At 38.1% G+C, this 243,793-nt stretch overlaps 2 protein-coding genes across 8 annotated transcripts in view; both read left to right on the top strand.

The window, feature by feature from the left end:
* Positions 1 to 357: 357 nt before the first annotated feature.
* Positions 358 to 123,565, top strand: ccser1 (coiled-coil serine-rich protein 1). Of its 7 annotated transcripts, none has more exons than XM_030144371.1 (13): positions 360 to 589; positions 7,659 to 8,673; positions 9,660 to 10,083; positions 11,004 to 11,188; positions 17,300 to 17,390; positions 19,870 to 19,975; positions 40,076 to 40,250; positions 44,988 to 45,065; positions 53,026 to 53,103; positions 60,791 to 60,871; positions 71,219 to 71,267; positions 81,155 to 81,187; positions 120,667 to 120,798. In XM_030144371.1, the coding sequence occupies exons 2-12, from the start codon at positions 7,684 to 7,686 to the stop codon at positions 81,169 to 81,171; spliced, it is 2,274 nt and encodes a 757-aa protein (XP_030000231.1). In that variant the 5' UTR covers positions 360 to 589; positions 7,659 to 7,683; the 3' UTR covers positions 81,172 to 81,187; positions 120,667 to 120,798. The 7 variants fall into 7 exon arrangements, with proteins under 7 accessions (XP_030000228.1, XP_030000229.1, XP_030000230.1 ...); XM_030144372.1 differs by lacking the exon at positions 120,667 to 120,798 and adding an exon at positions 86,768 to 86,778; XM_030144370.1 differs by lacking the exon at positions 81,155 to 81,187 and having other exon boundaries at positions 359 to 589; positions 120,667 to 120,902.
* Positions 123,566 to 231,434: 107,869 nt separating this feature from the next.
* Positions 231,435 to 243,793, top strand: part of grid2 (glutamate receptor, ionotropic, delta 2) — a 905,841-nt gene continuing 893,482 nt past the window's right edge. Inside the window, exon 1 of the mRNA XM_030143377.1 lies at positions 231,435 to 232,518. Coding sequence (XP_029999237.1) covers positions 232,431 to 232,518 — 88 coding nt within the window. The 5' untranslated portion in view covers positions 231,435 to 232,430. The remainder of the gene's footprint in view (positions 232,519 to 243,793) is intronic.

Below are 243,793 nucleotides of genomic sequence, written 5' to 3'. Positions count from 1 at the left end.
TATGAATGTATTTATCAATTTTTTAAAAAACTTTTTTCCTTGTTTTTGATTTTTTTTAATATTCAAAATAAAAAATAACATAAAAATACATTAAAATTATATTTAATCATTCATTGTCATTATTTATTTTGTATTCAGTACATGATGACTTAATACATATATTTTTCCCAAAAAATTTCAAGTACCCCCTGGGCTTCTTCCAGGAGCCCCTGGGAGCACTCGTACCCCACTCTGGGACCCCCAGATCTGGAAGACTGGGTTTGTCCGCCCCTGCCTCCAACCGCCCACCTGCTGAAGGATGCTAATCCACGGAGGAGGAGGAGGAGGAGGTACGTCACGCCGTTCACGCTGCGGCCTGTCGTCGGTCGCAACGCGGAAGAGACGAAGGAGGAAAAGAGGCTCCACGTCACGGAGGTGTAACATTGGCGTCAGTGCAACACAAGGTGCTACTCAGCCCGTGTGAGACACCGCTGTCCTGTCCACAACCTCTCATTTCCTTCAGTTCGAACAGTTCGTATGAGCGCGAGGCTGACATTTGTGGACTGTGTGCGCGCGGAGCGGCCTCGGTAAACACACCGGAATCCTGAAGGTAACGTACGTTCACGGACGTCAGGGGCTGCGTTTGTCCGCTGTGTGGCTGCTAGCAACCCGGTGAAACACCTCCGGACGTGTTCCTGCTGTTTCAGCCGGAGCACCGGTGACCTCTGTGGCTCAAAGGCAGAGATTGGAAACGGTTTGTGGGCACAGTTTTGCGGCGGCGGCGGTTATGGCTGCTGTTTACGGTACACACCGGGCTGACGCTGCTAGCTTAGGCTGGATTTAAGGTCGGCAGGCTCGACGGGGGTTGTTGACGTTTCGGTTTGACAGTTGTTGGTGCCCCACAGGGCTGCGTGCAGGTTACATGCCTTTATATCTGATTCAGGAGGACGTGGTTTAATATTATGACAGTCCTGGCCTATATAATAACACTGTAAAGCACACAAGTGTGATGGTGATGCTCTAACACACATCGCATGTTGACATTAACCTGCAGGATTTACACTGTCCACAACAGCCTTAACATATGCAGATTTTTGATGCATTATAAAACCTACAGGTGCCAGTATCAGTTTATGACTTTATTATAGTATAATTGCCATGCTGCTGTACTATTACATCTTCAGTATAATGCATTTCTGCAGGCTTGTGCATACTGTAGTACTATAACCCATCTGCTTGTTTTTATGTAGCTGATCCTGTCATTGTGGATCAATAAATCAATAGGCTAAGTGTTTTAGTAAGGGTTGAGCAATATGATAAAAAAAAAAAAAAAAAAGTGCTGTCATGATAAATTTGATCACATAGGTAATTATTGTAATTTTCCTTTATATACTTCAAATTTACAGGCTGATTTTTGGGTGAAAGTTAAAGAAATCTCTTGGTTAATTTATGGTTTTAACCTTTTAAGACCCCAGTTACTAATAAAAATAGTCATTTAGCACAAACAGTAATAAGAATTAATACAAATGTAGTGGTTTCAGACCTCAAGTAATACAAGAAAGGTTGGTATTTTAACCACAATAATGATGTTTTACAGCCTATTAGACCTAGAACTATTTTTGAGGCAACTTCCCAATGAATTATTGTTCATATTTAAGCTTTCTGAGGTGGTTCATAACCATGTATCATAATATTATCTTGCATTTTGCATTTTTCAGTGAAAAGGAGTATTTTGTCATATTTACTTCCTGATCATGTAGATATTCATGTGTTAAAAGTAAATGTAAAGATTATTATATTAAAACAGAAAAGGGAAGCAAAGGTGGCTTTTTCAGCACAATATATCATTAACTCAAAAAATAAGCAGCAACCACTGTCATTTGTCATACTACGATGTATGACAATGGGTTTTGCTGACGAATCAGTTGGACGGAAGATGACAGTGTTCACCACATTCATTACAGAACCTCTGACCATCCAAATGGGTATTATCTGATGGAGCTGATACAGCTCGTTTTGGGTTCAAAAGTTAATAAACAGTTTAGATCAGTGGCCGCCAGTGGCAGTTCAGGTCTTCAAGAGTTGAAATGTTCTTCAGGATATCTGCAGATTAAAAAGTCTGACATTTGATTGTCCTAAATTAAGTCCTTAATTATCCTTAAATATGATAATTAATTCTTAAATCTGGCACTCAAAGGTCTTTAACAGACAATACGTGACATTGCAGTATTTATAAAGAAATTCTTTGTAAAGAATTTGCCACATTCATAGTGGAGCCATTTGTGTAAGAGCTTTAGCAGCTTGAAAGTCATGGAGAAATGTAAATGTAACGTCAACTGAATTGCAACATGCTCAAGGCAAACTATGAGGCCTGTTGAGCCTGTTATTTTTGTAAATGTATGGTATTAAATTAGATCAAAGATGCCTTGAAAAATGTCTAGAAATGTTTACAAAGTCATAAATTTGGCTTCATAATACCTTCAGATACCCTATTCTTTAATGCTTACAAAAAAAGAATATATTTCAGAAATCTATGGGTAGAAAAATGTTTGTTAAACAGCAAAATTTACATTAAGTATAAAAAAAAAACTATTTTAGTTGTATACAAATTAAACCCAGAGGACAAAAGGAAAATGCATATTGTTATAATAAGTGGTTTACTGCCTCAGTTACTACATTATGATGCCATAATTATCTGTGTTGTACTACACTGACCTTTGTTGGCCACCATAGTCTGTCATTTTCTTATTATTTGTTATGCGCTCGGATTAATTAGAGGCTGTCTAAAGTTTGTTACCGCTTAAACAATCCAAAATAAAGAATTAACATTGAGGTCAAAATACTTGGATGCTGTATTTTGATAATATGGAGCCAAATAACTTCTCCACTGAAAACACACATCTCTCCAAAGCAAAAGGGTTTACCTTGGTATACCTTTCTGGGTGTTTTGTAGAGTAGCTGTGTTACATTTTAATGCATTACTGTTGCATTACTGTTAAGATGCTAAACAAACTTAATGTCTTGTATTGTTTTCATGTTCAGTCAAATACAGAAGTAGATTACAGACAGTGCAATAAATGTATAATCTTTTGTTACATTTACAGGAAGATTATGGATTACCTGCAATATGTAGTTTGTGTTGTGAAAAAGATCCAATTGGGAACCTGTTTTATAGGAAACACCCAGTAATTCACACCTTGAACACACCTTTTGTCATTTCATACCGACAGATAATCGTGTATCAGTGTAAAATTGCACAGAGGCAGGAATTTGTACCCATTAACTATTGTTTATTATATAACTGGTGCCGGTTGTGGCTGCAGGGTGTGTTAAGAAAATACAAACCACACACTAGTGCAGGAATAAGAGATTTCATCTTATCTTGAGTATATGACATATGGCCTAATCATTTGGAGCACTGCAGGGGGCTCCGCAGAACTTAATAGAGGTATTGATTTCAAAGCAGTGTGTTACCAGTAAATGGATAGATAGTTCTGCAGTCAGGTATGATGGTGCCACACTGTTATTGCATTGAAGTGACACTGAAATGATACTTAGGGTGAAAAAGATGTCTTTATTCCAGAGCCATCAGCCACTGTAGACAGTAAACATTTTATTTGTCTTTATTTATTTGTCTGCACTATGAAGACAATGACACTGTCTTTGTGGGTAGCTTGTTGTCTAAAAAAAAAACAACTATTAAGAATGAGAGCTCTTTTAATGTTATTGACTATGAGAGCATCTGTATATCCCAAAGCACTGACACCGGCATTTTACATCCACCCGATAATACTAGGAAGTTTGGCAAGCATTTCATCTCTCGTCTCAACTGTGAACGTGGACGCTGTCTTGCAGATAAAAAGAAATATTCTTAAAATGAAGCACTTGGACAGCTGCAGGTACCTGGAAAGATGAGTTCTCTGTGGACTGCCCTGAGCTCTTTTTTAGACTTCAAATGGAAGACAGGCAAGGTTGTTGTAAAAGTCAAATTGTGTTTGCGCTGCATTATGTTATTCAACAAAACAGAGCTGTCATTTACTGCAATACTGAGCAAAGGGAAGAGGAACTTAGACAAGGTAGATTTTGCTTCTCTAACACAGGTAATCTCACTTCCTGTTTATTGTCTGCATAATGGGGAACTGACCACCTGCTTCGGTCTGGTACTGACTCAGTTTTGGGTAAACAATACCCTGAGCAGATACTGTATTTTACCACTCTGTGCAGCTGAGAAGTGTTTCCAAATGAAGTTGTATGACAAATAATTGTTGTCCAGGTTGAGTCATTTGAGGGCATAGCTTACTATATTTTTATTCATCTCTAGAGGTGATTGTGTCAGAGTTTTCCTTCTGCCGCTCAGTGGTCACGTAAATAACAGAGATGTTCTCAATCTGTTGTAATCTCTGTCTGATTAGTTGGAGGATATTTACTTGTCTTAATGCAGCCTGGTACTGTGCCATGACCTGGTCAGATTATGGTGTGATACTGTTCCCACCATAGCAGTACGGAACCTCTTCAAGTTTGCTTTGAGTTTCAAGGAGTTTGATGAAACTGTTTCTAACCTGCAGTGTCTGGATGTGACTTGCACAAACACCTTGAAGTGATCCCAGGCAGAGCAATGTTGAACAGCACTTTGTAATTTGTGCCTTGTTCATGGTTTAGTAATATAGTAAAATTTAATAGTACGATTCAATCTCTTGCACTATGGCACTGATATGAAAATAGGACATCGCTCCGTGTTTAGATCTTTATTAAATTTACTTTCAAGGAGATGGCACACTCATAAGCCACTCCAGTCAAGGGTTTTAATCTAAGCTTATTACAAAACACTTTGGGAGTACACCCAGAGGCAACTTCTTCAGTATTATGAGGACTGCTCAGTCAACATCAGTCTAATTATTGTGGTGAGCAGTGAATACTTGAATATTGATTAAAGAGAATGTGTCCTTGTTGTCATCGTCGGTGGAACTTTGGTCAGTGCTTACAATCGGTGAGGCATTAACCCAGCTTGAGGTGTATAAAAAAACTCTCAAAGTTTAGAAGTCAAAGATTTTTCTGTTTTGAATCCAATCGTAAAAGTGAACAAATGGGACACTTGAAGAAATGCGTTATGAGTGATTAATAAGTGACATATGCTGTCTTTTCAGTTTTTATACACAATTTTCTAAACTCAGATCACATCAGATGTTTGAACCATATTACATCCATTTGTTTAGTTTGAGACAATTTTCACAGTCTCCACATATTGTTTATAAAATGCCACGTTAAATACTGTCTAATGATTAGCAGTATATTTTTAGGCAATGGCTACTGTCACAGTACTGTGGCACAAAATATCGGTTTGTTGTTGCCACAGACCAATCAGATGTTAGCATATGTACTAGAGCCAACCATGGATACTGTTACGTGAACACGTTAGCCACTTATTGCCACAGTACTGTGGTGATATATGGCATATACTTAAGTATATTCTTTGGTGCATTTTGCTACCACAGTACTGTGGCAATTGATGGAAGAAATGACAAATTAGTGATAGTTACCTCCGCCAAGGAGGTTATGTTTTTGCCAGGGTTTGTTTGTCTGTCTGTTTGTTTGTCTGTCCGTTAGTGTGCAACATAACTCAAAAAGTTATGGACAGATTTGGATGAAATTTTCAGGGTTTGTTGGAAATGGGATAAGGAAGAAATGATTAAATTTTGGTGGTATTTGGGGGCAGGGGGGCCCACTGATCAGCCTTGGCGGAGGTCTGCGCTCTCCGAGTGCTTCTAGTTTATAGTATAGAATAGGAATTATTGTTATAAATACTCTATATATTGTTTTATGGTGTTCTTTGCTCTGTGCAGTCAGTGAGATTGAGGCTGGAAAAGGTGGGTGGAGCTACCTGTTAGATGTGGCAGGCTGGCAGCGTGCCGTGTTACTTCTCAGTTCTGTGTCAGTTTTGTGTCAGTTCAGTGTATTGAGTGCTGTCCTCCGAATTCTGCACTCTGAATGCTGTCCCAGTGGTTGATTTATATCATTGTTGGATTTACCTACCGGCACTGTGCACCCCTGTTTGAATAGCCGCATTAATAAAAAACGCTTCTTTTAACTGGGACTCGAACACAAGTCTTCTGCATAGCAGTATGAGGTTAAGCATTACCTATTGAGCTAAAGCTCCGCTGTCTGTAGGTCTGACCTGTTTGGGATCTGATTGCCTTGGTACTTGTTGGGATGAAATGTTTTGGGATGTGACAAGTTAAGTTACCAGTCTACACATGATATGACGAGGGTGCTGATTGGCTCTGTGGTAATAAACAATTCGATATTTTGTGCCACAGTACTGTGTCAATAGCCACTTTGATATTTTTACTGCAAACAACATCTTTCCCACTTAGGTTTTACAAAAATTAATACAGTGTACTATGTTGAAAAAACCCAATAAATCCCAGCTTTCCGCCAGCACTTAAACTGAGCCTGCAACTGTGGATCTGAGAGTGTGAAAATAGTCTCTAGTTTTGTTTACATGAGCATTACAAATGTCAGGGTATGACGCCACCATTTGTAGAAGCATCTGCAGGATGTGGCAGTAATTTGTTTTGACTCATTCAGCATGGAAGACGTTTCCTTTCTCACTAAAGCACCAAGTGCATGTAAATCGAAGGTCTTCAGGTTGGTTCTGGTAAATTGTGTGAATTCATGTATGGGTTTCAGTATCTCCAGCAGATGTTTGTGAATGTGTTATTTGAGACGTGAACTGAACAAAATGGAGAAAATATTACATGTTTAATGTTGTGCAGGGTTTTCCCACAGATTTTTCACAGCTAACTCAAATAAGAGGCAGAAAAACATGCTGAGAGTTCTCTAACACATTTTGTTCTTATTTACTACATCATACTTAAGACCCTTTCTCCAGCTTTGATTAATGTTGTTTAGCCTGCATGCTATGTTTTAATTATTATTGTTGTCAAACATACAAATGTGAATGATTACCTCAGGACATTGTATTACCACATCAATAGACATATTCATTTCACTTTTTCTTTGCTGAATGTAATGTAAAAATCTTCAACTTGCCTACTTTTTGTTTGAATTATGCAATGATAAAAATCAAATACCATATAAAAATGTCCAGTTTTTAAGTAAGTAAGTAAGTAAATTTTATTTATAGAGCACTTTTCACAGACAGAGTCACAAAGTGCTTTATCAATTAAAATCAAATTAAGTTTACAGAGACCCAACAGAATCCTTCAGGAGCAAACACTTGTGATTGGTGACAGTGGCGAGGAAAACCTTCCCTTTAACGGGCAGAAACCTCGAGCAGACCCAGACTCCTGAAGGATGGCTGTCTGCCTTGACCAGTTGGGGTTAAAGAGAGAGAGAGAGAGTAAAGGAGGAGAAAAGAGAGAGCGATAGAGACATAGAGAGACTTGGGGGGGACAACACATGGAGTACGTTATGATGAATACATAGAGTGTAATCAGTTTGTGGTGGCCCTGGGTCAGGTGGGAGACTAAAAAGCCTTTTTGAACAGGAGGGTTTTGAGGTGTTTCTTAAAGCTCTACAGAGTCCATGGACCGTAGGTCCAATAATTAGTCAAATAATGTCAAACCTGACATCTAAGCAATAACAAAATACTATAAACTGAATCTCCAAGTTCTTCTTTAGATACATGTCAAATTTAAGTGTTTCTGGTCATTTCCCAGAGTGCCCCACTGCCTCAACATCTAGATGGGTGAATCCGGATCACGTCGCTCCACACTTGTATCCCGCTTGCCAATCTTCCGCCGCAGCAGCAGTAAGAGGCAGGAATCCCTTCCATCCTCCCCGTCTTCAGGTGGTGTTGGAAATGGCGTCCACACCTCTTCACCCTCCAGTACTAACTCCAGCTCAGGCAGCACTGGGAAACGCCGGAGCCTTTTCCGCACTCCGTCACTCAGTTTCACCCACAAACGGAACAGTGATCCTCGAGTCCAGCCCATCAACTTGAACCTTACCCCTCCATTGACACAGGGCACAGATGCCAATGGAAACAACCAGCAGACGATTACAACGTCATTGTCCACAGGGTTTAGTGATGGCAGTGGACGCTCCAAGACTCGACACTCGTTTGGTTTCGGCAGCCACAGGCAAAAGAAAATCACCCGGTCTCACACTGAGGATTTTGAAAAGGCGTCCTCTTCCTCGTCCACAGCCAATCGGAACGTCTTCATCAACTGCATCAGCGGCTCTGGAGCTAACGAAGGTGACGACTCCGGGTTCCTTGACGACTACAGTGGTAGCAGTAATAACAACAAACGGTCCACACGCCAGAAGAAGCTGCTGCCGAAGTCATTCTCAGCTCACCACCGCTTCTCCAGGACCTCTGATCATCACAGACCCCCAGAAGTCAATCTGGAACCTCCGAGCTCCACCACCGTCACTCCAGGGGCCGGTGGGCTCACACCGGGGTCATGGCCTGGGGACCTGCTAGGCGCCGGGGGTGAGAGCTCACTCCAGTCCCCCATGATATCAGAGGACCGAACCACAGCCATCACTCCTTCAGAATTCATCCCCATCACAGAGGATTCTGTGTCTGAGGTGGACGCTCTGCCCGCTCCTAGTCCTGGACCCGGGTTAGCCCCAATATCTGCCTCTGTCCCTGGTCCAGATGCTGACACAGATGGTCAGGACCTTCCAGCTGCTGCAGAGAACTTCAGTGGGGCTGTTTCTACCTCCCAGGTAATCGGCTCACTCAGTTGTCTTTCTTTGTCTTTTTGTCCCCTAATGCTACTGTTACATGTTTAACAGGTCCTGGTAATTACCTTGTAATCACTTTAAGAAGCATGTATTAGAGTTAGGTGATATGAACAATAAACAATCTTGATATAGTGTAGTTAATATGAAATGTAACTGTTTGTATTTTGTGCATACAACATTGACTTTAGTTCCTTGCACACACAGTTATTGTGCTAACAGACTCTAAAGAATCAAAACAAACTAACTTAGCCTTAACCTAACATTAATTGTACAATGAACCCATCATGCAGCGATGGCTGTAAAATACCAGTTTTAGCTACATTTAGAAGTAAACAGTGAGAAAAGTGATAAGACATTTGTCATAGTTATTTACTACATCCCACATAAAAAAGTTGTAAATTTAACATATTGCCCAACCATTTAGTCTATGAAACAAAGCTCTCTGTTTGGAAATACTTAGAGAGGAAGTAATGTAATAATGTTTGTCATAAGTGAATTACTGTGCAGGCCTGGGTGAATTTAGATGTTCATAACCAGAACATTACGAATGGCAGGATAGGGCAGCAAATTTAATTGAAGTACATGGAGCAAAAAAATCTGAAACATAGTAATGTCGACAAACTCACCATCACATTTAACACTGTTGCACTCACAATTTATTTTGTGCTGACACATTAAAAAACAAAAAAGTTTCCTGGTAAAACAGAGAACTTAAAAAGGGAACCATTTATGCGTTACAGCATTAAAAACAAAGCTGTGTAATAATAGCAATAATAATATTAAGAAGAAGAAGAAGACAACCTAAAGACACATACAATATATGCAGCCTAATTTGTTCTTTGTAGACTGTTTAGTTTTCTGCCTCATTGGAATTCACACTTCTCCTTATATTTGACTGTAACATTTTAAAATGCCAATGAATCATCTTCCATTTTTACACCTAGTGAATATAAGTGTCTTCTCTGCAGGTTTTCTTCACACCAACCCAGTCCAATGTTGAAAAACCTTTGCTCCCTGACACCAGCACAGCCAACAACACAGACTATGAGACTGCCGTGTCCCTCTCTGAAGCCGAGACCACCGTCCCCTGCCTCCCTTTACAGGAACAATCACTGGATGAGAGGAAGGAGAGGGAGGAGGAGAGAAAAGAAGCACGGGAAGAAGTGTCAGCAGAGGAGAGGAAGGAGTTGGTAAAGGGTAGGAAGGTGGGTTACCACACAGAGACCACAAGCGAGAGCGAGGCGTGTGTTGTACGCAGTGAGGGCTGCCACTCCAACCCAGAACAATCGGAAAGACGGCCGAGAAACACTCGCTCTTTTCAAGAGGGAGGAAGAGGAAGCTTCTGCGGCTGCCATGAACCCAGGTCGTCTCACTTGAGAAAACCACATGCAGGTATGAAACTTCTAAAGGAGGTCAATGACAGACTTACTGTACATGCACAGCTGCAGACACACACTCACACATACAAAGACACACATTTACACAAATGTAAGTGAACAGTGGGACTCACTCTGCCTGCATATACACAGGGAGAGGCAGAGAGTTTGAAATATAAATGTAAGATCTTCAGATGGCTTTGGTAAAACAACTCAAAAGAGAAGGTATTTCAGAATTATATAACATTTGCTACAAAAAATGTATTACACACTAATAGCTGTATTTCCAGACAGTCCATATGGAAAAAAGTCTTTGGTTTAATTAATCTGTGTCAGTGGTGGGTTGACAGCAGTAAAATAGTGTGTCATTCTGTAAATGAATGCTTCAACCAAAAATAATTTGTTAGTATGCACACAAAGCAAATGCTGGCAGATGATCCAACAATCATGCCAATGACAAAAGCTTAACAATACAGTAATAGTTCATCACTGTATTCATCACTGACAGATACATTAAAACAATTTGCCATGACAAGTGTCTTTTATATTTATTAAGTAGTCAATGAAATGTTAATTAACCAGCATACATCACTCTGTGTGAAACCCAGAATGTGTCAACACTTTTTACTGTTCCTCAAAGAACAGAGAATTTAGAAAAAAAAACAGTTTAGATGAGCCAGTCAGAAGAGATAACAGGGTTTTCCTGTTACATCCCTTAGCATCAACATTCTAGTGTTTTATTTCATACTCATACCCTTTTTTAGACAGGGTCATTTGCTATCAGTATTATCAGTACAATCTCAAATTCCTAATATCTATTAGCCATTATTTGCAATTATAATGGGGATCATTTACAGTAGTCCTCACAATTACAGTTGTTACCCTTTAATTGATTTCCATTAACTGTCTGTGTTTCCCTTGTCTTTTTCTCATTAGCCTCTATGTGTAGCAGTGTCAGCCCCTATCATGAGGTGATGCGGATGGAAAGACGTCTGCGTTCCTCATCTGAGGGGGCTGGTGGCCCTCGTATCCATGGTAACCACAGGGATGCACCAGGCATGGAGGGATGCGGTCTGCTCAAACACAGGAACAATTCCTCATCATCCAAACTTGGAAGTCTGGTAGGTGTGGAGCAGTGTGTGGTATCCAACCTTGAATAAGAAAATATGAATTAAATAAAGGAAGCAGTGATGTTAAAATTAACTTTAACTTGTGCTTTATTGTAGACTGTATGAACAAAATATATTTCATGTTTTGTTATGCCAGCTTAATTTCACTTGTAAATATACATCCAGACATTTGGGCCTGTGACATTTGGGACAAATTCTGGACTGGGGCAAGTTAGAGCCACATTATCATTTGAAGCAGATTAAAAAGACAGAAGAAAAGTGGCTTCCAGAAATGGTGGAGTCCTGCAGTCTGTTTTGGAAGACTTGGACAAAAAAGGACTGTCCAAACTGTTCAGAAGTTGGGTCTGTCATTGGCTGGGGTTGTGTCAATATGACAACTTTTCCAGTCGTCCTTTGCGTGTTTCAACAAGACAATGCAAAACCACCTTGTACACACCTTACAAAGTCCTGGCTGAGGAAGATGAGGGTGTGGATGTTAGCATGGCCTGCCTGCAGTCCTGTCCACAGTAAGGCAAGGCAAGGCAAATTTATGTATATAGTACCAGTCATACACAAGGCAGTTCAAAGTGCTTTACAAAGGCATAAAATGACATTAAAATCGTAGAGAAAAAAACATTAAACAAAAAGAAAAGAAAAAAATAAAGAAGGAAATTAAAACAGGAAACAAACAGGAAACAGGAAATTAAACAGGAAATTAAAACAGTTCAAACAAAAGCTGAAAACAGTCTTGACTAAAATTAAGAATTTAATGTTAAATCAATCAAGACAGTTAAAATTTGTGAGTTGCAGTGCCAGTATTGGAATAGAATTAGAGAAGAGAATTTTGGTGCATCTTGAAATGCAAAATATTCACAATGAAGACTGTTTAACAAATTAAGACTTGTTTGCAGGAAGAATGGGGCAGAATTCTTCCCGAATGTCAGGAATGAATGTATATTTACAAAAGAAATTAAACTGACTAATAGTTTACTATACTATCTCCAGTGAAATTCAAGGCAAAGTGAATTTTAGTATCCCTTTCTTATAGTGGTAGTTACTGCCCAGGCTTTAGAGTTCATCCACTGTCTGTTTTTCTTCTGCCTTACACTTGACAAGGCTTTTCAGCTCAGAAGTTTTTGTTTGTTTTTTTTTTTTCTTGCTAAAGCAGTCTTAATTTTTACAACGTTAGAATTCAGTGACTATAAGAATGAAACAATTTGCCCAGCATTTACTAGGATTTATAGTTTAGCTTAAAAGATTGTATTTATTCACATGTATACCTTTTTTACATTTGTAAAATCTCAGTTTCCTAAATTCTGTTGGATAATAATTAAAATGTAGACAGGGCTGAGTGTGAAATGCCATGCATATGAGAGGGATTTGCAATATGCATGTACACATACACATGTACTACAAGTGGAAAATGTGGTAGCTGACATTTAAAGCTCTTTAAGTGCCAGTGTTAGATGGATAAAGTAATGTGAAAAACTTCTTCAATCATTTTAGGATTTAAGTATTATACCCTGCTTTGTTAGCTTAGGCTGTCAAACAAACATGGCAGCAATCTGTGTTAATGCATGCTTAGCTATATCCGCATTTGTTCTTTGTTGAAGGCTCGAGCTCCCATTTTTGTATGAGCTTTGGATTTCAAACATACAAGGAAGTTCTGTGGGGAGAAAAGGTAGACTCAGTCAATCCCTTTTATTTAAACAGGGACTATAGGTTACTTCTCACAGCTTTAACCGGAATGGGATATATCTCAGCATGGTTCTGTGTACATCAGAGACTGCACCTACTCCTTCTTGACATATAGTCCATAAGTACATCTCAAAGTAATCTTTCACTTTCCTTCTTTGGGGCTGTGAAGAGTCCTTCAGGGGCCTGAGCCATGGAGGAAATGCAGGAGGCTGTGAGAGTGTATGTTAAATTATGCACAGCACCACTTCTCCTCTTTCTTTGAGTTTAATAGAAGTTTGTTGGTTAGCAGAAGGCACTTGAAGCTAATGAAACATTCTGCGTTGATATATGGGAGCATTTGCAGTGTGCTTGAGTGTGTTTACAATATGAACAGTCCCACAGTATGCAAATATCCTGCTCACTAAATAAAAAGATCAAGGCAAGAGAGGTTGTAGGGGGAAGAGGTAGAATGGTCTATAATGGCTCATTATTTATGCAGACACAATGTGGATGCACAGTAAGGTTCATCTAGAACCACACTAAACAATATGCAAGTGAAGATGTGATGAGGTGGAGATGATATAGGGACATCAAGGATGCAAGTTGATGATAGTGCAACAAATATGAGTTTATTGTTGATTTCACAAAGGTAATAATTAAGGTATCATGGAGGAGCAAAGGTGTCTTCTGCCTTACTTGATTTGTTTGGTGATCTCATTCTGGTTGTTCTTTTGATAGCCCTTTGGTAAGTTGCGTTATATTTATTTCACAGCTCTGATACTAAAGTGACAGACAGATGGTGATTACTTCAATTTCAGCTGACAAAATTACGTGAGATATTTTTAAGAAACTCTCTCTCATCTCAAAGACAAGTTTAATGAGTCTGATCAAGCTGACCGACAAGCACAGCAGAACAGTTTGACTGCAGTCCTTATTGTTGATTTCCGTAGTTATGTTTATCAACAGTTGTTTGACAGCTTGCTCACCAAACAGTGCTTTAGCTCAGAGTGGTTTTTATCTTTTTCATCTAATGGAGCAGATATCATAAGTAGCACTTATTTCAGTCATAGAACAGATAAGCATCCGTTTCCTCTTCCAGACAAAATTTGTGATAATCACCACCCAGCAGTTAGATTTTAAAGTGAAAAACAATGAATATGTTGGCAGATATGAGGACTGAAGGTTAATTTTCCACAAAGCTGTCTTTTTGAAATATTCTCAATTACTCTACATGGCATCAATTGCAGTCACATCCAAACATTTTTTTAATGCTAATAGGTGGTCAACAGAACTTTCAGAGCACTGAACGTGATAGTTGATGGTAAAAATGTGATGAAACATTAAAAAAAAAAAAAAACACCACAAAATACCGACCAGATTCTGTAGGATGCAGGAACTTTTTTGTTTGTTTATCACCATACTGTGTACCATGGGTTTCTAAGTTGGTAAGTATCCCAACCTCGATTACATTCCCTAAGAGCAGCAGATCTCTCTGGTTTTGTGTGACAACAGCCCTTGAGGTTTGGAGTTGGTTGTCTCTGCCATAGAAAAAGCATATTGTTTTACTACTTGTATTCAGCTCGACTATCTTTTTAATATCTATGTGGATGTGTTTATTCTGTCAGGGAGTTAGTCTTTTCTGTCATAGTTCCATTTTAAAATGATTATGAAGAATGAGCTAATAAGCCTGCTAGCCAGTTAATGAAAATTAAATTCAATTTTTCAGATGTAATCTTAGCTTGTAATGTGCATTCATATCTCATTCCAAAATCTTGTTTAAGTGTTCACTCACTGCTGCATCCAAATTGAAGGCTCTATTTCAGTCTTTCAGCTCTTAATTTTGCAGATGCAGTAAATGTAGCTCTGTAGAAGTCACAATATGTATGCGATCTGGATCCTCTGTTAAAATGTGAGCCTTAAATTTAGGACTTTTGGGGATGCATAGAATCTGTTGCCAAAAGAAAAACCCATAAAACTCTTGGATGTTTGCAATATTGGCGAGTGATAATAGTGAAACTGTAGACAGTGGATTTAAGATTTCACTGGACATCCAGTCTTTTATGTCCTCAGGTGAAACTGTAAACACAAGTGACTGTGAAGTGTCTGCTCCAATAGAATTAAAGTCATTTGTTAGTTCGTATACTCGCCATTGCTAGAAGCCATAATACCTGGCTAGCACCAAATCTCTCTCCCTTTGTCTTAATGTATTTACCACCCTGAAGCAGTGAAAAAATGTAATTTTCATAGACTGTATATGTGAGTCCCACGGAATAAGAACAGAATCTGAAGGGTTTTCATAGAGGGAAATAACCTCTAGCTTCTTCTTATCCTTATTTTGGATATCATTCTGCTTGGCACTTAAAAGATGGAACCATCCTTTAATGAGACCCGAATCTGATATTATCTCTATTAACTCAAGGATTACACTCATTCACATCACATAAGCGAGGTAAAAATGTGACATCTCTTGGTTATAAAATCATATTAACACATTTCTGTGGTTAGAGGGCTGCATTAAAATGGGTAATTTAGCTTCAAATGAAGTCTGTGTGCAGTAGTATCATACGGATTTTCCAATATCTTTCAGCTATTAGCTTTAATACCAAAAATGGGGTCTCGTGTTCAATGCATTACCCTGAAATGAATTCTGGTCTTTTTCTGATGTTTACTTCACCGAGCATCCTGTGATAAAGCAGCAATATAATGTTCATATACAGAAAACAATGGCTTCAGGTAGAAGTCAGACCACGGGTAAAGGTATGGCCTTGGAGAACATTGATTCAGCCACTGTGTAAATTGTTCCTTCTCTCTCTCACACACAAATGGACAGAGGTGTGGTTGAATAGTCAGCGGTGTCACTAAGCATTGAGGATCTTGAACTCAGATGGGGGGAGATCAATACAGACTGGGGCTGTGAGGCTGTTTATGTCCAAACAACAGTGATGAAAGCTGAGTTGTTATTGGATTTTTTGGAACCATCTGCATCTGCAGATACTCCTTTAGACTGGAGTGTAGTCTTTCCTGACTTTTGATATTTTTCTGTGATTTAATATTTCCAGTGTAGAAAACCTTATCTAAAGGTTGTTTCCAGCAGTTTTATCATGAATTGGGTCGGTGTACAAAACCTTGTGAGTAACTTGTTTTTTTTAAAAGCTGAAACTTACTTCAAAATTATATATAATGACATGAGAATAGGTCGACTTTGTGCTCCGTGTTTGTCCTAGGTGCTATACTCCATCTAAGTGGCCTATTATGGGTGTGCAGATCATTATACATGACTTTGGTAATAATATGGGTGTAGAAGTTATGGTAGTGGAGGTATTTTGGGAGGCAATGACAGAGGGTGTTTCTATATTGTACAGATTGTGAGGCCCCTTGAGATAGATTTGCAATTTGTGATATGGGCTATGTAAATTGACTTGACTTAACCTCACTATGTCCTTTTGGGCCTAGAATAATTAATAATAATCATGTAATCATTTTGGCAGTTTCTAACCTCTGCTACTGTGTGTGTGCACATATGTGTAACAAGGTGAAAATATCCACCCAAAGAGAAAAAGTAAAAGGATAGTAATTTTCAAAGCACTAACTTTTTTTTATCTGCAGTGGATTTCCTCTTTATAACCATTAGATGGCAGCATCGACTTATGAAATGAAGACCTTCCAAAGGGAGCATCGCCATACTGCATCATTATATCCTCATGATAAAACTAAAAACATGAGAGAATTTGGTGAAAGATTAAATGTGAAGACGAACTGGAGTAGTGGGGTTTGAGCTGTGGAGCATCTCTCAGCATAGTCCTATGACAGATGAGGGAGCGAGCAAACAAACTGTTGCTGATGAATGTTGTGAGTGGTGATAATTTAATCAAAATCCAGAGCTACGCCAACTAGAGAGAGCTGTATAAAACATGGATATTAATGAATTTCCCGAGTAATTATTGCTCTTTCTGTTTTTATCATTGCCACTCAACTGGAAGGGCACCAGAATATTGTTCCCTCTGGACTTTTAGAAGCTTCATGTAATAATAATCCTCTTGTCCTCTATATTCTAAAATTACTGTGCACTAGTAGTAGCATACTTATAAGTAGCATTAAAGCTAAAAAAACAATTTATTTGAATGTTTTGCACCACCTATAATCTTTTTCTCAAAATCATGTAATAACTCATCGAAGTGTTGTCATATCTTAGCTATTTTTAATTAGCATTTTTTTTGCCTTAGGCTTTGTAGAACCAAGAGGATTAATGAGTGTCTCACCCAAATTATATTAAAACTGTAAATCTTCTTTTGTCCTAACATTTATTTTATTTGGACACACTAAACTTCCCGCATTTTTAGATTATTATGGAAAATAATAATTACTCATTGTTCTTATTAAGTCAGATGTATATTAATAGATTTTTTTTTCACTTAAGTGTATGTTATTTTTGCCTCTTCTTTTTAGGATGTTCTAAACAATCTGGGTTCTTCAGAGCTGGATGAAGATGATCTTATGTTAGACCTGGACCTCTCTGACGACCAGAGGCATCGACATGGTAAGTCTCCAGCATACAATCGTAGAAGACAATAAAGTATAATTATCTGACTGAATTGTTCATAATAGTGTAATGAATAAAACAAATTACATGTCACAAGTGAATCAGCCTCAGTTCGTGTGATCCTCATATAAAGGTCCAGTTGGTAAAATAAAGGAGGATGTAGAAGAACCTAAGTGTAGAAATGTAATATTACATTAATTATTATGGTTTCATAAGTGTATAATCACACATATATGTACAGAATGTGCGGTTGAGAGGTTTTTTTTCCACAATATTTTTATTGGTATTCAGGTTTTATAATGAAAGGTAAACAAAGTAAATAATAATATACATAAAGAATATGAATCAAAACAACACAAACACCCAAACACACATCCATTCACACCAGGTAGACTTGCAGCAAATTATATAAATAACATACATATACTTATATTCTTATAAACGTGTATACATTTATGGAAAAATACAATTACAATACAGCAGTCCTAATAATAAAAAATAAAACAGTAATAATTTGGATGGCATGTCCCTATTTTCCAGATACCATAATGTTCATATTAGGCTCCCATAGTTGTACAAATTCCTTCATTGTTTCTTTGGTAATATAAGTCAGTCTTTAGAGTCCGAGCGTGGTTCACTGTTCACAGAGTCCACTCTGTTGCACCACCATGTGTCTGTAGTAGCTCTGAACAAACATCTTCTTTTTTCTGTTTTACTTTACTGTCATCTACTATGTTTGAGCATGGACCAGAGCTGGTAAAACTAAGCATTCTCATTCAAACAGCTTTCTTCTTGTCAACTGAACGTCTGTTTTCATTTCCTCATTATCACTGACTTTTTTCCCTCTCCTCTTTTCTGCACCCATCTTTTACTGTTTTTCCTCTCTCTTGTTTTCTTTCTCTCCTGCTCTGTGTCTCTCTCTTCCCTCATTAAACCTCCTATATTCCATCACCTTAAAACATGAAACCACTACTGTGCCTGGTTCTTTCAACATGTGCCACGACTTTGATGTAGCTGTCTCATTTACAGCAATTTATCTCCTTTGTTGTTTTGGCATTTCAGTCACACTCCTGACATGGCTCATAGTTGAAAAGTGACTGTCAGAAGAGAATTATTGTGCGTGTTCTGCCATGAAGTGCCAAACACTGTAACCCCTATCTCACTCTGTGGAAGACATAAGGAAATTATTGGATTGTGAGGGCTTATGGGTGGCTGTAAATACATCACAAGCCTCTGCCGAGAGACAGTCGAGATTTAACATAAGAAAGATGACTTTCTTATATCCCTCTGGGCCAGAAGTCATATGTTCTGAATAAACTATACTGTAAATATCCCTCCATTTCATTTTTCTCGTTACCTAGATACATGGCTAACATGTTTGACTGTAGATGTAGCAACAGGGTGCATTTATCCTTTTGACTCTTATCTTATGGGCATGTGTAGCTGTGGCTGTTATCTAACAGATCTCTGAGTCGAGTGATATATTAATGTGAGGGTAGATTCATCTAGCTCTCAGCTACATTTAAGTCCCAGTTGAGCTCACAGAATATTACAGTTGAAGTCAAATAAAGTAAAATACTCAGCAGCACCAAGGAGTAGGAACTACAGCAAGCGCTTCAGTTTTTCCTACTCCTGTGCTTGGACAGCACTGGGGGTAAGGGGCTTTAAACTAAGCACACACACATAGACACTCTGAAAGCAGTAGCTGAGGCAAACCTGAGGAAAGCACCAGCGTTAATACACACTGTAAGACACAAACCTGCATGCATAGTCATTAGGCATAATGGTTTTTAGTCTGTAGCATGAAATTAAAGGTTTGATAAACTGTCCTCATGCAGTCAAGGGACTAAGTCTCTGTGCTGGAAATATAATAGTAAGGTTCCTCTATGCACTGAAAATCAAAGGTACTAATTAAAAAACACACACCTGCACATAAATCCTGGCAGGCATACTTACACATTCTTATTGACACTCGTCATTGTTGCTCCACTCTCACATGGCTTGTTGGAACCTTTATTAAAAATCCAAGCAGTATCACAGCAATTTATGGCCAGCAGTGTTCAGCTGCAGGGCTCTGTCTTCGTTTTTCAGCTGTGACTCATGCCCTGTGGAATCCGACAGGGACACAGAGAGAGACAGAAGGACCTTTACAGGGACAAGAAAAAATGCCACATCTTGGCCTCATCACCACTTTCTCTCAGACTATTACTGCTCAGTCAAACATGCTGTTAAAGGTAGACAAGTCAATTATTAAAATAAGTGATAATACTGCAGTTACTCAAAGTGATTGCTGCCAGTTATTAATACGCTGCTTTTTGAAATTAGTGTTTTATAGGTCTAATGTAATTTGAGAGGGTATATTAGAAATATTATTTCTGATGACTCAAACATGGCCATGAGGGATAGTCAGGAAAATTCATTTGTGACAGCTCAGATATGAACTTACGTATATGTGTGTGTTGGGGTGTGTTCACAGTGTCCAGAGAAGACTCCAGTCAGTCTTTAGCATCCTGTCTGAACCTGCTCCCATCACCCATGGACCCGTCTGGAGATCGCACTGTGGGGAAAGACAACAATCAAAGGTACATACATATACATCTGTGTTTATATACTGTAAGATTATATGTATTTTCATGTCCACAAACAGAAGAGAAGGCATAGGTTTAATTTGCAGAAAGCATAAATTAATGCCTGCATAGTTATATGGAAATTTTGAACAATACAATGCAAAACAAGACATACACAGTTCTAAGTAGGACTTGTCTGTGTGAGGATTGGATAAAAGAGATTCACAGTTGTTGCCAAAAAACACACAGACAGAGAGAAATAGCAAAGGATTGGTATTTCCTCACCCAAAAAGGATCCAATCACAAACAATTGGACCATATGGATGGCTTAAAGAGGTGCTCTGTTGCATTTTCCCACTTGGCCATGAAGGCATTCTTCCTTTATGCAGTGTAACTTCATTACATTACAGTTCACTGCTGATTTCATTGTTGCTTCGGATAGAGTCAGGAAGAGAGGTGTGTGGGGGGGGGGGGGGGTATTGTCTATTCTTCCTTGCAGATGTTGAATGCTCTCAACATATTTTATGTCTTTCCCTTCCTTTGGAGATGATGCATACTGTAGCTCAGAAAGACAGAGGCTAAATAAATAAATAAATAAGTTCCCTTTGAATAAATATGCAAGTTTTTGTTCTATTTTCCTCTTTTTCCCAGTAGCCTATGGCGAAAACAGAACACTCAGAGTTTCTGTTTCTACTGTACAGACAAGTATGGCTGCCAAGGACAGTCACGTAACTCATTTGATTTGGCCTCTTGTTTCTTCTCTGCACTGAAGAGTCATGGTAAATCGTAGTGGGCTCCCACACAAATGTATGTGAGCACATACACACTGAGTGCTACTCTGTGGATAGAGCTTATTTGGTTTTATGGAGCCAGGGGGCAATAAAGTCGTTGTATTACAAGTGGTGTTGTCTCTTGGTGTGTCTGACAAGCCAACAGATGAGCATTACTTTACCTCTTAGTGTTCCTTTCTCCCTGGTTGAATTTATTTTATTTATCTTCACATTGATAGATGAATGTTTCTGTCTACCCTTGTTACCCCTGAATAGACACAGTGTGATCTTCTTTATTTGAAGAGACACTGCAGGTCAACATTAGTGAGTGGTTTGGAAGTAGAGGTTGAAAGATTTCTACTACAGTACACTTAGCCTTGTCTTCTTTTTTCCTGACCATGCTTTGGACACTCTTTAAATGTTGCGCTGAATAGAGATACATTTTCTGTGTCTAGACACTGTCAGTGAATCATGCAAGTGGGGAGTCAACCTTTTCAACCCGGCTAAGGATTTTGTCCAACAGCTCATTGGGAGATTCATTTGTTCTGTAGTTCCACTTCGCCACATGCACAAACAGACAGAATTATAGGCATTAATGGCCCATATATACAAAATCAAAAATAAAATGCCGTCGACAACAGGGTTTTACAATAGGATTCCAGCAGCTTTGAGCTTTGAAACGTAACCATACTGTTCAGTTTTAGATTCATCTACTTCTACTTCTTATGTGCCACCTACTGACCCAACAATCTGCGTTAGTCTTACACAGGGATTACTTTTTCCTCAAAAACTGTAGCCACATCACACAATTTATGTCTTTGCATGCCACTGACAGTAAAACAGTGATACGGGGCAACATGTGTTCAGTCAAGTTCTTCACAGCAAGGGAGCAGTTTTTGTAGCTGAAGTGGTGAGCAGCAGGATGAGCTCAGTAAACATTAAAAGAAAGACTGGATGGAATATGTAGTTACTCTTTAAAACAGAAGACAAATTAGATTGCTGAGATAAGCCAGGCTTTTAAACTACTTTTCTGAATAAGGGGGAGATTGGCAAACTGTATTGACACATTATTTTGATTTGTTTGGCTCTGGAAACATTGAGACGAGTTACATAATGAAACCAGGTCTAAGTCTCCTAATAAGATTGATGTAAGCTACTGGCAGGTGTTAATTTCCCACTGTGATGCTTCAACATTTTCATTGATTTTGTTTTTAGGAGCATTTTCACATAGTTTTTACTGGAAGAAATTTGTAAAATCTGTGTGGGGAAAAGCTCAGATTGGAGAGGGGATAAAGAGCAAAATGTGTTTGCCCAAGGCGTCCTCCGTCTCTCTCACTGTCTTGCTTTCTCTCTCAGCCTCTCTCTCTGTCTCAGGTTCCACATTCCCTCAAGGGGACATTGATTTGCTGGAGGCAAAGCAAGCTCCCTTCTGTTCACACACAAGAAAATACAAACACACACACATACACACAGACACACACATACCTGTCAGTCAGTCAGCCTGTCCAGAGAGAGTATCAGCGGCTGGATACTGCTGGCTGTCTGACAAGCTGCACAGAACATCTGCTCAACACTCACAAACACACACCCATTTGTGCACACGCGGACGCACACAGACTCGCATGTAAACCTCTTCTTTGATGTATGACAGTTGGATAATTTTTATGACGTGCATATTTGTGTGTTTATCACTTTGTTAACAGTGTTATCAGATTATCAAAGCCATAGCTCTTCACAGACGTGTGAAAAATTCAGTCCTTTTGGTTGTGGAGGTACTAAATCAGAGACAGACATGTAATGGGAGATGGAAGGATAGTGGGATAGAAAAGAAAGAGCCTCGAAGCATCTGTGTGCATTTACTTGAATGGAGGACAATGACATATAGTTAGTTGCATTGCCTCTCATCACCTGGTGCGTACTGCTCACAAGATGGTGCATAGTGATCAGTCAGCAGAGACTCAAGATTCTCACGTTGTCATTTCCTGGTCGAAACCTGTAACTTCTGGTACTACACTGGTTGCCTAGCAACTGTTTCCCGCCAAGAAATATTTCAGGATGCTACCCTTCATAAAATGGCGAATTGACACTTTTTCATTTTAATTTGGGATGGATATAATGTATTAATTATTATGCCCAGGAGATACTGTCAGAGACATTTTCTTAAAGAGCCAGTGTAGCTTCACTTTACCTTTACCATAAAGAAGCAACACTAATTGCTTTTGTAGCTTTTAATCATATGATCAGGCAAGTAAATAAGAAAAAGGGGAAAGGATGTAGCTTGAGGTTTTTGTGATGACATTTTAGATGAATGGCTCTGCAGTGGCTGTTGTGTTTATCTATATTAAAAACATTTGCAGAATACATTTTAGAGTAAATTACATTTGGGTCACTATCGTTTTTCCTGCGTGTAGTTTGTATTGCTCTCCAGTGAGCTTCTAACACAGGAGATATAGTACATTTAGTGCTCCATCATGCTCATATTTAAGAGATGTGCAAAAAAAGTAATGTATTCACAAAAGGCAACATTCTGACAAGATATTGATGACTTTTGGGTCTCCGGTTAACAGTTAAGTTTTTAGTGCCACAGATTCATGGTATCTCCTCAGAGTGTATTAGAAGGTGCACTTTGGCCAGTGAGAGACTACCATCTTTTTTACAGCAATATTAGCAATATGTTTCATTATGTTCTGTTTTGTTGTTGGATGAGTGGAGAGGGGGTGTATTAGACAGGTTTATTCCAAATTCATATTGCATCTTAATGTTCCTTATCTTTGGAGACACGGAGTCCTTCCTCGTTCGCCTATAGGAAAAAAATGAGGGGAAATTAATTTTTTACATTTGGGATATAGCTTTCCTTGTTGCTATGGTAACGCAGTCTGGCTGTTGAGCGTTCCCTTTCCCTTCTTTCCTCTCTCTGTCCTCTCTTTTTCACCTTTAGCTGTTTATTACTATGCAAAAGACAGGTAGTCCAAGGAGAGGACAGGCAAATACTCAGAGGTGTCCTTTTTGTCAATATACAGTGAACACTCAATTCCCATATTTCTGCTTCTGATATTAGACTTCATGCTGTAGCCAAGGCATCCACATGCTGTGGAATGGACATGCAAAGGCTTATATGAAGATGTCTTTTGGTGATTGGTCCCAATTCCCTTTAAAAACTTAATTACACTACACTAACTACATCACACTATTGAGATTTCCTTCATCAGCTTGCCAAGGTGTCCTGTTTGTAGCACTTTACCAAAAAACATAAACATTAAGCTAGAAGTCCTTGTACGGTGTGATACTTATAATAGATGTAATGGCATATATGGGGTTTGGGGTCACTGGATGATCATTTCATGTCTATCTGAAGCTATGTGGAGAGAATAAGGTGGGTCTTTTCAATTAAAGTTGGTAGGACTGCAAATGAATCAAATCACATAAGTCATAATTGTAATATCAGCCTGTGCAATTATAAAATCACAAAAGATTAAATTCTAAAGTTTGAGATTTAGGGGGATTTAGGGTGCTCTATTTTCAGATATTGAAGAAAAATAAGCACAAGCTCTGTTGTCTGGTGATATTATGGATTTAGTGACTCTGAGCAGAGAGAACTGTGTAAAACATCTAAAATGAGAGTAACAACTTGTTTGTATAATCTTAGAATCTTGTTTTCAGTAGTTTAGTTGTTGTCTAATTTTCCAAATTTTTATGCTACTTTAAGTTTGTATGTTTGGCTTGAATATTCGAGGTGAGTAATTGTGTATTTCTTTTTGGTATCAAAGCAAATAGAGTCAAATCAAAACTGAAAGACTTAATCACAATATGGCTTTCCACCAAATCATGCAGTAGTGGAACAGCTGAAAACTCAAAGGAGAAAAGCAAAATAGTGGAAAAAAGAGGTAGAATTTGTAAAATACACATCATAATATGTAATAGATATTATGCACTTAGCTGGTTCTGTGATCCCCTCCTCCCTCAAATATCTAATATCATCATTCGCTAATCTGTGATTGTCCTCAGATTCACAGAAAGACAGGAGAACAAATTTGATTAAAATGGTTCATCCACGTTCATGTCAGCCAGGTTGTTGTCTAATCCCACCTGACTTAGTGAAGTCAACAAAAAATAGAACATCATCTCCTCCCACAGTCATAAAGTACAAGTTATACTTGCAAACATGTGCATTTGCTCATTTATTAAAATAGCCGAGCATAAAGAATCGGCCTAAGCCTTTTAGTTGAGCAGGGGACATGATAGAAATGCATTTCCATCTATTTTTAATGCAAATTTTCCTATAGTGAATGGCAGCAAAAGTTAATATATACAGAGAAACAGGCTTCATCAGGACACTCTCATAATGTGATATATGTGGACTGATGTTATCTCAACCTTTTCTGTAGCAAAAATCAGTAGTATCAGTTATTCAACATCCCTAATTTCCACTGTCCATTGTGATCTCAGTCACAAGGCTTTGTGAACATTTTTTTTCCCATCACTTGAGGTTTAACTGATGTGTGCACAGTGAGGTTGTTATGCCCTGTGTTTCTGCCCTTATTTTATGTCATATTGCTGCTGCTGTCTGCCACCATCTTAGCCATAATCTAACCATGGCCCATTTTTCTTTAATGTTTTTTTTTTTTTTCCGTAGTGGATTGCAGCGCCACCAAATGTTTATCTCAGTATACCCAGGTCTCATTTGCATCACAGCAGTAGATTTCTTTTTACAATTTTATGAAAACTTGGTTTCGTTTTGAGCTTCATTTGAATAGAAACCTTATTAGAGACTTACAGAGGACATGTTGAGTGTTGCCGGACACAGAGAATGGATTTCCATCCCTCTGTGTTCACTTCACTGGTTCATAATTATGCAGATTTATTAATCCAACAAGCAGTGATGAAGCATATGGTTTTATATTAATCTGTGGTTTTGGACAGTTTTATATTATGCCTTGATTCAAGTCTGCAGGCTTGTTTTTTCTAAAATAATGCACTCTTTTTCTGTTGTTGTATTTTTTTTATAGTCTTTGCACAGAGATTTTTGCACCTAAGGGTCATGATGGTCATTAGGAGCCTCAGAGGGAATGCTATGTGTCATAACATGCTACACTTTTGCAGTAGCCAAATGGACCCAACATCTGTTGTCTAACATTTTTCTTTTGTACAGTGGTATTTTTTAGCTTCTCATTTACATCACCCTGTTGGGTTTATTAAATGTTCAACACAGAGAGACTAATTAGTGTTGGCTTTCAGTTTTTTCCATCTTGCTTTGAGTGGAAACTTGTGTTTCTGATTTCTAATACAGTAAAAACTCTACTATTGGCATCAAATAAGTCATTCCATTGCTTTTTATTTCAAGTGGTCTGTTCCAGAAATGAAAAGAATTTATTGAAATGGTATTCACAGTTATTCTTTTGTCGACAGATTGTAAAACATCTTACACAAGCGTATGTTTTCCTGAACTTTGATGTCATGTAGAAACATATGGTGGATTTTACATGAAAAACATGGAGGGTACTCTTTTGTTTTGGTTCATCAGGCATTGTCTGTCTTGAGTTTCAGTTTTCTTCCCGAAGTGGAGTCTACACTGTCATCCACACTACTATGTTGATCCTGTTTTTTGATGCAACATGCTGAGATTAAAGAAAGAAAACAGGAATTTATGAAAACATGCAACAAAATGCTATGGTGGGCATGTTTGTTGCCCTATTTTTGACTTTTTCAAACATATTCTCGACTAGGAACAGAAAACGACATGTGCTAAGCATATGTACTGAGTACTTTGTTGATGATAATTTACTTATTTGCATTCTTTCCATTGATGAAGTATAGTACACAGTATCAGTGATAGCAGTGGCTCTAAACAGCTCCAATGGTTGTTATAGTTATTATGTTGTTAAAACTAAGTACGTATCATCTGACAATTATACTGTATGTGATATTAGGGAAAATGAAGTGCCATTATACTTGTCTGCTGTGAACCTCAAGTCTTGCTATCTCGATAAGGTTGCCAGGTTTGGCACTATATTATCTGCTCACAGACTGGAGGGAAACTTCATCTGGTAACATCTGGCGACCAATGCTTTACATGGAGATACTGCACAGAAGGGCTCTGTGGACAGAAAAAGAGTTGTTTTTGGGATAAGAAATAGCTCTTAAGTTGTGCTACAACCACAAATTGGTTTTACATTCCTGTTTATGAGCTGAATAAACAGGAGTTGATAACATGTTTTTTTTTTTCTTTGACCAATACTGGCCAGCTGTTTTTTCAGTGCAAATAGACTCACAAGGTAATTCAGTTGTAGTCAGTTCACTGCATATGGGCTTATATAAATGCATATTATTTACATAAACCTTTACTTTTTCCATGTCCTACTCTGTACTATTATTCTTCACATACATGTACATTATTTCCCTATTGCCATGGAAACAGCCTTTAAAGAAATGGGGATTAGGAGCATACATGCATTTAATATGCTGGATCAGAACTGCACATTTCTTGTACCTTTGCATATCTCCTCATCTTTTTGTCAGTATAAGAGATTCTGGATTTCTAAGGTATTTGTGAGGAGGAAGATATGTTTGTATGCACCAAGTGAAAACCCTTACACATAAGGGCCCAATATTAATAAAGGGATACCGGTTCACGTGGATTTATAACTGCTGTCAACGAAAACCTCAGACCTAAACATTAAAGCCTGTTTGACATTGATCTGTCCTGAGAGTACAGTTTATCAGAATCAAGGCCGAAGGATCAAAACTGCATATATCTGGTACGTTTGCATATTCCCTTGTCGTTTAATCAGGATAAGAGATTCTCGAGGTATTTGTGTACAGGATATGCACTAATTTAAACCCAATACACTGAGCGACCCAGCATCACTAAAGGGATATTGGTTCACACAATTTATAACTGCTGTCAATGAAAATCTCAGACCTGAACATAAAAACCCATTTGACATTGATCTGCCCTGATTGTACAGTTTGTTAGAATCAAGACACATATACATCATGGTTGTCATGTGCTTTGCTATGACTCAGTATAAAAACTTTTGTTCATTAGCACTGCTGTTGTGTAAAGACAAAGACAACATTGCCGTGAAGGTAAAAACAAAGCGCAATGAGTCATCTTCAACGTTATATTTGCTGTGTGAAAGGAAATATGCTGTCTGACACTGACAAGGGGAAATGAGATGAAAAGGAGAAAGACAACATTTTAATTTATTTTGGTTGTTGCCGTTGTCACAGACCATGATCACGAAACATTAGCTGCATGCTGTGTTTATACGCTCACTGAAAACCATATCCTTCTATGGGGATTTGTTGCTCAAATGCACAAAACTACCCCCTATGTTTCCTCTTTAATGTTCACTTTATAAAACCTACATTTGTGAGCATGGTGTACTGTTATTGCTGGAAAAAAACACACAGACAGTATAATATTCTCTACATAGCATTACCACACACTTTTTTTATGTTGTTATTGTAATACCAAAGACTTTTGGCTTTTTTTTTTTTTTTTTTTTTTTTAGCTCCAAGGCCAGGTGGAGGATAATGAGACCGAGGTTTGTTGAATAAACAATCACAACACTATCTGGTAATTGAAATGCTGGTCTTTTGTTATCACACTATTAGAATAAATAGTACAAAGTGATCATGTCCTTAAGAAGTGAGTGGATTAGATGAACATTAATATGCCTTCCAAATAATAAAGGCTTCTGGGGGAAATTTACATTTTTTACATGGATTTGTTGATTTCAGTCTTAGCCTGTCGGAGGCTTAGTCAGCTTTAGTCAAGCAGTGGTTGCCTTTGTGATCTATTGTCACCTTTGGCATTTAAGATTTTCTGTAATTTATCGTAGAAAATTGCAAATTAAGGGAATAAACAACAGTGTCATGAAGGTAAAATGGGTTCTGTTGAGCTTTTGTAATAAACTAAAAAGAGGACATCCTTGGATTTCCCGTGATGCTCTTGATAGTGGACTTGGTTTTGAGTTCAAATGTGAGATTGTTCTATTGTACTAGAATAGTGCTCTCAGGCCTCTTCTTAATGTTTTTTTTTTTTTTTTTTTTGGCATTGCAGCTTGGCATTGTTCTCTGAAACAGGGAAATGTAATGTCACACATGGGACTAACATTAAATAGATTTCACTGTGAAACAAGAAGTTGTGATAGTAATTAGTGCGAGTGTGTTCAGTTAAACTCCCTAAGCTTGCTCCCTCATAAAAAGCTACTCTGGTAGTCCTCAGGCATTTTGTATGGGATTAGCAGCCGGATGCTCACAGATACCAAAACTGAAAAGAAGTGTCAGTCTCAGAGGGTAACTGATATTAAGTTAGGAACAGTATGTGAGTTGAACAGTGAAAATGATAAAACAGAAAGCCAAAAGATGCATATTTCTTTTAAAATAGTGCAGATACAGAGTGCAGTGTGCAAAAGATAGCAGAAAGGACACGTAGGTTAATCAGAAAGTTACCCATGCCATATCACATTAGTTTTATATTCACTCCCATTTTGTGTCTGAAGACTTGAATTCACCATTAGATTCACTGCCTGGAGCTTAGCTTGTGCTCACTCTTTAGTCACAGATGCACTTTATGTCGGAGATGAGTTTAATGGCAGCATTAAACATCCATAGCCTCAGGTGCAGAATGCAGATGAGGACACTGTGTCTGTCAGGTGGAAAGGAATGACAAATGAGGGCGATCATTCTTCAGAAGCTGCGGTAGGCTGTTGTAGTATGCTTGCGCATGCATACAAAAATGCACATGACGCACAGATGTTTGCGTTACACACATACTGGATACACAGTCATACACACACATATTGGCTTGTCCCTATAAATATGTTCCTTGTCAGTAAAAATTTAATGAGGGAAAAGTTGGCATAAGAGAGTAGCTGCCTCTCACACTGTGTTTCCACGTTAAAGTGTCCTTTACTGTTATTATTCCTGAGACAAAACAGTCTTTATATTGCTGACTGACATGGGTGCAGCCCACCCCTCTTGACTGCTGCAAAAGATAATACACTTCAATCACATGTAATTTATTTGACTTGCAGTCATTATTCATCACTTCAAACTCTAACTAAACAATACGTAAGGCAACCATCTGCACATATGTAATTTTTCTCTCTGTTTTTAGCTGTTGGCTTCATGCTTGTGTCTTTTATGGACTGTGTGGATGTGCATATCTGAGTGCATTGTGTGTATTTGTGAGCAGGTATGTGTCGGTGCTGGGAGCCAGCAGCCCTGCAATAAAACACTGTGTGAGTGGTAAAGTAATGAAAGTCATAAAAAGGCAGATAATTGGCTTTTTCAGGTTGGTGACATGGATCACTTCTAACACTACTGTTGAGAAATGGCTTTAGTGAAGGAAGGAGTGAGGCCGAAACGATGAGAGGAAGGAAGCGCACTAGAGAAAATGCTGTATAATGAAAAGAAAGGAGAACACAGGAAAAGAATGGAATTATGCATAAAGAAAGGAACATAATAAAAAATAGAGTATAGCACAGACGACAAAATTTATAGAGCGAGGGATGGAGGGAGCAGGAAAAAATAAGGCAATGTAAAGCAACTGGGACTTGTGGGACACACTATTCCTGTTTACCTTTTCCTTTCCATTCTAATTAGTCTGAAAGGCTCTAGAGAGAAAAATGTACAATACTGTCAAAACATTTAATTGCACTTTAATCCTTGCATTCAGTTGCAACCAGCTATGATATGTTTCTGCAGTACCGGTTTCAGCCACTAGCTGGTGTAATAGCACATCTTTATTATTAAATTAAATGTGTCCACATGTGAAATGTTCTAATTGTTTTCTATTACAAACTCCTGTTCGTTGCTACCACATACATTTAACCTGTGCTGAGGTGCAGCGTGTGTGTTCTCTGTGTGTGAGACAGCGAGTTGTAAAAAAGAGAAATAGAGTGAGAGTGTCGGGCTATCGGCTCATGACAGTGAAAAGACAGATGACCCTGAGTAGAGGAACAGCCTCCCTGCCTGTATAACATCTATCACCACTGAACAGACTTGTCTTCAATTGCACCGTGCACTTCCAGGTGTGTGTTACTGTGTACTCGTGCACAAAATGTGTAAGGTAATTACCTGCAGATGAGACTTGTGCCTGTCTACCCAGTGACTGCAATCATAAATGTGAGCTCTCACCTGCTTAAGCACACCCTTGCATTTTCAAACATACAACAGAGACAGCTTGACAGTCAGTTCTAGTGCCACCGTTACCGAAGCCCTCACTTTGTTCTGTGTATCAGAGGTTCATCAACAGGTTTTCTGCAAGTAATCCTGCTCATTTTATTCTGATGTGAAGGATCATAAAAATATTTAAAGGACAAAATGACCTTTGTAGAGTAGAAAATGATCTAATACTAGCATAGTTCTCTTCAGAATCTCATTTTCAACTCAGTGCAAGCCCTTTAGCTGCTGTTATTATTAGTTATGAAACAGTCTAGTAAAAGTAAGATTTCGTTGTAGAGCAAATGTTGCATTTTATTTATTTTTTTGGTTTGTTTTACCGTTTGAACTCTTCTCCCACTCATTTTTTCCTGTCACTCTGGATTTGATGTGCACCACCAAGGTAAAAAGAAGAATCTAAACCTGAAACCCTGGTGATAGGTAGAGAAAGGGCAAGAGTGTCAGACTTGGAAAACACACCACAACAAAACAAACAAACAAACATAAAAAGTTTTAGAAGGAAGAAAGGGGCACTGCACTGCACCACTTGATACAAGCTGTCAGAGAAGGAGTGATTGATCATTTGTCATTTGTTTTGGCTTCATTCATCCTGCCTAGATATCAGGGTGGAGCAACAGAGAAATAAATGGAGAAAAGTTCACTTTTACCTGAGATGCCAAGAAGGAACAAAGGCTACAGAAAATACAGTTTAAGGGGGGGGGGGGGAAGCGCCTTTGGCTGCTTGACAGACAGGGCTCACCTGTCCTCAAAAGGCAGCAGGTTTCTTCGACATTTGTCTGAGGTGCTCAGCAGAATCCCCCGAGGGACACCTAAGGCTTTGATACCACATCAGTTTAGTGTTGTGGTTGTCAGAGTGATAGAGGAGGGAAAAAAAAAAGAAACACTGGGGCAAGGAGAGAGCTGTAGAGATGGAAGACAGGGCCAGGGTGGGGTGAATATGGGAAGGGCAGGGGAACAAAGGCAAGTCAGAGAGGAAGAGAGTAGAGAACAAACCAACAGAAAGGGAGAGTGACACTGGGAACAGGCAGACGTGGAAGGATGAAGTAAGGATAATGGTGAGAGAGAAAGTACGAGGGCAAAAGAAGGAGCAACGCAGTGCAACCTTTTCACTGAGGAGTGGTTTATGTTGATCGATTTTTAAGTGATATGGTCTCATTTTCCTCAAAGAACATTTTTTCTGAAGAACTTGCTGTCTGATTTAATGTTTCTTGCCACTGTTTACTCGGTGATTTTTCTCAGAGAATGGGACAAATCCATCGAATTCGCTCTTACTTCCCTCCTAAATGGCTATCAGTCAAAGTGAACACGGTCCCTTGATGATAAAGAGCTCCTCATTTCCATGTCTACGTTCGCCTCTCTTTTACTGCCGTCCCTACCACCTTTCTTTTTCTTGATATGCAGACGGTGAACTCGCTGCTTGTCTTTGTGGTTTTCAGACAGCAGGCTGGTATTTCTGAGCTCACCTTTTGAAAATGCCATAAAGAAAGATGAGACACACAGTCCCCTTTATGCACTTCTATCAAAATATCACAACTTGTCAGAATAGTGCTGTATGTCATTATTCATTCACAAATATATGATTAACCTGCTGATACAACTGTCATCTTAATGGCATGAAATAACCCCTTGTTATGCAATGGAAATCAAGAATACCGAAATGATAGTTAGTGATATTGTTGCATTTTAGATACTGAAGTACAGTTGTGCTCATAAGTTTACATACCCTGACAGAATGCACATGGGACGGTCTTGGATGTTCCAACATGACAATGACCCAAAACACAAGGCTAAGTCCACCTGTCATTGGCTATAGCAGAAAAAAGTGAAGGTGAAGGCGTGGCCATCTCAGTCTCCTGACCTCAGTATCATTGAGCCACTTTTGGGAGGTCTCAAACATGTAGTTCATGCAAGAAAACCTAAAACCTTAAAGGAACTGAAGGTGTTTTGCCAAGAAGAATGGGCAGCTTTACCATCTGAGAAAATAATGAGCCTCATCCACAACTACCACAAAAGACAAAGTATTAAGAACTAGGGTATGTGAACTTTTGATCTGGGTTATTTGGATAGTTTTTGTTGTCAGTATGATTTTAAAAAGAGCAAACACATTTGTCTGATAATAAATGGCTTCACCCAACCACTAGACATGAGTGAAAGAAGAGTTTTTGTATTGATATTCATATTCTCTGAAAAATGGCCAAAGAATCACAAATTCTGCTTGGGTATGTAAACTTACAAGCACAACTGAATATATTATGCTACTTGCTTGGGCATCCAGTTAGATAAAGTGAGGGATTCTGTAACTAATTCAGAATTAATATGAGAAGAAGGGAAGTCAGATTTTACCCATTGTGTGTTTATGAGAAAGAAACATCTATTCATGTGAGCAGCTTTCCACTTTCGGAGCGAATTGGCCTTGAAGCTGAGGATTCAACAGGCATTTGTTATGTCCCTGTTTCTGACATTCAGAAAGTGTCTTTGGGCAAAGTAATGGTAATCTCCACATTTTCATTCAGTGAAAAGCTGACTGTAATTGCTTTTTAATTGTTTGCAGTTGAAGAAGGACACGTTCCACATTTTTAAGGTTGAATTTGCTGAGCTCAAGGTTGGAAAAGAGTCAAGTATTATAGATTATTTGCTCACAGATGTTCCTGAATTTGAAATCTCTCTGTGCACTCTCACTTTTCCAAAATCTGTGGACAAATGGATATCTGACTGTATCTGCCTCTTCACTCTACAGTAGTTTTCATCTGGAATTTAGAAAACCCACACTTGGAAAGGTTAAGTGTAAAAGTACAACTCATGTTCTTGGAATAATTATCACAGTGTAGGAAAGGTTGCTAAATGTAAAACTGTTGACCTAAAGTAAATGTTAAACATTAAAAGTAAAATTAGTTTTACGGCGTATTGCTTTTAGTAACCCAAAATCTTAAAATTGCACTTTCTTTTTATTAATGCACCAAACTGTCTAAATTATTAAGCATTTACTCCTAATGGATTTGACTTATTTGGAATACTGATAAGAAGGTCCTGGGTTGAATCTGTGTCTCTGTGGGTTTTCTCCAGCTTCCTCCCACCCACCATCCAAAGACATGCTCTTTAATGGGTTAACTGGCCAGTCTAAATTGCCTGTAGGTGTAAATATGAGATTGAATGGTTGTTCGTCTTTATATGTCAGCCCTTTGATAAATTGGTGACATGTTCAGGGTGTATCCCACCGTCACCCATTTGTTGTGTCCATTGACCAAAGCAGGGGTGTCACACACATTCTAGTTCAGGGGCTGCATACACCCCAATATGATATCAAGGGGGCCGGACCAATAAAATAACATACAGTAATAACTTATGAATAATTACAACACCAGTCTTTTCTTTATGTTTTAGAGTGAAAAAAGTAAAATCACATTATGAAAATGTTTACATCTATAAACAAGTGGTGTCAGGGACAACAAACCCCACCCCTCACACATGTTGTAGCTCATTTTGGCATCAATCCAGCTGTTTATGCATGTAGTAATGTTAGCATAACAATTGTCTCTATATATGTGCCAAATTTGAAGTAATTTAAAACTAAATTGATGTTTTTATGGTCATTTGAAATTTCACCCATTATAAGTAAATGGGAGAAAAAAATAATTTAAAAATTCATAAAAAATTTGAACTTTGACCTACTTTTCCCAAAATGTATTGACATGTATTCTTGGTCACTGGCAATCTATAAACAAAATTTGGTATGAATTCAACCAAATGTTTTGCCGCGACAAAGATTTGAAATTTCACCCATTATAAGTAAATGGGGAAAAAAAATATTTTAAAAATTCATCAAAAATTTGAACTTTGACCTACTGTTCCCAAAATGTAATTAGATCTATTCTGGATCACTGGCAATCTATAAACCAAATTTGGTCTGAATTCAACCAATGGTTTTGCTGCTAGGGTGTTAACAACCAACCAAACAAACCAAACCGAAAACAAAACCTCTTGCCTCCCCTTTGTGGGGCAGGGTAATTATCCTTCAAAAAAGTTGAATAACATGAACAACCATGAATTTCTTGAGAAAAATAAGTGCAACTTTAACAATATCATGCCTCATCTTATCATTTACACATGTGCATTACAACTTACAGATCACAGTTGGTCAACAAAGGTACAAAACATTTAGTAACAGTCATGAAATTGTTAAAATTCCACTTATTTCTCTTAAGCCTTTTCAGATGGTTCACATTTGTTCAGGTTATTCACATTTTTGTGAAAGGATAGTTTGTCATTGTAAAGATTTTCATGTAATTTTACTTTATTACAGTAAAACAAAGCAAAAAAAAAAAAAAAAAAACACAATAAAAAGATTTTGACACCATTAATTGATAATATCTTCAGTGTAATTTTTGCATTTCACAAATTCAGTCCATGGGCCAGATTGAACACTTTTGCTGAGCTGGTCTTGGCCCACCAGCCATACGTTTTGACACCCTTGGGCTACTGCTGCTAGTATTACCTGTGGACCTATGGTAATTTGCACTAAATGTGGAGGTCATCTATGACCTGAGTCCCCTGTGAATCGGCCGTGTCTGTAGTTTTTAAAATTAAAAAAATTGTAGTGCAAATGATCTACTCATTCAGCAGACACATTCAGATGGTATAAACAGTAATAATACCATGTGTATCAACATCTCTGTAATTTGGAGTCATTTGCAGCATTTTTTTCCCCGTTAAGCATTTATTGGGCCTATTTCACGGTTGAAAACTGCGAAGGCTGGCTAATGATATTGAATGAAAGTTTTGGGTGCAAATTGCAATATAGTTTGGCTATTCAATAAAAACGCAAACTTAAAGCTTTCAGAAGAGTGACATCTCAAAAGATGATGAGATGGATGATATGCATTACAGCTACAGTAAGGAATATTTTCTATCTTTCAACAATTATCTATAAGTGGTGAGCCTTGACATCAGAACTGGGGGTTAATGTCAGTTGCATAATATCAACTAAAAAACTGACTTCACTCATCCACTGTGAATGTGTCACATAAAACACAGATGAGGACGGTTACTTTCCAAATCATCAGAGGTTCCTTGCTTGTATTAGTGCTCTGCAAGTAGGGCTTTAGAAAACAGTAGGATAGCTTTGAGACTGGTTTTTGCTGATATAGATTTAGTCTTACTTCATACTGGCTTAAAATATGCTTCTAGTTAAATTTCAACTCTTCAACTGACAGGGAAACTAAAGTAAGCTCCCGGCAATGAATGACTGTGAAGCTGAGGTTTTTATAGATAAGGTCAATGTTTGTAGTTGGTGAGTTTTAATGCGGCGCGAGGAATAGGGTGACATTGAGCAGCCCCCTTCTCTTGTGGGCAGCTCCTCCCAATACTGTATCTGTCATCTGCTCTGCTAAGTGGATGCTGAAGGTGAGACAAAGAACAGAGGCTATGGACCAGAGACCAAAGAAGCATCACTCCAGAGGCCTGTTTACTGTTTAATGGACTGTGTTCTCAAATGGGACAGTTAATTTAAACAGTGCTTTGGTTGAACCTCCCTCTGTTGTTTGTGTTAGTGTGTGTCTGAGTCCAGCTCCACGGTAGCAATGTAGCTTTGGTGAGAAATCAGTTTGGATGTCTGTTGGTAATTAGGTCTTAAACAGTGATGTATGAACTTTTTAAAAGAGATTTTGCAGCCACACAGCTTGGAAGGTTTGCACCACTACACAGTGAAGGTTTTCTTAATTAAAGGTGTTTTACATGCAATGCTCTGAATGAGTGAACTCTTGAACATACACTCACCAATATGTAGTCAGGTACTTGCACAAAAATACACATCGAGGATAGTATCCATACCTCTAGATGTGCAATATTCCAAAAAGCCAAAATAAGAATTCTCAAAAACGTGCGAGGAAAAGGGACACATAGGGGATCACACAGCTTTGATGAGCTATAATGAATCAAAGGTCTTGACAATGAAGTATCCTTTTGAGTTGATAATGATGGTAAGACACTGGATCAGAAGACAGACTTCTCTGCTTTTGCTTCTTTGATCTCCACATGCATTAGTGTAAGAGTGTGACCACATTAGCAGGTTATTTGTGCGTTCTTGTGTCTCTACATGTGGGACTGTGCTGTTGTTTATTTATTTTTTTATGAATAAAGCAAAGATTAGAGACAAAAAACAATGAATATTCTCTACAAGACAAAGAACAGAACAGCCCTACCCACCTCTCAACACTCGTAAGCTAGCCAAATCAATAAGAACAATAACCAGATTGGGCTTAAAAAAAAACAAAACAAAAAACCAGAAGGCACTTAATCTGAGTTGATGAACACATACGTACAGAATGATAGAGATATGTTCTGTATTCAGTATGTCTTTATACCATCTATATTCTTTAAAATGTGGAAGCAGTGTTAGTAAATCTCTTTGTTGTTCCCATCATAGAATAGAGGATCTCCTCAAATTGCACATCATAAATAATGTTTCTAATATAAAAGTGTGTTGTCAGTTTAAAAAAAAAAGTAAAAGAGCACTTTACAGGTTGAACTGTTTTTCTGGGTTGATATGTATAATATTATTTATAAACCTTCCAAAAAAATGAAAGAAAAAAGTTTTTCCACACTACATCATATTACGTCAGACAAAGAAGTCGATATGTCAAACCTGCTAGAGCGCTCTGTGTGAAGTCATAAACAAACAAGGCTGTAGTTCACTCCAAACTTTTTAATACACTTATTAGTTGTTTTTTTTTAGAATATTGCCTGCTTATGAGGTTTTTTGTGTGCAAGTAGAACAAAACTCATCCCATCATTGTACTTGAGAGGTCTGTATACTCACACTAGATTCCGCTGTTGTGCACCAAAAAAGTCACACACTCAAGATATCATCAGATCACCTTTAGCTATGAATATGTTTACACACAAAATGCCTAATTAGCGTCACAATAAGTATCAGAACATTTATTTCCATCCAGAATTGCATTAATTTTCCACCAAGATCCTATATTGATGATGGAGAGTCGGACCACTGTGTGAAGTTTTTTCCATCACATCTCAAAGATTCTCTGTGGAGGCCAATCCGTGTGGAGAAATGATGTCTCCTACTCCCTAAATTACTCTTTAACAATATGAGCCAGTTTGATCAATGAAGAAAAACTCCACTGATGTTCAGACCTGCTCATTCTATGTTCAGGTTCAGCTGGCCTTGTTTTATAGACACATAACATTGCTGAATCTAAACCTGACCAACTGAATCAACCCCAGATCATAATACTGTCCCTACAGGTTAGTACGGTAGGCACTGGGCATGATGGGTAATTACTTCATCTGCCTCTCTTTTCACTCGAATGCACCAATAACACCCATGACCCTCAGGGTCAGTCTGGACTCATCAGACCACATGACCTATTCCCATTGAAACACAGTCCAATCTAAATGGTAAATGGTAAAATGGACTGCACTTATACAGCACATTTTACACACCTTCATGGTGCCCAAAGCACTTTACAAGGCCTCACATTCACCCATTCACACACACACTCATACACCAGTAGGTGGCTGCCACTATGCAAGGTGCTGACACCTACCTGGGCAGCAATTTAGGGTCCAAGGACACTTCAACATGTGGACAGTCATCCAGGTCCTGGATGACCTGCTCCATCATCTGAGCCTCAGCCGCCCCTTTATGCTGGGCCTCCCTAATCCAAATGACAAATGGCATGGAATAATGAATGACCACTAGGGTTAGGGTTAGGGTTAAGGTTAGGGTTAGGTCATTCGTTATTCCATGCCATTTGTTATTCAGATTAGGGAAGCCCCTTTATGCTCTCTAGCAGCAATTATCCAATAGAGGAACTTTACTTGTTTACTTATTAAATCCAAATGATGAAAATTTTTGGCCAGGCTGTGTATATGTTGCATATTCTAGAATAGAACAGAATAGAGTAGAGTAGAGTGGAATAGAGTGGAGCGGAGTAGAGTAGAGTAGAGTAGAATAGAGCAGAATAGAATAGTAGAATAGAATAGAATAGAATAGAATAGAATAGAATAGAATAGAATAGAATAGAATAGAATAGTAGAACAGAGTAGAATGGAATAAAGTAGTAGAGTAGAGTAGAGTAGAGTAGAGAATAGAATAGAATAGAATAGAATAGAATTGTTACTGCTGGTACAGGAACAATGAAAATTAGTTTAGCAGCTCTCTTCTGATTAACAGCAGATTCATAAAGTGCAAACAAAAGACTTTATATAAAAACTATCACACAAAATTATACTGAAAATTTATATTAAAAATGCTGACAATATAGAAAACCATAAAGAAATAATGAAATATACAAAAGACCAACTCTATACCACAGAAAAAAAAATATATGCAACATATAAAGGATATATACAAGGTATTAACCTTCAAATCTGCATCATTAGGGTTAGGGTTATCATTACCTCTAGATCTCTTATTGTTAAATATGAACTAGGTTGACTGCTCTCTGTTTTAACTTCCTATAACCTTCTTTGTTTTTGTGTCCAATTTTTAAAAAATGTGTTCTGATATCAGTCTCTTTGTTTGTGTAAATGTATATGTATTTAAAGTCCAGTTCCTACACCATTTTTGTCCATGTTAGTATCTAATTATTGTCTCTGTTGTCTTGCAAGTTGCTCTATAAAGACTTATTAAAGGAATTAGTGCTCATTAAATTGGTGCCTTCAGGGGCTTCTATAAACCAGCTGCTACATATTGTAATTCTTGCAGGTCTTGGTCTCCGTTCTGACCTTTGTCACCATATGGATGTCTTTAGTATGTTTTTCTCTTGCTGCATTATATTTTTATGTGTCGTCACTTTACAATTGCTTCTTAGAACTAGTAGTCTGCTGTGTTGCATTTCACTGTCACATTATCGTGCCACATACTGCGAAGGTTTACTTAGACTGGGTTGGGGCACTGAGGTGGCGCACATCATGCTCATGATGGATATACTACATAAGCATCTGGATGATGTAACTGTATCAGGAATCATCTGTAGAGTAACAGGCAAAGACATGAATGAGATCTCACCGGTCGCCTGTGGAGAGCAGTGTGGAGCACTGAAGACAGGTCAATGATTATGTTTTCACCCTGACTTGTTGTAACATTAAATCCCTATATTTTTCCTTCTTCCCTCTTACTCTGTCTCTTCTCCAGGGAGCCGAGTCGTCCTACTAGCTTGCTGCCTGCTGACTGGAGCTCAGGGCTGGGTTTGGGGAGGGAAGATGAGCCTTTACCTCCAGGGCTGGAGACTCTGCCACTTAGACTGATGCAACAAGACTGCACTGCTGTCAAAACACTGCTTTTAAGATTGAGACGGACACTACAGGAGGTGAGCTGTACACACATGCACACACAGTCATACTCTGCAGACTTTTTTAACCTGGTTTTATAGACAAAATAAACCTATACTAAAGAGGATAAAAATGGAATTTGAGAAGTTAAAATTCATTGTAATTCCATCACAACAGTCTGATTAAGTCATGAATATGTTAAATTATTTCTTTCCAGTGAGGGTTGAGTTACCAAATAATGTAGACTAATTTGTTAAGGAATCAAAACATTACAGTGTTTTAAAGAAATTCATCATTCGCTGTTTTATTGAGTTCTAGTTCATTTCCAGGAAATTATTTTGAAGAGGATGCTTTTCCGCTTTTAAATTGTATCTGTAATTATTTTGTCTTGTTTTTTAATCAAATTCTACTTTTTAGTTGAAGAACTAGGAGGCGTATTTGAGCGTATGCAATCATATCCTTTTCATTTGTTTACACATACCCCCCCACACACACACAAACACGCACTAATCCTCCTGTTTCGGAGTATCACTGCTCTATAAGTGCTTCAACTAGCTTAAAGCAAAAAACTTTTACTCTGGGCTTTGAGGCCATCTTTGTGTGCATGCAGAGAAACCAGTTAAATTAACATCCGCCCCATTATTGGTGTGATTAGCTGTAATGGTCACTTAGTAAAGCACTGAACGTTACAAATGCTGCACAAGGTTAACTGTAAAAACCATAGAACCATATTGATAGCCACCATGTGCAGTCATGCAATCTATTTAACTGCCACAGTGCTTTACACCGGAATGTAATGGAACGTAATCGTCATGTAGCTTTTAAAACTATACAACATTACACATTTCTTGGGAACATAAATTGGCTGTAAACTTAATTGCATGTTTTATTTGCATGCGAGTTGTTGACAAATTGACCTGATTCTCAGCCACATGTCACAACGAATGAATGAATGAACAGTACTTTACAGTTTCAGTTACAGTGTAAAATAATACAGACCTTCTTCAAAGTCTTGTTAGAAAATATTAAGCAATTTGAATATCGGTGCTTAATATATTGTTCTCTTTATGTTTTTGTACACACTTGCTCCTATTTACACTGATGCGCCATGTAACTCTGATTTGAAGGTGCATGATACATTATCATACCAAAGAGGGATGTTAGTAATACCGTAACCTCTGGAGGTTGAGCTGAAAGAACATCCATTAGCACTGTCTGCCTGCTGTTTTCTTGTTATCTACATGGGTGTCTGACCCTCACCAAATACAGCAATATTTTACAGTCCCACACACACAAATACAAATAGACAAAAAGATATATAAATGGGTGACCAGACTCCCCACCATTAGTACCTCTAAACTAAGATCAAAGCTAGCTGTGAATTACAGTCCGCAGAGACATTTATATGGTGTTTCCCTTTGTCTTCGCTGTTCATCTCACTGTTTTCCTCCCAGGACCGCAGGGAGAGAGAAATGAGACATGAAAATAATAAAATAATAATTAGTGGAGAGAGACATAAAGTAGAGTGGTGACAGAGAGATTGCTGAAAGTGCTAGAGAGGGAGAGGGGAACACAGCAACAGAACATGAATATGAAAGAGGAGATACTTTGCCCTCTTTGCTTGCTCTGTTGTGTCATTAACTTGCAAATTTTGTTACCTTCCATCAGTGGATGTAATCCATTATGCAGCGAGGGGAGGGTGACTCGGCATGTCTGTATGCTTTGCATTTTATTTGCTTGACCTTCTGGTATTGAGCCCAGTTCTTGTAGTCTTTGCTTTTGTTACTCCTTTCTTCTCCTTCTCTTCCCACTTTCAAAAAAGGTAAAAATTACCATAAATAACTTATGCAATGTTAAGTAAGAATTTTAGGTTGTTGTTTTTTTGTTTTTTTTTTTGAGCGAACAAGACTAAACTTCACTCAGCTGATTGATGGTGATGCTGGGGTCAATTACCACACACTTAAAACTCCAGACTAAAGAAGGCTAGGCAAAGCAGCTTTTCAGACATTAGACTTTCTCCCTGTTAGGATGTGGCTAATTTATAAAATGTGACATGGTTGAACTGAGAAAGCAATTTGGAGAACAGCATTTGTATGTTCGAATGCATATGTGAAACTGAAGAACCCTGGCTAATGCAGTTGAACCAGACTTGCAGTTTTCAGCTGGAATAACTAGGAGCACTGTCCAAAACAAGAACAAATAAACAAACATGCCAGTTTGTCAGTTGTACACACAAAATACAAAAATAAAAAAAATAGTATCTTACACAAATCACATGGAACGGTAAATCACTACACCAAAATGCATGAGCAACAGTCTATATAGTATAGCACAACTCATTTAGAGTGGCATATGTCCATTACATTTGTCAAATTAGTAGATTTAGCCACATGTAACGACTCCATCCACTGTTGATATATTCCTCTTCCAGTAGTTGATCCTGCTGGTTGCACAGAGTTCCTTTTTTTAAAATGCCACTGTCCATGTGTGTATTAATGTTGCCTAACAGAATGATCCCCATTTGTCAATGTCAGCTGTGGATTCAAGCAAAACTGTGACGGTCCCATTTGTTATAGCATATACTCCCAGTCTTCGAGGGCATGGTTGTGCAATATCCACACATGTACCGCCAGGCCCTGTTAGCTTGTGTGACTGCAGCGCCTCTATCCGTCCTAGTGACTCCTACCCCTGGGGCAGCTGTTTGACTTGTGGCAGCAGTTTATTCTTGCTCCCTCCGCTGCATCTTTTCAGCAGTGTAATGGTGTTTCAAGGATAATTCTGGACAGTGATTGCATGTGGCTAAAAATGTTGTCACTCATTACATAATTGAGAAAGAGGAAACCATCTTTTCATCCGCTGTTAGTAAAACATTTACCTTGTACAGTTGCTGGCCATGCTTCTAAATATCAGCAGTGGGGTTTTTTTTGTTTGTTAAACTCCATCACAAAACATCAACAACAAACCACTCCCTTATAGCTTTATGATTAAAAACAAAAACTCTGCTCTGTTGTACTGCAGTGGGACTGGCATTTCAATTCATGCATCACCTACTGTTGGCCAAAAAACTCAGTAAATGACATGACAGTATGCTGGTAATGGTGCTGCCTTCTGATAAAAAGCCAAATGTCAATGAGAGAGAGTGGGCATTAATGCACCTTGAGTTATTTGAAGGTTTTCATTTCTTGATTTAACTGATGTGTGAATGTGATTAAAGGGGTGTATCAAACCACAAAACCTGCTTTGCTTTCTTAGGCCATTCATCATCCTTAGACATTTTGCTTCTGGGTAGTGCAAGTCATTAAATCCAGAGCTCTTAGGCAGCTTTGCCCATTCTTAAATCTGAAAGGCTTTTTACTGAACCACATCTAATTGTAGGGACAGTTATGTGTTAAGGCCTGTGGGACAGGGGTGACCTTAAAGAGAATGTGTATGAGAGAAAGAACGAGGGGCGGGAGGGGGGCTCAGAGTGGCGTCAGTGAGTGTGTGCCTGTCTCTCTACATGGGGAAAGGCATTGATCACCAATGACACATTGAGGGCCTGATGCCATAGCACACCTATAATTCTGATTGGAAGGTATGCTGCTTCAAAAGGTCAGCCAAGTTTACGCTGTGCATGAATTGGGTTGTGATGTTTCCCAGAGATACTCTCAAAACTGGAGTGCTGGCCAAAATATGATGAATATATGCAAATTTTAGCTTGAAAAGCATCTTTTAGTATACCCCATCTTAAATGTGTTGTTATGGATAGACACAGTAGGTACAGGCTTGCATATAAACTAGTGAGAGATGGTATAAAATAGAGATAAATTGAAAAAATGTGATGGGCAACTCATATAATTAGCTAATACATGACTTTCCACTTCCTGTTCTGTTTCACCTTCATGCCATGTGTCTTCTCTTTTCCTCCTTTTGTGTCCCGTCATGTTCTTCCTATGCAGAAATTGTGCATTCTTCACTGAACACATGATGTTGTCATCCCCCACTCTCCCATCTGTCGTTTGATATGCCCTTACAGGTGACATTTAGACAGCTGTCTGCTCTTTTTAAAGTGTGTCGGTGTGTGTCTGCATACAGGTGCCTTTACAAGTGTCTGTACACGTGGAAACTGATATCTGTTGTATATGTGAATTGTCTGCTTCTGCTCCATGAGTGTGTTTTGGAATCCCCTCTAGTCTTTCCTGCTCTCTGCCCACTAGACACCTGTGTCATAGAGAGCCAAAATGTGTCTGATCACAGCTGGCGTCCAAAAACACTGAGGTTATGTAAGACACCAGGTGAAAAAATACAACATGGAATTGTTTTACCTCAACCTTTTTTTAAGCCACTTCTTTGTGGACAAACAAAAAACGTTGCGGTACATTTTGTTTGTTTGCATGATTGCTCCAAGCCTGTATGTGTTCTGCAGTTTACTACACTAACATTTAAAATGGGACATGGTGAAAAATGGAGCGTCTTGTTAGACTGTACCTCATGCTGTTTTTTTTCTCTTTCTGGTTAGGAGTTAAATTCATGCAGTTAATATATGTATGCAGCTAATATACACAATTTTATACATATACACAGTGTTTTGCCAAAATTGCTGAACATTTAAATTAGTTGACGTGAATAAAACGATAACATGGATGTGCTGGTCTCATGGGATTACATAGATACGTGGGAGTATTTACTGTGAGTGGTCTGATAAATAACCATTCTTTGCATATTACTACCTATTCAGAAACTCAATTTGAAGCCCCAACCATTTTATGATATGATTATCTTTATTCCTTTTGCAGAGCGTCGAGACAAGTCCTGCCAGCAGCCTCCAGTCTCTTCCCATAAGCCCTTGCAGCGAAAAGTCCCTTCCATTCAAGGTAACCTAAAAAAGACCATTTTATGTTGTGTTTAGTTTTTAGGTTGCTACAACTCACATTACACACTGAGCAAGGTGTAATGACCGTGATAGCAAGTACGACCCAACTTAACCTGAATCTTCTATTACAGGGTTTCTACGGGTCATTAAAAAGCATTAAAAGCCATTAAATAGATTTTGTGAAAATTAAGGCCTTAAATGGCATTAACAAGCATTAAATTCAATGTCCAGAGGCATTAAGAAATTAAATACACTTGATGGAAAAAAAGCATTGTTATTCACGATTTTCTTTGATTATATAAACATTTGATAATTTTGATCGGAAGTATAGTGTGATGATTGACAGGCGGAACCCTTTAATTGGCTATTGTTTATGGCCGATACACAAAATCACAGTACCAGATGCTTGGAATGCAACGTATTGTGAGCATGCTCCTGCCATGGCGAAAGAGCAGAGGGAATACTAGCAAATGTCGGAAATATGGGAATATGCAAGTTTCAGCAGAAGTGATTGGAGGAGGAACTATTCAGAACCTGGTTACAGCCTGTTGACGGTAAACCGTCACAAAACTATATATAAAACTGTATCTGCAGTTGGACGTGGGCATTAAATTTTTTTAAAGTGGCTTTAAAAAAGGCATTAAAAAGCATTAAGTCAGATTTGCTGATACCCGCAGAAACCCTCTATTGATACTTGTATTCTAGTCCGTATGAGAGCAATAAACTGCCTTGTTTCTGCATCAGTTTCTAATGAGTTATCATCTAGGAAGAAAAACAGAGGACAGTGACAGATAAGTGTTAAGAAAAAAAAACAACAAAAGAAATGGGGATAAATTGAATGAAAGAGGGGTAAAATGCCTTGCTGGCTTTGAAAGGCGCCAGACCCCCTCTGCCATCCTAGTCCATCAGAGCTGTGAGATCCAGATGAGACTTATAAACCCCTGTGTGTGTGTGTGTTTGTGTTTGTGTTTGTGTGTGTGTGTGTGTGTGTGTGTGTGTGTGTGTGTGTGTGTGTGTGTGTGTGTGTGTGTCAGAGAGAGAGAGAGTGATCAAATTTGCTCTTGTTTGTGTATGTGTGCAGGGTCTAAGTTTACAGAGAGATGGTTTTTGTCCAGCTTTTCTCTGGGATTTAGGTAGGTGGAAGTGGAGTTCTTGTTAGCCTGCGTGAGGAGAGAGCAGACCTAGCGGCTTTTTCTCAACTCTATGAGGTCTGTGGTAGTGTTTAAAAATTGGACATATACATTGGATTTATTAAAACTAAATTTGAGACCAAATAAGACGAACATGAGTTGTGCCTTCTCTCTCCTATGTGTGCTGTGTTGAATATACTGATGTGCAGTGTGCAGAGTATCTCTAAATGTTAGATTAAGGAAGTGTGAGTGTGCATTTGGCTTTGCCCGTGCATCAGTGTTTGTTTTTACATTGAGCAGCACAGTTTGGTGGAGTTTGCATGAGTGTGTGCCCTCTTTATTGACCTACATGGAGTGTCGGTGGCAGCTGGATGATAAGGAGGAATTAAAAATATAGGATGGGACACAGCATGATGACAGGAGCTCTCTTGTGGAGGACTGCAAAAGTGAGCAGACAGTGACAGCTGACAGGACGTGTGATCCAGAATGGTAGTTCTGTTTTAGAGGAATGTGGTAATTTTCTCTGATTAGAAAGTCCAAATGTGCTCTAGCTTTTAAAAGAAATTAACTGTACAAGAATGAACAAAAAATGATCGAATAACAAAACAGAAATATGTAAGCTCCATTCATTCTGCTGGATGTAGTTATTTTGCTTCCATTTGGAGGATTACAATTTTTTTCTGTGAAGAATCAACTTTATTTGTTGGAGGCTTGTGGTGGAAGATTAACAAATACAGCAAACCATCAAATTCTTAATTGATTGCTAATTCTTAATTGAAAAACCACCATGAGACTTTGGCTGCTTGTATCCAAACACTATTAAAACAATTCTAGAGGCTGCTATGCATAAATATGTATATATATATATATATATATATATATATATATATATTGAAAGTTTGTGATTACTGTAGAAGCAATTCTCTTAAAAATCACTGAATCTCTTTTCTTGTTGTATACTGATGGAGAATAGAGCCGAAAGAAAGTAGCACAAGTTGGAGGAATTGAGGTTAGGTAGAAGATTGAAAAAGACACAGAAAGAAGTATGTGTGTGTTTATACAGAGAAGAGAATGAATGAAAAGGTAAAAGGCAAACGGTTGCCTTTTGACAGAGATAGACTTAGAGCATTATAAAGATGAGGAGGTTACAGCTAAATGTAAGGAAATAGTTTCACTGCTGACAATAGGACATTGTTCTACACGACCCTGATAGATAGAGGACCAAGGGGATGAGGGAAAAGGGCTTTAGCTGTGGTGCTGACAAAACAAACACATTCACAGCGATGACATTAAGTCGGATATCAGGGAAATAGAGGGTAAAGTGAATGCAAGAAAGCAAGAGAGGTAAGGGGGACTGCTTTCAGGAGCAGAATAGAAGAGAAGGAGTAAAGGCAGGGGAAGAAGAGAAAAAAAAAGGATCGAGGTTGGGGCGAGAAGAAGAAAATATGTCCTGGCACTCCAGAAAACGACTCAGTGGGTGTAAAAATAATCTACGGTAGCCACCTGAGAGGCTACAGTGTCACAGTGCGTCCTAGTTTAATTTAGATCCAATGCATATGACACGATTTTACCAGATTTTGTCCCAGTTAAAGTGTTCTACTGTATTTTAGAAGACTGAAGTAAAAATCTCACAGTAGACTTGTCACCAGATGTGTATTCAGAGCACTGCTAAGTTTGAGAAAAGAGTTTAGGACTGCAACTTTCATACATAACTAATTGACATTTGTGTACGTTCACCTTTGTTTCAGCAGACACGAGGAACTTCTTTTTATAGTGTAACATTTATCATTGTGTCAGATGCTGGATAATTAGAAATTAATAATGTATAATTAGAATGACTGCAAATTTATAATTATGGAACAGTCTCTATACCAAGGCAGCGCTATGACAGGGTTAAAAAGATGCATATGTGCTAAAAAACATACCAGCAGCACCAGATTTGCTCACTTCAAGGACGTACTCCAGGCAAGAATTTCGAGCATTTCGCAGGCTGTAGTACACACAGATAAAAAGGCACATTCACACAAAATCATTTTGTGTCGTGCGAAAACTGCCAGTGTCATCTGTCTGTCTCCCTCTCCATTTTTTTTTGTCTCCTCTTGAGGCTGCCTTGTTCCAGATAATCTTTTCCCCAAACACTGGCTGTGTCTGTTCTCTGAGCCTCACACTAATAGCTAGAATGGGCAGTTTCACACACAATGTCATAAACTGAAATGTGTTGTTACGCTGAGAAAGAGAGAGAAGGGATCTGCTGGTCTGGATCCTTGATATTTTCATCCGCTCATCCCTATATTTGTGTTTCTGTGATATGATAAATCCAAACAACCGACTGTCAAATGTAATCAGGCCTTTTACATCTCAAATCAGTCATTATGCAAACACCCTAGAAAAGCAGGATGCACAAAATCGAATCAGACTGATCGACTTTCTTTGTATAAAGGTGAGAACAAAAGTTAACTACACGATCTGTTTCTGAATGAGCACGACTTGTCTCCCAATGTTTGTCACTGTGATAATTAAACACATTATATAGCGAACAAACACTCTATCTATCATCTATCTGTCTGTCTGTCTATCTATCTATCTTTCTATTACAGAACTAGTATGAAAAGCTCAGTTGTCTTTTCTGTACAATATGTCAGCTGTATGGCCTTCCTAGGTCTGTTGGAATACCTATCTCTGCTTTTCTTCAGATGCAACACATCCTTGAAATATATAGCGTTAAAGTACCACGCGTTACATACAGAGTGTAGGAGAGTTTTGTCCTTATGCGGAGGCTGAATCACAGCAAACAAAAAAAAAGACAAGTGTATTTTTTCACAGGCAGTTGACAGAGGTCATGTTTTCTCTGAACGCTCCTGAAGGCTTGATACCGTGTCTGTCTGTACACATGTCACACTCACATTCCTCCTCACCTCCCCTCATTCACCTGCTTTTCACTTAAGCAGATTCCCTCACTGTCATCTGTCAGTGAGCATAAATAGTGTGTCATTACAGTTTTATGCTGAGGTGATAATCATATCCTGTCCGTCAGACGTTCACAGACAACATAAGATGGAAATAAAGACAGATTTATACAAGATATTTTATGTTTTATAGAGGCATTTATACATATATTTGATATCAGCGATCACACACTTAATGCAGAGCCATGAATATACAGCACAGTAAGGAGCCAGACCTTCAGCGCTCCAAGGTCTGATGAAATAACACATCACCAAGCCCTGATTGAGGGATGTAGTCCCATCATATTTTTTCTGCTGTTAAATGAGCAAGCAATTAACACAATTAGCATGGTGAATTTTGTACTCATTTGCTGTGTCCCAATTCACAACAAGACATCAACACTGAAGTAGAGACAGTGTAAAAATGTGAAGCGATAAAAACCTGGCATTATGCTGTTATTGCTGCATGCTGTTATTTCTCAAACAATTTCCAATGTCATGAGATAGTTGTTGAAATAATAGCTAAACTCACATTTTCTGCATTGTATGTTTCTCAAAAAAATTAACAAATTGAATAATTTCTGCTAACAAGGGGAATGTAATTCATCTCCATTCCCTCTCCAGCCGGCTGCTGATTGCAAGAAGAGAGTGGCCCCAACCTCTGTACAAAATCACATAAAGTGGATGCACTCCACTGATTTTGATCAGATTTATCCCCACTGAGGCTATTCCAATCACATTAGAAATAAATTCGCATGCCCCGCTTTTCTTCTTCAGCCTTTTCTATTCAATTCAGCCTTGAAAAATTGCTCGGAATGCCACCTGATGGGCGACTTAATGCTCAATGCTGTGCCTCCTCTAGTAAGCCCTATCAAGTTTTACCTCTCGCCTTATTTAGTTTGTTGGTGCTTTGCTCGTTTTTTTTTTTTTTTTTCTTTTTTTTACAATTTTTTTATATATATATTTTTTTTATGGAGATGCATGGCAGAGCTCATTTTTGTGAGCGACCAACTTGATACATGAGCCAGGTGATAGTGTAGGTAGGCCACTGCACCTTTTTGTACTTTATGTCATTGCATTGAGGGCATATAAGTGTGTACAGTACTTAAGCATTATACTCTATGCCCTTGTATATGTTTTTAAGTATCCTTTTCCTCTTTGTTTCTGTCTCTAAATCTATAGGTATCTTTTATTCTGTTTCTCTAATTTTAGATTTTCTGACCCATTATCTACCACTACTCAATAAAGTATTCATACGTTTAGTTATAAGACTGCTCTAATAGAATGTAGCATCCATGAAACATTGTTGTATCAGACATCTCAATAAGACCAAGGATTCAGTACTATTGTATAGTTGATTCATTTTAGAAGCACATGATAATTGCCACTCTAATTTCATGTTGGTAATCTTTTTGTGTGTGCTCTAGCGGTAGAAAACAACAAAAAAAAGAGCATATAAATTACTGTTACTTAACTGGTGACTCATATATAGATCGTTCATGTTCATATATTTGGACTTCCAGGATAAACACACATATACATTACCCAACCAAGAAAAAAAAAGCCTGACATAAAATATTTTATTTCCAGAGTTGCATTCATTTTTAGTCAAGATTTTGTGTGGATGATGGAGAGTCAGGTTGTTGTGTAACATCGCAAAGATGCTTTATGTGGTTTAGGTCTGAACTCCCCAGCAAACTGATGGTTGCAACTACTCACTGCATCAGTTAGGGTAACTTGTTGTAGCTGAAACATTTTAATCACTGCAGTAATTACTAAATGAAAGGCTTTTACCCATTTGTTTAGTCAAATCCAGGTATAGGGACTTTTTCTAGTCAGCCAGCGTATAATGAAAAACAAATTAAAACACAAGTGCTCCACTTTCTATCTAAATTACACATTGCACATGTCTATTAAAATTTTTCTCAGTTGAACTAGGCTCATCATCACCGTCACATTTTATTTATATATTGCCACATCTTAAAAGTTCTTTCATGGCTGGTCAAGAACAGACTCTTAAGCCCATTTACAAACACCAACAGAATCCTCCAGGATCAAACACGAGAAAAAACTTTCATTTAACAGGTAGAAATCTCAAGCAGACCCCGACTCTTGGAGGAAGGTCATCTGCCTTGACCAGTATGTTCTATTTAATGTTAACTTTAAAGCTATTTTCTTTCATTAGTTTGATCATAATGGAAGCAGTAACACAGGCTTTTATTTCTGTCCTACTAGTTTCTGCCTATCTGGTACCTATGTGAAGCTCCTATATAGATGGTCTGTACTATCAGGCCTTTTAATTGATGTAGTTAGAAATACTTATAACCCATTATTGCTGTCAGTCACATTATGCAAATTTGAGAAGTGTGCTGCCCATATGTTTCAGCATAGAATAGAAAGACATTATTGCCGTCATTAGCCACAAGAAGAAAACTTTTTTTCCAAAGACAACTATCTGGAATTAGCAGCCTCTATGGGTTCTTAGAAAACACACGATTGTAAGTTACATTATGTGATGCTTGATCGTTTTCTACAACTCACGCTGCATTTTAGTGCCTGTTGAACTAAATCAGCCCACCACCATACCCAACCAGTGTTTGCATCATGCAACCAGTACAACAGTATTTTCAGTTTTTAATTGTGATGATTTTTCATTTTGTGGTTCTATCAGCCGAAGTATTCCACACCTCTGCCTGGGTTAAATTTCCCCATTTCTTAATTTTGATGTGAGTGTAGGAAAGGTGTCGGGCTGGCATTGTGTGTGTATCAAAGAGGTCATTTAAAGGATGGTGGTGTAGCTTTATGGTTCCCCGTAGTCCTTCTCTGACTCTCTGTCTGTCCTTTAGCTAGATGGCTCCCCATGGTTTCAGACCATCATGCTCAGCCTCAGGCCCTCTCCGTCCTCTCCTTCTCCCTATCTCTCCTCTTTTCTGTTCCCCTTCCCTCACATTTCCCACTCGTTTTCCTCTTGTTATCTTGCCCCCATTTTTCTCTTGTATGTCCTTGAAGAGGTAATGACTGTCTGTCTGTCTGTCATTTAGTTTTCTCCATCTTTTTCATCTCTCCTTTGCCTCTTATATTCTTTTCACCTTTTTTTTTCTTCTCGCTCTCCTTCCCAGTGCCTAGCCCTCTTGTCTTATGGTCCCTCTTTTATATCCCCTACATTTTAGCTACCAGTCCATCTGGAATTGAGTTGTATATTTTAATATATACTGGGATTGGAGCCCAGCTACATCTATTTTCTACAGTGCTTGAATTTTTTCAATGCATAACAAATTATTAAATGTGAGTTGTTGCTTTTGTACAGTGGACAAATGAGATAAAGAAATAATAAAGCAAACTTCAGTCATGAACACAAATACATCATAAATATTGAACATATTTTTGCTCTCAGGCACCATTTATACTGTCCTTTTTTCTGTGAAGTTGTTTTGAAAGGCACCGTAAACATTTATTTCTATTAGTATTATTATTCTCCTCCCTCTGTCTTCTGTCTTGGTTGTCTTGCCCTCCTTCCTTGCCACAGTAAAGTCTCCCGACAGCACAAGGTCATATTAAAGTGCCGTGTGCTCCGGGGTACCGCCATAGGACACAACAAGTTTATCACAGGACATAGTGGGAAGAGCATCATGTACTGCATGACAACTTTATTACACATACGCACACACTAGCAACACCAGCAACAAACATGCTCATAAATGCACATAAAACACACATAAACATTTATGGAAACCAGCTCCACAAATACACACACACACAAAAACACCTATTCGTCCTTTTGGATTCAATGTATTGCTTTTGCGGGAATATGAACCCCTGAATAAATCACTACTGTCTACAGTGTCCTGAGTAATGTGTAACATAGTGTCTTGTTTCTTGTGTTTAGGATCCTGGCAGAGAGGAGGCCTTGCTGCAACAACTGAGGGAGAAAGATGAGCTCATCCTCAAACTCCAAAGTGAACTGGTAGGATACTGCAAGTCACGGAAAAAATTATTAAACCACCCTTGTTTTCTTCAATTTCTTGTTCATTTTGATGCCTGGTACAACTAAAGGTATATTTTTTTGGACAAATATAATAATAACAACAAAAATTGCTCATAAGAGTTTAATTTCAGAGCTGATATCTAGCCATTTTCCATGTTTTCTTGATAATAACCAAAATCACTTAAGTTCTTACATCAATATCTATGGCATTGTACTGCCAAAAACAGTGCTTTTAGGCATTCCATGTTTTCTTTTTCTTTTCACATGATACACACAGGAGTTAATACTTGATTGCATAACCATTGTTTTTGAATTTAGTATTTTTTTCCGCATCTGTACAAACACTAAGCAAACACAGCAACAGGCAGGCTTGGACTTGAACTATGCAGAAGAGAAACACCATAAAAATGTTGTCAACATCTGTCTTGATCTCTTGATATCTTACTGTTCTGTTCACACCACATAGACTTTTTGATACATGTTTTGGCTCCTTTAAAGGTACGGGAGACTTTCGTGACCAATTTTTCATCAAATCTGTAAAACCTCAGTCATAGCCATAGCTTCCCATTGTGGGAAGTGAAGGCTCATGCAGCTGTCCGGCAGCGGCAGCTGCTACAGACACGACGCGGAAACAGCAGGAGCTCCCTTCCCTCTATGCATATTCCTCCAGCTGTTTCCACGTTTCAGCCGTTTCTGTGTCGTGTTTGTTTCATCCATATAATATCATATGATTATGCTGCTGCTGCCGCTGTCAGGCGGCTGTGTGAACCTCCCTTTCCCCCAGTGCATGTCGCAACAAAATTCCAAAGATGGCCGAGTTACCTCCTGGCTCTTTTTGTAAACACATGGTTTGTTTATGGTGGATGGCACTTCAAAATTGCTCACCGTAATGCAAGAGATTCAGGTGAGTAGTCACAGAAAGACTTACAGATTCGTGATACTTAGGCTATGACTGAGATTTTACAGATTTGATGAGAAATTGGTCACGAAAGTCTCCTGCACCTTTAAACTAGAAAGAAGGCTTTCCCTACATTAGACAATAAGCTTTGAAGGAGGAAGTGAAGGGTCTGATTCTGGTCCACTATCCAGACTCAAACCAGAGTCACGACAGTTAATTGGCCTTCACTGTAAGTATTTAGCTACCAATGAGCTCCAGTAGTACCATTCATAATGTATAACTATATAGTTTATACATTATAAACATAATCACATAATCATCACAGGGTTTTTTGTCCAGTAAACTGACACTATTTATTTTGTAAATTACCAGTATAAAGTCATAATCAATACTCATAAATGACAGCAAGCTCCATTATGAATTCCTGTCATTAAAAAGTGCTTGGTGTTACCACAGCAGCATTGACAGTACTTGTCTTGGTAATGAATAATTTAGTTGTTTGTAATGTATTTACAGAGAGTGTATTTATAGGATATAATTTAATGACCCTAGTGCACTGTTTTTTCCCAAATTTTGTAACAACTTAGTAAGTAAGACTCTGACAATGAGAACTGTGTTTTACTTTATCTCCGTCACAGTTTCTTTTTTTAGTTTCCTTTTTTCGAAACTTTGAAATGAATTATTAAACCAGCTTGAATGTTTTTAAATGATTTGTTTTAATGGATATGAATTAAAGACTAATTGGCTTTGAAGCACAAATCTTTTCATTCCCTTTTAAGTAGCGTATTTTTTCTTCTCTTCCTAAAGGTTAAAAAGAACTGGAAAGTTTTACTATTGTTAATGAATTTGTAAAGCAACTGTACCAGTTTTCTCCTTTCTTATGGGGTTCTGGCATTTGCACTACACACAGCAGAGGGCAGAGCGATGGGAAAGACCACAAGAAGATGGAGGAAATTAATTTTGTGAATTGGTTTGAAGTTACAACTATTAATATCACATGGCGTAGCACCAGAAAGCCTGTATTTTCCCTCTCTGTGAACACAAGCTGCTTGTTTAGCTCGGTTCAAAAAAAGAATTAAAGGAGCTGACAAAGTGTTATATTTATGATAACTGCCTCGGCCGATAAGGATGAATCATTTCCATTTTATTTGGATATAAATAACAAAATAATATCCATGAACTGTAGATACAATATGGAAATGCCCCTGTTTGGAGCCTTTATTGTTGGACCCTCTGCAAAAATGCTCCAATCTGCAACATTTGCTATCTACAAGTATGTAATTTGTCACCTGTTCTATCAAAGCATTGTAATGCAGACATTATGCCAGGCATAAGCAGGGTAATGTGCCAGTGATATGGCAGTATTGTGAGAGATGCCAGTCCAACCCACTGACTTGAGTCTCATTTGGCATCTGTTTGTTTGATCGCTCGCTGGCACTCACATCTCATTTTTCTCACTCTTCCTCTGTTCTCTGCGTTTGCTCAGTTGTAAAAAGCCTTCTCTCTCTCTGTCAGACAGCCCATCGCGTCCTGTCTTCTCTTTCTCAGTGGGCTGTATTTGCAGCTGTACATGCAGAATGTGGAGTTTCTACAAAAGTTTGAGCTCATTTGCATTCAGAGTTCAATATTAACTGATGTCTTAAATGGCCAAACAGACATCAACAGGCGCAGGTAGCATTTTTCCACAACACAGGTGTTTTTTGGAGTTGACAAACCTGGTGATTGTCTTTGCGTACAATAACAGGAACTGTACAGAAAGACTGGTGCCCTGTTTAGATAGATAACTGGTACAGATAGATAACGCCATCCACCTTCTCTCGCTTATCCAGGTCTGGGTCATGGGGATTTCAGCCCAGACTTCCCACTCCCCAGCCACCTCCTTTAGCTCCTTCAAGGGGACACTGAGGCATTCTCAGGTCAGCCGAGAGCTATAGTCCCTCTAGCATGTCCTGGGTCATCTCCCCCTGGTTGGACATGCCCGAAAACATCTCATCAGGGAGGTGTCCAGGGGGCATCCCGACCAGACGCTCAAACCACCTCAGCTGGCCCCTCTTAATGTGGAGGAGCAGCAGCTTTACTCTGAGCCCCTCCCAGATGGTTGAACTCCTGAGCCCAGCCACCCCATGGAAGAAACTCATTTCCACCGTTTATATTGGCAGTCTGGTTCTTCTGGTCACGACCCACAGCTCATGACCATAGATGAGGGTAGGTACATACAGCTCTGGAAAAAAATTAAGAGACCACTGTAACTTCCCCTGAAATCGGCTTGTGTGCATGTATGACAGCTATTCCATTCCTGTGTCTGTTGAATTCCAACACAAGCACACCTTATTCTACAGAATAAACACCTGATCCATGTCTTATTTAAGAAGGAGAAGTAAAAACCACTACTGTGGCCATCACTATCTTCTTACAATAAGCAAAAACAGTGCTGTTAGTACTGCAAAAGTAATCAGAATCCAAAAATAACTATTGAAAACTGCTGGACTTCTGCTCTGACAATGTTCCCAAACTCTGAGGACTGGTTTTTCTATCAGGTTAATGCTCCTGGCCTCAGCTAGGTCAATAAAGGTGTGGATGACGGACCACCAGATGAAGACCCTGTCATGGCTAGCCCAATATCCAAACCTGAACCCACTTTGAAAACTTCTGGAGGAAGATGGATGGTCACAAGCCATGGAACATGGCTGAGCTTCTTGAATTTCTGTGTCAGGACCTGCATAAAGTCATCCAACAGCAACGGTGGAGAGACAAGACACTTGAAAGCTGTCATTGAAAATCAGGGTTATTACACCAAATTTTGATGTCTGAACTTTTCCCAAGTTACAACATTAGTATTGTGCTGTTTAGAAATGAACATGTACTGGTTTTCTTCGCATTATTTGAGGTCTGAAAACATTTTTTTGTTATTTTGACCACGTGTCGTGTTCTGCAAATACATGCTCTAAACAACAATATTTTAATTTGGAATTTGGGAAAAATGTTGTCGATAGTTTAGAGAATAAAGCAAAAATGCTCATTTTACTCAAACACATACCTATAAATGGTAAAATCAGAGAAACTGATAATTTTGTAGTGGTCTCTTATTTTTTTCAGAGCTGTAGATCGACCAGTAAATTAATAAATATAGGTCTCGATCCTCCTGATGACCTCCTGCTCCACCCTTCCCTCACAGATAGAGAGGTGTCTATCATAATTACCTATATATGATGTGACATTTATTTGCACCTATTTATAACCTAAGCTACTTTTAACATGAGTAAACTCTGTCTTAGTTACTTCTGTTTTTAACAATAGCAGCCACATCACCATAGTCTACAAAGGAGTATTCATGTAAAATTACCCTTTTATTTAACAGGGAAATGGAACGCATTGAAAAAAGCAATGAACTACTCTGAATGAGTCAGTTTGACGTAATGGAAAAAATGTGAGGATTAAAAAAAATACATGACAGTATTTAAGCATGGCAGCCCATAGTTCAGGCTGATTGATTTGTCTGCAGGCCGATAGATTTTTATGCAATAAAAGCTCAGGATGATCAAAAGCCTCTAGTGCAAAGATTGAGAAGGTTATTAAAAAGACTTAATTTTACTCGACTGTTAGGAACTTTGGTTTGCGCTCAGGTTGGATTTCCAAATGGCACTATAAAAGCGTTAAACTAATGTTTCTTTATTGGCTTTGTCTTTATCCAAACTATTCCCAGGTACTCACTGACTTTTTCTTCTAAGCCTTTCATACTCTCAGTCTCTCCTTCTAAGACAGGGAAGAGAAAACTGAATTTTTAAACATGTTTATCAACTGGATAACCATTAAATAATGATCAAACAAGCACTGTTTAATATATTTGTATTTTTTTTTATTTATCTATCTTCAGTTAGTTTAGTTGTGTCCCTAGTCATTAGTTTGCTATGCAGTCATCTTTTTCTTTTTAAGGTGAAACACTGGGAATTGGTTATGTCTGATTTTAAGATGTGATGTTGAACACAGGAAATCATCAGATTAAGCAAAAGTCCTGGTAAAACAATTTAGCAGAATTAAATGCGGAAGATAAGCAGCAAACATATTTTATAAAGCAGTTCATTATTATAATGTTTTTTTTTTTTTCAAGAAATCACACAAAAAGTCCAAAGCTAACAGTGTGTTAGTCTGCCTCCTCATGCTCTTTATCTCCCCAGTTTGTCTGAAGCTGCAACCATATTTATTCATCCTTAAAATCTAGAATCTTTAAAAGCTTGTATTGCTTAGCGGAGGGCAAGCGTATTGGTCAGTTCGTATATGTGTCTCTTTGTCTGTATGCGATCTAGCGGTCACATTTCAAGCATTTTTGATATAAAATTATGACCAAATGATTTGCCATGGCTTCTAGTCAATTTGATTAGTTTTTGGCAATAGTAGGCCAAAGTACAGCTGAGATATAGGCCAAAGTTGGGGTCAAGCCCCTAATTTACATATTAAGAAAATGGCTTCTATCTTGAAAACTAAGACAGATATCAACTAACTTTGTATTATCGACTTATAGGAAGTGAGATATGACCTTTCATTTGGTACCAATTTTGTTGACCTTGAATCACCTAGACAGGTCAAACGTAAGGTCATGATTTTCAAGATACTCAGTTTTCGCCCATAACTCTCAGTTTTGCAGACAGAGAAAAATGACTAGTCCCTCTAAGAGGGAATGAATTCTGATTGCTATTGTCTCTTCCCTTTGTCCTTTCTCTTGGTTTCTTTTGCTTTTCTAGTCCTACTTTTCTCTTCTTACTTTTTGCTTTCAGTTTTATTTCTCTCTGTCGTTCTCCCATATGGTGACTTGGTGCAGCCACCAAATGACAGGGTGTTTTTTTTTTTTCCTCCACATCACACATGGATCCATCAATCAGTCTTTAGGGCATGCTGTTTGTTGTGCATGCACGAACACACACAGATGCTGATCAGCCTTGAATGTGTGTATTCATGTGTTTGGCACTTCTCTCTAAGAGGGACGATCTGGCTCCTGACACCAGCTTCTCTTGATTTCCACACATATACCACCTGTTTGTTCATGAGGAAAAAATGTCTATCTGAACCTGTGTGCATTGACCCATGTCTACACCATATGCCCTTAGTATAAAAGTAGTTCTTTCATTGCTTCAAACTGACAAAGTTTTGGATTTTCAGAAGTGTGTCCACATTGGTATGGGTGTAATGTATACACTTTATGGACAAAAGTATTAGGACTAGTGTACATAATATTGCTTTATATTGTGATAAATATCATTGCATTGCATTGGTTAGTTTTATTTAAATCGTTATCTTTGTTTCCAAAATGCCTCAGAGATGGGTTTTACTTAATTTCTCTCAACATTGATTTTTTTTTTATCCTTGATTGTGATTTTAAATCTTCTACCTCCAAATTTCTAAAATGGTTTTTTGTGCTCTGTAAATAATCTACTTTCTTCACATCTCACTTAGGAAGAAAAATCTCCCATTAAACTTTAAGGAAATATTTATATTTGTATCTCAAATCAGCATGAACACAACATCTTATAAGCTGCAGCCATGATGTGTCCCAATATTTTTGTTCATACAGTTTATAGTGATAGTTAGAGAAGAACCACCTGAATTCAATGTGTCTGAATACTTTTGTCCACATAGTGTACATATCTACGTATACCGAGACAGAAAACATTGCCTGCTGTAGCTAAGTTAAAGTGCAGCATTTTGAAGGAAAGGGCAGCTCATAGCCAACACTCTCCTCACTCTACCTCCGTCTGTAAATCTGCCAGTGAAAACCTATTAATTATCTCCTAGAAGGACCTGCTCGCTTGCTGGCCATCACTAGCTGTCACTTTTTATGAGTTTTCTCCTCTCTCCCGGTGCATTTTGCTGAAGGACTGTGCTCCAACTGCAACATTTAACTGCAGAAAACCTCCCTTGCCTTTCATGTAGGTATCAGCGTGACTCATGAAAACAGATCTTTGGCTCAATTTGTCAACACACAGTTAAAAAGTGCAGGATGTATTTGGATTTAGTGGGTATATTGTTAAATTTATCTGTAGCGTAAATCTGTCCATACACTTTGTCCACATTAATTTTAATCAAGGTTAAATCATTTTGTTAATATTTCGCAACCACTGCAACTTTCAACCTGTTCTTTTGCTAAACCTTTGAGCGTTGTAGGCTCAGCCTGTCAGAATGATTAGTGACGTTAACATTAAATGCTCCCAGCGGGTACAGTGGTTCTTCACATTCAAAAGACTTTTCAGAACCACATAGAGGTAATATAGAAGCAGGCAGACTCCTGGTCAAGGTAGAAGTGCTATATTCTGAAGGAAAAGGGCCGATGCTTTTCCCTCTTCGTTGCCGTCTGTAAATCTGCCAGTGGAAACCTATTAATTATCTCCTAGAAGGACCTTCTAGTGGGCTGGCCAGAACTAGCTGTCACTTTTTATGAATTCTTCTCTACTGATGCACTTTGTGGACTGACTCTTCCCCAATATTTGTCAGGAGCAAAGTTGTCCAGCGATTCAGTCCAGTTCTGTGACCTCTTGGATTTCCAGGAGAGGCAGTGGAAGACGAGAAAGGGCATTTTAATTATTTCTTTTAATGGTTACACATGGAGGTAGAAGTGAGTGTATTAAGCACTGCAAGTGGAGGCAAAGCACAAGTCCACTGGGAGAGCATTTAGCTGCTCTACTTTTAATGTATTTGATGTTCTTTTTCATTTTTTTTTTTTTTTTTTTTTTTAGAATTTGGGCATGACTGATGGGCTTGTGTTTGTTTTGTATGCAGGAGAGTGCCAAAGCTGCCCTGAAGATGAAAGACTGCCAAATGACTGACCGCACAACACAGACAGAACACATGGGGCCAGAGGTGAGAAACACACACACAAAATACACAGCCACTCATTTTTCTGGCATACATGAAATATACACCCTTTTCAAAATTATTGCACTGAAAATGTAGTTAACGTCAGAATACACATCTTAAAGTGAGACCCATTTATAGCAAGTATCTTCCGTGGAATCCGCTTCATTCTTTATCCTCCTCTTTGATATCCTGTGTGTGACAATGCATTTTATGCTCCGCTCTTCTTCCCCTTCTTTCTTTTTCATCTCTGCAAGAGCATCTTCTCACAATGAGCTAAAGCTCTAATCCATCTTACTCTTTTTAAAGACGTTATGCTGCAGTGACATTCGTATTATAGTCCACTACCTACTCCTCCTCCGCCTTCCCTCCAAGTCCCACAGTGCTTAAAGGGTGCTGTGCAGCTTCCTACCTGCCTGTCTAACGCCCTCAGTTGACATGGCCTCTTTGGCTTCACTAGGAGCTGACAGTATGGGAACACAGCAGACTTAATGGATGACTGTCTAAAAATGGGTACCTGTAACAGAAACAGGAGCACAGTTTGAGCACAGTCTTCATTTCTTTCTTTCTCTTTTTCTTTCTTTTCAAATTTCTTTTTCAGCTTTGTCATTAAGTGAGCACATGGATACACAATACAAGTACTGGTACACTCCCCCTCACTCTCACTTTCTTTCACACACAAACAATGTTTGATTTTGCTTATGCAATATCACTTGTGGAATAAACGGGATCTTTGTACATAACAGGATCAGAATGCTCCCTAAAATCAATTTTCACGTGCAGAGCTTAAACAGAACACTGTATTTCTGCGTGCAGCTTGCTTTAAGCTATTTCACTAACAAGATTAAGATGCTAATATTCTGACATTGTTATCACTTTTATGTTATTCATGAGAAGGAACATAACTTTGAGTAATTAGTTGTGTAAGAAGTTACAAATTATTGGTATTTCTATCACGATTGTCATTAAAGTTGCAGTACATACCTATCACAGGAAGAGAGTTCAAAGGAGAGGCTGGAGATTTCACTTTATGTGTTAGTGCTTAAAGCAATATATGACTTTCATCACACATCTGGTAAAAAAAAAAAAGATTATGTGAAAACTCACATAATACATCAGTACAAGTACTTATTTATCTGAGAAATGCAGTAAGACGCAATGAAACACCCGATTCAGATGTAAACTCGCATCATTTTCAGTTTTTGGAAAATCGTACCATCTTCTGTATTTGTTTATGAGCCATAAAAAGCTGAGTAGAGATATGACATAATTTTGGAAAACGAGGGTGAGATTTGGGGGAAGACCAAAACAAACATGGCGACAACAAGCAATGGAAGCATGTCCGCTAACAGGTCATCAGAAATGGAAGGAATCACTGTAAGTCAATTGTCATCTTAAAATATGGGGTGTGTGATTGTGAAAAACAATACTTGGACATCAGTTGCTGCTGCGTGGAATTCCCATTCCCACAATGCACTTTGCAACAAAATTTCCGAAAAGGCCCAAGTGACATTTCAATTTGTTATGTAAGCAAGCGGACTGTGTTTATGATGGAGTCATCTTTAAAGTTGTTCGCCATGAGGGAAGGGATTCAGGTGCGCAAGTAAGGAAAGACTAATGGATGAGTAATAATTAGGCTATCACTCAAGTTTTACAAATTTGAAAAAAAAATGTGTAATGAAAGTCATACGCTACTTTAAGGCTCTGCAAACTTAAGGGGCAGTTACATTATCACTAGATATGGTAGGGGTTGTGCCGATTACACTGGCTCCTTTTCATTTGTTGTAGAATAAGTGCTGTGCTCAACATGATTGATAGACAGTTTGGCAATAGAGCAGAGAATCCTAAGCAGAGTCGAAATGTTTCAGTGGACAGGAGCCAAAATACACCACCAAAGGCTGTTTTACTTGAATTCATCTTTTTGGACAGAGTACAATTATGTGTTTAGAATCATTCAAATACTCTGTTTGAAACAATAGTGAACTGTAGATGTTCAGTAATATTTCAATAGAGTCATTTTCTCTCACCCTCCTTTCTGGGTGCATACTATAAATATAAAGTAAGCTTTCACAGGTTGGCAAACTCAACAAACATGTTTCTGTAGCCGCAGGTCAACATAAAAATGCAAAGATATAAGAACTACATTTACTAGGCCCACAGGAAATGGTTTATTTTACATAAAAATAGATTCTGTAAAACCAAGTGAACTTTGTTGTCCTGCTTGTCTTGATGTCACCATCTCTAAGTCCTAAGAGGCTAAATGGATTGATTTTATTCTCGCTTTTAAGAATAAGGTCCTAATCTTGAGTTTACCTAAATGGATTTACCATCATATTGTATTCTCTCTGCTGCTCTTGTAATGGTAGTGTGTTTTTTTTTCTTTTAACGTACAGTTCTGTACATTTTTATGCACAAGAGAAATCAGATACAAGCAGAAACAAGTGGTGCCAGGCACAACAAACCCCGCCCCTTGCACATATTGTAGCTTATTTTGGTATCAATCCAGCTGATGTCATCATGTCTATGCGTGTGCTGATGTTAGTATATCAATTGCCTCTATATATGTGCCAAGTTTGAAGTAAATTGAAACAAAATTGATGTTTTTATAGATGTGACATTTCACTCATTATAAGTAAATGGGGAAAAAAAGATTTAAAAAATTCATAAAAAATTTAAACTTTGACCCACTTATCCCAAAATGTAATCAGATCTATTCTGGGTCGCTGACAATCTGTAAACCCAATTTGACATGAATTCAACTAATAGTTTTGCTGCTAGAGTGTTAACAATCTAAGAAGCAAAGAAACAAAGAAACAAACTGAACTAAAAGCAATACCCCTTGCCTCCCCTTTGGGGTGCGGGGTGGAAGTCCATTTTGTCAAATACATCCATAAATTCCATCCCTGAGTTCTGTCATTTCACCGTAAGTGCCTTACTTTTATTCTTTTTTATATTTCGTGACCTATTCATTTTCTTTTGCTCCCACTCACCTACACACAAATGCATACAAACACACACACACACGCACACACACACACACACACACACACACACACACACACACATATATATATATATATATATATATATATATATATATATATATATATATATATATATGACAAATACATCTGCACTGTGGTCTTTTGGTATTACTGATTAATGCATTTCACATAATGTAGCCTGAAACAATCTCACATAATTGTATGTTTGTTGGTACTGGAGGCTAGAACCAGCCAAGGTATGGGTTTTTTGTGCATATTTGTGTGTTTGTTTGTATGGCTACCAATGAAAGTATATATTTGATTTGTGAATGTGTTATTAGTCCTGGCCTTGGACAACAAAGTTAATAAAAATACTGTTTAATGTGTCAACGTAACCTCAGAGAAATAGGTTGTGTTTTGGCCTCGAACAATAATTCACTCAGTAATATATGTGTATGCATGCATGTATTACCATGCTTCAATAATGTGCACAATAGGGGGTTACTATAAACAAAACATACATTTTTTGATTAAATCAAAATTTATTTTCCATAGATTTGCCATTTTATTCCCCTTACTTTGTGAACAGTTAAAGTAACTTAATTAAGACTAATTTTACAAAGATGATTACCTGGATTTGTAGTAGGGTTATGAGAAAATAAGCTGTTTTTTTTTTGCTCTGGTGAGAAGACATTTAATGTTAGTTCACTTATTTATATTGGCTTTCTGGCAGAGTGGTACGATAAATTGGATGGTAAAGCATTCAGTCCAAAACAGTGGCTCAAAGTGTGGCATCTGCTCTTCAGGTAGTAAACAGAAATAAGAGGTATCAGCATGCAAGACAATAATCAAATATATTATTTCTCATACACACTTAAAAATGTTGTAGGTATTTTAGCACCGCTGAGGTCTTTAATGTCAGAGTACCTGGAGAGGAAAACAGTGACCTTGTCTTCCTTTTGCTAATTCAGTGTGTCCAACTTCAGGAAGTCTGGCCTGTGCTCATACCGTGTGGTATTGCTATCTATTCTAAGACCAGTACCTAGCTATAGAGTCCTCCATATGCTCAGGCCCCTTGAGTGGATAGGCTCTTAATTAGAGGAGCAGCTGGCTGCCCGCTAGCAAGCTATGCTAGCAGCACAGGTGACTTAACTCAGCAGTAGCTTACAGCATGTGCGGCCTGATTTTAGCCCCCCCCCCCCCTCCTATTTGTGTGTGCCTGCTTGTCGGAAAGAAAGAGAGAGAAAGAGGGAAAGATGGAGAGAAAGGCAAAGACACGGAGCGAGTGCATGTTCATGTGTGCTTGCCAGTGATGCTGCAGTGTGGAGCAGGCCTATATAGGTTAGCTACCCCAGTGCATCGAGGACAGTCGGATAGTAACTGAAAGTGTGTCTACAAGTGGGGCAGCTATTTCTACTGCTTCTGCCACTTCCTGAGGTCAACTGTCTCAGTCATCCTCTCTCCCAACACCTCGCGCTCTTCCTTTTCTGGAGCGTCCTCCTACTTTTGCTCCTTCTGTTGTCCTTCTCCTTTTCTTCCACCTGTTTTTGTTCATCGGTCCCACAAAGTGCAGAAGTTAGCTTTCTGAAGTTATGTTCCTCTAGTCTCCTCCTTTTTCATCACTTCCTTTTCTTCTCCTCCCTTCCCACATTTTAGGTCTGCAGGAATCCATTAGGGATTCTCCTGCCCTGCTTTCTCTCCTTTGGACAGTCTGTCCCTGGGACACCTCTTGGCCCTCACACTCAGTCCCACAGAAATATAACTTCAGGGCTAACTTCTTTCAAACTTCCTCCCCTACTTCAGCAGGGTTACCTTGTCCCTTACCGAGTATCAATAGGGCCTAGAAAAGAGGGGGAAAAAGTTTTTTAGATCATTTTAACACAGTACTTCAGTCCTGCACTCTCATTTTTCTTCGTTTTGTGTTCAAGGAATGGCTTAAATGTCCGTCCTGTTAGCTGTCACAGCTGCAGTGATTATATCAAACATATTATGGAATAGTGAGCATGAAAAATAAGCAGTTTTCCACAATTTCATTTGATAAAATAATGGCACTGGTCCTTTAAAGTGCACATTTATAGAAGTAATGAGTGTAGTACACATAAATGGAAGGTTTTTCTGTATGGCTGTGTCAGATATTTAAACTTTCTTTTAATTTGTGCAAATAAATGAGTAGCATCTGTTGAGGTCACCATACGTAATATTTTGGTCAACATCGAGCTGCAAGAAAGGACCCAGATAGGCAGTTGAAGCTGACAAGTGGTAGCATAGTGAAAAAGTCAAACTTAAATTGAAATGTGTGGTCTGAACCCCATTTTTCAATTTACAACCTAAAGATTTTTTTTCTCGTTCTGTCTATAGAAATGGCAGGTAAAGTGAAAGGGAAACTGAGAAAGTGTAACACTAAGAGAAAAAAAAAAAGAGGGTTAGTGAGAGAAGACGAGAAGCTATTTTATGTCCCGCAGAGACTCTTAAGAGCTGGAGGTATGGTGGCTGTTTGAAAGTTTTTTAGAGGGGATTGAATCGATTGAGATTGCTTTCTTTCAGCAAGCTAATTTCATGGGCATTCTTAAAAGGAACGTTTTATGGGGGGAATCAAAAGCTCTTGATGGTTAGCTCATTCTTGTTCCCCTCCTCGCTCTCCCTCTGTCTTTTTCTATTCTCTATAGATTTGTGCAACTTTATTTATTTATTATTTTTTTGCCTGTCTCTTTCTCCCATTGCTTCATAGCCACCCTCCTTTTCATCCTCTCACTATGAGAAGAATGAGAAGGGAGAGGGATAGTTTTGGATAATTTATAATTCGTTTGTGTGCTGTTACTTTTCAATAGAGCGACATTTAAGTATCATGCATATTGTACCCTGATGAAAGAAGGAGTAGATTGGTCATTGCATATGATGATGAACATTAAAAATTGAGGTCAGTACTCAGGCGTTTGATGTGTTCTTGTGCTTGACATAAGACCCTATCACTACTTCATAATCACCTGAAAATAAAGTTGTGTTACCTAAGAATGAGCCTCAAAGTGTTAGGTGAGGGTTGATCAGTTGATTGCAATGTGCAACTTCACCACTAGGTGCCACTATGACAGACTGAACCCTTTAAAGCACAAAAGTTTGCGTAGATACTCCTCTTATTTTATCAATTTGATCCCTGGAAACTCGTGTGTTTCAAGAAAACAATCACATAGTGCCATCCAAGCAGAACAAAATGAAGTGCATAAAGATAAATAAAACACAGCTGAGTATTTTTCTATCTAATGGACTAGTTGTTGAACAATCAAGTCACAAGAAAAGCACACAGACATGATGACAGTTTCTTGCTTTCATCGGGGAAACAGGCTCAGGGAAGAAGCAGTAGCTAATAAATATCAAGTGTGTATCAAGTGAGGAAGCTCAGGTACACCGGTCCTGCTGCTGATATCCTTTGTCACAACCACACACAGCACATGAGAATCAACAACAGTATGTAGAAGTCTGAAACTGCCACTATGTCTCTGTCCTCTTTTGATTAAATTTACTCTCATATGTGTGACTTTCCTCAGATTTCCGATAAGATACATGCTTTGGATGTTTGGATTTTAATCTTGGGGCTTACAGTCTACTGATCTAACAGTAAAATAATTGGCATGCTCAGTACATTCGTAACGTTTAATAAAACATCTGTTAGCTAGCTGTACCTGTATAGATACTGGGACTTTATACTCAGCCGATTTTAACTTTCAATCATTCATTCATTCATTTTCTGTAACCACTTAATCTTCTGGAGGGTCATAGGGTACAACCTGGACATGTCACCAGTTCACTCGCATATTGACACCAACCGGCAATTTTTATTAACCCATAAAGACCCAAACAGCCACTGGCGAACAAAACTAACTACTGATCTACAATGTTTAATACCTGCTAATCCACTAATCCTATCAATCCATGTAAATAATTGGTTTAAATGCAGTTTGTCAACATTTCACGGTCATCAGATTTGACCCATTTGGACACTCAGAGGTTCTGTAGTTACCATGGAAACACCGTCATCTTCTACAACATTGAGTCACCAGAAAAATCCATGGAGTTTGATCAGTGACTGGGTTTATGTTCAGTTAATGATAGATTTACTGAAAAAGTCACATTTTCTTCACTTTTCTCTGCATTTGATATAATAACCTTTGACTTTACTCTGAGTTTTAATGAACACCTACATGATCAGTGAATTAAATCTAGGAAAATACCTGATTTACACTGAAAAAAACTCAAACTAAAGAGGATAATATTACAATAAACTGTGATAAATCACTTAAGAAAGGTTAAATACGGAGAAAATTTACTTTGTGAACTGCCACAAAAGTAGCACCAGGTCTTTATGGGTTAGACAATGAATCTGTCAATCAAGGTGGATTTAATAATAATAAGGGCAGCAAACCTCTATAAATGCCCATTAAGAGTTAAGCGCTTACAAAAGTCTGCCGGTAGGAGACGTGTCTCTGCGAAATCATGTCACCTTAAGCTGTGTGGAAACGATTGTCCTAACACTTGTACAAACTAAAGCAGAACAACATCAATACTTTTTCTTTGCCTTTGTTCTTCCTGGGTGTGTTTTGGTTCAGGGTATCGATCCATAGGGGCTGGGGAAAACAAAGGCTTCGGTTTAGCTCCCCCTTTTACTTATGTCCACCTGTTATTGCTATGCAGGTGACAAGTACAGCCTCTACCCACTCAACATGTAAGGCCACTGGTAGGTGTTTTTTTCATCTTGGGGAATCCTGGATACGCATGATGACATAGATCATATGAACCTGCGTCATTAGCGCTCTCTACATCTGTGCCACTTCGAGCAAGAGGATGGAGGGTCCGCTGCTGATTGTGACTATGTAGGTCTCCAACTCCTATTCCTGTAAAGTAGATCATTTTGTGTAGCCGTGGTCCTTACTGAGTAATGGTGCTATTGCTAAGGCTGGGAAAAAAAGACAGAAAGAAAAGACGAAAGGGAAAATGAAAGGGAAAAAGTGAAAGAAATGAAAAAGCAAAAAGAAGCGGAGGAAAGAGGAACAGAAGAAAGAATAAGTGAAAGACGGGAAGAGATTTCAGCTGTGTAAAAGAGGCAGTTTTCTGCCCTACTTACAGTTTTTATACATTTTTCTTTTTATGTCTGTCAGGCTTCTTGTCCTACCATATTTTTTCATTTTCTTCTCTAATTTTTTTTTCTTTTCTTAATCCCTCACCATCCTTTTTCTGTCTTTTGTATCCTTCTAAAAAATTGCTCCTACATTTTCTTTCTTCCATCCTGCATGTATCCATCTCATTCTCCTTCTTCTGATGTCTCTCTCCATCTCCATATTGCTACTGCTTTCTCGCTCTCAGCCCCTCAACATTTTTCTTTGTCCTTTATCCCTGAATTTTCCCTTCTCTCCTCATCCACCTGCTGCCTTTTCCTTTCTTTCTGTTGCCTTTTCCCTTTCTCTGCTTTCCATGTTTCCTTTCATGCCTCACATAACATTCTTAGCTTTCCCTGTGCTCTGCCTTCTTACATTCTCATTTTTATGGTTGGCCTTTTACCTGTATTCCATTCGGTTCACATTCCCCGCCTCCCTCGCTGCCTCCCTCCTTTCCTTCATCTCCTTTATTACTGTTACTCTTTCACCCTTTCTAGGTCTACACTTACATTGCTCATCTTCCATTACAGTTTCTCTTTAACTCCCGTTAACTCTCTCCTCTCCATTCACATCTGCTTGGCTCTTCTATGTTTGAATCGACTGTCTTAACCTTTCCCCCCACCCCCACCCCCACCCCCACCCCCACTTCCCCTCTCTCGCCTGCATCACTTAAGGTCTAGAACTGAGCAACTAAATGCACAGCTCTTGATCCGAACTTTCATTCAGTAAATAGTATGGTGACAGGTGTTTAGCCCCAGTTTTCACCTTAAAGTGAAAGCTTGTGCTTACGTTTGTTCACTTTTCATGTGTGTGTGACTAAAGCTGTAGAAACAGTGGATGAGCTGTTACACAGACTTATACCTCATCATTCACCTCTGCTCAGCCCTGCTGTTGTCTTCATGATGCGTTAAAAGATGCTATATTGAATTAAAATTTATAGAAAAATGCTGTAAAATAAAAGCAAGACTAATATTGGAAATCAACTATGTTTATGCCATTGATATGACCAGTTAATCACAAGAAATTGTTGTAGCACAAGACTGTGTAACTAGTGTGACAGCAATAATGCAATGGCAAGGGAAGGTATGAATACTAAGACAATGGGATGAATGTAACAGACAATGGACTCTTAAAGCTGAGCAGTACCACTAATAAAGGATAAATAATAATGCTAAGCCTAATATGCAGTCAGCAAAATGCAAAAAAGTGCATTATTCTCCTTAAAATAAATTACTAATACAGAAAAATGATAACAAATTATCATTTAAATACATGTTTATACCAACACCTTTTTTTCTCCTTTAAGTCTTTTGAGTCTTTTAAGAGGATACAGAGGATGCTAATCTCATTTGAATGGACTTTGTTCAAGAGTTTAAGAATTTAAAATAATTAGGAAATGTAATAAAGCCCTGCTAGGTGGGACCAAATGAATATGAAGAACACAGCTGAGTAAGTGGCTGGAAAAAAAAACCAAAACAACAACAACCACGGAAATACTATTAGATGGGCTTTCTGTCTACATGTTTGCCTAAATTGTTTGTCCTTGTCTCATGGCTTCAAAGCATACTGTTGTAGGACTGGAATAACATAACCCTGTGTGGGTACATGAAGAACAGCCCTGCGTGGGATCATGAAGAACAAGCCACCAGTATTTATAAACCCTGTACTTTGCTGTGGTGTCACCCACATGCTCTTTTTTCTTTTAATCAAAACTGGTGTCACTGACGCAAAGCACCTTACACAGTTCAACGGTGTTACAGAAAGGAGGCAAGTCAGCCCTCGCTCGCTGTGTAAGCTAAGGTCTTATGTTAGACACCAGAAGACGTATAGTGTAGCTGTGAGTGAATGAATACATTTATGAAAGAATGAATAAAAGAACTAAGCATGTGAGTCACATAAAAATTGTAACACCATGCATGACAGAATCTTCACCCGACAAAATGAATGAGCACTGAACTTCATAAGCTACTCTGCGTCAGTGACATTGTATATATTTATTTAGTTTGCAAAGACCTGTTGTGCTGTTATCAGGCAATGAAAAATGACAGTCTGCCACTGATAATTGCACATTAAGGGGGCAGGCAATGTCTGAGGTTGATTTATGAATGCTGGGAAATATACCAAAGTAGACTTGATGTCACAACAATCCTTCTTTGCCCCCCCCCCCCCCTCTTTTTTTTGTATTCGGCTGCTCTTTATGTCAACATGTCTTCTGTTTTCAGGGCATCAAGGCGCATGGGAGCGCCATTTTGTCGTCAAGGAGACATCTGAGTGAGTGTCTCTGTTCTGATATCACCTGGCTGGACGTGATTGTCTTGTAGTGGTCTACCTTATTGTACCATAGAAGAGCAGGGGCTCCTGATACAGAGACTTGATTAGTCTGTATGGCTCTACAAATGTTTTACTTCACATGTAAGCTTAGAAAATAGTCATTCCCACTCATTCTCACTAGTTGTGAGTTTTACTGAGTTTGGTTCAGGGTTAAATAGGCTCAAATAATTAAAATACAGAAGTGAAATGTTTGAAGTCAAGCACAAAAATGCAGCCGTGTCATATTTTGACATATTTTTTGATCATATATTATGGCCCTGCTTTGTGTCTTGAACACTGTCTGACTTACACAGGTTAAAAGTAGATTGTCTAACAAAATCCACAGCTGGATATGTGAAGTAAAATGATTGTGAAAGAATGAAACTGAGCCAGTTTATGTGCAAATCAAGTCCTGGTATGGTGAGCCTCTGAGCGAGGAATGCCACCTGCACTGCCTTGCCCTTAAATGTAGTCAAGAATGCTGCCTTTAGTACCTGCAGTATGTTAATGTATCCTTCCCAAAGTGTTGGTGACCCAAATGGGTCTTGGCACTAGATTACCTTTTCTCCAGATTAGGTCAATGGAACAGATCAGCTCTATCTGCTGGAAGTCAGTGAATAAGCCACAGTAATATTTTCTGTAGGATAGGATGACAGAAAGATAGGAGGGAAAAAAAATCTGTCTTCAAGCGTAACTTAGCGGTACAGATAATTTGTCTTCTATTGCAATTCGATGGTGCAGATCATTTCTGGTATAAGTCAATGATCTTGAGAAATGACATGGTTTCAGATATTGAGCACTGAGAATTTCCACTTCAGTCTGTATTTTCTCTATGCTCATGGGGCATTCAAGTGCTTAAAATGCCAAATCAAGCAGACCTCAAAGATTTTAGCCTGTTCGAAGTGGATCAAATGTGTATTTTTCACCAGTGTGCTATACGGTTTTTAAAGGATACTATTCTTAATGTAGAGGATGATATGTGGTATTTCAACAGCTATAAAGTAATGAAAAGTTGTAGTACATGGTCACCAAGGTCTTGGTGCACTTTATTTTTTTCCTTTCCTTGAAAAATTTTCACTTGTGGAAATTCATCAAATGCAAACAAAACCAACCAAAATATTATCACCGTGTGTGCTACGGTTTTAGTTAAACAGTTACAGATGTAAAAGAGAGAAAATGAGCTCAGGTTGCAAACAGTGTGAAAAGTTTGCCTTTTGAACACTGTCATATGGGTACTGCATATGAAAGACTTGGTTGCAGGGGACTTCAGGAATTTCCCAAAGTGAAAGTGCCTCAAAGGAGGATAGATAAATCAAGTGTGCTTTTTCTCGGCCTATTCCCTGCCTACTTGCACTGTACTGGATTGATCTGAAGTGGAGCATGCTTTAGGATTCAGAGCACCGTGGCGTGAATGCAGTGTCCCAGCCTTTCCTCTCTTTGTTCATGTGTGACCTTTACCCCTGCCTGTCATTGCACTATAAACTATAACCCCACCTGTCACAGCTCTGTAGAACCCTTTATTGACCCATGTGACCTGTGACCCCATCCAGACAGCCTGGACCCCATCTAACCCCCACCCCTACACACAAACACACACACATTACATTACTTAACTCCATTTACACACACAGGCTCCAAAGTGTATTATACATGGAGTAGTGACTGGTCCTCTCACACAGTGACGACACATCTAATATTAACCATTAATCATACCGGAACTGAGGACATTTTTTTCTGCAGTTTGCCTACTTTTGTGTGCATACTATATGAGTCTCTGTGCACATATACACTTCTCAGAGAAATAACCCTTCTGTTTGAAGGTTAAAGCACAAAAAGACAGCAAGAGCCATTACAGCTTCATTTGTTTGCTCCATTTGCGCAAGGGCACCTATGCACTTCATGCCCATGTGTTTGTGTCTATATTTGTCTGCCTGTGTGTGAAGTTGAATTATTTTTGCAAAAAACATCCAGATTTGTGGATAGTTATTCTTTTTGCTCATTAAACACCTCAAGGACTGACAGTAATGCTATGCTGTAAAATTATTAGTCACTTCTGGACCCGCTGTCGGGCAAACAACGTTAATGAGCTAAACTCAATTTATTCAGCAAGGTGAAACCAAATGGCATTCAACATGACTGAGTGGTACGATTCCTATAATGTCCACAAAATGGGTGGAGCCAAATCTGGGCCACTACCCAAAATGTATGTAACATGTATGTAATATGTGTAACAGTACATAAAAAAAAAAGGTTTAGGAATTAAAAATAAAAATGCAATTAAAATGTGGAATTCTTTTAAGTAAATAATTTATTTCCATTTATTCACTGATTGGCTGGTTGCCCAATGGGAACTAATTAAGACCTAATGAACGCAGTTATTTAAATATGGGGTACAGAGTCCTTCAGAGTATTTTGAGTAACTGATCCCATTTCCCACATTACCTTAAGGCAGCATGATTAAAACTTCCATCTCATCTTTCTTTTAAAGGCTGTCACTCATGATGTTACACCCCCACAAAACTCTTGACACCAGAAAAAAAAATCGGATGTGAAAGTGAAAAGTACTTGTATATCAAAATAAATATGAAATTGGAAAGGATGAAAAAAGCAAATTTACAAAAATCAAGAGTTCCACATTTCATCTTTTCTTACAAGTTTTACTTCTTTGGAGTAAAATATCAAAACTTGAACTCTCTCTCTCTCTTTACCTTTTCACAAATTACAATCAAATTGTTTTTTTCTTATTAACAAAATTCTAAGTTCCCTTTTGACTCCATATCAGTTCTGGTCACAAAATGGCACTATGAGCTTATTAGTTAAAGAAAAGGCAGCTGTCCATTTTTTCATGGTAATGGCTAATTGTGGCTCTTGGTAGTAATTTTGTAAATTATAGCCTCATCAAAGAGTCATTGAGGATAAAGAGGTGCAAGTTTGAGAGATGTGCGCTTTTATTGACTTTAGTGTGTGTGTGTGTGTGTGTGTGTGTGTGTGTGTGTGTGTGTGTGTTGGGAGTAGCACCACTTATTAAAAATGACTTCAATTGTATGCATGTGTAGTGGTGTGGTGGATGAGGGGTAGCAGGTGGAGTTAAAAGAGAGAGAGAGAGAGAAAGAGAGATATACTGTGTGTGCACGTACATGTGTGTGCATGTGCATGTGTGTGGGTATGTAAGCCTGCCCAGTGGCGGTCATGCTGAGATGAAAGATTCCTTTACCCAGGTGGAGGTTCACGCCAGAGGAAATGTTCCGTGTGTGTGTGTGTGTATGTGTGTGTGTTTAGCACATGTGTACAAGTTGTCCCTTCTGGGGTTCAATGAGGGTAACAGTGATTCTCTATTTTGAGTGTATCAGTGTGTGTGCAAGCATGTGAGACTGTATCACATTTTTGATCCTCTATTTTAGGAACCCATTTTCCCCTTGTTGACTACCTCAGACAGGCCAGTGAGAAAGTACAGGTGTGTAGGTGTGTATCCACAGTTGTGGGTTTTCAGCTAGAGCTGGATGATGTCAAGTTAAAACTGGATATGTTTGACTGGCCCCTGCCATCTGCAGGTGGTACTAGCTGCCAGAAAGTGTATGTGTGTCTGTGGTGTATGTGTGTGTGTGTGTGTGAGTGAGTGAAGCTAGCTTGAACCCTGGCGAGCAGCCAGATCACTTATCTAACTCTGATCCACGGCACTACTTGCTGCGCCTCCTAATTATAGACAGAGGCACTCAAACAGACACATATACACACAGTCTCTACATGCTCTCCTGTGTACCATTCACACTAATGAGGCACTCTCCCTGAGGAAGTACCCACACTCCACTCTGCTCCTTGATAGAGGCCACCAGGACCACCTCCTCTGCCAGCCTCCCTCCGAGTCTTCTACTCATACAGAGTGAAAGTTGCACTCATGCATATGTACAAACACACACAGTGACCAAGTGAAGATTATTAAAGAAGAGGTAGGGGCATATAAGGAGAAAAATAAGGGAGAGCTGAAGAAATGCAGAGAAAAATGGAGCAAAAAAGAGGGGATGAAAGAAGGCTGCCGTGGGGAGTGAAGAAGATGAGAGAGATCGACTGCCAACAAGTGAAGATGCCAAAAGATAGAGATCAGGTTGAGGGAACGGACACCAGGGGACTTGGAACAGTGTGTGAGAAGAAGGAGGGGAAAGGATGGAGAATATTTGTACTGTTTACTTATTGAGTTCCAGGATGCACGATCACAATCCTCCTGATGTCCCACAGGCTTTCTCAGCCTCCCCCCGATTTTTCCGTACCCCTCCCTCTCTTTGTTTCCTTTGCTCTGTCTGTGTTTCCTTTCCTTCCCTTTTGTCCTCCCTCTTCCTCCTCCTTCTCCTCCACCTCTTCTTCATTCTCCTTCCTTTCTCACATCACAACAAGCTGAAGATGGCACTCGGTCAAATGTTGAATGCTTTACAGGATTGGATTCAGACTGCATTACCATGTTGTAAATCATCATTGTTTTCCATAAAGCGTTTGCTAGCGCTCTAGGCCCAAATCTGGATTTTTTACATGAAAACCTTTCATGCTATATTTACAAAGCATGAATGAAAAAGATCTTTGTTTTTCTTTGGGGTTTTTTTAAGTCTTCATGAAATCAGGAAAAATACCCTTCCTATTAGAACCAAAAGTAAAACACTGTATTTAACTTGCCTCCTATGGCCTTGCAAAGGTTGATGAAAAATCCCAGGTGATGCATAATTAGGCGTATAATATGCCTTAACTGTACCGTCTTCCTGTGTCCTCTAAATAACTTTATCAAGGTAACACCCCTCCTGCTAATGCCACCTTCTTCTATATGTACTGCTGACAGAACAGGACAAACCAAACAGGACAGAACAGGACAGAAGGGACTGTGTGGCCACTGCTGTGTGCCTTCTATCCCAGCTAACCCCACCTAGCCCCAGGGGCAGCACAAACTAGTGAGGGGTCTGTCAGCAGAAGGACAGTGTGTGTGGAAGGGAGCTTGTGCATCCAGAAAAAGAGAACAGTGGAATGGCGGATGTGTTTGTGTGGGAGTCTCTGATCTGTGCCCCCGTGTATGGCTCTCTCCCCCCACGGGCAGGGCAGAACTGCACAGGGAGGCGGGCACCTAACCGGGCACAGATGGCACCAACAGACAGACAGGGACGGTGGCGACATAAACACGTTAATAAATAATTATCTGAACAATGACACTGGGTACACCGGAGCAGGCGGGAAGGGGACAGAAGGATGGGGGGAGAAGTAGACGAAAGGCGAGAAAGAGAGAGAGAGAGAGGGACCAGGAGGAAGGACATGAGGAAAACAGAAAGATGAGAAGAAGGATTTGTGAAGGCCAGGAGGAAGAGTGACGGAGAGGGTAAAGAAACAGGACAGGCTGGGAGGGTGGGAAGGGGAAAGAGGTGAGGATGGAGAGAAAGCAAGGAATACTAGGACAAAGGAAATAAAGCAAGGTATAAAAAAAATTACCCCAAAAAAATGACAAAAGGGATTACAGTAGAGAGTAAAACACCAGAGGACCGACAAACTTGAACGATACGAAAACTAACAAAGACAACACTAGCTTCAACTCACGGTGGATCTTCAGCTGTGTTCAGAATTGTCTGATACCAAAGTTTACAGGCTACAAAGGTATGTTCTCTTTTAGGTTTATGCCTGTAGGTGGTGTAAAGGACTTGAAAGGGACTAGGGTTATGGCAGAAAACAAAATGGAGTGAACTTAAGAGTCAAAAGGAAACCAAGAAATACTACAAAAACAGCCCCACTAGAAAGAAGCCACATATCTTTAAATATAAGCAAATTGAATTGTATTAAGCCAAATAAAATACAACAGACTCTATTGTGGGTTTGGAGTTTGGATATTATCCAGCTGAAAATAAAAATGGAAAAACCTGCATACACACACACTGTGAAGGCTTTTATTGACTCAACAGAGACATTTGTAGCCACTGAAAGACCCTGGGCCATACAACTAGAAAAAAATGCTAAAATATAAGAAAGCACTGTCTTTTTCTTCATATTATACAAACTATTTGTTGTAGCTTCAGCCTCGCACACTTGTGGCCGAAATATCCTATTAAAACAAAATTAGCATTTTTATAAATTGAAATTACTTTTACAATAAAAGCATGCTTGATGCTATTTGTCTAAAAAACAAAAGGGCAAAAATAAGTCTAGAAATAAGTGTTTATAAGTGTTTGTTACGGTGTCCCTGTAGTTAATAAAGGACTTTTATTTTTGTATGAGTTCTTTGACTTGTGTCTGGCTGTTGCTTTTTTTCACGGCTTTCTTTTACACTGATATTTGATATCTTTTTTCCTTCTTACCATTTTCTTTTCTATGCATCCTACCCCTGTCTTTGATCTCCACCTGATTCAACAATAAACATTTACATTCTATGTTTTTTTTTATCCAGTGACGTGCCCACCAGTTTTTTCTACAATTATTTTTCATTGTAGTAAAAATTAGACCCTCACACCCAAAAAAAAAAAAAGAAAAAAGGGCCTTTTTTATGTTCTTTTTGCTGCTTTGTAATGTAGAAACAGGCACTAGAAACTGTAGAGCACAAAAGGAAACGACTCAGACAAAGGGAAGGGACTGTGCGAGTTCAGATTCAGAAATGGAGTGGAGGTAAATTATTTAAATTCACTGAGACAGGAGGGGGTAAAGATGAATACTGTAAAAATGTAGAGGTCAAAGCCAACCACCCACTGTGTGAGTGGGTTTCAAGGCAAGTTTAGCCCCAGTTGTGCAGATCCAGTCTGAGGCGCAGCACACATGCACCCATGTTGGAACACGTGTCATCTTTTTGACCTCTGTTCAGATCTTATCAGTAATGAATAAGGAGAGGTCTTTTCTGCCTCTTGGCCTCAAAACTCTACATCTTCCCCTCTGTTTTCTCCACCAACGTACCCTTTTTTTTTTCTTTAATCCATTCTTTTTCCCACAATATTTTTTTTTTTTTCTGTCCCATCTGCTCCTCCCATCTTACGCACACTATCTCTGGACACATAAATTTATATGAGTGGCGGCTTAATGTCATTAGAGATGTGGAGTTTGACTGCTGCGTGCCTGTGTGTGTGTGTGTGTGTTTGTGTGTGTGCATGTGCGTGCGTGTACGTGTGTGTGCGCGCGGGCTTGTACACACTTGCTGGCTCTCAGCCCCTTTAGATATGTTCTAAAAGGTCAAAACCAGATTAACATTTAAACTCGGGTGTCAAGAGGCATCCTTCCTTCTCGTTCCCTCACGTCTCACTTTCTCACTCATTACTCATTTTTACTCAGTTTTTTCATCAGCAGGTTGTTTTTCTCCGCTCGAGAGTCAAACATTTATTGCGTTAAAAGGTGAAAGATTACTTTTTTAAGATTGTAGCGAACATCTGTGAAAAATCTGCGCAGATCCTAAGGAGTATCAGTGATTAGAGTCCACATCACAGAGGCAGACTGGTGTGCAGGCATAGGTGTTTCTTAGACATATACTCAAATATGTGTAATGAGACAGTACTGTTTATATCTGTAGTAGTTTATCGCATGACGTTCCCATACATGACCCATTTCTTCCATAAAGCTGTGCTAGTGTTAGCATCTCTCCTCTCACTGCACAGTCTCATAATGAAGTGAAAATATTTTTCCACGTCTCATAATAACATTAAAGATCTCTAACGTTGTGTTTTGTGGTGTTGCTTCAGCAAAGCATCGTATAAAACCAGCATTGCCATACGGTTTGACGTGTGCATCACCGCTAACTCTTTTAATGTCTAACTTTGTTTACTCCATTTCCTCAGTGGCAGAAAAAAAACCCACAAAGTCTGTCAGGTGAATGAACCAAACACCTTTGTTGCTGACAGGGACTTAAACATTTTTGATAGCCAGACAATATTAAAGCTAAAAACCCAATCTTTGCAGCTGTATGTTTTCAAATAGTAAAAGTAAGTCTGTCTCTGCACTGTTGAGATTTCACAGATGTAAATACAAAAACAAAACAGAAAACACAGAAAATAACCAGTTATCTGCAGTTCATGCAAATATACACATCCAATTAGGCATTCACTCTGTCAGTATCATGTCTCGTATAGATGTCCCATTTTTTCCAGTTCTTGTCAAAAGTCTTCTCTTTGATTCTCTGAATCTATGTCAACTTCTCCAAAACAGTGTTATAATGAACAATTTCCAGCCACTGATCCTGCTTTGATGTGTTTACATTGAATCACATTGTCTTGTAATAAAAGTACTCATTACCTCTCAACTGAACAAATACCACGATTATGTCATGTTTGACCATTTATTAATTATGAATATTAATATTATAAAAATTAAATATGATTTTTGGTTCATATGGTCCAGCCCTCATCAAGGGTAAATTTCTATTCATGAAATTTTCACCAACACAATATTAGACTACACCATTGTCCATAAAGTTGCAATAATTTTACTTTCATACACATTCCTCTTATTCCTATTTATACACATCAGTAATCACCTTTGACTGCTTCAATGATTACATACTGAGTCCCGGTTACACTTTATCTATCAATAATGAATAACATTGAGACAATCTTTTCACAAGAAGAGGTAAAAAATATTTTATTTCAACTTTACAGGCAACAGTGTATATTTTTAATCTGAATAATTTCCATTTTTGTTCCAGTATGCAGCATCACCATGTTGCTGAGCACAGTTTTGTCTGGCTTTAGAATCCCACTCTAAAACACTGGCTATGTCTCATCACCTATAGATAGGGTATGAGGCCATTTACGGAAAATTGAACTGGCATTTCCACTTCTTATCCTGTCATACTGGTCTTTGATCCTCCTCTCATCTGCCTCCATTCTCCGCTGTCCCTTTTCCAGACCTCCTACTGTCTTGGCACTCGCTCCAAGTGCTGCCGCCTTTCATGGCTCTGCTCTCTCTCTTACTGTCTCTCTCATGCTCCTGTCCTATCTCCTAGCATATATGAAGTACAGCTTATTTTATGTGAGTGTTGAGTTAATATTGTATGCATGCATGTTTCTCTGAGGGGATGTGTCTCTGTGTATGGTGTGTTTGAGGATAGAGATGCAGATTTGCTCAGCCTGAGAAATGAATTTGAAGTAAAGTAGATTTTACTGTGGTTAATTTTTACCCCCCCCCCCATTGTTTGTGTTGCTTACACAAGCACAGACAAGCTATCCTGAAGCTCTCTAATGGCTCTTGCACTGTCATATTTAATCTCTTCATGTTACATGCACTTGTTCTACACATCAAAACAGGTTAAAGTACATATAGGGTCAGATTTCCATTGCATTGTACAAATCTTTAGCTCCAAGCTTAGTTGTTATTTTGGTCCATTTCTGTGCAGCTGTGTAAGGTGAGGAGGGGGTGGTGTTAAATACATCATAACTCCAATCAGTGCAAAATCTGATAGCAACAACTCAGCAGATTTTTCTCCAGGGATTCATATTGTTGTATACAAATATGTGTTTTTCTTTCTAAAAAATACAGTTTGCTCTTCTTGATAGAATTACTCCCTCCTGTGTACCGTATGTGGGTTACTAGACCTTATCCAAAAGTATTCACCCATCATTTAAATAGCGTTTTTGAACATTTGATGTACGTTATTAGATATAGTGTTACTTTGAAAGTAGGTGTCTTTCCATATTTACCCATGTCGTCTTCACTCTATTCCTGTCCACAGCTGTCTTCCCACATATCCATGTTCCTCGGGGGCATTTTCCATCCATTTATCCACATGTTTGTTTTCATTTGTGTTTATACCATGCTCATGTTCCATGTAACTCATCTCACTAAACCATCTCTCTTGTGTCTTCTCATATGTTTTTTCCATCCATACATGTCTACCTCCATTTTTTGGGATGCAGTAAGCAGCATGGTATGACGGAGGAGTGAAACAGGTACGCGTGTTGGTGTTGGTGTTGAGTCACACTATAAACCTGGGCCTGAAAATGATATCTGCCAGTGTTTTTAAATGTGATTTTTGCTTTTTTTTATCATTACATCATTATATTTTATACTCTATATCTATATCGGATCATTTAAAAGAGTGCCATAATGAATCAAGGTATAAATTTCCTTTAAGGATCTTGGTGTTTAATTTTAGCTTTCTATTATTTTCTGGTAATTGATTGATCTAGTCTGGCAGGCTGTAGACTACGTAATGGTCTATTTGCCCTCTAGGCAGGGATAAGCTCACAACTGGCCCAGGTTTGTATGTGCCATCTGCCATCTATCCATCATTTATCTAACCATTCATTGCTTAGCCAGTTTCTCTCTCCAATCAAGACAGCTGAACATTTGATTTACTTTCGTTATGGTAAATGTGACCTCATGGGTGCGTTTCAAAGCAATTTAATTCTATGTAGGTCTCAGTGCTCTCAAGTGGCTCTCTTATCCCTGCCAAGTCTCCTCTCTTACTCTCATCTGCACTCCTCTCCCGCCCTCCCCTTCTTCTCTCTTCCCATAGATGGAAGTTAAATTACCTCTGTACAGTCTAATCACTTGTGGAGAATAAATAAAAAGAGGAGAAAAAGGGATGACAGTGATAGATTATCATGTGACAGCCACTTAAGAGTCCTGAGACAAACAATTTTCAGTATCCATTGACTTCATCATTGATTTATGTGGGTAATTCCTCACTGTAACAGTAAAATAAATAAATGTTTTAATTTCAGGTGCTAAGGCGACAGTTACATTGCCTCTCTCGTCTAATGCCATGTGAAAATCGTATTTTGGTAATTTGATAACGCCGAGTTTGATCTGCTGAATAATCTGCATTCATCATTTACTCCTCGTTCATAATTAACGTTTATGGTTTGGTTTCCTCTATGATTTCCTTATGATTCATACCAACAAACATTTTTTTCTGGCAATGATTTGCATGCCCTACCGTTCTACTGAATGAAGCCACAGGTTGGCCATTTTGACTGATGGCGGGTGATTTGCATAGCTGTGATTATATTGGCCTGTTGGCAGAGTTTGATGTCATATCTCATTTAAATTTCTAATTTGTCACCATATATAAATCTAAATCTGCTGTTCAACTGCACTTAACACTTTTTGCACAGCTTATTTAGTATTAGTTTAAGATATAACTTCTAACATTTATCAAAATAATGATTCCTTTGCTTCATTAGTACTGGGCATTATTGTCGTTCTGTGATGTATCCTTGGTTTCGTTTCCAGTGTGGCTCAGCTGTTGCACCGTGTGTTTAACACCATTTTAGATGATGATGCAGTGTTTGTAATGAACATCACACTGTCACAGAGGTACAAAGTAAAGGTCATAATGTGGCTGCTGTATGTAGCCACATTTTCCAACATTTTGTAAATGCTATCTATATTATAGTAAACATGCATCTGCTAGTATACTTGCAGCCAGTTCTTTTGATTTTTTTTTTTTTTAATTTTCATTAGCTTAATGAGTCTGTGTTCACCAATGAGCTTTGGCAGATAACAGTGTCCTCTTTGCTCATTACCCTGTATCGGAGGAAATTGCCCAATTGAGTCTGATTTTGTTTTTAAATTGGCCAGTCAAGACACAGAACAATGCCGGGCAAACGATCTAATGAAGACAAGGCATGTCCAATTGTTAGCGTAATCAGTTTGGAGCTGTGTGAATCTACATCTGATGACTCTCTCTGCATTAATATATCTGCCAATGAGAATAAGGCCACAAGACTCAATTTGTCTTCAAAAGTTGGTATTATATCCTCACTCATGAATGACATATTTTTGCACTTGCTGATGACAAGATGCAGCAGCAGCTGACTGTAAGAAACTCCTAAAAAACAACAGAACAATGTGAAGCAACAAACACATTAAGATAATAATAGTCAGCTTTCAGACAATAAACAAAACCAGTGAGTTGCTGACGGGGGCATTCAATTGTGAGAATCAGACTGAATCAGAGGGAGATACAGTCTGTGTTTATGCAGAATTAAAATGAGAGTGAATTGACCCTTGTAGCTCTTAGATTATGCTAACCACCCTTTGTCCCGCTTCCCAGTTTATCATTTTTACGAGCATGTAATCAGGGGGATATAGCAATCAGTATGCACGTCCATCATTGTTTTCTTTCCAGACCATCCCTGGAAACCCAGTAAAAAAAAATTTTAAAAAAAAGTTGCTACATTTTCTCAGGTATTTAGTGAAGTAGTATCTCTTGATATTCTGTTGTTGTCCATTCATCTTGTGTGTATATATAGTATGCACACAAGTCTTATTCTACCTTTAGCTTTGTTATTTTTGCATTGTAAACATACAGATAATGTGAAGTGAATGGCTTCTACAGGCTAAAGCCAGTATCTAGTGTGATCTCTGTTCCCATGACAAAAAAGTAGGTTAAACAATAAGAGGCGTTTGACATATTGAATGAAAGGTAATGTAACAGAACTGAAAATCAATGCAGTAAATTTCATTCTGTCTGAACAAAAGACTGAAAGGTAGAAGACTTAATATTTGATATTTAGGTCTGTTGAAGCATTTATTTTAACACGGTAAACATTTTATGTATAGCCTGGTTGTATCTTAATGCAGAGACTGAGAAATGTGTACGCACGGTCTTAACAGCCTTTCTAAAACAACAAACCCAATCATAGCCCTAGACTTGTGCACAGTTCTGTATGTTTAATTATCTGATTAATAGTACTATTTTTTTGACACTATTAGACTCATTTACCTTCAATGAAACTATGTCAGTGGATTGAATGAATAAATAAACTCGAAATTCATTGATTCATCGCATCAAGCCCAAATAATAACTTTGTCTGCTGTTTTTGAAAGGTGTGCATCTGTAAGGCAGTATTTGTAAAAGTGGCTTGTCACATAGCTATGGAGATGTGTGTGTGGACATCGGTGTGTATTTTCTGGTCCGTATTTGGGAGGAGTTTGTGTTGGTGGCTGTGAAGGAGGAAGAGCAGCTGGTATCTCTCAGCATGTGGGAATCTCAAGGGGGAATGACATGAGATTATCCTTAGAGCACAACAGGAAGCTACTTAAACTCTCCTTGAAACTAACCAAGCACTTCCTTTAGATACAGTATACTTTCACAGGCATGAGAGATTCACACTGTGCTGCAGCCTCAGGTATTCACTATATTTGCTTATTTGTTCCACTTCTGGTCACTGGAGTTGAGTTAAGCAGCTGAAATCTTTTCATGTATTTCATTACACAAAATAGCTTATTTTACTAATTATGGAGGAGCAATTTATCAGTTTCTAATCTGCTGCAGATGAAAAATTTTTGGTGACATTCAGTATCTGTTCATATTTTTGGTTAAAATTAGAAAAAGCTAAAATATTCAGCTGATGAAGTGGCTTTGTTGTGTTTAGCTAGCTACGGTGTGAGCGCATATGTGTTTGCCTTCAGCTAAAAAGAAGGGGAATGGGTTAGTGATGAAGTGCAGTGTGTTCTGGTTGATAACATAACACACACACACACACACACACACACATACACAGTAATGTGGTAGACCTGGTCTTTATTAATGAAGGGACATCTGTTTCATTAAAGCAGAAAGATGCCTGGAAGAGAGGGGAGTGAAAGTGGGTGTAAAGAAGGGACAGCAGAAAGCAAGAGTGAGTGGAGATGCTTGGTGCAGGCAATTTGAGGTACGGTGAGAGAAAATAAAAGACCAAGTGATTAGAAACAGTATTAGAGGAATAAGTGAAAGGAGATGCCAGGCACGTTAAAAGGAATGTCTTCATTGAGAGTGAATATGTAAGAGAACTGGTGTCATTTTATAAACAGTTACACCGTCACTTATGCACATGCAAAATACAGTCATTGTCTATGAATTGCAAGACTGCTGCTTTTACAAACATCCTGCTAAATGCAAATGATGGTCTTTTGTAAGTGCTTATTTTTGTTTTGGAGGTACTAAAAGGTTGGCCATTGTGTCTTCCATGTGTATTGTTGCACAGTTTTGTATTTTTCAACACAATAATTTTTATCATTATTACATATGGAGTTACAGATATAGTTGTTATGAGTAAAATGTGCATGATTTAGTAAAAATAAATATGTATTTGTTTTTATGGAAAATATCAGTTGTTGACAGAGTCTCTACTTTGATTGATTTCTTTCTACTGATCTGTTTACGCAGAATACACACATAGAAAGGTTCTGTATCGTTTACCCAGTCTTTGCATATCTTCAAATGGTTTAATTAAAAACTTCTCAGCTGAATTTTCTCCAGAGAAGTTTGTTTGGCGGCTTTGTTTGTAACTGTGCAGAATTTGATAAAAATAATTACAAAATGTTGTGCAGTACTTTTTACATGTCATATATCAGACGTCCTGCTGTGTAACACCCATCAGAGACTTTTGTCATATATTGTAAAGAATTACTGTTATGATGTATATGCATTCATTTTTTTTTTTCTTTCTTTCTTTTAGAATTTGATATTTCTACATCACAAAACAATATAGTACTAAAGAAATTTAACTAGACATGGTAAATCACACCAGTTGTCCTTGTAAATTCCAAGAAGGAAGCTTCTTCTTCCTCTGCTGTGTCAGTAGTTCATTTGTTTTCTATTTTCTGAAAAAGTCCACTCATCTAGATTTTAATAAGAAAGACATATTTTTCATTACTAATGTCCCTTTAAATGCATTTATCTTTTCCTTACGGCTGGGAAGTTCAGGGTTTGGCCATACTAGTGTATTACTATCAATGAACAAGGTTTTACACAAATACAAGTGTTTTTTAGTAAACAAGTCATCTGTCATTATACCATATTAAACATATTTCTCTCAAATGGGAATAATTTGTATCCATGTATGCACACTGCCTCCAGCACATTCATTTTTCTTTAATTTACTTTGATTGTTCAAAGTGATTGGAATTTTTCTGTTGAAAGTGTTGTCATTGATCATTATTATTTAAATATAACCAGTACAGATGTGTGTAACTTTTCTCAAATTCACCAAAATCTGGCGCTCTATCACACTCCTGTCTTTTACTGTCTCACATCAAAGCAAAAAGATGAAATGTGGTTCTTGTCTTGCATGTTTTTTATCTTGTTATTAATTTATATATTGAGTAGAGTTGAGAAACTATCTAGAAAACTAACTAGAAAAAAAAGAATATTGAGTGTGTGACAGGAAGGCAAAGTGAGAGTTAATCGGTGTTGAGGTCAGCCATGGGTACAGAGGTATCACACACACACTCAGTAGCCAAGGTCAGATAGAGTCACAGCAGGATCACAAGGTCCCTGCAGAGGGCCAGGTTATAACTGACAACTATAATTAGGCTAATTAGAGCAACAAAACCATCATCACAGTGGGTAATGACCTGGGCAGGCCAGCAAGGGTGATGGATGGATGAGAGAGAGAGTGGAAATGAGCTAGGTAGGCAAAAGGGAGTGATGGATGGATTAGTGTGAAAGCAGGAGAGAGGATAAGAGGCAGGCGAGCATTTATAAACAGAGTCTGGGGGAGAGGAGGGATCGAGGTGTGGATGTAAGGCACAGACAGGTTAGTCATCCTTGAACTGTCACTCTTCAAGAGCCCGCTGTGTTCTCACATATCTGGCTGTTTTTTTGTGGGGGGTTTTTTGTCAGGCTCTGACACACCATGAAACAAATGGCATCTTCTTTTGTTACGTAGAACTATTGTGAGTGTGAACCACATGGTATTACCGTCGCAGTGATGAGACCCAACTGACCTGCTCTGCTGGAGCTTTTGTAGTGGCAACAAATGACAAGAAAATGTCAAATCCATTTTAGACTTTTGGCTTTAAGCTGGGAAGGTGTCATAATAAACTAAAATAGATGTTAGATTTACGTCCATCCATTACACACAAAAGTAAATCATTTTTATCTGTAGGATTATGATATAATCTGTACATTCTATGAGAGTACTTGAAGTTCAAGACATTACCCTGTGTTATATTTATAATAGGGGTGTGCATGAATAATCAATTAGTCATAACGGTAGATCTTTGTAAGAGTTGACTCATTTGTATTTGGGGTGGGGGTAGATTTAGATTTTACCTCATAGAAATGCAGAACTGTTGTTTATGACACACGTCCTGCAGGTGTTAAGTAAAGCCTGAAAAAGTCTAAAAGCTTTTAAAGCTATACTCTTTGGTTGCTCAGTTTTTTTTTATCACCCCACCCCGGTTTATAGATTGCCAGTGACCCAGAACAGATTTCATTACATTTTGGGAACAATAGGTCAAAGGTCAAATTTTTTATTAATTTTTTAAATCTTTTTTTCCCTTCTTACTTTTAATGGGTGACATTTCAAAAGTCTGTAGCAGCAAAACTATTGGTTGAATTCATACCAAATTGGGTTTATAGATTGCCAGTGACCCATAAAAGATGTGGTAACATTTTGGGAAAAGTTGGTCAAAGTTCAAATTTTCTGTGGATTTTTTAAATCTTTTTTTTCCTCCCATTTACTTATTATGGGTGAAATTTCAAATGTCTATAAAACATCAATTTTGTTTCAATTTACTTCAAACTTGGCACAAATATAGAGGCAATTGATATGCTGACATCAGCACGTGCATAGACATGATGACATCAGCTGGATTGATGCCAAAATAAGCTACAATACGTGCGAGGCGTGGGGTTTGTTGTGCCTGGCACTACTTGTTATGATTATTATTTGGGTATGGGTGGAGGACATGGCTTAATGATGCCACAACTGATCGAAGAATCCACTTAAATTGCCTTGATTATTCAGCTTTACAAAGTCATTAAAATACCTATCCCGACTTTATAGTGTCAATTTCTAGGCGTGCCCACAATCCAAATCTCTACTCCCTTTAAATCCTCCAGACTGTCAGCCTAACCACGGGTTCAGTTAACCACCGACTCACCCACACACTCAACCAGTCGCCCACACTTTTACTTCATATAGAATTAAATGTCTTAGAAGCAAAAGACTTGAAAGACTGTGACATGTAAGTGAAAGCCTGTGACACACACAGGGGAGAAGAAATGGGGAAACAGAAAGAATAGTGAAACCGAGTGCAAGAGCAAGTCAGGAGATATACCAGAGATTTTTTTTTTTTTTTTTTTTTTTTACAGAGAATTATGTACATCACTTAACAAATGGCAGCAGCAGCAGACTGCACCAGTAGACCTTTATTTGATTGCGAATGCACAGGCATATTTCATGCACATATTTCAAGATGTAGAGGTCTTTATGACAGAATATCCATCTAACCTGACATGAATTTAAAATGTTTCCAGGGCATATGTAAATGTCACATGTATGTAGGTAAGATAGAGTGGACGGAGTCGACAGAGTTACATATTGGTGCTGTAGGTGTAACACTTATTAACAGCATCCTCTTTCTTTTTTTTGCATATAAAGGTTGAATTTGCTAAAATCTTTGTGTCAGAATTATAAACTCATCTTGAAACAGGCGGGTGATCGGTGTAAAAAATTGATGTCAAGCTGCTTTGCGTAACTTTCAAAAAATGCAACACAAAGTCTGTCAGTAATTCAGTCTTACTGCTTTTGAACTCTTTGTCAGCTTGAGGGGAGGCTTAAGTTGGGTGGATGGATGGATTAACTATGTAGCATTGGTGCAACTGACACACTAGTCCAGTAAGTATAGTAAGATACTAGCTCCACCTTTTCTCCTTTTTACACACCTGCCATTTTTTTTTAATGTTCACGTCAAATGTTGATCAAATACATGTGCATGCACAGGCCAGAAGGGAGTTTGAGGAGTCACTAAATCAGGAAAAAACTGATTTATCTGTTTTCCTTCTTCTCACAAGGGTTGTGTAGTTACAGATGATGTTGGATTCTACATTTTTTTTAGTCATTACCCATTTGATGGATGTACTGTAATAGAGCCACAACATACAGCACAACAGTAACAGATCTGCTATATTTTTCTTTAAAAACTGTGGTGGATATGGTGCTTAATAAGTGGGAGCAAAAGAGTGAAAAAAATTAAACTTTAAATGGACCTGATCTAAAATATATTTTTCAGATAACATTTATTCATATATCAGGGACAATGCAGAGAAACATAGTGGACAAACGATGTTCTGATGTTCTGCACAAAGAGCATATAGCATTTAGCTAATTCACAACTCCTGTCCCTGGTTGGACTTTTCAAGAAAACAATACATTTACAGTATAAACAACAATATATAACCATTATAAACAATAGTATAAACAAGCAATATAAAAACCTAATTCCCATCCACCTAATACAATATAATCACACACACTGACACACTCCAAAAACAGTCCAACCTTACCAACTTTATCCATTTTAGAAATTAGTTAACACCTGTTTTGTTTTCAACCAGTTCCAAGCCATAACATAGCCTTAATTTACCCATTCATTCATTAGATAATCACAAATACAACCCCCTATGAGTTCTTCTAGTATCCGTTTGGATATCAGTCGCACATTGACATTTATGCCTTTGCTTTGCTCCAGTCTGCACCTTTTTGGCTTATACAGGCTTCTGTAGTGTTTCACCTCATTCAGTTTTCTCCTAAAAATGCTTCAATGGCTTTAATGAGTTTCTAATTGTTACTTACCGGATGAAAAAGTATTCAAATGGTCAAATCATCACTGATATTCTATTAGAAAATTTCAAAAAAAAGAAAAAAAAAAATCAGGTCTCCTGTATGAATGTCCTTTTAAGAGGTTTATTACATGTGCTATTATCATCACACTCACTGTTAATTAATGACAACCGATTTTAAAATATATATATCTGATAATATAAAAGGTAGATTCCAATTTTTTATAATTAAAGGTAGATACGGCAGTCACATCTTTGAGATAATAAATCATTTTTTACTTTTTAAAATTCTTCTCTTATTGTGAGTTGAAGGTAATTGAATTTGCAGTGCATCTAAATAGGTGATAAAGTTCTGGACGAATGCTTTGGACACACATACTCAAACTTCTAAAAGAAAATAATTACCGTCTGACAATTTTCTGTTGGTGTCAAATGGGGATAAATGTGATGGAAAATGAAAAGCAGAGACTGGCTACTGGATGCTATTATTTCCAGACATCAATCATGCTTTTCAGACCTTAGTGCTTTTATAGGGCACTGGCATCAGGTGAGTATTTGGGAAAAGGAGACAAAAACAAAAATCAGTTTACACAATCAAGTAATCAATCAATCTTTATTTCAGACTCAAACGTCCATAAAAAACATAACAATAAAACAACCACACACATACAGTCAAATTTACCCTGACAGTACATATAATCGCTGTCTCCAGTGCCTCCACAGTCCAGATGTGTACGTGACACTGCTCTCCCCAGGTCTGACAACTACATTTATAATTTTATTCTGTGACCGCTCCAGTCTGCCTATGAATTTATACATCAAGTTTCTGATCACAGCATTAAGAGTGGGAACATGATTTTGTACAAACAGCTGACTGGCACTCACATAAACACACTTCACCTTTAAACCTTTAAATTAAAAGATTAGCTTTAAGCCTGGCTTTTTTGCTGTAGGTATAAATAAACACAACAATATGCCGCATACTCAGTCCACCCACATGCGAACAGAAAAACTGTATATGCATTATACATCTTGGCAAATTAGAAAATACCATTATGTGTTAATGCCCTTATGCTACCTGAGTGAAACCAAAGATCAGAGCTGAAAAAATGGGCTATGGAGCCTTCTTTACTGGCAGAGTAAAATACATACAAGTGTCATGAAGTATCTTAATTTGAAGTACATTTGCTCAAGTATACTATTAAGTATTTCACATACAAACATGAGGAAAAGAAAGAACACCTTGGAATGACATGATATAATGACTATAATAAAAAAAATAATCTGGTCCTTTCCAGATTGTAATTGTTTTTAAACCTAACCTCAAGTTAAAACAACACACAACAGGTTCCATCATGTCGTTATTTATTCACCAAAAGTGACGCTAAAATGCAGCAGCAGTTTGTCAAAAATTAAGCACACCTTACTGCTTCCACAGGAATTAAGAGGTGATTTATGGACTATCAGCAAAACCACAGAATTCTTTCTACTCATGACTGTACTTAACCGAAGTATTTCAATTTTACACTATTTTATACTTATCACTTGGGAAATTTACTTCACTACATTTTTTCAACACTTAAAGGAGCTTGTTCTGATATGCTTATGAGATTTAATGCAGGACTGTACAACTAATCCAATACACATATTATCTTTTGAATTAGCTCCAATTTGACAAATTACATTTCATTGCCTACAGGTGTATTAATAGTGATGAACCCAAAAATATAATATTCCATATATATAAAAGACACTGAAAGAGCCACTCTGTCTAAGCTCTACGTTTTCTTTTGATACCAGTATGACAGATGTTGTATTTCTACTTGCACTCAAGTAAAGGATCTGAATACTTCCTCTACCTCTGTCTAATGTAAATAGACTAAAAGTGTTTTTTTTTTTGTGTGTGTGTGTTTTTTGTTTTGTTTTGTGTTTGTTTGGTATTTTTTGCTTCACTGAACTCTGTTTCAGATAAAGTGCACAGTGTTTTTGACGGTGGTAAAAAATGTATACTTAGATCTTACTACAGTTCATAATGGCATCATATTTAAGTTGAAAAACTTTGGCCCTAATGTCGCCCTAAAGCTTTTCTATTTATTCCATCTTTTTGGGGTTTTTTTTCTTTTTTTTTTCTTTCTTTTCTAAAGCTCAAAACGCATGATACTGCAAAGAGGGTGCACCTGCCAGGCACGTTAACTAACTCACCCACAAAAAACACATTTGTTAGAAGTAAAACAAGAGCTGTGTTGGTAATTTAGGACACACACTTTGTCAGGAAGGAAGAGAATTTAGGACATATATTTAGAAGGAACTGAAGAATTGGGACAGAGACAGAAAAGCACAGAGTTGCCATGGGCACAAGTGGAAAAGAAAGTGGAGTCCCTTTAGTGCAAGAATGCACTACTTGTCAAATTCTCCAGGGCATTTAACCTGAAGGCTCATAGAAATACTACCTGCAGTGCACACTGGAAGGCGCTGTTTTTTGTGTACAGTTCATGACAACTGAATAACAGTTGAAGGTAGATAATGTTGAATCTTTATTGATAGTATTTTAGGTGATTCAAGTTTAGTTGTGAATCCCGTTGTGTAATTTTCCTCCAATGGGCCTAGCATTTGCATGATTTGTTAAATTTAGGCTCCTTGTTCGCCACAAATGAAAGTATAACCTTGGTTTTCATAATGATTGAAAAAGAGTTAATGCACCTAATCAGATATGGAAACACATTTTTAAAACATATTCTGACAGAGACAAATTTAACTCACATAGCTGACTACTAGGCTGATCCCTATAATGGCAAATATGTCCATTAAAGTTGAAAAGTGGACAATATTAGCAACACATAGAGTGGTTTTTCCTCAGTGTTATTCATGATAAATACACCACAGCAATAGAATAAAGATGAACTTGTTTTATTATCCCCTTAGGTAAATTCAGTCTGTGCATTTTACCCATCCTAATACAGACACACTGTACTTAGCATTAGCAGTTAGCATTAGCACATAGCACATTCAATAGGAACAGTGAGCTGTCATTGTAGGCATTTAGGGACCAACTCCAGATCATCATCCTCACTGTGGTCAGGGACACCAACAGAAGAAAAAACCTTTATAAATCTGTTTTAAATGGCAGACGAAACCTGAGTGCCTACATAAGCATACTGTCCTTAAAGCAGCATATGACTTTCATCACAATTTTTTTTTTTTTCAGATTTGTAGAACTCGAGTGATATCTGAATTATCACTAATCCATTAGTCTCTCCATGCTTATGCACCTGAATCACTTCCCTCACGGTGAACAACTTTGAAGATGACTCCATCATAAACACAATTTGCTGGTTTACATAACAAACCAAAACGTCACTCAGACCTTTTCAGAAATTTTGTCGCAAAGTGCATTGTGGGAATGGGAATTCTACACAGGAGCAATTTCAATGTCTCTTCATGAGTGCTGAACCCAAATGTCACCTTTACCTCCATCCATCAACTACACTCATGCTTTAAAACCACCCTGGTGGACTGTATAATTTTATGTTGTAGCGATCTGGCTCGTTTTCTCGCAGAATCTGTGAGAAACCACTTTCACTTCGTCTCCATTCCCACAATGCACTTCACGACAAAATTTCTGAAAAGGCCCAAGTGACGTTGCAGTTTCTTATGTAAACAAGCAGACTGTGTTTGTGATAGTCATCTTCGAAGTTGTTCACCATGAGGGAAGTGATTCAGGTGTGTAAACACGGAAAGACTAATGGATTAGTGATAATTAGGCAATCACTGGGGTTTTACAAATAAAAAAAAATTAACGATGAAAGTCCTATGCTGCTTTAAGTACCTGCTTGGTCAGTCTGTTTCACTGTGTAGCATGTTTATATTTGGAGTGCTGCTATTGGCATACAGTGCTTGTTTATTTTCATGAAACAGTACCTGTCCACAGCCTTTTTACCACCTTCCTGTCAGTACAGCTTCGTGCACAACTTTTCACATTTGAACACAGAACTGACACACTGAATGCTACCATACACCGCGCAGAAAAAAACACTGATGTGAAATGTGTTGTTTTGTGTTCAGCTATTCACCTGTCTCACACACTGTATTTAGAGCAGAGAGGACTTATTCATTGTACTGAGACCCTACTGAGACCCTGTCAGAAAGTATACATTGAATGAGTTTTAGGCCTGGAGAAAGTCATCCACCACTAGATTACATGGATCACTATAAAGCAGGATCTTTAAAATGGGTAAGCTGTGTTTGAATATTTGTTAATGCAAGAGACATTAACATTGTTGTCCTTTTTATGCACAGTGATATCTAAGTCTTTTGCTGTCAGCAACATTATATTAACTAACATCAGTTTAGATTTCAGTGCTATCCACCCACACAGGAGATTAGGCCTTGTGGCTGGTTTGGTATCGTCTGTGGGGGTGGCACTGAAGGTGCAGTGGTTAGCACTGTCGCCTCACAGCAAGAAGGTCCAAGGATCTTTCTGTGTGGAGTTTGCATGTTCTCCCTGTGTCTGAGTGGGTTGTCATTGGGTGCTCTGGCTTCCTCCAAAAGTATACGCCTGAATAGTTTGATTGGTCACTCTAATTCACTCGTCGGTGTCTTATACGTCAGTCCTGCAATGAAGTATTAACATATTGACGGTGTACCCCACCTTCGCCTACTGGAAGCTGATAGCTGCAGTGCCTGCAACCTGAAAATGACTTGTACTCTACGTACAATTCAGGTGGCATGAATTGCACTGTGTTCCCACCTCTGACTTTTACAGTGGGAATATACTTGGAAAAATTTCTGGAAAAAATAATAGTTGCCTTGTATACAGTTTGTATAGATTTGTTTTCAATTTTGCATTAAGATGTCTGTTATGAATGCAAAAATCTTAATTATATGTACGTACTGTGATTTAATTTTGTAAACAATACTGCAGGAAGTCCGAAGGGATGACTTTTTATAGGCGCTGTACGTGTGTGCGTACAAGTGAGTCTGAGATGAAAAGGCCATCTGTCTTTGAAGACGAGCCCACATCAGAGCTCTGAACAGCTCTGCATACAACTTGAAAACAGGATCCCTTTTTTCCTTTTAAAATTTTATCTTCAAACTTGGCTTTATATTATTTATAATATTACTCTATTTTAAGGTGACGCGGTGACACATTTCATTGTCTCACTGCATTTGTAATTTACTTTCTCTATTTTATTTTTTTATTTATTTATTTTACATTAATTCTTGATACTTTCCACATGCTGATCCTGTGAAGGTTTGGATGTTTCTCATTATTACTGTTTCTCTTGCGAAAATGTAGGCAGGTCCATTATTGCAAATAGCAGAGTTTATATTGCCCTAAAGAATTGTAGGAATCAGAAAAAACTATTCATATTATTATCGACTTTGTCCCACTTCAGCACACAGACGTCCCCCAAGAGTTACATTTCAGAACATTTGAAAAAATTAGAAGGAAAACAAAAACTTCCCTCACTTAACTGTACGACAAGCAGCTAAATAAACCTTGCAGATATTACAGTGTTGCTTTAGAACCTTGTAATACAATGAAAACCAGAAATGAGAAAACCTTCATCTCTAACAGCCTCTAATGTAAGATCCTCCACAGTAATCACGTAACTCTTCAGCTCTACATGTGCACATTTGGACAAGCCAATACACACGGGGACGCACAGGCACACAATAAACCATGTTAGAACCTATTAAAGAAGCAATTAGTTTGAGCTTCATTTGTGAGACTCAGGGGAACGGCCACGGGAGTTACATAAGGAGGACGTAAAGAGAAGAGGAAAAAGCTTCTTACACATCAGAATTCATGAGACTCTGCAGCCGAATATCAGAGAGAGAAAATTGATCCCAACAGGTGTGCTTCAGTCGGTGGAAAGAACTTGTCGAATTTCTGCAGTGCAACGTATGAGATGCCAAACATATATTTAATCTGCATGAAAAAAATACAGCACTTTGCACATATGGGAAGACAAATTGCCTGTTATTGGGGGAAAAAAACACTTTTAGCCCTCTAGCCTTTCCGCTGAAAGGAAAATGCAAAGTATTTCCACTAAACACTGCTCGCCTTGTAATTACAGTAAGACACAGCACAAAAATCAATATTGTGCTTCTTCCTGACATTAGATTGAGATGCGTGCCTTAGTTAAAATACCAAAAAGCTTCAATTTGCATCTTTGCAACATGCTGATCTCTCACTGACACTTCACATCATTAAGGTTATTTAATTGTTACATTTATCCACACATAAGCTGTAATATAAGCAGCTTATTTTGTTTTTAAAACTCACATTGGTTTCTCTCCTGATGTTTTCCTGACTGCACTAGTAATTTAGTTTTGCATCATAAATGTTAACACCATGCTCCTTCAGGTAGGTTTTTTTAGTTTTATGTATGGTTTCCATTGAACTATTTCTCATCATACACACAAAGGCAAGGGGAAGTCTTGTCGCGATTTTGTGTTTTTACTGCTTTTGCTTATCTGATGAGATGCAATAGGTTTTTCAGAGCAACAATTGTGACTTGAATGTTTGTGCATCTTTTAGATTTTTTTTCTTTTCCTGCATAAACATGACCTAACCAAGTTTTACATAACTCAAAAACGAGACATAGCAAAGGGAACACATTCTGCTCATTTGCATATTTTCCCAGTATTGCTATAGAAAGCTCAGAACTTTGACTCAGCTGTTCCAAAACATTAATTTCCTCTGTATTCTTTGGTAGAATGACTTTACTGTTTATGGTTGTTCTCTAGGTGCATGATCTACTTTTTTTTAAGCTGCAGTTCACAGATGGATACCTCTGCATTTTCCTGTTGAATATTCTGCAGTAATTCAGAACTGGTCCAGAGGCAGCAACACGCGTCCAAATCATGATACTTGGCATCACGGTCACAGACAGAATAAGGTGTTTGGTCAATGCCAAACATAATGCTTCCTCTTTAAGCCAAAAACTTCTACTCTATTCACAGAACAGAACAGAGTATTCTTCCAATAGCATTCTGCCTCATCCACATGGCATTTAGCAAACTTTACACACCATTACTCTTTTGGAGAGGGCATGTAGACCATTATTGTTGTTGAATGTTTTCTTGCTGGTTGATTTTCACATTCACATGAGCCATGCAAATGTCAATGTCGTTTCCTCAATGTCACTCATGAGATGACTGCAGCATCTTGGACTATTTCACTTCCTTCTCTTGGTGTGAAACTTGTTGGCTGAGCTCTTACATGGAGGGTAACAGTGTCAACACTAAACTGGCGGAGTCCAGCTCTGAAAATTATTTGTGATCCTCTCCAGCCTTCTGAACATCAACAGCTTTTACGCCAAGACTTCTCCTTTGTGTGAGCCATCGTACACTACTAGGGCTGGGTAAAAAAATCGATTTGATCGATTTTGGATGGCTTTTATTTTAGTTTTGCATTATCAAGTGGATGGGGTTGATTTTTCAGAGCGAAACAGCAAGTACCTGATCCAGGTGCCACCGAGGTGCGGCCGACTCCGTCTCGCAGACCCCTGGGGGAGGTGGGGCATCTCGATTTCACTTGCTACAGTTCTGTCATGGGAGGGGAGCAGAGGAAGGGTGGGGAAAAACCCCTCCACGGGAGGTCACTATAGGCCACCAACCATGAAACAGAGTAAAGATGACGAAGAAGTCCGTTCAGAGCCACTATTGAAACATGGGAATGTTTCTGTCCCGTTCATTATTTAAGAGAAGATTCAGCTATTTACAGCTAAAATGTCATATTTACTTCCTTTCTAATGTCAATATTGATACCAGTATTTATATGTTGCACGGCTGCGGTAGTCCAATAATCAGGTTACAGCTCAAAATTGTACTTTGGTATCACTAAATGAATCTGAATTAATCAATTAATACTGAATTGAATCGATATTGGATCCAATCAAATTGTGATTAATCGATTCAGAACCTTATGAATCGAAATCGATTTGATTAAGGAAATTGGCCATGATACCCAGCCCTACACAGTACCACAAACCTGCGCAGTCAAGGTCCGACTTTCATAGGGAAGAGTCAGATTTGTCTTCAATGAATGAGGTAGGGTGTTGGCAGTCTGTAAATGAAACCTTCCATGAATAACCTTTTTCAACAAACTAACCTTAAGCCTGGATAATTTTGCACAAGAAAAAAATTAATATATTGGATGTATTTGTGTTCTTGCGTGCTTATTGGGTTCCCTTTATCAAACATTAGGTCCTCAATTCTGATCAATTGTAAAGTATTGATAAAGTTTCAAGCATTACTTTACATATCAACATCTAGCACATGAAAGCCAATTACATGATTCTCATTAACTCATAGTCATCCCCTTTGAACATGGTTAATCATGCATGCAGTGCCAAGAGGATAGAGATTAGGAAGAATGAACACACACATGCAGAAACATGTCAAGGCGCTGGGGAATGTTTATTTAAAGGATACAGAGCACAGACACAAATACTGTTGTGAGACTTGACTTAGATGCTTCCAGCTGTGATGATTTTATGGCTATTATAGAACAACAGTCTTTGCTCTTTACTTCGGCTGCGTGTATGCGTGTGCCTTCCAACAGAGCGTCACCCTAAGCATAATTTTACCCTTTGCTTAGCTTGTAGGTCACACGACAATGTGATGTCAAATGATTTAGCAGTGTGTGCATGTGCATTTGTGTGCGGAAGTGTACGTGTTGACTTCGAAGCCACACTGGTATATAGCCAAATGACTAAAAGGGACAGTGGTTCTTTGCACACATGCAGGGCATTGAGATCACATACGCAAGTGTTGAATTTACAGTAGAGAGCATATTAAATGAAGCACACATGCAGTAAAGCACCCACTCTGATACACATCAAGACGTCCCACACACTTGCACCCACGCCAGAGGAAACACAGACGTGCACTCTCTGTGCTGGGTGGTCTAACTGGGCCTCTGGTGTTTCAGGACAGATTCAGGACACTTTGGGTTCATTAGTCAAACCAAACTAGGACAGACACCTTTAGAACTTCTCTTCTCTTTTCTCTCCTCTCCTCTCCTCTCCTCATTTCCCCTCTCGTTTTGCCTCTCCTCCTTTCTCCTTTCCTCTCCTCCTTTCTCCTCTCCTCATTTCTCCTCCTCATTTCCCCTCGTTTCTCCTCCTCATTTCTCCTCTCCTCGTTTCTCCTCTTCTCATTTCTCCTCACCTCGTTTCTCCTCACCTCATTTTTCTTCTCCTTTCTCCTCTCCTTTCTCCTCTCCTCCTTTCTCCTCTCCTCTTTTTGTTTTTTTTTTTTTCACTTTCTGTTTCATCTTCTTGAAACATAGTACCATCTGTAGCAATCCTCGCCCCCTCTTTGTTCTCTCCATCTCTATCTTCCTCTGATAGCTCCCTCCATTTCTCACTCACTTTCCTTCTCTCTGTGAGATACACCAGTGTGGACGCAGATACAAGCTGTGAGTTTGATCTGAGACAATTTGCTGCAACATTAATGAAAGCATAAACTCACATGAATATTGATGAGCGAGTCTTTTGGAATCTGCACATTCCGGATGGCCTAAAGGCAAAATAGTAAGACACATGCATACACACACACGGCCGCACACGCACAAGCACACAACACAAAGATGGAATATTTCAGTGACAAATATTACAAATGAATATTCAGTGACAATGTGAAATCTGAAATTGTCAGGGTTTCTCATGTTTACGCCTCTGAGCAAGGCAACTTTGCCCACTTACACAGTCATTCACATACACACACACATCCTCACACTTTTGTTTACACTGTACAAACCTCTCTTTTTCTGCATAAATATGATCTAAAACAGGATCAGATTTTCCTGCAAGTCCCAAAACTAGATAAAGGGAACCCAATTAAACAAAAGTGAGACAAAAAACATAAGACATTGAACATATTCATTTATTTAGTTTGGGAAAATGTTCTAATATTAAATATGTTTGTGCAAAAAAAAAAAAAAAGTAAACATGTCAGATTGTCCACTGATATGTCATCAAGATGGCCAATATCAAAGTGTACTTCTATCACAACCATCACAGACCTAAACAGCAACTGGCAACTAAAAGCATCTACTAATCTAAAATGTAAACTGTCAGTGCACTTTTATAGATTCAGTAAAATGCTGTTTCTCAGCTTTTCAGTGGCATCAGATATGATCCAAATGGACATTCAGATGCTCTGTAGTGAACGTGAAAACGAGTGATCTTCTCCAACACTGATTCACCAGTAAATCCCATGTAGTTTGAAAAATGACAATGTAGATACATGTTTGTATGTTTAGTTAATGAGTCACAAATCTCTCACTTCTGTTCTGATATAATAACCTCTGAATTTACTCTGAGCTTTTATGAACATCGACATGATCAATCAATTAAATATGGCACCAATTAAAGCAATTAAAGCTTAAAAATTACAATTAAAGCACCTGATTTTCACGAAAAGAGAATAATGTTATGTAAATGGTGAAAAATCACTTAGGGAAGGTTAAATGTAGGAAAAAATGTACAGTATTTGGAAGTTGCCACAAAAATAGTTATAGGTGTTTAAGGGTTAAATGCCATGTGGATGAGCTAATATGCTTTTGGAACAACGTTGAATGGATGAAGAATCCTCGTGCACAGTATAATGGTCAAACATTTATTCCATTTGAGGAACATGGTGATGGCAGTGTCATGATTTGGGACAAAATGTGGCTAATTTCCCACAATCAATCAATGAATGTTTGATTTTTTTTTTTTGTCTTGTTTCCTTTTGTGGAAACACATTTATGTCACATTTATGCAAAAAAAAAAGAGCAAATTGTTGAACATTCACAAACTTTAAGGTAGTTTTTGATTTTATTTCAACTTGTTTATGAGTAAGAGCTGATTTACCTCCATCACATTGTGTGGGTGTTCTGTTAATCTTTTAATCTTGTCATCACCACCATTCAAATCCACCTTTAATTATGAAACCCTTAAAGAATTGAGAGATAATTTTTTTATTGTCGAAACAGTACTCTACATTGTTAACGTGGTACTACAGAAGGGCACTTGTACAGTGTGTAAGTACAAGGTGTGTGTGTGCTTTTCTTTCTGAGTGGGGTTGTGAGTGTGGGAAATTGTCTTCCTCCACTGGGGGCTATTTTTGCCTTCACAGAGCAAATTTTCAAAGCCTTTTTGTAAACTGCAGGGCAGTTTCATCAAAAATAAAATGTGAGTCTAATTTGTTTTCATGAGCGATAACAAACTCAGACATTGCAAAGTAAAAGCGTTCACACACAGTGTATTTAATAACATCATAAAAGAAGAGGCGGCCGACCTCCGTTAAAATGTTCACTGTAATTGTTCTTTTATTCTGTCCCTGTCCTTAGAACTTCAGGGGAATTTAATGAACCTTCAGAAACATTACTGCTTAAGCTTACATAAACTTTAGTGGCTCTGCTTGATTCTCTCTGTATGTATCTATTTCCACAAATGGTTTTGTGCATCTGAGGCAAAGTGCTGCGAATTCCCTCGGTTCTCACAGTTGTTTTTCTTTCAGCATTTTCTAAGAAACAATAAGGATAATTAATCACACAATGGATCTTTTCTTTCCATCTCTGTCTTTCCATTCTTCTCTCATTCTTTCTTTTACACTAGTTCTGTTGCAGTCACGTGCCTTTTCTTTCCTGTAGTACATTGCCTTTTCTTTGTGTCATCCCTTTTCCTCTTTCCTCATTCTTTGTTATCTCTGCTGCTGTTTCTCCAAATGTTTAATAAGGCAGTGCTGATTTTAAAAGCCCTCGGGTACAGCATGATGTCACACCTTGGTCACAAAAAACTTAGACTTTTATTCATAGATTTGTTTTTTTTTCTCCTTTATTTCCAATTGGGCACAATAAGTATTTTGTATTTGAAGTCTTCAACCACTTCACTACCAGCTCATGTCAAAACGTACATTATAAGTGCTTTATAATGTCAATAATGAATGAACAAATTGATCACTGAAGTGCATAAAAATTGATCAGCAGCACCCGGTCTTATTAAAATAAGACTATGCTGCAGATCAACTTTCTTCTGAATGCTTGACTTCCAAATTATGGTTGCTTTACTTTTTGAAAGACAGATGATGCCTCCTTTTGCAACACCACAGAACCAGCCATATAAAATCCCTGCCATTTTCACATCTGGGTAAATAGAGCATAATTTATGTTCTCCAGATATTTAAAAATTACTCATTTCTTGTTTTGCTCAGATTTGTATTTTCAGCTGCTGCACTGTGGCTCTCTGCAGATAATTTTCGCCGTGAGGTTGGTTGTTCTGTGGCCACCCTAACTGCTACACGTTGGACAGTGATTTAAATACTGCCTTTTAATGTATCTGCCGATAACAAGGCTAAAAATGGGACACAGAGCAGAAACAATGACAATACCAATGTAGAATGTAGGTTAATGATCTCTGTGGCTTTTATATGAGAAAAGATTCAATTATTCAGAACAAAAATAGTTCATTAAAACATAATTAGAACAAAATAACTTTTGCAAACTCATTTTCCTTGTCCAACCTCATTTGGAAAATGTGCCTCATTTGGAAAAATTATGCCGTTCTGGACTGTTTCCAGGAGCTGTGCAGTGCCTTTCTGTTAAGCTTATCCTAGCTTGTGTTTATAGACATATGATTGTACCATGAGTCTTTGTTCAAAAAGATGAATCATTCATTTATCCTTGCTCATAAAGGTATAACAGCATCTTTGTCTTTCATTTTTGGTTGTGAGTCAGTCCTCGCTTGCTCTGGAGACAATGCATCTAACTGTGTGGTGGTATTTTTCTTCAGCAACTGGCAAATAATGTGTTCAGTGGAGCTACCGTACATCTTGGTTTTATAGGGTTGTCGCAGCATTCTTGTCTGTATTTTACGTGTTGTAGGTTGAATTTAGATGCCCTTCTCTCAAGAATCATGTAAACCATTAACAGTCACTGAAGATCTGCAGACCTTGGGCATCTCACATTGGGCTTAAACTGATGAGTTTTGTCTCTCTGCAGTTTCCATTTACATAGATAATGTGATGAACTGTCTGAAAAATTAGGTAGCATTGCAAGTTCTGTAATCTTTTAAAACATTTTTGGTCCATGCCCATAACAAAACAGAAATGATAAACTAAATCCTTTTTGACAAGCATTCACTTATGCATTTAAAGCTGTGTGTAGACTGTGTAAATCTGTTGAACTAGTTAAATGTTTCCAGTGGGCATGTTTTTGTTTGTTTGTTTTTGGGTTGTTTTTTTAATTCACATTAAAAAAAAAAAAATGTCAGGATCGTTTTTGGCATATCTCAGTACTGTGGGATGCATCAATATCAGGCTTTGATGTCAAAAAATACACCAAGAAATGAAAAGTTACTTATTTCTCATATGAGAAACAGCTGATGTAAGATTTCTTAATTAAAACCAAGGACTTTCTAATGCAGTATTTGACAAATGCTGGAACCAACTAAAAGGACTCATTGTACTTTAATCAACTCCTGCCATTTTTAAAGACTAAAATCCTGAGTGGTATGGCTTGATAAGTGTTTGATAATTATTCACATTAATATATTATGCATTAGACTGTCCAGATAAAGTTAAAGTTCTGCGACATTAGTCTGTAAGATTGTAAGACTAGGATAATCCATAAACCTGTATTGTGAAAGTATAAACTGTTTCTATAAATCATCTAACTATACTAGAGCTAACTACACTACCCATCTCAAACCAATAAGGCTTTCTTTTTTCTTCTGTTTTTTTGGGAAATCAAGACCTATGCATGACTGCACAACACTAGTGTACAGGGCAGGCCCACTTATCTGTGACAAACAGGTACTTTGTAATTTCATGACCTAAGGTGCTGATGTAGCGGAGGCTCAACAGGGTGCAGATGTGAAATGGGTTCTATTAGGAAGAATAAATTGTAGGTGTGTTGGCAACAGTCATTCCCAATCAAATCAGCTAATCTTATTTCCTTTAAAAGCAGTGCCAGACATTCTGACTGATGCATAATGGAGCATCTTCACCCAGCCAACTTCACCCAGGATGAACCAGTCTTTTGTCCAGCCGGAAGGAAGAAAAAAAGGAAGACAGGGAGGAAAAAAGAATCAGTTCAGCAGTTCAAGGTCACTTCACTGTGTTTACACAAAAAATCGTCCCTTGTGTTGAGATGTCAGGAATCATTTAAGGGTTTCTTGTTTCGACAAAACCAATATTAGCAACTTTTATGATTAAAAGGATGTCTTTGACAGAAAAATGGTTTTTACTCCCACCACAGTGGCTGAGCTTGCTCACATGGAGTATTATGGCAGAAATCTCTATCTGAGTCTGTCTCCTATCTTTGTGTTGTTGGGTTCAGTGTGGGAGCAGCAGGGCAGTCAGTGGTTTTTACTGTGATGACACAGGTGGCAGCTGCAACTGCATTATCATCAGGCCTCACGACATCTGATGACAAATGGCTTTTTCTCTGCTTTTGTCTTTTCTTTTGCAGTGTCTTTTCTTATCTTTCCTCTTTTCACATTTGTCTGTGTCTCCTCATTTCTCTTCTTCTTATTCTTTCTTTCTACTCTCTCATTTCTCGTCTTCCTCCTCCTTTCCCTCTCCTCCTACCTTTCCTGTATTGGTTTAGCTCTCCTGGGCTGTCAAACAGAACATGATGAGAAATGGTGAAAGCAGCTTATCTGCGGCACCAACTGACAGGATGGTAGCTGTGTGTGTTCGTGAGTTTGTGTTAGTGAGTCTGTGTTTATAATAGAGTTTGCACATGCAACACTATGAACCTGTAATTGCAAGTGTGTGTAATAGTGTTTGCAAGCAGTCGGTATATGCGAATGTGCAGCTGCTAATGGAGGCTTTGATATACACAGACAGTATTCTGGCTTCTATCAGCTCTGTGCTCTGTTGGTGCTCACCATCGTGTTACACCCCCAGTGCTCTCTCAGACCCAAACATCACACCCAAACACACTCACAAAGTCTTTATACAGTATTAGAATGTACACATCTGTGCAAGGATGTTTATACTCACACAAAGTACAACTACTGCTACAGTTCCCAAGCTCAAGCTCTCCCACATCTATCTGTCTGACAGTCCTTAGCACACTGTCATAACTGCAGTTTTCATTGTTTTTTCTGACTGTCAGTCTGTCTATCTGTGCTATTAAATGCACACTGTCAAGACCCAATGCTATATTATGGTCTTTTAGACTCATATATACTCTTGATGGATGCTTCCTCTGAAACCAAGTAAAGTCTGAAAACCTGGCCTATTTCATATAATCTGTGTTACATAACTTTTCCAGACATGTATAATGCATTTGTTTGAAAGTGACTCCATGTTTTAGTAATCCATATCAAAAGACTGTGATATTTGAGTGCACCACTTTCCACTTTTTTATTTCTCTGCCCTGCCGCCCAAATCTGGAAACACCTCATCAGTCCATTATAACGTAGTAACTCTGCTTTACGTCCATAACCAAGGGCTTGAATTCCTTAAAGCAGGGTTTCTCAACCTTTTTGAATCACACCCCACTAATGGTATCATGACCCTACTGGCACCCCCCCCCATGGGTGAAAAAAGTTTGTGGGATGGATGGGGCGTGGCGTAATTCTAAAGTAATGTGATGGACCTAAATGAGGAGGATGTGGTGGGTTGTATAGCTCTGTAGATAAATCTGTGAGACAGTGAAAGTGAGCTCCACTCACCTTATCATTTCATTGACTACGTGCTGCCCCCCGAAATCACATTTCCGATTGTGGGGGGCGGGCATATCGTCCAGCACATCGTAACCCCACTCACAGATCTCAATCCATGAGTGGGGGGGTTTGTGATGAGTGATTTATAATATTGTGATGCACAACAGTAGTCACTTACACACCCATACGATGATGTCACTCACGACCCCCCCCCCACACACACACACACACACACACACACACACGCACATGTGCTTGCGCCCCTCTGGGAGAGTGTCTGCACCCCCCAGTTGAGAACCACTGACTTAAAGTATAACAATGGTCCTGATTTAACGCGACTCTGGTATTTTTCTAAAATAATTTAGCATAGAAATTTCAGCAGAGCTGGAGATATTACATCCATTTCAGCAAATTAATATTTAATGACAATAATTGTGTTGGCACATTATGCTAGCCACTGTAGGTGTGTGTGTTGGGGGCTGCTTAGCAACCATTTCAGGCTCAGTTTTTGCTTGATTGTATGGACATTCAGGTATACTGAGCAAAGTACAAAGCATGCACAGGACTCCACTTACTGAGACAAGAGGTGCAGAGTTCATAGGGTTAAGAAGAAAATACAAATTATTTCAGTTTGATCATTTGCAGTTTTTCTTGATTACTTAAAAGCTATTACTGGTTCTATTCACTAAACCTTCAAATATACACATTTGGTATGGGTGGTTTAAAATCTAAATACTGTTTCCCCACTTCACACATGAATCAGATTTGTTCAACTTTTTGTTTTTGTGAACACATTCATTTATGTCTAGATGCACTATGTGCTTATTTACAAAGCACTCTGTATCATTAACTCAAGCCATCACAACCCAAACACAGTAATCACATAATTCACGAGAACAGTTCAGAACAGTGTGGTCAGAAATGTTCACATAGATGAAATGGCTATGAGTCAGTTTGTTTTGGCTCCATAAAGACCTGAATGTTGAGGAAAAGGGAAAAAAATGAGAAGAAATTGGAAGAAGATGAGGAAAGAAAAATGAAAGACATAATTTCTGATAAGATCATATCCTTTTCCATGGGATTTTAACAGAACTGGTTAGTATATTAAACTGATTCAATCATTTAAGGAAAATTGTGAAAAATGTCTGAATCACAGAATTGAAATTATTCCTCTGGCGACTTTCTTGCTATAGTAAAAAAAAATCACCAGTTTGCTTATTTTAATATACGGCATTGTTTCATAGTTTCAGTAAAGAAAGAATATTTTGGAACCATCACTGTATCTGGCAATCACAGAAGCTGATTGTCCATTGTCAAAATAGCTCTAGTTTCATCAGTCTATGATGTTGATTAGAGGTTCAGTGTGACCCAAACCAGAGACATGCTGAAAACAAATGCTGTGTTTCCACTATGTGGAACCGGCTCGACTCGACTCGGGTACCAGGTCCTATTCCTGGAGACCGTTTCCATTACAGCAGGGGTGCCCAATCCTGGTCCTCGAGAGCTACTGTCCTGCATGTTTTAGATGTATTCCTCTTCCAACACACCTGATTCAAATGATAAGCCTATCATCAAGCTCTGCAGAAGCCTGATAATGACCATCAGGTGTGTTGGAAGAGGGAAACATCTAAAACATGCAGGATAGTAGCTCTCGAGGACCAGGGTTGGACATCCCTGCATTACAGGATACTACTGGCTTTACAGTACCTGGACATCATAGCGATGCGGCACATTACTTCCATGTCGTCTGCTCAGAGTTGCTGATAAACTCGCTTGTTGAGTGTTGTCTCGTCAAGCTCATGCTGAATTTTTACGTCGGCCACCAAAGACTGAATCTCGACCGACTGTGGTGTAGTTTTGCAGGCTGTCACCATGTGGATTAACCTACTGGTATATTTATTGTTAACTTCTGCATCTGTTTTTGTAAAACGGCGGGTCACAGAGACAACTCTCTGACCAATCAGTGGTCTGCAGTGTTTACACGTCATGTTTTAGTATCTGGTCCCCCGTCTTGGAACCTCAGCGGAAGTCATACCAAAAAACTAGTACCGGGTACCAGATTCTAGGTCCTTTTTCATAATGGAAATGCAAAAAGGCTGAGTCGAGTCAAGTTGAGCCGGTACCACGTAGTGGAAACACGGCAAAAGTCTCTATTATGAATTGTGCTAACAGGGTTTTGGCTGTAGACTGTAGTGTTTTTGCATTTCATGGTTTTTATGCAGTATCTGAAAGCAGAGTTTGGATTGAAGGTGGAAGTTTGAAGTCTTTAAAGACTGGTGTATATTTATGCATTTATATTTGGAATTTTGGGAATTGGAGAATGCATTTCGGGAAATACACTGTATCTTAGCAGTGGGGAAAAGGTTTAACAGGTGTAGGTGAAGGTAATAAGTGTTGTGTATGTGAATGGCATGAATGAGATTATAAACAACGTAGCTTTGGGCCACTTTGCTGTTTCTTTGTAAGTTTTGCTGAGAATCCAAAGAGGATACACTCAAGTATTCGATTCAGAGGACATTTTGAGCCTATAAACCTGCTGTCCTTGAGATTTTTGGTATATGAGGCTGGAGGGATGGTACATGGTTGAATGTTGACAGTGTGTCGAGATAAAATAATATTTTGAGGATTTTTTCCATCAGAGTTTGACAGGGAGCTAAAACAAGATAAGTTTATGGTCAGAGATTGGTAACAGTCGGAGAGGTGTTGTGTAGCCGGAGTTTGGAAGTTTCGATTTCTGACTGAAAAGCGCAGTATGGGATTGCAAGCAGGCAATTTAAGGGTTACAGCGGAGGCCTGAGAGCGGAGGGGGACAGTGCAGCTTTCCCGCCCCCTCAGCCTGGAGGGTGAAGCTGGTGGAAGTTGGAGAAGCCAACAGTGATAGCCTGATTAAGGTGGAATAATCTTAGGTTTACTGCCAGTTCCCCAGTTAGACAGGGAATGTCACGCCAAAGGAGTGGGCACTGACATGAGCCCAACTCTGCAGTAGGTGTGGTTAGGATTCCTGCTTGTGCGGGTAAGCCTTGTAAAGCTCTTCTGCATTTTGACAACCAGGCAGAAATCACAGTGTCTCTTTCTGTAGTTGGATAATGATGATTTTTATCTCCTTACATGTGAAATCTGTTCAAACAGTTGCCAATCAAAATGGTGGACGTTACAGAGGAGTCACAGCAGAGTTAAGGCTGACAGACTTGGTGAAAAAGTCATATGTGATTTGAGTCTATTTGTGTCCATATTATGGTAAATACACAGTTTACTTATCATTGTGTACTTTCAAGTAGAATATACAAACTTAAACTGGGATAGAAAGGCAAAAATTAAAGAAAATAGTGGCAACTTTCATATCTCATGTTTTATTTCTGTTTGTTTGTTTTTTTTAATTGAAAGGTAACAAACAAACTGGCATTTATGTCACTGTGTCACAATTCCCACAAAGGTACAAGTACATAGAAATTAAGAAAGAAAATCAGAGAAGAAAAAAAAAAATCATTTTTCATGTTTTGAAACAGTACCTCTGAGCTTAGTGTCACTGAATCTAAAATATCATCTCTCATGTTATTGTACTGTTGCAGATTTTTGCAATTCTATAATTACACAGGCCAATGCAATTCAAGACATTTTGTAGCTTAAATTAGTATTTAAACTTTTTGGTCAAAATCTAGTATATAAAAAATTAATAAAATCATTTTTTCTGCTTTAGCTTTTTTCTTTCTTTTTTTTAACCTTTCAGTTTTATTGCATAATGTAAAATATACTAATAGTATGTATATATAAACAAATAAAGTTACAAGCCTGCTACTCATCTAAATATTGTGTGTGAATTATAATCTAGCATTGATGAAGTGATGCTCAAAACTGAGAGGACGGCTCGTATGCACATTGTTTTTTGGTGTTTAATAGCCTTACACAATGCATTAGGCTGAGAGTGATGCTCAGCAGCCTCTGCAATAATGAGACAGCACCAGCAGGCACCATGTTAACACCTGGGGGGAGCAGGCAGGTGCAGAAATTAATCTAGATGTAGTTGAAGAACACAATGGTGAGGTAGTCAGTCTTATATGACTCCGTGGATTCACTATTAGTTGGATGCAGTTAGCCCTTAATCGCATAATATAAACCAGAAACTACAGCATTTGGAATTTCTTTTAAACGCAGCAAACGTCGACATATTGCCAGTGTTTTTTGTTTGCCACTAAACAGGTAAATACCCATCTTTTAATTATTAAAATGCCGTATTGTGTACAGGTCATAGTTGCCTGGATTCTATCCCAGCACACACTGGGTTAGAGGTGAGGTATGTCTGGACCTGGTGCCAGTCTGTCACAGGGTAACGCTCATTGACACGCAGACACATTCACACCTACATGCAGTGTTTGCCGTCCACCTGACCTGCATGACTTTGTGACAAGTTAAACACATTAGACAAAGTCAGCACGGTAGTATACTTTTTTGAGCCTTGTGCTTACTTTTCAGTCCATAAATAGTGAAATCAATTAAGAAAAAATGAAACATCAGACATTTACCAGGGAATTAAAAGTGGAACAATTAAAAAAAAAGAAAAAGAAAATGAAAATGCGTTATTATACTATACAATTCTATCATAGAAGAGACTTGCCACTTTAAAATTTCCGTTCTTTTTGATACTGACAAATTAAAAACAATTGGCAGCTTGTAATTGCAGGATGATTATTTAACTCCTAATGGGTACATAATTGTGTTGTGGCTAATTAAGATTTACGCATTAAATCAGGCAGCCACACCAATGAGCAAAAACAAGAACCATGTAATTTGTAAGATCGTCTGTGACTCATCCCGACCCAGTGAAATATAATTCTTCATAAATGATATTTTAGCGTGATTTCAGTGGGAAACGAACCCTACTGTGGGACCTTTGAAACAGGTGCTCCTGACTCATGAGTTTTAACAGCAGCGGTTAATGTACCTCGGTGTTCCTCCCTCTCCACTATTGGTTTTGATGGTGTCTATCTTACCATTGCTCTGCTTTTCTCTGCTCTGTCTGTATCCCTTCTTCTAGTTTTCCAATTATCTCTTTCTTTCATCTTGTGTAACTTTAGGTCTGTCCCGTCACCTTTTACTCTCACTTTTGTCTCTCGTTCTTCTCTCACCCATCTAATTACCTACCCTCTTGCTGTCCTCTACCCTCTCCTTTCTTCATTTGTTGTTTTACCACACTATTACCTGTGTGTCATCCCCTCCCTCTTATTTCTTTGACCCTCTCTGTCCTACTTATGTCTTCCCTCACACTTTTTTTCCACACCTTTTCATGCTCTCTCTGCTTTGCCCTCTGTGGTCTTCATTGTCTGTTTTTTTCCCCCTCAGCTTCACTCGTTTGCTCACTTTCCCTTCACTCCTCTTGCTTGTGGTTCTGGGCAATGTTCACAAAGCATATTGGCACAGGCTGGTGGTCGATGAGTTTCGACATGATTACACTCGCGCACATACATACACATGCATGTGAGCGTGCACACCCAGACCTGTTGGGGATTTTGGTTGATGAGCAATGCCATACTCTCAGCATCCATACCCATCAGAAATGCTCAAGAAACCTCATTAGGCCTCCTGGCCACAGCATGGCACTGGCTGCAGCACTTGCCAGCCTGCCTTTCTCACTCTGGGAGGAAGTCGAAGTCCTAGGGCTGTACACTTCTCAACGTCTACAATCATAAGTACTGACTTAAATTCACTGATCAGACCTAGTTCTGTAATTCCCGTTGTAGGTGGGGGTCAAACTGGATGCCAAAAAACCTAGTTGAACCAGCAGGTGAGATGCCAATCACTAAGATGTTTTATGAGTGAAAGACTTCCTGCTGTTCCTTGTCAAGATGTGGGTAACTGTCAATCACTTGCTGATGAGACACACTCAATTTATCAACAAAAAACACGAGGCAGTCAAATAGTAACAATGTCAATACCCTACTAATGTTCCTTTATGCAGTTTATGGTGAGCCCAGGTCATATCTCTAGGTATTAAGCAACACCCACGAGTTTATGCGAGGTGTTTCAACTAAAATCTTCCAAAGACCATTTACATCAGTAGCTAAGGGTAAGCCAGTGCTGGACAGCATGTTTGGTGAGGACGTCATATTGTAATTTACAGGGTCACTGATATATGTCACGCCATTACTGCTCTCCTTTCTTGCATAACATGGAATAATGCTTCGCTGCATGTGGGAAGTGCTGTGAATTTGAGCTGTTGATGCACAAGCACAAAACTGTGTCAGTGTGCAGCACCAACATCCTGTTTTTCTGCAGGTTGGAAATATCACGCAGGCATCAAGTTAGTAACAACGGTTCATGTTAAACTAAGTGCAACTTCTATGTGCTTAAATATACTCCATTCATACCACAGTTGAGCAGTATGTGGGCCTCATTTTGTACCATTTTGTGAAAATTTTAACTAAAAAAAAACATGTTTGGACCAGAAAGTTGGTGAAAAGCTAGAAAAAAATAGATTTTTCCCTTGATCTGATGTGCAGCTTGTTATAGGTGTCACATGTGTCCAGGTTGGAAAGCAGCAGATGCAGAAAAAAAACAATATGTGAGAAGTTGGAGAAATGGAGAAAAAGAGTGTCCGATGATTTGCTGACAAAACCCAGAACTTCATGGCAATTTTGTCACCTTCTGAGTTTTAGAAAAGAGCAGAACGTAGCAAGTGAAAGCTGCTTGCAATCCAGTCAAATGCAAGTCTAATGCAAATACAAATAATGATCAAACTAAAATAACTTGAGAAGGATTAGCAAGACTCCAAAAAGAGGAGCTGCATGGGGTAATATGTTACCATAACACATCAACGCCTACTGTTGATGATGCATCCCTGACTACAAAGGCTCTGTGCAAAACTCACAGAACTGTGGACTTGACTAGATGGTTCTAGTGAAAGAATCAGAAGTAATTTGGTCATCCTGCACTTCTAAAGTGTGTGTCTGGGCATGAGTTTGTAACTTATTTACTGTTTATATTACTTCATTCCCAAAGGCTGTGACTTTTAAATAAGTTTGTTTGCGTTTCCCATTTTCTTTGTAGTCAAATAGGCCAGAGATGACTCAGACATTGTAATATATTCAGCCCTTCAGCCACATTGATATGCAGTGTAGCGGCTCTATCTCACATATTTTATTTCTAAATATTTATCAAATTACAGACACATACACACACAGCCTTGTTATACCTGTGGGCTGTAACAGGTCACTATGTGTGGTCTCTGTTGTAACAGGGGCCTAATATAGATAATTTTGCCTTAGCACTATGGCAGTATTGTAAGCCTCTCAGATGTGCCATGCATCACATTAGTGTCCTGCCTCCTCACTATGTGCCTCTAGCAGGAAGGTCCAGGATGTAACATGCAGCCAGCTGGTTGGCAGTTTGCTGCAATGTGGGCTTGAATGACAGCTACAGAAACGTAAGCTCAGCTTTGGTCTGCTCGGATTCTCCATCTTTCTTCATCATCTCAGTTCAACTCCCTACCTCAACTGTCACCCCCCCTCCCAAAAAAAAGACCCTTCCTTTCCTCCCCCTCTTTTTTTCAATGTGTGGTCCCCAGACTGCAGTAGAGTACCATCAATCCTCTAGCTGTCAGAGACTATTCAGCCTTGCCTGCCACTGGCATTCTTAAGCACCAAGTTACATAATGAAGAAAGACAGAAGGAGCTGCACAAGAAAGGACAGAACGGTGAAGAAGGTGAGAGATGAGAGAAGAGGGGAGGTCACAGTGAGAGACAAGGAGACCAAAGCAGACAGAGGAGAGTGCAGACTTTGTGACTACTTTCATAAGACCAGACTGGGTACATTTTATCAGGAGTCATATTTGAATCTGTTTTCTGGACACCTTTGTTACCTCTAAATATTCACTTCATATCATTAGCTATAAAGGGGTTTTTCTACTTTCAAATATTAAAAAATGACCTAAAACGATCATTTGGTTTAGAGTAAAGAGTTCTAGTCATTTCAAAGATGCCAATGTATTGGATTATAGAGATATGAACTGAAAGTTTTTATCCCAATTGTCTGACAGATTTATGTGACCACTAGAGGGAGTAGTGAGTCACTCTGCCAGTCTCCCAATGGTGAGGAAAACGAATGCCACAGAGCCTTTAACCAAAGTGTCAGAAAGAGACCAGATGTGATGAGAACCGCTAAAAAGAGGAAGTCAAAAAGTTAGTTGTCGTTTTCATTTCACTGGACACAGCTCTAAATGAAAAGAATGGAGTTTGAGGCTGAAATCACAGCATTTCTTCGACACAGATGAGTTTGATTATAAGGCTTATGAAGATATTAAGTTATTATGTGATGTTAGTAACATTGGTAAGTTCACCATTTGTTGATCCACGGTTCAGATTAAACTGACTTTGTTTGGATGATTCTTAGCAGATCTTTAGTGCAGCAAAAAAAAAGAAAAGAAAACCGGTAATTTGTGGTTGTACTGGGGTTGTTTTTAGTCTAATAACACAGCTAAGCTAACAAAGGTATAATGTTAGTATCAGCTGATGCATGAACAGTATTATAGCATATCTATAATTCAAACAATGTATACAAAAAAATCAACAAGGGTAATAGATATTGTCCACTTGAGCTCGACTCTGATTTTTGTGTTTGCGGTTCTAGCATTCTAAATCTGCTAGCAACACGTAGCACTTTGCTGTAATTGCATGGAAAGCACATGTAGGTACAATTAACATTAGCAATGCACTCATGTCCCAGCCTTGTTTTGTCCTTTCCTACACTTCCTGTCCAGTCCAGAGTATTAATTTTGACCCCTAAACTTGTTTACATGTTTTGTCCTTTCCCGTCCTTGCTTTCCTGAAATTCTTTCTATGTCTGAAGCAGATTTACAACAATTTCTTACATTTTATGGCAATTCCTGTAATATAGAGGTTCAGTTTAACATAAAAATAATTTTAAGAGAGAAGCAGGTGAGGTGGAGAGCAAGAGAATACATTGGGAAATTTGAAGATCTGTATGGGGAAATGGTGGTGAGAGGTAGGGAATAGGGAGGAGACACAGATAGAAGACTACAACAAAGGCGAGAGAATTTCATAGATGAAGACAGAGATGGAAGGCAAAGGATGCTGCTACAGGCTGTACAAGAGACTTGGCTTCCTCAGAGGCTCGTGTATTGATGAAAACCAGCAAGTTTAAAGCAAACGTATGTTATGGCCTTGAGACACTGGGCTCTGGCATTGTTTCACCTCTTGTTTGATTGTGTGCTCCAGATTTATCCAGCAAACTGCCTTTAGTTGATGTGGGAGATTGAAGTGTACGCACACATTGCCTGTAAATATTTAATGATGATTTCACAGGACAGACAAAGGAGAAAACATACCAGTAGCTAAAACATTTAGGGATTTTTTTTTTTTCAGTCAAACTTGTCTTTTATCTCGCTTCTTTCTGTCACTCCATTTTCACAGAACAAGGCACTGCATTGTTTAATTTTTTTTCTGATTATGGTGAAGTTATTTAGCTTTTGTTTTAAAACCTGCACCAGAAGGCCAACATCTTTGTATTACTTCTAATCCACACATTAAGGGAGTGATATTTTGCTTTTTTAAATGGAATTATGCATTTTAAAACATTTCCCTGTGGTCTACATAAACTGTAAATGTTTTGCTTGGATCTGAATTCTTCATTAATTAAACTCCGCAGGTCCATCTTCAACCCTATTTTTGAGTAATGACACAAAAAAGGTTGTTTCGAGCGCTGGCCCTTTAAATACACATGATCCCACCCCCTTCAGATTGTTGATCGTGCTGCTCTGTCCCGTTCAGCCACTTGTCTTCGTTAATAGTTGGACACATTTTCAGTATGGACTACAACTGCTGCTGCTGATAAACTATTATGTCGTACTCGGAGAAATGTTCCTTGGAAGTCTTGACCTTATATGTGCAAATATCGTGATGTAACTAGTTGTAAACGTAACAAATTAAGAAGGAATTAAAACAGGTTGTAGAAATCCACTCAAATAAAAATAAAGATAGCTTTGCAGCACTTGGAGGGTTCAAATTCAAACTTAAGAACTATTAGAATCCAAACACACAAATAAATGTACCAAAGACTAATAAACGTGGGTTTAGCAAAATATGACCCCTTTAAGACTGAGTCAAGCCTGCGTTTTGAATCATGTATTATGCACCTTGCAAATTCTACATTTCAATCACCCCAGGCAAAAATACGCAAACACAAATTCTATGAATAAGATAGTCTTTTAAGATAAAGACAAACAGGAGCCGATGCAATTGTTTGCTCTCTTGTCTCACAGATATAAACTAAAATTTTTGTGGTAAATAGTCAAGACAGGTTTCAGAGTGATGTCTGTGTAGGTGCGCTGTATCTATACAGAACATTCTGATATTTCACTCTTTACTCTTTGAGTTTGTGGGAGTCGCAGTACATAATGAATTCACATTTACAAACTTTTACTTCTCTTATGTCATCGTTAAGAGTTTGAAACTTTGGGGTCCTTTGAATTACAGCAGCATCATTAGAAGCATGTGTTTGGGTGAAAGGATGCTGAGCCCTGGTGTGTGATTGATGGCAGTTACAGTAAGAAGTGTCGGGCACATCCTGTTTTGTTTTCTATAATTACTTAGTTTTAGTTTGTTTGAATGGGGAAGGGGGAGGGGGGTACGCTGTGGAATAAATCTCCCACCCACTCTATTTCCCCAGTAAACAAATGACCAAGACAGGTAATGGTAAATGTTGGATGGGGATGTTTTAGGATTTTTAGGACCTCTTTTATGCAAAGTTGGCCATTACCACATTGCGGTGTTCTTCACTGCCTAATAAAAACTAAGGCTGCGGGAGAGCGGGGGGCCCTAAATCACTCTGATTTTCCTAGGTCTAGGTGTGTGTGTTTGTATTTATAGGACTGTGTGTGTGTAAGAGAGACTCTCCAGAGTATTTGCACACACACGTTCTGTTGCTGGCGAACAGGCAGCCTGCTTGCCGCAGAGCTTGTACTTGAGGAAGGACACCTGAGTTTGTAAATCAGGCCGGCTCGCTTTCTCTCTCGAAGCCCCGCTGTCTGTTGTTCTGCTGTTCTCATTTTGCTTTATCTCTGTTTTAATCACCTCCTCAGTAGTTTTTCATTCTCCTTCCTCTATGTTGTCACCTCTTTTCCTCTATTTGTTCACTGTCTTTTATTGTGACATTGTGCGTGACCCTTTTTCCCTCCCTCTGTCTGTCCTACTCACACGAGCTGTAAAACACCCCAGATTTGCCCCAGTTTTTCGCTGCATGTGCTTTATTGTATTAGCATATAACTTTTAAGTATTTTCATTCCTGTTGGATCAGGAGTCTCTCTTTGATACGGAGCATATGCCTCCTCAACCATCCCTTTGTAGTTTGCCTGATAATTATTTCTTTCGAAGTTGCTGGTCCTGCCAAATTGTATCGTGTTGTTTTCGCCCTACCTTCTGTTGTTTTCTCAAATATCTGAGGGTGTAACAACACTGCTTTTTTCAAGTTTAGCGATTTAGCCCTAATTAAGACACCCCACATACACCTACACCACCATAGTGGATTCTTCAGCAATGTAGCAATTCCCACATGTTTTCTCACAGCGCCCTAACGTAGGAGAAAAAATTTGGCTGGAATAAAAAATTTCCCTCCTCTTAATTAGATCAAGGAATCTACAAGAAGTCTTGTAGTGTTTATTCACCCATTAGAGCCCATTAGAACGCACAGACACTCTCCCTGAGCTCTTTAAGTAAACTGCAAAGACAACGACACGCTGTTTGATGTTTTGGCTGAGCACTGTTCTGTTTTTCATATTTGGACATGAGAGGGCATTAAGACTGTGATTTCCAGTTGCAGATTATTTAGCTTTAATTGTGTCTTCTAGGATGACATCAGATGAACACGATGCAAACTGTTAGTATGTGTGTAATGAAGGTGTACACGTCAAAGCGTCATTTTGCATTAACATACGTAGTCGGAACGAAAAAACAGCAACACTATGAGCAATAGGAGTGTCCCTTTGCTGCTGAAAAGGCTTCCTTAACTATTGAAGCTGAATCTGTATCTTTCACTTACTTCAACTTCAAAGTAAATCTGTGTATTTTCGAGTCAAAAAGACTGGTATCGACAACAAAGCAGGTTTGATCCTGTTCACTTGTCCTCTTCAGGACCTTGTTTACTCATCATATTTACGCTGACGTCTACTTCATACTTTTCTCAGACAAAATTAGAGCCAAGCACAGTCGCATCTAAATCCTCATAGAATCCTTTCATACTTTGAAATGCAAAAAAAAAAAAAAAAGCTAGAAATAGCCCCTCACAGTGAGATATTAAAAGTGTGCTGGTGTTCAGGGGCTGGAAACTTTCACAAGACATTACACCAACAACATTTTTCAACCACATATTATAATTATAACTACTTTAGTTTTATTGCATGAGATTACTTTATCAAATAGAGCATGTCTGCTGAAATACTAGATGTGCCACATGCGACAGAAAGTATTACTTTTCTGTCACCATGTATTATGTGTGTCAACTCGTACACTAAATATGTCACCCTGGTTGTGAAACTCTAATCAAGATTTAAACAAGCTACAACCTCTGGGGCTGGAAAATGGAGCCAGTGCACAAGTGCCAAGACCTGCAGTTGCTTTGGATGATACTAGAGGCTGGCTGCAAAACCATCTTAATCCCCATAGGCATGCATGTTTAAATGCTCATCTGTAAAGCATAAACAAATATGTTTACAGCCTGTGATGAAAAAAACTGTTTTGGTCTCTATAGTCAGATCACCCATTCATAACAATAGTACAACGTGTACAAAAGGAGTTATAGGTAGTGCAAAGTTTCCAATAACTAAATAAATTTCCACAGACTGTATCACTCACTGAATACAATGTGAAGTCCATGTTTACACACATCCGTATTATAGTATCATCAAGTTTTCTCCTTAAATAAAAACTCTGACAGTCTGTCAAAATAACACTGCAGTCGTACAATGTTCATGTGCTGCGTCAGCCACGAAGATTATTGTTTACATTCTAGCTTTGTTAGCGCTGTTTTCAGGCAGAAAACAGCCACAGTAAAAAAAAAAAAAAGAAAACACAATCACCTCCATTTTGTCATTAGCTGCAGTAAAGATCTGTTTGGAATCGTCCAAACAAGGACAGAACTGTCACAGTTTAATCTGAACTGTGGATCAACAAACAGAGAACTTGGCAAATATAACACCATGATGTTTAGTGATTTTATACATTCATAAGCTTCATATTCAGACTCGCCCACAGAGAATAAAACACTGATTTCAGCATCAAACTTAGCTCTTACTTTAGAGCTTCGTCCAGTAGTGAAAAGAACAACAGTGCTTCTATTTTTACCCCGCCCCCCCGAAGGGAAGGCAAGGGGTATTGTTTTTGGTTTAGTCTGTTTGTTTCTTTGTTAACACTCTAGCAGCAAATCTATAGGTTGAATTCATACCAAATTGGGTTTATAGATTGCCAGGGACCCAGAATAGATGTGATTACATTTTGGGAAAAGTAGGTCAAAGTACACATTTTTTATGAATTTTTTAAATCTTTTTTTTCCTCTCATTTACTTATAATGAGCAAAATTTCAAATGTCTATAAAAACATCAATTTTGTTTCAATTTACTTCAAACTTAGCACATATATAGAAGCAAATGATATGCTGACATCACCATATGCAGAGACATGATGACATTATCAAGAAAAAGAAATACATTTAAGAAGAATTGAATAATATATAAATTTTCAAAAGGTTAAAAAATATATAAAAATAATGAAATTGATTAAAAAATAAAATAGATTATAAGGTGAGTACGTCATTTGTATTATGGCCTGATGAAGACCAAAGGGGTAGATGGTGAAATAGGGTACAATTTACTATTTTACATTAATAATACTAGTTAAAAAACATCCAATAATGAAACCTAGCCAACTCATTCCTGCAGCTTTGTTTTAACTGAACAGAAACTGACATTTCTTTACAGCCTAATTAAAATTTGCCACACACATCGTATCCTCTCCATCCTGTTTATTTGTCATCTCTGCTCCTTCTCTCTCTTCCTTCCCTTCTGTAATTTGATCCCAGCCTGACGGGGTTAGTTCATAAAAAGACAGCGTTCATCAAATTAGCATTTTCTCTGTTATACTGTACTTATTCATTTAGCTGTGTTATGGCTAATTACATTTCTACCTCTTGCACCAAATGCCTGTTGACAGCCTTAACGCTATAATTACGTTACTTTTAATATCAATTTGCGCGCACAATCATGTAAAACCATGATCACATTCATGCACAGAAACCTTCATCTGATAAATGCACACATGGAAATAACACAACACACAAGCACACATCCACACATATCCATTTATCCAGACAAACGTTCCTCCATCTCATACTTCTACACCACATAAAGACAGACAAAAAAAATGCACACAGTCATTGTATCAGCAAATCAGCTTATCCTCCCAGAGGGTTAAGTGTTTGATCAAATTGCGTTACTTTAGTGAACATTGCACACTTGGTCCCAGGGTAATTTTGGTGTGTGCTTGTGTGAGGAAGCATTAGAGAGTGAGAGGAAAGGGGGACAGTCATGAGATATGTTGCATAAGGCGGTGTAGTGGAGTGTGAAAGGGAACAGGTGGCTCCTGTTTCTGCCATCTAGCTTTATGTGCCATCTTCCCCATTCTGTCTGTGTGTGTGTGTGTGTGTGTGTGTGTGTGTGTGTGTGTGTGTGTGTGTGTGAGTGTGTGCGTGTGTGTGTGTGCAGCACAGTTCCCATTGCTTTGTGATTGGGGATTTATGCATACCTTCGGAGCATATCTTCATACATGCACGTGCAAACTTGTCCCGTTTCACTCTTTATGTGTTGGTGTGTGTGTGTGTGTATCTGTTCTTTAGTGATCAGGGTTCCGGTTGGTTTGGAAACAATTAAAACAAGCTGCAGGAGCCCGGAGAGATCATTCTCCAAATGTCACGCAATTAACAACCTATACTGAACACACAACAGCGCTTTCTCTTAAGCTGTCTGTCTCTCTATTTGTCCCTGCCTGTCTGTCTTCCCCTATTTGCTTTTCTTGTTCCCTTGAGACACATTCACTAAGCTCTTCCTGAAAAACAGCAGGTAAGAATTACGCTGTGTGACAGACGAAAGCCTCTTTAACATTTGTCTTTTCCTGTCTCTACTCTCTTGTGTCTGTTTCAGGTCAGTCATCCAGGCCGGTGGTCAGGACAAGGCAGCAGCAGCAGCAGCAGCCTGTTTCCAAGGGACCGAAGGGTGGTTCGGGGCCCGGGGCCAGCACTCGGAGGGGACCTCGCTAACCAGCATCTATCTCACCACCATCCACCCCTGCACGGCCGGCCTCAGGCTTCTGAACGACACACTGCCAGGGAGGAGCGCCACTGCCAGGGGGTTCTGGCGCAATCCTCCGTCCGTACTAACCCTGTTCCAAATGTGGCCCCGGGCTCCTCCAACGTGTCCTCTGCCATTTCTTCAGCCCACACCACCCCACCTGCGGTGACCCAGCTTCAACTCCCCCATCAGGCTGCAAATCAAGGATCAAGCTCCGGTTCGGCAATTCCATCCCTCCCTCCCAGGCAGCCGGAGGTGGTCTCCTCGTCTTCTGAGTCCTTAACGCCAGGAGGAGGAGGGAGTCTGTCAGGTGCAGTGAGGAGAGCAGGAGGAGGAGAGCACCTTCCCCTTAGCCATATCCCCCGTGCGGTCGGTGCCAGCAACTCCTCAAGTCTCCACAGTCTTGCGAGCAGAGGGAGTCCCTCTCCGAGTGTTTCGTCATCCGACCAGACTTCCCCTCCACCTCCTACTCCCTCCTCAGCTTCCTCTTCCTCCTCCTCCTCCTCCACGTTTACAGGCCGCTTAGGACAACCACCCCGAGGTCCTCTGTCTCTGCATAGTTACAGCCGTAAAAATGTCTTCCTTCAACATTCCCTACACACTGCCGAACTCCAAGCTCTGACGCAGAGAGACAGTTGAGGGCGTCACACCATCCCAAACATAAGCAACCGTATCATTGACTTAAGCGACAAAACTCATGTGTGACTTATTTAGGAAAAAAAAAAAAAGAAAACTGCTGCTCATTTGGTACACGTTGCTCATGTAATGCTGTCCAGTTTCCCACGAAATGTCACCCGCACGCGTATACAATCATGCTTATCTTTCTTTGCTGTTTAGACTTCTCATTTTGCAGGATTTTGGTTCAAAGATTTGCTCTTTCAAAAATACACTCCAGTGCGCACACATATACCAGACCGTGTGCACAAAAAAGGCACTCACCCGTCTATCTGAACTCCCACGGTTTGTCATGCTGACAGTTTAGATGTGCTTACGCCCACAGACACACAAAGTGCACGCAGACTCACAACCTCGCACGCACACACTGGAACAACTAAAATCACGCAGAGACTTCATCTGCTTCAAAAATCTGCACAATTAACAGGGAAGTAAAACCGGGTGAAAATATGGGGTATGTATCTGTCTGTGTCAATTTTTAAAGATTTATTTTTATTACTTTATTTTATTATTTAAGAAAAAAATATATATATATATGTGCTGCTTAAGGAACTATGGGACTGACAGTCATTTGTGCTTGTAAGGATATACTCTCACGTTGCCAAATCAATTCCTCATCTGCTTCTAGACCATTGTAAGAAACCCCCTCGATCCTTCTACTGCATGCTTTTTAAACTTAAGCTAAAACACAGCTGAGCATTTTTCTACCGCGACAAAAGCTGGACTCGGTGACTTTTAACGTCTTTTGATAATGTTTCAGAATCAACTCTCACCTCAGTATTTCAAGAAGGGAATCAATAGAAACTCAACAGCCTATCTAAGAGACGGGCCTGTTTTCAGAAGTAAACGTCTGTCCATCTGCTCACCAAAATAACTTTTTGTAGAAATACAATGTCGCAATATTACCCACATTATGTGCAAGGATCAATGTGTAACTAGTACAGTACAAAAGTAGAAGTGAAGAGTTTCATTCCACAAAGAGATAGCTGCCATTTGGACAATTTTGCCACTTAGATGACAAAACGACATTTGCGTTACTTGCGCTCTTTAAGCCCGAGTCGTCAAAATAGAAAAACTCCACACAATGAAGGTAAAGGAGACGTGATTTTCAGACATGACACCAAGAGAAAATGGAAAAAGCATCAGGTTTTGGAATGAAGCACTTCACATCCTCTTAAGGGCTGGGTATTTGAACAGGGACTACTCATGCTTTGTTGAATGTCAGTCAGTGTGTCATTATCAGACTTTCTTTTTTTAGGGTTCAGGATTGTGTTTTAAATAATACAGTCGCTTTCACGTCTGTGGCAATTTTACAGACGGAATCAATTTAGTCATTTCCGGGACATGACTGACAACAGATATCACATGTAAAATAGATCAAGTAATGAAATGTGTTTTTGCAATCAATAAAGAAAGAAACCGGAAGAGAAAAAAACAACATTTAGATAACTCATATTTGTAAAAAGTATCAGATCCTTGTTTTCCACTGATACCCAGTCCTTACATGTTAGCCTTCTTTCATCTCCCCAACCTCAGATGTGTCAGTTATCTTGAAAAAACTGAACTAATGAGATGGCATTTGGTATAATAAGGCTGACAATTATGTTGTTTTCAACAGTATGACAGATTTTTTTTTTTTTTTGAATGAAATTTACATGTACTGCAACTACTATGCTCTGCTGAATCATAGAACATTTTTCAGACTGTGAGGATAAATCATGTCGCAATTTAATCAGTGAGAAAACCGCACTTTTAACATCTACGAACAAGTCGATGACATAACGGACTGCCTAATATTCCACCGTGGAATGCATTTTTGCTCTGTGGACAGTGCTTTGGGGTAAACAACTCTTATAATGTCAGGCTGGAGGTGGGAGTTTGTCCTGGTGCTGAGTAAAAGGCCAAAAGTTCACAGCTCCTAGCCTCTACAGAAAATGTGCGATTTTGGAGAAGCCGCTGACCTCGCCGGTCTCTAAACGGCGCCGGGTCAGAGGGAAGTTGTACAAATTGCATGTGTCCGTGCAGCTCCTCATGAGGCCAGGAACCATAGGGGAAGAAAAAAACCAAACAGAAAACCTGAACCTGAAGTAAGACTTACAACTCTCCCTCCGGTCTGCTCCACATACACAGTATTTCCTCTCTTTATTCCCTCCATTCCCCCTTTCTTGCTGTTCTTGTTTTTCCCATCTATCCAATCTCCGCATCCCCCCTAATTCCCTCCCTGTGTTCCGTCCCTCAGCGTCCTCTCTGTTGCATGCAAACTCGATAGCTCCTTTTGTTTCCCTCCCTCTCTGTCCATTATCTTCTTTCCCTCTGCATCAAGCCGTTCTGTTCCTCCATCTCCCCCTACTTAGCCTACTTATCCACAGCTTCTATTGTCACACACTGTATCTATCACACACTGTGTTGCAGAGGCTCTTAGTCGTGGGCATTAGAACCTGCACGGCTGCCCATTTTCATTCTGGCTGTCTAATCAGGGAGTAATTTTACACCTGGTGAATGCAATTAACTACCTGGTAGCGCACACCGCCAGCAGTAATGTTGCTCCCAAGGATCTGGACTGAGAACTACAGCTGTAATGCGAACTAAATTCTCCCTGCTCGCTTTGTTGCAGGTGGCAGGTATAGTACTCCTCCACTGCCCGCTCAGATTTATTTATTTTTTTAATCAGCTGTGCTTATTTCAATTGTGTGAATGTAAAAAGTCAAAAAATAGCAGTTCACCTGTAGTGCTGAGGACACAAAAAAAACACTGGAAAACAAGGCTCTGTGATTATGGAAGAGGATTAGGGCCACTGGAAAAAAAGAAAAAAAAAATAAGGTCCAATATTTTTTTAATTATTATTATTCTTCTGAGAAAAAAGTTAGAATTCTGAGATTAAAATCAGAATCCTGAGAAAAAAAGTCAGAATTTTTAGATTAACCCTTTCATGCATGAATTATGAGAACCTTAGTCAAGATTTTTTTCTTGAGTGTTTTTATTCCTCCTTAGGCATAAAAAAAAAACAATGTGATCGAGTTTTTTTTTTCCGTAGAGTTACAAAAATATCCATGCATTTAATTTTTGAAGTAAAGAAACTTGTGTTTAAAACCCAATATCAGAAAGTAATATGAAAACAATGAAATAAAAACATTTTTAATGCTGCTAATCTGATGTCTTCTCACATTTTAACATATTCTAATGCTAGTAATTACTCACTTCATGGAGATAATATGCAAAAAAAAACCTCTTTGTCTAATAAATAACAATTGATTTACACTAAAACATGTCACTGCAGATCAGGTTTGTCAAGAACAGCAAAGTTATAGTAATGGTCTGAATGTCAGGGTATGAGAAAGTGCGTAAGTGTCCACTGTGTTGGCTGATATGAAACTAAAACAACAAAACCCATTAATATACAAGAGAACAGCTGGAGAATAACTGTCCACTGGAGTGACTTATGCATGAAAGGGTTAAGGTCAGAATTCTGAGAAAAAAGTCAGAATTTTGGGATTAAGGTCAGAATTTTGAGATAAAAGTAAGAATTCTGAGGAAAAAAGTCAGAATTTTGAGAATAAAGTCAGAATTCTGTGATTAAAATCAGAATTCTACAAAAAAAAGTCAGAATTTTGAGGAAAAAAGTAAGATTTTCTTACTTTTTTCTCAGAATTCTGACTTTAATCTCAGAATTCTGACTTTTTTCTCAGAATAATAAACAAAATATATTGGACCTTACTTTTTTTTTTCTCCAGTGGTCCTAATCCTCTTCTGTACTGATACCATACTGTAGTTTGTTTTTTTGTTTTTAGCAGCTTATTGTGCATCAGAGACACTCAATTTAATTTTATTGGGAACATATTTATTGTTTTCTGCCTTATTTATATTTATTGCCATAGAAACAGTATCTTGGTACTAACAAACACAGTATACAAGATCCTAGTCATAATGGGAATGATAATAGTAATAATTATGACGCTATTATTATGATTTTTGGATATTTTTGTATTTTTTGTTCATATCTTTTCTTTTTCTTGCTGTATTAATGAAATTGAACTGTATTATTGTACATAAATGATTAAAGCAATTGGTGTTATTTGTTTATGAACACTAACCGTTTGTGTTCATGTTGCTGATAATTATTAACAGTGAATACACGTGGCTTGTTAGAATCCAAGAGATTAAAACTAAACAAAAGGCTGGAATTTGGTTGAGATGAGAGACGTCAGATGCTGCAGTCAAAGCTACGACCAAAGCATTTGAAGCAATACAGTATTTACACAAATCTGACACAAATGGAAAATGAAACCCTGATGAAAATCCTGCCGGCTAACTCCCACAGTGGATGCAGTGTTTCCTCTTTCTTGTTTCAATCCTGCGTTTGCACTAGAACTTTAACGTTCCCGTTCCCGTAAGGCTTGAGATCATTTTCAGAGATGAGGAAATGATCTGTAAATGCTGCTCTTCTTACTTCAGTTGAGTTTTAGTGTATGAAGCGAATGGTTTGACACACACTGTGACCAGAGTAAGACCGTATGTGACAGAAAAGAAGAAAAAAAAATAAAATACAACTCCTCATACAAATGTTTTCACTCTCTGATGGTGACACTGATTATATTTGACAGCAGTTTGCAGGCTTACATATGGTCAAAAACAAACCTTGTAGTGTTTACCGGATGTCTTTCTCTTCAGATTCTGTCAAAGATTTTTGTCATATTCACAGTCGTTTGTTCACACGATTTTATTAAAAGAATTTTGTCCACTGTTATTGTATTATTGTTATTATTGTTAATATTTAATACAAATAAAACTGATGAAAACCACTTGCCAGACTGTGATTTACTGATTTTTATTTCAGTAATCTTAAAATATTGAACTATAATCATTCATGTAAAATAAAGTGTGTCTGTAGTAGCCTGATTTATTGAAGTAATGAAATGAATCATCAATTTTTGGTACCCAAAAGCCCTGGAAAAAGCAATAAGCAGTAAATCTTTGAGGTCCGGACTCTGTCTCTTTGGCTGGATAAATTTTATTTTATAAATCCCTGCTAAAAATACTAATAAAATCCAAGTCAAAAAATAGAAAATCCAATCAAGGAACAAAAAACGTACAGGTCCTTCATGTTGAAGCTACATCTGTGTCTTTAAACACCTTGTGTGCAGCCGTGAGTGGAAACAGAAGTAATTTTTACCTCATCTAACATTAGCCTCCAACATATTTGAGTGAGTTTTCATTTGGCAGTGACCGTAAAGTATGGAAGTGTTTAGAAAATCAATTAAGTTCGATAGGAGTTTGTGCATGTATGTGTATGTGGGATGTAGAATTTGACTGTTTACCCCTCAGGGAGGACCTGTGCGAGCGACTCATTTCTAGCCTCACTCAATTAGCGGTGTTGTTATGACTAGCTCAGACACACACACGCTGCAGTAAAAGACAGCACTTTTGACGCTAACATCCTGTAATTGATAGGACAGAAGGTCAGACATCAGTAAACAACCAAATGATGAGCAGACCTTTGAAGTCAGAGAAGACCAAATAGGCAGGAGATATGTTTTTACTGCTGCTGATTTATCGCCAGTGGACTAATGATGCTGTATTTCTGGTCTATGGTATGTTCTCCAAGACCCCTGGTGTTTACACAATGAATGAAGCTAATTAAAAGATGCTGCATGCACTGTTTCCCACTGTTACAGATTTACACAATCAGTAAAAAGTTCAACCTACATTTACAAAACCTGTCACTCATCTGACAAAATCTGACAGTTGCTGCAATATCATGTTAACTGCACTCAAAGCAAACATCACACACAGCCAGTCGACACGCACACACTACAGAGCAGTCATTACACACTACACAGCAACATGGAAAACACTGCATCCAGCACCTGCAGAACGTGGTGTTTATTATGTCGGCTAAAATTAGCTTAGAGGTCTTATTTATGTCTTTGTGCATAAGACATCAATATAAGTGAATCCCCAAAGGAACGTTGTGTTGGTAAATGCAAGTTATGCAAAGTTACAGGATTTCAGTTCTGGTGCAACATGTTGATGGTCATATGAACTATGTTTTCAGCTCAAAAATGTCCAATTTCATCACAATTAATGCTATATGTTCATGTCACAAATGGCCAAGTTATATTTGAACTGAATTGACCTGAAAAACAAATATTCTATTCTTTTAGATTCCCCAGTTTTTCTTACAAGATTATACACTACATATTAGGCCTGTAACGGTGCACATACCGAACCGAACCGTTTCGGTACACACCTGTTCGGTTCGGTACACAGCTGTACCGAAACAGCACAGTATGATGAGAAAAAGAAAAAGGAACGAAAGACATCGTTCGATGCGGAACTTTAAATCTGCGCAAGTTTCACACAGACATATGGAAGGACGCACACATTGACCCGAAATATGAAATAGCAGCTGATATGAGGTTAAAAAAACAAACAAATATGATGTGAATCTGGAAGGAAGAGACTGAAGACCCTCCACCATCAGTACAGTCCAGTTTGGATCAGTTCAGGTTCAGGTGAAAGACAACAACGAGGAAAGGGACGTTAATAAGACGGACGTTGTTTGGCCCCAAGGAACTACAGTAGTTCCAAAACACTTAGACTAGCTCTGTCTGTCTGTCTGTCTGTCAGTCATGCACGCTGTATAATAGAGGAATAAATAGAACGTTGAAAGTATGTAAAGTTTCACTTTTGTTTCACGACAGTGTTCGTTACGTTAGTTATGGACCACACCCCCAGGTATATAACTGCGTGCCCCCCTACCCCCCCCCCCGGCTCCGACAAAAAAACAAAAAAACAAAAAAAAAAAAATCCCCCTCGCACACAGGCACACACAAATACACACAGTGTCCTAAACAGTTTGTTCTCTGTCCTAAAATAAATAATTTGGTTAATTTTTTGTTGTCAGTGTTTCTCTTCAGTTTGTTTAAACAGAATACCAGCTTACCCTCTTGTTAATGTTGCTCTTCATGTGGAATTTTTTTGTTATGTTTCTGCAGAATGTGAACTGACAGAACTGTGATAGGATTTTTCTTGTTTGTTCGAAACTACCTTTCAGGGAAAAGTGCATTACTAATGTTTAAAATACATTTAGTAATATTAATAATTTATTTTATTTTCTATTTGATTTGTAGCAGCAGAATTATATATATTCCTGTTTTTCTATATTCTATTGTCTCCAAAAATTGGGGGAAAACTGTTAAAAAAAAATCATAAATGCATTAATAGACATTTTGAGGGGTTTTTTTTCTTCCCGTACTGAACCGTAAAAAAACGAACCGTGGCTTTGAAAACCAAAAATGTACCGAACCGAAAATTTTGTGTACCATTACAGGCCTACTACATATCACATGTTTTATTTTTACAGGTTGCAATATGGAGTATGGTGCTGATCCATCCTGCTTATGTTACGCCAATACATACATTAAGAATGTCACACGTCACTTTTTAAATCAACAGTTTTCTAATAATTAGCATTTTTATAAAGAAATAACTATTCTATATTGTTGTTTCCTCTTTAGTATGATGATAAACTATACAATAAATAATTCTGATCCTAGTTTTTGCACATGGATCATTTGTGGAAACGGTGACATGGCTGCCGAGCATCAGTATGATGGGATCTGTAACAACCATGTCACATCCGTCCACTGCCACATTTTGTGTTTTTGTGTCAGCTGTTATTGTTTTAGATCCACAATACTAACATTTATGAATAAGAGGAGAATTAGCAATAGTAAGTATAAGTTTATTACTAATAAAGTACTGGTACTGACCAGATCATCATGGGTAATGTCATGTCCGTCCACCAGCAAAAGTTTTCACATACACATGCTATTCAAAATCCAATATTTCTAAAAATAGAGCTTCCACTGTCAAATCATATCAGTAGTCTGTGCACAAATGCGTTATTATATATTATAGCATTATTTCAACACAGTTCTATGCATTTCTTACTCTTTTTTTTTTTTGACAAAAATAGCCACTCATGTGACCCCCCCAAGTAAATTTTAGCCAATATGTAAATATATTTAGTCCGATTCATATTCAAATTCAGTGTTTAAATGTGAATTTTTGTGCACTTGTTGAGCTCTTTAACTCTTTATAATATAGAATGTATACTCTGAAATTCAACATTTCAACCTTAGTGTGTTATTGAAGAACATAACAAGACATTATTACTTTAGTGAAATTTTTTTGTCATGAAGAAAATCAATGTTACTAAAGTTACCATATTTGGTTCCTTGCTTGTAAGTGGCAAAAATAAATAAATAAATCCAAGAAGTATTTATAAAAAAAAATACAAGAAAAACACATGTAACAATGCAAAATTCAAAATCTTACCAAGTGTATTTTTCTCATTTCTGGTCAAAATATCTCATCACACTTATAAGATATAATATAGATTAATAATATATAAAAATAATAATAACTTTTTTTTTCTTTTTTTTTTTTTTTTTTTTGCTTAATTCAAGATTTTTTGCTTAATTCCAACAACAACAACAAAAAAAATCTGCCAATGGAACAAGTGAAAATTATCTTGGTAAGATTTCTTGAAATAAGATTTTCAAGATCTATTGTCTAAAAATAAGTTCTTATATTTCACTGAAAAATTACTCTTTAGATGATTATGTAACCCAGATTAACCCATAAAGACCCAAACCATAACTGTCCACCAAAATCATCTACTGAGCTAAACTGTTTAATACCTGTTGATCCATTAATCTGATCAATCCATGTAAATAACTGGGGTAAAATGCAGTTTTTCGTCTTTTCATGGTCATCAGATATGACCCATTTGGACGTTAAGAGGCTCCGTAGTTACCGTGGAAACACCGTCGTCTTCTACAACATTGATTCACCAGTAAAACCCATGGAGTTGGATCAATGACAGTGGATGGAGATGCTTATTTTTATGTTCAGTTAATGCTATATTTTACTGAAAAAGTCACTTTTCCTTCAGTTTTCTTTGTTTTTGATATAATAACCCTCAACTTTAACTTGAGCTTTTATACCTGATTCTCATTGGAAAAAAAAAAACACAAAATAAAGAAGATAATATTGGAATAAATGGTGATAAAGGACTTAAGAAAGGTTAAATAGAGAGAAAATTTCATTTAGGAACTGACACAAAAATGAGTTAAGGTTGTGCTAAAAGAGTGACTGATTTGATGAATGGGTTCACCCCCACTGAAAAATGACTTCAGAGAATGGATTAAGGTTTAACAATTCACCAAAAAAACATAATGGACTGTCTTGAAACATTAAGAACAAGCAAATTAATAACATGACTTTAGGATTCAGGGTCATGAACTGAGTAGTTTATTTTTATTTCTTCAATCTTGTAAAAGTTAGAGACTAATGCAAACATCATCAGAATTTCATAACACTGAGATTGTTATTTACTATTTATTTCCATGTGCAGTGAGGTTATTTGTAGTTTATACTCCACTCTAAAGGCTCTTATACTGTAGAGTATATGTTGCATGTATACTATCTTATTTACATTGTATAATTTATATATATATATACATACATATATATATATATATATATATATATATATATATATATATATATATATGCACATATATATATATATATATATATATATATATATATATATATATATATATATATATATATATATATATATATATATATATACACAGGGTGGGGAAGCAAAATTTACAATAAACATTTAGTTGTTTTTTCTCCGCAGGCACTGCGTCAATTGTTTTGAAACCAAACATATATTGATGTCATAATCATACCTAACACTATTATCCATACCTTTTCAGAAACTTTTGCCCATATGGGTAATCAGGAAAGCAAACGTCAAAGAGTGTGTGATTTGCTGAATGCACTCGTCACACCAAAGGAGATTTCAAAAATAGTTGGAGTGTCCATAAAGACTGTTTATAATGGAAAGAAGAGAATGACTATGAGCAAAACTATTACGAGAAAGTCTGGAAGATACTATTAAAGAAGAATGGGAGAAGTTGTCACCCGAATATTTGAGGAACACTTGCGCAAGTTTCAGGAAGCGTGTGAAGGCAGTTATTGAGAAAGAAGGAGGACACATAGAATAAAAACATTTTCTATTATGTCAATTTTCTTGTGGCAAATAAATTCTCATGACTTTCAATAAACTAATTGGTCATACACTGTCTTTCAATCCCTGCCTCAAAATATTGTAAATGTTGCTTCCCCACCCTGTACATATTAGTTTGTTTTTTGTTTATATTTTTTTACAGCTATAACACTGCAGTCCCCTTTGTGGGACTAAATAAAATACAATCTTATCTTATCTTATTTGCCTCTGTGGTATTTTATTAATTGTTTTATTTTATTTTGGTTTAGTTTAGTTTAGTTTAGTTTAGTTTAGTTTAGTTTTAGTTTTTACCAAGCGTGCAGCAGAATGCATCCGGTAGATTGAGTAATGCTATGACAGTGTGTGAAAATTGGAAAAACTGGGAAATTTAAAAACATAATTTAATGTATAAATATTATTTTAAGAAAAAAACATCCATATAAACATAGCATACATTGCTAATAACAGGGTAGTTAGCATAATCAGACTTTCTGCAGTGTTTATAAAAAATGAATGATTTGCACTCACCATTTCCTGACTCTGTAGAATGTTTATCTCTTTATCGGAGGAGACAAATTCAGACAGTGGGCCAGATCTACTAAGATCCCAATTTGCGTGTACTAATTTGCTTGCACAATCTAGAATTTTGAGTGTGGGGTGGAACTGCGGTTTGTGGGTGATTTACTAAGATTGCTTGCGCAAATTACAACAGGTGCAAAGTCTTGGAGACTGCCCTATTTAAATGAGGGTTTTGTGTGCACTACTGGAGACAGTACGCTGTGAAACTGCTCTGAGATACACCTGTACTAATGGGAACAGTGACTGAATGATCCAGACGCACGGAAATGTGATGTTGGAGGAGTTTTGTCATAGATGGTATTGCATGACTCATTCTTTCATTCATTTATCATTTTAAAGGTGTGTGTGTGTGTGGGGGGGGGGGGGGGGGGGGGGGGTGTTAGTTGGATTGAATGACTGTCAGGCGCACATAATTTTCTCCTCCCAGCACACGCACAACTGCATGTAAACACCCCATATTACATATTCATTGTGCCATATGTACTAACTGGATGCAGATGCGCTATTTTGCACCTTTGAAAGACGCAACCCTTATTGTGCACTGTTAGTAAATCAGTTTGTACATTTTTTTGCATGTGCAATGAGTTTGCACACGTTTTAATACACATAAACCTTTAGTAGATCCGGCCCCGTATGTATTCACAGTGAAGGTGCGGTGAGGCCAAATACCTGCTTATATCTCCAGTCTCTTGTCCTATCATACAAATAGCTACAGCACTAGATCGACCACTGAACTCCTTTGAATGTTCCCAGGGTGAAAAGAAAATGAAAAAAACTCAGTACTTGAAGGCCTTTCCTGTAGGTCTTCTTTTCATTCTTCTCCTGAATAAGCCTTAGCAGTGAGTGAGAGTGTCCACTATGTTTTCCTTACCTGAAAATAATCCCACACTTGTCTTTTACCCGAACAAGCTGATTATTTGCTTCGAGAAAGTGTACGTTGTTGTTTGTGATCTAAATGTTTTTAATCGTATCTCTTTTTTCTATACAGTGATTTAATGGGTAACGTAATGATCACTATAAAAAAATAAATATGAGAAAAGGGTTATTTTCATATGCAGTAGGAGGGATGTGTAAGCGACTATAGAATAGAATAGAATAGAATAGAATAGAATAGAATAGAATAGAATAGAATAGAATAGAATAGACCTTAATGGCATTATTACTATGCAATGAGAAACTATTAAGCAGCATCTTTCTTCACAATAAAAAATAACAATACAAATATAGTTCAAATTCAGTCAAATGTAGTACAATCAGGTATCAGTGCTATTACTAAGTATTAGTTTAATTTTGATATGAACTCTCAGGTTAAAAGCTGCCTTCAGTCATGCTACAGTTCCAAAAAATCTAACATTCGCTCCCATTCTCATCTTTGTTTTGTGTTTTCCCTGTCTGCCTTCTATTTATGAACCTGTTATTCAATTCATGCACTTGTTCTGAGTTATTGTTATGTAACAAGCTTTGGACAACATGTGTGCTTTAGAGCTGGCACACATGCTGACCGCTCTGCAGCCTTCATAGTCGTATCAGGGAAGGCTCAGCACTAACATGTGATGTTGCGAGTTGGTACAAGTTGAGTTCCAGACAGATCAATAGCGTTTTTTGAAGCACTGCCAGACCGCTCAGTCACACTGTCGCTCCTAGCTGTTGGCTTAGTGTGCTGTGACAGGCACGCTTCCCTTACGTCTCCAAACCTGCAGTGAAGGTTGTGTGTCTGCGCGTCCCACTACACCCCCACTTATTTGACACTTGGATCTACTTGACTATTCCGGCTGAACTCGGGTCTGCATTCAAACCGTGTTTATCACTGTGATTTCCCAATCACCGATGCATGTAATTTGATCGTTTGTGCACAAGTAGTGTCATCTTTCTCTGCCACCGTGCTGTTTGTCACAATGAGTTTGGACGTGTTGAATCATTTAGTTTTGTCCACCATCTGTCTCTCCGGTATCTGACTCCCTGTCATTGTCCGTCCCACTTTTATTGTCTCCCTCTTTCCCCCTCCCTGCTCTTTCTAACCGACTGAGCAAATCACTTGTGTTGTCCCTTCTAACTGTTCAAAGCAAACCTTATTATTTTATTACATTGCCACGAGGCTGTTGCGTTGCTCACTTTGCACCAAAGGCGGACACACATACACTCCACACAGCATGCTGCCAGTCAGCTTTGGTACACTATACACAATTGCAACCCTCTCTCTTGCCTGAAGTTATAGAGATTTTACACGTTCACAGACAGAGCTACACATGAGCACACACTGGTACAGAGCTACACACTAACACACAGCCCACTTGTCATCTCACTTAAAATGGAACAGATGCCTTGTACTGTATGTCTGCTTGGCTGTCTTAAAATAAGCGCTCTTTAATGTGACATGACTAAAGCAAATGGCGCCCCTGTTTCTTTCTGTGCTGTTATGGTGTAATGAGTATATAATATGCGGTGTAATGTGAAATTGCAGAAAGCTAAAGGAGGTGTTAAAAAGTGAGTGTGAGCCAAGAGTCATGCATAGACTGTATGGAACATGGAAACCAGTGTGAATCTGGGTGCAGAAATCAGTCATGTGTGATTCATATGTTTGTATCTTGCAAAATATAAAAATTATTGGGTGTTAATAAATGTGGCAGCTAAAAACAACTGTCATTTAAACGTGACATCCATAGGCGATGTTCATTATTGGATGGAGCAGCTATGATGTTGCCCATTGGTTTCTGAACTGCTGTTTTCAAGGTTTGCAGCTGTTTGTGATTTCACCATCATGTTGGCTTTTTTGGAGCAGGAAATTACCATATTTGGATAAAAGGGAAGAGGACAAGGGGTCAGAGGTCAGCTAATGCTAAACACTAGCTCACTGGTGCGGTTAAAGGGGAAGACTTCATCAAGAAGTGCACAAGTTATTACGCCCCTAGAGGGGGAGGCAACGGGTATTGATTTGGTTTGTTTGTTTGTTTGTTTGTTTGTTAACACTGTAGCAGCAAAACTATTGGTTGAATTCATACCAAATTGGGTTTATAGATTGTCAGTGACCCAGAATAGATCTGATTACATTTTGGGAACAGTAGGTCAAAGTTAAAATGTTTTATGAATTTTTAAATCTTTTCTTCCCCCCATCTGTATTGTAAAAGTCGAGTGGCCACTGTGTGTGTGTGTGCATGCGTGTATGTGTGTCTGGGGACTCACACAAAATCTGGAAAGAGCTGACTGCTGCAGTTTGACATACTTACGTGTTTTTGGTCAAAGAACAGACTAGTGAAAACGGAAAACTGATAGGACCAATGTTTTGGGAGATATTAATGATTTTGGAATACAATAGCCTTACAATCATGTTGCTGTATCCCGAGCGCTTTGGCGGTGACTGCTGGACAAGTGCGGTACAGCATGTATGAATACACAACAGCCTAAAAATTACCACATCTAGAGCCTGTGATCAATGCGCTAGTTTACTTATAATGGCAGAAAATTCAAATGTCTGTAGCAGCAAAACTATTGGTTAAATTCATACCAAATCGGGTTTATAGATTGCCAGTGACCCAGAATAGATGCCATTATATTTTGGGAAAAGCAGAAAAGTACAAATTTTTAACGAATTTTTTAAATCTTTTTTTTCTCCCATTTACTTATAATGGATGAAATTTGAAATGTCTATCAAAACATAAATGTTGTTTCAATTTACTTCAAACTTGACACATATATAGAGGCAATTGATATGTTGTCATCAGCACACACACAGACATGATGACATCAGCTGGATCGATACCAAAATAAGCTACAGTATGTGCGAGGGGCGGGGTTTGTTGTCCCTGGCACCAGTTGTTTTATTAATATAACTTATAAAGTGCCACTATAGTCAATACCAGGGGTGTAGAATTGCGTAGGCACGCTAGGGACACATCCCTGCCAATATCCAGCCTCTACTGTGTTGTCCCTACCAATAAAACCGCTGTCTGTAGTGTTTAGTCAATGATTATGGAACACAAAGGGTTAACAGCGGTGTCTGCTGAAAGTCCCGCCTCTAACCTAATTATCACTCTCCGATTGGCTCTACCGTTTTGCTATCGTACATGTGATTGGCCGTCCCCGCTGTTACTCCATCTACTTGTAAACGCTACAGTTGTCCGCTCGTTGGACAGGACAGGAAAAAAAAAAAAAGTTGGACTGGACAGGAGGCAGTTCATATCTCCAACTACGCAGCGTTAGTTGTCAAAACGTCTGCATTTGTTCTGCCTGGGTCACGTCAGTTAGACAGATTTGAATATCAGAGTTGTCATTTACATTTACATTTGTACAGGTGTCTGTTTGCCTACATACGTGCGCGTGCGTGTGTATGCGTATTCGTGTGTGCAGGGCCGGTTCGTGGCATAGGCTGATAACTGATAACATGAGAATTTCTCATTAATTGTCTGAAAAATAAAGAAATGAGAGGAAAAAAACCAAAACAACAACCCCCCTGTAATTTCTCAGGTGAGCTCTCCCAGACCGGTGCTCACTGTGTGTTTGTGTGTATGTGTGTGTGTGTGTGTGTGTGTGTGTGTGTGTGTGTGTGTGTGTGTGTGTGTGTGTGTGTGTGTGTGTGTGTGTGTGTGTGAGACAGAGACCGTGTCAGACAGGGGTTGAACTAGCATCCAGGTAAAGACTGGAAAGTTTATCACCATAAAAAGGCCTTCCAAGGCCTTAGCTGTACAGTTTAGAAGAAGAGAGAAGAGGAGGCAGAAAAATAATCTAATTATAGAGAGATGGAACCTTTTATAGTGTTTAAAACATTTTATGTTTCTAGCAACAGCTAGCTGAACTGAAATGGAGCAAAGTTGGCTAATAATGGAACTGTAGATGATTAAGATATGAGATATCTGCTAAGATGTGGTTTACTGCTGCTGAACTGGGTTATATATGTTTCTATGTGGTTTATATATGTTTCTAGTGGTTTATAAATGTTTCTATACGGTTTACTGCTGGTTGGCTGGTTTCTATATGTTTCTGTCTTATTCATTTATGTTTCTATATGGTTTACTGCTAGTTGGCTGTTTGATATATGTTTCTATGTGGTTTATATATGTTTCTATCTGATTTATTTATGTTTCTATGTGGTTTACTGCTGGCTGTTTTGTGCATCTCCTCTCATGCTTCATGTATCTCCTCTTTGTGCCCGCCATATGTATGCGTGTGTGTGTGTTTGTGTGCATGTATGTGTTTTTTTTAAGGGGGGGGACCAAATTCATATCTCGCCTAGGGTGCCAAAATGGCTAGAACCGACTATGATTGTTTGCTTGTTTGATCAGCTCTACATGACGTGAAATTATGATGGCAAATGCAAAAAAACATCAAGTTTCAGGAGTGCTGCCTAGGAGGACTTTTGCATCCCCACCAATGTCAGAATCAAACCTACTCCCTTGGTCAATACCATAGTGACATAGTGTAGTTAGTATTAGTAGTTAGCATTAGTATTTTTTACCAGAGAGAAGTTCAAAGCAAGTCAAGGAATATTCACATTTTTGCTTCAATTCAAGATTTTTGGCCCTTGATTCACATTCATGAAACATTTGTATCTTAAAACAGACTAGGTGTTAACATATATTATGGCTTATCATTTATATACCACATCAATGGACAGTATGCACTTAATGGAAAATGGACTTATGACATCACCCATTGGTTTGTGAGCTGAAATGTGAAAGCCAGTAGATTATGAATCAGCTGTTCCCAAGTTAGGTTCCTTTTTTTTGACCAGAAGTGACCTTATATAAACAAAAAAGTCAGAGCTACAAGAGGTCAGCGCCATGTGCAAGTGGTCATAGGTTAACTAATGCTAAATGTTATCTTACTGACACAGTCAAATGTTAAACTTGCCAAGCACTGTGCAATAAAGTCAGTTCACAGTTTTGTTAGTGGAACATATTAACCATAACTACAATGGATCTGTCTGTCAGGGGAAAAAAAAAACCCAGTTTCATTAAATAAGTAGAAGCTCTGAAAGTCCAACTTGGCAGGGGAGTACAATGTCATACAGGCCTGTCAATCAAAGCCTTCTATTTTTCTAATCAACAGAGGAAATATTAAATGACAGACACAAGATCACTTATTGGAAGGTCCGCATAAAAGCAAAGAGACCAAATTAAGTCATGAAAAGAGGAAATTATTGACTTTTTAGAGAGAAGTACAATGTAAGTCCATGCCAGTAGTAGCTAGTCCTCCTGCCTCTCTTTGATTGTATCTCATGTACGCAGAGGTGGCAAAAGTACTCACATTCTGTACTTAAGCAGAAGTACAGCTACTTGGGTGAAACAATACTCTTGTAAAAGTAGAAGTACTGATTCAACTCCTTTACTTAAGTAAAAGTAAAATAAGTACAACTTCTCAATTGTAAGAAAGTATAAAAGTAAAAAATAAAACTGCATTTTTTGCCATGAGTGAAACAATACTTATTTAACCAGGCAAAATCCTATAGAGAGTCATATAATAATATAAGAATTTTCACAGGTAAGGGCACAGGAAAAATGAAACAAAATGTGGGTGGGTAGTGGGCAAGGAAGTGAAAAAATAAAAAAAAAGATTCATAGATGAAAATAATTTTCAGGACATTTAATGATGATGATCATCATCTAATTTGACCGTGGTTGATCCACAGCCAGTTTGTTTTATTTTGAAGTGAGCTTCACCTCTGTATCCAGCCAAAGACGTCATTGAGCAGCACATGTTAGAGATTTATCGATGGCGTGCCTTTTAGCCAAAAATAAAGCCTCTAAAAGTGAGTTACTTTGTAGACAATGCCTTTAATCATGGCTCGGGTCGTGGTACTCAACTTTGCAGGTACGGGTGGAAAAGTTCTGAAAAAGTGGACCTGTGCAGGACTCTGGTACCGACCCTGTATATGACTCTGGTACTGACCCTGTACAGGACTCTGGTACTGACCCTGTACAGGACTCTGGTACTGACCCTGGTCCCAGCCTGTGGTCTTTCTCTCCGCCACACTGATTTTCCCTCTGAAGCAACGTGTTTTACGTACTGTCACATCCGTTTAGTTTGAAAAAGTAACGAGCCTATTCTGAGAATGTAAGGAGTATTAAGTACAGATATTTAGGCAAAAATGTAGGAAGTAAAAGTAAAAAGTTGGAAGAAAAATAAATACTCAAGTAAAGTACAGATACCTAAAAAATCTACTTAAGTACAGAAACAAAGTATTTACTCTTCGTTACTTCCCACCTCTTCGTGTACAGCTGTTAAAAAATGCAGCAGAATAAAACAACTGTGGATACATGTAGGTGGGTATTTATAGAACTGTAAATTCCCTCATCCCCATTTTCAATAATAATGTTGCTCACATCAGATCATTTTCAGAAAATTTTTCATCTACACTAACCTGCATAAATACACTGTAGAACTCTATCATGTGGTTTGGGAAAGGATAACCAAAGATCACACACCTGTCGATGATGCATTATTTGTCTCATACTGTGATTTTTGGGACCCTCTGTTACCCACTGTACACATGCAAGCACAGAAATAATTGTTGTCAGTGACCTGAAATGGAGTTTATATGTGGCTGAGAGGCAAAAACGAATATGACAATATCTATTTTTACCAGATGCCTATGTGTATACATAGCATAAATATCATATCCATTGTATATTCTCAGCTCTAAAAGCACCTACCTTTTGGATTTACAACATGAAGATGCATAAAGTGACAAAAAAGAGACATGTCTCCAATCTTGAAATAGAAACTCCAGTATCACAAGTCCAGTTGAATTAATTATTCCTATTTTGGGGTTTAAAAAGTGGCATCAAAGTAAGGCAGAAAACTGCAGGAAAACAAACACTGCTGCTGTTAACAATGTTGCTACTGACAAGTTGTATGAATGTGTCAAATGGATTGTCTATAAGTCTGTATACAACAGGCCTAATTGCAATTCTCTGCATTGAGATGAAGGAAAAAGGGTGTTACCATGACAGATAGCGGGTTCCAGTACGGTGTTCCATTAGTAATACCCTGAGCAGTGAATGCGACTGAAGATGGAGGTGTTTGAGGAAAAAAACACTGGTATGTGGTGACACAGAAAAGCAAGCACCTATGCCTGGTTGTTAAGTATGGAGGTATGCTTCAGAGGAGGTGGCAAACTGCTGAGGAGGTGGATTACTGATGCCTCTTTTAGATCAAAGAATAGGCCTCTGAGAAATCTGTGTTTTCCCTCAGTTTGAACAGCTTAACATGCTGTATCAGACCTGCACTGGCACTTTGCTACTGACCTTGGATTAAACATCAGTCTGACAAGGGAGGACTAAAGTTAGGTTACTGAAGATCATAATTTTTTAAAAGTCTTTTCATGTGAAGTGCAGTCTTGCCAGGTTTAATAATTGATTTTGCAGCAGCACTTTGGATAGAACATCCAATACTCCTTAAGTAACACCAATTAAAATACATATATATAAATAAAGAGGATTATATTTGGGGTTTTTTTGTGCTTCACTTTGTATTGTTTTTTCTTTCTTTTCACCCATTAAACATTCCACAGTGATACAACAGAATATAATTATAAGAAAATACATCAATAAAAATATGAAAATCAAATGTAAAAAAAAAAAAACAAAGAAGAAAAAACAGCAACCAAAAACAAACAAATAAACCAAAAAAAATTACAAAAACCAGAGTACTTTCACTTTTGTTATACAAGATATGTTATTACATTATAATTCTTTCCTTGTGACAAAAGACTAAGGCCAGGACAATAAAACATTTCCCATAATACACTGTGGTACAGAATACTAATCCCTTCAGTTATTATAGGAATACCCAAGACTGCAGATGGGTCCGCTCCGTTATCTATTCCACACTTCATCTAAGAAGGGGCCCCATATTTTTTTAAAAATTTCTCCGGTCTGTTATTGATCTTAAAAATCAGTTGTTCAAAGCTGGTTATTTTATCATTTCCTCCATCCATTTGCCAAAAGGTATAGGATTACTAGTTTTCCAGTGCCTGAGTACTATTCTGTTTAAATTTTTGATGCTTTTTGCGACATGATTATATTTCTGTGTCAAAAAGTTGCTTATGTGGACATGCAGTTTCTTACTTTTCCTCTGTTTCCATTCATGAGGCATTCGGTTCCAGAAATCTGTCTGTCTTCTGTTAGTCTCTGACAGGAAGCGCCGTCCATCTGTAAACGCTTGGCCATGTTTTCTTCCTGTGTGTTACAAGGAGCAGAAAATATGAAGTGGGAGTGATCATTTTACCCTCATCACAGCTATAGTGTAGACTGCGAGATGATTTTTGTCCAAATAAATAATCTTGGCTGGTTTTGCCTGTAACCAAAAGCCACCCATCAGTCTCACAAGGCAGATAAAAACACGTCAAGCCAAGATCTCACTGATGTTTTTCTGCCGTATGATTCAGAGAAGACGGCAGGCTAAATATAAGTCTGTTTACTGGAACATTAGCCTTTTCATTGCAGCAGAAGAAATTGCCAAGAAAATGGTGAGGAATTGCTTTAAGAGTTTGTTTGTTTGTTTTTTTTCCAAACACACTGTTCCTTTTTTGTAGTTTTAGCCTTTTCAGAACAACAAAGTCTACAGATGTGGAGCCACGTGTAGTTACTGCTTTAGAACCAGTTTTAGTTTCCTGTTCAGAGTGAGTTTTTCATGTGCAGCCATGCCGTTGCGTAGTTAAAATAACAGTTCTAACATTTTCATAGACATCAAATTTTAAAACTTTTCACTAGTGGAAGTAGTGTTACTAAGTATTAACAAAATAAAACCCATCGAGACACAAACTGCTTAGATTAGATTTTTTTGTTTGGTTGTTTGCATTTTTATTTTTTTATCTTTTTTTTAATTTTTTGATTTTTTTTAAGCACAATATCAGATTCTGGTGTGAACCTTGTTACAGTCCTGAACTGAACCACTTTCCTCCACAAGAAAAGCTATACATTCCAAACCTTACTTTTAACCTACATATGTATTATTACAATTTATTGTGCAGTAGAATGGTCTCTATCAGTGTTTTGATATTACATCTTAAGTTTTTGATCCATTTTACTCTTGTATTAATGCAGCTTACATCATGTGAGTACCTCCATCCAGTGCAGAGTTTGTGATAAATTCCTATTCAAAGTAACATAAAAGTCAGACAAATTGTGTTTTGACTGTTAAGACTAAGGTTGCATTACAAAATATCACATCTGTCTAATTCAAGACCATGATTCAAGATGTGATTTCACTGGATTGTGCTGTTCACACTGTCATGGCAAAAGCAGATTTGTGACACTTTTGTCTGCAGTGTGAACGGAGCCAAACAAACAGATAGTCTCTTAGGCTTCGTTCACACTGCAGGCAAAAGTGTCCCAAATCGGACTTTTTTTACATGACTTATATCTGATTTTTTATGACGTCTAAACAGCACAAATCTGATTCTCTCAAATCAGACCTGAGCCACTTTCATATTTCATCTGACTTCTTACATCATTGAAATGTGACAAATATCATAATTCTCTGTTGGAGGAGGTGGGACCTGGCAAGATTCATATTTATTTTAGTAAACATAGTGAGCTGCATGTGACATCTTCTGCATGTGCGGGGTCACTTTAGGACTGTACACTGTTCACACATGAGTCTGATAACAGTTGCATTTTAATTACAATTTGAACAACCATGCAAAAAAATGGATTTCATCAAAAAAATTAGAATAAAGTAATAATACCTGCAGTGTGAACAAAGCGTTAGTTTGTGATTTGGTACTTATCTTATTAATTTTCTTTACTTGAGTCAAAATAAAGGAAATGAAGGCTTTCTGACATACTATTCAAGATAACAACAAAGCAAAAGGGAGTTATTTGTGGTTTCAAAACATGTAATAGTCTGAGCATGACAAAGAGCAAACTGCAGGACATTTTCCAACAAAGGTAAAACATTCAACATGTCATTGTTGAATTGTTGAATGACAAAATTTTTGTTCAACATTAAAATATATCTAGGAAAGTAGAACAGACACTGAAACATTTGTGTGTGTATTGAATGAGACACGGACAAAGTATGCACCAACAGAATTATCACAATAACACACAGTATTTCACAGTTACAGTAATTACAGTTTAATCCTCCAAAACCAGCTTCCCAAACTGGAAAGGCTCGTAGGTGTGCAAAAGAGACTGCCTTGCTCATGAGTATGTTGGAGCGGTTTAACTCCCTCCCAAGTCGGTTACAGATGTGGGCTGGGGTTGCATCATGCTCTTCATGGTGATTCACATTTGACAGCTCTGTCAAGACAAAGTGTATTATTCCATTCTCCCTTTTGTGTGTGTGTGTGTGTGTGTGTGTGTGTGTGTCAAGGTTCTAATAGTTTTGGATTTTTAATTATAGTTTAGTTTTATTTAGTTTTGACTTTTTTTCTCTTATTCAGTTAGTTTTAATTTGTTTTAACAGCAGGTTTGCTAGTTTTAATTAGTCTTCATTATTTTATAAATGCTTAGTTTTAGTTTAGTTTTAGTATTAATTTTAGTTTTGTCGTATCTTTTCTCTTCTTCACCGTCGTATTCAAATAAATCACAGACAGGACTCTGCTGCTTTCTCCCAGCTTTAGCTCCATGTTTCCAGGTAGAGTGGGGACCAGAAGACGACTGGAAACCACAAGTAACGGACTGTGAAGTGTCGTATGGTGACAACAGATAAAATTGCTAGAGCGAAATACATCGTTTTCGTATCAATCCGACATTGACAAAGACAAAAACGAAGGGAATTTTATCTATAATTTTTATCCGTTTTAGTTAGTTTTATAAGCACACAACACAGTTTCAATTAGTTATCATTTTTTTCTTTTAATTATACTTTTTATTTATTTCAGATAACGAAAATGTTTTTACAATTCTAGTTTTGGTCATTTCGTTAGTTTTTGTTAACGATAATAACCTTGGTGTGTGTGTGTGTGTGTGTGTGTGTGCGCAACCACTGATTTTTCTGATACAATTCGACTTCTTGACATCGAGGTACCATTTGACTCTCAGCTGCTCTGCTGTTTTCTTAAGCAAAGAGGAAACACAACAGATAATGGTGACATTTTTAGAAACTTTATTGTTTTAAACCAGGCAGTTGGTGTAAGAGTTGGCACAGTTTTACATGAACGTACTCCACAGTCCTCATATTGCCCACTCAGTGTCTCTCTGCTCTTTGCTACCGGACGACCATGTGTATAACACAAGACAAATTTAGACTGGGATTCTACAGGAAGCAGATGGTGGGGTATTATGTTGACGGTACTGTTAACCACTGATGACTCTTCCAGTCGGCCCACTCGGCAATACTCTGCTCTTTTCCTCCTCCACTAAGATACAAAATATTATACATAATGGGTCGTTTTAGGCCGTGTAAGAGGAAATTGGCTTGTTGAAGAGCTTAATTTCACCGCTATTCTCTTTTTAATTTCTTCTTATCCCCCGCTCCTCCTTAGATCCCCCAGTTTCCTTGCACTGCTCAAGTTAGTTCATCTTAGAGAAAGTGGTTAAAAGACATGAGCTCTATTTCCCCAATGCTGTAGTATATGAGGAGATTCACAAGTATTAATGTTCATAGGCTGTAGTTGGGGATATGAGGAGCACATGGTATAAAAATTAGTCACTTCTTCAGAGACAACACAAAACCCCAGTGAAACATGTAGCTGAAGTTGTATTGAATGTCTATATGTTATGTGTCTGTTACAGAATCACCATATTATTGTAATTATTTGAGATAATCATATGTATTTGAAATTATTATAATAATTGACTGCATTCACTGTTTGAAACAGTTGGGTGAGACTAACAGAAACAACATAGTTCATTGTTATAAACTCTTCTCCATGGTTTCCAACTGTGGTCTAAATTTAAAACATTAATCTATAAGTTTTTTGTTTTTTTTTAATTAGTAATTATCTGCCTCAGAACATAAATGTGCTAAATAAGATGAATTAGAAAACAAATAACAAAAGTGCTGGTTAGCTGATGTTGAACAATATGTAATGTTCTGTCAAATGATTAACATTTTTAATCTGATTAATCACAGGGTTGCTGTGGATTAATTTTGATTAATCACAATTAAATATCATTCATTTTTAATCTATACTAATCACGTTTCATTTTGCATGAGCAAACAGACTCAAGAAAGAAGGGAACATATATGCACTTAACATGTTTATTAAACACCTTCAACAGTTTCAACAAAACAACTTGAAACAGCTATTTCAATTTGGGGGTTTTTTGTACTGAAATTTCCCATCCAGAGAGCCAGCATGCTGTGTAGTGTCTTCTATCTTTATTGGTTGGTTCTGCTGCCTGTCACTACCAGATCAACTGCTCATGCTCATGCGTGGTACTAACTCTACTTGGACAAACTGCCCCAAATGCGTTGGCAAAGATGCTCAGAGTCATTCTGTACAGCAGATAGGTTAATTGTGTTAAAATTTTTTGTTAGATTAATCATGATGATGGATTAATCTGCATTAATGTGTTAATTTTGACAGCCCTAGTTATTACACACACACACACATATATATACAAAGACCCTTTAAAGTGAATGTATTATAATTATAATGTGCAGACAGTGTTTTGAAGTACATCTAGTTGCTCTGAGATAAACATTCCTTTTGAGTAAAACTCATTCTCTCATTAATTCTCAGAACTTCGTATTTTGACAGTGTATAAGACTGTATCTTGGAAACTACAGCCAACCAACATTTCTGACTTAATTTGTCCTTATTAGCGACTCAGACTTGGTGAAGTTTTGCTACTTTTATTCAGGAGGCATTTTACTTGTAGACCAGTAATATTAAACTCCTAATTGGCTTAGTAAATCACAGTGGCACCTTGACAAAACAGACCATAATAAACCACTCCTATCTTGAATTAGGAGTGACTGATCTCAGACTGTGATCAATCTTAATGTGGCATATGATTGCTTGTTTTTCATTTGCCCATGTATAAATTTAATTACATTATTTTACAGAAAGCCGTTAGCATTAAACTAAGCTAACTTGTTGATCCAAGTTCATGTGTTGTGGTTATTTAGCATCTTTCTGCATTGTTGTTTTATTGGATCTGAAGAAACAACAAAAAATGACGTCAGACAGATTAACTGTAACACTCTGAATCTGTGACATTCAGCCAGTCTGATTTACACAGATGTATTAAAATGCAAACAGAAGTGTAGGTGAACTAGGCTTCGATACAGCCTGTGTAAATATTGCATCTGTCATACATGTATGTACAGTTATGAAAATGTGGACTGATATTTACTTTGTCTGCTATTGTCCAAATGTCAGCCTGAAATGATGAAAAAATGCAGAGTTTCTAGTGAGATAACAAAAACAACACCAACAACAAAAGCACATCCCACACAGCCTAAGCCTCCGGAAAACTGGGAAAACTTGTTATAGCTCAGTTGTAAGTCGCCTACATTTTATAAGTGGTGAGAAAATAGTGATTTCACCTAAAAACATGGTCATCCGGTAGAAGTGCAGTTTGCAAAGACTCAGATATTGTCCTTATTGATCTCATAAAGCCAGTGCAGAGGAAGATAAAATGTTTAATCGAGTATTTTACTAACAGGGAGGCAGATATTGGAATCTTTACCTATATCTGTTGATTTCCTTATGGATGGATGTTAAGTTGACCTGAAGGCAGCACTTGAACTGCATGTTAAGTACTGAGCTGAAGCGCTGCTCACTCAGATGTGATACTGAAGGTAATCCATGATGCCTTGGTGGTAAATTTTCTCTGTCTACACCATTATTCCTCAGGCACAGCATGTGGGCTTTCACAAATACAAACCCACTCCACACACACTTGCACTTATTAGACACCCCCATCATTGGTGCCAGACTTCCACCACCCGCTGATGTTCCTTGAACACCCAGTGGGGGGCTGCCACCCCTGTTGGGAATCACAAGCTATGCAATCAATATATATATAGATATATATAACAGCATGGCAATGTAATTGTCTGGAGATGGCTAAAATGTGTCCATTTAGAAAAAGAGAGGATGGAAAAACACTGCGGTTGTCAGGATTTTTCTTGAATTTAGTCGAGGCAGAGGGATAATCAAGTACGAACCAAGCTTTAATCTATAAAGACTCGGAATTATGCTTGTCTCCAAATGAATTTCTCTGTACATTTAACCATAACAAAGTGATTTATTACTATTTATTATAATATTAGCTTTTACATTTTTTCAGTCAGAATCAGGTATTTTCCTATATTTAATTTACTGACTATGTAGATGGTAATAAAAGCTCAGCAGTCAAAGGTTATATCAAAACAGAGAAAATATGCTTTCTTTCACTTAAAGGAGTGATATTTTGCTTTTTTTAAATGGAATTATGCATTTTAAAACATTTCCCTATGGTCTACATAAACTGTAAATGCTGTGCTTGGGTCTGAATTCTTCATTAATTCAACTCCACAGGTCCATCTTTAACCCTGTTTCTGAGTAATGACACCAGAAAGGTCGTTTTGAGCTCTGGCCCTTTAAATGCAAATGAGCCACTTCACACCCCACTTCATGTCCCGTTAAACCAACAACTGAAAATTTTAGGTAATCGGCTCGAAGTCTGGACATATTTTCAGTATGGACTACAACTACTGCTGCTGACAAACAATTATATCATACTTGGAGAAATATTCATCAGAAGTCTTGACCTTATATGTGCAAATGTTGTGACGTAACTTGTTATAGACGTAACAAATTAAGCAGGAATTAAAACAGGTTGTACAAATCCACTTGATTTTTGCCAAAATGAATATAAACATAACTTTGCAGCACCTGGAGGGTTCAGATTCAAACTTTTTGAACAATTTGGGTCCAGATACACAAATAAATGAACCAAAGACTAATAAAAGTGGGTTTAGCAAAAATATGATCACTTTAAGTTTTTATCAAAATTTTATAAACACACAGTCACCAAAAACAAAACAAAACAAAAAAAAACAAACCCTGCTTGGGTAGTAATATTACATTCACATTATTCAGTCCTTCCACCATTTCGGGATCTGTAATCAGTCCATTTATTCTAGTTTTTGTCCATTTGTACTTCTTGTAGTCGCAGTTTTTTTTTTGTTGTTTTTTTTCCATTGTATATATTCCTTCAACAAATGTGATCCATTGGTCCTTTGTTGGTGGCTCTGCCTTTCCCCAGTTTCTTGTAATAGCTTTTTTGCAAACCACTAAAAGTATTTTAACCATGTCATTTCCCACTACACTTCCATCAGACAGGTTACACAAATACAGTCCATCACAGCACATTGGAATCTCATACTCCATTATTTGTTGTAGCACTCCACACACAATCTCCCAAAACACAGTTCTTTTATCACATTTCCAAAAGACATGTGCGTGATCTACATCAAATTCTCCAACATTTCTGCTGTCTGTTTACCTGCTTACTTTTCTTCTAAGGCGTAATAAAGAAACACATCAGATTTTTCCAGAACTACCTCCAGATCCGTGAACTAGTGGATGAAAACATGACTTTTTCAGCAAAATATATAATTCATTTTACATAAAAAGAAGTGTCTACAATCAGTGTCATTGATCAAAATACATGGGCTTTATAGGTGAACCAATGTTACAGAAGACAATGGTGTTTCCACGTTCACTACAGTGCATCTGAACAAAACATCTGATGCTGCTGAAAAGCTGACAAACTGCATTTTTTGAATTATTTACATGTATTGATAGGTTTGTGGTTCAATAGTTAGTACACATCTTGTATCAATTGATGCTTTTGGATCTTTAACCCTGTAAAACCCAAACCAGTAAATAATTGACAGAAAATTCCAGTTCTTTGAAAGTGGAGCCTTTATTGGTCCTTCTGAACAAACATTCATTCATTTTCTGAACCAGCTTTATCCTGACTAGGGTCACAGGGGTCGCTGGAGCCTATCCCAGCTACTTATGGGCAAAGGTGGGGTACACCCTGGACATGCCGCCAGTTCATCGCAGGGCTGACATATGGAGGCAAACAATCACTCTCACATTCACACCTATGAGCAATTTAGATTAACTGATAAACCTATCAGTGCATGTCTTTGGATGGTGGGAGGAAGCCAGAGAGAACCCACCAGGACATGGGGAGAACATGCAAACTCCACACAGAAAGGTCCCACCATCGACTGGTGTTGGAATCCAACCCAGAAACTTCTTGCTGTGAGGCATGAGTGCTGTCCACTGCGCCACTGTGTCGCCCCCTTCTGAACGACCAAAAACATTTTTTAAAATATCAATTTCCATGTATGAGTTTCAGTTTGTATCATATTTGATACATCGGGTCTCAGTGTTCAAATATTATTATTTTTGAACAAACAAAAACATAATACATTACAAACATGTCTAACAAATTGGTAATTCCTTTTCAAAATTGGCAAAGTGCTGCCTCCTTCCTCATTAATGACAATCTTGTAGTGTCACTGGAAAGGCCTCCGGTGAAGGAATTCCTCCCCCCTGGTGGATTATCTGTGTATTGCATGTATCTAATTGTATACTTCAGGTTTTTCAAGAAAAAAAAAATCATGATCATGTAGAGGGTTTCAAAAGTTATGTATCAAATATGATACGTTTGGCGTTATAAGTTAAGGGTTAAGCCTTAACCCTCAAAGTTAACCCTCACTATTCTATTTAGAATGAAATCAACAAATATTTAAATAAACATTAGAGTAACCATACTCAACATTGAATTACATAGTGGACAACCTTTCGGGGAATTGGTCTGCATTAAAATAAAAAGATGAAGTCCAGGCAGCAATAATATTAGGCATAGCTGCATGTGATAATAGAAGTGTTAGGATGACTGATGGGGCCTTTAGTTGGGGTGATAAAGATTTTTTGGTGAGCCTGTATTGCCGTTCAGCTTGTTAATGAAAGCGTTTGTATGGTGGTGTATATATGATAGTCTGTGTTGTGAATGTCGGTGCCCTGTGGCTGCAGCAGCTCTGTCAAGGGACCACTGCAGTGACAGCAGGCTCATTTGCTGCATGATTATTGACGGCGGTTGCTGGCGACTAAGAGGAAAGACCGAGCTATGTGCACACTCACACAGCGACGCACAAACATAGCTGCATAGACACTATACACATTTCTTATTTAAGCCAATTATGCAAGCCAGTAACCTGCCATATGGCTGCTGCTAGTTGAAAATCTGTATTTGTGCATGTGGATGTGGTCATTTTAACACAAAGTCAGCCTGAGCCTGAGGCATCACAGCAGATGACACAGAAGGAGAAATCTTTTGGAAATTTGGGCAGAACATCCAGTATTCATCAAAACACTATTTCTTTAACCCGTTTAATTAATCAGTCATATTATTTGTGGTTATTTCTTCATTATTATTCATGACCCTCTGATTCTTAGCAGTGGCGACAAATGGAGATGCATTAATCTTGTTGGACAGACACTGTGTTGAATCAGATGCACTGACGACCATTCAGACAGACAGATTAACAAAACAGGCCTGGTTTCAGCAGAATAACCTACTTTCAGTTTAGGGAAAACAATATGACTGAGGCATTGTAATGTGAACTTATACTACTCCATTAAACCATAATGGGTTTCTCTGATGGTAGCAAAGTCACAAAGGGAGGTTGTTCAGTTGAGAGGCAAAATGTGCTATTTTGTCTTTTATTTTTGTCTGAGAAAAAAAATAAAAAAAACAGACTAAAGGTAGAAGTAAAATTAAAATCTGGTGCATTTGTGTCTCCATTTAGCTCTAATGTAGAACAGGCCCGTATTAAAGCAGGTTTATAACGGAGGCAGGCCGTTATTTCTAATTGTGTAAGTATAGTTGGTCATATTTCTGCACAGTGCTTTGTTTTTATCAGGTCCCCTTTGCACTGTTAAAGTTAATGTTTTGTGCTGTTCATATAAACTCAACAGGTCCAACAACTATTTCACAGTGAAAGTCCTCTGGCTTTTCACAGAAGAGGAACCCTTCATTTCTCATCAGGGATTTCACTGTGAAATATTGAAGGTATTAACACATATACAGTAAAGTGTTCTGTATTGTCTGATATTGTCAGATTTCAGTTACAGCAAGTGAACCAAAACACCTCCGTTATTTAGAAAGAAACGTTGCCAACAGCATGATTAGACTAATTCATTCATTTTCTGAACATATACAGATGAAGAACCACTCACTCTTTCATTTTCACCTTTTACTAATTTTAACTGAACAGTTAACCTATTGAGGTTTTGCACATATGTCACATGATCACATGGTTTGCTGTTTATGATGCCATATTGGTAGGCAAGCTTTCCTTGGATTGTACTACGTGTTAAACGATGGACCTGCTAAACTCCTGTGTGCTGTTTATTACTTAGCTTTCACCAAGTATAAGTTCGGCATACAGACCGCTCGGTTCCATTGGTGGCAGCGGTGGTTCTGTTCTGCTGACCGCTGTTTATAGTTATTACCGCGGTTAGCGTAGCTTCTCAGTATAGTTAGCCTGCATGCCTGTTGCGCTTAGTGGCGTGGAAAAAAAAGAATTGTCATCATGTGGTACGGTGATGAAGACCCCTTTAAACCTACCAGGGGGGCTTCCCCCGGCCTATCACAATATAGAGAGAGAGTGACTGTGGATCTACCTGCTCTCTTTGCCGGCGATGGCAGCCAGAGTTTCCTCTGGAGCCTGACCGATATGGGATTTTTGGGGCCGATGCCGATATCGATATTGGGGGCTGAAAAAAAGCCGATATCCAATATATCGGCCGATATCTGATATTGGCCGATAACCGATATATTGGCCGTTATATGAAATAAGAACACTGATCTACACAGGATATAATCATCTTATATTAGATAATTGTGGACAGGTGGATAAACAGTTGCATAAATCTTTATCTCACAAATATAATTTACACAACTTTCAAATGCAAACTATGCAATCACAAAAATAATTAGAGCAAAAAATATGACTTACCACACAATTATGTTTTCACTCACAAATTTTGATGTGTCTGCCTCACAGCACTACAACTTCTTATGTGGACTAAGGACTAAACTGAGCATGTGCAGAGTGAATTAGGTGAGTCCTAAATTGTTCCGGATTGGTGCAATTGTAAGAGCTACAACTGACCCATGTTACAACTGTCCCCAGTCTCCCCTACACTTTTAACACCCAGGCCTGCTGGCAGAATGAAACTGTGAGGGAGACAGGAAGTGCATGGACATTGGGGTGTGTGTGTGGGTGAATACTTCATACTTCGATTTTCGGCGTGGGGGGGTGGGGGGTAGGGGTTAAGTGGTCCATCCTCGTCAGAGCGCGCGGTAGTGGTCCGTGATTTTTGCCGGAGCGGGGGGTGGTGGTAAGCAGTCCATCCATGTCAGAGCGTGCGAGCGGGGGGTGGGGTGGGGGGGTGTAGCTCCGTGATTATGTGATTGTGTGCGTCATTGTCCAAGCAGGAGTGAAAGTGAAACTAACTCGCTTTAAAGTTCCTCTTATTCTCCGGGCAGCACACACACACACACACACACACACACACACACACACACACACAGGAGCAGTGAGCGACAGAATCACCGCGCAGCAAAAAAAATTTATATATCGCTTCATCGGCTACATATTGGCCGATGTTGATTAATTGGTGAAACACTATAATCGGCCCGATTAATCGGCCGGCCGATTAATTGGTCGGGCTCTAGTTTCCTCAGCTGGAAGTGGCAGTCGAACCTACGGCGGGCGACACCGGTGAGTTCAGCTGGGAGCTGGTGAGAATACTCCCCACCCGTCTGTGCAACACTGCTTTTCTACTATGGGACAGCCTTCCCACTGCGGTCAAGTCAAATTATGCAGCCGTGAAAGAGAAGATGGGATTGCCCTGTGGACAGAGACAGTTAATGGACCGTTTTAGAGCTAACATATCGGCTTGTTCACCAGTTCCGGGGGAGAGCCTGAGAGCCTGGAGGTGTATGTGGGTGATGTGAGCTGGCCGGAGCTGGTACTCGTGTTTTTGCCTCCAAGTTGCCTGTGCATCACTGTTGTTAGTAAACATTGAAACTCATCTATGGTGCCTTTATTACAAGCAGACATACTCACAAATAACAAAACACGCAAACATGAGTCCAAAGAAAAACTTGATATAAAGCAACAGTTCTGACTTTCTGGATCCAGATAGCATGCCTACTAATATGGCGGTGTAAACAACAATCACATGACCAGTGACGTCAGCTGCAAGTCCTCAGTGTAGGTGCCCACAGGGAACTCATGCAGACCCGAGGAGAATATGCAAACTCCACACAAGGAGGCCCACAGCGGCCCCTGCTGGGGTTGAACCCATGACCTTTAGTGCTAACTTACTGCACCACCATGCCGCCTACATTGTTACCCCGCCCCCCCGAAGAAGAAGGCAATGGATATTGTTTTTGGTTCAGTTTGGTTTTTTGTTAACACTCTAGCAGCAAAATTATTGGTTGGATTCATACCTAATTGGGTTTATAGATTGCCAGTGACCCAGAATAGATCTGATTACATTTTGGGAAAAGTAGGTTAAAGCTAAAAATTTTTCTAAATGTTTAAAATCTTTTTTTCCCCATTTACTTATAGTGGGTGAAATTTCAAAAGTCTGTAGCAGCAAAACTACTGGTTGAATTCATACCATATTTGATTTATAGATTACCAGTGACCCAGAATAGATATCATTACATTGTGGGAAAAGTAGATCAAAGTTCAAAATTTTAATGAATTTTTTAACTCTTTTTTTTTTCTTCTCCCATTTACTTATAATGGGCAAAATTTCAATTGTCCATAAAAACATCTATAAAAACAGGGGTGAGGTTTGTTGTGCCTGACACCACTTGTTGAATTTGTAAAATTAAATTGATACAGATGTAAATATGCTTAAAATATCTAGACTCACAATGCTGTTACCTACTAGAATGGTGTAGTGGTGCATGAGTCTATGTATCTAAGAACTGGCACTGATCATGTCCTGGCCCATTATGGGAGAGCTGGTTTTTAATTGACTTGTCATGGAAAACACATTATAATTAAATATATTCTCAAATGTTAGATTTCTTCATATTTCATCTTACTTAATAAATTCAGATCAAATATAATAAAAGGACTTTGCATATTTTGTTACATTAGGCTGTTTAATATGACCTTTCCTTTTCGTTTACCAAGGAATATCAATGGAATTCTTAAAGATGACTATTTTTTGAAGTGTTGAAAAGAGGAGGCAGCCTCAGGCTTGAAAGGGCCAGTGAAAGATGAGAAAATCCCCACCACCTGCTCAAACCTACTGCGCACACACACACACACAAAACATACCCTCTCTCATATACACATGCACATCGATATGCACCAAACTTAAAGGGAGAGGGACCGCAGGCTCTTGTGCTGCTGCTTTGAAGTGTGTGAATCTGAGTGGGGCTTGTGTGTCTGTGTATATGTGGTCGCATAGTCTTGTGTCCTTTTGATATAGTGGTATTAAGGTTGGCTGTGCAAGTCCATGGTAATCTCTATTTGCAGACTTAACGATGGCACAGTCACAGCCACTGAAAAAGTGTCTGATTGAAAAACTGATCATGTCTCAACTCATCTGACTGTAAAAGGTTAACGTTTAGAAGTCAATGAGCTGTTGCCACAAGGTGGTTTAAATTTAGATTCTCCATCACTTTTAAAAGAATGAATTCAATCTCCCATTTTTCTATACCGTCCATTTTTCTATATTAATTAATTCATAAATTAAAAATTAAGACTTACCTTTTCAGAGTGAAAAATCATACTTGGAATCTTAATGCAGATAGCTTTTGTTGAAATTTCCCTTGTTATAAAATATAGTGGTCTCCAAGCTTTGGTCCATTTCATTTTCTAACTCTCTTTGCTGGTCACTTTGTTCTGAAGAGTTTTTGTGTTAGTGTTCATGGTATAGACTGTATATAAAGATGGACGATGGAATTCCACTTCTTGCGGTGGAAAAGTGAAGCCAAACTTTAGAGCTTTGAGGAGCTGCACCATTCATTTCTCTGTTAGGTCATTGTAGGCCCTACACTGAAGTGTTTGGGCGTTATGCGCACATCATAATGAAACACTGATTCACAGAGCTGTCAACAAATGCTCCAAATTCAATTATATATTTTAGTTGTAAACAAAAAGTCATCTGATTATGAAAATTAATATTTGATTGCACAGCACTGCTGCAACCGTCTGTGTCACAACACCACACAGGGGTCTGAGCTGCAGCTCTGAGTGCAAAGCATGATAAATACAAATCACACAATAGTTCAGCAGAAACTAATGATGTCTGAGAATTCACAGCCCAACTCGGCCACAGTGAGAGATTTGCACTCCAAGAAAACTTAAAGTGGACCCTTTATGCTGATTTTTGAGTTTGTAACTTGAATTTAAAGCCTACTGGAATAGATTTACATGCTGTGGTGATAAAAAAAAAAAAAAAAAAAAAAAAAACCACAAAAAAACCCATAATTTTTCTTATACTGCATGTCTCTTTTCAACCTCTGACTTAATCATAACTCCTGTCTCATTAGGCCTCACAGGGGGTTCAACCAAGGAAACTCTTCCACGTAAATGGTGCCCTTAAAGTGGACCTATGTAACATTTTACCATTTTAGTTCATTACTGTTTCTGTAACTTTTTTCTTTATGGCGCTCCCCCTACAGTTTTGAAATACATATTCACTGTCGTACAACCCACACCTAACCCTCTTCCTCTGACCATGTGCATTTGGTTTCAATTAAGCTGGTGATGAGAGGCAAAAATAGTGATCAAAGACATTACTGGAGCAGGATGGGAAACTTCAGAAGGACACTGAAGTTTCCGGAGCTGCAGCGGGGGGTTGTGCAGACAGGAACACCCTGGCCATCGAGGCTGAGGGGTCATATTGACATGCCAGTTGTGGGTGCAGAGCCCGCCAGTCTGGGGCTTCATCTGCAGCTGCTAGCACCGTGCTGCTAACATTAGCTGCACAGCTTAAGAGCTAACAGGCTAACAAACATCAGCAGCTCTCACCTGTCACTACGTCCGTTAGCAATTAGCGTGCTATCATCCCAGGGCTAACATTTATAGCAACAACAATCATCTAGGTTCTAGACTTTCACCTGGACAAGAGACAAGTATCATACAACAGCAGGTAAGATCCAACATCAGGGCTAGTTGTTATGCCAGTTGCTATTCAGATGAATGGGTTTGATGGGTGGAGTTGCAGCAAGAAAGCCATTGCTGAGACTTCAGAATAATAAAAAGAAGCTTGCCTGGGCCATGAAACACCGCCAGTGGACTACTGAAGACTGGAAGGTGTTATGGACTGATCAAACCTGCAACTGGAAGTCTTCTCTTCACAGTTGAAACTGAGACTTGCTTACTACGACCACTATTGAGCTGTGCCTGAAGCTGTTGTCCTGTGAGTCTCCTATCACTCCAGCTGTTGACTCTCAGAAACTTGTCTTCGGATTCTGTTGTGGTTTTGGGTCTGCCAGACCTCTTCCTGTCAGCATTTCTCCCGGTTTCTGAGTGCCTTTTGATGGTGATGGAAACTGGACTTACTGACACCTGGACTTTCTTGGCAATTTCTCTGTAGGACAGACCTACATTTTTAAGTGTTCTGATGGTCTGTCTCTCTTCTATCATTAATTGCCTTTTCCTCTTTTCCATTTTTATAGTAACACACTACTTTCTGCAGTACAATACTGTTCAAATAATGCTCCCAACGGTATGGTACCAAAGTGTGTTCCAACACTACTTTTATGCAGACAGAGGGGGTTGGAAGGAATTCAGAAATGTTGGGACACCTGTAGGAATTGGTAGCACCAACTTTCGAGGCTTGATCAACCTCCATTGCTGCAGAACTGCTTTAAGTTGTTAACTCATTTCTTGTTCACCTTTTTGTATAATTCTGAATTGTACATTATTTTTCAGTTTTGTTTAACTTCACCTTTTTTTTTTTTTTTTTTTTTTTTTTACCTCTGGCAGTTCACCATTTACCTTTGTACCATTTCAAGCTGTTCATTGGACTTGAACTGCTTGAATTTCAATACAAAACTGGAAAAATTGGGGTGTTCTAAAACTTTTGACCGGTAGTGTATATCTGACAAAAAATAGATTCAAGTGACAGAATTCTGTGGCTAGTAATAAAAACAGACTCCTGAGGCAGACAAAGGGTGATCTAGTAAACTAAACAAACATACATGTGACACAAACAACTGTGATTACTAGTGAGTATGCTAACATCTCCGCTAGCTAGCGAGCATCCGGGCATCGATCAAAAAATTAGTTCATACAGGAGTAAACACCGTTACAATTAATAGCATAATCAAAAGTACAAATCCACTGATATACATTGAGTATAGAGAATTTATCCCAGTGATTCTTACAAGTGCAACAGCCAAGTCTGCATCTGTTTTGATGCTTCTTTTTCTTTCAGCTCTCACCATTCTGCAAAAGCTGGACCAAGGCAGACTCTGGTCTTGTTTCTCCATCCTCTGACGATGGCCACCTCGTCCTTTTCATTGCTGGCTCTGCTGTGGTAAACACCCGTGAAATGAAGCCGTGGCTGGCTTGTGTTTACAGCTAGCCAGCGGTACCTGGCTGGGGGTGTGTTTGTGTTGTAGTGATGTAAAATGTGACGTTTCTTGCTAGAGATGAGATCTAGGTCACCGGGATGGTGGCAGAGAAGTTGTAAGTGCCCTGCAAGCCCTAGAGACCCTATTGGGAAGAAAGGTCTTCCATTCTCCCCCTAACAAGCCATTTAACCATCACAAATTACCTTGAAGTTGTTTAATTATGGTAAAAATGTTGCATGGGTCTGCTTTAACTGGTATTTAAAGCGATAAAATGAATGAATACTTGATAATCCTGATCAAGACTGAAGTGGATTATTTCACTAAAATAATTTAGGCCTATAACATTATGGTATGTTTTATGTAACCACTTTTAGACTTAATGACCTGTATGGGGTAGGTAGCAAATGGAGTGAGATTTATTTTGTGTTTCCATATGGCAACACCTACATACCCTCTAAATAATACATCTTTCTTCCTTGCAGTTTTTTTTTCTTGAACTTTCTTCATCAGTTGTTATCATGTTAGTAGAGGTCTGCAGTGTAATACAGTGGTCTGCTTGTAAACATAAATCCACCTCCAGGCTTCAACACTATTCAGTGTTTTGAGGACAGAACACTGCCATGTTTCCACATAGGTTTAGATGAAGGTGAATGAGAGCTGGAGAGAAAAGATAATCATTAGAACATAATAATGTTACCTAGAACATTATCTTTGACAGCTGTAGGCTCACAGCCAGGCATTCAGTGTACAACTGGGTTTAGCAACAAATGAGCATTTCAACCAAAGCCAATGCACAAAATAAAACACATGCCTACTTGCAGGTTACATTTCTGTACCTAGGAAAAATAAAGTAGGAACAGCACAACCGTTGTAATAATAAAATGGATTAGGGCTTTTCAAGGCACCCAAAGCACTTTACATTATTGATCTGTTATTCATTTGTTCTCACATTCACCCTCTGGTGGTGCTAAACTACGTTTGTAGCCACAGCTGCCCTGGGGCAGGCTAACAGAAGCGTGGCTGCCAGTTTGTGCCAAATGGCCCCTCAGACCCCCATTCATACACCAATGTGAGTGACACTGTGAGGAACACTGTTAAAAGTAGATTTTATCACAAACAAGAAAAGCACTCAGAGAGCACAGACCTCCGCCAAGACAGATCTGACCCCCCCATCACCACCAAAATTTAATCATGTGTTCCTTGTGCCAGTATCAACATTTCATGAAAATTTCATGAAAATCCATCCATAACTTTTTGCGTTATCTTGCTAACAAACAAACAAACACACAAAGCAAAGTAAGTAAGTAAGTAAGTAAGTACATTTTATTTATAGAGCACTTTTCACAGACAGAGTCACAAAGTGCTTTACCAATTCAAATCAGAATCAAATCAAGTTTACAAATCAAGTTTACAAAGTGATCACAATACCTCCTGGTGGAAGTAAATATATTTGAAAGTGCAATTAATGACATCTTCTCCTCACAGTGGACAGGGATCTTCTAGACATGGCAACAGATATGTCCTAGTGTCTGCTTTGACTGCCACTCGTGGGTGTGTTGCACATGATGCTAGATGTGCACATAGACTCGTTACAGAAGAAAACACCAGGGAACCAACATGGCATTGTCACAGACCCCATAGCATTGTCTTCAGCGGGGGATGATTTCTCCTACTGGTGCACATTGTCCACTATCAAATATTTCTGGCCTTATTCATTCACAAAACATTATGTAACACACTAATGGAATGGGTAAACTAGGAAAAATATAATACTTCCTCCTTAAAATACTATGGATGATGATCAGTAGATGATCAAACTGTGGAACCATGAGATAAAATTAAATCCAAGCTACACTCGGACAAACCAGTAGACTAAAACACTGACTTCAATCCGTGGATCCTCAGATTATAATAGAGTGTAAATGTTTCCTCGATATTATTCGTTTTCATCAGAACACCACTACACATGTTGATGTCAACAGTGATCTAATGCAGGTCATACACTGGCTTCTACAGCCGTAGATATGTGGGACAGTCACAGCACAGTTCACTTGGGGTGTGTGCTCTTGGTTTGGTAATGTGTGAGTACAGGTCATTGAAAAAAACATCTGTACATAAACATCTATACCACTATTTATGACTGCAGATGTATAGGTTTGCTGTCTTGTGGGCAAAATGCACAAGAATAAACACCAAAGCAGTCTGAACCTGACAGTTTTTTAAACAACAACCAAACATAATTTCTGACATTATTGGTGTGCAGATCAATACTGAAATATTAATATTTCCGATACCAGATCTTTACACTCTAGAAATTATTCACAAATCAAAATATTGATATTTTTGATACTTCGGTCATTTGAAGTAATGTATATCAGGATCACAGTGGAAAGTAACTAAACTATTGGGATCTTGTCCGAATGATACACAATTGGTGGGAACTACTTCTCCTTCCGCCTGGGTTAGTGTGTACTGCGTCAGTCTTCTCAGTTAGTCAACTCTGACTCAGTCAGTCTGTAGGAAAAAAATGGCAGAACGGAAAAGGAGTCATGTATGGAGTTATTTTAGCTCTACAAACAGCCAAGAAGATGATTAATATGCAAGTTTTCATTCTTATAGTAGTTCTTAATAATTAAACAATAATTACTCTAGTGTCTTGTATTCTTTATAAAGTTATGATTTGAAATACACTTTTTTTTTTTCAGATTTTCCAGATATTAGGTATATTTGTTCAAAATATCAGTATTGGATCAGTATTGCCGATACCAGCCTGAATTTTACTCTGTATCGGATCGGAAAGGAAATCCATGTTATCGAACATCACTATCTGACATATCATAACATCATGATACCATAAGGTTATTTTGTAAATTGTTGCTTTCCATAAATGACCGTATGACTAAAGTGAATTAACCCATAAAGACCCAAGCGTCCACCATCGACCAAAACCATCTACTGATGTGAAACGTTTAATACCTGTTGATCATTAATCCTATCAATACATGAAAATAATTGGTGTAAAAAGGAGTTTCATCATCTTTTCATGGTCATCAGTATGACCCATTTGGACGTTCAGAGGCTCTGTAGTGGATGTGGAAACACTGTCATCTTCTACAACATTCATTCACCAGTAAAACCCATGGAGTTGGATCAGTGACAGTGGATGGACACACTTGGTTTATGTTCAGTTAATGATATATTTAGCTGAAAAAGTCCCTTTTTGTTTAGTTTTCTTGGTTTCTGATATAATAATCCTCTGAGCTTTTATGAACACCTACATGATCTGTAAATGAAATATAGAAAAATATCTGATATTCACCAAAAAAAAGCAAAATACAGAGGTTAACATTACAATAAATGGTGATAAATCACTTCAAAAAAGTTAAATATAGAGAAAAGTTCATTTGTGAACTGCCATAAAAGTAGCACTGGGTCTTTATGGGTTAAACGTATTGACACAGACATAGACGGGGTAGATCTTTTTCAAAGGACATTAAAATCGCTGCTCATCAGTGTCAATGAAATATTCATTGTCCGTTGCAAAAAAATTATTTCAGCCCCACTGGACTATGTTCAAAGGCAATGATCAACATTCAGAAGGAGTGCTGGTTTTCTGTACTGCTCAGAAGTTGGTATTGGAAAACATAAAACCACTGTGAGAACCTGCTGATATGGCAACCAACCTCATTGTCCTCACCACACGAAATGGAAAATCAAGCAACGGAATGGATGTAGATAAGGCTCAGCTACTAAATTGTGAACCAGCATGTCTGACATCGGCTCAGATGTCTGTGATTCTGGCTGATGATGATTATGGTTCTTTATCTGAATCAGAGTAGGAGCCAATATGCTGCATCTCCATTGCCCCACAAAATAGCAAAGAGAAATGCTAATGGACCTTGTACAGCCCTCACTGCAGACTCAGAAAGGCAGGGGATGCTGAAGGATGAAATATATACAGAATGTAAAGTAGATGACAAATTGCACCAAATGTAAAAAAAAAACAAAAAAACCCTTCCCTTTAGTAGACTGTTGATGTGAGTCCACATGGTCAGACATTACAAAACAACAAACACACAAAGAAGCACGATATCTGTCTAAACTAAACTAAGCACACAATATAATTTTAAAGCTACTACCCTGCAGTGTGTTGTCAGACCCAGAGCTGCAAAAAACTGGAACCAGATTAAACCACAACAGACATAGTCACAAAAACAGGACTACCTGCTCCCTGATGTGGTCCTAACATTGTTGGTGCTCAAGGCAAAATCGTACAAGCACACTCGGTTCAGCCCAAAACATCATACAAGCCCAAAGTGCAAACGGAGATAAAATAATTTACTATTGTGAGAAGTGAAATATTGTGAGTCGAGGTAAAGATGAAAAAACACCATTACAGGTTTTTCTCTGTGTGTTTGAGATTCTTGATGATAAATTTTATCGGATAATGTATAGCCTTGTAAAAATGAACTATTTTCTATAACAGTCTTGTGTGTGACTTCCCACTCATTTCGATTTTACAAGCCAAATGTTATGTAAGAGCTCAAAGACTGGTTAGAAGGGTATAGTTCAGTCCAAACCCGTCTTGTCCTCCCTTATTCGCCTTAATTTTAGAGCGTCAGTTTTTGTTTTCCTTCCTTTTCAGTTTAATGATAAACACGACGAACTGACATAGCTCGCATAATGTTTTATGTTTCTATGTAAAATGAGCTGAATAAATCAATTAAATTGACTGATTCCACTCAGCCTATGTGGTTGGATTTGACACTAATTTGCATCCTTTAGCCTGATGAATATTTTCTGGTCAGAACTTGAACATCAGAAGCATCTGGTGCAGAACAGCAGGACACCGATCTGCTGGTGGTTATAATATGTCAAAGATCTGTATCACACAAACCAACCTATATTTTCTTCAACTCACTCACTGCCACTGGCTGCAATCAGTGGTGTGTGATTGTAGGTTTCTTTGGTGATGACATGTACCTGCCACTCACATACTAAAATTGTGCCTGTAGTTCCAAAGGGGGCTCAGTTGCACCAAATGAAGTCAGACTCCAGACTTTTGTCAAGGTGGTGTCAGCTACAAAGTGATAGCAATTTGCTATGCGCGACAGTAATAGTTTTTATTTATTGAACCATATGCATGAGAAGACAGCTCTTAATTTAAGAAACCATCTGTACAGAATCAATATTTTGCATCACAATTTAACCAAATTAATCTCCTTTTGACAGAACCGTGTTAGAGCACAGCATGAGCCAAAACCTGAGTACCTTGGTGGTAATCATGGCTGTAACTACATCTTCTATCTGTTTATGCAACCATCAGGTAGTGGTGACAGAGCTTAAGTAAAGAAGCCCAGACCCTCTCCCTGGCCACCTCCTCCACCTCCTTCAGGGGGACACCGCAGTGCTCCCCTTGCCTGCTGGGTGATATAATTACTCCTTACCCTGGGATCTCGTCCCATTTAGACATGCCCGACACTTACTAAGGGAAGTATCCTAACCACTTCAACTGGCTGGATGATTGAACTGTCTGCTTTAAAGTGAGAGCCCACCCACCCTGCAGAGGAAGCAGGATCGTCTACCAAATCAAGATTTTCTCCTTTTGGCTCACCTTCCTCTTCGCCACCAGATTGTGATAACGGCTACATCCCTGCCAATGACGCACCAATCAGCCTGTTTACTGCATATTCTTGTACTTGACAAAGATTTCCCGAAGTAATCCAGAGTCCATATGGTGATATCACTTACAGATAAATGACGGGTTTTGATGCATGGGTGTCTGAGTCATCGGAGGTGATGGCAGATTCCTTTTATGTGCCTATGGGTGGCCGTGGCTCAGGAGGTAAAGCTGGTTGTCCAATAACGGAAGGGTTGGTGGCTGCTCTGTCTGAGTCATGTGCTGTTGTGTCCTTGGGCAAGACACTTCACCCTCCTTGCCTCCAGTGCTGCTACTCACACTGGTGTATGAATGCGTATGAATGTTCGGTGGTGGTCGGAGGGGCCGTAGGTGCGGATTGGCAGCCACACTTCCGTCAGTCTGCCCCAGGGTAACTGTGGATACATATGTAGTTTAACACCACCTGAGTGTGAATATGTGAGTGAATGAATAATGGATCCACTGTATGTGCTTTGAGTATGTGTGAATAGAAAAGCACTATGTAAATCGAATCTATTATTATTATTATTATTATTATTATTATTATTATTATTATTATTATTATTATTATTGTTATTATTATCTCCTGTCTGAATCTAAACACTTCTCTTTAATGAACACAGATTTTAAGCCTTGCACCAGCTTTATTTCCATAACATATCAAGAAAATTTGTGGGAAACTTTTGAAAAATCACATATTTTTTAACTAGTTTTATTGCTTATCAAGGTCAAACATTGATCACATATAATCGTGAACACTCCTTGACAACAAAGCTCATTTAACAGTGTTAGTTACTGTACCAGTTTGATTCCAAGTAGGAAAGGAAGAAAATGAATTGCACAAGTCAAAGTTGAAGAAGGGAAGAAAAAATACTAAACTAAACTAAACTAAACTTAAAAAACAACAACAACAAAAATTATTTGTCTGTTTCCATACACGGTTTCAGAGCAATAATCCAGGCTGGTGGTTGTCTAGCTAGCAGGCTAACAGTTGGTATTGTTGACTAGATTATACAGTACATGACCCCAATGAACAGAACAGAAGCAGAGCAGAGCAGTCTGTTCTTTTCCATTTTAAATGGTTCTGATTTTTTTTTTTTATATGACAGAAGAATAATGGGGAATGAATTTGGTCTTGATGACTTAATTCCACAGTACATGCTGTACTATCATATTATTACAGTTTATCTGGGAAGATGTAGCCATTAAGCAGTCATTTTATTGATCAGAATGAGTTAAATACTCACTATATCAGAATGTACTTAAAAAAGACTTTTACAATTGCAAGAAAGGAAAAAAAAAAAACACTTCAAGCTAGCAAAAACTTTTTCATATTTTGCTGTTTATATATTGTATGGTTTACAGTTAAACACATTCATGGAAACACAGCCATTAAAGAGCACAGTTATAGGAAATTGGTAAGTTTCCACCTCAATACTAGGACATTTTATTGGACTGCATTACAGGTCTGAATGGCAGGAATTGATGTACACATACAAATAAAATGAAGTTGACTTGACAAAATGCTAAAAACAGTGTTTTGTTTTCATATCTGCACTGAAAACAAGCCAATATGAATATAGAAATCATTGAGTTCTCTTAGTCTCTGTTCCATCTCAGCATTTTTCTGATTTGGGGTCGTAAATGGTTACAAAGGAGTGGAGTAAACCAACTGCGGTACCATCTGGGGAAACCTGCCACTTTCCCCCATGACTGCACACACGTACATAGCCTCGCTCTGTCGTCTTTTCTTCCTTTGTCCATCAGAGCCTATCCTATTCTGAGTCTAAAGTGTGTGTCTGCAGAATATTTATTTTGACCTGTTTTATGTCTCCCTCGATGCTCTGCAGCTGTGAGCAGCCATGTGTCTCAGTGATAATGAAAAAATAAGAAAACTAGGGAAGTAGCCTATGGATAGAGTCACAGAGAGGAGAAGTGTGAGCGATAATGATGACCCATCGGTTCAGAAGTGTGTGTAGTAATGGCAAGGGAAAGCATTTGACACGCTCAGGTCATTCTTTGGTTCCTGCCTGCTTCAATTAAGTTCATGCTGTTTGTGGCTTCAGAGCCCGTGGCTTCACTAATCTGATGTCTGTCTGTGAGTGAGTAGGTGAATTAGTGTTGGTGTATTTGTGCACATGCTTTGTGAGTTTGTGACGCCCTTGTCAGGCTGTTTTATTTGGACCTTCCAGGATTGCTGACCTGCTTTTCAAGTCGTTCTCCTTCATTCATGTCAAAAAGAAACGTCATCTCGTCTTAATTTCCTCAGGTCCGACTTTCAGCTACAGACATAAAGTTGAAATTCTGCAGCTTTAATAGCTTTACTGCTCATCAACTGCCATGGAAAATGGTGGGATGGGGGATAAAGATGGGTAAAAGTGAAGGGGTAGCTCGTGGATTCAAAATGTAAAGTGTGGCTTTTATTTTAATTTTTATGACACTGGCTCCTATCTGGAATTTTGTAGGAGGAAAAGTTATGGAACTTTCTCCTGAGTCTGCTGGGCCTGGTTCACAGCTTTAGGAACACACTGAGGACACAGTAACATAGGCAGGTTCTCCAAATGCAGTTACTTCACTGGATTTTCTGCTTGAATAACATGGTATGAAAACAACACTGGATTACCTTGGTTAATAACCCATAAGGACCCAATGTGACTTTCTTGTCAGTTCCCGAATGAATTTTTCGCTCTATTTAACCTTTCTTAAGTGATTTATCACCATCTATAATTATATTATAGTCTGAATTTTGCATTTTTTCCAGTGAAATCATCTATTTTCCTGTGTTTCCTACTTTAAAATCACACTTTATCGCTAATGATTTTAACCCTCTGGTATCCCGTCCACCAAGGCCCTTACTAAGCACCAAGTGTGCCTTTTTCGCACACTTGTAGAATAATGTCAAAAAAATTTTCATACAGTTTGTTTTTAATTATTTTACACTTTTTTCTATTTCATCAACTTGAGCCATAAATAAAAATACCAAATACTCAATAATTGTCACTTTTTTTTAACCCTTTAAATGCTGTGTTTGTAATGTAAACTAAAGCTTTTTTTTTTATGCAAAAAACACGACAAAATTTTTTTTTCAATATACTGCATAAAAAGTGGATCACATATTATTTGATTTTTTCATCCTGGCATATGTCAATGATTAACTCCAACATTGGTTAATTTGCGTTATTTTTTTTTTTTGCGCTAGGTCAAATGTACAAAAATACTAGCATCTGTCACCAAGTGTGTGTAAAATGCACACCTATAAATCAAACTATTAAATATTATATATTAACTTATTTTTCTGCTCTAATTTGATTTTATTTTTGTAAATCAAGGTCAGCCCTAATCATACATATCAAATGGAAGAAATAGTGCGTTTTAGGCACACTTGGGAGACAGATGCTAGTCTTGTAATTTTCATTTGTTTACAATGTGCAAATTTTACTTGGTGGCCAGGATTTTAAAGATCATGCAAAAATGAACAACTTTTGAATTCTAACCTTATTTAAATTGTGAAAAATAATATGAAGTTTTTTAACACAAAGTGCGAAGTGTGCCTATAAGGTGCACCTGGATACCAGAGGGTTAATGTCTATTTTAATGTTAAAGTTTATAATATAATTAATGTCTTTTATTTTAACTTTCTCTCATCTTAAATGTATTTTTATGCCTCTCCTGTGATGCTTTTATGATTTATGTAAAGCACTTTGAATTGTCCTGTACATGAAATGTGCTATACAAATAAACTTGCCTTGCCTTGCCTTGCCAAATGTATTATTGACTGATCATGTAAATGTTCATAAAAGCTCAGAGTAAAGTCAAAGGTCATTGTATAAAAACAGAAAAAAAAATGAAGAAAAAGTGACTTTATCAGTAAAATCTATCACAAACTGAACATAAATCCAGTGTGTCCATCCACTGTCGTTGATCAAACTCCATGGGTTTTACTGGTGAATCAATGCTGTAGAAGATGACAGTGTTTCCACGGTAACCACGGAGCCTCTGAACGTCCAAATGGGTCATATCTGATGAGCATGAAAAGATGATAAACTGTATTTTACCCCAATTATTTACATGTATTGATCGGATTAATGGATGAAGAGTTTAGATGGGTGGATGTTTGGGTCTTTATGGGCGGTCATGGCTCAGGTGGTAGAGCGGGTCGTCCAATAACCGAAGAGTTGGAGGTTCAAATCCCGCTCTATCCTAGTCAGTCCCTTGTGTCCATGGGCAAGACACTTCACCCTCCTTGCCTCCAGTGCCACTCACACTGGTGTATGAATGCGTATGAATGTTTGGTGGTGGTCGGAGGGGCCTTAGGTGCGAATTGGCAGCCACGCTTCTGTCAGTCTGCCCCAGGGCAACTGTGGCTACAGATGTAGTTTACCACCACCAGAGGGAGAATGTGAGAGCGAATGAATAATGGATCAATAATGTAAAGGGCTTTGGGTGTCTAGAAAAAGCCCTATACAGGGTGGGGAAGCAAAATTTACAATGAACATTTAGTTGTTTTTTCTCAGCAGGCACTACGTCAATTGTTTTGAAACCAAACATATATTGATGTCATAATCATACCTAACACTATTATCCATACCTTTTCACAAACTTTGGCCCATATGAGTAATCAGGAAAGCAAACGTCAAAGAGTGTGTGATTTGCTGAATGCACTCGTCACACCAAAGGAGATTTCAAAAATAGTTGGAGTGTCCATAAAGACTGTTTATAATGTAAAGAAAAGAATGACTATGAGCAAAACTATTACGAGAAAGTCTGGAAGATACTGTTAAAGAAGAATGGGAGAAGTTGTCACTTGAATATTTGAGGAACACTTGCGCAAGTTTCAGGAAGCGTGTGAAGGCAGTTATTGAGAAAGAAGGAGGACACATAGAATAAAAACATTTTCTATTATGTCAATTTTCTTGTGGCAAATAAATTCTCATGACTTTCAATAAACTAACTGGTCATATACTGTCTTTCAATCCCTGCCTCAAAATATTGTAAATTTTGCTTCCCCACCCTGTATAAATCTAATCCATTATTATTATTAAACCTCAGTTCCAATCTAAAGCCACATAACTACACATATTGCCCTCCTACATTATCCCGGCTACTGTGTATCCCCAGTTTGTGTTTGTGCTTGTAAACACCATGTTGCAATTTCAGTGTCAACATTACCCCACTTTTAAGAAACCCAGGTACTCCAGCTCCAGTTCTCAGATAGTATCCAGGCTAGTGCTACATGTACACACCTCAGCCTAGGTACAGACTGTTGTGAATAACTGCACTGGTGTAGAATGATGGAACAGAAATATAAATGTGGTGGTGGCATTGAAAGCATCTCACAACTGGAACTACAGGGTGTCCCATAAGTCTCCATACATAGGAAAAATAAACGTTTCTTGACATAAACCATTTTTATTTATATAATATACTCTATATGACTGCCATTTTGTCGGGAACACATTTCAATGTGTGTCCTCCACTGCTGAAGAACTATAAAGAAGGAATATAAAGAAATATATGTTAGAACCATATATATATGGAATGTATTATGTCTCCTATGTATAGAGACTTATGGGACACCCTGTATACAGACACATTATCTTATAAGAATGAAATATACTTTGCAGATTAAATGGAAAAACAGCAGAAAGCTGATTGTTTTAAGGCTGTAGTAACAGAAGTAACAGACCATAGCCTTCCCCCTACATGAACAATACATCAAGTCAGGTCACAGTAGAAAACACTACTGAAACATTAATGTGCCATCATCATGACCCTCTGCCGTCAGTCACGGCTGCACATCTTCATCCTCCTCCTCATCCTATGTGGTCACAGTGACAGAACAACAGAAGGACGTGTTCACCTGTTGATCTTGTCTCGTATTAGTGATAGTAGATAAATACTGGCAGGACAAATCTACTATGTGGTGGTGACATTTAACAGTGTAAAGTCAGACATAAAACAAAGTGGTCTCATTTTTTCCAGCTACAATAACTTTAACCCCTTACTGCCCAAATTTACGTACAATTACATAAATGAAATCATCTGTGTTGTTGCTTTCAAGTCGATGTTAAATCAAGTGGAGATTGGTCATTTGAATATGGCACATACAATAGCTATGATGCAAATTAAAAACATTAGGCATAATAGTAATTGACCAATTTTCCCACTCTCAGGTATGTAGATTATTTTATTGATGCTGCTATTGGTCAGTTCCTGCAGTCAACAATCTAAACAAAAACAAAAATGATCCAAAAATCAGAAGAAAGTAAACGTAATATTTATTTATATAGCACTTATCACAGAGAGAACCTCACAAAGTACTTTACAGATTAAAAAGATACAAGACAGCAACACACACACAATAAAACAAAATGAAGTGAAACAAAATGCTTTACAGAAATGAATGGAATTAACCCGTTAAGTGCCAAAGTTGCAATATTGCGACTGGCAACATAAATGAATGAAACAGAGGGCTTTCTGAAATCTTGATATCAAATTGAATATTAAAAGAACAAAACAAAACTCTGGTGCCTAATGAGTTAACAGTGTTTCTGAAACAGGGCTTTGAAATTGGTTCATAGGTAACATCTGTATATTCAGAAAGAGTGTTGAGCAGCACCTCAATACAAAAACAGTTAAATATTGAGACAAATTTGTGACAATAGTTGCAAAATGTTCAAGTTTAGTGCCTACTGACATGTTGATTTGAATGACCGTGTTATGTAAAAATAACAGACGCCTGCATAAACAGCTGCAGCAATGAGCAACCGGAATACTGGTATTTATCATGTAAACAGTGATATTAGGATCCAGAATTCACTGTATGACATATAGAGTCCATATCTCAAATATGATCAGAACAGGTATAGAAGTATACAAGTAAACACAGTCAATGGAGAGACAAACATGTGTTGTTTACATAAAATAGGCTTTGTTCAAATTCACTCTGTACAGATATGACTGTATATAATGAGTGAGTGATTTGTGATTTTCCCCATTTTGCCTTTGTTGCCTGACTGAGTGTCTAATATTGTGCTTTGCAGGTATTCATCACAGCATGTTTTAAAGAGGCTGAGCTCTTCAAACTGTGCATTGTGCTTCATTCACTATAGAAACAAGCTTGAGTGAGCCATTGGAAAAACAGGGTTCAGACCTGAGTGGGGCCATTGTTGTATAATGTGGCACAAAAACTTTGTCGAATGAATTGGAGCTTATATAGATGGAACATTTATGCAGAAGACTAATGGAGCAATAATATTTTAACCCATAAAGACCCAAACAGCCACCGGTGACACAAACCATCTACAGATATAAAGTATTTAATACCTGTTGATCCACTAATCCTATCAATACATGTAAATAATTGGTGTAAAATACAGTTTGTCATCTTTTCATGTTCATCAGATATGACCCATTTGGACATTCAGAGGCTCCATAGTGAACGTGGAAACACGATCATCTTCTACAACATTGATTCACCAGTAAAACCCATGGAGTTGGATCAGTGAAAGTGGATGGAAACACTGGGTTTTACATTCAGTTAGCAATATCTTTGCTGAAAAAGTTTTTTTTTTTCTTCATTTTTCTCTGTTTTGATATAATTAACTTTGAATTTACTCTGAGTTTTTATGAACATCTACATGCTCTGTGAAATATAGGAAAATACATGATTTACACCAAAAATGCAAAATACAGAGGATAATATTATATATATAAAAAATGGTGATAAATCAGTTAACCCTGTAAAGCCTGAACCATTAAATCATTGACAGAAAATTCCAGTTCTTTGAAACTGGAGCCTTTATTGGTCCTTCTGAACAACCAAAAATGTATTGTTTTTTCAAACATCAATTTCCATGTATGATTTTAAATTTTCTATCATATTTGATACATCAGGTCTCAATTTTCAAATATTATTATTTTTTAACAACAAAAACATTATAAAACACTAATGTTTGTAACAAATTGGTTATTCTTTTTCCAAACTGGCGAAGTCCTCCTGATAATCTTGTAGTGTCACTGGAAAGGACTCTAGTGAATGAATTCCTCCCCCCTGGTGGATTATCAGTGTATTGCATGTATCTAATTGTATACATCAGGTTTTTCAAGACAAAAAATATCACACTGATCATGCAGAGGGCCTCAAAACTCATGTATCAAATATGATACGTTCGGTGTTATAGGGTTAAGAAAGGTGGAAATAGAGAAACATTCATTTGGAAACTGCCACAAATGTAGCACCAGGTCTTCATGGGTTAAACATCTACCGTACTTCTTACTCCATCTGCAGATTGACCTGCTTTCCCTTATACTGCATTGGAGCCGGCCCTGGGCTGAGGTGATATAAGCAATACCTGGGGTACCATCCATCAAAGGGGGGTGTACAGAAAAAGAAGGAACCTCTAACTGTCTTTCATAGCACAGGAGTCATCCTCAGCTCTGACTCTCTCTCACTCCCAGTACTATGGCTTTGCTATTCTGTTGCGATTGTACAACTGAACTGTAAACCCAACAGAACATATGGCCGTTTTCTGGATGCTCACAGTGTCCACTCTGCGCTGTCAGAGGTTACCAGACTGGAGGACGGTGCAGTCATTTGAATGACACTGTCTATGAAACATGACAGAATTAACATCAGCAGCCTAATTAAACTATGACCAGTATTTCCAGGCAGAGCAAAGTCCTTTGGCGCCAGGAGGAAAGAAGAAAAGACAAGGGAAAAAAATGAGAAAAAGCCAGAGGTGATGTGATTAACGATGTGATGTTACATAATAGAGTAGAGTATTACTAAAAGGGTTTATTGTGATGTGTCTGTGTGTGTTTCTATATAAATATAATCTCAATGAGCTAACACATTGATGTATGAACACAGTGACTGGTGGTGGAATAGGCTGTGACTCCAGAAGCATCAGCTAAAGTGTCACCTATGGGACCAGACTGACCAGGGCTGTGTACTGCACACTGAGAATACTGTATGTCTTTTATTAACAACTGATGGGGGCTTGTCATCTACCCAGTCTGTCTGTGCTCCCTTCTTCTTTTTCACAAAATCTCACCCCCATGTTTCTGACATCTACTGGCAGATTCTCCAAACTGAGTTCCTGACAGTTAAATTTGCATTATATACCACTGATTTGTGCTGCGTCCATGCATCAGATCCAGACTGGACCGGAGGGGTTTGCACTCAGTCTGTGTTGTTAGATAACCAGCACAAGCTTTTTTCACTTATGGGTCCGATCGAGCGGTAACACGTGGACACATTTTGTGTTCAACAGTCTCTGTCATGGAAGCAGAGTAACTTAATATGCATGTATTATACATATTTGAGTAGGTATTTATAAGCACTTTAACATTATGTGTAACTAAATTTGGGGAGATACAATTTTTAGGTGAAAAATGTCAAATCACTGCTCGGTAACACATGGATTTGAAACGGACATCAATTTTTTAAGCTTTACGCAAACATTCAAAACACGTAGTTCTCGACATAAATTGATATCAGGTAGGACAAAACCTTTCAGATATTATGTTCAAGTATGCTGAAAATAAATTTTGAATGTGGTAACATGTAGACAGGCTGCCATAATAACATGTGGACGACTCTTTACCATTGTATGCATCACCCAAAATGTTGACTTAGATATAATCACAATGCTTTATTTAATGTATTTGGGTGCTTCTATGAAACTGGTCTCTAAAAACAGGACAGAGAGGCTAAAAATTCAAACCAGATGTAGACTAATGTTATGAAGCAAGTTTGGAAGCACTTTGGGTCTATTTAAAAAATAAATACTTACTGAGATAAAAAAATAAATTATTTTTCAGATAAAACACATTTTTATATTATTTTTATACAAAAATCTGCATGTAACATGGTCAAAAGGACACAAAAATTACACGCTACTATTTTTTTGAATATCATGCAAAAATAATTCAGTATTTATTTGTGTTTAAATGGGCAGGTTCTGCGTGTGACGCCAGTGGACACAATGGGTTACACACGAAACCTGAAATGAGACAGATTCATAAAAAACCCACATGTCTGGATTAGAAAAACCACTAGAGTTTGTAAATTTAACGTAGTGTCTTTATTTATAGTGGTATATAAGACCATTTCAAGCCATGTTTTCCAGATCAAATGCATTCTCACTTAGGTAGTTTTTCCTGTCCCAATTTTGGTCTGATTTCTGGCCCCAGTATTTTACTAAAGATTCATTAATTTTGGGATGGCTCAGAGCAAGAGTATAATTTATTTGCATTTATCTGAGGTCATCATTAGGTACATCCTGGGGGAAACCATGTCTAAATTTCTTTTATTATTGGGTCTAAAAAAGTTGGTAAAGTGCCAGGTACCAAAATAAACCCGGTTTCATAGAAGCACCCATTTAATACTAACACAGTGTTATTTACAACTTGCGGTGGTCCATACTAATATAAGTAAATTACAAATAAAGAGTAGTTTCTTGATAACAGTTCACAGACAGTCTTTTAAATGTGACCAGAGTATGAATTCACAAACTTCATCATTCAAAATTTTAATTTCTCAAAGTAATAGACAGTCTTTTGCATGTCTTTTTGTTAATTTAATGCAGCCAAGCAGAAGGTTCAGAACTCCTCCTGTACTGTGTAAGTGGTATTTTAAAAAGGATAACAGTCCCATAAAATAGAGATCTTAAGCTAAAAAATGAGCCCACTTGATAAAAGATGTGTGCAAATTTACTTTTTGATGTTAACCCTTTCATGCACAGTGGTCACTCCAGTGGACAGTTCTTCTACAGCTGTTCTCTTGTATATTCATAGATTTTGTTGTTTTACTTGCATATCAACCAACACAGTGGACATTTATGCACCATCCCATAATACACTGCAATTCATACCGTTACTGTAACATTCCTGTTCTTGATAAACCTGATCTGCAGAAACATATTTGAGTGTAAATCAATTGTTAGCTGTTATTAGACTGTAATTGACAGTTTGTTTGTTTGTTTGTTTGTTTGTTTGTTTTAAGTTGTTGTGTTTTGTTGTTTTTTGCATATTATTTGAGTGAGTAATAACTACTATTATAGTATGTTAAAATGTGAGAAAACATCAGATTAGCAACATTAAAAAAACATTTATTTCATAGTTTTCACACAGTATGACAGTAAATACATGTTTCTTTGCTTCAAAAATTAAATGCATGGTGTCCAGCTGAGTGGACATTTTTGTAACTTCATGAAAAATAGGTTTATAAAAAAATTTTTTTCAATCACATTGTGTTTTTTTCGTGCCTAAAGAGGAATAAAAACACTCAGGAAAAAAAATCTTGATTAAGGTTCTCATAATTCGTGCATGAAAGGGTTAATGTTCACTTTCACTTGATCAGACCCTTAAACAGGTTTGTAGATCTAGATTCTTCTATGATGTCTGTGTATGTCAGTGTGTCCATTTTCACAACAGAGGATAAAGTTGACTTCATTTAACTTCATCTACTCACCCACACACTTCTTCCTGCCACATTTTATTCATTAATTTATTTATTTTCTGTTGTTGCTTTCAGGGTTGGCTGACTAGACAGACTATTAAGGTCTCTATCACCTGCTGACCACTGGCCTCATGTGCACATGGTGTCTGTGGAAGTGTCATTGACAGTGTGACCATCTGGAGCTGTACGAAGGCACACAAGAGTATTATTCTTTCATATAACTGGTAAGCAACTACACTTTTTTCCCTTGTTCACCAATTGGGAGAAGGTAAATCGAGACATACAGAAAGAAAGGGGAATATTTTAATATATGTGCCTTTTCAATAAGAAGATATTGTGTTAGTAAATGAACATAATGTGTAAACACATGCACCTAAAATATTCTGAAGTTGTGCTGCAGGGGGAAAAAAAACCCACAGTGATTGATGGCTGGATATTTATTTTGAGTTATTATTTTTTTTAATTATGTGTACTCATTATAGCTGCAGTGTTTGGTTGTATTTTGTCATCACTGGAGAAAAATCCCATAATTACCTTTCATTATATTACAGTGGTTTGAGTGGAAACAACCCCCATCTGTGCACTCAACCCGATCATATGTGTTTTCAGACATAAATGGGGGGGTAAATACATGACTGTAATCACCGCTCGCTGTTAAGATTCAAGATGGAAGATTGAAAAAGTGGCTTTTCTTTTCCATAGCACCTTAAACTGATGCCAAGTCATGTACGTTTTCTATTTGGTCTTTTGATTTGGAAACTGAGCTGGAGAATAAAGGTGTTTCTTCAAATCCTGGTGCTTTATCCTCCTGATTTCAGCTTGTGCAGCTTTAATGTCTCCTGTTTGCTGGTGTTGTGCCCATATGTGTTGGCGACTCCAGCTTCACGGAGTCCAAGTCAAATTTCCCCACGGGGGCCATAAAGTACACATCTAAATCTCTCTATCCACAGAACAGCAACGGGATTTTTTTTTTTTTTTTTTTTCAGATTAAATATTCCTCTCCTTCTTTCTCACTTTCAAACTCTCATCTGTGAGTAAGGACGAATAACAATCACAGCACCCACCGCAGTGACAATAGTAAATTTTGAGAACGAATAACCTCTCTCCTCTCTGAAAGAAGTCATTTAGACAAACAAACCGTAGGGGAAGGAATGTGAGCACAGATGTAAAAAAGGAGGATGGATGGGGGCATTGATGGAATTTACATTCCCGGTTGAATGGACAATTATTCTCTAGATGAAATTGAAATTGGGTTGTAGTGGTGGTGAGGGCCTTTTTTTTTTTTTTTTTGCAGTGAAACCCACATGCAAATATTGGGATAATTTACATGAGCGCGTGATGCCCTCTCTGCCTCATATATCCAAGGATTTAATAGCCTACTTTCCCTGCAACTCCTCTTGAAAACAGAAGAAAGGGGTGGAAGAAGGAGAAGGGGGTCGAGGAAAAGAAAGGAAGAGACAGATGCAGAATAGAGCTAGAAGCAAATTCAGCCCTTAATTTGCAAACCATAAGCAAATTATGGGTACTCAATTTCTTCCCTCCTGCCAGTAGCTGGTGATGCAGTTTGTTTTGGCTGCCTTGCATTTCTTCTCTGAAATCCATAAGGTGCCAAAAACCATAGACACCTCAATGACCCGGAGGCACAGGGTTGGAAAGCGAATGAAAATGACAAGAAACCCATCCATGAAAAAAAGAATTTTAGTCAGAAGTACGCCTCAGAGGATTGTCTGTGGTTTTCCCTATACATCAGTATAGTAGGTATAATTCATGAAGTCCTAGGTTCATTCATGAATATATTAAAAAAATATATATATATGAATGCCCACCGAAGCTGTTTCTCTAAAATTGTCAAACAAATATAAAGTAAAGTCGTAACTCCTTTGGCAGGAAATGGAAACTAGAGAGTCCAGATGTCCACTGATGCCAGTAGATCACTCTGATTCTCATACCACAACATTAAAAAAACCACAAAGTACAATTTACAGCCCATGTTTTCCTCAGGCCAGTGTTTTGTTTATTTTCTAAAATTTAACTGTTCCCATTCTGAGTTTGCCTGAGGATAAAGAAAATGAAAACAGTTTCAGCCTCTGCCACTTACATGGATCTGATCCAAATGTTGTCCGACATGTTTCACCAAATTTCATGAAAACATTTTTTTTTTTTTTTTTTTTTGCAGAATCCTGTTAAAAGACATACAGTCATGGAAAAAAAAAATCATTAGACCACCCTTATTTTCTTCTATTTCTTGTTCATTTTAATGCCCGGTACACATAAAGGTACATTTGTTTGGACAAATATAATGATAACAACAAAAATAGCTAATAAGAGTTTAATTTCAGAGCAGATATCTAACCATTTTCCATGTTTTCTTGATAATAACCAAAATCACTTCGGTTCTTACATCAATATCTATGGCACTGTACTGACAAAACCAGTGCTTTTAGGCATTCCATATTTTCTTTTCTGTCTGTTTTAGTCAGATGAGACACACAGGAGTTAGTACTCAATTGCATAACCATTGTTTCTGATGACTTTTGATGGTCTAATAATTTTTTCTGCAACTGTATATACAAATGGGAGTTAATACACAAAAGAAAAGACAATAGACTGAATTAGATTAAAGCTGTTTTCACATCCAAAAGTGTGAGTTAAGGTTCCAGGTTGTGTTGCACTGTGTACATTTGGTCTTAGTTCCACTTTCATGTTGCAGTTTCAGTCGTGGACTGATAACACTTTGCCATCTTTGTACATGTTATCAATTCCCCTAATTTTTTTGCTCAGATCATCTGTGTATTTTCTTTCTTTTGTTTTTTCACATTCATAGCTTTGTGAAATTTAAACTGCAGATTTTAGCCAACTGAATACCCCCCCACCCCCACCTCATCCCCCTTGGACTTATCCACGCTGGCTGCAAAAACAACACAAAAGCCCTCTTTAGAGCCAGTGTTTGTTTTATCTGCACTGGGTTTTTTTTTCGCTAAAGGGGTTATATGTAGTATTAATATTCCAAACTGTCAACAGCATGGGGAAAACATGTACCAGAATGTGCTCACAACTCTGAAAACAACCAACAAATTATTGCTACATCTCCATGGACATTATTACTGTCTGAATAAAGTGTGAAGCTTATTGTTTCTAAACAACTACATTTGTCCTTCAAACAAAAATTCAGTTTTAATGTAGAAATTATGGCTGTAAAAATATAATGATGTAATCCATTATATCAATTATATTAATATGTTGAATTGCATGCAGGGAATTATTTGTTCTGTTTACATTCATTTGCCAAGTATCCCAAGCTGAGACTTACACAAAAAAGCCCATCAAAAGTGTGCAGAAATCCTGTTATATACATTTTTTAGGCTTTAAAATGTTATGAAAAGTCATGAAATCACAATTACAGCTTCCTCAGAGACTTTTAATTTGTGCCAACAGGTCCATGAAGTGAAGACAAGAGGCGACATCTGAGAAGAGAACGACAGAAAGAAAAGAAGACAGTTACACAATGTTAACCCTTTAAACCCTAAGCCTAAAATGGTCCGCCTGGACTTTTTTTCTTATTTTGACAATAAAAAAGTTAGAAAATACGCTGTGAGTGAGTCTGTTTGCCCATTTTTCCAGAGCACTTTTTTCCCCACATCTTTTCAAAGTTTAGTAATCTTTTACAATTTACAGCATGTTATAATACTACTAAAACAGCTTATTCTCCAGCTTCTAGTACAGGCGTGGGTGGAATTACCATGATGACCCAATAAAACCTATAAAGCGCAACGTCTCAGGTTTCAGAAACCGTTGGAATATTTCCAGTTGCACAGACAGTGAAGAGTAACAGCCATCCAAACTGCACATGCACAGGGTGTGTCAGCGATGACACGTCAGGTTTTAAAGAGTTAAACAACCTTTCAGGCAGTGATCTGGTCAGTGTGTAATTCAACTACCAACACAAATGACCAAGTAAAGTTTTTGTTTGATTTAGAATCTGCACGTAGACTTTAAGTCATGTCAATGGGTAATTTGTCTTTCCAGCTTTGGAAAAACAGTGTTTAAACTGAAATATTATTCTTAACCTCCTGAATTTGTGGCTTTTTTTGTCTGTCTCTCAGTTGGACAAAAGAACATAACCTTGTCTAAGATGTACCTCAGTCGAAGGCTTCTCTGCACTTGATTTTACCTTGCACTGTGGATCCAACCCAATCTTAGCTGTTTTATAACATTATCTTTATTGTTACTGTAATTATTCTTTTTGCATTTTCACATTTACTGTGATGTCATGTCTGAACATTATTTAGTTTTTTTTACCTCCGCCAGGAGGTATTGTGATCGCTTTGCTTTGTGTGCGTGCGTGTGTGTGTGTTTGTTAGCAAGATAACTCAAAAAGTTATGGGCAGATTTTCATGAAATTTTCAGGAAATGTTGATATTGGCACAAGGAAGAAATGATTAAATTTTGGTGGTGATCGGGGAGGGAGGCAGATTTGTCTTGGCGGAGGTCTATGCTCTCCGAGTGCTTTTCTTGTGTTTTCATTGGGGTTTGTTGGTTTGTCTGTTTGTTTGTTTTTTAGCAAGATAACTGAAAAAGTTATGGACAGACTTGGATGAAATTTTCAGGAAATGTTGATACTGGCACAAGGACCAAATAATTAAATTTTGGTGGTGATTGGGGGGGGATTTTTTGTTTGTTTGTCTGCCTGTTAGCAAGATAACTCAAAAAATTATGGAAGGATTTTGCTGAAATTTTCAGGAAATGTTGATGCTGGCACAAGGAACAAATGATTAAATTTTGGTGGTGATGGGGGGTGGTGGTGGTGGTGGTGGGGCTGATCTGCCTTGGCAGAGGTCTGCACTCTCCGAGTGCTTTTCTTGTTTAACAATGCATTTAAACAATGACGATAAAGCTCTATCTCATCTCATCTCATCTCATCTCACCTTATCTTATCAGCTATCATCACTGCATAGAGTTCAGTTGTTCAGTCCTTCAAAATCTGCCAATATATTTATTTTCATCAAATATGCTTAATGTTTGATTAATGTTTTCTCTTTTCATTTCACTGATTTGCAGCTAAAATGCAGCTAAAATCACTAAAACACAACAGAGAAAGAGTAATACGGACCAGTCATGTTTGCAATGGTTGTAAACAGAAAATCACTCCAGTCAAGTAGAAAATACATTTTAATCCAAGACAAGTGTGTAGAAAATAGTTAGAATATGTATCAAATTAAATATAGTTGAATTTAGAATTACAAAAAATGATTAAATTAGATACATTTTCATGAATAATTTGTGATTCCATAACAACATATTATTCCTCCACTGCACAAAAAAATCCTAATAAAACAGAAAAATTCTTTAAAGAGGGACTCATTGTGATGAGAAATGCTTGAATAGAAGTTATAAAGACTAATAAGAGACACTATGATAATTATTTATAATCATTTAATTTAACCAAATAACTGTCTTACCAGGAACTAGTCAACAGAGTCACTGAAAATATAATGGTTATACTAACCAATAAGAAAATAACTGTCAGCCCTTGTAGAAATACTACATGCAGCTCCTCTGTGGGGGTAATAACTCACACATAGATGATAATGTACCACTGGATGCCACCTGCTATGAAAAGGGTAAAAAGGAAGAGAGGAAGTCTGTTCTTAGCTGCTGCACTAACATGGCCGACTCCTTGGATGTGACCTGCTCATTATGTAGATAAAAACAGCTCATTAGAATGTCATAAAAACACAACTATTGTTATTTTTATATTGTTGACTACAAATGAAAACATAATTATGAATTTCACGTTCCGTGTTTACAGTCAGATCTTGCTGAATATCACATACTAGATCCTTTAGCGTCTTTCAGTAGTGCTGTGTGGTAGCAGAAGCAGTGCTTGGCAGAGCATCACAGACACACACTCCACACTCACCTGAGTGTTTGTGAGGCAGGAGAGCCTCATTAATCATGCCAAGCCAATGAGGAGACAGAAAGCATAGAAACATGTTAAATAGGAAGTAGGTTTCTTCCCCTGGCTTTGTCAGACAATTGCATCTGTGACTATGATTGAGTGTGTTTGCCTGCATGGATGTAGGTGGAAAGTGAACTCCTATGAGAGGCAACCTCCGATGTATCAGCACTTACCAAGTAGGTATCCACTCTTATTATGTGTGTCCTTGAAATTAAAGAGAGCAAAATATTGTTTGGAGGATACATCTTTTATTAAATAATCCCAGAAGCACAAATGAAGCCTTAATGTATTGAGTTTTCAAAGTACACAGTATACACTACCAGTCAAAAGTTTGGACTCACCTGGTTTTTCTTTATTTTTAGGACTATTTACATTGTATATTCTCACTGAAGGCATCAAAACTATGAATGAACACATATGGAATTATGTAGTTAAAAAAATGTGACATAATTCAAAGCATGTTTTATATTTTAGATTCTTCAAAATAGCCACATGTTGCTTTTATTACTGCTTTGCACATTCTTGGGATTCTCTCGATGACCTTCATGAGGTATTCACCTGAAATGTTTTCTAAAAGTCTTGAAGGAGTTCCCAGTGATACGGAGCACTTGTTGGCCATCTGCGGTCCATCTCATGCCATTTAAATGACAAAGTGAGTCCAAACTTTTGACTGGTAGTGTACATGACAATGGTCAGTCATTATTAGGAAAAAGATGATTTAAGTTGGAGCTCAAACTGAAATCAATGTCAAAACATACAAAGCATGTTTTGCATGTGTGTACAGGTGATAAAAAATACAGTTTACTCTCATATTTTTGTCAGCTGATATAACCACAGCCTGTTATGTACCCAGGACTTTTTTATTTATTTATTTATTTTACATAGATGACATATTGCACTCTTTAATAACGAGGATGGCTCTTTTATCATGAGCTGAATATTATTATTTTTGTTTTAAATTCAAGACAGACCACACCGATGGATTGATGTTAATACACTATTACCATAAAGCTGGCAAAGGGATTTATTCTTGATAAAGTGTAAATTGGACTCAGTATGTAATCATTGCATCTGGTCAAAGATGATTAGTGATGTGTATAAACAGGAATAAAAAGAAGAATGTGTATAAAAAAACACATTATTCCAGAGATTTATGTTATGGACAAGATACTTTTTTCCGTCAAACCAAGATCTGGTCCAAATGGACTGAGTATGTAAAACCAATCAGATCTGATTTCATTTGACTGTACTTGTGCTTTGTGTGAACCTACCCTCTTTTTTTTTTTTACATGATGTTTTGATTGTATGAGGTGGTGCGCTCCCCTGTTCTGTTCTGTTCTGTTTTGTTATTGCTTCAACTGGAAAGTTAGTGGTCCGTAAAAGGAAATCCTGGAAGGGCAGTATGGACACAATCACTCAAACTCTTCGCATCCATCCTTTTTTATGTTCTTCAACGACTAAGGCTGTACTTTATAGTTCATAGTTTGACTTGTCCTGTAAATTCTTGTATGTTGTAACTGCGTGTTGTATTTCATGCTGCTTCTTGGCCAGGACTCAATTAAAAATGAGGTTCTTAATCTCAATGGGATCTTTTTTCCTGGTTAAATAAAGGTTTGATGAAAAAAAAAAGAAAAATGTATATTTGTGATGGACATTTGCCTCTCCAAATAAAAAGATAATTAAAAAAACAAACAAAAAAGAAACATTATTCCAGCTTTATGGGTAACAGTGGAGTATAAGCTACAAAAAATCCAATTCTGTCATGATGCTGTAAGACTCATTTCTGGGTCCAACACATATGAGCCTCTATGCTCATTTTCAATAATGTAGTTTTTCTTTCTTCGTCTCTTTCCACAGGTAAGGTTTATTTATTTAACTCTAACACAGATTAGTGCAATTTCCCACAGTATTTGTTTTACCTGCAGTGGATTTTTACTTCCTTACACACAGTACAGCAGTGCATTGGTTTACTTTATGATCAGCCTTGTGTGTTCACATAAATGATTTGTTTACCTTCCCCTGAGCTGGACAGCACAGACAGAAGGCTGATAAACCAAACGCAAAGTGTAAATATGTGAAACACCTCATATTAGGGGAATCCATAAAGATCGGGTTTGACAGATGATGCGGCAAGTAACATTTGTCAGCAAATGCACTAACATTATCTAGCTAGTGTTTTTCCTCAAGAATTTTAACTTTATGCATCAACTTCATCACATTTGCACTGTTTATTATCACTAAAACGACAACTGGATGTGTTTTATGGACTCAGGGACACAGTACTGTACCAGTAAGAAACACAAGTGGAAAGGAGACAGGAAATTGCATCGTGATTTAACAAGCAGACTGAAGAGTTGAAGTTTGCTATAAGGTGCAAAATGCTGTGAAAACAGTCAGCAGTGGCAGGAAGTGTATTTCACGTCTAGTCCTTCTGTGGTGTTGTACCTGACTTAGTCCACGTTTTATGTATGCAAGTACATATTTAGCCCTGTGACGAACTGGTGACATGTCCAGGGTGTACCCCACCTTCTCCCATAAGTAGCTGGGATAGGCTCCAAGCGACCCCCGTGACCCTAGTGAGGATAAAACGGGTTCAGAAAATGAATGAATGAATGAATGTATGCATGTATTTGTAGTTTATTTGGTAGGGACAATGCACATTAATGAACATCTGTACTGAACAACACTAGATATAAATGTCCCAAATTATAGTGAAAATGCTCATTTGCATCCACAGTCCCTCTGTGGATGACAGAAAACATCAGTATTAAAACAGAAAAATAGAACAATGAAAGTACAACACATTAAAAATTACCACAAGACTGATTTGCTTTTAGCCACTGTCCGAGTTGTCCTTTAAAGCACAGGTGTCAAACATACAACCTGGGGGCCAAAACTGGCCCCCCAAAGGGTCCAATCCGGCCTGTAGGATGAAGTTTTGAAATGCAAAAATTACACTCAAGTTATTAACAGTCAATCATTTTGTTTTAGGGCCCATATAAAGCCCTACTTTAGTCTCAAGTGGGTCAGATTCGTAAATTACTACCGTAAAAACCTACAAATAATGGCAATTCCAAATTTTTCTTCTGTTTTAGTGTAAAAAAGTGAAATTACATGAAAATGTTTAAATTTATAAACTAGCCTTTCACAAAAAATATGAAAAACTAGAAATGTCCTAAGAGAAGTAAATGCAATTTTACTAATATTCTGTCAGTTACTAAAATATTTTGTGTATTTGCAGATCCATTGTGATCTGTAAGTTGCAGAGCACATTTACAAATGATAAGCAGATGCATAATATAGTTAAAATGGCACTTATTTTTCTTAATAAATTTCAGTTTTGTCATGGTTGTTCATGTTATTCACATTTTTAAAAGGACAGTTTATAGATGTAAACATTTCCATAATGTAATTTTACTCTACAGGGTGGGGAAGCGAAATTTACAATGAACATTTAGTTGTTTTTTCTCAGCAGGCACTACGTCAATTGTTTTGAAACCAAACATATACTGATGTCATAATCATACCTAACACTATTATCCATACCTTTTCAGAAACTTTTGCCCATATGAGTAATCAGGAAAGCAAACGTCAAAGAGTGTGTGATTTGCTGAATGCACTCGTCACAGCAAAGGAGATTTCAAAAATAGTTGGAGTGTCCATAAAGACTGTTTATAATGGAAAGAAGAGAATGACTATGAGCAAAACTATTACGAGAAAGTCTGGAAGATACTATTAAAGAAGAATGGGAGAAGTTGTCACCCCAATATTTGAGGAACACTTGCGCAAGTTTCAGGAAGCGTGTGAAGGCAGTTATTGAGAAAGAAGGAGGACACATAGAATAAAAACATTTTCTATTATGTCAATTTTCTTGTGGCAAATAAATTCTCATGACTTTCAATAAACTAATTGGTCATACACTGTCTTTCAATCCCTGCCTCAAAATATTGTAAATTTTGCTTCCCCACCCTGTATTCACTATAAAACACATTGAAATGTTTGGAGTTGGCATTATTTATATATTATTATGTTGGTAATTTACTGGTTCGGCCCACTTCAGATCATATTGGGAGGATGTGGCCCCTGAAGTAAAATGAGTTTGACACCCCTACTTTAAAAAGTAGGATATGTGGAGTATTCTTTTATTGAGAGCAGTATTCAGTTCTCTTCACCCCACAGTCCCCTCTAGAGGAGGCCCTGGTTAGAAGAAGTCCAAATGTACAGGTCCAATTTGACAGATTTTTTAAAATTTTATTTTATTTTTTTTATTATTATTATTTTTTTTTACAATATAAACAAATTAAGGTGAATGACATTCCAACAGTGAAATTGTTGTACATTTGTGAGATATTTGTTTTCTTTTTTGGTTGATTTATTTCCATATATAGGAGTGTCCTTTTGGATGAGATTTCTTTTGCCTACTTAATGTTTGAAGTGAAGTCTGTCTATACACGTAATACAGCTATGAAATAGACAGTTTATTTTTGATATGTATATGTATATGTATTTTTTTCCATTTTGTGCAGGATTGTTTAGAATTTATTTTGAGATGTTTAAGATTTGTCAGGGTGCTTTGAGGTACTGACATGGGACTTTGTTGTCAGAAGAAAAACATGGGATAAGGGGGCGGAAGTATATAAGTTGTACTTTATCCCGCTCCTTTTCAAATGTTTTTTTATTTTTTGATATTTGAATTAAAAAAATAAAATACAGTAAAATTGAAATACATTCAAGTTGGATTTCCTCTGGCCAAACATTTTAACATGTCTACATTTTAACATGCTTTTTATTGTATATAATAGAACACCCCCGCCCCTCCCTTGAACCCTGTCATTCCTGTAAACATTATAAACATACATAGTTATTACAGCTCCAGGAGAGGATCGTGCCAACCATGTCTCTAAAAGGCAGAGAAAGTAAATGTGAGAACAGCAGAGCAGATCTTCTCCTTTAGGTGTCAGTCATCCTAAATGTCCATAGAAGCCTTTTGGTTTGGCTCCTTGATCCCAGATGCCTGATTCAGACTTTGTAACATCTTTGTCGACTGGTGTCTTTTCAAAGCTGGATTTCTAGTTTTGCTCATTCTTGCTGATTGTGGAGTGGATAGAGATAAAGTAGTTAGGCCAGTGGTTCCCAACCTTTATTCTCTTATGACCTCGTGTTAACATCATTCATATAGAAAAGCGCTACATAAATCTAATCCATTATTATCATCGCAAATTTCTGGTGACTCCAGACATTTTTTTTTTGTCAAAATGAATTTGTTTTTGATCATGTAATAGTTTGCTATACTATGTTGCAAATAAACATTAATTTCAGACGACATTTAGGCTATATATATATATATATATATATATATATATATATATATATATATATATGTAAATTACTAGAAATTTCAGGCGACCCTATTTGAATAGAGGGAATGCACATACGTCACTTCCCTCCTGGGCCACGCCCCTCTAAGTCAGACTGAGTGGCAAAAACAAACCGGGTCAACATGGCGGAACATAGCAGTAACTACAGCGAGACCGGGAAAAAGGTGGAATATAACATGAAATTAAAGACAATTGGACTGGACATGGATCCATACAAGCTACCAAACAACAAGTGGTCTACCAACATTGATATGTGGTTGGAAATCATGTATCCTGACATTTATATGAACCTGATTTCAAAGGCTGAAAGCATACAAAAACCAAAGAGCTGTTGCCATCCTGGTCATCGTTAATTAGAGGATTATAGCTGGTGAATGCTTTCAATTCAACATACTATTGTTTTTGAGGTTTTCTGTCAGTGCAGACGTATTTTCTTGGCGGTGGTTGCCAAGGTAAAGGCCCAGCAGTAGTGCTCACAGTTCACTTCTGATTTACTGGAGTTGAACCCTAAGTATTGACCCAAGTGAGTGGATGATCTACTGGTACTGTGGAGATTTAAGTAGAGTTAACATCAAATACTTGATCCAACACAGCTACAACAGCTTTGTGCCAGAGTACCCCCTTATTTGGAAAACTAGCTTAGCCTCAGTTTAAGCTAGTTCACAAATCATGTAGAGGACAAGGTTCAGAATCACACAACTGAAGACAAAAACGTTTCAGTTATGAAACATAGAACTAAATGACAGATGCTAACATTAAGAGCTTTACTAAGAAGCAACGTTAGCCAAAACAATATGTAATTTAAGGTATGATTTTATGCAAGAATACAGCAAAAATTAACGTTATCTGACACGAAATGCCAACCACAAATCCAGGTTTCATTGCCTGGATTCCAGTTATTTCTATGAATTGCAGCGATCCATCTGCTTCTTCTGTCTTTGGCTTTAGGTCGCCGCTAAAACGATAGCTCCGAGTGCTTTTTAAATTAGATTAGATTAGATTTAATTTATTGGTCCCCGTGGGGAAATTCGTCTTCACTGACTGAAACATTACAAGAAAAAGACATTACATAACATACAAGAAAAAGATAACATAACATCTAAAATCTATTTGTACAATCAATAGCACAACAGCTCTTCCGCATTTTGTAGATTGTTCTGAAGTTTCAGCAGTATTCAAACCAAAGTCACTACTCATCTCCCTCCCTCTGTCACTCAGTGGGCGGAACCGCGGTGACTTCCGCTAGCGGTGACGTCACGTGCATACCCTCTATTCCAGGCGGTCCCAAGTGAGGTGGCGACCCCACGGTTGAAAACCACTGGGTCAGCCACTCCACTGAACTCCCCACGGGAAACACACTTGTCTGTGCCTCAGGTGACCTCCACGTGCAGTGCCCCGGTGTCCGCTCCACGCGCAGCTGTCCCCGTGCCCAGACCCACCGGGACAAAAGACGACCCCCGCGATAGCCTCACAGACACGGACACACCGGAAATACCGGACGCACGTGGCGCCGCTGTGACAGGTGGACACCCTGGGGTCACATTGTGGGACACACCACATCAGTCCACGTCGGCCCACGCGACACCGACCACCCACAGCCCACCTGGAGGAAACCCTGCCGTGTCCGGTGCATGCAGTCCCACTGGGAAAGGCGTGTCCAGGACGTCCCCTCCACGGCCTCAGGGGACAGACCACGGCCTGGCAGGAGGTAAGCCCACGGGTCCCACGGGGAGCACCACAGAGCCCAGATGACAGACCAGGAGCAGGGTTCAGGTCTGAGGCACTGACCAGTGTGTATGCGTGGATCTGACACTGGGGCTGTGGTGGTCCTGGTGTGTCCATGTGTTTCTAGAACAGGAGGGGTCTGCTCCTCAGTCCTCAGGACCTGTAGACAGACTCCAGGTGGATTGTCTTTTCTTTTCAGCCCACATCCCACTGTCCACAGTCATAATGCAGCCACCAACAGTCCTGAGAACCAGCTGTGGACATGTGTATGTACAGATGCGTTGCCAAAGAGTTTTTTTTTTTCCACACAACCCTTTTTTTTTCTTGTTCACCAGTTTATTCTGGCACACATACAAAAAAAACCCCCATACGTTAAATGAAAACCCTGCAGTCCGTCTTGAGGCAGGAGAGAATGACAAAACTGCTGCTCTGTAACTAACATTGTAAATATAAAGTAAATAAAATACATACCTGGCACACATACAAAAAAACAAAACATATGTTAAATGAAAACCCTGCAGTCCGTCTTGAGGCTAAAAAAAAAAAAAAAAAGAAAATCACAGTTGGCTAACTCCACGCACATACACAAAGAACATTGCAATTAAAAAAAAAATATATATATATACTCAACCGAAAGCCAATCATGACACCAACACAACAGCACACAACACCTATTCAAATATGACATAAAGAAAATTAAAAAAAGTAAAATAAAGACAGGACCAACATGTGTGCACTCACCAGGAGAGAAGGAGAAAACTGCTGCTATCTCCTGGGGTGCACGACCCCAGTTTGAAGGGGTGTGGGGTTCATGTCCCCAAAAATAAAATTGGTATTAACACAACAAAAGTCAGCAATGGCAAGTGGAATCCTACACTATATACCTAAACTCTGTTACATGTAGATGGACTGAAAGAAAGAAAACACACAGCACCTGCCAGGCTGAATGTGGGCACAGCAGCAGTCACACTAGACCAGGGGTCACCAACCCTGCTCCTCCAGATCCACTATCCTGCATGTTCTAGATCACAGGTGTCAAACATACGGCCTGGGGGCCAAAACCAAAGGGTCCAATCCAGCCCGTAGGATGAAGTGAAAAAAGTGAAATGCAAAAATTACACTCAAGTTATTAACAGTCAATCATTTAATTTCAGGGCCCATATGAAGCTCTACTTTAGTCTCAAGTGGGTCAGATTCATAAAATACTACCATTAAAAACCTCCAAATAATGACAATTCCAAAATTTTCCTCTGTTTTAGTGTAAAAAAGTGAAATTACATGAAAATGTGTACATTTATAAACTAACCTTTCACAAAAAATATGAAAAACTAGAAATGTCCTAAGAGAAGTAAATGCAATTTTACTAATATTCTGCCAGTTACTAAAATATTTTGTGTATTTGCAGATCTGTTGTGATCTGTAAGTTGCAGGAGCACATTTACAAATTTTAAGCAGAGGCATAATATGGTTAAAATTGCACTCATTTTTCTTAATAAATTTCATTTTTTTCATGGTTGTTCATGTTAGTCACATTTTTAAAAGGACAGTTTATAGATGTAAACATTTCCATAATGTAATTTTACTTTATTTGCTATAAAACACATTGAAATGTTTGGAGCTGGCATTATTTATATACTATTATGTTATTAATTCACTGGTCCGGCCCACTTCAGATCATATTGGGAGGATGTGGCCCCTGAACTAAAATGAGTTTGACACCCCTGTTCTAGATGTTTCCCTCTTCCAACACACCTGGCGGTCATTATCAGGCTTCTGCAGAGCTGGATGATAGGCTAATCATTAGAATCAGGTGTGTTGGAAGACGGATACATCTAAAACATGCAGGACAGTGGATCTGGAGGACCAGGGTTGGTGACCCCTGTACTAGAGTATCAATATCAATACTATACCATCAATACTGTTAAAGAAATGCCATATAACAGGGTGTTTCTTCACAGACAGGTATTTCATAGTGAGAATGAGTGTCATTACTAAAGCTAGAAACCCACTGAACTCAACTCAGCAGGTCACCTTTCACTACATACATACATCAACTTGAGCATAATCATCAATAGTTACTTAAATGATAATAAAATGATTTAAAAAATCATCCAAATGTTTACCCATAAGGGCCCAGTGTGACATTTGTGTCAGTTCCCAAATGAGTTTTTTTCTATATTTAACCGTCCTTAAGTGATTTATCACCATTTATTGTGTAATATTATCCTCTTTATTTTGCATTTTTCAGTGGAAATCTGGTATTTTCCAACATTTAATTTACTAATCATGTAGATCTTCATAAAAGCTCAGAGTAAAGTGGAGGATTATTATATCAAAAATAGAGAAAACTGAAGAAAAAGTGGCATTTACAGCAAAGATATCAATAACTGAACACAAAGTGTGTCCATCCACTGTGTCATTGATCCAACTCCATGGGTTTTACTGGTGAATCAATATTGTAGAAGATGATGGTGTTTCCATGGTAATGGAGCCTCTGAATGTCTAAATGGGTCATATCTGATGACCAAAATAAGATGAATAACTGTATTTTGCACCAATTATTTACATGGATTGATAGGATTAGTGGATCGTCAGGTAGTAAACCATTTAGATTAGTAGATAGTTTTGGAAGATGGTGGATATTTGGGTATTTATGGGTTAATAAAGTTCATTCTACTCACCAAAACTATGCTTGTATTTTAGTAGGCTTTATCTGTGAGGCTGTATATCAGGCTATATCGTTCTTCTCCTCTAAACCGATATATTTTAGCTTTTGCAAGTCACTCTTGTCTAGTTCCCAGTCATTCTTTGACTGTCTGTAGTGCCACAATATGTAATAATGTAATAATTTTTCACCTCACTATGTAATAAAGCCGCAATTTGTAATAACATACCACATTTTGTAATTCTTAAACGCATTTTATAATAAACTTCGCCACATTTTGCAATAACGTATTGCATATTGCAGTCGTTACTACAAAATGCAGGTGTAGCACTTTTTTGTAATAATTTGGTGCATTATGTAATAAACCATTGAAAAAGCATTGAAATTGATGTCTTAATTGGAAAAACCATCATACCAGCAGAGCAGCAGTAAGCATTCCAGCTTAATTAGAATTCATTTTAAAAAAAGGATGTTTCATTGGTCAAACCTAAATCAAATGTAACTGCATTCATTATAACGGAGACAAAAGCTGCACTAATTAAGTATTACTGACAAGAAACTTAGTGATGTGCTGAAATTTTGGAAGTTATTACAAAATGCGGCAAAGTTTATTTCAAAATGTGGGAATTGCCACAAAAGCAGCACTGGGTCTTTATGAGTTAAGTGACTCATTCTAACGATGTTAAAGATATTTGTTGATACGGTGAGTGGTGATGAGTACAGGCTTCTATTTTGCAATAGCAATCCAAATGGTTGATAAATTAATGAAAACTTAGACATTCTAGTAGTTTTCTTCATTAGAGAAACCTGTATCCATTAATTAGTCATTCATTAAAATTTCAGCCAAGGCAGACTGTTACTTCTAATTTATTATTGTAACAAATGTGTGTTCATTGCCAAGAGCTCTTACACAACTTGACAATTACTGCTTTTAAAAATGATTAACTTAGATTTAAGATTTTAAGAAGAATTTATAGAAAATGTTGTAATTAATGTCAAATATAGTATAGTTTATATTGACAGTTATTAAACCTACCAGGCTGACATACTGCATATCTGTTTTTAGATTTTGATGATTAATGAGTATAACTCTTGCTGTGTTGACGGAGTAAGCTGGGTATCTTCATCAAGGCCATTAATTAATTAATTAATTTAAAATATTAAGTTTACATCTGCAGTCCAAAGTGAAGTCATGGAAATACTGCATCTTCTTGAAAGCACCATCTGTCTCCTGAGGCCCATACTCAGTCACTGCACAGAACATTGTCTTTCATACTACACCTGCCTAGTTCATTCCATAGCTGGTAATTTCCAAATGGATCATCATTTTTATAAGCACCTGGCAGATGGAGCAGCTGACCTCACTGACTTTAAATTGAGTTGGGAGCTGAAGGAGGTTAGAGGATGGAGTAACGTCATGCTGTACCAAGGCAGAATGCGCTCGTTCCAAGATGTTCTTTCAGAAAATAATGTGTATTTAGACTAGTTTACTGACATTGTGCACAGAAGAACACACAGAGCATACCATCAGGTTAGCATGTTCTCTTAAAGAGTAAACTGTCTTGATAAAATCACAGGGTTGCAGTAGCCTAAGCACCAACAGCTGCTGTTAGATCTTGAGTTGTTGATTCAAGCTATGAGGGGATGTGGGCTTTGTCACTGTAAATCTAGCAACTACGTGGATTAGAATGTAAACCTGATTATGTCTGTCACCATATTTTTGAACAGATGAAATCTAAGTCATGTTGTTAAATGCAGTTTCAATAGAGAAAACAACCTCTGCCCATTCAAGTGCTTTAATGACATTCAAGAAAGACCCCATTTTAATAACCCTGATAAATGTGAATCACACGACCAGGGGGCTGAAAACAGGGCTGGACACAGGAACTACTGAAAGGTGTCTAAATAAAAGTTTGCTTGCTGTAAATGTAGGAGGTCATATAAGTATATAATGTAGAATGTAACTGTGCAGAGGATAGCATCAGCAGAAGGGCCTGGCCAAGTGAGAAAGCACTGTGCAGCAACACTAATCATTCCATATCTGTTTTGAAAAATTAATTTAGCAGCAACCATAAAGCTCAAATTGAAGGTCTAAGCAAGTACTTTAACATGCCATTAAGGAATAATAACCAAATATTCAATAAAAATATGAATTTATCATCATTGACAAAGTAACGGAGTGAGGAAACATATACAGCAGTTATTAAAGGTTTGGAAAAAATACCAAAAAGCACTGTTCCTCAAGGAAAGTGCAAATATTTAGCATACCACACTTTTCTTAATATATGAGAGTACATTATATCCAAAAATGAAACTGATATCATTTTTATTTTAGTTTTAAAACACATTAATTCATGGTAACGGAGTAAGAATCCAAAAAAGTAACAGAGTGAGGTATTTGTTCAGTGTGATGCACCAGAATAATAATAAAGATTTTTTTAAGATACTGATCGAATTATCAGTCTTTTGGCGACATATGTTTCATCACTATATTTAATACACACTGTCTGCTGTTTTTTATATAAATAACATTAAGAATCATGATAGTATTTGATTATTATGAAATATAAGATTAGACACAGGCATATATTTTGAACATATTTATTTACACATTGCTATTTACATTCTGAATTTATGCTGTTTACATTAATTTACAACCTTTACTGTTCTTAATTTACACTGTATTCTCATATATTTTCTTGTATATCCAGTTGTAATTCAGGTACAAATTAAACAAACACAGTTTTAAAAACTGCAGATACATGTCTTTTATGCTGAGTAATCAAAAAATATTGTTTTAGAGAAAAAAGGAACTGACCCTGATGTTCACTTTCACTTGGCCAGGCCCAAAAATGTCTTTAATTCAGTATCCATGTTGAATTTAGAGCTGACAGCCAAGGCTGATGTCATGTTTTGTTCCAGAAAGGGTCACATGACATGCGGTAGTGTGAAGGGAGGTCATATAATTACTGTTAAGACCCACTTGGGCAGACAGTGTGGGTGTCTGTAGCATTTATGTGACATTTTTTTTCAAAATTGATGGTGTTTGTCCAGAGAAAGTACAACACATAAACGAAACACAATCAGGATCAGGAGACATCTCTTTATTTGGATCCTAAAACACCAGTGCAGTGTGGGTACAAGGTTTGGTTTTAAAACAAAATTAGCATCATTAGTGAGATGCCACAAGGAGTTATCTGTCAAAAATGACATAAAGTATTGTGTGTTTTGTTTCAGGCTGCAATGCAGTGTGTGTTTTTTTTTTTTCTTTTTTCCATCATTAAGGTAAAATTCCTAATTACCTTGATGTAGACTGTAATTTAAATGATGTGAGATGAGTCAAAATTATATCCTCTTTTCTTGCCTTTTCAAGCCATAGAAAATCTACCCTTGTGAAGAAAGGTTCGAGCTGATCATAAGTATTTTCTGACAGGTAGGAGGGATATATGTGACTGACAGCTGTAATTACTGTACTGGTCTGTAATTACTGTACTGCTCTTGGTACAGAAGTGTCAGAAAAGTGGGGTTTGTAGCTTGAAAGGGGCTACATGTAGTATTTCTGCTTTTAAATCTTTAAAAAATCACCTATGTTATTCTGTCGGTTTCTCTTTATGGTGAAAAAAAGTCACAACAGGGGGGCTTCGACCCAAGTGTCAGAAAGTGTTGAAATGGGATGAGAATCACTTTGGAACAACTTTTTTAATCAGAAAAACTGACAGAAAACTAGAAGCACTGTTGTTGTTTTCACCACTGGACACAGGTCTACATGAAAAAAAAAAGGAGTTTGATGCTAAAATTAGAGTGTTTTTTATGGTGAGCTCGAATATGAGGCTTATGAAGGTATAAAGTTATTATGTGATATTATTAAGTTGCCATTTGTTGATCCATGGCTCACACTAAACTATGAGAGTTCTGATCTGGTTTGGTTGATTCCAAATCGATCTTTAGTGCAGCTATCGACCACAGGAACTGTGCAGAGAACAGAGGTGATTTGTGGTTTCACTGTGGCTGCTTTCATTCTATAAACAGAGCTAAGCTAATGGAGCTATAATGTAAACTATCAGCTGATGCAACACGTGAAGATTATAAGACACAGTGTGATTTGGCTGACTATGAATTTTTGTTTGAAGAAAAAAAACTTGACAATTCCATAATACAGATATATGTAAACAATGAACCTAATACAGTGAGTGATTAGTCCCTTTTACATAGCACTTCTGTTACAGGAATATTTTTGCCTTTATTCCGGAACGACGTCTGTATAAATGAAGTGTTGGGATCATTTGGTTCTACCTTTCACGTGGCTGTAACGCCTCTGGAGGTAGCAACAGAACCCTGATAAAGGTGGAATCATGATTCTGAAACGCTATGTAAAAGGAACACCTCTCATTCCGCAACCAAGATGTGACGTTTTGATGACTTATTGTGTGTGCGACCCTTGTGCTGGGGGGATTTAAAAATGAGTGTGGGCTGCGTACAGTAAACAAACATATCAACACGACCAGAAAGATGTTGAACTGGTGAGACGCCAAGATCCGCAAGCTGTTGTCACTTCGGGTGGAGGACTCTATCCATGCTAACATTTGTTGAACGGTGAAAGGCGGCTAGACTCTGGAGAGGTTAGCAACACCGCTATGCTTGGGGTATTTCTGGCGTGCAAGTTATACGTCACACTATACGCTGCATTGCGTCACTTTGATTCCGGAATGCAGGTCCGCTGTGTAAAAGTCCAGCCTGTCTCACCTCTGTTACTCCTTTGGCTTGGCTGTGGAAAAAAGGTGGGATCACCATCTCACCTTTTTCTGGGATCTGTGTGTAAAACTGGCTAGTGTTGATTTGTTGGTGGTTTTGGTAGTGCCTAGTGTTTTCTGGTGTCTGACTCCCCCTGCTGTTGAGAGTTTGGAATCCTACTATAATGGACATTTCTGTGTGTGTGTGTCCGGCGCGTGTGTGTCCGATCGATGTCCTGATGTTGCAGCATGGGAGGGCGTATGAGTGCAATGCCGCTGTTGCACCACGGGAGGGCGCTATCGTACAATGGCACCACGGGCACAATGCCGCTAGTATTAGTAATACATAACCCCATTGGTGACACTGAAAGTTGCAGAATGCTGCAGTAAATGGTCATATAACTTGTTTAAAATTAAATCATGAATAAACATTTGTCTGGTCATTGAATTACTACCCTTATGAAAGTTTCCCTTTTAAAAGTTTTCTCAACACTTGTTGTGTTGATACTTGCATAATAGTGATGGATGGCAGGGAGGATGAAGTTTGTCTCAGGTTTTGAAAGTCTTTGTCAGATTTATCTACCCCTGTGTTTAGCTGTTGAAACAGAAAGAAAACAAACAAACCAATATTGTGCAGAAGAGTTGTGTGCCCCCAAAGAGGATGAAAATGCTGCAGTACTGATGTTATCCATCTGCTGTGTTTCTTGTAGGTCTAGCAAGTGAGGATTTACACTCACATTGCCAATGCATACAACATCCAAAAGTTGGAGCTTGGATAAAGTGTCATTTCATTAAGTCCAGAGCTGCCAGCTTCTCTAAAGCTTCCTACCAAAAGCTGTTGCCTTACTTATCCAGCCTTCTCGGTACTCCTTGTAAAACCTTAGAATCTTTAGGGGTTCTTCCCGCCGTCTAATGGAATCATAAATCCTGCTACTAACTATTTCTGGTGATTTTTTTTTTTTTTTCCACTTTGCTCTGAAATACAGTCAGTTCCATGTCCTAACAGTTCTGGGCTTCAGATACAGTGCATTGCACAACATATTTACAAGAAGGCCCAAAGTTTCCTTTAATGCTCTCAGTTGCATTTATTTTCAAATCCAAGAGGATGAAAAGAAAACTGCAGCAATACGGCAACATTTTAGATTTGAAGCTGACAAAACTGATGAGCCGAACTTAGATGAGGCAACATATAAAGATTGCAGCTTTTTTAAGCCAGAGCAGTCTTCAAAATTATCTGAGCTGAGATAGAGATAGGTCTTTCACCATCCTCTATCATTCTGGAAAAATAAAACTGGTTTGTTTGGATGGTGCAGGATGCAGCAACAGTGCGTTGGCAGAGAAGTGTTAGGAGCCAGTCAGCGTGGGGTCTTTGTGTGTGGAGTTTGTATGTTCTCTCTATGTCTGGGTGGGTTCTCTCTGGGTACACAGGGTTCCTCCCATCATCCAAACAACATACATGTTAATAGGTTAATCAGTCACTCTAAATTGCCTATAGGTTTGCATGTGTTTATGTCTGTTAATGTCAGCTCTGTAATGTCCTGGTGACACATCCAGGGGGTACTCCACCTTCACTTGCTGGTAGCTGGGATAGGATCCAGCATCATCTCAACCTTCGTTCATGAAACCATTCAGTGAATGAATTTATGTATTTATGTATGTACGTTTGAATGAATGTACGTATGTATTTATGTATGAATGTATGTGTGAATGTATGTATGTATGTTTGAATGAATGTATGTATGTATTTAGGTATGAATGTATGTATTTATGAATTTATGTATGTATGTTTGAATGTATGTATGTATGAATGTATTTATGTACGAATGTATGTGTGAATGAATGTATGTATTTATGTATTTATGTATTTATGTATATATGTAGGTAGGTAGGTAATTTGGAACATGTCCGTGAGTACAACTGACCTGAAAATGCTGTAGTATTTTCAGCAGGTCAGTACAACCCATAGGATGTTCTTCTGTTGTTGTGTCATGTAGCGAGAAGGAGTTTGAAAGTGGTATCACACAGGTAGTGTAAAGGAGAAGCATACTGAGTCAAACAGTTGTCTAGTGGCAGGATTATTCCAGCAGAGTACGTCCTGTGAGCTGAACTAATGCTGCTTCATTGGCTGCTTGTTCTTCCTATTTAATGTTTATTTGTGGTCAAACCAGAGGTGCATTACCCCAACTATCTTAACTTTCTAATCCATGGGCCCTGGCAGCCTCATCAAGGCCCATTCATGCTTGCATTAGGTACGTTAATAGGTTCATTTATTTCAAAAGTGTCAAGTATCACTGCCTTCGTATTTGGATGTGTCCATTGTGTTGGAATGAATGTTTGTCAATCAATCCACCAGAGGGCACTGTTTTGTTTATTGTTTATTGTTTATTCGCATGTATACAAGATAATAAAAACACAATAATAATAACAGTAAAAGACATGCCGGGGAAGCCAAAAACCAAAGTGGTTTATCATGGGCCTCCCCAAAGAATTGAAATAAAAAAAGTATTTACAGTGTCTAATATGATATACAATCATAAATAAATAAAATTAATTAAAAGAAGGAAATAAGTAAAAAAAAAAACCCTGCTCTTACATTAACATACTGGAAAGCCAATAATAACAAACGTGGTGATGACAGAGGAGGTATTGCTGATGTGGATACTAATACTGATATTGAGAAGGGTAGTTGTCCTAAATATGTCAATATTTTTTCGCAAACTCACAGTCGCTCTTTGAAAAGTATATGTATGCGTTTTTAATGTAGAGCATTTTTGCCCTTTTGCACTGGTCGGAAGTGTTTGCTGTTGCACCTGGTACTATATTCGGCCCCACTTTATTCTAGTTTGATTACACTTTAAGGTGTCCTACCAAGCTGCTCCATTGATAAAGAGCACATTAGATGTAATATGCGGTTACGTACTGTCATTTAATACTGTCCAAAGAAATAAAAATTTCCTCAGACGAAAGAGACTAAAATAACACCGACACATTTTTTCTTTTTAGTCATTCTGATGTTAATCTCTTCTCATCTATTTCGATACTGCCGAACAATGTCTTGGCACTTAAGCTTTCTATGCCCATCAAATAAGTCTAGTTATCAGCAAAAAGAATCATAATCTGCAAAGTGAAACTCCACATCTGCTGTCTGCCAGGGTAAACGGGACAAAAGACAACAAAACAATCAGTGTCATATCCAGTATCACTATGACAGTGAATGTGCTGTTATGCTCTCCTACTGTGTTTATTTTTTCCCCTGGTCCTTTTGCTTTGCTTTTTGTTGTGATGGACACATTTTCTTATGTTAGCTGAAAATCCTCATGAAATGGAAAGGAGCATGTAATAATACAATATGTAACTTGGGGGAGAGTGTGCAGAAAGGGCAGGGAGGTATGGGTGAAGACGGGGGAGGGGCAGGTGGAAACTGACTGAAATTGCTTTTGTTGTCATGGTGCTAATCCCTTTAGGGAGGGCACAGGCTTCACGTTTGTGCTAGATTTTTATAACAGACCATATATATTGTATATACTTGTGTATTTTATTATGTTCTATATATTTATTGTTATTTATCTTTGTGTATCTTTTGAATCCTTCCCACTTGGATATCGATTATTAGAAGAAATATTCAGTTTTTTCACAGTCATAGTTTTGGGTGAAAAAATATGGTTATCATGGTTGGATGTCATTTGATCTAAATATCAACTGTTTATATTATACTTAAAATGTATGAGGCTTAATGATCCTCAAAGATCTAAATGTTCACTGGCGACCAAAGGTTTCATACCTTCTGAACCACCAATCATATGTAAATAACTGAGGTGAAAAGCTGAGAAAATGCTTTTTAGCAGCGCAATGACCCATTTGCACCTTCAGAGGTTCCGTAGTGAAGATCGAAACACTGTCATCTTTCGCAACATTGAGTCACCAGTAAAATCCATGAACAGGGTTCCCACAGGGTCATAAAAAGTCTTAGAAGTCTTGAATTTACGAATCTGCATTTAATACCTTAAAAAAGTCTTTAAAAGGTATTAAATTTGTTATGGTAGGTCTTAAGTTATGTTACCATAAACTTATTCACTGTATTGTGTTTAAATGTGTTTGTTAAATGTCCAAGCTGCAAAGAAAGGAACGTTAGTCGACTCAGTTCCACCCATTCCAACCCGACAATTTCTATTGAAATTAGGAAGCAATTATCACAAAGTTTGCAACAAAATGAGAAATAGCTTGTAATGGTGGAAATCAAGGCGTTGGAGTAAACAAATATGTCTTCCTAAATTCTAGGAGTTACGAATTTTTGCCAGCATGGCCGTGAAAAAGGCATTGAATTCTGTTCTAAGTAGTCTTAAAAAGGTCTTAAATTTAACTTTTAGAAACCTGTAGGAACCCTGATGAAGTTTGACAAACGACGGTGGTTCTAGACACATATGTTCAGATGATATATTCAGTTGAAAAAGTAACTTTTTCTTCAGTTTTCTCTGTTCTGATCTAAGAACCTTATATTTTACTCTGAACATTTCTCTACATCTACATGATCAGTACATTAAATATACTTACTATACATAATGGATGAATCATTAGCGTTCTTAGCGTTCATTACAGTTTGAGCACCAATGTTCATTAGCATATGGAATAACACCCACACAGACCACTCCCCCCACAGATTTACAAGTCCAATTTCACCCACCAGCTATTAGAACTGAAGAAATGTGTTGGATGAAAGGCGAAACATTTTCAACAGAGTGAAACAAGTCTAGTTGAGCCTAGAACTACCAAGAAGAATGATGACCTAAGTAAATGAGAACTTAGACTACTTACTATACAGGCAATACTTGATTTCCACAAAACAGTGCAACATGCAGAGGATAATATGATGCTATGTTATGATAAATTACTTTGGAAAGGTTGAATGTGTAGAGCAATTCTTTTGGAAGTCAACACAAAAGTAGTTCTATGTGTTTAAGGATTTTAAAGCACACATTGTTAAAGAAAATAGGGTGTTTGTAGTTCAATTATACAGCATTTCCACTGTATTTGAAGGCATTGTTTGTATGTCATGAAGAGTATTTCCACCCCTAATGCCTGTCTTGTTGTAGTTTTCTGTATGTGTCTCATAAACTAAAGATAAATATTGATGGCCTTCAAAAAAAAAAATCTCTTCAGATGTTTCTAATCCCCAAAAATCCAAACAAAGAAAGGACGCGGGCACAGTATTCTTACATAGGCTTTATATTTTCTTTGAAGATGCACAACACTTCCTCTTCTCCTTAGGCTACAGCGTTTATCACACTCTTTGGTCAGCTATTTTCATGTGAAGTGTTGGCAGACAGGCAAAACTTAAAGATAATAACACCAGCTTTCTGTTTACACCTGCCATGAGAAAATACAGCTTCTAAAAAAACAGTTTCTTTCATTTATTTCTTATGTAATTTAACAATTAGGGGAGTGACTAGGTAAAATATTTTCCTCTAAGTGAAAGTTACATCATATAGACAGTTACATAATGTTATAATTGTGTTGAGGTGACTGCTGTAAGGACTGTCCTTCACACATGTTGCAGATGAGTTGTCCCCTACTCTCTATTTCTAAACATCAAACCAAAAATAGTGTATATGACTACAGCCAAGGACATAAGTGAAAGACATAGCAGGAACAGAGTCCTCTGCTGCCGGCTCTGAGTACTACACTTTGCTTTGCTCTGTATCGTCAAAGCTGTGGCCATGCAACAGGCATTCACACCATTAGCAATTAAAGTATTTGCACTCTCTAACTCATTTGCTAATGCTGATATGTGGAACGGAGAAAAAGGAAGTCTGCAGATAACGGTACTGCATTGAAGTAGAGCACTAAGAGGAAAAAAGGCCACCCCTGGAGAGATGTGTGGGTGGAAAAATAAAAGGTTTTCTCAGGAGGTGCTTTTGACAAACCCATTAAGTCAAGGTAATAATTTCATCAGGATCAATAAAATCAGTTGTCAGCAGCGGTACATCTACAACTGAGATAAAAGGGAGACAGGGTTGGATTTAGTATGAGCAGACCAGGAATGGGAAGTGACCCATTATAGAAGGGGTCCCCAATCAGTCTGCTGTCATTACATTTAGACTGATAAGGATGACGCAAAGATAAAGAATCTGTGTCAGACAGAGAAACCTCAGCATGTCGAAAGGGGAGGCTGTGCGACGGCGTTTTTCAGTGGTTTAATCTGCAAAAACAGGTCCTTGGACTGATTCCAGAGGTTTCCAAGAAATCATTTAAAGTTACAGCTGAGAGAGAACTCCTCTTTCTGACAGAGCAGAAGGAAGCATCAGACATTAGAATAGTCTCTGTTACAGGATGCAGTCAAAATCCAATCACTGTATGTAAATGAGAAGTAGAGGATTTTAAAGAGCTGTACAACAACTGGAGTTTAGGGTAGGAAAATCTGATACCATCCCCATCCTCCTCCCTTAAACGTTCACACTTAAAACACATTTTGCCTCTCTGAAATCATGAAGTGAATCTTTCCCCTTCATCAGAAAACTGATAACGGTTGAACTGAAGTCAAACTAATACATGCCTAATAAATAGAACATCAAACTAAATAAATCGTATCTTTTAGTGGGTTTTTTTCCCCCCTCAAAGTCAGAAATTCCCTTTGAGAAGTCCAGTATTAGTAATCGGCAACTCTCCGGTCCACTGTCTGCCAGTAGTTTGCAAAATGTCCAATTCATAGTTTTCCTGCCATGTTACATACTCGTATTCATGTTTTGCCCACCTGGAGGGCAAAACAGCACTTTGTTCCACTGCCCCACAGTTATTTTTTCAGGTTTATGTAGCTGAAATGCCAGATGGTTGTTGTTTAATCAGATTCACCATTTAATGGGTTATGCTTCTACCAAAATCATGTCTGAGGAAGAAGCTTAGACTCACAAACCAGACGTGATATCATGAAATCACATTGTATGTCATGCCAGTTCTTATGGCATGTGGCGTGCTATATGTATGCGTTTTCGATCTTTCATGTGTTATTCAATGCCATTTGACCATGTGTCAATGTATACCAAGGTCTGCGCTTCACATAACACTAACCATTTCGACCTTAACTATTAGTTTTAGTTAGAGCTGCAACCGATTAATCGACTAGGTGCTTGAAGCCAATGCAAAAATTTCCGATTCGATTAATCGACTCAGATTGATTGAAGGGAGATATTCTGTTGCAGTTTTCCTGAAGTGAAGCTTCTTTGTGTGTCACAATAAGCGTCCGTGTGAAACACAACAGTGGAACCAATGTTTAACACCAGAGAAATGAAGGAAATAAAGCTTTGATTCAGGAGAATTGTGGTTGAATGACTTTTATTTTTATCACTTTGAGTCGATTAATCGGTTGCAGCTCTAGTTTTAGTCATCTCTTAGTTTTGAGGTCATGCTGCAGGTCATGTTGTACAGCTGTCTGCACACTTTGCTTCTTATTTTGTTTTCCAATTGGACCTGATGAGAAGACGTCCACAGCCCAATGTCATATACAGACATATTCAGACATATTTTACCTAAACTATCTCCCCCTAACCCTAAATCAAATCCTAATCCTAACCCTAACCTAACCTTAACCCCAGCCCTAACCCTAATTCTAACCCTAACCCTAACCCGAACCCCTATCCTAACCCTAACCTGAACCCCAGCCCTAACCCTAACCTAATCCTAATTCTAACCCTAAATCTAATCCTAATCCTAACCCCTATTTTAACTCTAACCCTTACCTTAACTGCAGCCCTAATCCTAACCTTAACCACTATCCTAACCCTAACCTCAGGCCTAACCCTAACCGTAAACCTAATCCTAACCCTATCCCCTATCCTAGCCCTAACCCTTAACCTCAACCCTAATCCTAACCCTTAACCTCAACCCTTAACCTAACCTTAACCCTGACCCCAATCTCATCCTACCCCAAACCCATTTAACCACAGCTCCACCATTTTAAGATTTTTTTTTGGAAAATTTAAAGGACTTTTTTAATTACTCTTTTCATTTGGTATCGTAAAGAAAAACAGTTGAAACAGACTTTTGTGAGCCCGTGCATCCCTATTTAGATTCCCCTAACCCACAGGTGTCAAACATGCGGCCTGGGGGCCAAAATCGACCTGCCAAAGGTTCCAATCTGGCCCGCTAAATGAATTTGCGAAGTGCAAGTTAGGGCATCAAACTCAAAAATAATATCATAATAACCTATAAATAATGACAAAACCAATTTTTTCTCTTTGATTTAGTGCAAAAAACATTAAATTATGAAAATGTTTACATGAAGAAAACTATCCTTTAACAATAAAATGTGAATAACCTAAAATGTCTGAAGTAAATTAAGTGCAATTTTAACAATATTCTGCCTGTTATTGAACGTTTTATGCCTTTGTAGATCTGATCTGTAATGCATATGTATAAATGATAAGTTGAGGCAGAACATTTATAAAATTGTACTTATATTTCTAAGCAAATTTCATTTTTTTCAGGTTATTCACACCCTTTTTTGTTTGGATAGTTTGTAAATGTAAATATTGGCATAAATGAATGTTATTTTTCGCGCTAAAACAATTTGGAGTTATTTTTGCTATCATGCTATTATTGTACTGGTCCGGCCCACTTCAGATTAAATTGGGCTGAATGTGGCCCCCGGAAGAAAATGAGTTGGACACCCCTGCCCTAACCTAACCTTAACCCTAACCCTCAGTGTGTGGTATTTGATGCAGCCTGAAAATACACGTGGAAAGCTTATAATGCATATAGATAATACGCCATTTAAAAGTGGTGTGCATTTTTACATGATTTCATGATATTATTTATACTTCTCCTAACACTTCCATATGAGTGAATACAAACCTCACCAGACTCATTTAAGCTGCAGAAACTGCTGAACCAACACTGGAAACATGTTTAGGTCAGATTTATGTTGTAAGGCACTGTTTTACTCTAACCACAGTACTTGTTCTCACTACTACCATAGGACAGGGAAATTTCTTGTTAACGTCTGCAAAAGCAGCAGCAGCAGCAATAATAATCCATTGAGATGTAAAAATGTATAACTCTCTGTACTTTGTACTCTTTTACGCTGCTACAGTGTTAGAGCAGGGATTCTCCACAGATATAACCCATTGTATGTAAACATGCATAAAGTGGAACTCTAGCAGGGACTTGACTATTTTTGGAGACTGAAATACTCTGTAATATGTGTCTCTATCGTACTGCTTTGTTTTGGTTCTTTTGAGAGTCGATCTAAATATTTAAGATTGAAACAGATTGATAGCATATTGAATGTCCAGTGTAACCGTCATATGTCACAGAAATAGTGTTTTTGTCTTGCATGACTGAAAACAATGACTTGGTATTTGTTCACATGGGACTAGTATTACCTGTGGATCTCTTTTAGGTTGTAATAATTTTGGACATAATCTGTGATCTTAATCCATTGGGAATGAACCATGTCTGTAATTTGTAAAGTTAAAAATTCCACCACAAATCGCCTGGCCTATTTCAGCAAACGCAGAGGTCTTGTGATGATATAAGATGATGAGGATTTCTTTTTTCTGAGAGCAGGTGTAGAAAGATACTAAAAACCAAGGCACACTCAGAAGACTCTCCGGATGTATTATGCAGGAAAGATTTTTTGGAACAAGCTTGTGAGAACAGATTGCTCAGTACAGGAGAAGAATCTAGTTCTGAATGCAACCTCATGGAGTTTATATAGGGCTAGTTATGAGCTCAGCCTTAAAGAAAACATAGCAACTGATGCACCTGTGCACATTCCTGAAGGAGACAGAAGCAGATAGTTTAGACAAAATATGTCTGACTAGAAGCACTCGGAGAGCGCAGACCTCCGCCAAGGCTGATCAGTGGCCCCCCCCGTGGGCCCCCCCACGCCAAGGAGGTTATGTTTTTGCCAGGGTTTGTTTGTTTGTTTGTCTGTCTGTCTGTTTGTCTGTCCGTTAGTGTGCAACATAACTCAAAAAGTTATGGACAGATTTTGATGAAATTTTCAGGGTTTGTTGGAAATGGGCCCCCCCACCCCCGATCACCACCAAAATTTAATCATTTCTTCCTTATCCCATTTCCAACAAACCCTGAAAATTTCATCAAAATCTGTCCATAACTTTTTGAGTTATGTTGCACACTAACGGACAGACAGACAGACAGACAGACAGACAGACAAACAAACAAACAAACCCTGGCAAAAACATAACCTCCTTGGCGGAGGTAAATATGTCTGTATATGACATTGGGCTGTGGACGTCTTCTTATCAGGTCCAACTGGAAAACAAAATAAGAGGCAAAGTGTGCAGACAGCTGTACAACATGACCTGCAGCGTGACCTCAGAACTACCAGATGACTAAAACTAATAGTTAACCCTTAGGGGTCTGAACCTATTTTGGCTGTTTTTGAGTACTTTTGATTTTGCCTTTATATGCTATATAAAAAAATGTTTACTATACCCATGTTTAGTATCTTTTTTTTCAGCACAACTTCATCTATCTCATCTGCCTATTATTTTTTCACTTTAACCTACTCTATCAACATAAAAGCCCAAAAAACACACAAAAAAGATAAAATCTAATTTGAAAAATTTATATAATTTATTGCATAAATAACACAAAGATGCTTAACGAACCTTTTCAAAGACTTTAAAAGTGAATATTGGTTCCAAATATTTGGTATATAAAATGAAAATTGTTATAAATTAAAAGTTTACCCAAATATTTGACATAAAAGCATATCTTTATATAGGCGGTTTTCTCACCCCCACCCCCGGTCCACCCAGTTTCCGCATCCGGTTCAGGTGGGGGTCATTCTCACCCTTACCTGTAATACTAATGCAGTCTGTGGATTAGAATCTGCAGATTTGGCCAGTTTTTTCTGTTTTGAAAAAGGACAAAAAATGACGACGGTATGGTAAGAAATAGAACGCTTGCTTTATAATAACACTATATTGTTTGTTTGCTCCAGGTTTAATACGTCATATCTCCAGTTGTATTCGCTTTATTAACATCAAATAAAAAGTGGGAGAGTGTTTCAAGTCCGCACTTTCGAATGCAGTTATCCCCCAGTGGTCTACATGACCGACTTCCGATGCTACGATATGCTGAAAATGTCATGTGATTCAGTCACGGAGCCATGATTGTGGACCCCTAAGGGTTAAGGTGGAAATGGTCTAACATTACTCTCATGCAAATCAACATCTTCGTGATTTGGAGGCATTTGTGACATTTTAACATTCCCTTTGTGCATTTATTCCACCTATTTTTTGGTCGAGGGCCACGGCAGCTGTGCTTGTGATGACAAATGAAAGTTTGTAAGGTGATTGGAGTGGAAATTCAGGAGGCTTATGTCACAATATAGCACGGATATTCAGCGAATGAGCAAACTTAAATCCTTTAGAAAAGCAACGTCTCTAAAGATTATGATGCACGACAGCAACAGTAAAGAACATTTTCCGATCTTGCCACAGTTATCTAAGTGGTGAGCCTTGGCATCAGAGCTGTGGAATGATATCAGATGATAAATTCAAGTAAAAAACAGACTTTGCTTTGCCTCTGTGGATGCACTACATAAAACACAGACATGGGAAGTATATTATTATCTGTATATATCTGCATATCTGTATGTTATTAGTGAATTCTGATGAAAAGCAGATTTGGCAAACTGCCTTTTTTCTAAACAAAAACCACTAAACCATATATGTCTGTTCTCTGTGGTGCATGAAAACACAGAACAATATGTAATTATAAAACCATCCCACTAACCCATGTACTTAAATTTGAACAAATTGTGCACTGAATGCAGGTAAATACGCAGGGTCTTTGATCATTTATTCCTTCCCTCCTACCTCCTTCCTTGGCAGCTGTGATAAAACACAATGAGTCAGTGAGCTTTTTTTACTTGTGTTTTCTCTGCTGTTTTTCATTCAGTCGATGGTGTTGCATCTATATTTTTTTGCATATTGTGATTATTGATGATTGATTCTTATCTGTTGGTCACATTCACAACCTTATTTAAAGTAACAGTACATTTAAATTCAGGCTCATGTATTTTTTATGTTTTCAATATCAGCTTAATATCAGCATTCTCCGTCCTTACATCTTTCATAATAAAGGCAGAATCATTTATCATCTCATATTTCGCTGCTTTCTTGTTTTCTGGTGCTGCACATCTTTGTAATATCCTTTTGTATGGGTCACTGTTAACAATTTCAGTCTCTTGCCTTTTGTATGGAGTAAAGAGAGCGGGGAATATGTGTTCCACTCAGCCTCTGGTCTTCTGGACGTCACTTGCATCAGCCCTTACCACCTTTCTTTAGGCGGGGCCATCTTTTCTCCTGCTGCACATGTTCTGCAACCAATCATCGCAAGGTCAACTAATGGTCGGTCAACTTAAAGACGGGGTAGACAAGTACAGACCAAAGCAATAGATGAACCAGATGAAAAAGAGAAAAAAACTGGAAGAGCAGAAGGAGGAATGGAGGATAGAGCCCTGTGTGACTGAACAACATGAAAGTGAAAGTGGGCCGCAGCTGTGCTAAAGCTGGGGCAGCCTGCTATTAACGGAGTGCAACAGGGACTGTAAAGTGTGCTTCTGTTTGTGTTTTCCTGTCTCTGCTAACCTGTGTGCATCAGTTTTCGCATTCACCTCACACATTTTGGTCGTAAGTCAGTAAAAAATGTTTTTTTGGAGCTACACATTTCCACTCTGAACATACCGACAGCTTGTCTAGGGCACTGGATTTTGACACAGAGGGTAGCCCTAGAATGTCATTTAACATCATCAGCTATCTAGACGAAGCCATGGGTAAGATTTCCTTAGGCGTAGGAAGAAGGGGGTGGAACGGCTACAATAATGGCGAGAGAGAGAGAAAGAGAGAGAAAGAGAGAGAGAGAGAGAGAGAGAGAGAGAGAGAGAGAGAGAGAGAGAGAGAGAGAGAGAAAAAAGACATACACAGCATGAAACTGGACACAATCTCTGATCTGTTTTTTTTTTTTGGTTTTTTTTAAGTCCAAAAGCTTTGGTGCTTCTGCTGTAGCTACCGCAACCACTACCTGCTAAGGTTGGTGCCTACGTCGTAAATTATTGACATCTAAACATATAGGGTGCACTATGGCGAGATCGTCCTCTTAAAGGTGACACGGTGGTATTAAAGGCAAGTGAAAGTGAACATCAACATAAAAAAATAAATTTGCACACATCATTTATTAAGTGGACTCATTTTTAGCTAAAGATCTGTATTTTATGGAACTGTTATCCTTTTTAAAATACCACTTGTAGAAAAAAGTTAGAACCGATTTTATCAGTTGTACTTTTTACACCATAGCCATGCCTCTGACATAAAAATATAGCTCAAATTTGATGCTAAAATTTTTATCTACAAAATTTGAAAATTTCTACAATCTGTTGATTATATACATGACTGTTAAGTTTCAAGTATTAGATTTTTGTTATTTTGTGGATGTTATTGAGTTTGAACATTTGTGAGTTGCTTAAAAGGCCCTGTCCACGTGTTACCACAAAAATACAAATTTTTAATTTTCAAGTTACTTATAATTTAGATATTTGAGTGAAACTTTCAGAAAGTAATGACCTTTTGATACATTTTGGCTGATGCATATAATGGTAAAGAGTCATCCATGTGTTACTATGGCAGCCTGTCCATGTGTTACCACATTCTCATGTCAATAAAACGGAGACTTTTCAATATTTTACTCCAAAATTTATTTTCAACATATTTGAACATAATATCTAAAAGGTTTTATCCTACTTGATATCAGTTTCTGTCAAGAACCGCATGTTTTGAATGTTTGCGTAAAGCTTAAGAAATTGATGTCCGTTTCAAATCCACATGTTTCAGAGCAGTAATTTGACATTTTTCACCTAAAAATTTTATCTCCCCAAATTTTGTTATACATAATGTTAAAGTGCTTATAAATACCACCTCAAAAATGTATAATGCATGCATATAAGTTACCCTGCTGACATGACAGAGACCGTTGAACACGAAATTTTACCGCTTGATCGGATCCTATTGTGGTTAGCACTGTTGCCTTACAGCAGGCAGGTCATGGGTTTGATTCCAACTTTTCTGTGCGGCATTTGCATTTTCCTCCCATGTTTGCGTGGGATCTTTCTGTGCTCTCCAGCTTCATCCCACCGTCCAAAGACCTGTACCTTAATAGGTTAACTGGTCAAAGTAAATCACCTGTAGGTGTGAATGTGAGTGAATAGTTGTTTGTCTGTAAATGTCAGCCTTATGATGAACTGTCAACATGTCCCGGATGTGCCTCACCTTTGTCCTGTGGTAGCTGGGATAGGATATAGGATCCAACCCCCCCCCCCCCAGATTACGCGGCTTGGAAAATAAATGAATGAAGGTTCCTAACTGAGTCAAATGAACTGAAAGTATGTGAGTGTCAGCCATGATAAGAGGTGTCCTAAATGCGAAGGAAAGGAGCTTCAGTACATCACTATTACCTCCTTTAGCATAGGATACACTGGATCATCCTTTACCTAAGGAGAGGACAGAACGCTGGCCCACAATTCACTGCAGCAGCAACCAACTAACAATCAGCATCTTATGCCCCAACCGTTTAATATACTGATGTGTTTTGTACTTGAAACACTTGCTGGTGTAAAATCTGACGTTAACACAGCAGAATCTGTGCATGAGTTATACCCTCATTTTGAATGTTGTTGCTGCAGCTTTAAGGAATATTGTTAATTTTAGGGTTCTTTGGTCACAGACACATTAATAAAACTAAATTGTAAACAGTGACTATAAACTGGATCTTCAGCAGGAAGAGAAATGCAGTCGAATGAGGCTGGAGGAAGTGTATTTAGAAATGTAGGCAGATGATGCGGAATTTATAAAGTAAATTTAAGAATGACCACATGCTTATAGACATAGCTTTGTGTATTCTGGATTTACTATTTTGATACAATTATGGTGATTCATTTAGATAAAAATGAACGAATGGCGGATGAGCGTGACTAATAGTGACGCCATATTCATTATTTTAGCCGATTTCTGTTCCAACCCCTGGTCCAGGCAGGTTATCTCAGGTTATATCTTTTCTCAAGTCCGTTTGAATTTTCCTTTTCATCTTTGCTTGACCTCATGACATTTTCCATCGAGATAAAAAAAAAAGCAGTTCATAAAAATAGATAGAAGGTCACCCCCACCACCACCACCCTTACACTGACCTCTATTGACCTCTTGTGACAAAAACTGAGTATATGATGGCTGGGAGTAGGAATGAGCATATAAAGGTGTATTTTCATGTGGTATATTTCCAAATTAACTGTACAATGGTTACCTTTTGGACTTTTTTAGTTCACTAATGCAACACACAATAATATTGGTCACTTATATTATTAATAGCTTCACATTTTGTAATAGCCTAAAAGTATTCTAAGCTTTAAATTGTGAAGCATTTTTAGAACTCATTTTTCACAGCAAACATTTTGACATATAATGGTAGGTGTAATCACTTTAAAATTAATTATATCTGTATTGCATATATTCCATATACACCAGTGCATCTGTTTTAGTTATGTGTGTGTGTGTGTGTGTTGGCTTTCTGGGACACTTAAATAGAACTGATCTCTCATTAATGTTATTGGGATCACCAGTGTTTTTCCTGCTGAGACAAGCCAAAATGTCTGCCGTGAAAAAGGTCTCTGAAGAAAACTAGTGGAACCGGAGAGCGTTTTAGAGATTTTCTTTGATCTCGCTGGTGTCGATTGTCAGTGTAACTGCTTTTTGAAAAATTGGAGTTAAAGCTGTAAATTCTATGATTTAACTTTTTTTTTTCTTCCTATTTATCACCAGCTAACTGACAGGAACTGTTGCTATTTTCACAGATGTTTACAAGTTTACTAGTTCTATACTAGGTGTTTTCAAAAGATTGTTGACAACATATTTCCAGGTGAAGCTCCAGCCTTCATGGTACCTTGGGCAAGTTTAGAAAATTTGCAGTATTTGGTCTGGAGTATATCAAGCTGAGTTCTTCATGAAAACCCTTTTAGGAAGACATTTAAATATTGCAGGGAGTTCACAGAGGGCAGTCCACATGAAACATGAAAATACACCTAGTGGATGTTATTCCTTGGACATCAGGATGCATACATTATTTACAATGTTCACAACCTGCCAAAATCAGGTAAAAAAGGATTTGAAAATACATCGGTTTCTGCCACAACTCACTCCTCTTGGTCCAAATCAAAAGACTAAATACATATATAGATGAACTTTACACTGGCACCCGCTGCTGTGGAAAATGAAGCCACTTTTCTTGGTTTCTGTATCAAGAACAGTAGAGTCACACAGGATGGCATCCGATCAGCAGTCGTAGGTATAGGTATAAATCAGGTATTTCACTCATATCTGCCTTTGTCAAGGTCTGCATCACAGTAAAGAATTTCTACAGCCTCTAAACACAGTCTACAAAAGTGGGGATAGTTCATGTTTCATTCAGGCCACTTCACTTACAATATGCTGGACAGTAATTGTGGAATTTTTGCCCTGCGATGCCAAAAAACTATCAAGTGCTGTAGCGTTAATGGATTCACAGATTTTATTACATGATCTACACCTTTACTGTTTTAAATACACTTAAGAGATGTCATAGTATTAATAGATGATTGCTGATTGACAGATATATATATATTTTTATGACAGCTATATATGCCAAGGTGACTAATATAAATATAGCTAAAACATTATGTCAGTAATTTTTGTTTTTTTTCCAAATTGCAATTTTCTAATGATAATAAATGTTATTCCTGTAGGAAAGTTGGGTCTCTGCATTTTTCCAATCCTAATACACACACAGTAGTAGCATTAGCATTAGCGTATAACACATATTAGGAGCAGTGTGCTGCCATTGAAGGCGTTAGGGGACCAACTCCAGATCTTCATCAGTAATGTGGTCAGGGGTACTGACAGGAGAATTAACCTATATGTACCTGATTTTAATGGTGGGCGAAACCAGAGGACCCAGAGGAAACCCGTGAGGAAACAGAGAAAAGACAAACTCAACACAAAAGGGCTCTCATAGAACCGTGCTGACCTTAAATGAGCACTTGGAACATGGATGTTTGTATTTTATCGGTATGCTCACATACACATGGTCTGCATCCTGTCTGTAGTGTACATATTTTATATTACAATAAGGGGTTTTACCACACTGACAGAGCCACTTGCCACAGTCTATGATGCCTACACATCTCTGCAGCTACTGTTTAATGACCAGTCTAGTAAAATAATCTGCAGCTAATCCAATGAAAATAAATCAGCCGTTGCCAGTGATGTCAAAATCCAAATGAACTGTCCCGACTGAGTGGCCGGCCAGTTAATTGATCTATCACCAGTAGTTGTGCGGTATGTATTGTTGTTTGGTTGTTGATTAAGTGAAGTAAACTTTTGACTTTGAGCATCATTCTTAGCTGAGGAGCTTCCTGCTGTGCCAGTATCACTGAAAAAAAGAGGGAAAAAAAGTGTTTTTCAGCACCACAGAGACCAAGCAGCCCATTTTCCAGCATTTTGCAGACAGCTGAAATATATACCACTCGTTTCTAAAACTGGATAATGTTGTTTTCATCAGCATGACAGAGGACAGTCTCCAACTGTGATTACATTACCCAGAGAGAGGAATGGCATTTCAGAAGCACAGAGTGAGTGCACAGATAGAGAGGTGAAACAGAGGTCTATCCAAAATTAATCAATACTACTTGATATTCTGTCTGAACTTAGGACACAATGTCTGATTCTAACATGTCGTCTTTGGACACGATGTCTTATTTATTAGGGTTTTCTGAGTTTGGGTTTCAAAGTCCTCTTCCTAATACTATAAGTGATAGAGTGATGGAGGTGGACATCACAGATGTGTGGTATTCGGAGCTACTGCTGAAGACAGAACACTAGTACAGTATTTGTAAACAAACAGCACATTAGTCCCTTGTTTCAGACCGGTCCGAGAGAGTAGGAGGGACCTTTATCCCGTTACACTGACAAGTATGAGTACGGAAAAGGCTCCCAGTTGGAAAACCTTTGCACTTTTACCACTTATAGACTTATTTACAGTGTACAGAAAATTACATGTCAGCACCGTAGAGAACAGAAGAGAAAAGGGGCCAAGGGAGGTGACGCGAGTTAAGCTGAGACAATAGCACTTGTGCAACATCCTCTTTTCAACTGCAGACCTTAACGGACAGAGCTCCTCTGCAATGCTCTGGAGCCTTGATGGACTTTGAATGGATTTTTGGAAGGCTCATAAGACTGAAGTTATTATTGGCCTGTAATACAATGTGAAAAACAGGAATTAAGAAATAGACTAAACAGAATATTGCTCTGTTTTCTTTTGAGATGCACATTTGTATCTTAACAGCGACATATAATTGTATCAGTAAATATTTATGAGTGACATTTAAAGAGACGAAACCCTTCAAATGATACTGATTAAAATAAGAGAGTATCGTAAGTGGACAGCAGTGGAGTGGAGTTCTTCTCAGACACTGAACAGAACTGGACGATCTGTCTTCTCAAGCCACAGCGGGAGCCTCTGGTTTTATTTGCCAGCAAAAACAATGCTTTTAGTCATGCAGAATGGAAACGTGCACTAAAAGCTTCACATATTTTGTCCTTCTCACCATGAATGGCCATTTGCTTATTTGATAATTCATGATTTTGTGCATTCATCTGTTGTGCAAGTTGAAAATTACACTACAACATGCTGCTGCTGATCTTTTGGCTTTCAATATAAAATGCTAATGCAGCCACATGCCCTTTTGTGTATTTAGTAAAGTCAGAAGTGGGAAAAGAAAACACAAACCGTAGGAGTTTAGTATAACTTGCACTTTAATTCTAACTCTTATATACGTGATATGTGTTTATACAGTTGCAGAAAAAATTATTAGACCATCAAAAGTCATCAAAACCAATGGTTATGCAATCAAGTACTAACTCCTGTGTGTATTATGTGGCTAAAACAGACAGAAAAGAAAACATGGAATGCCTAAAACCACTGTTTTTGTCAGTACAATTCCATAGTTATTGATGTAAGAACTGAAGTGATTTTGGTTATTATCAAGAAAACATGGAAAATGGCTAGATATCAGCTCTGAAATTAAACTGTTATGAGCTATTTTTGTTATCATTATATTTGTCCAAACAAATGTACCTTTAGTTGTACCAGGCATTAAAATGAACAAGAAATTGAAGAAAACAAGGGTGGTCTAACAATTTTTTCCGTAACTGTATATGCGTACATATATAATAAATGTGGATTTTCTATACATTACATGCGATATTATTTTGTGTGCTGTAGCTATATTCAATAATCAGAATCACAGACATTATTTTTTCAGTGTTTAACTTGGTTGGCTCTGTGTGGTGTACTGGTTTTATAAAATAATAGGCTTTAAACCAGATAGTCAGGCTAAAAGCTGCTAAAGAGCAATGATAGGGAGGAACATGGGACGATCGCTAATGATTGTAATTGTAGGAGCACTGATACAACATCTCCAATCAGACAGGACATCTGTTTACTCCAGACACAAATCAGTTTCTCTGTTTGTCCAATGTGTGTGGCTCATGGATCTATTTTATCAACTAAAAAGCCATGCACTGCTCCACAGGATTTGTATGGAAACGGCATCTACAAACACATACAGAGCAAGAGCAGCTAAGTTCCACAAAGCTTGCAGGCTTTATTAATTCGATGTTATTTCTGACTCAGGAATGAATAAATGAATGAATGAGTTTGTACATTAATCATTACACTTAGTACAATAATTATAATAAACATAAAAAAACAAAAAATGAATAGGCTAGAACAAAAGCTTATTTTTTTTGCATATAATTTTCACCTGATACACTGCTTACATTAAATTAAATGTGTAAAGCATCAAGCATTCACACTATAACATATCTACCATCTCAATTCAATATTCCTAAATGATTTTAAACTTAAGGCACTTTATTAAACTTTATGAAGGAAGTGAACAACTTAAATTCATCATCAGGTTCATTCCATAATTTCGTACCCACAACCCAAATCCATCTAGGAATTACTTTAGAATCATCAAGAAATATTTACAGGGTGGGGAAGCAAAATTTACAATGAACATTTAGTTGTTTTTTCTCAGCAGGCACTACGTCAATTGTTTTGAAACCAAACCTATATTGATGTCATAATCATACCTAACACTATTATCCATACCTTTTCAGAAACTTTGCCCATATGAGTAATCAGGAAAGCAAACGTCAAAGTGTGTGATTGGCTGAATGCACTCGTCACACCAAAGGAGATTTCAAAAATAGTTGGAGTGTCCATAAAGACTGTTTATAATGTAAAGAAGAGAATGACTATGAGCAAAACTATTACGAGAAAGTCTGGAAGTGGAGGAAGCAACAAAAAACGTACCAAAGCTTTTATTAAATCTCTCAAATCCAAAATCCTAAAGGATCCAACCAAATCCATGAGAAAAATGGCAATTGAACTTGAGGTAGACAATAAGACCGTTAGAAATGCAGTTAAATATGATTTGAAGATTTAAATTCTCATGACTTTCAATAAACTAATTGGTCATACACTGTCTTTCAATCCCTGCCTCAAAATATTGTAAATTTTGCTTCCCCACCCTGTAGTACATGTAAAACATCAAAATACAGTGAATTATTATCCATAATCTACAGTTTTTCTGTAGTAGGTAAGTAGGTAAAGTCATGTGTTGCCCAGATTGTATTAATCTGACAGGAGCCAAAAAAAAAAAGAAATAATTGGGCAGCACAGCAACAGAAATAGATGAGTGATCTTGCATATTTTGAAGGTTACAGAAATGTAATTTTAGGGGTTCAGCTCCCACTGGGGTCACTCACAATAAAAAAAAAGAAAAGAAAAAATAGAAAAGATTCACACTCATGGAGCTGTAAGCCTCTTAGCATAAAAGCATCCACCAAATATCACATGTTAATGGCTTGAATTACCATATTTCAGCTTCACAGACAGGGCACAGCTCCCCATGTGGTTTTACTGAATGTGGTTTTAAATTTATCCGTGGTGGACGGTTACTGGGGTTTTACCATCCAGTGCTTTCCCTTGCCGCCATCTCTATTACACAGTAAAAGATACACTGATCAGTTCAGTGACTACTTTAAAACTGAATACGTAACTCAAACTTTTTACAAAAAAAATCTCACACTGCATGTAAGTGAGTATTAATTCTGTATGGTTGAGGCTTACAAGAAGCCTGTGTTCAACTGTCTACTTGTGGAGAACAGACAGAATTTCCATATCGAGTGCAACCTAGCAATCATCATCAGGCCCATACAGACCTTTTTCCAGAATCTGCCCCTCCTTACTGGCACTTCACTTTGGAGAGTCTCTTCACATAAAGTCACACTTGCAGACAATGACGGTACTCTGTATTAGTGAGTATTAATAGAGGTTAAAAGTGGGACACGTTTTCCAGTGTAAGCAGGAAACAGGTGTCACCTGGATACAGATACCTTGATCGCCCTCATCTTTTCTTACAGAACGTTCTACTTCACTTTAAAGGAGTAGTGTGAGTTATTTGAAGTAGGGTTGTATCCATAGTCAGTGTATTACTTACATTAGATTGAGGTAAACTGCTTGTTTGGATATATAAACTGGAGTTCCAACATGAAAATTCAGTGTGCTGCCATGGATGAGGTCAGCAGCAAAGTTAAAAAAAAACAGCTGTCATGTTATAATATACAGTAAGTTTATCATTTGTCCACACCATACAACTGATCCTTTTTTTTATTTTTTTATTTTTAAATGTTATAATTTTGTCTTGAGCCGCTATTACGTGAAATTAATTGATTCATTTGAGGAGGATATCCTGGCTACAAGTGGATGAAGGTAGTGTCTTAGGATGGTGGTAGGAAGCTGGAGTACGTCAAGAGAAGACAGAAGGTTTTATTGCCATGAGGTGACGATGCTAACCACTGCCCCCCCCCCATGCCACCCATATTATTGAACAATATCAGAGGAAAGATGCTCATAGACATGATGCACAGGTATATTGGAATTTGCCAAATTTGTCTGTCAGCCAAAGCCAATTTTGAGAATCAATACAAAAGATACCATTTCACAGCAGGCTTGAGTTTGACTGAGTTATGATAAATTGAAATATAATCCAGTTAGCCTGTGTTTTATATAAAAAAAAAAGAAGATTTCTTTGTTTTCTTGGTACAAAAACAAGGAGATAAATAACAAGAACGACAAACTAATAATCAGAAAATAACATTTGTGTCAGCCAAATTGAGATTATAATTATTGATATTTGATACCACTATCAGCAATTTGTAAATTACAGGAATGAATGGCATGTGCAGATGTATCAATCAAACAGCTGATCTGAACCCATACTGATTTTTGTTGTATAACATATCTTTTCATAGATGGCAACAGCCAGTGATTATCTGTTGTTTTTTACTGTAAGAAATGTGAGAACAGCCCTAAAACGTCTTAAAAAACTGCTTTGTTGACTCGGTTTTTTTAATACACAAAATGAAGGTTTCAATGTTTCTCTGACACAAAAGGGGATAAATCACAATATTATTTACCCCCTTTAGGGAAACAACTGTCATGAAGAGCTGCTGAAACAGGTTGTCAATGGAAATGTGTTTTTACAATGTCACCAGTGACAAAAAAGGATTCTTATTCTTACTCTTACTCTGAACAGCAAGTATAAATAAATAAGTATGTGAGTGACAAAGTAAATAAGCAAATAAATAAATATGTGAATAAATAAATATCAACAGAAAATAGCAGTGGTATTGGCATTGCTTATTAGCCAGATTTGCCATTTAAATTATTAATATCATTATTGGCAATCGACGCATCCCTCCAGCATACACCAGTATATCCTTTTTTTTTTTTATAGATCAGTGCACAGGTAATGCTGGGAGATATTGGCATTATAAGTAAACATAACCTATACTAGCAATACAATATGCTATACACTGTTCTGTGCTTGAGTTGAATTTCAGCACCAGGCTTAAGAACAGCTCCGGTGCTGAGCAGGCATCTCCCAGCAGACAGTTTCAGCACCGTTACATTTGGACAGCTCCCCAAAATGCCTCCACTGTTCTGTGGTTCGAAGCTAAACACGTTTTACCAGCAACACAACATGAATAGTGTCCCACAGACCCCTGACCGCACAAAATGCCAGACTACCTCCAGTGATATTTGAGTGTTTGTGTTTGTTCCAGTATACCGTTCCTGAATAACAAGGAAGAATATTGGTGTGGATGTAAAAGAGGAGCTTCTGGTTTAAAGGGGTCATAGTTTGCTAAACCCACTGTTATTAGTTTTTGTGCATTTATTTGTGTATTTGGGGACCCTAACAGTTCAAAAAGTTTGAATTTGAACCCTCCAGGTGCTGCAAAGTTATCTTTATATTCATTTTGGCAAAAACCGAGTGGATTTCTACAACCCGTTTCAATTCCTGCTTAATTTGTTACGTTTTACAACTAGTTATGTCATGACATTTGCACATATATGGTCAAGACTTCGGACAAGTATTTTTTAGAGTGACCCATAACTGTTTATCAGCAGCAGCAGTTGTAGTAAAAGCTGAAAATATGTCTAAACTTCGAGCCGATTACCTAAAATATTCAGTTGTTTGTTGAATGAGACAGAGCAGCACGGTCAACAACCTGAAGGGGGTGAGGTGTGAAGTGGCTCATTTACATTTAAAGGGCCAGCGCTCAAAACGACCTTTCTGGTGTCATTACTCAGAAATAGGTTTGAAGATGGACCTGTGGACTTGACTTAATGAAGAATTTAGACCCAAGCATAGCATTTAGAGTTTATGTAGACCACAGGGAAATGTTTTAAAATGCATAATTCCATAAAAAAAAAAAAAAAAATATCACTCCTTAAAGTAGGGCTCTTAACAGAACAGAACATTATATCCTGTACTCAAATGTTGCATTTCTGTCTGCAGTCTTTGTTTTTGTTTGATTATTACATATTCATGGTCAGGAGAGGGGGAGGGGTGGGGTGTTAATCCTGTGTAATTACCCCTGAGAACCTAATCTCAGCACCCTGAGTTGGTTCAGTGCCTGGGCCTCAGGCTAGGATCTACATCTTTCACCCAGTCTTTCTTGTGTTTCTCTGGCTCTGTGTCTGACAATACCCCACCCATCTCACTCCCCAATACGATTTCCCCCCACCCTGCCCTTTTTCTTTGTCTCCTGGGTTTAGGGGAATACAGGGTATAGAGGGATTTCACTTTATTACTCACTTCAGAAGGCTTCAAGACATTTGACAGAGAGGTGAATAAATGACAAATTAAGACTAGAACTAAAAACATGATACACACACGTTCTACTAAAGAGCATGCAGGTCAAAGGCTGTTTATTATCTACGGCAGCTTTTCCTTCCCTTGAGTAACGTCTAAACTCCCTATGAATTGAAAATATGCACATCAAAGTTACGCACGACCATATATTCCCCTTTACATTCACCTTTTTGTGCTCCTTTAACCGAATCCTTCTATCCTTCATGTGCTTCTTTACACTTCTTCTGTATTCTCTTCTAGTTCTTTGCTGCATCAACGATACACATGAATATCCATTGTGAGGTGCTCTGAAACTCGGCTCTCCCAGGAGATGGTGCCATGTTTCTTGAATGAGCTGGAATAAGACTAAACCCTGCGACGCTCAAAACACATCCTTCTCTGCCACATTTGGTAGCTATTTAGCACATAGAAGTCAACGGGAGGTGGACAGGTGAAGCACCTCTAAAATATTGCTAGATAAATGATATTAATAAGGTTCACCTCATTTCCATCCGAAAGGTGATCATTCATTGCGATCTCAGCAGGATGGTTGACGCATTGTTGTGCGTTTGTGTACTAAACTCTAAAGTATGCAAGCAGAAAATGATGAAAATGTAAATGTGCTTCAGGTTTGATATCTGTCAACATCAGTCTTAATAGTTAAGGGAAAATGTTGCGGTTTTGTTTATGTATACATAAATGCCAGTGTGTGCTGATCTTTGTTCTGTTTGCTTTTTCCGCGAGAATTAATCATCTCTGTGGGTTGTTAGTGGCCATTTGAAAGTGTCTGATGGTACTCAGGCTTAATAATTGCTGTCTGGTCCATTGTTTGGAAGCATGCACAAATAACACACATACACACAGACACACACAACAAATGCCCATGACTGCAAGATCTACTTCTGACACACTAATGTTGGCTTTTACTCCCCTGCTACTTAATGACTTCAGAGCCAACGCACACAGACAGTTTCTTTATACATTCTGAAAAATATTTGACAAACACACAGATAGATATGAGCACATACGCACACACACACATAGATGTTTGTTTCACCACCCCCTGAGGACGCTCATTGTTACTGTGCATTCCCCAGCTCCTCAGTCTAACCTTAACCATCTCGGCTGAATGCTTAACCTCTAAAATTCTCAACTCTCAAAAGGCGGGAACTTCATTTTTTTTTTTTTTAACCTTTTGAATCACTGTGCATTCAGGTCCAAGTCCAAACCAGGACAGAAAGAGGAACACACACACTTACACCTGTATCTACGTGAATTCACAGATGCAGACCTCCATGTACTTTTTTTCAGTCCCCTCCACCCCCCCCCCCCCAGACAGACTATGTCCTTGAGAGATAGTGACAGCACCAAGCATGCATGCTAACAAGCCACCCAGCTCACGCCCAAACTAGTGGGGGCTCTCATTAGAGTCCTTACCTCCGCCAAGACATGCACAATTATAGGAAAAAGAGACAAAAACTCATTTTACTGGATCCACCTCAGGAACTGTATGGATTTAGACAAACAAAACAAACCAAAAATTTGAAAATCTGGAAGGGTATTTCAAGTACATCTCCTTTACTGAGGCCCGACGGTCTTGTAATTTTTTCATTAATTAAATTCCATGAAAATCAGAGCAGTAGCTTTTGCATAATATACAAACAAATAAAAAGTTAAGGTAATTTAAAGCATTTCTGTCTGCCTTTTTTAAGAGTGTGCATGTGTGCCTTTTAAGGTTTGTGAGAGCTTCAAATGGGTTTAAGGCATGGCGTTAATAGTGTCCAGATAAAATCTCTTTGACACAAACACACAACTAAACACATAACACTTCAAGGTGACAGGTTACACAACAAAGGCAGCAGCTGAGAGATTGAAGATTTACCAGAAGCTTTTTTTTTAAGCAATAATATCACATAGAGGAAAAAAAATGAAGAAAATCCACCAGATAAAATGTTCACCTCAACTTTAATCCTCTAAATGTATAGCTGCAATGTCATGATCTGGCTGTTTACAAATCAGTTTCACTGTCGCACTGCTAAAAACAGAAATAACAGAAAAATATCAAAACACCCACAGTTTCATGCTGATAGTTTTTTTGGTGTCAGTGGCATCAGATTCCATAATTACCTTTAACCCATAAAAACCCAAACATCCAACATCGACTAGAAGCATCCACTGATCGAAAATGTTTATTATTTCTGAATCATTAATTCTATCAATCCATGTAAATAATTGGTGTAAAATACAGTTTTTCATCTTTTCATGGTCATCAGATATGAGCCATTTGGATGTTCAGATGCTCCGTGGAAACACCATCAACTTCTACAACATTGATTGACCAGTAAAACCCATGGAGTTGGATCAATGACAGTGGATGGACACATTTTTTCATGTTCAGTTATTGATATCTTTGCTGAATTAAGTCACTTTTTCTTCAGTTTTCTCTGTTTTTGATATAATAACCCACAACTTTAATCTGAGCTTTTATGAACATGAACATAATCAGTAAATTAGATATAGGAAAATACATGATTTGCACTGAAAAAAGTGAAGTAAAGAGGATAGTATTACAATAAATGGTAATAAATCACTTAAGAAAGGTTAAAAAGAAACAAAAATGCATTTGGATGCTGCCACAAAAGTAGCCTGGGTTTTTATGGGTTAATCATATTGTAATGTATGTAGACTGACATGAAAGAAGAACTCTACCTGTTTTCTACCCTGTGGCTGGCAACTGTAAATGTTAATCAGCTAAAATATACTTAGGGGTTCAAATGAGTGGCCATTTTTGTCAAAAAAAAAAAAAAGTTGTAAGAAATGCATAGAACTGTGTTGAAATAATGCTAATACATTTGTGCACAGACTACTGATATTATTTGACAGTGGAAGTTATATTTTCAGAAATATTGGATTTTAAATAGCATGTGTATGTGAAAACTTTTGCTGGTGGACGGACGTGACATTACCCATGATGATCTGGTCAGTACCAGTACTTTATTAGTAATAAATTTATATACTTACTATTGCTAATTATCCTCTTATTCATAAATGTTAGTATTGTGGATCTGAAACAATAACAGCTGACACAAAAACACAAAATGTGGCAGTGGACGGATGTGACATGGTTGTTACGGATCCCATCATACTGATGCTCGGCAGCCATGTCACTGTTTCCACAGATGATCCCTGTGCAAAAAACTAGGATCAGAATTATTTATTGTATAGTTTATCATCATACTAAAGAGTAAATAACAATATAGAATTGTAATTTCTTTATAAAAATGCTTAGTATTAGAAAACTGTTGATTTAAAATGTGACGTGTGACATTCTTAATGTATGTATTGGCGTAACATAAGCAGGATGGATCAGCACCATACTCCATATTGCAACCTGTAAAAATAACATGTGATATGTAGTATATAATCTTGTAACAAAAATTGGGGAATCTGAAAGAATAGAATATTTGTTTTTCAGGTAAATTCAGTTCAAATATAACTTGGCCATTTGTGACATGAAAATATAGCATTAATTGTGATGAAACTGGACATTTTTGAGCTGAAAACATAGTTCATATGACCATCAACATGTTGGACCAGAACTGAAATCCTGTAAATTTGCATAACTTGCATTTACCAACACAAAGTTCCTTTTGGGATTCACTTATATTGATTTCTTATGCACAAAGACATAAATAAGTCCTCTAAGTTAATTTTAGCCGTTCTAGACTTAACTAGACACGACTCTCCTACTCTATTCTGTGATTCAACACAGAAAAGCTTGGAAATGCATCTTAATTTTTCTACAGTGGGTTGAATGATGAAGGTTCAGCTGCAGAAATTGGGTGTATACTTTGAAATTCTGGTGGTTTTTCCCCTGATGGTGGCTTTTGCAGTTTTAACTAGTAATGTGCTCACACTACTTAACAGATATTGAGCAATATTGGATTATAAAGCCCAGTGTGGTACTGATAGTTTGGATAAGGGAAGTGACAGTTGATTACTCAGTCCTAAACCACCAGTCCTACCCCTCCCTGAAAAACTTTGACACTTAAAAAGCATAATATAATCCTCTTGGCCCTTTTGGGAGCACAGGGCCTCAGTAACACTCCCCCAGCAGATTTGGTTTTAAGCTGTTCCATTAACATCCATCCATCTTCAGTTCATCATTTGTGCAACAGGACTGCTGTGGCCTACCCACCCTTCTTTTCCTTTGTGGGTTCCAGTCCAGTGCCTTCTCTGGTAACATTGCCTGGGTCCTTTCATTTTCCTCTCCAGACCCTCTTTTCAGTGGCAATTTGCTTTATTCTTCTTTGTTTGTTGGAGTTGGAAATCTTTTCTGGCCATCTGATGTGCAGGCTGTGTTGGACATATCTGTTGACAAAGGTTCTGCACTTTCCTTGTGGCTGTTTTGGTTTCTCGCTTTTCTTTGATGGGAAATTGAATTCTGTGTTTGTTCATGAAAAACAAAAAAAACAAACAAACAAAAAAAACACTTACTATTGAATATCTGCAACTGTAACCACCAACTTGCAGACTATCCTTTTTACTCAAACTAATCTCAAACTTAAGTGTTTTAATTATGGCTGCCAAAATTATTGCGTTAACACAGATTAATCCATCATTATGATTAATCTGATTAAAAATTTTAATGCAGTTAACCCATCTGCAGCACAGAATGACTCTGAACGTCTCTGTGAACACATTTGGGGCAGTTTGTCCAAGTAGAGTTAGTGTCGCACATGAACAAATGGGCAGTTGATCCGGTACTGACAGGCAGCAGAACCAACCCATAAAGCTGGAAGACACTAAACAGCATGTTGGCCCTCTGGATGGGAAATTTGAGCACAAAAAAACCCAAGATGGAACAGTTGACTGACATAAAGTATTATACACGCTCTGCAGGAAGGATTTTTTTTTTTTCACCGAAGCACTTCCAGCTTCAAATACCACATATCTCACCACTCCTGCAACCACTGTTCCGTGTGAGAGACTGTTCTCAGTTGCAGGCAACATCATAAAAAAGAAGCGGTCAGCTCTCCTATCGGACAATGTCAACAAGTTTGTTTTAGTAGCTGGCTAAAAGACGAGTAACAGGGTCACATTAATGTGGATAAATGTTTTCAAAAAACAGACAAAAACTTTTTCAGTTGTTTTGTTGAAGGTGTTTACTAAACACATTAAGTGCATATGTAGTCCCTTCTTTCTTGAGTCTGTTTGCTCATGTAAAATTAAATGCAATTAATTTATAGTCGCCGAAAAAATTATTAGACCACCCTTGTTTTCTTCAATTTCTTGTTCATTTTAATGCTTGGTACAACTAATGGTACATTTGTTTGGACTAATATAATGATAACAACAAAAATAGCTCATAAGAGTTTAATTTCAGTGCTGATTTTCCATGGTTTTCTTGATAATAACCAAAATCAAGTTCTTACATCAATAGCTATGGCATCGTACTGCCAAAAACAGTGCTTTTAGGCATTCCGTGTTTTCTTTTCTGTCTGTTTTAGTCACATGATATACACAGGAGTTGGTGCTTGGTTGGATAATCATTGTTTTTGGTGGTCTAACAATTTTTTCCACGACTGTTGATGAGAAAGGAATGATATGAAATTTTGATTAATCAAAATTAATCCACAGCAACCCTGTGATTAATGTGATTAAAATTTGAATTGTTTGACAGCAGTAGTTTTAATTGTTGGTCAGAGGTTGTTTACTACAAATGGAATCCTGTTGAACATAGAGTGTTGTAGTTTATATCCAACCTTACTGCAAATCGAGGGAATGTGATCAACATGTTTGTCACTTTTAGCAGGATGAGGCAAAAACGGACACTATTTTTTATTAAAGATGGGGAAGAGTAGAACATGGGCCACACAAGAAGCCAAGTAATATTAGTGCAGACATGTAAAAGGACATGGATATTGTATTTTTCTTTTTGTTGAGCTGTTGTGGTGCCTGTGTGTTAAGTTTTGTACACAGCACAGGATGGGTTCATGAGATCTTTACCTGCATGAAGTTGAATTTGCCCCAAAACTGAAGTACTTTTTGCCATGCACATGTGTCCACAGTGGACATATACAAAAAATATTTGTAGTTCTGTCCCTCATTTTGCATTATATTTCAAATTTGGCGTCTCTCGAGGGAATTTTTGCCAATCTGCCAGACACATTCCCTAGGTCCGAAACAAGATTTAATGACATTGTTGTGGTCTGAGGTCAAAATCACTGTGACTTCACCACCACAAAAGAACTGCATGAACAGATAATGATGCAAGGATGTCAAACCACTGATAGTAAACATATTTGATAATTACCTCATTATGCAAAACATTTGACCTCTAGATATGATTTTGCAGTTATGGCTCCTTCTGCATCGGCATTATGTGCTAAAGATACACATCCACATAGTAATTAAAGTATTTATGTAAACCACATTTCTGCTGACTTTATATATATCTCATTAATGCACCATAAAATCAGGGGCTGGAGGAAGAGAAGAGAAAGAGGCATACAAGCCACTGTTGAGTGTGGAGTTACTTTACACACAATGACTGTTAAGATATGCATTAAGATTCTTTAAAGTCCCTTAGGAAACAAAAGGACAAATACTTGACAACCTTATCTGTCGATGTTTAAGGATCCAAGTTGGAACAATCCTTTGGTCTGCTTCCTAAAACATGATCTGTCCTCAGTTTTGTCTCGTCTTCCACTGTTTTTTGGAGCTTATGTTAGATTGTCATAGATTTCTTTTATTTACTAGGTTTAGTGAACAAAAAGGCCATATAATATAAAGCACTTATATTGCACATTGGACACAGCAGAAGAAGGAACAACACAACTAGGTGAAGCATTTCTGCAAAAGCATTAACTGAGTGGATCACCTCTGTAATCCGGACAATATAATTTTGTTTCTTAGATAGGCCCTGTTGTATTTTTTCATTAAAATAAGGTGGAATTTTCAAATAATCATGAAGTCAAAAGTGAGTTGGAGGTAGTTTAAATGAGAAGTAACTCATACACCACTTGTCCAAAGAACCCCCACATTTTATTTTGTTAATCTGGACTCATCAGACCACAGGACCTTTTTCCATTGAAACAGTCCAATCTTTATGCTCTTTATCAAAATGGTGGTTGTTTATAATTTAAGACCTGGACCAAACCATTTGTTTCCAGTAGGAATCATTTCAGTGTAACACAAAACAATGCAGGAGCTGAAAGTAGGAGTTTCATTTCTATAACATAACGTGCTGCACACTTTTAATCCCCCTTGGCCAAATATAGTGTAAGATTCTGTAAGTCACTGCCCTATAATTTAGATTAGATTGTCTTTGTGTGAAATTTATTACATACGTATTTATATTTGAAAGTACTCAGATATTACAACTGCACAAGGCTGTTTCAAACAAACAACAAAGGGGTCGTGTCTACATTTGATGCCATTTGACCTTGGAAAAGTAGGCCAAGGTGACCGATTTTCAATAGGCTTCTGCTCCATGTCAAGATGCATCCACAGTATAAATTTGGTGCAGATATGTCAATGCATTCTTCGGATTATGCAATTACGTCATTGAATGGACAGACAGATGGATGGACCGATGACAAAATGATTACAATACCCCTTTGGCCAGAAGTTGGCCGAGGGGTAAAAACCAAGTTGTCATCAGAAAACAGCAAAAGTAAGAAAAAAAAAATCATAATCACTACCTCCTAATTCTACCTTTATTTTTGCTCTTCTTCGGCTTTTTCAGTGAGTTTTAGTGTCAGAGAAGTAATACTTGTGCTGTTGGATCGGCTTGGTGTTAGCTTAGCAGTGAAAAGTTTGTTGCGTTTGTCTTGTTTTATGAAATTATTTATGACTTATGCTAATCTCAGACTGTTTGATTGTTTAAGATATTTGCCCATAGTAGTGTTTGTTGTTCGAGTTGTGTTCTGCTGTCTGACATGTCCAACAACAAAGGTGTCGCTGCTAAAGCATAAAACCCTATGACTTTGAATGATACTTGTCCCCATTACTACACTGCTTAAGATGTATCATTTCTTAAAGGAGTGATATTTTGCTTTTTTAAATGGAATTATGCATTTTAAAACATTTCCCTGTGGTCTACATAAACTGTAAATGCTATTCTTGGGTCTGAATTCTTCATTAATTCAACTCCACAGGTTCATCTTCAACCCTATTTCTGACTAATGAAACCAGAAAGGTCGTTGTAGCGGGGCTCTACTTTTAAACTCCGTAAAATGGCTAGTCGAAGAAAAATACAAACAAAAAAAGATAAAGGTCTTCCTTTAAAGCAGGGTTGTCAAACTCATTTTCCTCTAGGGGCCACATTCAGCCCAATTTAATCTGAAGTGGGCCGGACCAGTAAAATAATAGCATGATAGCCAATAAATAATGACAACTCCCAATTATTTTAGTCCAAAAAATAACATTCAGTTGTGCCAGTATTGACATTTACAAACTATCCAAACAAAAAAGGATGTGAACAACTTGAAAAAATGGAATTTGTTAAGAAATACAAGTACAATTTTATCAATATTAGGCCTCGACTTATCATTTATACAAATGCATTACCAGTCATGTCTACAAAGGCACAAAACATTTATTAACAGGCAAAATATTGTTAAAATTGCACTTAATTTTCTTTAGACATTTCAGGTTGTTCATATTTGTTCAGTTTATTCACATTTTATTGTTAAAGGATAGTTTGTTAATGTAAACATTTTCATAATTTAATGTTTTTTGCACTAAATCAAAGAGAAAAAATTGGTGTTGTCATTATTTATAGGTTATTATGATATTATTTTTGAGTTTGATGCCTTTACTTGAACTTTACAAATTCATCCCGCGGGCCGGATTGGAACCTTTTGGCTGCCGGGCCGCATGTTTGACACCTATGCTTTAAAGGGTTTTTTATTCCAGTTCTCCCAAACATTTACATGAGTTAACAGAAAAAGGAAAAGAAAAGTCAAAACCTCTTTGTAGACTGACAAACACCCACAATGTGCTGTCAGCTCTATCTCACTCACACAACAAAGCCAAGATGGCCGACATATATAGGGAAAAGCCCCTCCCACTGGGCATGACCCACAGCAATCAATTACTCAAACATGATTTTTCCTCAGAAAATCACAAGAAGTAGACACCTCAGAACACAAGGGAAATAAAGAAAAATACCCTCTTTAACATTTCCACTCTATATTTATCACAAACCTCTCTCTACCAGAGAGAAGTAAACCTAACAAGTGAAAACCACCAATTAAATGGTCAGGTGATCCCGCCCGGCGCCCCCTTTATTAGATGGCGGCGATAGCTACGCCCCTGTTTGGCCGACTCGGCGTCAGTCTGCAGGAAGCAGAGTGTGTGGAGAGTGTCAAGCATGAATGTGTTGAATGTGTGCGTATGTTGGTGTGTAGAATGAACAAGTGTGCACCCTCGTACGAACTACAGGAAACTGTGTGTGTGTGTGTGTGTGCGTGTGTGTGTGCGCGATGTGTACTTGTGCATGTGTGTGGCATGTACCTGTGTATTGTGTGATGTGTACTTGTGTGGTGTGTATTGTGTGTGTATGTGTGGCGTGTATTGTGTGTGGCGTGTCCATGGGTGGCATGTATTGTGTGACGTGTGAGTGTGAGTGTGCACTGTCCACACTCAGTAATGCTCCGTCACAGTCGTTTTGAGCGCTGGCCCTTTAAATGCAAATGAGCCACTTCACGCCCCACCCCCTCCAGGCTGTTGACCGTGCTTTCTGTCCCGTTCAGCTACTTGTGTTCGTTAATACAATGAACAACTGAACATTTTAGGTAATGGGCTCAAAGTTTGGACATATTTTCAGTATGGACTACAACCGCTGCTGCTGATAAATAATTATGTTTTACTCGGAGAAATGTTTGTTGGAATTTTGGACCTTATATGTGCAAATGTCGTGATGTAACTAGTAATAGACGTAACAAATTTAGAAGGAATTAAAACAGCTTGTAGAAATCCACTTGATTTTTGCCAAAATGAATATAAAGACAGCTCTGCAGCACCTGGAGGGTTCAAATTCAAACTTTTTGAACTATTATACACAAATAAATGAACCAAAGACTAATAAAAGTGGGTTTAGCAAAAATATGACCCCTTTAAGAAAACAACAGATGTTCCGGTTCAGTGACCTAAAACTGCATGTTTCATTGTGGTTTTACAATCAGTAAACAATTTACCTTATTGACCACTGCTGGATAGTGTATGTTTTTATACAAACGGCATCCACACACAGACTCATCAGCATCCACACACAGACAGGAGGATTAAAGTGAAGGATCAGTTCTAAGTGAATGCATGATAGGTATGAACATCCAAGTGCCCAGTGGCCAAGTCTGGATCCATGCTTCAATAACATTTTTCCAAAATAAACTGCATGGATAGAACCATTTGAGTGCAGCTCAAGTTTACGCTTCCCTTAAAGCAAAAAAAAAAAAAAAAAAAAAAAAAAAAAAAAGGCTTATTTGAACATGTCATTATCCAGCGTCTTAAACCCTGAAGGTATGACAGAAACCAAAGGAATTTAGTTTGTTACTGGTCATTTCATGTATTAATATGGTTTAATGAAATAGCCTAGTTGTGTTGCTTTTCCATTTATCAAATGATTTAAATTATGTTTTTGGGTAATGTTTTATTTGTATGCCATAAATTCAAGGACTGCAGTATTATTTGAATATTCTTATTAGTATAGGTTAATGACTGCATGTAGATTTAACCTAAAGTGCGGGTACTTTCATAAAAAAATCGGAAATCGGATTAAGTTTTTGCTTTGATATAAACCAAAATTAAGTTGAAGTACAAGGAAAGTATTTTTTATGGAGTATATTAAAAAATACCTTCAATACACCTTGCAGTTTTATATGATGTTTATGTTTTACCTAGGCTATATTATTCATTTTCTTCCTTCCTTCTTTTCTTTTCTTTTCCTTTTTTTTAAACAATGTACTTTGAGCTGCAGCTCCCTTGCTGAACAAGAGGATGCTCTGTGACTGGTTATATAAACATTTAATAATAAATCAACAGTGTCAAAAAAGGAGAAACGGGAGCAACTTTCACAGGATCAGTATCACTGTCAGTAATCTCCTGTTCCTTGAATGCAGACTAAACAGCGAGTGCAATGGTAGCCAACCTTCCTAATCCCTAATCCATGGTCTGGGGCAGATTAAGAGAAGAACCCTTGGGAGCCAGGCCTTAGAGGGGGTGTGTGTGTTTGTGTGTTTGAATAAAGGGATGACTGAATAGATGGAGGGTAAAGACCTTAATGCATTTAGAATCAACATGTTGGAAGGAAAGGCATGAAAAACAGAAGCATCCTGTCCTAGATTTCCTAGGTGTGATCAGACAGAGGATGGAGGATGATGATGCAGCCTTCTTCATCAGGGCATTTTAATTAGTTGCTCGTGTCAAACTTTTAAAGCAACACTCAGCTGATGACCAAACATAAACAAGGTTGCCTCAGAAAGGAAGCGTTCCAGCACCTCCTGTTGAAGTGGCATGTAGGCAGTGGATTTGTGGCAGTGCCCATGGCAGAACTAAGGTTGGCACACTCCCCTTCCTTGTCTTCATCTATCTGTCTGTCTGTCTGTCTGTCTTTACACCCCCATCCCCTCTCACAGACACGTCTTACTGTCTCTTTCTGTGTAATTCCAGACGGTAGTTGCGCACCCCGGCTGGCAACTGCTGCTGCTCATATTTGCTTTTTTTTTTTCTCTCTTCTCTCTCTCTCTCCTCACTCTCTCTCTTCTCTTGGGTCTCCTCCCTCTCTCTCTCTCTCTCCCTCCCTCTCCTCTCCTCTCCCACACGGACACGGCATACCTCCTCTTCACCAGCCACCTTGCATGCTGGGGCTGACGCGTGTACCCGCATACGTATAGTGCGGACAGCGGACTGTCGTTGCGCGCATCGTTTGGTTCATTTTTTTTCTCTCTCTCTTTCTCTCCAGACATCCTAGTCTACAACCTTCTCCCATCCTGAACCGAAAGAGAAGAGCTGTGTAGACCTTTTAACAGATCCGCTTTCATCCTCCTCCTCCTCCTCTTCATCCCTTCTGTCCACGGGAAACTAGAGACAATTTCGGAATATGGTACCTCGCCTCGGTGATGCCATGTGACAAGGTTTTTCAACATTTGCCATCGATGATCACTCCGGCAAAAGTGGTTGGGTTCACGCTGTGAGTTCTTGGGTGGTTTTATCTGGAAAGGAAAAATCCAAAGCTCTTGGGAAAATGGAAGTTTTGCCCGTTGGTTTGGTGGGCTGAGGCTCAGGCTGCTGCTGCTGCCGCTGCTGCTGTTGGTGGTGGAGGAGGTTTGGCGCTTGGTGCAGGGGGGGAAACTGCGTCGCCAGGTCTCAAACGCAGGGAATCACGGGTCTTTTTTTTTTTTTTTTACGAACAGGACCAGCTTTTCAAGATAACTAACCGAGTGTTTCCGATTTCTTCCTTTTAAATGTGCGGCCACATTGTCCATCCCCTCAGTTCGACTTAACGCGTCGGCGTTTTGGATGCGGTTTGTTTTCTCTGCGGCTCAGCGTCTTTCTCCGCTCTCTCTCTGTGTTATGATTGAATGTTGGGAGCAATTTCAACAGGGTACGAGTGTGTGACATCTCGGGAATCTTTACTGGCATCACGCAGTAACGTCAAGAGAAGAAAATATCAAGGCAGAGATTACAGGGAATTTCCTTTTTGCCGCCCCACAGATGGACTAAAAGAAGAAGAAGAAGAAGAAGGCACGCATCTCCGTATTTGAACTCTCTTCTCTCTCACTAAAGAGAGAGCTGTGGTTTTTTTTTTCTTCTTTCTGTGATTTGGAGGAAATATCTTTTTTTTGGACAACATGAAAGTTATCTCTGCTATGTTGCTCGTTGCCGTTTTTTGGAGCCAGGAGTGGAAGTCGGTGCTGTCGGATTCTATCATCCACATCGGTGAGTTACTGCGCTTTTTTTTTTTTCCCCTTCTTATATTCGCGACCACAATAAGGGTCCCTGTGCGTGTCTGAGGAAACACAGACTGGTGGTTTCAGCCTTCATGTCATGTCTTCAGGTCATTTCTTGTTCTGTTAAGTGGTTTTTCCCCTTAAATGGTTTCTACACATGAACATAATTTCCAGGTAGAATATGTGCAAACCCATGCCTTTTGCATCCACAACTGTAGACTGTATGTGTGTGTGTGTGTGGAAATAACATCCTAATAAATGAAGTTGGTATTTGAGTTGCATTGATCCCTAATCATGTTATCATTTATAGTTTCATAACAGTATTACTCATATCTATCTGTAAAAAATAAACATTGCAACTGCAGACTGTACTTCCACAGGGCAACATATTCCTATCATTTCATTTAGAATCACATGCGTAAAACAGGTGGTTTAGGAAGGCACGATGACCCGAATGAGGGATTAGAAATGAGGGATCCCGCATTATAATATCATTTATACTTGTGCAACAACACCGTACTAAATTTCATGGTAAGATACCGCAGTGCCGGGCAAAAAAAAAAAAAAAAAAAAAAAAAAAAATCTTATGTCTTTTCTGCTTTCCACCACCACCGGCAAAGTGTGGCACTGTTGTGTTGGGTGTGATTTCGACATCAGGGAGCGTATTCTTGCAGGGTATGTGGAGCAGCACCTCCAGCTCCGGTTATAGGTTGGGGAGGGGGGCAGAGTGACACTGACAGAGAGAGAGAGAGAGAGAGAGAGAGGAGAGAGAGACAGAGAGAGAGAGAGAGAGAGAGAGAGAGAGAGAGAGAGAGAGAGAGAGAGAGAGAGAGAGAGAGAGAGAGAGGAGGAGGAGGATGGGGGTGGGGGTGGGGGTGGGGGGGGTGATGCTGGAAAGTGTGTATTGTAGGATGAGATGAGGACGCGAGGTGGTGGTGGGCACACATAATCGCTGCGCAAGTCGGTGGCCTCAAATGGGCGATAGACCACAAAAAGTGTGTGAGAGTGACTATTAGAAGCCCTCTATTCCACACACACACACTCACTCTCTCTCTCTCTCTCTCTCTCTCTCTCTAACTCATGCGCACACCAGCAGTAAGATAAGCACCTGTCTGATTTTTTTTTTTTATTTTTAAACTGCACAGGCACGGTTAAGATCTCATCCATATTAAAATACGCACACACACACACACACACTGAAAACACACAATCAACTACCAGTTTAACCTTAATCTTGCATAATGATGTAGCCAAAGAGCGAGGACTGGCATGGTTTTTGATCCATTTAAACTCATGCCAGTTCAGCAGCGACCCGGGCATAGTTTGCCAAAAGCTGGCCCTTTTGGATATTTTCAAGGGGGGGCCGTGGACCAACGACAGCTGCAAGGGGCCAAACGAATACAATTCATACAGGCCAAGATGGTAATAAATGTGTATTATTTAAATGAGAACAATGAAAGTGCAGATGGCATGCCAGTCAAATAGGTGGAGGTGTCAAGTGGCAAACATACAGATGGAGCTGCAATAGTAGGGAAGTGGAGTTTACAAAAGCCCACACCACCATCACCACCACCTCGTCTCCTCATTATTTTCATTGTATGCAAAATGAAGTTGTAAGTTTGCAGTTTGATAAGTAGGCTGGAGGAGTGGACAGCTTCATCCTACATATCATTAGCCTCGTAACATAATTGCCTGAGTCATATTTTTAGTCAAATGGAGATATCTGCATAACTTTACACTCTTAATACCGCTGCTTCATTTTTTATCATATTGGCTATGACCTGAAAAAAATATGACTTAGGCAAATATGCTATGAGGCTACCGATATGGGGTTGTAGGCTGTGGCTGTGGCCCTATGGGGGCAGCAGTGTAATTCACTGGTTTGATGGATCACCCTGTAATCCGTCCAGTGCATGGCAGTCGCATGTTCTACATATTCTCACTGCCAGGCTGAAACTTTATTGGTACGATGACTAGAAGGTACTTTGGTTTATAGTGGCGAAAACATGACTATGAAATCAGTCAAGGGCTAAGATTATAACAAGGATTTCCAGCTTTGCAGTCTGTTCTGTCAGCAGCCAAAACTGGGTCATCTATACATATGGTGACTGGTTTGTACTATAGAAATCTGTGTCGACTCATAGTGTCGTCTCCTTTCCACAGAGTGTCTCACTGGCTGGAGGTTGTTTGTGTTCACTTTCTAAGCTTTCATAGCATTTGACCCTTCTTACCAAATTTCAGGTTGATTTTTTTTTTTCTTCTCCTTTTTCTTCCATCAGTATTTTTGATCATGGGTGGTGCAGGAATGTTGAGTCATTTAAATAACCTTAATCTATTAACAGACAGTTCTTCTGCAATGGGATATCAGTAATGGAAATAACACTATATGAAAGCAATACATTTCTTCAAAGAGACTTGTTCAGCGTGTATGTCTAATTCTGTTTGGTTTATTTTTACCTAAAGGGAATGGAGAACATAAAAATGAACAGATATATATATAGCAGTGCGCTGTGTTAAACCAGTCATTGGGCAGCATTATACCGCGCGGTATTGACAGATGTAAAATATCTCAAATTGCTGCCAGTTAGCTACTTGATCTACAAAACTCTTAGATATATTTTTGAGGACAAAATGTAGAGAAATGGAATTATTTAGTGAATACCAAGCTGGGGAGCATGTCCAATTAGATGAATTGACAGTGAAAGCAGTGTATAGTTTATTGGTTTGCTGAGTTTATTCTTGGTAACTGCACTGTATTATGGGGTCTTTTTTTCCCACATGTATGTGCATTTAATTGTCTGTGGGAGTGTGCTTGAATAACGGCTCAGCGTGGGCGGTTGGCTACTCGGTGTGATTTCAGTCACTGTGTCTTTTTGCCCTATCCCTCTCCCCCCTCTGCCTTTTTTCCTAATCAATAGTTCATTTCCCTGCTAGCTGCAAGTACTTTGAATCACAACAAAAGGTTATCGCCCTAAAAACAATCCCCCTTTTTCTCCCTCGTGCGTCTTTTTCGCCCCCTCCGTCTGTCACCATCCATTTCAATCCCTGCTTCTTCAGCAGATCCTGCATGTAGCCGATGAATGACGACAGATATAATGGAATAAAGTGACGATAATACTGATGGAGACTCTCCTTTCTCTCACTCCATCTTCTCTCGGACTTGTGCAACTTTGACTCGTGTGTGTGTGTGTGTGTGTGTGTGTGTGCATGCATGATATTGACTTAGGACTACATGAGAAAGGAAAAAAAGTACTGAGCCCAGAAGGCACATCACATTGACATGTCAGAAGTAATCCTTCTTTAATCTCTTTGTTGCTGCTAAAGACAGAATGGGGGAGAAGAGAAAGAGAGAGGAAAAAGATGTGGATATCAAAGAAAGGGGCGATGCAAGACGAAAAGTAAAAAGACGGAGAGCGGAGGGAACAAAGGAAGAAAAAGTAGAATTTGTACCATCATCATCGATGATTTTTTTTTTTTAGCTGCCTGCTCTATGAACCTATGCCGTACTTTCATGGAATTACCATTATTTTGGTGATATTAAAAGCAGTGACCGGCAGACGTTTTCATCCTGTGCTGTCCAGGCATTAAATGTGATTGAATTGCTGGGGAGCTGGCACCACTGCTGTGCTTCTGTCTCTCTCTCTCTCTCTCTCTCTCTCTCTCTCTGTGTGTCTCCATCTTTTTCTATCTCTAATGATCAGCATGCGGAGGGAAGGGGAGGGGGGGGGTCCGCTTGCCTCTTGGCCCTTGCTGCATCGTGTGCAGCATGGCAATAGCCCTGCACTTTATAAGGGCTGTTATCATGGATTTTGCATGTGCATGTTAAAGAGACATATAGACTCTGAGAGGGGGTGAGAGAGCGAGAGAGAATGTAGCTGTGCTGTGTGCACGCATATATATCAGTGTGGCCGATTAGTTACACAAAGACTGTTGTGGATTTACTTCTGTCAGATTAAGTTCCCACTTTAGTGTCACAATGGTTTTTACATTTGCAGTGTATCATAGTGCATCCACTGCTTTATCATGCATCAAAAAGGCAACGACTGATCCCAGTTTTTAGTTACATATTGTACAACTGCTATTGAATCTCTGAGATTCACTATGTTTAAATGTGCTATATGAGACTTTTTCAGGGCTTAAACATTAATATAATTTGTAGCTGTTCACATAGTTCAAATGCCACAGGCTCAGAGTGTTCAATTTAATATAAACTGTCTACATGTGACATAGTGTTATAGTTACATAATCCAGAAGCCTCTACAGGCATGCTTTCATTTTATTGCCTCTGCATAGATTATATCTAAAAAAATTAATGAGGGAACATTTTGGTCATGATTAAAGAGACAAAAAGGTATCAGCTGATATGTTATCTGAAAACAGTTTGCACTTTTAGGTGATGAGGTCCAATCAATGTGTTGGAGTGAGTCTGAGTTAATTCTTTTAATGAAAACAATTTTGGGAGTTGATGAGTTTTACACTGTGCTCTGTAATGTGGTCATCCAGCAGCCTCTGTCTATTTCACCTGAAGTCACTGTGTGAGTGTTTTACGGTACCATGACATTTATATAGCACACAGTGAGTAAATGTAATAGACATTTGATATTTAAATGTCATCACTGATTTTTGGCTCCTTTTTTAGTGTTTTTGTTAAAACTTGACCATTACTTTCAATGAATCTTGATAAATTAGATTTACCCATCTACTCTAGAGCTCTCAAGTATTCTCTCATGACAATGCCTGGATATCAACTTAGCAGAGGAGGATAGTTGGAGGAGCAGATTTTGGAAGGACTCTGTCCAATAGACCGTTGCCTCTGCAGTCATTTTTAAAATCTTCCACACTTCATTCAAGGACACCACGAGACATTTAAGACATGATGTCTTGCAGAAAGCACAAAGGCATATGTCTGTGAGAGAGATGACTCTTTCAGACTAACTGCTGATGCCCGCTGAGACACATTTAGCTGTTTGTTGTTAGTCTTGTTCTGTTGTTTAGCCGCACTTAGATTTTAGCGTGCTAGTGCTATAGAATAATTTAATGACACTATTTATTTGGTGGCAGATGGCACATTGTTTGATTTACTTTGGGGATGCACATTAAGGTAGATGTTTTTGCATGTCCCCCTGACTATTTGTACACAATCTAATTTACTTTTTCTGAAAATATTGGTATTAATGGGCTTTTAGACATATTACAATAATGACTTGCATCAAATTGAATCAACACTGGTATAAAATGAGTGCTGTTTCTCATGTTGTTTGGATAACTGCAACAGAAAGGACAATGCTGAACTCCAAGTTCAGGGAGGGACAAGGGACTTGGGGACAGACAGAGAGATTATTGGCTCAATAAAATATGCGCACGTGTTTGGGTTTTTTGTCCGTTAACAGCAGAGAAAGAGAGGAAAAAACGGATTTGTCATTGGGATGGAAAGGGTTGAAAGGCACAATGAGAGGTTTTCATTATTTGTGGGGTAAGGAGATCGAGGGGAGAATAACAGAGAGATATGTCCTGGCTTGGCCTGGTTTTCCTTTCACTTTGGTGCTATTCTGGTCTTTTCCACAGAGAAGGATTTCTAAACATTTCAGTGCGTGTGAATGGCTGCTCCTGCCTGGTTTTGTGTGTGAGTTTTCACAGCTGTCAACATGGCTTTCTCTTTGAACTATCAACTTCTGTGTGTGTGTGTGTTGCATTGTCAGTATGTTTGGCGCTAGGTGGTGTGCATTAAATGCTTCATATCTTTGAGTTATGTATCTATCAGTGTTGATGGATGTGCTGGTCCATGCTATCTTTGACTGGAAAGATTTAGTACCTCATATTTCTTTCTGCATGAACACTGGTGTTTTGTGTGTGTGTGCGAATATGATTCACAGAGGTGCAAACTGTGTGTCTGGTTTGTGTATGTTTGTGTGCTATCAGACTGTTTATCCTCATGTGAAAGAAAGAGACAGACAGCCAGTCTGACGTCTGTACCTGGCCACTGAGGTAGAACCCTTAACCAGGCCACAGAGACAGAGAAAGAGAGAAAATGTGTTGGTGAGGTTTAGATGGACTGACAGGTTGCTGTGAGAAGTGGTATGATTGCTTGTCTCAGGTTGACTGCAGATGTAGGTGAGGAGAGACAGCAGCGGCCTGCCTAAGGTGCTTCATCTCACTGCAGCAGCCAGTGATGCAGGTAGGAACACACCAGATGGCCTGGGAAGGACTTGTACAACACAGGCTCTTGTTCCCGGATGATTGTATTGTGTGTTTGTGTTTATCCAGTCAACACACGCAGAGTCACACACGCTTAATGTCATCTGGGGACAAGAACCTTTGTTGTTCCCAGAACAAGTGCCAGTTAGCTTTCTGCGGTGATTGACTTAAACTGATTCTGTGAATAGAGAGGCACGAGTACAGTATAAGAGCATGCACACACATTCACTCAGGCACGTCTCTATGTCTTTGTGAGGACATCCCACTGAGGTTATGCATTCCAATATCATGTGCAACTATTTTGCAAATATGTAAATAATAGAGAACAAGTAATATAAATAGTAAATTCACTTTTAAATGTCCTGTTTCACTCTTGAATAGTTCTGTCTGTGTCTTTCTGCACTTAGTTTTTTGTATTTTACTGCTTCAACACTGCATTTTCAAAATCTTATCTTATCTTATCTTATCTTATCTCATCTTATCTCATCTTTTCTTATCTTTACTCGACCCATAAAACCACCTCTTTGCTCTCAAAACACTGTGTGGATTGGCTGCAATATCCTCACAAATATAAAGAATAGATACTCTATAAAAGATATAGATAAGAATTGAAAATTGTACCCATAACAGTTCAAAGACATGTTCACACACATAGAGATTCATCATAAAAATGAATAATGCAATGGATTTTTTTCCCCGAAATTTATTAGTCAGGATTTAACTGCTTTTAAGTAAGGTCATTGAACTCAGTTTGGCAGCTGCTGTGACCAGGTTAGATGGCGTAATGCTTTAAAATATAAAACATTATCAAATATATTACTGTGTAAGAAAGTAATTGTAAAACATAGTGGAGATTTCTGAAGCTATGCATGAATTTTGCAGCTACCACTAGGATATTAATCACCCTGTCTCTGAGTAATAATTACACACAGGCAGGTATTGCTCAGAGAAAAAGCAAATACCAGTAACTTTAGATAAACAGTTAATGCGGCAACGTACACAAATATAATCTGTGTGAAATTAATGATCTGCCTCTCTTGACTACTTTATGGTTGGCAGGGTACTTGCGCAACACAATAAGTGTCTTCCAAGAGATACTGTATGTCTTTTTGTAACATCAGTTCATTGATACTTTGATTGTTACGTAAATCCAGAAAACAAAAAGAGAAAAACACTGTTGGTAAAAAGAGAGACAATGCACATAATCTAACACACAAATTACAAGGAGTTGACATTCAGCATCGTGGTACATTTAACCACTAACACCATTTACAACTGAATTAAATTAAGTACACCAATTATGTCAGAGTCCATCTTGTTGAATATTGTGAGTTACTGTATGTCTGCCTCAGATCATATACCATTCAACCCATATTCAATCATCACATCTTTTCTATGGTTATCAACATTTTCAGATGCCATTGATACAGTATGTGGTCTGACTGCATCTATAGACTAGTTTGTCTGAAGAATACCGCAATTTTACGTCTGTGTGTGCGTATGCCGTCCCAAAAAGAATGTTCTGTGTGGAGGCATTGAATGTCAGAATGGGTTCTAAGGGAAATAAAGGGTTCTTGACACAACATACTTTGATGTCAGTTTTATTATCTGACTTTGAATATGTGCACGTCTCTATAGCTTGTACTGAATGGGCTTACAGTGTAAATGTCCTTGATTGGTGTTCCTCCATTCGGTATTTCTTATATTTGTGCAGCAGAATGATGGTGCTGCCCTCTCTTCTCTCTCACAGACTTGTTAATGCAACATTTTTTGCAAACAACTTCTGTTTTTGTTGCTCAGCATTCTGTATATATCTGCACTGTGTTTGTATGTTAGGTCTAGAATATGCTTCCACTGAGTTTGTGGTCACTGTAACCTGTATAATGAAGATGTTGCCTGTCTGTGCCCTCTGTGTAATTTCTTAATATATTTTCTTGGTCATTAGTTTTGCTAATATCTGGCAAACACAGAATCTGAATCTTAATTCTGTACTTGCCAAAGCTGACCCTTTTTTTTTTAAATTTTTATTTCTGTCCACAAAAAGAAGACTGACTATTTTAAAAGAAGTAATGTGCAAAGAAAATATTCACAGGACAACTTCCTAAAATGTTGTACTTTACTAATTGCATTAGTTCTTTCTTCTGTGCAGCAGTAACAGTGGTATATAGTGTATTCCTATCCTGCAGCCATGCCTGTATACTACTGTGGTCATAGAACCACTCAAATTGTTTTATATTGTTCCCCTGAGGATTGAGGTTTCTAACCCTCAGTGGTACATAAGGGCACATTTTAAGTACAGTGCTTTCAATGGGGTCATGTATTTGTGCTAAACTGACCAAGCCTGGGTATTCATATTTGTCTATATATGCCTAAAGTATACTGTGGGCCACAGAGTACACAAAATGTCTGTGAGCATGTTCGTGCATTAAGCAGTGCATCCTCTGTCTATAGTGGGATAAGATACATCTCAAGGGTTCTTTGGTGAGTGCATCATTTCAACGCATCTTGCATGTATGGGAGTATGACTGTATGTTAATGTTATCTTAGTTTGCTGACACTGCAACACTACTCAACACAAACTGTACCTTGGCAATGAATAAAGCATGTTTCATGTAAGGTCACTTGAGAGTGGCTATAGGGTGTTTTATAAACTATCAGCATCGTTGGATCTTGGCTCTTATAGGGGCTGATAGCTTTGCACTCTCCTCTGGTCACATGGGGCGGCTCTTCAGAGAACTGTATAGGGGTGGATAGTGTTAAGGTTTTGGTGTTACTACCACTCTAGCCGATACTGCATGTTGATCTGTACCAGTGCTTCCCAACCTTTTTTGGCTCGTGACCCCATTTTAACATCACAAATTTCTGGTGACCCCAGACATTCAAAACGGAGAGGTTTTTTTTGATGAAATTTATTTGTTTTTGATCGTATAATAGTTTGCTGTACTACAGGGTGTCCCATAAGTCTCCATACATAGGAGACATAATACATTCCATACATATATGGTTCTAACATGTATTTCTTTATATTTCTTCTTAATAGTTCTTCAGCAGACACGCATTGAAATGTGTTCCCGACAAAATGGCAGTCATATAGAGCATATTATATAAATAAAAAAATGGTTTATGTCAAGAAACGTTTATTTTTCCTATGTATGGAGACTTATGGGACACCCTGTATGTTGCAAATAAACATTAATTTTAGGTGACATTTATTCTGTACAATGTATATTATTATGGACGGAGGCAGAAAAGCCAGGTGTAGATTACTGCACAAAGTGAGAATTTTATTTTCCTTGGTCAGGATATGTACAGTCAGTCCAGCTGTGATTTACAAGGCTGACAATTAATACTGAACAAACAATAACTCAAACTATGAATTATGAAAGAGCTACAGCATCTGAAACCGACCACAATGAACATTTGAAAGATGAACAGTACCACAGTGCTTCAGGTTCAGCTTCACAGTTTGTCATGTCTTTTATGGATTGTGATTGTCTCTCACAACTCACCATATATTTTTAATTTGTAAGTTTTTTTTTTTTTGGGGGGGGGGGGGGGTTATCAATCACTAGAAATTTCAGGCATCCCCATTTGAATTCCAGGCGACCCCACGTGGGGTACCGACCCCAAGGTTGGAAAAACACTGATCCATACTTTAACCATATTCTTATTTTGTTTGTAGATTAGATTAGATTAGGTAGAACTTTATTGATCCTTTGGGCAGAGCCCTCTGGAATTAGAGGTTCCAAAAGCAGCACAACACCGAGCATACACACAAGAAACACCAAAAGAAAAAAGCAAAACAATAGCTATAAAAAACAGTTGTGAAAAATTACAATTGCACATTGGAAAGTACTAGTAGAAACAAGTGGCCAAAGAAATAGTAAGTTGTATATTATGTTATGATATTATAATATACTATTACAGTATGCACAATTTGTACTGTATATGTATATAGTTTAATAATCACAGAATAAAAATTAAGGTTATGATTTACATTGAGAACAGAAGTTTTTGCCCCGTTTTCTCATGTGTAATGTAATTAATATGTCATACATAGTTCTGTAAGTGGGAAAGTGAAACGGCTTGTTTTGAACTAATCACTGTTAACGTGTCAGATTAAAAAAAAAAAAAAGTGTTAATGAAAACTGACATCATCTGTAACAAATATAGAAATAATCATTTACCGCAAAAGAAAGCAGTCTATAAAAGTGAATGCCAGACTTCAGTAGTGCAGTGTTTTGCTTTCAGCCTTCAGATCTCTAGATCCACCTGCTGAGCTCTGAAGCTATGACAGATCAGATGATGCTTTAACTGTTTCACATTAAATTTAGGAATAGACCCACAGCAAAACAATCAGCGGGCCACCAGTTAGTTCCAGTCATTAACTTGTGTTCGTATTCGGGCTCCGGGCTGCTAGCGTACCGGTACAAGACATACAAAGGGCAATGACATATGAACTCGAGGCTAAACGTCAAACCACACACTTCTTGCTGTGCTTGATGGATTTGAGCTATGTGTTGTGACAGGTGTTTCTGCCAAATATGCAAAGCACTTGTTGCACTTGTGTCCATGAGTGAAATGACCCCTTTAGTGTTTAGTTCTCTGGTGGACGTTGAAAGCTGTCACTAAGGATGTCTGTGGGTGTTTGAGCTGCTTGGTGGTGCAGTGTGTGTGACGGAGCTGTCCACACGGAGTTAGTGAGAAAAACTTACAAGACATCTGTTATATACATGAAACAAAACATGTATTTAGTTAATTTCTACAGATCCTTAAACTGATATAACTTATTGATACTGTGGTAATTATTTGGTCCAGGGCCTGTGGATGTTGGGTTTTGGTACCTGTCCATAAGGATTCACATGCGTACATAATAATAATAATAATAATAATAATAATAATAATAATAATAATAATAATGGATTAGATTTCTATAGCGCTTATCAAGGTGCCCAAAATGATTTACATTATTGATCCATTATTCATTCTCACTCTGGTCATGGTAAACTACATGTGTAGCCACAGCTGCCCTGGGGCAGGCTGATGGAACTGTGGCTGCCATTCTTCTC

Source organism: Sphaeramia orbicularis, chromosome 9 (genome assembly GCF_902148855.1).
Source record: "Sphaeramia orbicularis chromosome 9, fSphaOr1.1, whole genome shotgun sequence".
NCBI lineage: Eukaryota > Metazoa > Chordata > Actinopteri > Kurtiformes > Apogonidae > Sphaeramia > Sphaeramia orbicularis.
This window is presented reverse-complemented; position numbering and strand designations above follow the sequence as displayed.

Coding starts and splice junctions, on each gene's coding strand:
- ccser1 (XM_030144368.1), top strand. CDS start 7,684: ATGGGTGAATCCGGATCACGTCGCTCCACACTTGTATCCCGCTTGCCA. Junction 19,976..40,075: donor GGGAAAGACAACAATCAAAG/GTACATACATAT, acceptor TCTCTTCTCCAG/GGAGCCGAGTCGTCCTACTA. Junction 45,066..53,025: donor AAAAGTCCCTTCCATTCAAG/GTAACCTAAAAA, acceptor TCTTGTGTTTAG/GATCCTGGCAGAGAGGAGGC.